Source organism: Heterodontus francisci, chromosome 5 (assembly GCF_036365525.1).
Source record: "Heterodontus francisci isolate sHetFra1 chromosome 5, sHetFra1.hap1, whole genome shotgun sequence".
Lineage (NCBI taxonomy): Eukaryota > Metazoa > Chordata > Chondrichthyes > Heterodontiformes > Heterodontidae > Heterodontus > Heterodontus francisci.
In genome coordinates, this window is record NC_090375.1 from 159,220,364 (window position 1) to 159,508,721 (window position 288,358).

The following is a 288,358-nucleotide window of genomic DNA, read 5'->3' on the forward strand; positions in this document are numbered from 1 at the left end:
AGCTGACCATGGAAGGAAGTGGGCACCAAGGATTTTGAATGCTGTACTGGAGGTAGGTCTTGGTGGAAGAGATGGAATGGAGGAGAGGTGCCCTGTGCCTCAGAGGGATGAGAGGCCCTCCAAGCACATGCTCAAGAGATAGCGGAGGAAGTCAGTGCCAGGTATATTGCACCAAGAACAAGGATGCAATACCGAAAGAAGTTTAATGATCTCACACGAGTTGTCAAAGTTACTGAATGCATCTTCAAATGCCATATCTTATCAACTGCCATAGGCCTTTTCAGACCCCAAGTTCCAGTGATTCAATGTTAACCCATATTGGTGACAGTGATTCAACTTTATTCAGTATGAGTAAGACTTAATGCATTATAGTATTTGAGCAGTAGTTTTCCAGTTACAATTGAATTTTATATTATCCTATTGTGCCTTGTGTAGAAGTTGTGACTGTAAAGTGTTCACACCCTTTGCTTTTTGCTTTCAGCCAGTTTCCCAGTGACTTCTGAATTTCCCTGAAGTTTTCTATCCTGGTTGTCTGTTGAGAACCCTTTCTTGTACCTTTGCTACAGTTCAAAAACAATTGGTTTAACAAGGCCTCAATGACTAGTTTACACCCAAAGTTTCATTATATAATTAGAGAAATGCCATGCCTGCAATGGGTTGAATTTTATGGAGCTGGTGGGAATCCTGACGCTAGGCCTAAAAGAGGAGGGGGACCCTGCCTTGGTCCCTTGGAGACATACCACCACCACCGCACCCCCCACCCCCGCCCGACCCCGGCTCTATTTATCGGCGTTCAGGCAATTAACTGCCCGACGCCGAGGTCCCCACCCTTAAAGGATGGGGATCCCACCCCAAGAGCTGCCGGCTAATCAGAGGGGCTGGCAGCTCAGTAGTATCAGCTGCGCCACCGGGAGCAGTGGCCACTGTCGGTACTACAACAGGCCCGAGACCAGGCCCATTGCTGATGCCCCGGACCCCAGGTAAGTGGGGCTGGGTCGTCAGGGCCAGTCCAGCAGGCCCCAGCAATGGGGGTGAAGGATGGGCATTTTGGGGAGGGCAGGGGTGGTGTTCGCGGAGGGACGGCCTTTACTGCCGGGCTCCTCTGTGGGCCACAGATTGCTCCATGGAGGAGGCCCCACCCTCACCAAGCCTGCCTTATTTCTCTGGGCGACCTTCCCACATGGCGGAGGTCCTCCCGCCGCTGGTAAAATACCAGCAGCAGTGCCGGGAAGAGGCCCTTAAATGGCTATTTAATTAGCACAGACAGTGCCATCCAAACTGTGAAATATGCAGTGAGAGCAGAGGATGAGTCAAGTTTATAGTAATTTGCAAGAAGACACAAGACTAGTGATCCTGTCAGTGGCAAGCTGGTGATGTATATGCAATAGGTCCACAAAATGTATGGTGAGGAGAAACATCAGGGGAGGAAAGAAAAAGAGGAACAGAGGAAAAAGCTAGAAATCAAACACCAGAAACTGGCCACACAACACCCTACCAAAGAAATTATGATGGTTGCTGCTAAGAAAGCTAGGAAGGCCCAAATTAAAGTTCTGCATTTCTTCAGCTGAAGGGAAAACCTAACCTGTCAATTAGCAGTGCCTGTAAACCTTTAGCACAGATTTGTGTACAAAGCAGCGAATACCTCAAATTGTGTGCTGATGTGAAGAAAACGTGTAAAATCCAAAAATAACTGGCTGAGCGAAAGAAGCAGAGGAAGCTTTCAAGAATGGCAACATTAAAAAAAATATATTCACTAGTTAAGGTCATAGCTGGAAGGAAATATGCAAACCCAGGAATAGGTATCAAAGATGAAAATGGAGACTTGTTATATGATCAGACTGAGATGGGAAAATTACTGCAGGAAGCTGTTTGAAGAAGAACCAGAAAAGGCAAACAACAAAGATTGGAAGTTAACAGAAGAACTAGAATCTGAGGAATTGAAAGATGAGATAAGAAAAGCTATAAAGAACATCAAGTAGAAAGGCAGAAGGACAAGATCAGATACCAGCAGAAGCACTAAAAACAGGAGGTGAAATAGTAGTAGATACAATGATAGAAACTATTAATGATATATGGACAGCACAGGTGAATGGGCATGCAAGTGGACTATACCTGAGATGGTCACAATGCCCGAGATAGCAGGCACACAGGACTGTCCAAAATATCATATGCTAAGTCTCATCAGTCATGCATCTAAAGACGTCATCAGGCAGAGTCACCCCACTGTGTGAACAGAGAAATGGCACAGGAGCAGTTTGGCTTCATTCCATGAAAGGGTACAACTGACACTATGCTCAGAAATCTCATGAAGACATGTGAAAACAAGCAGGAAGCCCAGCTTAGGCTCATGTTCAAAGACTATGTCAAAGCTTTCAACACTATGCAGCATAATGCTCTATGGAAGACACGTATAGACTTTGGTTACCCAAACATCTTGTGTCGCTAATACAAGAGCCATACAGAAATGCTTCACAAGCTGTCAGAGTTGGTGATGAGCACACAAACCAATTCCAGTTTGAGAAGGGAGTCAAGCAGGGGTGTCTTCTGTCACCCATGCTGTTTAATGCTGTGGAAGAGAAGATAGTGAGGATGACCAACTCTAAATGGCAGTGGCAAAGTCAAGATTGGAAGCACTGAGATAGAGTGGACAAATTCAAGTACCTTGGCTCAATGATAAACACCAAAGTTACATCCAAAAATACAATCTAGTTTAGATTAGCGATGGCAAGAGGTGTGACTAGTGATTTAAGTAGCATTTGAAAGTCCAAAATGCATCAGCTTGAAGTTGAAAAAACATCTAGTAGTCACTAGTGTGGATTGTTGCACTCCATGGATGTGAGAGTTGAATTCTGAAGGAACAGGATGAGAGGAGGAGGAGAACAGCTTATAAAATGTGGGTATGGCAGTAGATGCTCAGAATCAGCTGGATGGATAGAAAGACAAATGAGTGGGTTAGATCAAGAGTAGAAATTCAGGATTGCAAAAGGATTGCTAAGTACAGTTAGTGAGAGAAAGATAGCCAAGTATGGACATTGGAAATGAAAAACTGATAGCTTTGTCTTGGCAACAATTGAAGGAGAAATTGGAGGAAAAAACAGAAGAGGAAGAGGAAAAACCAAATGGATGGATGGCATTGAGACGTGGACTGAGGAAGCTTTGAAGAAAGGCAGAGAAGAAGCAAGACAATGCCGACTACCCCACGAAGGCTATGGTGACAACGAACGAACGAGCACAGATTTACAAATAAGTTTTCAAGGTTATGTTTTGGTGTTAAAATTTACTTCATCCTTCATAATTACATGATGTACTAACTATTAAATGCTGAAATATTGCAATGCTGAAGTCACATTGGTGATTTTATACAAATGCATTTGGTCAAATCTCTTGACAGTAATCAAAGTTAAACAAAGGGAAAACTAATACTTCTACACATTTGAAGAGGCCTAGAAACATTTGCATTCATTTCAGATCATTAACAGTGCTATAATTACACGATTCCTTGTCCAAAATAAATTCAGATCTTTTTGTCTTTGGCCACTCTCACTTCTGCAAATACAGTTAGAGCAGAGGACTGCTGCAGAATGAAGAAATCAGGATAACGGGTGTTCACCTGCATGGGTGAGGTGCCTGTGATCATTGTACATTGAGGGAGTGAAGTTTCTTTCAGTTCATGAGAATGGCAGCATTCACATGAGGCATATGAAACACAGTCAGTCGTACCCTGCACCATGGGGAAGACTGCAATCCGTGCAAATCCTAATGCTCACTCTGCCTTATTTGGTCTGGCAAGAGGGAATGAGATGAAATTGTTTCTCTGTATAGAGAGCCTCAGTGGTCTCCCTTATGCAGCAGTGCATTGCAACCTAAGAGATGTTGCTTATATAGCTATCAGCAGTCTGGAAGAACTCTTTGCTTCACGAGAGAGGTCATGACACAATGGGCCAAGTGGCCTCTTTCTGTGCCGTAATCTTTCTATGATTCAATTCTGCATGTTTTCTCTTTATTCTTTCCTTGGCGTTCAATGCCCAGAGAAATCCTTACCAGGCCACCCAAGACGGGGAGCAACTTAACTTCGCATAAGGTTATAAATGACCAAAAAAATTTTCTTCAATACCAACCAGACCACTCTTTGTAGAGTGTTCCGATATTGTCAAGTATAGGAAGTTCCAAAAGCATCTATAATTGCACCAATAGTGAGAAGAAATAATTCAGCGACTACCTCATGTTCCCTTTAAATAACATGGTGAGAGGTCCTTTTTTCCACTTAACATTGTGTTCAGCTGTGCGTGGTTAAGACAGGGTATTTGCTGTACTGTGAAGTTCATAAATGGCACCGCTGGTGTCAAATCAGCATTTTACACTGATTCTTGCATTGATCTGCCTGCTCTGTATGTTCGATGCCTGCGCGCAAGCCTCTTTACCAAGATGGCATCCTGTGCACTGCTCGTCGGAAGTGCTTGCACACAACCTGGACCTCATTTTCGAGCACTAGGTGGCCGTGCAGTGCCTAGAAAATGGGCTCTACGGAGCCAAATTTAGCCCCGTCTTCCTCTATTGATAAAGCCAAGGATCCCATATGCGTTTTTTAACTGCCTTCTAACTTTATCATGCCACATTTAAAGATTGTGTACTGTCATGCAGGCCCCCACCTGCCAAGAATGAGGCACACATATTTCGCCAGATGAACATTGATTTTTAAACTGTTACTGGAGTAAAGAAATAACTGTTTAAAAACAAAACACCAGACCCTTGACTGAAAAGATATTTGCATAGTAAAAGACAGTACTTGAAAAGGACAAAGGGGCCACTCCATGCTCCAATTTAATCCACAATGGACTTTTGATTACCAGACATTGAAGGTGGAGAAGCTAGCATTCCAGGTTAACTGCTAAGATGGCCGAATACACAAACCAACGTGGTCAGACTAGTTTAGTCACATGACTGTTGGAATTTTTTTTTGAATTTGAACTTGCCACAGAGTTTTAAAACTCAGAAAGCTGTTTGCTCCTGGACTGGAAAAGACCTCTCGTGACTGGCTTGCTCCTGTTCTGCTCTCATCTCATTCTCACCAGCTTCAGAAACCATTGAAGATACATGAACCCCAAGAGAGAAAAGTGTCCTACGATGAACAAGGTTTAAGAAGAATACTAGGCCCCAACGAAAAGCTAGACCATATCTTCAATCAAGGACTACAGCAAGCTCAAAGTAACAAAAACCCCTCTTCAGAGATTGCCTCAAACCTCCCCACTATTTTTCTTCTGCTGTTTTCTGTCTCTATTTGTATGTGCGTATCGCATATGCATGCAAACGTGGGGCAGAGCGTGTATCCGTAGGCGTTAACTGAATTAGAGTTAAAGTTTTAATAAATTTCACTTTTCTTCTTTAAACCTAAGAAAGTCTGCTTATGCTCATTTCTTTGCCTTATAATTGAAAAGTGGCAAACAAGGAATCACCAAGGGGGAGCTTGAAACACGGTGTGTTTAAAATTAAAACCCTGTTACAATAAGACCAGGTGAAGGCTGAGAAAGACTCCTAGATACCTTTCTCATCTGTTCGTAAAAGTGCATACACTCCCGGATCTCTCTTTAAAACTGTACCATTTAGCTTATATTGCCTCTCATTCTTCCTACCAGAATGAATCATTTCATTCTTCCCTGCTTTAAATTTCATCTTCTATGTTTCTGCCTATTTCTTTGGTAACCACATTTCCAAATATTATGTTGTCTACAAACTTTGAAATTGTACCTTGTATACCCAAGTCCAGGTCATTAATATCAGTGCCATGCAATCTTTTACGTACAAGGGTAGCCAGGACTACAGATTAATGCCTCATCCAGAAGACAGCATCTTCAACAGTGAAGCATTCCATTTGGGCTGCAAGAAAGTAAGGCAGCAGTACCATTTTTCAAATTATGTCATTGGTGAGTTTTGCTCCCTGACCTATAGCTGGTTTAGGCAGCCATAAGTATATCTGGCTGGACCACATCAAATGCTATCTGGTTTCACTCTCCTCTGCCAAAACTGCGCACTTCTCCAGGATCATCTATTCCGTTGCCTCTGCTGCTTCCTCTCATTTCATTTGCCCACCAAATCAAGCCTTTACCAGGTTCCCCCTTGCTGACTACTGAACTTTGATTTCTGGCCCCCATGCTGACTGATTTGGTAAATGATTTTTTCTGCTCAAATACTGTACCCCTCCTTTTCAAAATTAAGGGTCAAAAGCCGACTCTCAACTCCATTGTCCTATACTACAGTCTTCCATAGTACTGAGAAACAGTATCTTGCCAGCTTACAGTGCGATCAGGCAGATGAAGTGGGAAGTGTAATATATTAAATGGGCTACACCACTTCAATGGATTCTAACCCTAACCCTGCCTCCTATTTTGTGCTCTGAGCAGGAATTCAATGTCGCTGATCTTAGGGTTGCAGACCTAGCATTATTAGGACCCCTCCTCAGTTCTTGACTGGTTGTTCCAGTTCCTTTCAGCTTTAGTTGTGCCCTGGGAATCTTCAGTGCCCCTGAGGAAATTTGGGGCTATGGTGAATTTTACATTCCGATGTAACATAGGTTATTCATTCAGAACATAGGAACAGGAGAAGGCTCTTTAGGTCCACATGCCTGGTCCACCATTCAATGAGATCATATACCATTTACCAGCCTTTGCCCCATATCCCTTAATAGATTTGGTTAACAAAACTCTCTCAGATTTTAAATCTAGCAATTGATCTAACATCAATTGCCATTTGCAAAATAGAGTTCCAAACTTCTTACCAGCCTTTAGGTGCAGCAATGTTTCCTAATTTCGTTCCTGAATGTCTGGCTCTAGTTTTTAGACTATGCCCCCAAGTCCTGCTCTCCCAACAAGAGGAATAGTTTTTCTCTATATACCCTATCGGTTCCCCTTAATAGCTTGAAAACATTGATCAAATAAACCCTTAACCTTCTCAATTCCAGGGAATAGAATCCTAGTTTGTGTTATCTCTCCTTGTAATTTAAACCTTGGAGTCCCAGGTATCGTTCTGGTAAATCGATGCTGCACTCCCGGAAATGCCGATATCTCCTTCCTCAGGTGTGGTGCCCAAAACTGCACAAAGTACACCAGGTGTCGCCTAAATACTGATGTATAGCTGAAACATGACTTCTAACCCCTTGTGTTCTAGTCCTCCAGATATAAGGGCCAGTACTCCATTAGCTTTTTTGATTATTTCATTGAATCCTTATGATGGCCGTTTTCATAATTAGAGTGTGACTATCTGAATAAGTTTATCTTTTTACATTGATGACAATGTCATTGTATGAAGTAGTTCACATCAGCCCCAGGATTAATGACTTAGAAAAAACACCAAGACTTTTTTCTCATGCTTCAAGAAGAGTCAGTGCAAGTGGACAGATAGGAAGTGGGGATAGGAGTAGGGAAGTGCAAAATCTCCTAATTGAGGGCTGGAGCAAAGGGGTGGAGTGCAAAGAATTTTTAGCATTCACAAGCAGTAAGCAAAGATACATAATGTTTGCATAGCTCTATTGAGTTCCTGCTATTACCTTAGATGAGTGCATACATTGTTAACTGAATGCACAGCCAATTTATTTTTGAGTATAATGTTCTAATTAATTATTGTAAGTAACAAATTTACTTCGGTAGGCCTCCATTACCCAAACTAAAGCGTTGTTCACAGAGGCAAAGCAAGAAATTCCATTGATTGTCATCCAGTCTGAACGTAAGCCTACATTCACCATTAAGGCATCTCCGCGACCATCTTTGGATTCCACTAAGTCTTTAGAAAGTGCCATATCTGGTAAGACAATTAGGACAATAGTTTTATGTTCTTAAGAAAGAGGATTGTGTATGTATTCTTTTATAGAATTTACTGAATGCCATTTAAAGAGGTGAATAATGTAATTTTCCAGGTAACTTAGTGAAACATGAATTCAATTTTAGCAATGGCATGTTATAATAATACATCTTTAAATTTTTTAAAGTGCCTAAATTTCCATTTAAAAGATGCAACTGCTAAATCACTGCAATCCAGTGATAGAATGCCACACATAAGGCTGAATTTTATCGGGCCCACAGGAATGGGATAGAAGGCAGGGGAGGGGGCTGCAAAATTGGGTGTTGACGTGTTCGCCCAGAACCCCGATGTTGTGACATTGGTTCTGCATTTTGCCAGAGGCGGGAAAGCTCCAAGGCAGCATTGCTACTACAGCATGGCGGGAAGGCAATTTGAGCTCATTGAACAGGTACTTAACAGTGATTTGCATGCAGTTGTCTGCGATTTTTTTTGTGCTAAGTTTAGGTTTTCATGAGCTGCGAAGAAAGATCATGGGACTTCAGATCCCTGACGGGTTAAAGCTGGCAGCACTGAGGTGAGGCCACAGTGTCGCCTATGGAAGGCAACCATATTGAGGTAGTTGCATGATTCCTGTTTAACCCGAGATAGGAGCTTAGTCTGCTGGTGGGCTTACATCAGCAATGGGAGCCTAGTCCGATGGTGAGCTCTCAGCAGGGGATGCAAAGGAACATTAAGAATATAAGAATATAAGAAATAGGTGCAGGAGTAGAACAAATGGCCCCTTGAGCCTGCTGCACATTCAGTACAATTGTGGCTGCTCCTCAACCTCAATTCCACTTTCTCACCTGCTCCCCATAATTCCTTGATTCCCGAGTGACCAAAAATCTGTCTATCTCAGGCTTAATTATATTCAGTGATGGAGCGTCCACAACCATGCGAGGTAGAGGATTCCAAAGATTCACAACCCCTTGAGTGAAGTAATTTCTCTTCATCTCTGTCCTGAATGATCGGCCCCTTATCCTGAGACTGTGCCCCCGCGTTCTAGATTCCCCGACCAGCGGAAATAATCTCACAGCTTCTACCCTATCAAGCCCTTTCAGAATCTTGTATGTCTCAATTAGATGGCCTCTCATTCTTCGACACTCCAGAGAATATAGGCCCAATTTTACTCAGTCTCTCATAGGACTACCCCCTAATCCCAGGGACCAATTTAATTAATCTTTGCTGTACTGCCTCCAGTGCAAATATATCCTTTCTTAAGTGTGGAGACCAAAACTGCTCACAGTATTCCAGGTGTAGTCTCACCAAAGCCTTGTACAATTTTAGTAAGACTTCTTTATTCCTGTACTCCAATCCCCTTGCAATAAAGGCCAACATGCCATTTGCCTTCCTAATAGCCTGCTGCACCTGCATGTTAACTTTCCTTATATGAGTACACCCAAGTGTCTCTGAACATCAACACTTATCAGGTTTCCAAAAAATGCCTGGCATTCCTCGACCACACAACCTTGGTTTTCTTTTTCTCTAGCAAATCTGTTAGTGGAGCAACTACAGGACTGAAATTTGGTACAAACTTTCTGTAGAAACCACACATCCCCAAAAACCTCATGATTTCACACTTAGTTTTAAGGATAGGGAACTACACCAAGGCTTATACTTTTGCAGTTCTTGGCAAAACTTGTCCTTGCCCCACTTTATGTCTGAGGTAGGTCACTCTTGCTTTTGCGAATTCACTTTTTGCCAGATTTACCTCTTAATCAGCTGCTTGTAATTTTTAAACAGAGTTTCTAGCTGTTTCACGTGTTCCTGCCAAGTGTTACTGTATATTAGCACATCATCAAGATACATTATACAATTGGGAACACTGGCTACTACTTGATTCATTAGTCTCTAAAAGATTGCTGGGGCATTTTTTAGCCCGAATGGCATTACCCGGCATTGGTAAAGACCGTCTGGTGTGACAAAACTGATATTTCTTTAGCTTGGGGTGTTAAAGGAACTTGCCAGTATCCCTTTAACAAATCTATCTTTGTAAGAAACATGGCACTGCTCATTCTGTCAATATAGTCTTCCAAGCGAGGAATTGGGTAGGAGTTTGCCTTTGTTACTGCATTGACTTTTCTGTAGTCCATGCAAAGTCGGATTCATCCATCAGGTTTAGGGACCCATACTATTGGTGAACTCCGGCTGCTTTGTCTAGGTTAAATTATGTTGTTTTCCAGCATGTATTGGATTTCTGCTTTTAGTTTAGTTTAGTTTAGTTTAGTTTAGTTTAGTTTAGTTTAGAGATACAGCACTGAAACAGGCCCTTTGGCCCACCTAGTCTGTGCCGACCATCAACCAGCCATTTATACTAATCCTACACTAATCCCATATTCCTACCACATCCCCACCTGTCCCTATATTTCCCTACCACCTACCTATACTAGGGGCAATTTATAATGGCCAATTTACCTATCAACCTGCAAGTCTTTGGCATGTGGGAGGAAACCGGAGCACCCGGAGGAAACCCACGCAGACACAGGGAGAACTTGCAAACTCCACACAGGCAGTGCCCAGAATTGAACCCGGGTCGCTGGAGCTGTGAGGCTGCGGTGCTAACCACTGCGCCTGTTTTACTTGGGCCTGTTTGTCTGGACTTAAGCGGTAAGGATGCTGTTTTATAGAAACTGATTCCCCTACATCCAGATCATGTGTGTCTAAGGTTGTACATCCTGGCTTATCCTTGCAGACTCTTTTAAATGCTGTGAGCAGCCTTGTTAAGTCTTCTCATTGTTCTGCATCTAAGTACAAAAGCATGTTGTCCAATTTTCTTAGCCATTCTGTATTAGCTAACCGGATAGTAGGAGGTTCAATTTGAGCATTGTCCACCCTCCTTCTGCCTCATCTTCACTATCCCTTACATTCTTAACTGTCCCTATTACCTGACATACCTGTACTGGCTTATCCTCCTCCCTGCGATAGTATTGCTTTAACATATTGATATGACACAGCCAATTCTTTTTCTGGCGATCTGGGGTGTCAATCAAATAATTTAACTTACTAACTCTTTTGACCACTTTATATCGACCACGGAACCGTGCTTTTAATGGTTCACCCTGTAAAGGTAATAATACTAATACTTCATCCCCCGGTTGAATAGTTCAGGTTTTTGCTTTTTTAACTGCTCATTGTTTCATAGTGATTTTGGATGTTTTAAGATGTTCCTGAACCACATTGCAAGCTCTCATGAAACTTTCTCGGAACACGGATACATAGTCTAGTACAAAAGATTCATCCCTCTGCTCTAAGAACCTGTATTTGATGAGTTTTAGAGGACCTCTTATCTCATGTCTGTAAACCAATTCGAAAGGACTAAAACCTGTAGACTCATTCGGTGAATCTCCAGTGACAAATAAAAGTCTAGCCCTTTATCCCAATCAAAGTATGCCCTAATCATTGTTTTGAGAGTTTGATGGTAACTTTCGAAAGCTTCCTGTGTCTGTGGGTGATATGCTGAAGATTTTAACTGTTTGATACCCAAATTACCCATGACTTCTTGAAATATCTTAGACATAAAATTGGAACCTTGATCCGATTGAGCGTCAAGTGGTAATCCATATCACGTAAAGAATTGGGTTAACTTTTCTACCACTACTTTAGCGATAATTGTCCTCAAGGGAATGGCCTCTGGAAATCGAGTAGTCAGATCCACGATAGTGAGTATATATTGGTCTACTGCTTTTGTTTTCGGTAAGGGTCCTACACAGTCTACCAATACTCTACTAAATGATTCCTCAATAAGTGGTACGGGAATTAGAAGTGCTGGTGTTATGGCAGGCTGTGGTTTCCCACCATTTGGCACATATGGCATGTCCTACAAAACTGCACCACGTTCTTTGTAAGACCTGGCCAGTAATAATGTTGTCTTATACACGATTTGATCTTCCGGATCCCCACATGTCCTGCTAGAGGAATCACATGTGCTTACCTTAATAATTCCCCGCGATATTTAGATGGTACCACTACCTGTCAAAAAACCGTTCCGTCTTCATCCGCAAGTCTATGAGGTGGTCTCCATTTTCCTCATCAGAACCCCGTCTTCAACATAATAGCCTTCTGGAACTCCTTTTGCCTCAGTTTCTGTCAGAATTGACTGTGCTATTTTATGTAACTCCAGATCATCTTGTTGTGCTATGATTAAAGAAGATTTGTTAAACATCTCATTTGGATTATTTAAATCCCCAAGGAAATGTTCAGGTATTCAGCTATCTGTCTGTGGTGCCAATTTTGCCTCCAACAATGGAACTTGTTTAGCCATTGCTTGGATTACTACACACAAAGGAAATATTCTTGGATCTTTTTCCTGTAAATGTTCTGTTTCTTTAACTTATCTTGGTTTCCCTGTGACTACAGGAGAAACTGATACTTTTGCTCCGGCCAAATCATTCCCTAGGAGTAGGTCAATTCCATCTACCTTCAAACTATGGACAATTCCTACAGTTACTATCCCAGACATTAGGTCACACTCTAGCTGCACTCGATACAGAGATACGGGTATATATTCCCAGCCAATACCATTAACTAAAACTTTGGCATTCAGTGCACTCTCTAGTGGAAATGTTATACCTTTCCCTAGCAAAAGAGTTTGGGTTTCCCCTATATCCCTAAGTATAACGATAGGTTTGCCTGCCTCACCTGAGGGATAGGGAGTTACTTTTCCTTTTGACAAGAATTCCCTATAACTTTTAAGCATCTTATTCTCAACCCCTACATTCACTTTAGTCTTTGTATCTGGTTTTACAGCTGCCGTTAAAGCTACAGCCTGGTCTGCTGTACTCTCAGTCAGAGCTCCTTTCTCTGCATTAGCTTAGTGTACCCCAACAAGTCCCAGGGGTTTACCCCGCAACTTCCAGCATTCTGAACGAAAATTTCCCACCTTGTGACAATGCTAGCACTTTGCCTTGCAGACCTCACTTCTACCCTCAGCAGCTTCCTTTCTGGCCTGAGGAGGGATCCTGGGGCCTTCCCAGCTGTTCCCTTCTTGTCCCCGGCTATTTGCCTTCCTTTCATTCTCCCACCTTCTATCCTTCTAGGGCTTTTGGGGTTCACGGACAAAGGGTTTTGGCTTATTCACAAGCTCAAAATCATCAGTGATTTCCACTCCTTGCCTTGCTTTTGAAACTTCCTGGTTCTCTCCATGAGTTCTCACTACGGGGGAGATTGAATTTTTAAACTCTTCCAAGAGAATCAGTTCTGTAAGGTTCTCATAAGTGGCTTCCATTTTCACTGCCCATATCCAGCGAGCAAAATTAATTTGCTTTACCCTCTCAAATTCTACATACGTCTGCCCAGCCAATCTCTGGAGGTTCCGAACTTCTATCGGTAAGCTTCAAGGACTAATTCATATGCAGCGAGAATAGCCTTCTTTGCCATCTCATAATCTGCAGAAGCCTCTTCAGAAAGTATGGCTCAAACTTCATGAGCTCTGCCCTTCAACCTGCTTTGCATAAGCAGTGTCCAGCTTTCCTTTGGCCATTTCATTTCTTTGGCTATTTTTTCAAAAGAAATGAAAAATGCCTCTACATCCCTTTCCTCAAACTTTGGGAGAGCTTGTATAAATTTAAACAGCTTTTCACTGGGTCCTGAGCTGGATTCAGATTCTTCCTGATTATAATTTTCCCTGAAGTCAAGACCACTCTGTTTTCTTAATTCCATCTCTCTTAATTTGAATTCCTTTCCCTCTCTTTCTCTTGCTCTTTCCTTCTCCTTGTCCTCAAACTCAAATCTTTTTCATTGTCACTTATTTTTCAAAATCAAATTTAAGTTTTTCTATTTCTTTTTCCTGTTCAAGTTTTCTTATTGCTATTTCTTTTTCTGTTTCCTGTTGAAGCCTGCGTTTTTCCATTTCTTGTTCCTGCTCAAGTTTTTTTTCATTTGTAACTGAATTTTAGCCAATTCAACTGCATCACAATCTATCTTACTGTTTTCTTCTTCTTTCAATTTCAAATGTTGGGCTATTACTTCAATTATCTCTGCTTTTTTAGCACCTGATTTCAATTCTAACCCCAATTGTGCTGCCAATTCTTTTAGTTTAATCTTGGTTAAAATTTCCAAGTCACTGAGGGACACATTCTCCTTTCCCAGAAAAGCTGCAGCAACTGCTAATGCCATTCCAATAGTCTAGACTTTACCTTATTACACTAAAAACCTGGTTCTTTTATTTTCCTTTTTCAATTTATTATTATTCCCCTTGCAATTGACATCATCAGCATTGGATATGATCCCGACAAGAGCCCCCAATTAATATGTTATGACCAAGACGGGAGGAGTGCACTGTTAATTCAGTCCCACTTCTCCACAAGTCACAGCATATCAATACATTTTCCCACCTACCAAAAAACAGCCAATTACATACTCTATTTGTCCACCAGAATAAAGCACACTAACCAGGTTTCTTTAATCAACAACAAAATTAACTATTTATAAAAAAAAATTCTTAACCAATAATGTGATAAATCTATATACAAAAAGCTCCTTATTTCCCTAACCCTCATGCACACATGCATACATTAAAAAAAACTAGTTAACCTGGGAAAAAGATTTTGGTTTACAGCTGTTTCATAAGCATAAAAGGAATAATAAAAATAATTCAGTTTATTACATTCTAGTAGGAAGATCTTTGGTTTGGTGAGGTTTCCCAGAGTCAAATAGTCAGATGCCATTCAAAGTGCCTCAAGGTGAGGTAGATGAACAATCTGTGATGGATAGGCATTCAAAGCAATTCAACTGCAGCAGGCATCACAGGTGTGTAGCAACAGGAGGAGAGGTAGCAATATTGATTAAAGGAAACATTACAGGGTTGGAGAGAGAGAAAATGTCATAGAGAGGTCAAGGACTGAATTTGTTTGGCTCGAAGTAAGAAACAATAGAGGTAGCATTACATGTCTGGGTATATTCTATAGGCCACTAACTAGTGGGAAGGATATAGAGGCACACATTTACGAGGAAATTACAGAGAGGTGCAAGAAATATAGAGTAGTTATAAAGGGGGAATTTAATTATCCTAACATAGACTGGGATAGTCATAGTGTAAAGACTAGAGAGGGGCAAGAGTTTTAAAGCATGTTCAGGAAAATTTTCTACATCAGTATGTTTCCAGTCCAATGAGGAAGGAGGCATTGCTGGATCTGATTCTGAGGTGGGTCAAATCAATCAAGTGTCATTAGGGGACACTTCACAGACACACACACCAGTTAACCAAAAAATAAGGAGATTTTCTCTTTAGAGCTTTGTTACAAACAAAAACAAAAAAGAAGAATACTTTAGCAAAATACATGCTAATTCTCGAAGAAAAAGGAGAAGATATGGAAAGATGTCAGTTGTTCCTTTTAGTTTTGGCATCCCAAATGCGCGTAGATGGCTGTCACTGGGATCTTTCTAGAACAATTCTTTTCAGGCGATGTTGAAGATCAGTTTGGCAGGCTTTTCAGGAGAAATGCAACATCAGTTTCTCTTTTTCTTACACTTGATTCTCAGGAGGTTCTCAAAGTGATGGAAGAGGGAGCGGATGGTGACTGTTCTCTTGGCTGGTTTTCTCCAACTGCCTTCAAAACTATTCACACCCAACAAACTGTCCAAAGCAAAACCAATAACAATATCTCGAGTCAAGCCTCCTGACCCCTATAAATCTGGACCTGCCACTTCTCTGTAAACATTTCTCCCAGGTCAAAAAGTATCTGAAGACAGATGACTTCCAGTAAGGGTTGTTTACAACCCAAATCCAAAAGACCTTCCGATGAACTATTTTAAAAAAAAAACAAAGTCCAGCATCTGTGGAATCCCTTTCAGCTTTAAAAACATAAGTCCTCAAAATTTAACAAAGAATGGAAGTACTTTCGTAACACATAGTGTTGTGGGCCATTTTCTCCTACAAGCCAAAAGAGGGATACTGTTAGTCTTCCCACAGACAACAGTAGGACATTCTCAAGGGACATGCAGGGGGCAAGCTAGGACAGAAGGCCGGATGTCATGGAGATATAACTATGCATCTTACATAATCTGTTGTTGTCTCAGCCTCTTGTCACCCCCTTTGCAGCCACTCCCTCCTGAGTGGCCACATGCTACCCCAAAGATGAGATGGGTATGCAGGACTCACCTTGGCGGAGTGAAGAAGGTTTTTGACCCTCTTGCGACCCTGGACCCAGTTTCAGAGGGTGACCCCATGCCTGCTGACCTCCTCCACGATCTCCATCCAGGCTTGCTTAGTCAGGGGGGAGGGCTGCTTCCTGTTGTCCCTTGGGAAGAGGAGCTCCCACCTTTCCCTTACAGCCTGGAGGAGAACCTGCAGGGAGTCATCATTAAATCATGGCGTCACCATAACATGGTTCCTGACATGGTTCCTCGTCTTCTGGTCAGCTTCTGGCCTTATGAGCCCTTGGTCAGCAGCACAGTGACTCCAAGCCAGGGGGTTCAACAGCACAGCAGCACAGGGACTCCAGCTAGGGAGGGTCAGCAGCACAGGGACTCCAGCTAGGGAGGGTCAGCAGCACAGGGTCTCCAGCCAGGGGGTCAGCAGTACAAGGTCTCCAGCCAGGGGGTCAGCAGCACAGGGACTCCAGCCAGGGGGTCAGCAGCACAGGGTCTCCAGCTAGGGAAGGTCAGCAGCACAGGGACTCCAGCCAGAGGGTCAGCAGCACAGGGACTCCAGCTAGGGAGGGTCAGCAGCACAGGGTCTCCAGCTAGGGAGGGTCAGCAGCACAGGGTCTCCAGCCAGGGGGTCAGCAGCACAGGGACTCCAGCCAGGGGGTCAGCAGCACAGGGTCTCCAGCCAGGGGGTCAGCAGCACAGGGTCTCCAGCTAGGGAGGGTCAGCAGCACAGGGTCTCCAGCCAGGGGGTCAGCAGCACAGGGACTCCAGCCAGGGGATCAGCAGCACAGGGTCTCCAGCCAGGGGGTCAGCAGCACAGGGTATCCAGCCAGGGGGCCAGCAGCACAGGGTCTCCAGCCAGGGAGGGTCAGCAGCACAGGGACTCCAGCCAGCAACACAGCAGCACAGGGTCTCCAGCCAGGGGGTCAGCAGCACAGGGTCTCCAGCCAGGGGGCCAGCAGCACAAGGTCTCCAGCCAGGAAGGGTCAGCAGCACAGGGACTCCAGCCAGCAACACAGCAGCACAGGGTCTCCAGCCAGGGGGTCAGCAGCACAGGGTCTCCAGCCAGGGGGTCAGCAGCACAGGGACTCCAGCCAGGGGGTCAACAGCACATGGTCTCCAGCCAGGGGGTCAGCAGCACAGGGACTCCAGCCAGCAACACAGCAGCACAGGGCCTCCAGCCAGGGGGTCAGCAGCACCGGGTCTCCAGCCAGGGGGCCAGCAGCACAGGGACTCCAGCCAGCAACACAGCAGCACAGGGCCTCCAGCCAGGGGGTCAGCAGCACCGGGTCTCCAGCCAGGGGGCCAGCAGCACAGGGACTCCAGCCAGCAACACAGCAGCACAAAGGCAAAGCACCAGAAAACTCACTCATTGAAGCAACAGCTTAACCAGGGCTGGCAGCGCTTCAAATATGGTGCCAGCACCTGCGTTCGTGTCCGTTGACGACGCCTCCAATAGAATGCGCCCTGCGCCTCCTGCATTCAAATGGGTCAGCCGCTGAATGATCGCAGTTGGCCGGTCGCACATGCGACAAGCGGCAATGCCACCGTCATCTGGTCCCGCCGCCGAGATCCATGGTGGGCTGATAAACTTCATCCCCCCTTGTGCAATTAAAAAGCCTCTCTTTTCCTTTTCTGATTACCTCTACATGGTGTTCCCCCTTTGCCTTCAGCAGAGCTAGAGGCAGGCTGCTCATTCCCCTGCTCTGACAGTTTAGATGCCCGACATCAGGGGTTTTGCGACCCCTGAGGACCCTGCTGAAGATTGCCCCATCTGCACCTGTGCAGGGGCAGCCTCGGTCATTGGGGCACGAGGCAGCATGTTGGGCTTCGACTGACGGATGGAGGCAAGCAATGAGAAGTGGTGATACCTTGATCAGAGTCACTGTTTCCATGTGCCCTTTCCCCATCTTCCCTCTCATTGCTCACCTGCAGTTCCCTGTTAGCCAAGAGCTGGAGAGTGCTATGCTGCACTTCAGTGAGGTGCTGAACAGCCAAGACAAAGCTTTCCTCCATCCTATTTAAAGTGGCAGACTGAATATGCAGGCTATTAGTTAGGCCAAGTATGCTTTCACTTGCCTGCAGTGTCTGATGCTCCATGCCGATAGCCATTCTGTCCATGGAGATGGAAATCAGCCCAAATGCCTGAGACATCATGGCACTCATATTTATGATGAACTCCCCCAATCTCTCTCCAAGGGTGCACAGAGCTTCTGGAAATACTGACAGAATCTCAGACATTTTTTTGTTGCTGCTCCAGAATGGCACCCAAGGCTCAGCATCAGCGTCCAGCTGAACCGAGCTTGGAGTATCATGTGCCCTCCAACAGGGACTCTCAACTGCTGTCCCTGTGTCCAACACTGCTGTAACTCATTTGTGTTGTGCACCTTGTTCTATTCCATGGAGCCAGCCACTGAAGGATAGAACTGGAGTTTAATCTTTACACACTTTTATAAGCTTTTATTTACAAAGATGCATATTACAAATGTGCACCTCCAAACGCAACCACCACATTTTAGTCTGGAGCACAAGTTAATGCCCACCAGCTGCATACAATTAAACACACAATTAATATACAATTAATACACCTTACCATGTGACAACCTAGCTCATCTCCCTGGGAATTCCCACTGAGGTGTGTGCATCAGAGCGGGTAGAGGGTGCTCATGAGTTGGGTGACAGTGCTTCCTCAATGTGCAATCTCCTCTGTGGACTCCTTGGCCACCTGCTCTTCCAGCTCCTGTGTCGTGCTTGATGGACCTGTGGGAGATTAAAGACATGAATTAGAACATACATGGGAAAGGGTAAAAAGTCACTATTGCACAGATGATCACATTTCAGTTAGTAGTGGCAATAAATTAACATTAGTGATTATTATGTGCCAAGTGATACTGTGATTTCTGATTCTGTCACCAGGTATCTGGGAGACCCCTATCTCACCATCGCCAAGGGCCATGCAATCTGCCACCATGCCAATTTCGAAGGCTTCCTCCTCTGCAGTGATCAGTGTGGCTCTCACTAGAGGGCCACCCTCCTGATCTCAGTATCTCTCTGGAGTTCTGTGCTCTTTTCTGCTGCAAGGAGAGGAAGCACAGTTATGAGTCTGAGAAATGGATTGTGCGGAGAGGAGGGAATGAAAAAATTTGTGGAGGGTGATGTGAGGCATAGGGGTGAGATGGCACAAAGATGAGGGTGAGTGTCATTTTTGGAAATGAAGAGGTCATAGAGTCAAAGTCATTTACTGCACAGGAGGAGGCCATTCAGCTCATCGAGTCCATGCTAGCTCTCCACAGAGCAATCCAGTCAGTCCCATTGCCCCACAGTTTCTCACTCCACAGATGCTGCCAGACCTGCTGAGTATTTCCAGCACTTTCTGTTCTCATTTCATAGTTCCAGCATCCACAGTATTTTGCTCTCATTTTCGTGTTTAACTCACTGCCACATCTCTTCCAGGAATGCCTACCTTGAGAAAGTTCTGCTCTTCTCTCTGATGGGAATTCCATTTGTCTCTTTTACCTTGTTCACCTTCATTGCTTTCCATTTCCCTCCTGGTGTTCAATAAGGTGTCTACTAAAATTCCTTTTCACAGCCACATCTCCTTCCTCAGCGACTGTCTCCGTTTCTGACTTATTCCGCTTGGATTCCAACTGAAATTCCATCCTTCATGTTTCAAACCCAGAACTACAGATATTTCCAACACATACAACATTCCTCAGACTGCTGTTCTTGCCACATCCTGAGATCCACACTCATTGCAATGCACTGCCACATGTACACACTTGACCTCTCTCACCAGCAGCACTGACTCACCCTATCTCCAAGTTGTCCTGCTCCGCAGTTTCATTTCATCCTTCATCTTATCCAATGCTTTAACAAATACCTTTTTCTCTTCCTTTCAGGTGTTAAAGAACACAAGCTCCAGCAACTCATGGGTACCAACACCCCTCCAGAACTTTCTATCCCTTCCCTTCCCTCTGACTCCATCCCATCTCCTAATCTCACTCCTTGCTGTGTATTTACTATACTCTGACCTTCCCTTCTCTGACACTGAACGATCTGTACTTAGCAAAGAACTCAATTTTATCCCCTTATGCCCCAAACTCAATGAATTTTGCGTTCAGCATGATGTTGAGCACTTCTTCCATTGCCTTCGCCTCCGGGCTCACTTCTTTGGCCAGGAGTCCTCCCCCTGACCAGCGGACCCGTTCACCAGCTTCCAGTATTCTCCCTCCTCCTGAGCACCTCCCTCTGGCCTCTTACCTGTTCTTGATCTTTTCATTGAAAACTGCCAGCGTGACATTGGTCATCTTAATTTCTCTGCTTCCCTCACTCACTCTAACCTGTCTCCCTCTGAACTTGCTGCACTCTATTCTCTCAGGTCTAACCCCGACATTGTGATCAAGCCTGCTGACAAGGATGGTGCTGTTGTTGTTTGGCGCACCAACCTCTACCTTGCAGAGGCTGAGCGCCAACTCTCAGGCACTTCTTCCTACCTTCTCCTAGACCATGACTCCACCACCGAACATCAAGCCACTGTCTCCAAGACTGCCACTGACCTCATCTCCTCTGGAGATCTTCCCTCTACACCTTCCCACCTCATAGTCCCCACAAACCTGAGCAGCCTGCTTCTACCTCCTTCCCAAAATCCACAAACAGGACAGTCCTGGTAGACCATCGTTTCAGCCTGTTTCTGTCCCATTGAACTTATTTCCGCCTATCTTGACTCTATGTTTTCTCCACTTGTTCCCAGTCTCTTCCCATGTATGTCTGTGACTCTTCGGACGCCTTACGTCATTTCGACAGTTTCCAGTTTCCTGGCCCTAACCACCTCCTCTTCACTATGGATGCTCAATTTCTCTACACCTCCATCCCCCACCAGGACAGTTTGAGGGCTCTCAGTTTATTTCTTGAACAGAGGCCCACCCAGTTCCCATCCCCCACCACCCTCCTCCACCTGGCTCAACTTGTTTCCACATTGAAAAACTTCTTCCTCAACTCCACTTACTGCCTCCAAATAAAAGAAGTTGCTATGGATACCCGCAAGGGTCCTAGTTATGCCTGTCATTTTGTGGGGTATGTCGAGCATTCCTTGTTCCAGTCCTACTCAAGCCCCCTTCCCCATCTCTTTTTCCAGTGCATTGATAACTGTATTGGTACAATTTGCTGCTCTCACTCCAAACTGGAAAACTTCATCAACTTTGCTTCCAATTTCCATCCTTCTCTCACCTTTACATGTTCTATCTGACACTTCCCTTTCCTTCCTCGACTTCTCTGTCTCCACCTCCGGGATAGACTGCCTACTAATATTCATGATAAGTTCACCAATTCCCACAGTTACCTTGACTACACTTACTCACACCCTGCCTCCTGTAAGGACTCCATTCCATTGTCCCAGTTTCTCCATCTCCAAAGCATCTATTCTGATGATGTAACTTTCCACAACAGCGCATCTGATATGTCTTCCTTTTTCCTCAACCGAGGATTCCCCTGCATTGTGGTTGACAGGGCCCTGTCCCATTTCCCTGACCCATTTCCTGCACTTCTGCCCTCACCCCTTCCCCTCCCTCCCAGAACCACGACAGGGATCCCCTTGTCCTCACTTTCCACCCCACCAGCCTTCACATCTAAAGGATCATCCTCCACCAATTCCGCCACCTCCAGCGTGATTCTACCACCAAACACATCTTCCCCTCCCCTGTTAGCATTCCGAAGGGACCGTTTCCTATGCGACACCCTGGTTCATTCCTCCATCATCCCTGACACCTTGTCCCCTTCCCACAGTGCCTTCCCATGCTATCGCAGGAGGTGTAATACCTACCCTTTTACCTCCTCTGTTCTCGCCATCCAAGACCCCAAACACTCCTTTCAGGTGAAGCAGCGATTTTTTTGTACTTCCTTCAACTTAGTATACTGTATTAGCTGCTCACAATGCTGTCTCCTCTACATTGGGGAGACCTAAACAGATTGGGTGACCACTTTGCAGAACACCGCCACTCGATCTGCAAGCATGAACCCGAGCTTCTGGTTCCTTGCCATTTTAATTCACCACCCTACTCTCTTGCCCACATTTCTGTCCTCAGCCTGCTGCAGTGTTCCAGTGAACATCAATGCAAGCTTGAGGAACGCTCTCTTGCTCGATCCCCATAGCCCTGCAAGTTTATTTCCTTCAAATGCCCGTCCAATTTCCTTTTGACATCATTAATTGTTTCCACTTCCACCACCCTCATAGGCAGCAAGTTCCAGGTCATTACCACCCACTGTGTAAAAAAGTTCTTCTTCACATTCCCACTGTATCTCTTGCCCAAAAGCTTCAATCAGTTTCCCTAGTCCTTATACCATCAGTTAATGGGAACAGTTTTCCCTTGTCTAGCTTATCTAAGTCTGTCATAATCTTGTACACCTCTACTATATCTCCTTTGCTCCTTGGAGAACAACCCTGGCTTTTCTAACCTAATCTTGCAACATAAATCCCCCATCCCTGGAACCATTCTGGTAAATCTCCTCTGCATCCTCTCAAGGACCCTCACATCCTTCCTAAAGTGTGGTGACTAGAACTGAATGCAATACTCTAGTTGGGGCCGAGCCAGAACTTTATAAAGGTTCAGCATAACTTCCCTGCTTTTGTACTCAACGCCTCTATTTGTGTAGCCCAAGATCCCATATGCTTTACCAACCACTCTCTCAATCTGTCCTGCCAGCTTCAAAGATTGTTGCACATGCATCATCAGGTCCCTCTGTACCTGCACACTCTTTAGAACTGTGCTTAAAATCTATATTGCCTCACCCTATCACTTCTGTCAAAATGCATCACCTCGCACTTACCTGTATTAAATTCCATCTGTAACTTGTCTGCCCATTCTGCTAGCCTATTTACGTCCTGTTGCAGGCGATTCATAGCATCCTCACCATTTGCCACTCCTCCACGTTTGGTATCATCAGCAAATTTTGAAATTCTACTTTGTATTTCAAGATCCAAGTCATTTATATATAGCAAAAAAGCAGTGGTCCGAACACAGACCCTTAGAGAACACCACTGTCAAGCATCCTCCAGTCTGAAAAACAACCATTTACCACGACTCACTGTTTTCTGTCCTATTCCATGAGGTTCAGTTTTGTTACCCAGCCTTTTATGTGAAACTTTGTCAAGTGCTTTCTTAAAATCCATATAGATAACATCCATCACATTCCCTTCATCAACCTTCTGTGTTACTTCATTAAAAAATACAATTAGATTAGTTAAGCATGATCTGCCTTTTACAAACCTATGCTGGCTATCCTTAATTAACTCAAACCTGTCCAAGTGCATGTAGATTTTTTTTTCCTGATTGTTTTTTCAGAAACCTTGTCGCTGATGTCAAACTAACTGGCCTGTCATTGCAAGGACTGTCCTCACACTTTTTCCTGAATAAGGGTATCACATTTGCCACTCTCCAATCCTCTGGCACTTTCCCCATATCTCGGAGAGATTGGAAGATTATGGCAAGCCCTTCACTATCTCCACGCTCCCTCTTCCTTTAGTAGCCTGGGATGCAAACTATCCAGACCAGGTGACTTATCTGACCTAAGCATAGCCAGCCTTTCCAGTACCTCCTCCCTCAATTTTTAACCTATCCAATGCCTCTACTCTCTCCGCTTCAACTGATATTTTGTCGGATTCCTCTGCCTTAGTAAACAGCAGTGCCTCCAGAGAGATGAATGAGTGAAGTTGCAAAGTGTGTTGGTCTGAGGAGTGCTGTGTAGGAGAATGCTGGGGAAGTCGGAGTGTGTGGGTTGGCACATGAAAATGGGATACCACTCACCTGTTTGCACTTGCTGCTGTTTAATATTCAGTCTGTTAGCACCTATTCTGTACTAATGCTTTGTCTTTCAACACACCATTAACATATTGTTTGCCTTTGTTCCATGACCTTTTGGTCAGCTATTCTGTGGCCTTGTCCAATCTGCACCTTCTCCTTTGTTATCTCTTGCCCCACTCCCGCCTCACTTGCTTATAACCTGTGACATTTTTAATATTTGTCAGTTCCGAAGAAGGGTCACTGACCCGAAACATTAACTCTGCTTCTCTTTCCACAGATGCTGCCAGACCTGCTGAGTGGTTCCAGCATTTCTTGTTTTTATTTCAGATTTCCAGCATCCGCAGTATTTTGCTTTTATACCACTCACCTTTCCTGCCCTCATAAGGGCATTGCACCTCTTGTGGCACTGTATCCAAGTTCAATGGACCACAGTCCTGCTGCTCACTTCCCATTTCCATCCATGCCTGTTTGGTTTGACAAGCAGGCCTTTTCTTCCTGTATGTGGGAAACAGCACTTCACTGCAATCCCTCACAGCCTGCTGCAGGAGCTCCAGGGAAGAGTCAGAATATTGGAGGGCAGCCTTCCTACATCTTGCTTCTACTCCTGTGGTTGTTGAAGCTTCAAGAATTCAGTCATTCTATTAAATAGAAATCCTCCTATTGACAGTTACAGGTTGTCATCACACCTGCACTCTGAGATTGGTCAGGAAACCAAGAAGGTGAGTTATACAGTGACGGCAAGACCACTGCAGCAACAGTCGGGTTCCTGACCTGCTGCCAGCCACCAGACCCACCTTCACTGCAAATGGGTTGGTTTCCTTAAAAATCCAGCCAAAGAGGGGATTTACATTTGTGGGAAAGAGCAAAATTAGAAGCCATCAAAATATGATAGTCACCAAGAAATCAAATAGAGAATTCAGAAGAAACTTCTTTACCCAGAGAGTGATGAGAACTTAGCACCACAGCGAGTACTTGCAAATAATATAGATGCGTATAAGGGGAAACTAGACATATGAGGGAGAAGGAATATGCTATTAGAGTTAGATGAGGAAGAATGGGAGGAGGCTCAAGTGCAGCAGAAATGTCTGCGTGGATTGGTTGGGCCAAATGGCATGTTTCTGTGCTGTATATTCTTTGTAAGTCTATGTAATTATATGTAATTTGATCAGGTTGACACTTTAGACAGGTACTGACAAATAGGCTCAGACAGGTCTTTGACATTTGCTGTAAATGGCAAATATACTTGTGCAGACAACTGTCTTATTTATTTGACAACTTGTGAATGACTGGTGACCAGATGTAATTATAGTGCTAATGCTCTTTGCTTCAGTATAGCTTCTGATTGCTGATTGCATGATTTTTATGCCAGTCAGACTGAAGCCAGCAGATATACTGAGCTAAGCAGCATTTAGCAGCATTTTACTGTCTGTGAAATAAGGACCAATTTCAAGTTAAGATTTTGGGCAAGGGAAGCATCTTTGTTGCTTTTGGTATTTTGAGGAAAATCATAAAGCTTGTAATTACTGTAAGTATATTGAAGGAAATTTTTATCCTCAAAATGGATGGGTTTGGATCAAGTGGGATGTAATTTTATTTTAATCTTAAACTCTAATCCAACCCGCCTCAAACTTGTCCATGAGGCATGAGGCAGGTTGCTCACTTAAATATTTTAATGAGGCTGTTTGCCTCAGACTGTATCTCCATTTTAAATTTAAGGCTTTGTTTTCTGACAACACAACCACTAAGTGGTGCAGTACTGGCATTTGCAAAATGCAGCCTCATTGACTGAAATGTCACTGTCTGCAACATCTCAGGCAGCTGCCAGTAATAAAAAGGGCACTGCTCAATTTCTCACAAAAAACAAATTAAACCCAAATCCCCTCAATGGCTGCAATTGCCGCCTCCATCCCGCCCCTCACAGTTCCCCGCTCCTTCCCATCATCGCTGCTTCTCTTTGCCACTCTCTCCCGCACCCGTCTGTTCGTCACTTGCTCCCCGCCTCGCACTTCCCCTGCCCCCACTCTCCCGACCAGTCAGCCGCTTACTCTCCGCACCACCCCGTCAACCCTCGGCCGCTCACTCTCCACCACGCCATCTGGAGAAGTGCTAGAGGTAGGTGGGCGGAAGTGAGCGGTAAGCGAGTGGCCGAGGAGGGGAAGCAGCGAGGTGGGCAGCAAGTGGCTGAGAGGGGAAGCAGCGAGGTGGGGAGCGAGTGGCCGAGGAGGGGAAGCAGCAAGGTGGGGAGCGAGTGGCCGAGGAGGGGAAACAGCGAGGTTAGGAGTGACTGGCCGAGGAGGGGAAGCAGCGAGGTGGGGAGCGAGTGGCCGAGGAGGGGAAGCAGCGAGGTGGGGAGCGAGTGGCCGAGGTGCGGAAATGATGAGGTGGGGAGTGAGTGGCCGATGGGGGAAAGCGAGGAGCAAGTGGCCGAGGAGGGGAAGCAGCAAGGTGGGGAGCGAGTGGCCAAGGAGGGGAAGCAGCAAGGTGGGGATCGAGTGGCCAAGGAGGGGAAGCAGCGAGGTGGGGAGCAAGTGGCCAAGGAGGGGAAGCAGCGAGGTGGGGAGCAAGTGGCCAAGGAGGGGAAGCAGCGAGGTGAGGAGTGACTGGCTGAGGCGGGGAAGCAGCGAGGTGGGGAGCAAGTGGCTGAGAGGGGAAGCAGCAAGGTGGGGAGCGAGTTGCTGGGAGGGGAAGCGGCAAAGTGAGGAGTGAGTGGCCGAGGAGGGGAAGCAGCAAGGTGGGGAGCGAGTGGCTGAGGAGGGGAAGCAGCGAGGTGGGGAGTTAGTGGCCGAGGAGGGGAAGCAGCGAGGTGGGGAGTTAGTGGCCGAGGAGGGGAAGCAGCGAGGTGGGGAGCGAGTTGCTGGGAGGGGAAGCGGCAAAGTGAGAAGTGAGTGGCCGAGGAGGGGAAGCAGTGAGGTGGGGAGCGAGTGGCCGAGGAGGGGAAACGGTGAGGTGGGGAGTTAGTGGCCGCGGAGGGGAAGCGGCAAAGTGAGGAGTGAGTGGCCAAGGAGGGGAAGCAGCAAGGTGGGGAGCGAGTGGCCGAGGAGGGGAAGCAGTGAGGTGGGGAGCGAGTGGCCGAGGAGGGGAAGCAGCAAGGTGGGGAGCGAGTGGTCGAGGAGGGGAAGCAGCGAGGTAGGGAGCGAGTGGCGGAGGAGGGGAAGCAGCGAGGTGGGGAGCGAGTGGTCGAGGAGGGGAAGCAGCGAGGTGGGGAGCGAGTGGTCGAGGAGGGGAAGCAGCGAGGTGGGGAGTTAGTGGCCGAGGAGGGGAAACAGCGAGGTTAGGAGTTACTGGCCGAGGAGGGGAAGCAGCGAGGTGAGGAGCGAGTGGCCGAGGAGGGGAAGCAGCGAGGTGGGGAGCGAGTGGCCGAGGAGGGGAAACGGTGAGGTGGGGAGCGAGTGGCTGAGAGGGGAAGCAGCGAGGTGGGGAGCGAGTGGCGGAGGAGGGGACGCAGCGAGGTGGGGAGCGAGTGGCCGAGGATGGGAAGCAGCGAGGTGGGGAGCGAATAGCCGAGGAGGGGAAACGGTGAGGTGGGGAGCAAGTTGCTGGGAGGGGAAGCAGCGAGGTGGGGAGCGAGTGGCTGAGGAGGGGAAGCACCGAGGTGGGGAGTTAGTGGCCGAGGAGGGGAAGCAGCGTGGTGGGGAGCGAGTGGTCGAGGAGGGGAAGCAGCGAGGTTAGGAGTTACTGGCCGAGGAGGGGAAGCAGCGAGGTGGGGAGCGAGTGGCCGAGGAGGGGAAACGGTGAGGTGGGGAGCGAGTGGCAGAGAGGGGAAGCAGCGAGGTGGGGAGCGAGTGGCGGAGGAGGGGAAGCAGCGAGGTGAGGAGTGACTGGCCGAGGAGGGGAAGCAGCGAGGTGGGGAGTTAGTGGCCGAGGAGGGGAAGCAGCGAAGTGGGGAGCGAGTGGTCGAGGAGGGGAAGCAGCGAGGTGGGGAGTTAGTGGCCGAGGAGGGGAAACAGCGAGGTTAGGAGTTACTGGCCGAGGAGCGGAAGCAGCGAGGTGAGGAGCGAATGGCCGAGGAGGGGAAGCAGCGAGGTGGGGAGCGAGTGGCCGAGGAGGGGAAACGGTGAGGTGGGGAGCGAGTGGCTGAGAGGGGAAGCAGCGAGGTGGGGAGCGAGTGGCGGAGGAGGGGAAGCAGCGAGGTGGGGAGCGAGTGGCCGAGGATGGGAAGCAGCGAGGTGGGGAGCGAGTGGCCGAGGAGGGGAAACGGTGAGGTGGGGTGCGAGTGGCTGAGAGGGGAAGCAGCGAGGAGGGGAGCGAGTGGCGGAGGAGGGGAAGCAGCGAGGTGGGGAGTTAGTGGCCGAGGAGGGGAAGCAGCGAGGTGAGGAGTGACTGGAATAGGGGAAGCAGTGAGGTGGGGAGCAAGTGGCCGAGGAGGGGAAGCAGCGAGGTGGGGAGTTAGTGGCCGAGGAGGGGAAGCAGCGAGGTGGGGAGCGAGTGGTCGAGGAGGGGAAGCAGCGAGGTGGGGAGTTAGTGGCCGAGGACGGGAAACAGCGAGGTTAGGAGTTACTGGCTGAGGAGGGGAAGCAGCGAGGTGGGGAGCGAGTGGCCGAGGAGGGGAAACGGTGAGGTGGGGAGTGAGTGGCAGAGAGGGGAAGCAGCGAGGTGGGGAGCGAGTGGCGGAGGAGGGGAAGCAGCGAGGTGGGGAGCGAGTTGCTGGGAGGGGAAGCAGCGATGTGGGGAGCGAGTTGATGGGAGGGGAAGCGGCAAAGTGAGAAGTGAGTGGCCGAGGAGGGGAAGCAGCGAGGTGGGGAGCGAGTGGCGGAGGAGGGGAAGCAGCAAGGTGGGGAGCGAGTGGCCGAGGAGGGGAAACGGTGAGGTGGGGAGTTAGTGGCCGCGGAGGGGAAGCGGCAAAGTGAGGAGTGAGTGGCCGAGGAGGGGAAGCAGCAAGGTGGGGAGCGAGTGGCCGAGGAGGGGAAGCAGCGAGGTGGGGAGTTAGTGGCCGAGGAGGGGAAGCAGCAAGGTGGGGAGCGAGTGGTCGAGGAGGGGAAGCAGCGAGGTAGGGAGCGAGTGGCGGAGGAGGGGAAGCAGCGAGGTGGGGAGCGAGTGGTCAAGGAGGGGAAGCAGCGAGGTGGGGAGCGAGTGGTCGAGGAGGGGAAGCAGCGAGGTCGGGAGTTAGTGGCCGAGGAGGGGAAACAGCGAGGTTAGGAGTTACTGGCCGAGGAGGGGAAGCAGCGAGGTGGGGAGCGAGTGGCCGAGGAGGGAAAACGGTGAGGTGGGGAGCGAGTGGCTGAGAGGGGAAGCAGCGAGGTGGGGAGCGAGTGGCCGAGGAGGGGAAACAGCGAGGTTAGGAGTTACTGGCCGAGGAGGGGAAGCAGCGAGGTGGGGAGCGAGTGGCCGAGGAGGGGAAACGGTGAGGTGGGGAGCGAGTGGCAGAGAGGGGAAGCAGCGAGGTGGGGAGCGAGTGGCGGAGGAGGGGAAGCAGCGAGGTGAGGAGTGACTGGCCGAGGAGGGGAAGCAGCGAGGTGGGGAGTTAGTGGCCGAGGAGGGGAAGCAGCGAAGTGGGGAGCGAGTGGTCGAGGAGGGGAAGCAGCGAGGTGGGGAGTTAGTGGCCGAGGAGGGGAAACAGCGAGGTTAGGAGTTACTGGCCGAGGAGGGGAAGCAGCGAGGTGAGGAGCGAATGGCCGAGGAGGGGAAGCAGCGAGGTGGGGAGCGAGTGGCCGAGGAGGGGAAACGGTGAGGTGGGGAGCGAGTGGCTGAGAGGGGAAGCAGCGAGGTGGGGAGTGAGTGGCGGAGGAGGGGAAGCAGCGAGGTGGGGAGCGAGTGGCCGAGGATGGGAAGCAGCGAGGTGGTGAGCGAGTGGCCGAGGAGGGGAAACGGTGAGGTGGGGTGCGAGTGGCTGAGAGGGGAAGCAGCGAGGAGGGGAGCGAGTGGCGGAGGAGGGGAAGCAGCGAAGTGAGGAGTGACTGGAATAGGGGAAGCAGTGAGGTGGGGAGCAAGTGGCCGAGGAGGGGAAGCAGCGAGGTGGGGAGTTAGTGGCCGAGGAGGGGAAGCAGCGAGGTGGGGAGCGAGTGGTCGAGGAGGGGAAGCAGCGAGGTGGGGAGTTAGTGGCCGAGGAGGGGAAACAGCGAGGTTAGGAGTTACTGGCCGAGGAAGGGAAGCAGCGAGGTGGGGAGCGAGTGGCTGAGGAGGGGAAGCAGCGAGGTGGGGAGTTAGTGGCCGAGGAGGGGAAGCAGCGAGGTGGGGAGCGAGTGGTCGAGGAGGGGAAGCAGCGAGGTGGGGAGTTAGTGGCCGAGGACGGGAAACAGCGAGGTTAGGAGTTACTGGCTGAGGAGGGGAAGCAGCGAGGTGGGGAGCGAGTGGCCGAGGAGGGGAAACGGTGAGGTGGGGAGTGAGTGGCAGAGAGGGGAAGCAGCGAGGTGGGGAGCGAGTGGCGGAGGGGGGGAAGCAGCGAGGTGAGGAGTGACTGGCCGAGGAGGGGAAGCAGCGAGGTGGGGAGCGAGTTGCTGGGAGGGGAAGCAGCGAGGTGGGGAGCGAGTTGATGGGAGGGGAAGCGGCAAAGTGAGAAGTGAGTGGCCGAGGAGGGGAAGCAGCGAGGTGGGGAGCGAGTGGCCGAGGAGGGGAAACGGTGAGGTGGGGAGTTAGTGGCCGCGGAGGGGAAGCGGCAAAGTGAGGAGTGAGTGGCCGAGGAGGGGAAACGGTGAGGTGGGGAGTTAGTGGCCGCGGAGGGGAAGCGGCAAAGTGAGGAGTGAGTGGCCGAGGAGGGGAAGCAGCAAGGTGGGGAGCGAGTGGCCGAGGAGGGGAAGCAGCGAGGTGGGGAGTTAGTGGCCGAGGAGGGGAAGCAGCAAGGTGGGGAGCGAGTGGCTGAGGAGGGGAAGCAGCGAGGTAGGGAGCGAGTGGCGGAGGAGGGGAAGCAGCGAGGTGGGGAGCGAGTGGTCGAGGAGGGGAAGCAGCGAGGTGGGGAGCGAGTGGTCGAGGAGGGGAAGCAGCGAGGTCGGGAGTTAGTGGCCGAGGAGGGGAAACAGCGAGGTTAGGAGTTACTGGCCGAGGAGGGGAAGCAGCGAGGTGAGGAGCGAGTGGCCGAGGAGGGGAAACGGTGAGGTGGGGAGCGAGTGGCTGAGAGGGGAAGCAGCGAGGTGGGGAGCGAGTGGCGGAGGAGGGGAAGCAGCGAGGTGGGGAGCGAGTGGCCGAGGATGGGAAGCAGCGAGGTGGGGAGCGAATAGCCGAGGAGGGGAAACGGTGAGGTGGGGAGCGAGTGGCTGAGGAGGGGAAGCACCGAGGTGGGGAGTTAGTGGCCGAGGAGGGGAAGCAGCGTGGTGGGGAGCGAGTGGTCGAGGAGGGGAAGCAGCGAGGTGGGGAGTTAGTGGCCGAGGAGGGGAAACAGCGAGGTTAGGAGTTACTGGCCGAGGAGGGGAAGCAGCGAGGTGGGGAGCGAGTGGCCGAGGAGGGGAAACGGTGAGGTGGGGAGCGAGTGGCAGAGAGGGGAAGCAGCGAGGTGGGGAGCGAGTGGCGGAGGAGGGGAAGCAGCGAGGTGAGGAGTGACTGGCCGAGGAGGGGAAGCAGCGAGGTGGGGAGTTAGTGGCCGAGGAGGGGAAGCAGCGAAGTGGGGAGCGAGTGGTCGAGGAGGGGAAGCAGCGAGGTGGGGAGTTAGTGGCCGAGGAGGGGAAGCAGCGAGGTGGGGAGCGAGTGGTCGAGGAGGGGAAGCAGCGAGGTGGGGAGTTAGTGGCCGAGGAGGGGAAACAGCGAGGTTAGGAGTTACTGGCCGAGGAGGGGAAGCAGCGAGGTGGGGAGCGAGTGGCCGAGGAGGGGAAACAGCGAGGTTAGGAGTTACTGGCCGAGGAGGGGAAGCAGCGAGGTGGGGAGCGAGTGGCCGAGGAGGGGAAACGGTGAGGTGGGGAGCGAGTGGCAGAGAGGGGAAGCAGCGAGGTGGGGAGCGAGTGGCGGAGGAGGGGAAGCAGCGAGGTGAGGAGTGACTGGCCGAGGAGGGGAAGCAGCGAGGTGGGGAGTTAGTGGCCGAGGAGGGGAAGCAGCGAAGTGGGGAGCGAGTGGTCGAGGAGGGGAAGCAGCGAGGTGGGGAGTTAGTGGCCGAGGAGGGGAAACAGCGAGGTTAGGAGTTACTGGCCGAGGAGGGGAAGCAGCGAGGTGAGGAGCGAATGGCCGAGGAGGGGAAGCAGCGAGGTGGGGAGCGAGTGGCCGAGGAGGGGAAACGGTGAGGTGGGGAGCGAGTGGCTGAGAGGGGAAGCAGCGAGGTGGGGAGTGAGTGGCGGAGGAGGGGAAGCAGCGAGGTGGGGAGCGAGTGGCCGAGGATGGGAAGCAGCGAGGTGGGGAGCGAGTGGCCGAGGAGGGGAAACGGTGAGGTGGGGTGCGAGTGGCTGAGAGGGGAAGCAGCGAGGAGGGGAGCGAGTGGCGGAGGAGGGGAAGCAGCGAAGTGAGGAGTGACTGGAATAGGGGAAGCAGTGAGGTGGGGAGCAAGTGGCCGAGGAGGGGAAGCAGCGAGGTGGGGAGTTAGTGGCCGAGGAGGGGAAGCAGCGAGGTGGGGAGCGAGTGGTCGAGGAGGGGAAGCAGCGAGGTGGGGAGTTAGTGGCCGAGGAGGGGAAACAGCGAGGTTAGGAGTTACTGGCCGAGGAAGGGAAGCAGCGAGGTGGGGAGCGAGTGGCTGAGGAGGGGAAGCAGCGAGGTGGGGAGTTAGTGGCCGAGGAGGGGAAGCAGCGAGGTGGGGAGCGAGTGGTCGAGGAGGGGAAGCAGCGAGGTGGGGAGTTAGTGGCCGAGGACGGGAAACAGCGAGGTTAGGAGTTACTGGCTGAGGAGGGGAAGCAGCGAGGTGGGGAGCGAGTGGCCGAGGAGGGGAAACGGTGAGGTGGGGAGTGAGTGGCAGAGAGGGGAAGCAGCGAGGTGGGGAGCGAGTGGCGGAGGGGGGGAAGCAGCGAGGTGAGGAGTGACTGGCCGAGGAGGGGAAGCAGCGAGGTGGGGAGCGAGTTGCTGGGAGGGGAAGCAGCGAGGTGGGGAGCGAGTTGATGGGAGGGGAAGCGGCAAAGTGAGAAGTGAGTGGCCGAGGAGGGGAAGCAGCGAGGTGGGGAGCGAGTGGCCGAGGAGGGGAAACGGTGAGGTGGGGAGTTAGTGGCCGCGGAGGGGAAGCGGCAAAGTGAGGAGTGAGTGGCCGAGGAGGGGAAACGGTGAGGTGGGGAGTTAGTGGCCGCGGAGGGGAAGCGGCAAAGTGAGGAGTGAGTGGCCGAGGAGGGGAAGCAGCAAGGTGGGGAGCGAGTGGCCGAGGAGGGGAAGCAGCGAGGTGGGGAGTTAGTGGCCGAGGAGGGGAAGCAGCAAGGTGGGGAGCGAGTGGCTGAGGAGGGGAAGCAGCGAGGTAGGGAGCGAGTGGCGGAGGAGGGGAAGCAGCGAGGTGGGGAGCGAGTGGTCGAGGAGGGGAAGCAGCGAGGTGGGGAGCGAGTGGTCGAGGAGGGGAAGCAGCGAGGTCGGGAGTTAGTGGCCGAGGAGGGGAAACAGCGAGGTTAGGAGTTACTGGCCGAGGAGGGGAAGCAGCGAGGTGAGGAGCGAGTGGCCGAGGAGGGGAAACGGTGAGGTGGGGAGCGAGTGGCTGAGAGGGGAAGCAGCGAGGTGGGGAGCGAGTGGCCGAGGAGGGGAAACAGCGAGGTTAGGAGTTACTGGCCGAGGAGGGGAAGCAGCGAGGTGGGGAGCGAGTGGCCGAGGAGGGGAAACGGTGAGGTGGGGAGCGAGTGGCAGAGAGGGGAAGCAGCGAGGTGGGGAGCGAGTGGCGGAGGAGGGGAAGCAGCGAGGTGAGGAGTGACTGGCCGAGGAGGGGAAGCAGCGAGGTGGGGAGTTAGTGGCCGAGGAGGGGAAGCAGCGAAGTGGGGAGCGAGTGGTCGAGGAGGGGAAGCAGCGAGGTGGGGAGTTAGTGGCCGAGGAGGGGAAACAGCGAGGTTAGGAGTTACTGGCCGAGGAGGGGAAGCAGCGAGGTGAGGAGCGAATGGCCGAGGAGGGGAAGCAGCGAGGTGGGGAGCGAGTGGCCGAGGAGGGGAAACGGTGAGGTGGGGAGCGAGTGGCTGAGAGGGGAAGCAGCGAGGTGGGGAGTGAGTGGCGGAGGAGGGGAAGCAGCGAGGTGGGGAGCGAGTGGCCGAGGATGGGAAGCAGCGAGGTGGGGAGCGAGTGGCCGAGGAGGGGAAACGGTGAGGTGGGGTGCGAGTGGCTGAGAGGGGAAGCAGCGAGGAGGGGAGCGAGTGGCGGAGGAGGGGAAGCAGCGAAGTGAGGAGTGACTGGAATAGGGGAAGCAGTGAGGTGGGGAGCAAGTGGCCGAGGAGGGGAAGCAGCGAGGTGGGGAGTTAGTGGCCGAGGAGGGGAAGCAGCGAGGTGGGGAGCGAGTGGTCGAGGAGGGGAAGCAGCGAGGTGGGGAGTTAGTGGCCGAGGAGGGGAAACAGCGAGGTTAGGAGTTACTGGCCGAGGAAGGGAAGCAGCGAGGTGGGGAGCGAGTGGCCGAGGAGGGGAAACGGTGAGGTGGGGAGTGAGTGGCGGAGGAGGGGAAGCAGCGAGGTGAGGAGTGACTGGCCGAGGAGGGGAAGCAGCGAGGTGGGGAGCGAGTTGCTGGGAGGGGAAGCAGCGAGGTGGGGAGCGAGTGGCGGAGGAGGGGAAGCAGCAAGGTGGGGAGCGAGTGGCCGAGGAGGGGAAGCAGCGAGGTGGGGAGTTAGTGGCCGAGGAGGGGAAGCAGCGAGGTGGGGAGCGAGTGGTCGAGGAGGGGAAGCAGTGAGGTGGGGAGCGAGTGGCTGAGGAGGGGAAGCAGCGAGGTGGGGAGTTAGTGGCTGAGGAGGGGAAGCAGCGAGGTGGGGAGCGAGTGGTCGAGGAGGGGAAGCAGCGAGGTGGGGAGTTAGTGGCCGAGGAGGGGAAACAGCGAGGTTAGGAGTTACTGGCCGAGGAGGGGAAGCAGCGAGGTGAGGAGCGAGTGGCCGAGGAGGGGAAGCAGCGAGGTGGGGAGCGAGTGGCCGAGGAGGGGAAACGGTGAGGTGGGGAGCGAGTGGCTGAGAGGGGAAGCAACGAGGTGGGGAGCGAGTGGCGGAGGAGGGGAAGCAGCGAGGTGGGGAGCGAGTGGCCGAGGATGGGAAGCAGCGAGGTGGGGAGCGAATGGCCGAGGAGGGGAAACGGTGAGGTGGGGAGCGTGGCTGAGGAGGGGAAGCAGCGAGGTGGGGAGCGAGTGGCTGAGGAGGGGAAGCAGCGAGGTGGGGAGTTAGTGGCCGAGGAGGGGAAGCAGCGAGGTGGGGAGCGAGTGGTCGAGGAGGGGAAGCAGCGAGGTGGGGAGTTAGTGGCCGAGGAGGGGAAACAGCGAGATTAGGAGTTACTGGCCGAGGAGGGGAAGCAGCAAGGTGGGGAGCGAGTGGCCGAGGAGGGGAAACGGTGAGGTGGGGAGCGAGTGGCAGAGAGGGGAAGCAGCGAGGTGGGGAGCGAGTGGCGGAGGAGGGGAAGCAGCGAGGTGAGGAGTGACTGGCCGAGGAGGGGAAGCAGCGAGGTGGGGAGCGAGTTGCTGGGAGGGGAAGCAGCGAGGTGGGGAGCGTGTTGCTGATAGAGGAAGCAGCGAGGTGAGGAGTGACTGGCCGAGGAGGGGAAGCAGTGAGGTGGGGAGCGAGTTGCTGGGAGGGGAAGCAGCGAGGTGGGGAGCGAGTTGCTGGGAGAGGAAGCGGCAAAGTGAGAAGTGAGTGGCCGAGGAGGTGAAGCAGCGAGGTGGGGAGTTAGTGGCTGCGGAGGGGAAGCAGCGAGGTGGGGAGCGAGTGGCCGAGGAGGGGAAGCAGCGAGGTGGGGAGCGAGTGGCCGAGGAGGGGAAGCAGTGAGGTGGGGAGAGAGTGGCCGAGGAGGGGAAACGGTGAGGTGGGGAGCGAGTGGCAGAAGGCAAAGCAGCGAGGTGGGGCGCGAATGGCCGACGATGGGAAGCAGCGAGGCGGGGAGCGAGTGGCTGAGAGGGGAAGCAGCGAGGTGGGGAGTTAGTGGCCGAGGAGGGGAAACAGCGAGGTTAGGAGTGACTGGCCGAGGAGGGGAAGCAGCGAGGTGGGGAGCGAGTGGCCGAGGAGGGGAAACGGTGAGGTGGGGAGCGAGTGGCTGAGAGGGGAAGCAGCGAGGTGGGGAACGAGTGGCGGAGGAGGGGAAGCAGCGAGGTGGGGAGCGAGTGGCTGAGAGGGGAAGCAGCGAGGTGGGGAGCGAGTGGCGGAGGAGGGGAAGCAGCGAGGTGGGGAGCGAGTGGCCGAGGAGGGGAAGCAGCAAGGTGGGGAGCGAGTGGCCGAGAGGGGAAGTGGCAAAGTGAGGAGCGAGTGGCTGAGGAGGGAAAACAGCGAGGTTAGGAGTGACTGGCCGAGGAGGGGAAGCAGCGAGGTGGGGAGCGAGTGGCCGAGGTGCGGAAATGATGAGGTGGGGAGTGAGTGGCCGATGGGGGAAAGCGAGGAGCAAGTGGCCGAGGAGCGGAAACGGCGAGGTGGGGAGTGAGTGGCCGATCAGGGAAAGCGGGGAGCAAGTGGCCAAGGAGGGGAAATGGCGAGGCAGGGAGCGAGTGGCTGGGGAGGGGAAGCGGCGAGATGAGGAGTGAGTGGCCAAGCAGGACAACATACGAACATACGAATTAGGAACAGGAGTAGGCCGCTCAACCTCTCGAGCCTGCTTCGTCATTCAATAAGTTCATGGTTGAACTGATTACTGCACATTTCCACCTACCCCCGACAACCTTCCATCCCCTTGCTTATCAAGAATCTATCTACGTCTGCCTTAAAAATATTCAAAGACTCTGCTTCCACTGCCTTTTGAGGAAGAGAATTCCGAAGACTCACGACCCTCAGAGAGAAAAGATTTCTCCTCATCTCTGTCTTAAATGGGCGACCCCTTATTTTTAAACAGTGACCCCTAGTTCTAGATCCTCCCATTAGGGGAAACATCCTTTCCACATCCACCCTGTCAAGACCCCTCAGGATCTTTTATGTTTCAATCAAGTCGCCTCTTACTCTTCTAAACTCCAGCGGATACAAGCCAGCCTGTCCAATCTTTTCTGGTAAGACAGCCTGCCCATTCCAGGTATTAGTCTAGTAAACCTTCTCTGTACTGCATTTAGATCCTTCCTTAAATAAGGAGACCAGTACTGTTTACAGTACTCCAGATGTGGTCTCACCAATGCCCTGTATAGCTGAAGCATAACCTCCCTACTTTTGTAGTCAATTCCTCCTGCAATAAACGATAATATTCTATTTGCTTTCCTAATCACTTGCTGTACCTGCATACTAACCTTTTGTGATTCATGCACTAGGGCACCCAGATCCCTCTGTATCTCAGAGCTCTGCAATCCCTCACCATTTAAATATATGCTTCTTTTTTATTCTTCCTGCCAAAGTGGACAATTTGACGCTTTCCCACATTATACTCCATTTGCCAGGTCTTTTCCCATTCACTTAACCTATCTATATCCATTGTAGCCTCCTTATGTCCTCCACACAAATTACTTTCCTACCTATCTTTGTGTCATCAGCAGATTTAGCAACCATACCTTCGGTCCCTTCATCTAAGTCATTTATATAAATTGTAAAAAGTTGAGGCCCCAGCACAGATCCCTGTGGCACACCACTCGTTACATGTTGCCAACCAGAAAATGACCCATTTATGCCTACTCTCTATTTTCTGTTAGCTAGCTAATCTTCCATCCATGCCAATATGTTACCCCCTACACCATGAGCTTTTATTTTCTGCAATAAACTTTGATGTAGCACCTTATCAAATGTCTTCTGGAAATCTAAGTACAATACATCCCCTTTATCGACAGCACATGTAACTCCCTCAAAGAACGCCAATAAATTGGTTAAACATGATTTCCCTTTCACAAAACCATGCTGACTCTGCCTGATTACCTTGAATTTTTCTAAATGCCTTGCCATAACATCTTTAATAATAGCTTCTTTAACATTTTCCCTAAGATTTATGTTAAGCTAACTGGCCTGTAGTTTCCTGCTTTCTGTCTCCCTCCTTTTTTGAATAAAGCAGTTACATTCCCGATTTTCCAATCTTTTTTTTTCATTTAGAAATACAGCACTGAAACAGGCCCTTTGGCCCACCGAGTCTGTGCCGACCAACAACCACCCATTTATACTAATCCTACATTAATCCCATATTCTCTACCACATCCCCACCATTCTCCTACCACCTACCTACACTAGGGGCAATTTACAATGGCCAATTTACCTATCATCCTGCAAGTCTTTGGCTGTGGGAGGAAACCGGAGCACCTGGCGAAAACCCACACGGTCACAGGGAGAACTTGCAAACTCCGCACAGGCAGTATCCAGAACTGAACCCGGGTCGCTGGAGCTGTGAGGCTGCGGTGCTAACCTCTGCGCCGCCCCAAAACAGGTCCTTCTGCTCATTGATCCTCGTTGGCCATCAGCCACCCATTTATACTAATCCTACATTAATCCCATTTTTCCCTCTCACATCCCCACCTTCCCTCAATTCTCCTACCTACACTAGGTCCAATTCTTTTTACAATGGCCAATTTACCTATCAGCCTGCAAGACTTTGGTATATGGGAGGAATCCCATACAGTCACAGGGAGAGCTTGCAAACTCTGCACAGGCAGTACCTAGAACTAAACCCAGGTTGCTGGAGCTGTAAGGCTGTGGTGCTAACCACTGTGCCACTGTGCTGCTAAAGGAACCTTCCCCAAATCTAGGGAATTTTGGAAAATTAAAACTAACACATCAACTATCTCACTAGCCACTTCTTTTAACTCCCTAGGATGAAGTCCATCAGGACCCAAGGACTTGTCAGCCCGCAGCTCCAACAATTTGTTCAGTACCACTTCCCTGGTAATTGTCATTTTCTTGAGTTCCTCCCTCCCTTCCAATTCCTGACTTACAGCCAATACTGGGATGTTACTTGTGTCCTCAACAGCGAAGAGTGGCCAAGGATGGAAAATATCTGTTCAATTCATCTGCCATCTCCTTATTATCCATTATTAATTCCCCAGACTCATGGTGAGCGAATGGCCAAGGAGGGGAGACAGCGAGGCAGGGAGCGAACAACCAAGGGGCGAAGTGGCGATGCGGGGAGCGAGCAACCAAGGGGGGGAAGTGGCGCGGTGGGGAGCAAGCAACCAAGGGGGGGAAGTGGCGAGGTGGGGAGCGAGCAACCTAGGCGGCGAAGCGGCGTGGCGAGCGAGTGGCCAAGGAGGGGAAATGGCGAGGCAGGGAGTGAGCAACCAAGGGGGGAAGCAGTGAGGCAGGGAGTGAGCAACCAAGGGGGGAAGCGGCAAGGTGGGGAGCGAGCAACCAAAGAGGGGAAACGGTGAGGTGGGGAGCAAATGGCCAAGGGGGGGAGGCGGCGAATCTGGGAGCGAGCAACCAAGTGGGGGGAAGTGGCGAGGCAGGGAGCGAGCAACCAAGGGTGGGGGGGGGGGGAGCGTTGAGGCAGGGTGGAGCGGCCGAGGGGAGGAAGCAGCGAGGTAGGGAGCTAATAGTCAAGGGGGGGAAGCCGCAAGGTGGGATCGTGCGGCCGAGGGGAGGAAGCAGCGAGGTGGGGAAAGCAGCGAGCAGCCAAGGCGGGGAAACTGCAAGGAGGGAGCGAGCGGGTGAGGCGGAGAGCGAGTGTCCAAGGAAGGCAAGCAGCGAGGTGGGGAAAGCATTGAACAGCCAAAGCTGCAAGGCGGGGAGCGAGCAGCTGAGGGGAGGAAGCGATGAGGTGGGATGGAGCAGCAAGAAGTCAGAAGCGGGAATTTGAAAGCGTCGAGTGAGGCGGGGATGGCAGAAGGGATTGTGGTACAGTTAGGGGGATTGGAGGCAGCAATCGTGGTCATTGAGGGGTGAGGCAACACTGGACATCATTACGTCTGAAGTCATTGTACGGGTGACTTTGCGCGCATGCACACATTTGTACTGGCAAGCAGGCAAATGTTCGGATGCACTGATGATGGCAGCGATTGCTCTGTGCAAGCTCTGTGTTCTCAGGATACGCTCTGAAAAATCGATTACATTAGTGAAGCACAATCTGCCTTTGACAAATCTGTGCTGGCTTTCCGAATTAACTCAAACCTTTCCAAGTGCCTGTTGATTTTTTTTCCCCCTGATTATTGTTCCTAAAATCTTTTGCACCACTAATGTTAAACTGACTGATCTGTACTTACTAGGAATGTTCCTACACCATTTCTTGAATAAGGGTGTCAAATTTGCCACTTTCCAATCCTCTGGCACCTCCCTGCCATATCTAGGGAAGGTTGGAAGAAAATGGCAACTTCTTCACTATCTCCATTCCCACTTCCTTGAGCAACCTGGGGTGAAAGCTACCTGGACCAAGCGACTTATCCAATCTGAGCATAGCCAGCCTTTCCAGTACATCCTGCCTGTCAATTTTCACCCCATCTCCACTTTCTATCTATATTTTGTCTGCATCCACATCCTTAGTAAACACTGATATAATGTACTTATTAAGTATTCTAGCCTTGCCCTGCACCTCTAAGCATATATCATCCTCTTTGTTCCAAATGGGACCCACCCCACCTGTTACTACCCACCTACTATTTACATGATGAGAGAAGATTTTTGGGTTCCCTTTTATGTTAACTGCCATTCTATGCTCATATTCTCGTTTTGCAAGTCTTATTTTCCTCTTCACTTCCCCTCTCAACTTAGTGTATTTGACCTGGTTCTTGTTTGAATAATTGGCCTGACATGCATCAACCATCTTTTTTTTTTGTTTCATCATATTCCCTATCTCCCTCATCATGCAAGGAACCATGGGTTTGGTTCCCCTACCTTTCACCCTTGTTGGAATGTAACTAGTGTGTACCTGAAACATCGCCTCCTTTAATAATCATCCATTGTTCTGTTACAGTTTTTCCTGTCAATCTATGGTTGCATTTTACCCTGGCTAGATCCCCTCTCATCCCATTGAAGTCAGCCCTCTTCCAATTTAGAAATTCCTCTTTAGGTTGTTCCTTGCTCTTCTCCATTGGTAATCTAAACCTTTTGATATGATGATCACTCTTACCCAAATGTTCCCCCACAGACACTTGGTCCACTTGGCCCACCTCATTCCCCAGCACAAGATCCACAAAATTCTTCCAATTTCTCAGTTTCTCTGCTGCCCTCACTCACTCTAACCTGTCCCCCTCTGAACTTGCTGCACTCCGTTCTCTCAGGTCTAACCCCGACATTGTGATCAAACCTACAGACAAAGATGTTGCTGTTGTTGTCTGACATATTGACCTCTACCTTGCAGAGGCTGACTGCCAACTCTCAGACACTTCTTCCTACCTCCCTCTGGACCATGACCCCACCACCGAACATCAAGCCACTGTCCACAGGACTGTCACTGACCACATCTCCTCTGGAGATCTTCCCTCTACAGTTTCCAACCTCATAGTTCCGCAACCCCAGACAGCCCGCTTCTACCTCCTTCCCAAAATCCACAAGCAGGACTGTCCTGGCAGACCCATCATTTCAGCCTGTTCCTGCCCCACTGAACTTATCTCTTCCTATCTTGACTCTATTTTTTCTCCCCAGATCCAGTTTCTTCCCAAATACATCCGTGACTCTTTTGATGCCCAATGTCATTTTGACAATTTCCAGGTTCCTGGCCCTAACCACCTCCTCTTCACTATGGACATCTAATCTCTCTGCACCTCCATCCTCCACCAGGATGGTTTGAGGGCTCTCCACTTCTTGCTTGAACAGAGGCCCAACCAGTTCCCATCCACCACCACCCTCCTCCACCTGGCTGAACTTGTTCTCACATTGAACAACTTCCCCTTCAACTCCACTCACTTCCGTCAAGTAAAAAGTGTTGCTATGGATACCCACATGGGATATGTCGAACATTCCTTGCCAGTCCTACTCAGGCCCCCTTCCCCAACTTTTTTTCCGGTACATTAATGACTGTAATGTTGCCTTTTCCTGCTCCTGCCCGGAACTGGAAAACGTTGTCAACTTTGCTTCCAATTTCCACCCTTCTTTCACCTTTGCATGGCCCATCTCCAACACTTAACTTCCCTTCCTCAACTTCTCTGTCTCCATCCCTGGGGATACTCTGTCCATTAATATTCATTATAAGCCCACCAACTCCCACAGCTACTTCGACTACACTTCTTCAAACCCGACCTCCTGTAAGGACTCCATTCCTTCTCCCAGTTTTTCCATCTCCGATGCATCTGCTTTGATGATGCAACCGTCCACCACAACGCTTCTGATATGTCTTCATTTTTCCTCAACCGAGGATTCCCGCCCAAAGTGGTTGACAGGGCCTTCAACCGTGTCCGGCCTATTTCCTGCACTTCTGCCCTCACCCCTTCCGCTCCCTCCCAGAGCCGCGACAGGGTTCCCCTTGTCCTCACTTTCCACCTGCCAACCTCCACATCCAAAGGATCATCCTCCACCATTTCTGCCACCTCCAGCATGATGCCACCACCAAATGCATCTTCTCCTCCCCTCCCCTCTCAGCATTCTGAAGGGATCATTCCCTCTGCGACACTTTAGTCCACTCCTCCATTATCCCCGACACCTCGTCCCCTTCCCATGGCACCTTCCCCTGCAATCGCAGGAGGTATAATACCTGCCCTTTTACCTCCTCTCTCCTCACTATCCAAGGTCCCAAACACTCCTTTCAGGTGAAGCAGCGATTTACTTGTACTTCTTTCAATTTAGTATACTGTATTCACTGCTCACAATGCGGTCTCCTCTACACTGGGGAGACCAAACACAGATTGGGTGATCGCTTTGTGGAACACCTCCGCTCTGTCTGATAGCATGAACCCGAGCTTCCGGTTGCTGGCCATTTCAACACTCCCTCCTGCTCTCACAACAACATTTCTCACTTTGGCGTGTTCCAGTGTTCCAGTGAACATCAACGCAGGCTCCAGGAGCAGCACCTGATCTTTCGATTAGGCACGTTACAGTCTTGCGGACTGAACATTGAGTTCAATAACATGACTGGCCTTTTTTTTATATTTTATTTTTTAACCATGTGCCTGCTTTTCATGCCGTCAGAGCTGCTCATTATTCTGCTATTTACACTCTCTCTGGACTAATGCTTTGTCTTTCACATCAAGCATTAACACACTATTAGCCTTTGTCCCAGGACAGCTTTGTTATTTAATCTCCCTCTGCCCTATCAAATACCTTCCCCATTATTCTCTCCCCCACCCCCTCCCCTTCACTTGCTTAAAACCTAATTCTTTTCTAACCTTTGCCAGTTCTGATGAAAGGACAGACCTGAAACGTTAACTTTGCTTCTCTATCCACAGATGCTGCCAGACCTGCTGAGTATTTCCAGCACTTTTTGTTTTTATTTCAGATTTCCAGCATCTGCAGTATTTTGCTTTTATATTAATGCCTCCTTCCGTGTTGGACTGAGAACATAAAAACATACTGGTCAAGGAAATTCTCCTGAACTCATTTCAGATATTCCACCCCCCTCCTTTCCTTTTAATGTAACTGTATGTCAATCAATATTTGAGTAATTAAAGTCCCCCACTATCAGCACTCTATAGTTCTTGTACATCTCTGTAATTTCCCTGCAGATTTGTTCCTCTCTCTCTCTCTCACTCACTTACTATTTGGAGGCCTATAGAACACCCCTAGTAGGGAAATGCACTTGTGGGCAGCTGATTGTGATATCTTGCAGATGTCACCTGCAGATGCTGAGGAAGGAGCCAGAGGTAAAGAAATTCAGGGCTGTGGTGACGTTGATGGGCAATGGCAATGCATGCCCATCTGCTTCACTGGGAAGGAGGTCTTGTTTCAGGAAGACACAGGTGTCAACTATGACCTGCTGTGAAAGCTCACACCTATGTGTCAGCTATGACTCAGTTGGTAGCATTCTTGCCTCTCAGTCACAAGTTTCTGGGTTCAAGTCCCACTCCAGGACTTGAGCTCAAAAATTAAGGGTGCCACCGCAGTGTTGGAGATGCTTTCTTTTTGATGAGACATTAAACTGAGGCCCTGTCTCCCCTCTCAGGTGAATGTAAAAGATCCTGTGGCACTTTCAAAGAAGAGCAGAGGAGTTATGCCAGGTGTCCTGGCCAATATTTTATCCCTCAATTATCATAAAAACAGATTATCTGGTCATTTTCACATTGCTATGTGTGGGAGCTTGCTGTGTGCAAATTTTCTGCCATGTTTCCCACTGTACAGCAGTGACTACACTTCAAAAAGTACTTAATTGGCTGTAAAGCGCTTTGAGACGTTTGGCGGTTGTGAAAAGTGCAATATAATTGCAAGTCTTTTTTTTCCTGAGGCACTCTCAAAAGCTGTTCCTCTGCTTGTACACCCTGTACAAGGGGAATCACCTCATTCAAGCTGGAGCTCTGTGTTCATCCCTTCTGTCCTATGCAGCAGCATGAGGCTGATGAGAATTGGCAGCTGCTGCTGCTGCTGCGACTGCTGGTGTTACTCTTGCTGCTCCTGGTGTTGCAGGTGTTGTTGTTGTTGTTCCTCTTGTTCCTCATCAGAGGTCCAAGGTAGAGGTGCATAAGCTGCTCCCATATTGCAGTGAAGGCTGATAGCAGGGAAGTACAGATCAAGATGAGCGCAATCAAAGATCGGTGAAATGACCTCCAAAAAGTTGAAATCACCTGTAAAGCAGTGAAAGCATACTCTCAGAAGCTGCGAGTACAAGTCTTTCACTTAGGCAGGGAAGCAGCGATGCAGTTTCACCCTTAAAGACTTTCCAGCCTGTCAGCTTCATCAAGCCAGCACTCCTGCTGTGCTCTCACCTGATTGACCTTAGTGAGTTTCAGGAAACCTGTGTTCTAGCTGTTAAAGCCAGCATACTGAGTTAAAGTCTGCATTAATTGGCTCTTAACATATTTAATTTACAAACCTAACAGCTCTATGGGGGTTTCTGACTAGCTTTCAAAGATCTTAAGAACATAAGAACTAGGAACAGGAGTAGGCAATTCAGCCCTTCGAGCCTGCTCCGCCATTCAATACAATCATGGCTGATCTCATCTCGGCCTCAACTCCACTTTTCTGCCTGTTCTCCATAACCCTTCAACCCTTTACTAAATCTGTCCCCGGCATCCACCACACTCTCGGGTAGTGAATTCCACAGGCTCACGACCCTTTGAGAGAAGTAATTTCTCCTCATCTGTGTTTTAAATCTGCAACCCCTTATCCTAAAACTATGACCTCTTGTTCTAGATTGCTCCACCAGAGGAAACATCCTCTCTACATCTACTTTGTCAATCCCCTTAATCATCTTATATACCTCAATTAGATCTCTCATTGTTCTAAACTCTAGAGGGTAAAGGCTTAAACTGCTCAAACTCTCTTCATAAGACAAACCCCTCATCTCTGGAATCAATCTAGTGAACCTCCTCTGAACTGCCTCCAATGCAACTACATCCCTCCTCAAGTAAGGGGACCGAAACTGTAGCAATACTCCAGGTGCGGTCTCACTAATGCCTTGTACAGTTGCAGCAACACTTCCCTACTTTTATACTCTATTCCTTTAGCAATAAATGCCAAAATTCCATTTGCCTTCCTTATTACCTGCTGCACCTGCAAACTAGTTTTCTGCGATTCATGCACGAGGACACTCAGATTCCTCTGCACCGAAGCACTCTGATGTTTCTCTCCATTTAGATAATAATTTGCCTTTCTATTCTTCCAACTAAAATGGATAACCTCACGCTTATCCACGTTAAACTCCATCTGCCAAATTTTGGCCCATTCGCCTAACCTATCCATATCCATTTGTAAATTTCTTATTTCTTTATTGCAACTTATTGTCCCACCTATTTTAGTGTCATCTGCAAATTTGGCCATAGTACTTTCTACCCCGCATCCAAGTCATTAATATAGATTGTAAATAGTTGGGGCCCAAGGATCGAACCCTGTGGCACCCCATTAGTTACATCTTGCCAACCAGACAAGGACCCATTGATCCCGACTCTCTGTTTTCTGTTGGTTAGCCACTCCTCTATTCAAGCTAATAAATTGCCCCTAATCCCATGTGATCTTACCTTGTGTATTAACCTTTTGTGCAGCACATTATCAAATGCCTTCTGGAAATCCAGATATACTACATCTCCAGGATCCCCATTATCCACTTTGCTTGTTACAGCTTCGAAGAACTCTAGCAAATTAGTCAAACACGATTTACCCTTCATAAAACCATGCTGACTTTGATGGATTGCGTTTTGACTTTCTAAATGTCCTGTTATTACTTCCTTAATAATGGATTCTAACAATTTCCCAATGACAGATGTTAAACTAACTGGTCTATAATTTCCTACTTTCTGCCTCCCTCCTTTTTTGATTTTTCCAATCCACTGGAACCTTACCCACATCCAGGGAATTTTGGAATATTGTAACTATTGGATCCACTATCTCTGCTGCCACTTCCTTTAAGACACTAGGATGTAGGCCATCAGGCCCTGGGGAGTTGTCTGCCTTCAATCCCAATAGTTTGCTCAGTACTTTTTCCCTAGTGATAATGATTGATGATGATAAGTTCCTCCCTTCCTATAACCTCTGCATTACTTGTTACTATTGGGATGGTACTAGTGTCCTCCACCATAAAAACCAAGGCAAAATACTGATCTGGTGGCTCCGCCATTTCTTTGTTCCCCATCATTAACTCACCAGTCTCATCCTCCAAGGGACCAACATTCACTTTAGCTACTCTCTTCCCTATTATATACTTATCGAACCTTTTGCTATCCGTTTCTATATTTTGCGCTAGTTTTCTTCCATAATTTACCTTTGCTCTTTTTATTAATTTTTTAGTTACCCTTTGTTGATCTTTAAAAGTTTCCCAATCTTCCAACCTGCCACTAACCTTTGCAATATGATATGCCTTAATTTTTGTCTTTATGTTACTCATTTAATCACACCCATTTAAAGCCAGAAGTGAGCAGGATCATTGCAAATTTCCGACATGCCAGCATCTTTTGGAGGTTTGACCCTCCATCTGCACCCGAACCTGCCCACCCTTCTTTCCAGTTTGTGTCTACTCTATTAAAACCTTTCATAATTTTAAAGACCTCTATTAGCTCACACCTCAGCCTTCTCTTTTCAAAAGAAGAGTCCCAACCTGCTCATCCTTTCCTGATAGATTGCTTTTCTGGTATCATCCTTGTAAATTTCTTTTGTATCCTGTCCAGGGCCTCTATATCCTTTTTATAACAAGTTGTGCCTGTTATATGTGACTGTAACTAAACTTGTATTAAACCTCAGCCTGTTTGGCAGTACCTGTCAACTTGAAATTACATAGAATTACATAGGTTTATATGGAACATACAGTACAAAAACAGACCATTTGGTCCAATTAGGCCACATTCCACTTGAACGAACCTCCTCCCATCCTTCATCATCTTGTTCTTTGTTGTTTCTGCAAGATACAAAAATATAATCAGTAACACATATTACCAGTATGTGTGCAATGACCACAAAAGAAGGAATCGGAGGAATCTGACAACTAATATAACAGAGACAAATATTCACAGTACGCAGAAAATTATTCTATTCCATGAAAAATATTAAAAGAGTACAATATTGACACTGTATGAAATGTATTATTCATTTTTAGGAAATAGTTGTTTTCAAATGTTTTGAAATGCTTTTATGTTTGGTGTAATGAATATATAATTAAATCACATAATTACATTTTATCATTAGTGTGACATAACATAAATTTGTTTATATATTTCCTTCAAGCAATCTATAATTGAAACCTTACAAAATATTATGCATTCAAACTGCATTATATGCTTAACAAAATATTGCCATTAAATGATTTTGTTTACATAATTTACATTCACTGCAGCAATATCATAGTTTTCTTGACTAGTAAAAGATTTAGCTTATTTTTATGCAGTAATAAGTGCCAGTCATGCTGGCATTTTCAAATTTTGGCCTCCTTTTGTATAAATTGATCTTATTTTGTTGTTTTAATTCATGAGATTATTGTGAAATTCATGGATTCTGTGCTCCAGGCAGGGATCTGTGTTTAGTACCAGTGAAGATTGGAAACATTGCTGCAACATTGCAGTGCTAATTCTCCACGATGTATTCAACCTTGGTTCCCCCGCTGGAAAGTCAGGCTCAGTGCAAAATGTCTGCCCAAGCATCCAATATGGCAGGAGGCATGTTTGCGTATATTCTGCTCTTGAGTTGTGCCACCTGCCATATTGGTCAAGACAGAAAAAGAGATGTCCAGGACTGCTGCCCGTGAGTCTCTGGGCTGCTTCTTTCTCCCCTGCTTTAACTGCTCGGTCGCAGTGCTCAATATCTTCCCAGGTCCGCCGCTGCCAGTTAATTACTTTGTAAAATTACTCTCTGACCCCCTCAGGCGATCAAAACCAGTCCAGGAAAATATCAATGGACCAGTCAGGTGGGCAGAACAGTGGCAAATTCAGATTAATCCAGAGAATTGTGCGGTATAGCATTTGGGGGAGGCTAACAAGGCCAGGGAATACACAATAAATGGTAGAATACTGAGATGTATAGAGGAACAGAGGAACCTTGGAGTGCATGCCCACAGCTCCTTGAAGGTGGCTGGACAGGTAGATAAGGTGGCCCAAAAGGCATATGGCATAAGACATGGAATATAAGAGCTGGGTGGTTATGCATGAACTGTATAAAACACTAAAATAAAAGCAAAATACTGCAGATGCTGGAAATCTGAAATAAAAACAAGAAACACTTGTTCTGAAGAAGGGTCACTGACCTAAAATGTTAACTCTGCTTCTCTCTCCACAGATGCTGCCTGACCTGCTGAGTATTTCCAGCATTTCTTGTTTTATTTGATATTATTATGTATAAAACACTAGTTAGGCCACAGCTGGAGTACTGCGTGCAGTTCTGTTCACTGCTGTATAGGAAATAAGTTATTGCTCTAGAGAGAGTACAGAGGAGATTAATGAGATGTCAGCTGGACTGGAGAATTTTAGTTATTGGATAGGCTATGTAATGAGTTCTTTATGTTGTCTGATGCAACATAAATGAGATATGTGGAGTACAAATATGCTGAAGATGTCAAACAGGTTTATTACAGCTAAACTATTAATTAATGTACAGAGTAAACTATTTACAGAACCTTCCTCTAGGTATTACAGTTGGAGAGTGACTCTGGCTTAGAGTCACATGACTACATCCTGGTACTTTGCTCATTAGCATGGGACGTCACTCTTAAAGGCAATCATACAACAGGCTAGGGTTGTTTTCTTTGGAATGTGGAGGCTGAGGGGAGACCTAATTGAGGAGTATAAAATTATGATGGGTCTAAATAAAGTGGATAGGAAGACCCTGTTCCCCATGGTTGAGTGGTCTATAACCAGGGGATACCGACTTAGGGTTAGAGGTGGGAGGTTTAGAGGGGATTCGAGGGGAAATATTTTTACCCAAAGGGTGGAACTCATTGCCTGAAAGGGTGGTAGAGGGAGAAACCCTCATAATGTTTAAAAAGGACTTGGATATAAACTTGAGGTGCTGTAACTGACAAGGCTACAGACCAAGAGCTAGGTTGGATGACTACTTGTTGGTCGGCGCAGACATGATGGACCAAAAGGCCTTCTTCCATGCTGTAAATTTCTGTGATTGTGATTCATGCTGGAAACAGGTATTCAACCCTTTGCAAAGACAAATGATGGGCCTAATGTCTTGTTGAGACCCCTTTTGCAAAATTGGTGGGTCATAAGTACAGCCAGATGTGTTCAGGAAAATGTGATCTATATGCAGATTTAAATGTACCACTGGAAACCATCAATAAAAAGGTACATTTGTTATAAAATACTTGCCTGACTGTGAAGCTGGAACAAGGGACTGGTTGGAGGGAGGAAGAAAGGTGATTGGGAGGGTGAAAGCGATCGGGAGGGAGACGCTGATTGGGAGGGCTGGTAGCAGTTGGGAAGTGGGGGTTGTCTGGGAGGGGACCGACGGGTGTCAGCAATGATCATTGATACTGTGGTGGATCTGGGAGTGCTCCTTCCTAATCCACATTCAACTAAGTTTTTTTTTAACAAATTTACCTTTTGGCTGGTGGCCTGCAGTGAACCCTTTAGGAACGATGGTTAGATTGCATGAAGATCATGTTTTCTATTAAGTAAATAGCCCTATTTTACATAGAGCCAAAATAGACTTTAGCCTCTTGATTTACATCGTGAAGGGCTAGTGGACTAGTGCAGTCACAGTAAATATTTGTATTTAATGCACCAATCCTTTCACCATCCTTTTACATCACAAATATTGATAGTGATATTCCTTTCTGAAAATATTTCAACATTGATTGGTAAATTATTAACCATTCTTTATAATGATGTCTATGAGTTTGTTTCTCAAAGATAAATTGAAATTCAATTTTTGTTTAAAAAATTAACAAAGCAAATGTTTTGTTATGAGGCTACCCTCTTTTTTTTCTTTTTTGGAACTTTTACATAAATGAATAAATATTGTTATGCAGTTAATGGCTGGAAATGTCTCCAGTAATTTGATGACATATGATTTGATTATTAGACCCATTTACTTATTCCAGGATCTTTGTGCACAGGCTAAAAATTGCCAAATGATTTATTGCTTGAACTAATTACAGGTTATGCATTTTTGAAAACATTTTCTACCCCCACCCTCTTTAAACCAATGCATTGTGTGGCTGGTATGAAAAAAACTTGGAAGAAGTTAGTTCAAATAGTACAGAACCTGTTTCTAAACCAGATGAAATCAGTCTTGAGTTTCAGTGTTGTTTGTTGCCCCAGTCAAACTGCCACTGTTCGTGGAGAAGTCTATGGCTAGCATTTTATCTGGTCAACAGGGCTCTCGACCTCCAGCAAAAGCGCCATTGAGAACCCTGCGTCACCACTTCTTTGGGAGGCCCGCCGAATCAACTGCCAGTCAGGCACTTAATTAGACACCGGCGGAGCTTCCATGGTATCAAGGACACTGGTGATGGAAGTCCCGCCCTCTGTGAACTCCCAGCCAATCAGAGGCTGGCAGCTCTTTAACTGAGCAGCGCCACCGCAGAGACGGTGGATGGTGCCGGTAGAGCTCCCACCTGAGGCTAAGGAATGGCACTGGAACCAAGCCACAGGGGGTCAGGGTGGATGAGCTGTCATAGGGTGGGTGTTGTGGGTGAGGTGGGTAATGGGGGTTGGCAGCAAGGACAGAGGGGTGGATCTCAGTGGGACCTTCCCTTCCTGATGCCGTGTCTCTCGTTCAGGCACTAAGTGCCTTTTAACGAAGGACCTTACCCCCTGCCGGAGCTGGCAAGAAACCCGCACTGTTTTTCTTGCCGTGCTTCCCATGTGGCAACAGGCCTGCAATTTTTTATTTGTTACAGGGATGTGGGCATCGCTGGCTAGGCCAGCATTTATTGCCCATCCCTAATTGCCCTTGAGACTGCCTTCCTGAACCGCTGCAGTCATTGGGGTGTAGATACACCAATAGTGCTGTTAGGGATTTCCACGGTTTTGACCCAGTGACAGTGAAGGAATGGTGATATAGTTCCATGTCAGAATGGTATGTGGTTTAGAGGGGAACCTGCAGTTGGTGGTGTTCCCATGCATCTGCTGCCCTTGTCCTTCTAAGTGGTAGAGGTCACGGGTTTGGAAGGTGTTGTCCAAGGAGCCTTGATGAGTTGCTGCAGGTCATCTAGTGGATGGGACACACTGCTGCCACTGTCAGCTAATTGCAGCAGTAACAGGATGAAGCTCTCAATTGGGTATTAGTTGCCATCTAAGAGCCTCAATTGACAGCGGGATGGGCAAGCCGTTCACATGCCTTCCCCTCCCGGACTTTATTTCGGCAGAGGTGGGAAGGTGGCAAGATTACCCCCCGCTACCATCCCACCTGATTATATGCTTTCCTCACTGCGGGGGAGAGCATAAAATTCCCCTCTATGTCCCATGTTATCCTGACCAGTGGGTGAGAGAAATGGGAATGTGTCACATACCATGACTTTGCCACCAAATCCTTGCCCTTTTCCTATAAAAGAAATTAAATTTCTTAAAATTGAATTGTTCCAGGTACTTCACTCTTGAATGACATTATGAACAGTGTTGAAGCTGGAATGCTGCCACTTAGATCACAAAGTCTAAGAAGGCCCTCAACCAGACTATATTTAGAAAATGAACATGAGATATGCGACACAGGTCATTCCAAACCAAAAGTTGTGGATAACAAATTATTTGAATTCGTCCCTGAGTACCCTTTGCAAACACCGGGAACAATTTTTCTTGAAGTGAAGTCAGAACGTGAAACTGAAGAAGAAAAGGATGAAGATCAAGTCAGCACAGATATAGCAACAGCCCATGAAGAGGAAGTTGGCATAGATAATAAAACAACAACACAAAGCACAGAGACCAATCTCCCTTCTACACCTAATAAAACGAAACCTCATTTGGACAGTAAACCAGAGATGAGCACACACATTGTACCAAATTCAGAAACTGCTCAGTTGAATAGAGAGAGAACATCTGCAGTGAGTGATAATATAAAGATTCAAGGTCTTTCAGATGATATGGTTGAGGAAAGAATGGAATCTGATTCTTCTAACGAGGAAGATGAAATCCGGGAGTTTTGCTACATTACACCACGTCAACATTATAATTTCAAGAACAGTAAGGGCATTGAAAAATTCAAGAAGTTTCTACAGGGAACTGCTGGTGAGAAATATTGGTGGCTGTGGATGGATATTGAAAGATTAAAGATTATCAATGATGACAAAAAAAAGCAAAGGTGAGAGTTTGTTTTACAAACTCAGACATAAGATTTTTAAAAATGCGGACAGACATTGTCATTGTTTTGAGATATGAATACAAGAGCTCTCAACTGAAATACAAACCTAAATACTTTTTATGTAAACTTTACCTGTGATATCAATTATGCAAGACATTCTCGCTGTTCACACGCTCCACCTGTTGCACTGGCATTTCTAGTTTTTATTTATTAGAATTATTTTAGTTCTAGATATAATACAATTATTTGCGATGTAGATTATATTTATATATTTGGATTCAACTTGATTTTAAACCATTTTGTACCTAATTAGCCTTTTTATTTGTTTATTAACTTTATTGTTTCCTGAACACCTTTTAAGTTAATTAAATTCAGAATCTGTTAATGTTAATATTCTCTAATTTAAAATTTATCTCCCTAGTGTAGGTAGATGAAACCACACCTCTCTCTTGTACTCTACTTTCAGAGTCTAGTCTGAACCTGTCCAAATGGGGTAAAATGGTTAAGCTTCACAACGCAGTACAATTTAATATTCTTTTAACTATTTATTGTACCATGGATAACATACCAACATCAGTACACTGTTCCCTTAATTTCAAGCAGTACTCATACACTGTTCTCTAACTCCATTCAATTTCAATCAGTGCCTCATACGATGTTCCCTTTGACTATCCTTACTTTCAAGCACTACTCACCCTGGTGATCACTCAGGGAAGTATGTTCCCATTTGTGCGAATGGTCAAGTCCACCAACGGTTTTCCTTGCAAGTTGTCCAGTCTGCACTTATAGTACAAGATCACATCCGTGACAATGATTGATGTAATCTCCCCTTTTGACTGTAGCATCTTAATCTTGTCTGTTTTTGCAATCTTTAGAGTGCATGACTTGATCGCTTCCACATTCTAAGTCCTTGAATAGCCCATTAACACACAAAGGTGTATTGATGGGGAAAGTTTTGGGCTTATCAGCATCATCAGGTTGCTGAATGAGTTTTACCTTCTGTAACAGGTTTGAGATTAACATTTCCAAGGGATGTGGAGGCCAATTCAGGTGCTTTGGAACCATAGCTGTTATTTTGTAAGTCCTGTTAACAGCTTGGCCATAGGAGTTCAATGGTCAGGACAGCCACTTAAATTTGAAAAAAAAAACAACGTACCATTGCATCGTCTGATTGCTCCAGTTATATCTTGGTTAACATATTCATGAAGTTAATCTATTATCGATATGAATAATTTCAGCTCCCAGTTTGTTTTAAGAGTTCAGTTAAAGGTCCTATTGGTGCCTCAGATACGAAACTTGATCCATTTCTGACGATTGTAAATTTACAAACTGCCTTTGCAGTATAGCCGCTTGATTCCTTTAATGTCCTTTTACTTTAAGTTAAATGCATTCTTGCTGCAGAACTGGCTACACTATATCTGATTCATTAATTAAATATCTGACTTAATCATAGAATAGATTAAGCACTTAACTGTATTTCCTTGGGCTCTATTGCACCTCCGATACCACGTTTTTAGATTCAGAGCTTTTTTCTCGGATTCTTCCTGCACCATTATGGACTGTTCCTCTCAGCCACTCCTCATGATCTTTATGGTCTCTCTGCTCAGTCACGCCTCTTGTACTTTTTGGCCTCTCAGCCACTCCTACCATGCTTCATGGCTAGTCTGACACATCTACAGAAAAGGATTGTGGTTTGAGACACTTTGGCTCAGTCTTTCAGCTGAAGTGCACGTTTGAGACATTCTGACATGTAAGGGAGCAGGAGGAATTTTTGGATAGTTTTCTCCAGCATGCAGTTAAAGAACAGGTGCAGGAAGGGGAGAATGTGATTGTTAATCAGCAGGGTAAGGGGAACCAATGGGAGATAGATAGGGTGCCCTGCAGGCACTGATCCTGTCCAACAAGTGCAATGTACCTGCGACCAGGAAGGTTAAGGATACAGCCAGAATGCTAACCATGGCACTGGAGAGCAGGATAGAAAGGTTGTAGTCATTGGGAATTTGATCATTTGGGGTATAGATAATTTCTCTGCAGTTACAACCAAGCGTCCAGAAGGATCTGTTATCTACCTGGTGCAGAAGTACAGAATATCTGCAGCAACAGAAGAGGATCTTGAAAAGGGAGGGGGAAGACGCAGTTGTCATAGCCCATGTATATTCCCACAAGGAGGAAAGGGAGGATAATCAATCCATAACTCTTTTGCTATCCAGGAAGTTTAAAAGTAAGATGAAGCAGAGACAGGGAGTGTATGTCAGATGTCAGCACTTGCCCCATATCTAGGGAAGATTGGAAAATTTGAAGGGCATTTTAGCATCAAAGTTAGGTTAGAGAAGATGGGATTGTTCTCCTGGGAGAAAAAGAAATTGAGGGAGAGCTGATAGTGGTGTACAAGGTTATGACAGGTTTGGATAGGGGATACAAAGAAATTCAGTTCCCATTAGCTGATGGTATGAGGTCTAGGAGACACACAGGTCTAAGGTTTTGGGCAGGTGATGGGGGAACTGGTGTGTGATGTGAGAAGAACTTTTTTACGCAGCGACTAGTCAGGTGGTGGAAGCAAAGGCAATGAATGATTTCAAAAGGAAATTGGATGGGCACTTGAGGGAAATACACATGCAAGGCTATGGGGATAGTGCAAGGGAATGGTATTGGTTGGGATGGGTGACATGGACTTCATTCTTCTATGCTGGAATGACTCTATGACTATATGACTATGATTCTAATTGTACAGGGCTTTGGTGAGATGACACCTGGAGTACTATACACTGTTTTGGTCTCCATATCTACGGAAAGATATACTTGCCTTGGAGGTGGTACAGCAAAGGTTCACTGGATTGGTTCCGGGAATGAGAGGGTTGTCCTACGATGAGAGGCTGAGTAAATTGGGCCTATAGTTTAGAAGAATGAGAGGTGACCTCATTGAAACATATAAGATTCGGAAGGAGCTTGACAGGGTAGACGCCGAGAGGTTATTTCTTCTGGCTGGGAAATCTAGAACATGGGGGCAGTGCCTCAGGATAAGGGGTTGATCATTTAGGACTGACATGAGAAATTTCTTCACTCAAAGGATTGTGAATCTTTAGAATTCCCTATCCCAGAGGATTGTGGATGATACATCATTAAATACATTTAAGATTCAGAAAGACAGACTTTTGGCCCAAAACGGGCAGGAAAATGGAGTTGAGGCAGAAGATCAGACATGATCCTATTGAGTGATGGTGGAGGCTCGAGGGGCTGTATGGTTTCCTCCTGTTCCTATTTCTTGTGTTCTCATGTTGGAGGAGAGGGGAAGGTGGTGAGATGCCTCTTGGCATAATCGACAGAGACGAGCACATGTGTTGGCACCATATTTAAAGCAGTGCCAGCCTTGTTTGAACTGCTGCTTCACTGAGTGAGTTGTTTCTGCTTTGCCTTTGTGCTGCTGACTGCCCTGGCTGGAGTCCCTGTGCTGCTGACCAACACTACCCCCACCCCCGCACCACCCCCCACCCCTGACCCCGGCTGCAGTCCCTGTGCTGCTGGCTGCTCTGGCTGAAGTCCTGTGCTGCTGACCTCCCCCCCACTAGCTGCAGTTCCTGTGCTGCTGACCCCCCCTCCCAGGCTGGGGTTCCTGTGCTGCTGACCCCCCGGCTGGGGTTTCTGTTCTGCTGACCCCCGCTGGCTGGGGTTCCTGTGCTGCTGACCCCCTGGCTGGGGTTTCTGTTCTGCTGACCCCGCTGGCTGGGGTTCCTGCGCTGCAGACCCCCCTGGCTGGGGTTCCTGTGCTGCTGACCCCCCGGCTGGGGTTTCTGTTCTGCTGACCCCCCCTTGGCTGGGGTTCCTGTGCTGCTGACCCCCCTGGCTGGGGTTCCTGTGCTGCTGACCCCTTGGCTGGGGTTCCTGTACTGCTGACCCCTCCCTTGGCTGGGGTTTCTGTGCTGCTGACCCCCCTGGCTGGGGTTCCTGTGCTGCTGACCCCCCGGCTGGGGTTTCTGTTCTGCTGACCCCCCCCCTGGCTGGGGTTCCTGTGCTGCTGACCCCCCTGGCTGGGGTTTCTATGCTGCTGACCCCCCAGACTGGAGTCCCTGTGCTGCTGTCCCCCCTAGCTGGGGGTCCTATGCTGCTGACTGCCCTGGCTGGAGTCACTGTGCTGCTGACCCCCTTGACTGTGGTTCCTGTGCTGCTGACCCCTCCTGTCTGGAGTCCCTGTGCTGCTGACCGCCCAAACCCCACCCCCCACCCCCCCCCCCCCCCCCCCATTCCTGGCTGGAGTCCCTGTGGTGTTGTGCTGCTGAACAAAGCCTCATAAGGACAGGAGCTGACTTGAAGACAAGAGGGACCATGTCAGGGAGGACACATCAGGGGGCCCCATGGTTCTGCGATGACTCCCTGACAATTCTCCTCCAGGCTGTAAGGGAAAGGTGGGAGCTCCTCATCTCAAGGAATGACAGGAAGAGACCCTCCCATCTGGCCAAGCAAGCCTGGATGGAGATCCCAGAGGAGGTCAACAGCTTTGCGGTCACCCTCCAAAACTAGGTCCAGAGCGGCAAGCAGGCCAGTGACTTCCTTCATTTCAGCAAGGTGGGTCCTCCATACCCATCTCATGTTTGGGGCTTGCATGTGGCCATGCGGGAGGGAGCGTGAGATGGTCAGGGAGTGGCTGTAAAAGGATAAGGCAACAACAGATCATGTCGGATGCATGGCTACATCTCCAGGACAGCCGTCCTTCGGTCCAAGCTTGTCCCCTGTACGTCCCTTGAAAGCAGACATGAGGAGAAGGCATTCGGGGGCACGCATCACGGGCCAAAGGGCTGCTGCCAGAACAAGTGTCCTCCTGGTCTCCATGGGAAGACTGATTGTATTCTGCTAATTCTGCTCACAGCAGAAAATGGCCTACAATACGAGGGAAAGAGCGAAGACTGGAGGTGGGATCCCAGAAATCTGAGAACTGACCCTGCAGAGGAGGAGGCCCTGGAACTAACAGACTCTTGGGGCGGCCATTCTGTAAGAGACAGAGATTGGAGTGTTCACCCAAGAGAGTGAGGAGACATTGTGTTCATCTGCCCACCATTACCCTTCTGGAGAACACATCACGCTTGGTTGGCATGGGCAGAGCCATACAGCAGAACCCTAAATGTTTGTGTTTTCTCATGCGCGTTGTGGCACTTCGGAGGGAAGATCATCTGGCGGTGCCTTTGGAATCCCGTCATCCTCTGAGGATGGGGGGGAAGAATCCTCAGAGGGTACACCAACACATCATCCACTGTACCCTCCACCAACGCAGATACCCTCACATGGGTGGGTCTGTGCTCAGGCTTAGAGGCAGGGTGACAAGCAGGTGACTGCACCACACACACACATCCAAGCAGTTGACAAAGGCCATGACGGGCGAGGCGACCGACAGTCAGAGGTCGGTGGGAGGCCAGGCCCATGCTGAGCCCCCGGCAGATGATGAGCTCTCACATCGGCAGCACAGAACATGATGGAGTCGCAGAGAGAGGTAAGGGAACAAGTAAGCTGGCAGAGCTGCCAGAGGCAATGTGCTGTCATGCACGGATGATGGAGGAGTCCAGCCACTCCGTGAGCACTGCTATATCTCAGGTATGTGAACACATGGCTTCCTCAATCGAGAGGTTGGCAACCCTCCTGGAGAGCCAGATCCCAGAGATGCACGCAGACCTGCATATCCTCGCCTTGGTTCAACATAGCAGTGGCAAGGCGAGAGGGGGACGAGGCGCCTGGTGTCTTCTGTAGGTTCTTATCCTTCTCTGGTCAGTAGGGAAGTTCAAGTGAGTCTTGAAAGGGAGGAAGAGAAGCTGACCTTCACATTTGGGGGCTCCCCTCAGGTCCTCTAAGTGTGAACACCAGCTTCTCAGCTCCTCTGCCCCTGAGCCCAGCTCTAGTAGCCACAATAACTGAGGAGGCTCCTGCAGGTGTGCAGGAACTCGTCAGCCAGCCGGGGCCCTCCAGGCCTCAGACCACCAGAGGACACCTGCCAAAGTCATCCCAGCATGTTCAGAAGCCTGCCTCTACCTCAGCTGCCAGTGCAGGGGAAGCACTTTATAGAAGCTCACAGAAGTGCACGAAGACGAGCACCTTGATGCACTTGGGGATTCATAGGTGTGTGCAACTTAGTCTTGTTATTGGGTATTGTGAACATTTAACCTATTGGAGGTCACTTTCATTGCAGAGAATCTCTCATGACCTTCCCTGCTGCCCTGTCTGATGCCACCTAATGTGTGCTTCCTGAATGGACTGCCAGTGCAGGGCAGACTACGTACGGGCAACTTCTCAGCTTTGTACATGTACCTGGTGAGCCTGGGCGCAAGGTGTGGGAGTGCGATAGGAAAGAGTTGACACAGGGAATACAGTGAGGTGAGTATTTTTTGAATTCACTTGGAACGGGCATCATGGTGGGAGGAGCCGGATATGTATGAGATTGTCCTGAGCCTCCCCTGCCCGTCTCTCAGTGGCCTGAGCTTCCGGTACAAAGGCTTCATCACCCTGTGCTACCTGCTCGGCATCCTCCTCCACACCCGCCTCATCAAATGAGGAGTGGCATTCAATCATGTCCTCTTGATGCAAGGCTCCTGCCCCCACCCCCTATGCTTTGCTAGATTATGCAGAATACAGCAGACCACCACAGTACATGAGACCCTTGCTGGAACATAATGCAGGGCTCCACCGGATTGATCCAGGCATCAGAATCTCAGCTTCAGCAGCCCAATGGTCTACTTGATGGTCAGTCGGGTGGAGCCATGACAGGTGTTGTAGCTATCCTCTGTTACAGTGCGAGGGTTCCTCACAGGCATGAATTGCCCTGTCTTCAATGGGTAGCCCCAAGAGTCCATCCCTGAAGAGCTGTGGCACCTGGGACTGCCTTAGTATGTAGGCATTGTGGCTGCTTCCCGGGAAGTGGGTGCACACCTGCAGGAAATGCTTTCAGTGGTCGCAGACCAGTTGTACCTTGATGGAACGGAAGCCTTTCCTGTTGATGAAGGCTGCTGGCTGCTCCGTGGGAGCCTTGGTGGTCACATGCGTGCAAACAATGACACTTTGCACCTGTGGAAATCCAGAAATGGCTTTGAATCCGATGGCCCTCTCCGCCTGAATGTCAGGGTTGGTCCAGTATTGCACATAGTTGCCGGCCCTCTTGAACAGGGCAATTGTCGCCTCCTTGATCCATGCCTCCCGTGGATCATTGGAAAGAACGGGAGGTGTAAAAGTTATGCGCTATCTTCAGGCCCACACGCATTGGATGTCCATCAAAGCCATGGGTCGCAGGTTGTCTTGCAGCACACACATAAGTCAGCAATGGTCTCCCTGGAGTGCCACAGTCTTCGCTGGCACTGCCGCTTGAATACTTGGAGGTAACTGAGGAGAGTCTGGTACACTGTTTGCCACGGATAGGCCCTTCTTGGTGCAGCCAACTTCTGTGGCTCCCCTAGTTGATCTTCACCAGTTTGCCCAGGTGGCCCTGCCTCCCTCTGAGTCTCTGCTACGCAGCACAGGGATCTACGAAGACTTGGTATGTGAGACCCATTCCAGCTGGTCACTCCCCCTCCTCTGCACTGTCCCTGGAGAGCGGATCTTGCCTTTGGAACCTTCCCCTTGCCACTCTCCTCTGAACCCAGGCTAATGCACCTCAGTACCCACCCTTGCAGAGAGCCCACCACCGAGATGAAGCCCACCCTTGCCTTGAGGGCTGCAACCCCTCTGTGCCTACCCTTGCCTCGAGGGCTGCACCTCAACTGTGCCTCCTCACCCACCCCCCCCCCCACCCCCACCCCTTTTCCTGGATTCATCCAACATTTCGCATGGCTGTCTTCCTGTGGTGGCATTGACACCTCGCCTCGGCACCGCTACCTTTAAACTGCCCGAGATCTGAAGGGACATGATAACCATGCGCCATTCATTAAATTAAGCCACCCATAAAATCTGAGTCAGACTGATGGAAGTACACGGTAAATACCTTTTCAGCAATTGTAATTGCAGTTCAGTTGCGTTGTAGTGCCAACGCCGCCTTGGACCTTTCCCACCATTGACAAAATCTGGAAATGACATCATGACATTAGGTTTCCGGGTGAGCTTGCCCCTCCCAATCTTTTACCCCCACACACCTCCAATCTGCTCCTGCAGGCTGGATAAAATTCAGCCCTATGTGTGTAAATGCACAGAGGGTGTTAAATAAGATTGGTGAACTGCAAGTACAAGTAACCACAAGAAATTATGATATAGTTACAATAATGGAGACCTAGTTCAAACAAGAGGAGGAATGGGCACTTAATATTATTGGTTACAATTCATTCAGAAAAGATAGTGTTACGAACAGGTGAGATAGGAGTCTAGGGGTTCCCTCTCAGCCTTTGCCTGGTCTAACTGTAACAGGGTTTAATTTTTAAAAACACTGGTTTTAGCTTTCCCCCTCAGTGAATCCTGGTTCACTGCTTTCCAATTGTAAGGCAAAGAAATCAGACAGGTTTCCTTAGATTTAAACAAGAAAGGTGGAAATTCGGTTAACAACTATGAATATGCGACATAACCATGCTAGTACGCATACGCGATAAACACACATGCAGGTAGAGGCAAAAAAAGTAGAAGGAATAAAGGGGAACTGTTTGAAGCAATATCTGATTGTTACAGTCCTTTGAGTTTGATGTTGAGTCTTTGATTGCCGGTAAGTCTTGCTGTTCATTGGGGCCCAGTGTGTGCTTTAACTTGTTTCGATGTAGGAGTCTTTTCTCTCTTGAGGTTTACGTGTCTTCAGTGGGTCTGGAGGCTTGTGAGAAAGTGAGAGAGCGCCAGCCAGGAGAGAGGCTGTCTTGTTCCAGGTTCAGTTGCAAACTTCAGTCTGAATTCAAACTGTCCTGTGAGCACAATTCAAACCTGCAAGTTGGCCAGCAGGTTAGTCATGTGATTATGTTTTTTTTGGATTTCAAAGCTCTTGGTCAGGGTGTGGAGGGGAGGGGGTGTAATGCTGTCTCTTACACCGACAAGATGTGGATCACCATTGCCCAGACCAGTCTCTGCTAATTGAATCAGTGAGCAATTCTTTTGTCTCTCCAAGCACTGTCTCTTAGTATGCAAATGTTCTCCAGCCAAGTGAATGGTGATCTCTTGTAAAACAAGTCATTTCTTCACTCCTGCAACAGTTTAAAATTAATGTTCATATGATGAAATTAATATGCCTCATTCTTGGCAGTTGGGGGTCTTCATGACAACAGGGACAGAAATGAAGGAGGGGATGGCTGTATTGATCAAAAATACTGTTACAGCACAAGAAAGGGATAATATTCTTGAGGGTTCAAGGACAGAATCTATTGGGCACAATTAGGGAGCAATAGAGGAGCTATTAAACTACTGGATATATACTATAGACCATCAAATAGTAGGAAGGCAATAGAAGAGCAAATTTACAGGTAAATCGCAGGAAGCTGTAAGAACTTCTGAGTAGTTTTTATGGGGGACTTCAATTGTCCTAATATAGTCTGGGAAAATAACATTGTAAGGGACAAAGAGGAGCAGGAATTCCTGAAATGCGTACAAGCTAATGTTCTTGATCAATAAGTTTCCAACCCAATGAGGGAGGAAGCAGTGCTAGATCTAGTCCTGGAGAATGAAGTGGGAAAAATGGAGTATGTTTCTGTGGAAGAGTATTTGAGAGCTATGATCATTGTGTCATTTGGATTAGAGTCGTCATGAAAAAATAAGAATAAATCAAATAGAAACATTTTGTCAAAACTTTTCGTTTTGCACTCATCAGGACAATTTGCAAGAGTTCACTTGCCAACCAATCAGTACTCTCTTCTCATATAGTATAAATATGTTGTTTCCCTTACATTGGTACTCTTGCGAATTCAGTTGATTGAAGATCTTAAAACAGGTTTATTAAACAGCGAACAACTATAAACAGTACAGAGCTACTATTTACAGCACTTGCCTCTAGGTGTTACAATTACAGAGTGAGACTGGCATATAGTCACATGACTGCATCCTGGTACTCAGCTCATTACCATACTAAGATCTTAAATGTACATTACTCTTAAAGTAATCGCACAACACATCCTAAGTTGCTCAGGGAAGTAAGGGTGGAAATCACAGCAGGTATGGCCACAATCTTCCAAACTTCCAGAGATATAGGATGATGCTAAGAGAACTGGAGAAGTACAAATGCTATACCCCTGTTTTAAAAATGGGGTGAGTGATACTTCTGGCAACCAAGTCAGCCTCACATTGGTGATGGGGAAACTTTTAGAGTTAACAATCTGAGCAAAAAGTAATTTGCATTTGGAAAAAATATGGGTTGATTCAATGCCTGCCAGCAAGGACTTGTTAAGGGCAGATCGTAGTGGCGTGCGGCCCGTGCGTGTGTGCCGCAATTTTTTTGCCCACCACCACTCACGGTGGCAGGATAATGAAATTCAACCCATGGGAGTTAACACAGAACAAGGCCTATGAAGTACCTTTTAGGCTGCTGCATGGCCACACATGCACGCAGTTTCGAAGGAACATTGGTTTACAGCTGTGCCAATCTTTGTAAATCCTGAGAAATGTGTTGATCATTTTTCAAATTGGTCCACCCCAGTCTGTTTCCAATAAAACAAAATTTGCTGAAAGACTCAAATTAGATTTGACTATAAACTGCTGTTAGTGTATCTGGATTTGTGCTGTTGCACAATGCTGTGCTTATTATTCTTATGAATACTATTTGTCAAAATTGATCTCCAAATTTTTTTTAGATGCTTTCTTTTTTTCCTGTACAAAGTATTGATTATATTTTTGTTCTTTGTTTTAAAGCTATCTGAACAAGGTCCGGAATCGGTATTTGTTTAGTAGTGGTGAATACTGCATGAATGCAGAGACACGTGCAAAGCTGGGTCTGTCATTTATCTCTCAGTGGACTGTGGAAAACTTGTGTCAAATTCAGTCAGATATAGTGGCACCACTGCTTTTGTATTGGTGAGTACAGAACATAAGAACATAAAAAATAGTAGTTGGAGTAGACCATTTGGCCTTTCGAGCTTGCTCCACCATTCAGAAAGATCATGGTTGATCTTCAGCTTCAAATCCACCTTCCTGCAATAAGCCTTAATTCCCTCAGTACCCAAAAATCTGTCGACTTCTGTCCTGAATATACTCAATGACTGAGCATCCACGGCTCTCTAGGGCAGAGATTTCCAAAGGTGCACAACCTTTGAGTGAAGAAATTTCTCCTCAACTCAGTCCTGAATGGCTGACCCCTTATTCTGAGACTGCAACCCTATGTTCTAGATTCCCCGTTCTCAGCAGCGAGCTTCAAGAAGTGCACAGCAGACGGATGAGATGTGTGCCACGGAGCCGCCACAATATTGTGCGCGACGGCTCATTAACATGGAGGGAGTGGAAGGCCCCTGCCCCCAATGACGTAGAGGGGGCAGGCTCTCCATCCCCGGCAATGGTGTCTGGCACCACCGTGCAGGTGCCGCCGCCATTTTTAAAGGGCTTAAAGCCCTTCAGTGAAATTTAAATTTTTAAAGGACCCGCTGCTATAAAAATGGCAATTAAATTTTAATTTAACTTTGAATCCCCTCTCCGACACCCCACACTGAGTACTCAATAAATAAATTGACCTATCCCCCCCAAAAAACGCCTTTTGCTATTCCATTCTTCCTGCCCCGAGCTTCAGCACCTTTGGTCCTCAACCCCTTCCCACCATCCCCACCACCAGCTGGAATATTGGCATGGGATGGCGGTCAGGACAAGGTAAGTGCTTTTGCATGTACTTGCCTACCATCAAGCATGCAGCACCCTTCAATGCAAACTGAGGAAGATCCAAAATGACTGGTGGATCGCACTGGCGTAAAATCTCAACTGTATGCTGATACTGGCGACATAAGAAGTTTCAATGAAGCACTAAGATCTGTCTATGGACTAGCACATCAAACCCAAAACCCCTTGAGCAGCGCCGATGGCAAAAGCCTACACACAGACAAGAGTCAGTCCTGGATCACTGGTTGGAGCACTTTGAAACTCTCTTCCGCGCCAAGTGCACAGTGCATGGTATTGCCATCAATCGCATCAAACAACAGCCTGTCAAAGAAGAACTGGATGAGAGCCCAAGTCTGGAGGAAACTGTGACCACCATCAACCAGATGAAAAACAACAAAGCCCCAGAACCAAAGGAATTCTTCCCGAAGCCTTGAAGCATGGTGTTCCTGCCCTATACACCAAGCTCCATGAGTTTTTCATGGCTTGCTGGGAACAGGGCAGGATTCCATGGGATCTTCATGATGCCGTTATCACCACCTTGTACAAAAACAAAGGAGAAATATCAGACTGCTCCAACTACTGTGGGATCAGCCTCCTTTCTATTGCTGGGCAGATCCTGGCTAGAATACTTCTGAACAGGCTTGTGTCTACCATTGCAGAAGAAAACCTCCCAGTGAACCAGTGTGGTTTCAGAACAAACAGAGGCACCACAGACATGTTATTTGCATTCAGCCAATTACAAGTAAAATGTTGTGAGCAAAACAAAGGCCTGTACGTCACTTTCGTAGACCTCACCAAGGCATTCGACACTGTGAGCAAAGATGGACTTTGGAAAATCCTTGAAAAACTTGGATGCCCACCCAGGTTCCTGGCCATGGTAAAGCAGTTTCATGAAAATCAGTACAGACAAGTCAAGCAAAACAGTGACCTCCCAGGTCTCTTCCGTATCTCCAATGGCGTGAAGCAGGGATGTGTGCTGGCCTTGACCCTATTCACCATCTTTTTCAGCATGATGCTGCAGCAGGCAATGGAAGACCTTAAAGAAGGAGTTTACGTTCATTTCCGGACTGATGAAGGCCTTTTCATCCTCAGACGTCTTCAGGCTCACACAAAGACACAAGAAAAACTCATTTGTGAACTTCTTTTTGCCAATGATTGTGCTCTCCTGGCCCACAGTCAGTCAGACGTATAATAACACATTTTTGCGAGGTGGCAGAACTCTTCGGACTAAATATCAGTTGAAAGTAAACTGAAGTCCTGCGTTAGCCTGCACGCCAAGAAGAAGATAGACCACCAAGCATTGTCAACGAGGGAACTGAGCTGAATGCCATCAAGCAATTTACTTATTTGGGGAGCATCATCTCATTTGCTGCCACCATAGACAAGGGAGTGGACAATAGGCTCTCAAAAGCAAACAGAACATTCGATAGACTCTGCAAACGAGTGTGGAGCAACCACAACCTCAGACCACAGACCAAAGTCAAAGTGTACACAGTCCTCACCTTCTGTATGGCGCAGAGTCATGGGTCCTATACTGCCGTCATGTGTGTCTTCTAGAGCACTTCCATCAGCTCTGCCTCTGCAGCATCCTCAAGATCCACTGCCAGGACTGCATCACAAACATTGAAATCCTGGAAACAGCCAACATCACCAGCATCGAGGTCATCCTCCTGCAAAGCCAACTGCATTGGGCAGGTCACATTGCCCGGACGAACGGCAGTTGCCTGCTCAAGATCGTGTTGTATGGAGAGCTGACCGCTAGTAAAAGGAACAGAGGAGCCCCATGCAAATGTTTCAAGGACTCCCTGAAGAAGTCCCTCTCTGTGTGCCACATCGACCATCGCCAGTGGGAAGCGCAGGCCATAGATCGTGATGGCTGGAGATGCTACATCAGGAGGGCTACAGACACCTTTGAGACTGAGTGAAGAACCAGCATGAAAGAGAAAAGGAGGAGAAGGATAGATCCAATTTTCCCCAGCAGCGACTACACCTTCACTTGTACCCGCTGTGGGAGAATCTGCCAGTCACAGATAGGCCTGACTAGTCACCAGCGGACGTGCAACTGATGATTACAACCTTCCCAAAATCTTCATCCACGAAGAAATGCCAAGAAGGAGAAGAAAAATTTATTTTAACATTTAAATGAAGGCTCGTCGCTGAGCGGTGGGGGGTGGGAGGGGGGCCGCACTGAGGCCTCGCGGCCACCGGTGCAATGCGGTGAGGACTTTCCGGCATCTTGGAAGTATTTTCCAGGCAGCCCCACTACGACCCCCAATGTCGGGGTGCTGGTAAAATTCAGCCCATGATGTGCAGTGAATGTCTTAACTCAAAACTGCAATCAAGAAATTTTGAGCTCTGATTATTCAATAGTTTACCCATGATTGTTATAGGCCTAGAATACCTACAATTCTGACAGGTGTATACGTTAAAGCAAACAAAATGCAACATTTAAAATAACTCATGTGACAATTATCATCAATAATGACTGACATCAATCCAAATTTGCTTTTGAAAAATGTCCATTGACTGTTCTATACTATTGAAGTTATTGGAGTATGGATATGATGTTCCAATTCAAACAAAAAACACTCTCACCTTGCAATAGAGATATTTCAAAATGAATTGAGAACTAAATGACTACTAGAATTTTCACAAATATATTCTTAAGTAATTGAACTTTTCATTATTTATTTTGTTTCAAATAATTGCAGGGGTCCAAGGTACTGCATGAACCAAGGATTTCCCATAAGACAAGCTGGGATTGTAATAAAAGATTGGGAAGATCGTCAGCTGAGACCTAAGTCTGATGCAGGCCTATTTGTTAAGACTGCTATCTCACTGCCCTTTCCTGCCAAGATAGGTTGCACTCCAGAAGAGGTTGGTATCATATTAGACAAGCAGCATTCAGCAATTTCTAAAAGTTTTTTTTAAACATTATCAAAAATTATTTTTTCTACTTTACTATTACCAATGCACATCTGCTTATCCTCGCAGTTTGACACTACTCCTCGGTCAAGTTTGGATGGTGGTACAAACATTACAAATATTTTTATTCCCACTGCCAAAGAAGGCTGGATGCAGTCAGTAATCAAGAAAAAACAATGTGGATGCAAACTTTCTTCTTTATTATTCCCCTCCAATTTTCCCCACCAAAATTGTCCTCTATTCTAATTTCCTTCAGGCATTGAGCCTGAAATTTTGAGTTTTGTTTGGTGTAATAATAGTTGAATTCTGACATAGGGGGCCAGAATTAGAGCTTAAGTCAGATATGCTGAACTGCATTAGTTCGAAAATACATTCTAAATTCGAGTAGAAATCGCTGCTGGCAGAAGATGTGCATCTCCAAAGTGTACAAATAACAGTATAATGAGGACAAATGCTGCTGTTCTGGAATCCCACCATTTAGGTCATAATTACATCTGACGCAAGTTGAACTCATAGAAAAGAGGGTAAATTGCATGCATGACTTGTCAAGTCAGGAAATGCTTGAGTTCACAGGCTTTTGAACATATATAAACTTTGTCTAAAATGTTAGCTTTAATTGAAGTGACTAGAAAATTTATTTTTCAACTGTACAACTAAGAAAGAATTCTGCAAGCTGCCTTTCCAACATTGCAACAGTGGCTGCTCTTCAAAAGTACTTCCTTGTAAAGCACTTTGGAAATCCTGAGGTCATGACAATGAAAGCCTTTCTTTTTTTTTCCCTTTCACTAATTTCAGGCAGAGAAGTCTTTTACTTCTCACCCTCTGTCATGTTATAGGATTCTCTTTGGATATTCATAGTGTCACACCTGTTCCGGGTAATGCTGTATTGAGTTCTGGCCATCTTGGATATTGGCACTAAGGATGGCATTGTAGCTTGCCATCCATTTCAGGGCCTCTGAGATGGTCATCAGAGTTTAATAATCATCCAACATCCATCCTTTTAGATCTGGGTCCCTAGAAACCTGATTCCGCAGGCTCAGGAGCCGGGCGTTGACTTCTACAGAACCTCTGCTCCCCACTATTAAATCCTGCTTTTACCTCTGACTCCTTTGGCACTGTGAGGGTAATGAATGAAGAAGTGTCATACATGCAAAGCCACTGCAAGAAAGAGTCAGGGAGCATGTAACTTACCTTGGCTGCTCTGGTGTAGTTGCTAAACTTCTTTTGTACTTCAAAGAAGTCCCAGGTACAAGAAGTAGGTACTCAGTTCTGAAGTCACCTTGCTTTGCAAAATGTGTACCACATGCTAGGTGGGCCTCTGCACCTGCTGCCTACCCCCCCCCCCACCCCACCCCCACCCCAGTCTCAAACAGATTGTGCCACTTGCTCTATATCTCTGTTATGAGTACATTCAAGTCCACCTCCTTGAGGTTTGCCACTTGATTCTTCAATCTGGCTACCATCCTTCACACGCTGCCATTACTGTTTTATTCAGCAACAGTTTTATATCCCGCTGATGCACCAGGTTTCTGCCTCTCATCTAGGTATTTTCCAGCCCTCCCTCTTCACTGCCTGCACCAAATAGAAAAATAAAATGATTTTCTAGTTGACTGTTGTTTTTACTATTTTCTTGTTTTTTTATACAATTCTTGATGTACTTCTGTGCTATATTGCTATTTGTCCTTGTTACTGATTGACAACTGAAGGGAAGGAAAGAGAAGTATTGAGCTGGATTTCAATTTGCGGACACATAGGGAGCACGGGAACCCAATAGCACATGGGAAACCTGGAAGTAAGTGCAGCATGTATTTTGAACACAGTGGCTTTTGAACACAGCCACCTCATTACTATTTTCCTTCCAATTTTCCTTCCTTTTCTGGTCCAATTAGTGTCAGCATGATGTAATCTGAGCCACAGTATTTAAAGGGACACTTCAAACATGCAAGTTGAAGCAGTTGGAGTTGCAAGGGGGAGACAAAGCACTACTGCAGTGGTATCAAGACTGGCAAAGGCTACACTCCACTTCAGGGACGCCTCCCTGGAATTGTAGCTGGGGGCTGTCAGGACCTGGACGGAGATACTGTTCCCTAGTGATGGGAAGAAGAAGCTTGCTGCTAACCCAAAGAAGATGTGGTTGCGGTTGCTCAGGAGGTCAGCAGGTGTCTTTCTCCTGTATCCAATGCAGGAAACCCTTCAATGACCTAAGCAGAGCAGGAGCATTGAGAGCAATGGCACATTACCCTATGCATATACTCATATTCCGATCTATTCATCCACCACTGACACTCACCCTCATCCTCATGTAATGCCATGCCTATCCCTCATAGTTACCCTCAACAAAAGCTCACAATCCCTTGAGTGAATACATGCCATTACTGTCACTAATCGGTGTCTTCTTTCCCTCCTTGCAGGAGAAGAGACCCACAACAAGGTGGTTGACTCTTAATGTCCCTCTGAAGTGGGCTAGTTAGTCACTCAGTTGCATCAAACTGCTACTGAAAAGTCAAATAAGAATAAAATATTCAAAAGGGGAGTGAGACAGAAATCAGGAAACTACAGGCCAGTATACTTAACATCTGTCTTAGGGAAAATGTTAGAAGCTATTATTAAAGATGCTATAGCAGGGCATTTAGAAAAATTCAAGGTAATCAGGCAGAGTCAACATGGTTTTGTGAAAGGGAAATCATGTTTAACCAATTTAATGGAGTTCTTTGAGGGAGTTACATGTGCTGTGGATAAAGGGGAACCGGTGGATGTATTGTACTTAGATTTCCGGAAGGCATTTGATAAGGTGCCACATTAAAGGTTATTGCAGAAAATAAAAGCTCATGGTGTAGAGGGTAACATATTGGCATGGATAGAAGATTGGCTAGCTAACAGGAAACAGAGAGTAGGAATAAATTGATCATTTTCTGGTTGGCAAGATCTAACGAGTAGTGTCCCACAGGGATCAGTGCTGGGGCCTCAACCTTTTACAAATTATGAAGGCACCGAAGGTATGGTTGCTAAATTTACTGATGACACAAAGATAGGTAGGAAAATAACTTGTGAAGAGGACATAAGGGGGCTACAAAGGGATATAGATAGGTTAAGTGACTGGGAAAAGACCTGGCAAATGGAATGTCATGTAGGAAAGTGTGAAATTGTCCACTTTGGCAGGAAGAATAAAAAAGAAGCATATATTTAAATGGTGAGAGATTGCAGAGCTCTGAGATGCAGAGGGATTCGGGTGTCCTAGTGCATGAATCGCAAAAGGTTAGTATGCAGGTACAGCACATAATTAGGAAAGCTAATAGAATGTTATCATTTATCGCAAGGGGAATTGAATACAAAAGTAGGGAAGTTATGCTTCAGCTATACAGGGCATTGGTGAGACCACATCCAGAGTACTGTGTATAATATTGGTCTCCTTATTTAAGGAAGGATGTAAATGCGTTGGAGGAAGTACAGAGTAGGTTTACTAGACTAATACCTGGAATGGACAGGCTGTCTTATGAAGAAAGATTGGACAGGCTAGGCTTATATCTGCTGGAATTTGGAAGAATAAGAGGCAACTTGATTGAAACAAATAAGATCCTAAGGGGCTTGATAGGATGGATGTGGAAAGGATGTTTCCCATTGTGGGAGAATCTAGAACTAGGGGTCACTGTTTAAAAATAAAGGGTCGCCCATTTAAGACAGAGATGAGGAGAATTTTTTTCTCTCAGAGGGTCGTGAGTCTTTGGAATTCTCCTCAAAAGGCAGTGGAAGCAGAGTCTTTGAATATTTTTAAGGCAGAGGTAGATAGATTCTTGATAAACAAGGAGATGGAAGGTTATCAGGGGTAGGTGGAAATGTGCAGTAATCAGTTCAGCCATGAATTTATTGAATGGCGGAGCAGGCTCAAAGGGCCAAGTGGCCTACTCCTGCTCCTAATTCCTATGTTCGTACGTTCGTAAAACTGGACAGGCTGCCTGACATTGACCTAGGCACTGGACACGATAAAGGCACAGCCTGAAAAGTCCACCTCACTAACACCTGGGGACTTGTACCAAAATTGGGAGTCCCCAGACAAGTCAACAAACAGCCTGACATAATCATATTCATCGAATCATATCTTACAGCCAATGTACCAGACTCCAGCATTACCATCCCTTGGGTATGTCCTGCCCCACTGGCAGGACAGACCCACCAAAGGTGGCAGCACAGTGCTATACAATGAAGAGGGAGTGGCATGGAAGTCCTCAACGTTGACTCTGGACCCCATGAAGTCTCATGTCATCAGGTCGAACATGGACAAGGAAACCTCCTGCTGATTATCACCTACCGTCATCCCTCAGATGATGAACCAGTGCTCATCCATGTTGAACACCACTTGGAAGAAGCATTGAGGGTCGCAAAGGTAGAGAATATACTCTTGGTGGGGGATTTCAATGTCCACTACTGACCAAGCTGGCTAAGTCTTGAAGGACATATCTAGAAGTCTGGGCCTGCGGCAGGTGGTGAGAGAACCAACAAGAGGGAACAATCTACTTAATTATGTCCACACCAATCTACCTGTCGTGTATGAATCTGTCCATGACTGTATCGGTAGGAGTGACCATTGCATAGTTCATGTCCAGACAAGATCCCTTCTTCACACTAAGGGCACCTTCCATTATGTTTTATGGCATCACCACCATGCTAAATGGAATAGATTTAGAACATCTCTAGTAGCTTAAACTGGGTATCCATGAGGCACTGTGGGTCATCAGCAGCAACAGAATTGTATTCATTTACAATCTGTAACCTCATGCCCCGGTATATCCCTCACTCTTTCATTAACATCAAGCTAGGAGCACAATCTGGGTTCAATAAGGAGTCTAGGAGAGCATGCTTGGAGCAGCAACAGGCATACCTAAAAATGAGGTGGCAACCTGGTGAAGCTACAACACAAGACTACGTGCATGTTAAACAATGGAAGCAGCATGCGATAGACAGAGCTAAGTGATCCCACAACCAACAGATCAGATCAAAGCTCAGGAACCCTGCCACACACAAAGGTGAATGGTGGTGGGCAATTAAACAACTCACCAGAGGGAAAGGATCCACAAATATTCCCATCCTCAATGATGGGGGAGCCTAGCACATCAGTGCAAAAGACAAGGCTGAAGCTTTTGCAACCATCTTCAGCCTGAAGTGGCGAGTGTATGATCCATCTCAGCCTGCTCCTGAGGTTCCCAGCATCATAGATGCCAACCTTCAGCAGGTTTAATTCACTCCACTCAAGAAACGGCTGAAGGCACTGGATCCAGCAAAGGTTATGAGCACTGACAACATTCCGGCTGCAGTGCTGAAGACTTGTGCTCCAGAACTAGCTGTGCCCCTAGCCAATCAGTTCCAATACAGCTACAACATCTATCTGACTCTGTGGAAAATTCCCCAGGTGTGTCCTGTCCACAAAAAGCAAGACAAATCAATCCAGCCAATTAATGCTCCATCAGTCTACTTTCAATCACCAGCAAAGTGTTAGAAGTTGTCATCAACAGTACCATCAAGTGACACTTACTGAGCAATAAGGTTCTAAGCAATAAACCTGAGCATCCGCTCATTCTGATTAGTGTCATTGCAAGTAAAGTTGACATAATTAGTGGCCCTGGCAAAAAAGCCATCAGACACCTGTCTTATGCATCTGTGTACCGCAGACAGCGAGGTCCTGAAAATGTCTCCGGCAGAGTCCTGGAAGGTTCAAAATTAACGGATCTCATCCATATGTAGGTTGTTTATCTTGGGCATATTTTTTGGTACAGCATTAAATAGAGAATATGCCCTAAATCTAAGCTCCATCCACATTACTTCATACCTCCTTGAACTAGTGCAATATTGACACAGTCTACATGGGTGAGCTGAATCTTAGAGAAATCCTTGTCAAAATATAACAGAAAAATTTGAAGGAAAATAACATGTTTTTAATAAAAGCAAAATACTGCGGATGCTGGAAATCTGAAACAAAAACAAGAAATGCTGGAATCACTCAGCAGGTCTGGCAGCATCTGTGGAAAGAGAAGCAGAGTTAACGTTTCGGGTCAGCGACACTTCTTCGGAACATGTTTTTAATGTTCATTCTCAGGATGTGGGCATAGCTCGCAAGGCCTGCATTTATTCTCCATGCCTAGTTGCTCTACAGAAAGTGGTGATGAACCTTGTTCTTGAACCGCTGCAGTCCATGTTGTGGTATTCTCACAGTGCTTTTAGGTAGTGCAGCCAGAATGCTGATTGAGGCATTGTGTAGCAGGGTGGCTGTCCAAAAGGAGAGGTGCAGAATAGAAAAGTGTGATGCCTACGCAGTGCCAGGGTAAGAGACATCTGGAAATGGCTGCAAAAGAATCTGGAAAGGGAGGGGGAGGATCCAGTAGATGTACCCCATGTCTGACTCAACGAGCTAAGCAAATATCAGGAATTAGCAGCTAAGTTGAAAAAAAAGAACCTCATGGGAAATAATTACCCAAGCCATATACAAATTAAAATAGGGAGAAGCAGATTATTGATATAAATCATCATTTCGAGAGGCCTGGATTAATCAACGGCAGTTGGCATAATTTTTTTTATTTTATTCGTTTATGGTATGTGGGCATCACTGGCTCGGCAAGCATTTGTTGCCCATCCCTAATTGCTCTTGAGAAGGTGGTGGTGAGCTGCCTTCTTGAACTGCTGCAGTCCATCTAGTGAGGGTACACCCATAGTGCTGGTAGGGAGGGAGTTCCAGGATTTTGATCCAGTGACACTGAAGGAACGGTGATATAGTTCCAAGTCAGGATGGTGTGTGGCTTGGAGGGGAACTTGTAGGTGGTGGTGTTTCCATGCGTCTGCTGCCCTTGTCCTTCTAGGTGAAGAGTTGGCGAGTTTGGAAGGTGCTGTCGAAGGCGGTGTGGTGAGTTGCTGCAGTGCATCTTGTATATGGTACGCACTGCTGCCACTGTGCAACAGTGGTAGAGGGAATGAATGTTGAAGGTGGTGGATGGGTGCCAATCAAATTGGCTGCTTTATCCTGGATGGTGTCGAGCTTCTTGAGTGTTGTTGGAGCCACACTCATGCAGGCAAGTGGAAAGTATTCCATCACACTCCTGACTTGTGCCTTGTAGATGGTGTTCAGGCTTTGGGGAGTCAGGAGGTGGGTTACTCACTGTGGAATTCACAGCCTCTGACCTGCTCTTATTAAGGGAATGCCACACACAATAGTGAATGGTGGTAGACAATTAAACAACTAACCAGAGGGAAAGGATCCACAAACATTCCCATCCTCAATGATGGGGCAGCTTAGCACATCAGTGCAAAAGACAAGGCTAAAGCTTTTGCAACCATCTTCAGCTTGAAGTGCCGAGTGGATGATCCATCTCAATCTCCTCCTGAGGTCCCCAGATTCACAGATGCCAATCTTCAGCTGATTTAATTCTCTCCATGTATATCAAGAAACGGCTGAAGGCACTGGATGCAGCAAGGGTTATGAGCACTGACAACATTCCGGCTGCAGTACTGAAGACTTGTGCCCCCTAGCCAATCAGTTCCAATACAGCTACAACATCTACCTGACACTGTGGAAAATTCCCCAGGTGTGTCCTATCCGCAAAAAGCAAGACAAATCAATCCAGCCAGTTAATGCTCCATCAGTCTACTTTCAATCGCCAGCAAAGTTTTGGAAGTTGGCATCAACAGTACCATCAAGCGACAATTACTCAGCAATAAGGTTCTCAGCAATAAACCTGAGCGTCCGCTCATTCTGATTGGCGCCATTGCAAGTAAAGTTGGCATAATTAGCAGCCCTGACACGTGGAATCTCACTTACAACAGCCTTCCAGTCACAAAAACATGCGTCAACCATAACGCTTTGCTTCCCGCCATTGACCTAATTTTGGATCCAACTTGCCACTTTCCCTTGAAAGAAGAAGCCATCAAACATCTGTCTTATGCATCTGTGTGCCGCAAACTGCGAGGTCCTGAAAATGTCTCCGGCAGAGCCCTGGAAGATTCAAAACTAACAGATCTCATCCATATGTAAGTTGTTTATCTTGGGCATATTTCTTAGTACAGCACTAAGTAGAGAAGATGCTCTAAATCTAAGCTCCATCCACATTACTTCAGTACCTCCTTGAACTAGTGCAATATTGACACTTAGAGAAATCCTTGTCAAAATATAAGAGAAAAACTTGTGTCTAATTAACTTAATTAAATTTTTTGAGGAAATAACAAGGAGGGTCAATGAGGGTAGTGCATTTGGTGTAGTCAACATGGATTTTAACAAGGCTTTTGACAAGGTCCCACATGGCAAACTGATCAGTAAATTAAAAGCTCATGGGATTCAAGGGAAAGTGGCAAGTTGGATCCAAAATTGGGTCAGTGGCGGGAAGTAAAGCGTTATGGTTGATGAGTGTTTTTGTGACTGGAAGGCTGTTGTCCATGAGATTCCTCATGGCTCAGTACTGGCTCCCTTATTATTCATGACAAATATCAAAGGTTTAGACTTAAATGTAGGGGGCATGTTTAAGAAGTTTGCAGATGATATGAAAATTGGTCATGTGGTTCACAGTGAGGAAGAACGTTGGACACTGCAAGAAGATGTCAATAGACTGATCAGGTGGGATGAAAAATGACAAGTGGAATTCAGTCCGGGGAAGTGTGAGGTAATGCATTTGGAGCGGACAAAAGAACAAAGAACAGTCCAGCACAGGAACAGGCCATTCGGTCCTCCAAGCCTGCGCCGATCTTGATGCCTGCCTAAACCAAAACCTTCTGCACTTCCGGGGACTGTATCCCTCTATTCCCATCCTATTCATGTATTTGTCAAGATGCCTCTTAAATGTCGCTATCGTACCTGCTTCCACCACCTCCCCCGGCAGCAAGTTCCAGGCACTCACCACCCTCTGTGTAAAGAACTTGCCTCGCACATCACCTCTAAACTTTGCCCCTCTCACCTTAAACCTATGTCCCCTAGTAACTGACTCTTCCACCTTGGGAAAAAGCTTCTGACTATCCACTCTGTCCATGCTGCTCATAACTTTGTAAACCTCTATCATGTCGCCCCTCCACCTCCGTCGTTCCAGTGAAAACAATCCGAGTTTATCCAACCTCTCCTCACAGCTAATGCCCTCCAGACCAGGCAACATCCTGGTAAACCTCTTCTGTACCCTCTCCAAAGCCTCCATGTCCTTCTGGTAGTGTGGTGACCAGAATTGCATGCAATATTCTAAGTGTGGCCTAACTAAAGTTCTGTACAGCTGCAGAATGACTTGCCAATTTTTATACTCTATGCCCCGACCCATGAAGGCAAGCATGCCGTATGCCTTCTTGACTACCTTATCCACCTGCGTTGCCACTTTTAGTGACCTGTGGACCTGTCTGCCCAGATCTCTCTGCCTATCAATACTCCTAAGGGTTCTGCCATTTACTGTATACTTCCCACCTGCATTAGACCTTCCAAAATGCATTACCTCACATTTGTCTAGATTAAACGCCATCTGCCATTTCTCCGCCCAAGTCTCCAACCGATCTATATCCTGCTGTATCCTCTGACAATCCTCATCACTGTCCGCAACTCCACCAACCTTTGTGTCGTCCGCAAACTTACTAATCAGACCAGCTACATTTTCCTACAAATCATGTATTATATAATACAAACAGCAAAGGTCCCAGCACCGATCCCTGCGGAACACCACCCGTCACATGCCTCCATTCAGAAAAGCACCCTTCCACTGCTACCCTCTGTCTTCTATGACCGAGCCAGTTCTGTATCCATCTTGCCAGCTCACCTCTGATCCCATGTGACTTCACCTTTTGTACCAGTCTGCCATGAGGGACCTTGTCAAAGGCTTTACTGAAGTCCATATAGATAACATCCACTGCCCTTACTTCATCAATCGTCTTCGTCACTTCCTCAAAAAACTCAATCAAATTAGTGAGACACGACCTCCCCTTCACAAAACCATGCTGCCTCTCGCTAATAAGTTTGTTTGTTTCCAAATGGGAGTAAATCCTGTCCCGAAGAATCCTCTCTAATAATTTCCCTACCACTGATGTAAGGCTCACCGGCCTATAATTTCCTGGATTATCCTTGCTACCCTTCTTAAACAAAGGAACAACATTGGCTATTCTCCAGTCCTCTGGGACCTCACCTGTAGCCAATGAGGATGCAAAGATTTCTGTCAAGGCCCCAGCAATTTCTTCCCTTGCCTCCCTCAGTATTCTGAGGCAAGAGAATGCACAATAAATGGTGAGATTCTGAAAAGTGTAGAGAAACAGAGGGACCTTGGAGTGTATGACTGCAGGTCCCTAAAGGTAGGAGGACAGATGGATAAGGTGGTCAAGAAAGCATTTGGGATACTTTCCTTCATTGGCTAAGGCAGCGAGTATAAAACACTGGTTAGACCGCTACTTGAGTATTGCATATTGTTCTGATTATGCATTACAGGGAGGATGTGATCACACTAGAGAGGGTACAGAAGAGATTTATGCCAATGTTGGCAGGAATTGAGAATTTTAACAATGAGGAAAGATTGAATAGGCTGTGGTTGTTTTCTTTGATACAGAAGAGGCTGGAGGAAGATTTAGTTGAGGTGTATAAAATTATGAGGGCCTTGGATAGAATGGTTAGAAAAGACCAATTTCCATTAGCTGGGGCATAGATATAAAGTAATTGGTAGAAGGATTAGAAGGGAGTTGAAGAGTAATTTTTCCACTAAGTGGGCGGTGGAGTCTGGAACTCACTGCCTGAAAGGATGGTAGAGGCAGAAACCCTCATCACATTTAAAAAACACTTGAGTATGCACTTGAAGTGACTTAACCTCCAGGGTTATGGACAAAGAGCTGGAAGATGGGATTAGAATGGAAAGCTCTTTCTCAGCCAGAACAGACAGGGCCAAATGTCCTCCTTCCATGCTGTAAATCTTTCGATGAAAGTCAACATGTGGCTAAAGGAGAAAGGGGTTCTATTTCATGGGACACGGCCACCAGTATTGGGACAGTACCTTGGTGGAGGGCTGCACCTGAACTGAGATGGAACCAAGATCCTAGCAGAAAGGATAATTAGGGCTGTAAATAAACTTTAAACTAATAACAAAGGGGGAGGAAGCTGCTAGAAATTACAGAAAGCTAGCATTAAAAGAATCAAAAAAGAGAATAAAGGACAAACTAAAAGAAGGAATAAGGATAACACGAATGACCAGAAATTTGATGACGTCAGAAAGCATAAAGATGAAATAACTACTCAATACAAAAAGAGTGGAATAATAAATAAAACAATTTTAACTGTTGGTATAGCACTGTACATTGTATTCAAAACAAAATGGGTGAACTGGAGGCAATCATTTGTGGAAATAATCCGGATACAGCAGGGATGACTGTAACATGGCTATATAGATAACAATATTGGCATCAACATATTGCCAGAAATAATGCATTTAGGAAGGAAAGGGAAGAAAGGAGGGAGGTGGAGTAACTGTACTTGTTAAATATAACATAATAGTGGCAGAATAAAAAGATGTAACCAGTTGTAAGATAGATACAGAATTCATATGAATTGAGTTAAAAGGCAAGAAGGGATCATATCCTGAAAAGGGTAGACTATAGACCACCAAATAGTGAAACGGATTTGGAGGAAAAAATATGTAGACAAATCTAGAAGATAGGTAGCAAGCATAGAATAATGACCATGCAAGATTTCAGCTTCCTCTGTTATGTGATTCGCATGGACACAATCATTGAATTTATAAGGTAGGCTCTTTTATTGAAGATACAAACATACGCAGCAATATTGGGGAGGTCCTGTACATTGGTTATTACTGCTTTACCTGTTTGCAATGAATGCTCAGAAGTCACAAGGGTCTGTGCATCATATCCTGTCTAGGTAATGGACAGTCGTTTAAGGTACGCCCCTGAAAGCATCACCAGCATTTCAAGCAATACCACTACACCTCCCACACAAACTGGCAGAAAAAGTAGTGAAAGGAGAAAAGGGAATCAAGGTTTTGCAGTGCATACAGGACTCTTTTCTCATTCAGTGTGTTAAAAAGTCCAACAAGAAAAGAGTCATTGCTGTATCTTGTAATGGGTAATGAATGAGAACAGACAGAAGAAGTTAGAATAGGACAGCATCTTAGTAGTAGTGATCAGAACATAATAAGGTTCAAGGTTAGGATCAAAAGTGACCTAAGTAGACAAAGACTAAGGTGATAGATTGGAAAAGAGAAAAGTATGAAGAAATGATGATGATATTGAAGAAAATAAACTGGGAGAAGATATTTGAAAACAAAGAACATAGGAACAGGAGTAGACCATTTAGTCCCTCAAGCCTGTTCCGCCATTCAATGAGATAGTGGCTGATCTGTGACCTAACACCATCTTTGTCCCATATCCCTTAATACCTTTGTATAACAAAAATCTATCAACCTCAGAATTAAAATTTACAACTAATCAAACATCAGTTGCCATTTGCAGAAGAGAATTCTAAGCTTCTCCCAACCTTTGTGCCTGGACACGTTTCCTAATTTCACTCCTGAAAGATCTGGCTCTAATTTTTAGATTATACTCCCTCGTTCTGACTCGCTAACCGGTAGAAACCATTTCTCCCTATCTATGCTACTTGTTCCCCTTAACACATTGAAAACACTGATCAAATCACTCCTTAACCTTCTAAATTCTAATGAATGCAATCCGAATTTGTGTGTTCTCTCCTTGTAATTTAACCCTTTGGAGTCCATGTATCATCCTTAAAATTTCAATATTTTCCAATTTTACATTTAGGGGTTCAATTTGAGAATTTTCTGAGTTCCATTTCTCTCCTAGTTCATCTTCACTGGTGTTGTTCTCCACTGTTCTCACTGCCTGATTATACAATCACTGGTCTATCTGATTCCCAACTGTGTTTTTTTTAGCATATTTATGTGGCACACTTTGCTTTTTCCTCCGGTCTGGTGTGTTAGTTCAACAGTTCACTGACTTTTTTCCCTACACTGTATGGTCCATTGAATCTGGCTTTTAGGGGTTCATTCTGTAATAGTAGCAGCACGAAAACCTGGTCCCCTGGTTTAAATTCTCGAGCTGCAGCCTTTTTGTCTGCCTGCTTTTTCATGTTTTGCTGAGATGTTTTCAGGTGTTCTTTTGCTACAGCACAGGCTTAAAAAAGTCTCTCATGGAAACTGGATACGTAATTTAACAATGAGGTTTCCTCCCTTTGATCTCGGAATTTTTCCTTGATCAATTTCAGGGGCCGCTGATCTCATGTCCAAAAAACAATTAAAATGGGCTGAAGCCTGTGGATTCATTCCGTGAATCTCTGGTAGCGAACAGCAAAAGAGCTACTCCATTATCCTGATCATAATCACAGCAATATGCCCTGATCATGGTTTTTAGGGTTTGAGGGTGTCGGTTCAGAGCCTCTTGGGACTATGGGTGATATGCTGAAGCTTTCAGCTGGTCAATACCAAGAGTGTGTATGACTTCTTGGAACACTCAGGACATGAAATTAGTTCCTTAATTGGACTGAATTTCTTTGGGCAGTCCGTATCGGGTGAAAAACTGGGTCAGCACCTTAACTACGGCTTTAGCTGTAATTTTCCTTTTTCTTTGATTTTTGCTTGAAAGCAATCCCCACCTGGTAGCTACTGCTTTTAAATCTTCAATACTTAATTGATTTAATGTATTGTAGGGTACTTCTCCCTGCTCTACAAACACTTTAGCAATGAATGGGGCCATGTCTTTTGTTTTTAGCACCGCAGAGGGAAAAAAATAGGATGCAAGAAAACCACCTTGTTTAATTTTTAGAATTTTAGGAATCAATTTTCCTCTCATTTCCAAATCTCTTGAATAATCTGATGTTTCAGACATGGATAATGGGTTTCATCTTCAGCAGACAAACATGTTTATTGACAGTATAGGAGGGGTCACCTGATCTCTATTCCACTTTGCCTGCAGCATAAATGTGTCCTTTTTTTGTAGTTCAGTTCAACAATTTACTTTTATTTCATAATTCCTCCGGTGCATTTCATATTTCATCACTGTTCCCTCCATGAGTGTGACACATCACAGTTTCCTCGGGTCCACAATCCTGAAATAAAGGACACCACAAAACAGCATTTCATATCAACTTTTTCCCTCAATAGATCCTATACTCCATACAACACCCAATTAATTGTCCTTCTGAATTTCAGAAGTGCCTGTGTTGCAGGTGCCTTTGCCTAGTGTTCTTACATAGTTCTGCTCCAGTGGCTGCAGCACTTGCAGGGCACCCTTGAGCAGCTCTAGCCTAGATGGTCTGGCTTCAAACTGCACCACCTCATCATGGGCGTCAGCAGTCTAGGCTGCCTAGCTGATAGGCACTGCCACTCTCCTGGGGCATGCCACAGCTATCTGAGTAATCTTTTGGAGGACAGATTGCTGGGTGGCTGTGAGACCATGCAAGCCCTTTGAACAGTGGTATCCACAGCCATAATGTCAGCAGTCTGACCCTGCATGTCACTAAGCTGAGCTTGCATGGTGTTACAACCCTTCATCTGGTCTTACAATAACAGGGTTTAATTTAAACACACTGTTTTTAGCTCCCCTTGGTGAATCCTTGTTCACCACTTTCCAATTATAAGGCAAATAAACCAGCACAAACAGGTTTTCTTAGGTTTAAAGAAAGCATAAAAGCAGTGTTGGGGTGAATCTTGGAAAATGACCACCAATGCATCCCCTATTTCTAGGGCCACTTCCTTAAGTGGCCTTAAGTACTCTGGGATGCATACCATCAGGCCCTGGGGATTTATTGGCCTTCAATCCCATCAATTTCCCCAGCACCATTTCTCTACTAATACTGATTTCCTTCAGATCTTCTCTCTCACTAAGCCCTGTGTTCCCCAACATTTCTGGTATGATATTTGTATCCTCCTTTGTGAAGACAGAACCAAAGTATGCATTTAGTTGGTCAGCCATTTCTTTGTTCCCCATAATAAATCCCCCTGTTTCTGACTGTAAGGACCTACATTTGTCTTCACTAATCTTTTTCTCTTCACATACCTATAGAAACTTTTACAGTCAGTTTTTATGTTCACCGCAAGCTTGCTCTCATACTCTATTTTCACCTTCTTAATCAATCCATTGGTCCTCCTTTGCTGAATTCTAAACTGCTCCCAATCCTCAGGTCTGTTGTTTCTTCTGATGAATTTATATGCCTCATCCTTGGATCTAATGCTATCTCTAATTTCCCTTGTAAGCCATGGTTTGGCTACCTTTCCCGTTTTACTTTTGCGCCAGACAGGAATAAACAATTGTTGCAGTTCATCCATGTGCACTTTGAATGTTTGCCATTTCCTTTTCACCATAGTCCCTTTAAGTAACGTTTCCCAATTCATCATAGCCAACTCACGCCTCACACCTTCATAGTTTCCTTTACTAAGATTCAGGATCCTAGCCTCAGAATCAACTATGCCATTCTCCATCTTGATGAAGAATTCTATCATAATATGGTCGCTCATCCCCAAAGGGTCTCCCATAACTAGATTGTCAATTATTCCTCTCTCATTACACAATACCCAGTCTAGGATGGCCTGTTCTTTAGTTGATTCCTCGATGTATTGGTCCAGAAAACCATCCAGTATACAATCCAAGAATTCCTCCTCTACGGTATTGTGACTAATTTGATTTGCCTAATCTATATGCAGATAAATGTCACCCATAATTACAGATGTTCCTTTATCGCACGCATCTCTAATTTCCTGTTTAATGCCATTCCCAACATCACCACTACAGTTTGGGAGTCTATATACAATCCCCACGAATGTTTTTTGCCCCTTCGTGTTTCTCAGCTCTACCCATACAGATTCCACATCATCAGAGCGAATATCTTTCCTCACTATTGCGTTAATTTCCTCTTTGACCAGTAATGCAACTCCACCACCTTTTGCTTTTTGTCTGTCCTTCCTAAATACTGAATACCCCTGAATGTTCATTTCCCATCCCTGGTCACCTTGCAGCCATGTCTCCGTAATCCCGACTATATCATACCCGTTTACATCTATTTGCGCGATTAATTCATCCACTTTATTGCGAATGCTCCACGCCTTAAGGCACAAAGCCTTAAGGCTTGTCTTTTTAACATTACTTGGCCTCTTCCCTCTATTTTTCACTGTGTCCCTGTTTGATTCTGGCCCTTGATTTCTCTGCCTATCACTTTTCTTATTCCCCTTACTGTCTTTTGTTCTTGTCTTTGATCTTCCGTCCTCTGACTCCTTGCAAAGGTTCCCATCCCCCTGGCTTCATATGTGTTTTTTTTTTCATCTCGGTTGTTCCACACTTTTGCTCATTGAAAGTAACATTTGTGCCACACAATGACTATCAACAATAAGAGACCCTAATCACATTCGACGGTATTACATTACCAAGTGACCCACCACCAACATTTAGGGGCTCGCATTGACCAGAAATTCAACTGGATCATCCACATAAATGCAGTGGCTGTACCAGCAGGACACTGGTTATGTATTTTATTGAGAGTTGCTCACCTCCTGACTGGCCAAAGCATTTCCAAGTATGAGGCACAAGTCAGGTGTGAAATGAAATACTTTCCATTTGCCCTGAATGGGTGCAGCTGCAACACCACTTTGCAACAAAGCTTGATACCATCCAGGACAAAGCAATCTGCTTAATTGGTGCCCCATCGCTAGCCTAAATATCCACTCCCTCCATCACCAGCCTACCATGGCTGCAGTGTATACTTTCTTCAGGATGCACTGCATCAACTCACCAAACTTCCAAACCTGTGATCTCCACCAACGAGAAGGACTAGGGCAACCGGTGCATGGGAATGCCATCATTTCAAGATCCCCTCCAAGTCACAAATCATCAACATTTTCATTGTTCCCTCATCATTTCTGTGTCAATATCTTGGAACACTATACCTAATAGCATTGTGGGAAAACCATCAGCACATATATTTCAGTGGTTCACGAAGAAGGCTCACCACCATCATAACCATTTAAGGTTAACTAGAGGTCAGCAATAACTGCTGCTTTTGTCACCAAAAATGAATACAAAAGAAACTGAGACTTGTACTTGACTCTCCCGCAATCTCACCCTATTTTGCATTTATTGATCTACTAGCACGCACATGCTTGGAACATCTTTGAACAAGGCTCCTTCGACAACACCTTCCAAAGCTGTGACCTCTACCACCAAGAAGAACAATGGGAGCAGGCACTGGGAACACCACCACCTGCAAGTTCCCCTCCAAGCCACACCAACCTGACTTGGAAATATGTTGCTATTCCTTCACTGTCGCTGGGTCAAAATCCTGGAACTCCCTCCCCAACAGCACTGTGGATATACCTACACCAAAAGGACTGCAGGTCACCACCTTCTCAATGGCGATTAGGGACAGGCAATAAATGCTGATCTTGCCATGAATAAATAAAAAAAGGTATTCCCCTTGGACATAGCACACTATGTCAATATTATGGAGGAGGAGCAACAGCAGCATGTGGCACCGATGCGAATCAGGCAACATAGCATAAGACAACAGCCAACCAGGAGCTACCCTCGACTGCATGTCTATAGGCAGAATAGGTCCTTCAAGGACCTCTCAGAGGAGCTTTGTGTTTCAAAATTGTGCTTGTCCAAGGCTGCTGTTGCGCATTTCTGTACAATCTTTTTTGCTAAGATCTGCCACTATGTATTTGTTCTGAACTGTTTTATGTTCCCTGATCTCTTACATCAGGACAACTATGCCCAAGAATGTCACTAAGGAGACAGGGCATTCCCTGCCACAACCATGACTCATAACTGCACTGAGGCAACTGAGAAAGCAGACAGAGGATGCATACAGTCTGACCCATGCAGCAACAAGGCTTGTGGTGGAGAAGAATAAAGGACTGTGAAGAGCAGATTTCAGTACTGGACAAATCCAGTTGAAAACTCCAGTACATGGCCCAAAGTGTTGCTGGGATCGTTATAGCATACTGTGATCTGGGCAACTTTTCACTGAAGGGAGTCCATAAATTCAGCCAGTGCTGCCTGAGAAAAGGCCTCAAGAATTAGAAAGGCTGAACATATGGATGGGGTCACTTGCTTCAAGGGCCATCCAAAGTCATTGTACATGAGGTTTTCAGCCACTGGTCAGCTACTGCGGCACAGTGTCCCATCGCCTCCTTTTGTGTCAGTTGGCAAGAAAAAGATTTGTCTTGAAACCACTACCAACCTCAGCAAATGACCTCTGTGCAGCCCTCAATACCCCATTGAGACTGTGCCAAAGTTCTTCACCCGAGAATCAATATCCACACCAATGAAAAAGCTCCCCTTTAAAAACTACTCTAATGACCATAAACAAAAAAGTACAAGATCAGTGAAAAAAATGTACACTAATCAAAAAACTTGTTTTCCACTTGAAACCAACAAATATAGTGTTTTCCATTTATACCCTGATTTCCCTTGCTAGCTAAATGTCACTTCCTACTCCCTCATGTGTTGCTTCTTTTCAATAGCCACCTCCGGACCAGGCTGGCATGTGAAAGGTGGCTACACATGCTGTACAGAGGTATCATGGCACTGAGGTGGTTCTCAGTTCATGCAGGTGGCTTGCGATAGTGAACTGATGATGGCTGCATCTCAGGATGAAGCTCCTGGGCAACATGCTTGCCTGCCATCTTCTACAGGCGTTGTGCTCTGAGGTGTTCTGCCAGAGTCCTGGCATGGGCTGCATTTGTCAGAGGCTGCAGTATTAGATACAAGGATTTCTCTGGATCAGTAGCCCCACTGATCAGTGGATTGTCTGGTCTCATGACAGCTTTCAGATCTGTCCAGCCCTGAAACACAACACTCACCATGATCTGGAAGATGCAATCAATGCAGTTCCCACAATTTTCCCCCAATTACCTCCAGAACTGCAATCTGCTTCCGTGGAGCTGGAAACCTCAACTGGTTACAGCTGTGGCTCAGGTCAATGCAGATGCCACTTACTGGATATTGCTTGGCAAATCTTCCAAGATATTGTGGCAAATGAGAGATGTGAACTCAACAGTCACACCTGCTAATTGCTGCATGTCCTGTAACATTGTCTTCAGAGCTTGCAGATGCAAACAATGTTCCTGAAACATCCTTCTTTTCAGGTGCAAGCCACTGAGCTTTAAACCCCCTGGGGGCTAAATTGGACTGCCCCCAAAAACAGACGTTGGGCTTGTGATGGGCAATTACCCCATGCCCATTCAATGCGATGCAGATAGCATACCAACTTTGTGCTGCCTGCTTATTACCATGATTTCAGTATGCAGCCAGCATTAACCGTGCTGTAGTGTGGCTGCATGCCTCAGCAGGGGGCCTAAAATCACGAGAGGCAAGCACAAGTTAAAGCTGGCCTGCGCTACTTAAAGCCAGCCTGCATTTCTTAAAGGGGAGGTGCATTGTGGCTGCAGCAGGTGGTGACTGACCTTGTACAAGTCACTTTCACGTGGATACATATTGAATAATGGCACTGCATAAGGGCCAATATTATAGTAATTGCAGGAATAAAAAAGTGTACCAAACAGTGAAGAAAGAGCGAGAAAGAAAATAAAAAGCAGAATTGACTGATGGTGAGAGCTGAAGAAGCCTATTTGGGAGAGCCTATGTTGTGTATAATATTGTCACATTTCTTTCAGATACATAAATTAGATTGCATTACAAGAAAGAAAATGTCATTGAATTTACTTTCATTTAATTATGTTCCTGCAATGTTTCCAACAGCTTGATAATGTTCAACAGAAATTCCCAGCAAAGAAACACGAACCATTTACTGCACTTTATGCAGCTGTTACACCAAGCATACAGTCGCTAAAGAAGGATTACACTGAGAACATGCTGAATATCCCTATCAGCTATGAGCAGAATAAGGAGTGAGTTCATTTGCCATGCCGTAGTGGGAAATGTCTTATCAATATGTTAATCAAGTGAGATGATAAAAAGTAATTTTTTGTCTGTGTTAGATTTTTAACTTGTATTTTTTATTGCTGGAAATAGAGTTTAAGAGTTAAACCTTAAGGTCACACCAAGTACTCTCCAACAGAAAGGCCATAACTTGGACGAAACTGGGCTCCAGAAGGTGTGAGTTTCTGGGGCAAGCATAGTGCGTTATCTAAAGTGTTAATTGACCAGAATATCACGTTCAATCACAAACATCCTGGCCATTGCCAAATATTGCTGTCCATTCAGTAGTGATGTTGTTGTAATTAGAAATACAGTCAAGAACAAAAACTTGCTCCTTTCAGGTAGTAAAATGTCCCAAGGAATTTAACACCAAGCCACATAAGCATATGTTAGGACAAATTGCCAGAAGCTTAGTCAAAGAGGCAGGTTTTAAGGACCATCTTAAAGGAGTAAGCTGAAGTAGAGAGGCAAAGAGGTTTCGGGAGGGAATTCTAGCAGTTAGATCCTTGGCTGCTGAAGGTACGGCTGTCATGGTGGAGCGATTAAAATCAGGGTTGTGCAAGAGACCAGAATTGGAGGAGCGCAAATATTTCAGAGCATATAAGTTTGGAAGGTCAAGGCCAAGGATGGATTTGAAAACAAGGATGGGAATTCTAAAATCGAAATGTTGCTCAACCAGTAGTCAATGTAGGTCAGCGAGCACAGGGGTGACGAGTGAGCAGGATTTGGTGCGAGTTACAATACAGTTAGAAGAGTTTTGGTTGAGCTTAGGGTTATGGAGGGTGGAAGATGGGTAACGACTGCCTTTTGTTTCCCTGCAACTTGGATCATGTTTCTGTGGGTAAGCAGGGATGGTCCCATAACCATCTTAGAAACTGCTGAAGAATTGAGAGGCTCCAATTTGGGATTGCTTGGGATAATGGGTTTGATTGGCAGTTGTGTATGAGCCTTTTGGAAGAGAATAGATTTATTGATTGGCTATAGTCCTCTTTGACGTAATAGCCAGGGGTGTCCAATAACAGCATTATATTGGACTGTGTGTAAATAGTCTGCAATCAGAGTGTCAGTGTTGCAGTCTGGCTGCTTTGGGGAAGAATATCTGTAGGAGTTTCCTGACCTCCCATCATAATGCCAACAGGATATCAGCATACAGCTAGTTGCATCATTTTTCCAGTGTTTCTGCCTATCTTCCACCAAGGTTACAGTGAGAGATCTGATGAACCTACATAGAAATTCCAGATGTCTAATATTTGTGGCATTCCAGTGGTGGCATTAGGCCAGATTAAAGCCACGGTAAGTAAACTTATGCTTAAAGTTTATGGCCTGGAAATAGATGCGTTCCAGATACAGTAGTGTATGTCGTGTGGGTCATGTGCTGAAATCAGAGGAGGTTGGTCCACTCAGAAATCCTGAGGCCAGCTAAGTTAACATGCTGGTGAGAGAAGGGCAAGAGTCTCACCAGCAGGAGGCCAGATACACAGGGAGAGTTGAAGGGAGTGATGACAAATCTGTAAAGGGATGGAACGAGGTTCCAACTTCAGCATTTAAAGGGTGCATGTAGTGTAAGGGCTGAGTAACCTCTTCAAAAAGAGAGAAATGGCTGAAGGAACAAAATGAGCATGTTACTTCTTTGCGGCCATCACATAAGCAGTACAGGTTAAATGGAAGGAGGTAGCTGTGCCTGTGAGTAGAACCTTCATAAAATCATACATTTTCAGAGGAATTGTAATGACCTTGGGTATTGGAATATAGAATAAAATTTTAAAATTTGCCAATGATACCAAACTTGGAGGTGTGGCAGACAGTAAAAATGATACCAATTGACTGCAACAGGACATAGATAGGCTAGCAGAATGGGCATACTAGTGGCTGATGTCATCTGCTGCAACCTGGAAGAACCCTGTGTTGTAAAAGTTATGGGCCACAATGACCTTAATAGCCACAGGTGGTGCTGCCCTAACCTGATTGAAGCCTCAAGATGGGGCTGATGCAGTTGATATAGCTTGGTTACAGCCTCCTTGATGAAGTGAAGGTGCCTCATACATTGCTCTTTGGTGAAGATGTAGGAGAAATGCTCCCTGAAGACCTGCAGTTGGTATGGTGTCCCGCAGTGCCCTCCCCACCCCCAAACCCTTCTCCCAGCTGCTCCTGCTCTGTCCTGTCTTCTTCACTACTCTATCTCCTCTTCCAGCCCCAAAGATACAAGATAAACCTATGAGAAGAATACATTATTTCTAAAACAGACAAAAGCAGTCCAGAACCAGCAAAAAATTGTTCTCAGAAATTAGAATTCACTTGTGGTATGGAAAAAATAGGCCAGAAAAGACCCAAAAGTTAACTAACAGGCGAAGATAATAAATCAAGAACTAATCTGTATGGAATGGATGAGTCCTTTTAAATAGCACTTCTGCAGGGCCTTGCTGATTGTTAGTACTATGACTTGTTTGGTCTGCCCTCTCTCACGCTCCATTTGATAAACTCAATTTCCCGAAAGGGATCCTACAACAGACCTGTTAAATAGGAATAGTGTGATACAATTTCTAGGCTGTTCAATCTGCAGGATTGTTTTGATAAAGATAATGCCCCTCACAATTGTGTATACCTCAATCATGTTCCCCATCAGCCTTCTCTGTTCTAAGGCATAGGAAAGCTTCATGATCATCAGGTAAAGCTGACCATTGATGACATCAAGCCAGTAGCTCAGCCTGTACATAGAACACCTTTTGGATTGAGGAACAAGGTTAAAGCCAAGATCCAAGAGCTCATTGATCAATATATTGTTGAACCAGTAGAAGGGCCAACACCTTTGATAAGTCCGTTAGTGGTAGTGCCCAAGCCAAATGGAGATATAAGACTGTGCACCGACATGAGACAGGTGAATAAGGCAGTGGTTAGAGAACGGCATCCTATACCAACAGTAGATGGGATAATCCAGGAGATGTCGACAAGTAAGGTGTTTTCCAAGTTGGACTTAAAGTGGGGTACCACCAGCTACAGTTGCACTCAGATTCTCGGAAAGTTTTAGTTTTAGTGATACAGCACTGAAACAGGCCCTTCGGCCCACCGAGTCTGTGCCGACCATCAACCACCCATTTATACTAATCCTACACTAATTCCATATTCCTAACACATCCCCACCTTCTCTATATTTCCCTACCACCTACCTATACTAGGGGCAATTTTAAAATGGTCAATTAACCTATCAACCAGCAAGTCTTTGGCATGTGGGAGGAAACCGGAGCACCCGGAGGAAACCCACACAGACACAGGGAGAAAGTGACAATGTTTGTCATACACTGTGAACTTCTTCTTCTTTGGCCTCCTTATCTCGAGAGACAATGGATAAGCGCCTGGAGGTGGTCAGTGGTTTGTGAAGCAGCGCCTGGAGTGGCTATAAAGGCCAATTCTAGAGTGACAGGCTCTTCCACAGGTGCTGCAGAAAAATTTGTTTGTCGGGGCTGTTACACAGTTGGCTCTCCCATTGCGCCTCTGTCTTTTTTCCTGCCAACTACTAAGTCTCTTCGACTCGCTACACTTTAGCCCCGCCTTTATGGCTGCCCGCCAGCTCTGGCGGACACTGGCAACTGACTCCCACGACTTGTGATCAATGTCACAGGATTTCATGTCGCGTTTGCAGACATCTTTAAAGCAGAGACATGGACGGCCGGTGGGTCTGATACCAGTGGCGAGCTCGCTGTATAATGTGTCTTTGGGGATCCTGCCATCTTCCATGCGGCTCACATGGCCAAGCCATCTCAAGCGCCGCTGACTCAGTAGTGTGTATAAGCTGGGGATGTTGGCCGCCTCGAGGACTTCTGTGTTGGAGATACGGTCCTGCCACCTGATGCCAAGTATTCTCCGGAGGCAGCAAAGATGGAATGAATTGAGACGTCGCTCTTGGCTGACATACGTTGTCCAGGCCTCGCTGCCATAGAGCAAGGTACTGAGGACACAGGCCTGATACACTCGGACTTTTATGTTCCGTGTCAGTGCGCCATTTTCCCACACTCTCTTGGCCAGTCTGGACATAGCAGTGGAAACCTTTCCCATGCGCTTGTTGATTTCTGCATCTAGAGACAGGTTACTGGTGATAGCTGAGCCTAGGTAGGTGAACTCTTGAACCACTTCCAGAGCGTGGTCGCCAATATTGATGGATGGAGCATTTCTGATGTCCTGCCCCATGATGTTCGTTTTCTTGAGGCTGATGGTTGGGCCAAATTCATTGCAGGCAGCCGCAAACCTGTCGATGAGACTCTGCAGGCACTCTTCAGTGTGAGATGTTAAAGCAGCATCGTCAGCAAAGAGGAGTTCCCTGATGAGGACTTTCCGTACTTTGGACTTCGCTCTGAGACGGGCAAGGTTGAACAACCTGCCCCCTGATCTTGTGTGGAGGAAAATTCCTTCTTCAGAGGACTTGAACGCATGTGAAAGCAGCAGGGAGGAGAAAATCCCAAAAAGTGTGGGTGCGAGAACACAGCCCTGTTTCACGCCACTCAGGATAGGAAAGGACTCTGATGAGGAAGCCACCATGTTGAATTGTGCCTTTCATATTGTCATGGAATGAGGTGATGATATTTAGTAGCTTTGGTGGGCATCCAATCTTTTCTAGTAGTCTGAAGAGACCACGTCTGCTGACGAGGTCAAAGGCTTTGGTGAGATCCCAAAAAGCTGTTATTTGGCATGAACGCAGCACCTGAGATTTACCAGCACGCGTTCCATAAAGTAAGGCAGTGGCAGAGGCAAGAGAACTACAAAATGCTAGTGAGCTGAGAAGTTTTCTTGTCTAGTAAACTACTGTGCAAAATTCACACCAAGCTTTGCTACAATGGCTGATCCATTGAGGAAGTTATGAGGAAGAATGAATGATTTGTCTTTGACCAAGAGCAGAAGGATGTATTCAGAGCACTGAAGGAAAGTTTGATGAGTGTCCACACTCTTGGATATTATGATCCCCTAGCACCAACGGAGGTCATTGCGGATGCCAGCCCAGTAGGATTAGGAGCAGTGCTAGTACAGACACAGGCTAGAGAACCAAGAATCATCACTTACACAAGCCAGTCTTTGATGGATGTGGAGAAGCAATATTCTCATACAGAGAAAGAGGCCTTGGGACTGGTCTGGGCGTGTGAAAGATTTCATACATACATGTTTGGCATCAAATTTGAGTTGTTGACAGACCATAAACCACTGAAGGCGATATTCTCTCCGAGGTCAAAACCATGTGCTTGGATTGAGAGATGGGTACTTAGACTTCAGCAATACACAACAAGTGCACGGTTAGTCACATTGCTGGGAAGATGAACATTGCTGAGTCATTATAAAGACCACTGAAGGTAGACAAGATGGAAGGGTCTACACTAAAGAATGAAGTGGAATTGTTTGTGCAGTTTGTAGCAGTACACTCGACACTCAGAACAATGACAACTAGGGAGATACAGAAAGAGTCAGACAGAGATTCAGAACTAGATGACATCAGACAGAGGATCCAGGCAGGAGAGTGGGAGATGTGTAAACACAATTCCTATGATGCTGTGAAAGATGAAATGTACACAATAGGGAAACGTGTGCTCAGAGGCAAGAGACTTGTAGTGTCAAGGCAGCTTAGGAACAGAATGGTGGCATTGGCTCATGAAGGTCATTTAGGAGTGGTCAGTTCAAAGCAGAACCTCAGAACCTAGGTTTGGTGGCCTGGAATGGAGAAGGATGCAGAAAGATTTGTCAAATCCTGTCATGGATATCAAGTTGGTTGCTGCCCAACTGTCCTGAACCAATTCGCAGCACATAGCTACCAGCCGGACCATGGGAAGATGCAGCCATAGGGTTTTTAGATCTGTTTCCATTAGGAGAATAAATTCTGGTTGTGATTGATTATTACAGTCAGGCCTATGAGTATGTTGTGATGAAGTCCACAATAGTAGAGAAAACAGTGACAGCACTGACTGCGATATTTGTGAGGCATTGTTTACCAGTTACGTTGTACTCAAACAATGGGCTGCAATTTATCTCACAGATGTTTGCTGACCACATGCAGGTTACAGGCATTCATCACCACATAGTGATGCCAAAATGGCCACAAGCTAATGGAGAGTTGGAGCATCAGAACCAATCTCTAGTGAAGCTGATGAGAATTGCCCAAGCTGAAGGCAAAGACTGGAAGGAGGCACTTCTGTTGTAAGGGTGAGGGCTTCCCCGGTACCCAAAAACACCTCAAGAGTTGGATGTCTTGTATCAAAGAGCAATCTTTATTTACGAGCATGCAAGGCGAAGTCCCACTCTCGCAAATGATTGTAGGGGTTCAGCTAGTACATTCTTCCAGTAGTCATTTTATACAGTTTTACAGGAGGTTTACTTGATAAACTTTTTCTTAGTTACGTCATATCCCATCTATTGCCTTCCCTGATCTCATTCTGCCTTGGTTATATTATTCAGCTCGTCAACCTCTTGATTACCCTATTCTTACGATTCTTAGGCTATTCATAGGATACGGGTGTCTCCTTCCTGAGCTCATTTCCTTCTGATTAGGCTATTCATAGGATTCGGGTGTCTCCCTCCTGAGCTTGTTACCTTCTGATTAGGTATTCATATTCATGTGTCTAGCAGGCAAGCTTTCTCAAGTTACAGGGACATAAGTTACACCAAGTATCCCATGGTCCCCTATGCCAGTCTCCCCTACATCGTCATTTGTGGCTGTGTACAGAGCAATTCTACATCCTACGATAGGGAAGAGCCCAGCAGAGTTGCTGTTTGGATGCAAAATCTGCACCAAGATGCTGGAAATCAGAGACATCACTGATGATCAAGACATTCGAGACCATGATGCTGAGAAGAAGGTTGGGTCGAAATTATATGCAGATCATAGAAGGGGTGTCAGAGAGTCTGATGTGATTCCAGGTGATGAGGCGTTGGTTAGACAAGAGAGTCTGAGCAAGATGAACACAACATTCTTTCCAGAACTATATCATGTTATTTCCAAGACTGGAAATAGGGTGACTGTGAGATCACCAGAAGGAGTAGAATATGACAGAAGTACATCATGTGCCAAGAAATATCAGCATTGCAGTAGTTTTATGATGCAGAACTCAGATTCTGAGCTAAATCTGGTTCCAGATCAAGATGTACAGATGGCGGAACAGCAACTAGCTGTTCGATGTCGAGATGAGGTCCAGATGTTGGCAGGGACCTGGACCAGGGACCAGAGACTCCAGAGTTTCTGACAACAGGCTGACAACTTGCAGTCCAGAGGCACAGATGAGGGCTCCTGAAAGGAAGCTGATTCCATCAAGTCCCAGGATGATAACCAGAGTTCCTGAGATGGCAGGCAGAGCCAAGCGGCAGAGAAGACCACCCAAGAGATATCAGGATATTTTCTAATGTGCATGTATTCATTTGCGTAATGCCAGAAAATCATGGACATGTTTTCAGTCTGATTAGGGAGGGATGTCATGATGATAACTAAGTATTAGGTGGACTTGCATATTAAATACAATATGGTATTCATATTAGCTACAATATGGTACTCAAATATTAGATACAATACTGTACATGCTGTACGAGTGAAAAGATCATCTGACCTGGGGGTTCAAAGGTCAAATAGCACGTGTTCAAGAACTGTATCTGAGATTTAAGATGGCTGAATAAAGTCTGTGAAGTAAGTTCAATCTCAGGCTTGCAAAATGTCACTAATGGAGGACCCAACAGTGAGCTGAATGCTACTCAGCGATACACACTGTACCAGGTCTTCCAGCGACATCCAGCTTTTTTTTTTCATGGGATGTGGGTGTTGCTAGCTAGACCAGCATTTATTGCCCATCCCTAATTACCCTTGAGAAGGTGTTGGTGAGCCACCTTCTTGAACCGCTGCCGTCCTTGGGCCGTAGGTGCACCAATAGTGCTGTTAGGAAGGGAGTTCCAGGATTTTGACCTCCACCATCCCTGACTCTGATCATCTTGACAGCCAGAGCCCTCTCCTCCGCCAACCACTTAAACCTATACTGATGGAGGTGCGAATTTCTGCTCAAGCAGTGGCTCCCAGAGGATAGCCGTGACACTAGAGAGAGCTCTGGCTGGAAGTGTCCATGTTCCAGACCATGATCAGTTCCTGGATGCCTCTATTTATAAAGTCCAGGATTAACCCCTGTCCTGCCACCTTCAATGATTTGTGTACATATACCCCCAGGTCTCTCTGCTCCTGCTCCTCCACCTCCATCTTTAGAATTGTATCCTATTTTTTATATTGTCTCTTCTCATTCTTCCTATCAAAATGTATCACTTCACACTTCTCTGCATTAAATTTCATTTGCCACCCATTCCACCAGCCTGTCTATGTTTTCTTGAAGTCTATCACTGCCCTCCTCGCAGTTCACAATAGTTCCAAGTTTTGCATCATCTACAAATTTTGAAATTGTGCCCTGCACACCCAAGTCTAGGTCATTAATATAGATCAAGAAAAACAATGGTCCCAAAACCAACACAAACCTACTGTACACCTTTCTGCAGTCCGAAAAACAACCGTTCACCACTACTCTCTATTTCCTGTCACTCAGCCAACTTCGTAGCCACACTGCCACTATCCCTTTTATTCCATGTACTTTAATTTTTCTGCTAAGCCTGTTACGTGGCACTTTATCAAACGCCTTTTGGAAGTACATGAACACCAAATCAACCACAGTACCCTCATGAACTCCCTCTGTTACTTCATCAAAAAACTCAATCATATTAAACATGATTTACCCTTAACATATCTGATCGGGCTTTCCTGACTGTTAATTTATTCCCGGATTATCATTTCTGAAAGCTTCCCACCACCGAGGTTTGACTGACTGGCCTGTAGTTGCTGGGCTTGTCCTTAATCCTTTTTTGAACAAGGGTGTAACATTTGCAATTCTCCTGTCCTCTGGAGCCCCCCTGTATCTAAGGGGAATTGGAAGATAATGATTTATGTCTCCACAATTTCCACGCTTACTTCCTTCAATGTCATTGAATGCATCTCATTTGGTCCTGGTGACTTATTCGTTTTTAAATACAACCAGGCTTTCTACTACCTTCCCTTTATCAATTTTTAGCACATCCAGTGTCTCAACAACTTCCTCTTTCACAAAGACTTTTGCAGAATCTTCTTCCGTTAATAAAGACAGGTGTAAAGTAGTCATTACCTCAGACATGCCTCTGTTTCCATGCGTAAATCCCCTTTTTGGTCTCTAATCAGCCTTATTCCTTCTTTTACTATTTGGATGCCTATAGAAGACTTTTTGATTGCCTTTTATGTTGGTTGTCAGTCTCTTTTCATACTCTTTCTTTGCTTCTCTAATTTATTTTTTCACTTTCTTTCTGAACTTTCTATGTTCAGCCTGGTTCTCACTTTTATTATCAACCTGACATCTGTCATATGCTCTTTTTTCTGCTTCATCTTATTCGGTATTGCTTTCTTCATCCAGGAAGCTCTGGCTTTGTTTATCCTACCTTTCCCCCTTGTGGGAGTGTACCTCAACTGCACCCAAACTATCTCCTCTTTGAAGACAGCCTATTGTTCAATTACAGTTTTGCCTGTAATTTGATTCCAATTTATTTGGGCCAGATCCATTCTCACCGCATTCAGTTGGCCCTCCCCCAATTAATTATTTTTTAAGTCTGTTGCAATGTGTTTGGGTGATGTGCGTATTATAGCTGAACAGCTGGCAGTTCGTGGAAGCTGTGAGATGTCAGTGTGTGATTTGCAGCTCTGGTAAGTGTATGAGGGTGAGGTGGACCATGCGAATGTTAGGCATGAGTTCTATTTGCTGGAGATTGCTGTTGGGAGAATGGCTGTGGTGCATTGAGCAGCATGTGATGTTGGCATGAGAGTTGGTAAGAGATGGCATTAAGATGCATTCACTGACCTTGACCACTTGTGTGAGATCATTGAATATTTTGCAGCACTGCAACCAGGTCCTTGGGCCACACTCCTTAAATTGACTTCCATGGCTACTTGCTCCCATTCCCTTCGCAGTGCATGCCTTAAGGGCCTCCTGTAGAAACATGATCTCTCTCCTTCTTTCCATCTCCTGGTGACTTCCATGGCTACTTGCTCCCATTCCCTTCGCAGTGCATGCCTTAAGGGCCTCCTGTAGAAACATGATCTCTCTCCTTCTTTCCATCTCCTGGTTTAAGGCCTCCAGTGTTGCATCAGAGAACCTGAGAGCCCTCTCTCTGGCCTGCTACTCCATTAGTATTCTTATTCCTTCTGAGAAATACTTGATTGGCAGCCCATCCAAAACCTTCAACATTCACTCCTTTCACCACTGACACACAGTGGCAGCAGTGTGTACCATCTACAAGATGCACTGCAGCAACTCACCAAGGTTCCTTCGACAGCATCTTCCAAATCCGTGACCTCTACCAACTAGAAGGACAAGGGCAGTAGATGTATGGGAACACCACCACCTGCAAGTTCCCCTCCAAGCCACAAACCATCTTGACTTGAAACTGTGTCACCTTTCCTTCACTGTCGCGGGATCAAAATCATGGAACTCCCTTTCTTACAGCATTGTGAGTATGCCAATACCCTAAGGACTGCAGCAGTTCAAGAAGGCAGCCCACCACCACCTTCTCAAGGGCAATTAGGGTTGGGCACTAAATGCTGGCCTTGCCAGCGATACCATCATGCCACGAACAAATAAAAAAAGTAAATTCACAGATCTTTATAGTACACTGCTCCTTCTTAATAAAACATTAAAACTGATATGCAAATAACTCCTGACATAGCATCTACTGGTTATGTGTTCCACCCATGTTAAAGGTACCTTGATAGATATCCTTTTTATAGCATACTTATTTTACGTCTTGCTATTATTTCTACTAATTTGACATTAATTTATTTCCCACAGCCATCTTCTCGCTTCAGTTGGCAGTATTTGGTCTCAAGACTCAAGATCTGTGCATGCTTTTGAAGAGCTAGAATTACGTGGAGCGAAGGAAGTTCTCAATTTAGAGAAGTTGGTAAGTACTCAGCTGAAAACTTAAGCCATTAGAAAAATATTGAGAAAAAACCTTACAAGACATTTGTTACAATTAACTGCTCTATTCTGAGCAAAATATAGTGAAGCTGTCTTATTATTAAATTATGATTCAGTTAGTTTCCTGGTTTTGATCTTTTGCTAGTAGCAGCTGTCATGCAAAATCAGTTATTGTGATTGAACATTTGTGACTTGGATGAAGTTTTGCTGCACATGTGATATGTACTGCAGAGATAATGGGGTTCCTGCTATGCTATTTGTCGGTTTTTGTCTCACTATCTTTAAAATTTAAATTTTAAATAATCTCCTACTGAAATCATGCTCAAGGTTAACCTGATTTGATTTTAGAGCTGACCTCCAAATGGGTGGCCAACATTCTGTTCCATGGAGATGGGAGCGTTCTTAAAATTTAAATAGGCTCCTATGCCAGTTGTAGGACCAGAACATAGATACTCCACCTAGTGTTACTGGATGAAAGTCATCGACCTGAAACGTTAATGCTGTTTCTCTCTCCACAGACACTGCCAGGTCTGCTGAGTATTTCTAGCATTTCCTGTTTTTATTTTAGATTCCCAGCATCCACAGTATTTTGCTCCTGTCCACACAAAACTGGGCAAATCTGTGTTGGGTAAAATGGCAGAATATCAATGGGAGATGTTCAAAAAAGAATTTAATGTGACACAGAACCAGTTTACATCTCGACGGGGGAATAGCTCTACTTTCCAAAAAGAATGACTGAAGATAACATAAAACTGAAAGAGAAAGCATACAAAAATGCAAAAAATAGCACAGATCCTGGCAAACATGAACAATACAAAGAACAGCAAAGGGTGACAAAACAAATAGTAAAAGCTACAAAAAAGAATTCTGAAAAGAAACTTGCAAGAAATATCACAATCAACAGAATTTTTTTTTACAATAATATTAGGAAAAGGAGGGTGGTAAGGAGGAATGAAGGCCCCTTGACAACTAATAATGGTAATATTGTCAATAAAAATAAGAAAATGGCAGATATGTTGAAGAATTTCTTTGCATCAGTATTTACAATAGAGGAAGAGGTCAGCATGCCAGAAATCCCAAGGAAACTCATAATGAATCAGGAACAGGGACACACCAAAATTAACATAAGCAAAATAACAGTAATGAAGAAAATAATGGCACCAAAAAGTGACAATTCCCCAGGACCAAATGGTTTTCAACCCAGAATTTTAAGTAAAGTAGGTGAACACACTGCAGGTGCCCTAACTACAATCTTCCAGAGTTCTCTTGATTTGAGAACTGTTAATTTAGATTGGAAAGTTACACCAGTTACTGTGCTATTCAGGAAAGATGAGAGAGAAAAAAACAGGGAATTAATTAAGGATAGGCTAACTGAACAACTTGAACATTTGCACCTGATCAGAGAGAACTGGTATGTCTTTGAAAAGGACAGGTAATGCCTGACAGGCCTGCTTGAATTTTTTTTGAAGAGGTGATTAAAGTAGTGAAAGTGTCAATGGATGTCATTTATATAGACTTCCAGAAGACATTTGATAAAGCCCGTCAGAACAGACTTAGCTAAAGTTGAAGCACATGGAATTGAAGGCAAATTATTCACCTGATTAGGAAATTGTCTGTGCAGCAGGAAACGAAGAGTAGGGATAATCGGCATATACTCAATTGGCAGGATGTAATTAGAGATATCCCGCAAAGATCTGTGTTGAAGCCTCAGCTATTCACTGCATTTATTAATTAATTAGATGAGGGGATAGAAAGTTTGCTGATGACACAAAGATAGGTGGCATTGTAAGCAATGTAAATGGAGGCATAAAATTACAAAGAGATATTGATAGATTAAGTGAATGGAATTCAATGTCGACAAATATGAACCTATCCACTTTTGACCAAAAAAGGATAGAATAGGGTAGTTTCTAAATGGAGAAAGGCTTGAAACTGTGGAGGTCCCAAAGGACTTGGGGGTCCAGGTACATTGATCCTTAAAATATCACAAACAGATAAAGAAATAATCAAGAAGGTTAATAGAATGCCGGCCTTTATATCCACAAGACTAAGTACCAGGGGATTGAAGCGATGCTACATTGTACTAAACCCTGGTTAGAACATACCTGGAGTATTGTGAGCACTTCTGGGCACCAGACCTTAGGAAGGATATATTAACCTGGGAGGGAGTGCAACAGAGGCTTACCAGAATGATACCTGGACTCCCAAGTCTTTTTCTATCAACGAGCAAATTGTTGAAGGTTAAATTGCTAGGAGAGATTACACAAACTAGGGTTGTATGCCCTGGAATTTAGAAGGTTAAGGAGTGATTTGATCAAAGTTTTCAAGATGGACAGGTAGGGTAGATTGAAAGAAACTATTTCTGCCAGTCGGGGTGTCTAGAACTCGGGGCGCGGAGCATAGTCTAAAAGTTAGAGCCACGCCTTTCAGGAGTGAAATTCGGGAATACTTCTACACACCAAGGGTGGGAGAAGTTTGGAACTCTCTTCTACAAATGGAAATGGATGAATAAATTGTTAACTTTAAATCTGAGATTGATAGACTTTCATATTCCAAAGGAATAAAGGAATATGGGACAAAGGTAGGTATATGGAATTAGGTCACAGATCAGCTATGACCTCTTTGAATGGTGGAACAGGTTCAAGGAGCTAAAAGGCCTACTCCTATTCTGATGTTTCTATTTTCACTTGTGCTCAGTATTTATTAGCTATCTAAGGGAAATACAGCTTTAAAACAGACGATGAGCTCAGGAAATACCAGGGTCCTGGGGACTAGTTGTTTTTAAAGTTTTCAGACACTTACAGCAGAAATTTATCTGGGCCTACAATCGGCACACCGCGGACAGTACATGCTTAATCTCATAGGAGGTGAAATTGGTCGAGGGGCCTCATTATGATGGAAGATGGTTGTGGTTGTTGGAGGCCAATCATCTCAGCCCCAGGACATTACCACAGGAGTTCCTCAGAGTAATCTACTAGGTCCAACCATCTTCAGCTGTTTCATCATTGACCTTCCCTCCAACATAAGGTCAGAGGTGGGGATGTTCGCTAATGATTATACAATGTTCAGTACCATTCGCAACGCCTCAGATAATGAAGCAATCTGTGTCCCTATGCAGCAAAACCTGGTCAACATTTAGGCATGGGCTGATAAGTGGTAAATAACATTAACACCACACAAGTGCCGGGCAATGACAATCTCCAATAAGAGAGAATCTAACCATCACCCCTTGACATTTAATGACATTACCATCACTGATTCGCACTCCATGGAGCCACTTCCCTTCAGCAATCCTAGTGATCTGTTGGAGCACAGATTGCTGGGATTACTATGAAGCTGTCAGTTTTAAGCTAAACATGGGGCATGGTCAGCTTCAGGGAAGGTAGCAGTTTAGTGCTGGACAAACTCCCTCAAAGCCCCTGCATCTTCTAACTTCTCATTTAGTCTGGTGTTTTCAGTCTGCAACTCAATATTAAGTTCCTGTATTCTAGTTTTCTTCGTGTATAACTCACCCTGTCATTCGCTTCTTGTCCCCAGCATATCTAATTATGCAGGATGGAAATGCTCTCCTGCCAACATTTGCTTTCCTTTGTAACTTATCTACTTGCTCTTTTAATTCTTTCCTTTTCTTGTTTAACTGTGAGGCACACATGTGTGCTCCATAGACCAACTTATTCAAGCCCTTTTTTAGCTCAAGCTTGAGTTACTGGACATCGTCAGAAAGCCTACTGAGAGTGCAATTGTAATCCCCATTGCACTCCTCTAAAATTCTCAGGATGTCTTTTGCCCCAGGTGTGCCTGTTTGCTCTGCCAGGCAGTCTGTCAACTGTTCCTGTGAAATGCCAATGCCATGGTACTTCTGGCTTTGCTGACCAAAACCTCTTGCTCCTTCGTAAACTGCTTTAAATCACTTGTGATCTTGACCCCCCCCCCCCCATTTTTTTAGGGAAAACTATAACTTCTGGACCAAATCTTACAGTGTTTCTATCAGTCTTCCAATGCTCACACATGTTTAGCTAAGACTGTTGCTACTCACAACACAAGCCTATGATCTCTTTGACCTCTAACACCACTGTAAGGAACATCACAGAAAGGATGCACAATATTCTAGAGCTGGAAGGGAGTAAGCCAGAAGTTGTGGTACACATCAGTACCATCAACACAAAGAGGACAGGATTTGAGGCCCTACAGTCAGATTTTCAGGAGCTAAAGAGGAAGTTAAAAGTAGCACCTTGAAGGTAGTAATCTCTAGATTACTTGCAGTGCCGTGTGGTAATGAGAGTAGAAATAAGAAGATAGGGAGGATCAATGTGTGCTTGAGGCATGTTGCAGGAGGGAGGGCATCAGGTTCCGGGCATTGGGGCCAGTTCTGGGGCAGGAGGCACCGATTCAAAAGGGTTGGGTTGCACCTCAACAGGACTGGGACAAATATCCTAAGGAAGTTTGCTAGTGTAGTTGGGGAGGGTTTAAACTAAATTGGCAGGGGGATGGGCACCAGTAGAAAGTAGATGTAGAAAAAAGGAATAAAGTGCATAAAGGAGTGAGAGTGTTGGATAGTACTAGAGAAGGAAATGGTACCATATTAGGTAGTAGCAGACTAAGGAGTATGAGGAATACCAAGACAGCTGAGGTCTGGGTACTTAATATTCAGAAGGATAAAAGGAAGGTGGTGGCAGTACTAGTTAGGGAAGACATTGTTATGTTGGAAGAAGCGGATATCCTTGAGGGGGCAATTGACAGAATCTATTTGGTCAGAATTGAGAAGCAAGAAAGGTATGATCACGCTACTGAGAGTACACTATAGGCCTCCAAATAGTGAGAGAGATAGAGGAGCATATCTGCAGGGAAATCACAGAGATGTGCAAGAATTACAGAGTGGTGATACAGAGGGACTTTAATTACCCAAATGTCAATTAGGATAATATTAGCGTAAAGGAAGGGGTAGAATTTCTGAAATGTGTTCAGGAAAACTTGTCTTACCAGTATATTTTCGGTCCAACTGGGAAGGAAGCATTGCTGGATCTGGTGCTGGAGAATGAGGTGGGCCAAGTGGACAAGTGACTGTGGGCGTACACTTGAGAAAGAGTCATCATCATATCATAAGATTTAGATTAGTAATCGAGAAGAGTAAGGAACAATCTAAAGTAGAAATTCTAAATTGGAAGAGGGCTAACTTCAATGGGATGAGGGGGGATCTAGCAAGGGTAAAATGGAGCCAAAGACTGACAGGAACTGCTGTAACGGGGTGATCTTTAAGTAGGCTAGATATATTCTAACAAGCGCAAAAGGTAAGGGAACCAAAGACAGGGATCCTTGGATCACCGGGAAGATAGAGAATATAGTAAAACAAAAAGTTAGAATGTATGATGCATGTCAGGTGAATTCTTCAAGCGAGAACCAGGCCAAATACAATAAGTTGTGAGGGGAAGTGAAGAGGAAAATACTACAAGCAAAGAAAATATGAGAAACGAATGACAGTTAATATAAAAGGGAACCCAAAATTCTTCTACTGGCATGTAAATAGTAAGCACATAGTAAGAGGCAAGTGGGTCCTATTAGGGACAAATTGAATAGGTGCTTCCTGTCAAAGGCAGTCATCACTATACTGATAAAACTACCTCTGAAGGGACTTAGGAGAATGTCTGTACAAATCATGGATATATCCAGCCTACTTTAAGAAAAAATAAATATTACAAATAAAATGGTCCGTAAAAGATCTGAGGTTGGTAGTGCATGGCTTGGTTTCAGTAGTCATGATATATGCTTAGAGGTGCAGGGCAAGACTAGAATACTTAAAGAGTACTTTGTATCAGTGTTTACTAATGAAGAGGATGTGAACAAAATCCCAGTAGAAGCTGAGCTGGTAGATGGATGGATAGATGTAATGTAAGGTAATGTAATGGATGGAGTGAAAATTGAGAGGCAGGAGGTGCTGGAAAGGCTGGCTATGCTTAGAGTGGATAAGTCACCTGGTCCAGATGGCTTACATCACAGGTTGCGAAAGGAAGTGCAAGTGGAGACACCGGAAAGGCTTGCTTTAACCTTCCAACCTTCCCTAGATAGGATGGGATAGTAGGTGCTAGAGGATTACAGAGTGGCAAATGTGGCATCCTTATTCAAGAAAGGGTATAAGGAGATTTCTAGTAGAATCCTGCCGATTATGCCAAAAACGTAAATGCAGGAAAAAGCACACTGAATACGTGAAGGTTCCAGCTCAGTGTCTCTTCATTCCACTGGCACCAAACATGAAAGTACACTTGTGAAGACTAAAATAACTTATCTTAAAGAAACAAACTCATTACAGTGGACGACCATTGCTCACCACCCCAAAGCAGGAGAACCATTGAGAGCTTAACTCCTTGTTTTGAATTAGCAGTGATGCAGACTTGTTTGTTAAACAATGGGACACAGGAGTGCCTCGCTTCAGCAGGAGTGCAGGTTTGTGATTCTGAACCTTTCTCTCACAGCCTCGTATCCCCACTCATCGCAAGGGGGTTTTAGACTTAAATATTGCACTTGAAGCACCACAAGAACAAAATTGAGAGCAGGCATGCTCATGGGCCTTCTATTGCCAGTTCTACTTGAACCCGTGAGGCACCAATGAAGCTATGCCTTTAAGCAGCCCTGTCATTGCCTCCTTCCTTTTGCACTCCAGCACCCAGCGGATGAGGGGCACAGCACACAGTGGCAAGGTCAAAGCATTGAGTACTCGCAGCTTACTTCCTCATTTCACTCCTTGAAAGATGCAGGGTTTAAATGAAGTCATAGAGTCACAGAAGGAGCCCATTGAGTCCATGCTGGCTCTCTGCAGAACAATCCAATCAGTCCCATTCCCCAGCTCTATCCCCGTAGCCCAGTAAGTTTATTTCCCTCAGTGCCAATCCAGTTTTCTTTTGAAATCTCCGCTTCCACTACCCTCATAAACAGCAAGTTCCAGGTCGTTACCACTCGCTGCATCAAAAAGTTCTTCCTCATATTCCTCCTGTATCTTTTGCCAAAACCCCAAGTCCTTGTACCATCAGCTAATGGGAATAGATTTCCTTTGTCTAAACCTGTCATAACCTTTTACACCTCTATCAAATTTCCCCTTTGCTCCAAAGAGAACAACTACAGTTTCTCCAACCTAACCTTGTAGCCAAAATTCTTCATCCCTGGTAAATCTCCTCTGCACCCTCTCAAGGACCCTCATATCATTCTTAAAGTGTAGTGTCCAGAACTGGACACAACAATCTCGTTGTGGGATAACCAGAACATTATAAAGATTCAGCATAATCTCCCTGCTTTTGTACTCTATGCCTCTATTTTTGAAGCCCAAATCCCATATGCTTTGCTAACTACTCTCTCAATATTTGCTGCCACTTTTAACGATCTATGCACATGAACCCCTACAAACAGTGATGTGATAATGACCAGATAATCTTTTTCTGTGATGTTAATTGAGGAATAAATATTGGCCAGGACACCGGGGATAACTCCCCTGCTCTTCTTTGAAATAGTGCCATGACATCTTTTACATCCACCAGAACAGGCAAACAGGGCCTCAGTTTAACATCTCATCCAATAGACAGCACCTCTGAGAATGCAGCACTCCCTCAGTATTGTACTGGTGTGTCAGCCTTGAACCTTTGTGCCCAAAAGGTGAGGACAAAGGCTCTGGGCACATCTGAGCATCCCTCATTGGCGGTAAGAGTTTAGATATTTCTGCCTTCACTTTCAATGGATGTGTCAAAACAGGTACCTCAGACTGACTTCCACGCATGCCCTTCATCAACTGAGGGACTCAGTTGAAACATTCCTGAATCAAAAGATCCCTGTCATTCATGCCATCCTGATGAGACCTTCCTGCCCCATGCTGTGCCCAGCCACCTCCTTGTGCAACCATGACACCTCAGTGTTCTGCATCCTCCCCCTTCACCTCTACTTCCTCCTCCTCTCTTCCTCTTCCTCCAGTGAGCTATCTCCTTCCAAGGCCTCACTATCCACACCTCACTGAAGGGCCATGTTATGGAGAGCGCAGCAGACCACCACAATGAGCAAGGCCCTTGCAGGAGTATGTTGGAGGGCACCACCCAACCTGTCCAGGCAACAGAATTGTATCTTGAGAAGCCTGATGGCCTGCTCAATGGTTCTCCTAGTGAGCAGTTGGCTTTGGTGCCTCTGTACCTCTGTCTTGGGCTCTTGAAAAGAGGTGAGTAGCCATCACTTCAAGAGATATCCTGTGTACCTTAGAATCCATACATACTGGGGGGTGGAGGGAAGATCTACGGCAGCATGGACTGCCTAAGGGTGAAGGAGTCATGGCAGCTGCCAGGAAAGCAGGCGCATACATGAAGGAAGCTCTTGTGGTTACAGACCAGCTGCATGTTCAGGGAGCAGAAGCCCTTCCTGGTTATGAGTCTCACTGGTCTGTCACAGAGTACCTTGATGACCACATGTGTGCAGTCGATGATATCCTGCATCTTGGGACATGCAGCGATGGCTGCAAAACCCATTACTCTCTGTCCCTGCAAGGCCTTGTATGTTGCGAACTGAATATATTGTCCAGCTCTTGCAAAAGGGCATCAGTGACCTGTGAGATGCAGTGGTTTGCTGCCATTCGAGAGATGCCACGAAGGTCGCAGCTCATCCTTGGAAGAAGCCAGAGCAAAGAAGTTCAAGACCACAGTAACTTTGACTGCTATTGGCAGGACATGGGGACCAGTGCTTTGAAGTGTGAGGTCTTTAGCGTCAAGGGCGCAGATGTCTGTGACCCTCTACCTGAGCACCTGCCTGGAAAGTAACAGTCTCCTGTGGCACTGGATCTCAGTCATCTCCAGGTAGAGTCATCGAGTCGTACAGCATAGAAACAGGTCCTTCGGCCCACCGCGTCCATGCCAACCATAATGCCTATCTATAATAATCCCACCTGCCTGCATTAATTCCATATCCCTCTATGCCTTGCTCATTCAAGTACCTGTCCAGATGCCTCTTAAATGTCGCTACTGTTCCTGCCTCCACCACCTCCTCAGGCAGCTCATTCCAGATACCCACTATTCTTTGTGTGAGAAATTTACCCCTTTGATCCCCTTTAAACCTCCTCCCTCTCACCTTAAATCTATGCCCTCTAGTTTTAGTCACCCCTACCATGGGAAACAGACTCTGGCTACCTACCCTATCTATGCCTCTCATGATTTTATATACCTCTATCATGTCCCCTCACAGCCTCCTTCGCTCCAGGGAAAACAGACCCAGCCTATCCAATCTCTCTTTATAACTCAAGCCCTCCAAACCAGGCAACATCCTTGTGAGTCTTTTCTGCACCCTCTCTCGCTTAGTCACATCTTTTCTGTTGTGCGGCGACCAGAACTGCACATGGTACTTCAAATGCGGCCTAACCAATGTTATGTACAACTGTAACATGACGTCCCAACTCTTGTACTCAGTGCCTCGGCCAATGAAGGCAAGCATGCCATACACCTTCTTCACCACCCTGTCTACATGTGTTGCCACTTTCAGGGAACTATGTACTTGCACCCTAAGGTCTCTCTGCTCAAGAACACTCCCCAGGGCCCTGCCATTCACTGTATATGTCCTGCCCTGGTTTAACTTCCCAGAATGCATCACTTCACACTTGTCTGCGTTTAATTCCATTTGCCACTCCCTTGCCCATTTTCATACTTAGGTAGCTCCTTCTTCAGTGGTAGATCCTATGCAGAAAGTATGGCCTCTGTCTCCTTCCTGCCCCTTGTTCCTCTCCCCTGCCCTCCTGGTGCCCAGGGCTCTGTCCTTCCTATGGAGGGTGTTGCTCCTCATCACCACTGGGACGAAAATATGAGAGTCTCTCCCCCATTGCTGCCTATCTTGTGCTCAGCTGGTTGCCTAGTAGTCCTTTGCAGTCTTGCCCCTGCTGTTCTGCCCTCTGGTGATACCAAGAGGACGATGATGCCTGAACTGTCTGAGTGCTGACTGCCCACTTTCCCCGCCACCTGTTTGTCAATGGCCAAGTTCCCCTCTATGCTGTGTAAACTTTTATGGCTCTGGGATAATTCCCTGGGGCAGCCATGACTGGCTGCACACTCTGTACCTGCCTCCCTTCAACAGGTCTGCTGCCCCAGACAACATGTGTTGCCCATGTGCTCGCATGAAAATCGCAAGTCCCCGCATGAACGAGCTCTTAATGAGCTCTTCAAGCACCTTAACTGGCCTTAATCGGGGATTGCGTTCCCGCTCTCCCCCTCCCTGGTGAACTTGGCCTGCGCTGAAAACAGCATCAGGAAACCAGCACAGCAGCCGACAGGTATTTTTGGGCCCCATCTGCCTCTGTTCCTGCCTGGCAGGACCTGAAAATTCAGCCCCTGGAGTCACTCAGAATTGTATTGGATTAGTCAAGTCTGAAGATGACAAAGACTAGCAGGTTGATAGGTTAATTGGCCATTATAAATTGCCCCTAGTATAGGTAGGTGGTAGGGAAATATATAGGGACAGGTGGGGATGTGGCAGGAATATGGGATTAGTGTAGGATATATGGGATTAGTGTAGGATTAGTATAAGTGGGTGGTTGATGGTCGGCACAGACTCGGTGGGCCGAAGGGCCTGTTTCAGTGCTGTATCTCTAAACTAAACTAAACTAAACATGACAAAGGTGTGGATGAGTATTTCAGAAGCAAAGAGGAGGTGCAATACAGTCAGTGGTGGATAATGATGTGACAATGAAAATGGGTGATCTCAGAGATAAGATGTGGAGTTTGAAGTTCAGCTTCAGGCAAGACACTTGCTGCACTCCATTGGGTTTAATATGAGGGAGTTGCAAGAGATAGGGAGGAAGTTGGGTGCAAAGATATAGAGTTTAGGGCTTTTAGTGGGTTTCAGAGATTTTGGAAATTCATGCTGAACCAACATTTCATATCAGCTGAGCAGTTGAGCAGCACAATGGAGGCCAAGGAATTAAGAATGGTGGCAGAGAAATAAAGCTGGGTGTCATCAATATACTTTGAAAACAGGCCTGTTTTTACACTTCCTGATAATGAATTAAAGTGTCCTGTTTGTGTATGTTTCTATAGATGCGGATCACAAAATACCAAGATGCTTTATGTGATTATAAAATGGACAACTTACTGCAGGCCCTGCAATATGAAAGCAGAACTGGATACATCTTCAAACATTTTTGCGAAGACACAGGAAATCTGGTAAGGGAAAGATATCTTGGATTAGTGGACTTATTTTTTAATCAGTTTGAGAACAGAATTGAAATCTGATTTCCATTTAAGAATTAAAATGACCACCACTTCCAAGCTAGTAGGTTGCAGTACTTAATGCTGGCATGACTGTTCTGTGTAAATCGTGGGCATTTCGGTGCTCTTCATCATCTGCTCCTAATTTTCCATATTACTTTATTGAGCAACATTAGCCACAGCTTGATTTAGATTCCAATAGCACTACAAAGTGGAGATAAATATATCTAAAAAATATCATTGTCTCTTCTGAGCTTGGGGTAATGCTTTCACTGTCATTTGTTGAATAAGTGTTCTGGATCAAGTGTTAGCTATAGTACTTTTATGATCACATTTAGAGAGCTATGTACAATTCTGTTCACCATACTTTCAGAATATTCAGGCATTGGAGGTTGTACATAAAAGGAAAACCAAGTTGATACTTAGTATAATATTAAGCTAAGGAAAAGTTGAAGAGACAAGAATTAGTTACTCTGGAACGTAAGAACAGTGGTAGAACATTCAACTTCTCAGCCTGACTTAACATTCAATTTGATCATGGGTAACCTGTACCTCAATTCCACCTTTGCCTCATACCCCTTGACACCCTTACCACACAAAAATCTATTGATCTCAATTTTGAAAATCCACAGTGAAATGGGAGAGGTGCAATGCTTGTCCCTTGTTCATGTACTGAATATTTCACTGGCATTGGGGACTGTTCCCTCAGACTGGAAAGATGTTAACATAGTTCCAATTTTTAAACAGGTGATAAGGCAGAAAAGGATAGCTCTGGATCATTCATTCGGTAAAGTGCAAATGTTGTTATTGTGGGTTTTGTTATATGTTTGGGGGATAGGGATGTCATTGGCTATGCCAGCATTTATACCCCATCCCTAATTGCCCTTGAGAAGGTTATGGTCAGCTGCCTTCTTGAACCACTGCTGTTCTTGGGGTGTAGGTGCACCCACAGTGCTGTTAGGAAAGGAGTTCCAGGAGTTTGATCCGGCAACAGTGAAAGAACGGTGATATAGTTCCAAGTCAGGATGCTTGTTGGGGAACTTGCACATGGTGTTCCCATGCATCTGCTGCCCTTGTCTTTCTGGGTGGTGGAGGTCGCGGGTTTGGAACTGCTGTTGAAGGAGCCTTGGTGAGATGCTGCAGTGCATATTGTATATGGTACACACTGCTGCCATTATGCGTCGGTGGTGGAGGGAGTGAATGTTGAAGGTGGTGGAGGGGTGCCAATCAAGCAGGCTGCTTTGTCCTGGATGGTGTCGAGCTTCTTGAGTGTTGTTGGAGCTGCACTCATCCAGGCAAGTGGAGAATATTCCATTTTTAGGTTAAGGAGAGGCATTCGAGAGTCAGGAGGTGAGTTACTCACTGCAGAATTCCCAGCATCTGACCTGCTCTTGTAACCACAGCATTTATGTAGCTGGTCCAGTTCAGTTTCTGGTCAATGGTGGCCCCCCCAGGATTTTGATAGTGGGGAATTCAGCGATGGTAATGCCATTGAATGTCATGGGGAAATGGTTAGATTCTCTCTTCATGGAGATGGTCATTGCCTGGCACTTGTGTGGCGTGAATGTTACTTGCCACTTATCAGTCCAAGCCTGGATGTTGCCCAGGTCTTGCTGCATATGGACATGAGCTGCTTCAGCATCTGAGGAGTCACGAATGGTGCTGAACATTGTGCAATCATCAGCGAACATCTCCACTTCTGACCTTATGATGGAGGGAAGGTCATTAATGAAGCAGCTGAAGATGGTTGGGCCTAGAATACTACCCTGAGGAACTCCTGCAGTAATGTCTTGGGACTGAGATGATTGACCTCCAACAACCACAACCATCTTCCTTCGTGCTAGGCTTGACTCCATCCAGTGGAGAGTTTTCCCCCAATTCCCATTGACTCCAATTTTGCTAGGGCTCCTTGATGCCATACTCGGTCAAATGCTGCCTTGATGTCAAGGGCAGTCACTTTCATCTCACCTCTAGAATTCAGCTCTTTTGTCCATGTTTGGACCAAGGCTGTATTGAGGTCAGGAGCTGAGTGGCCCTGGTGGAGCCCAAACTGAGCATCAGTGATCTGGTTATTGCTGAGCAAGTGCCACTTGATAGAACTGTCGACGACCCCTTCCATCACTTTGCTGATGATCGGGAGTCGGCTGATAGGGCGGTAATTGGCTGGGTCAGATTTTTCCTGCTTTTTGTCTGCAGGACATTTCTGAGCAATTTTCCACATTGCAGGATTGATGCCAGTGTTGTAGCTATACTGGAACAGCTTGGCTAGGGGCACGGCTAGTTCTGGAGCACAGGTCTTCAGCACTATTGCCGGAATGTTGTCAGGGCAATACTGCAACTATTGCTCATTTCTCAATTGCTCCTCCTTTATATAGCCTTATATATCCTATAGCGTGAAATATTTAGCTCCCAATAATATCCAGCCTTTAACCAGGTCTCTAATGGTTGTACTACATCATACCCTTTAAGCTAAATTTGTGCTTCTAACTTGCTTGTTTTATTTCTTATGTACCTTTGTGTGTGGAACTCCTATTTGTATTCCTGTCTCCACCCTGACAATATGTCCTGATTTTTAATCATACTATTTGACTAACATTTGCAATCTTGGGCAAGAGAAATTACCCAGGGAATGTTTGCCCACAGCATGGAGCTCATAGAATTATAGAATGGCTACAGCACAGAAGGAGGCCTGTCGAGTCTGTGCCAGCTCTCTGCAAGTGCAATTTAGTTAGTTCCACTCCCCTGCTCTTTCCCCGAAACCTTGCAATTTTTCTCTCTCCAGGTGCTTATCCAATTCTTTTTTGAAAACCACGAATGCATCTGCCTCCACAAGACTGTCAAGCAGTGCATTCTTGATCCTAACCACTCGCTATGTGAAATATTTTTCTTCATGTCACCTTAGGTTGTTTTGCCAATCACCTTAAATCTGTATCCTCTGGTTCTCGACCCTGCCACCAATGGGACCAATTACTCTCGATCCACTCTGTTTAGAATCTTCATGATTTTGAACACTTCTATCAAATCTCCTTTCAACCATTTCAAAGTCATAGAAAGTCATACAGTCATTACAGCACAGTAGGAGGCCATTCAGCCCATCAAGTTCATGCAGGCTGTCTGTAGAGTAATCCAAACAATCCCATTCCCCTGCTTTATCTCTGTAGCCCTGTAAGTTTATTTTTCCTTAAGTAAGCATCCAATTTCCTTTTGAAATCATTCATTGTTTCCACTTCCACCATTCTTGTAGGCAGCGACTTCCAGGTCATTACCACTCACTGCATAAAAAAATTCTTCCTCACATCGCCCTTTTATCTCTGCACAACACCTTAAATCTGTGTCCCCTAGTCCTTACACCATCAGCCAATGGGAACAGCCTTTTTTTTGCCTCCTTCATATAAACCTGTCATAATCTAATATACCTCTATTAAATCTCTCCTCAATCTCCTTTGCTCTTCTTTTTCTTCAGTTTCTCCACGTAAGTGAGTTCTTTCATCCCTGGAAGCAGTCCATAAATTTTTTCTGCAACCTCTCTGAAGTCTTCATATCCTTCATAAAGTGTGGTGCCCAGAATTGGACACAATACTCCAGTTGAGGCCAAACCAGTGTTTTATGAAGGTCCATCATAGCTTCCTTGCTTTGTACGCTATTGCCTCCATATAAAGCCTGGCTCCCTTTTTATGCCTTTTTAACTGCTTTTTCAACCTTTTCTGTGACTTTCAATGATTTGTGCACATATACCCCAAGATCTCTGTTCCTGCACCCCTTTAGAATTGTACTGTTAATTTATATTGCCTCTCCTCATTCTTCCTACCAAAATGTATCACTTCACACTTCTCTGAATTAAATTTCATCTACCATGTTTCCGCCCATTCTACCAGCCTGTCCCTGTCCTCTTGAAGTCTATCACTACCCTCCTCACAGCTCACAATACTTCCAGGCTTTGTGTCATTTACAAATTCTGAAACTGTGCCCTGTATGCCCAAGTCTAGGTCATTAATATATATCAAGAAAAGCAGGGGTTACAATGCCAACCCCTGGGGAACTCCACTGTATACCTTCCTCCAGTCCAAAAAACAACCGTTCACCACTTCTCTCTGTTTTCTGTAACTTAGCCAACTTCATACCGATGCTGCCGCTGTCCATTTTATTCCATGGGCTTAAATTTTGCTGACATGCCTATTATGTGGCACTTTATCAAACACCTTTTGGAAGTCCATGTACGCCACATCAAATGCATTACCCTCATCAACCCTCTCTGTTACCTTATCAAAAAACTTAATCAAGTTAGTTAAACATGATTTGCCTTCAACAAATCCATGCTGACTTTCCTTAATTAATCTACACTTGTCAAAGTGATTATTAATTTTCCAGATTATCATTTCTAAAAGCTTTCTCACCTTCAAGGTTAAACAAACTTGCCTGTAGTTTCTGGGTTTATTCTTGCACCCTTTTTTGAACAAGGGTGTAACATTTGCAATTCTCCAGTCCTCTGGCACCACCCCCATATCTAAGGAGGATTGGAACATTTTGGCCAGTTCCTCCACAATTTCAACCCTTATGTCCTTCAGCATCTTAAATGCGTTTCATCCAGTCCTGGTGATGTATCAACTTTAAATACAGCCAGTCTTTCTAATACCTCCTTTTATCAATAGTTAGTCAACTACCTCCTCATTTACTATGACTCCAGCAGCATCTCTTCCTTGGTAAGGGCAGATGCAAGGGAGTCATTTAGTACTTCACCAATGCCCAGCCTCCATGAATAAATCCCTTTTGGTCCCTAATCCACCCCACCTCTCCTTTCTCTACCCTTTCACTATTTATATGCCGATATCAGACCTTTGGATTCCATTTTCTGTTAGCTGCCAGTCTCTTTTCGTACTTTCTCTTTGCTTTTCTTATTTCTTTTCTCACTTCCCCGCTGAAATTTCTGTATTCAGCCTGGTTCTTATTTGTATTATCAACCTGACATCTGTCATACGCACCCTTTCTCTGCTTCATCTTACTCTGTATCTCTTTTGTCATCCAGGGAGCTTTGGCTTTGTATGCCCTACCTTGCCTCTTCATAGGAATGTACCTGAACCATTTCCTTTTTAAAAGCAATCCATTTTTCTGTTACTATTTTGCCTGCCAATCTTTCATTCCAGTTTGCCCAGGTCATGGCTGTTTTCAACACACTTAAAATGGCCATCCGCCATCCTCCAGTTAAGTATTTTTACTCTGGATTGCTCCTGTTCCTTTTCCATGCTAATCTAAACCTTATGATACTATGGCCACTGTTCCTAAATGTTCCCCTACTGTCATTTGATCCACTTGACTAACCTCATTTCCCAGAACCAGTTCTTGAAATGGTTCCTTCCTCATTGGTCTGGAAGTGTACTGGTAAGAAAATTCTCCTGAACACATTTCAGAAACTCTTCTCCCTCTATGTCCTTTTCACTATTATTACCCAGAGTATATTAGGATAATTAATGTCCCCAATCATCACTAATCTATAGTTCTTGCACTTCTCTGCAAATTTCCTGCAAATCTGTCAAAGTTGTCAAATCTTTCCCACTAGTTGGTGGCCTATAGAATACAGCCTGTAGTTGAATGGCATTTCCATTGTTTCTGAACTCTAACCAAATAAAATCTGTCGATGACTTCTCCAGAACATCCTCTCTCTCCAGCATTGTAATATTATCTTTAATCTGTACTGCCACCCCTCCTCCTGTCTTTCCTTCCCTATATTTCCTGAATATCTTGTATCCTGGAATATTTAGTGCCCAGCAATTTTCCCTGTAATTTTTGCGCAGAGTTTGAGGGCGATTTGTTTAAAGGCGAGGCCCCCCTAAATTTTGTTGCATGACCCTGCATGGATAGTAATTTAAAGGGGATGACTTGTGCAAAGCCTATGTGGGGACTTTCAGGCTGCATGTGGCCACACAGCTTAGAGGAAACATTGATACCCTGTCCTACCTTTTTTTGAGCCAGGTCTTTGTTATCGTCACAATATCATATTCCTGTATGCCTATTTGTGCCTGCAGCTCACTAACGTTCTTTCCCATATTCCGTGTGTTTACATGCATGCACTGTAAACCAGAATTAGATTATCTTATTCTGATCCCACATGATACATTAATATTTCTTACTCCAGTGCTATTGGTCTCCCAATCCTTTGTTCACCTTCTTTCTCCTTTCTAATGCTACATCTTGGTTCCCATCCCCCTGCCAAATTAGTTTAAACCCTCCCCACAGCAGTAGTGCACAGAGGACATTGGTCCCAGTCAAGTTGAGGTACCACCTGTCCGGTCTGTACAGGTCACACCTCCCCCTGTACTGGTTCCATTGTACAGGAATTTAAAGCCCTCCCTTTTGCACCATCTCTCCAGTCATGCATTCATCTGCACTATCCTCCTATTTCTATAGAGTTATTTATTTAGACTCATTTACAGCATAGAAGGAGAACATTTGGCCCATCGAGTTCGTGCTGGCTCTCCAATGAGCTATCCAGTCAGCCCTATTTCCCCACTCATTCCCCATAGTTCTGCAAGTTTATTTCCTTCAAGTGGCCGTCCAATTTCCTTTTGAAATCATTGCTTGTCTCCACTTCCACCACCTTTGTTGGCAGAGAGTTACAGGCCATTACCACCCACTTTGTAAAAAAAGTTCTTCCTCAAATTCTCCCTGCATCTCTTGCCCAAAACCTTCAATCTCTGTCCCTTAGTCCTTGTAACATTAGGTAATGAGAACAGTTTTCCTTGTCTAACTTATCTAAGCCTGTTATAATATTGTACATTTCTATTAAATCTCCCCTTAATCTCCTTTGCTGTAACAAACCCAGCTTTTCCAACATAAGCCTTGTAACTAAAATCTCTTATCCCTGGAACCATTCTGGTAAATCTCCTGTGCACCCTCTCAAGGACTCTTGCATCCTTCACAGCCTTAAGCTGCAGGGTGAGCACCTCCAGAAACTTGCTTCATGTAACTCTCATCCTCGTGGAAGCCCCACAGAGACTCCATCTGCTGATAACACTCTGAATCCTGGAGCTCGAGCTCCTCTAGCTGATGACACTTCCTACACATGTGGTTGTCCAGGGCACGAGAAGTATTCCGCAGCTTCTATTTGTTAGATTATTTACTAAATTAAGAGAAATAAACTTAAAACTTACCAATCAGCTCCTTCCCTTGTGCTGACATCCTGTTTTAATTTTTTTATTCATTTGTGGGATGTGGGTGTCACTGGCAAAGCCAGCATTTATTGCCCATCCCTAATTGCCCTTGAATTGAGTAGCTTGCTATGCCATTTCAGAAGTAACTACATTGCTGTGGACCCTGGAGTCACATGTAGACCAGACAAGGACAGCAGATTTCCTCCCCCAAAATGACATTAGTGAACCAGATGGGTTTTGAACAACAATCAACAATGGTTTCATGGTCATCATTAAACTAGATTTTACTTCTATACTTATTAATTGAATTCAAATTACACCATTTTGCTGGGATCTGAGCTTTTCCCCCCAGAGTATTAGCCTGGTTCTGGATTACTAGTCCAGTGGCATTACCACTATGCCACCACCTCCCCTATATCGGTTAACTTAAATGTTTTTACTTAAATCTTAGCTATATAGCTCAGATTTTAATATATTGAAAAATTAGGAACTCTTTAGTTTTACTGTCCTTCTTTATTTAATTTTAACTTTATACCCCAGATCAGATTACTTAATAAAAGACTGATCATAATTATATGATAAATAATCCAACACACAATGTATAAAATATAAGTTAAACTTTATTTATTTTATCAAATTGGCTTTCTTTTAATTTTTATACTAATTAATTCATTTAGCTTACTTTATAGGTTGACTAAGTTAAATTACATACGAACATACATATAAATTAGGAGCAGGAGTAGGCCACTCGACACTTGGAGCCTGCTCCACCATTCAATAAGTTCATGGCTGAACTGATAACTCAACATTTCCACTTAACCCCGCTAACCTTCCACCCCCTTGCCTTAAAAATATTCAAAGACTCTGATTCCACCGCCTTTTGTGGAAGAGAATTCCAAAGAATCACGATCCTTTGAGAGAAGGAATTTCTCCTCATCTCTGTCTTAAATGGGTCACCCCTTACTTTTAAACAGCAACCCATTGTTCTAGATTCTCCCACAAGGGAAAACCTCCTTTCCACATCCACTCTGTCAAGACCCCTCAGGATCTTATATGTTTCAATCAAGTCGCCTCTTACTCTTCTATATTCCAGTGGATACAAGCCTAGCCTGTCCAATCTTTCCTCATAAGACAGCCTGCCCATTCCAGGTATCAGTCTAGTAAACCTTCTCTGTACTGCCTCCAAGGCATTTACATCCTTCCTTAAATAAGGAGACCAGTACTGTATACAGTACTCCAGATGTGGTCTCACCAATGCCCTGTATAGCTGAAGCATAACCTCCCTACTTCTGTATTCAATTCCCCTCGGGATAAATGATAACATTCTATTAGCTTTCTTAATTATGTGCTGTACCTACATATTAACATCTTGCGATTCATGCACTAAGACACCCAGATCCCTCTGCATCTCAGAGCTCTGCAATTTCTCACCATTTAGATAATATGCTTCTTTTTAATTTTTCCTGCCAAAGTGGACAATTTCACACTTTCCCACATTATACTCCATTTGCCAGGTCTTTGCCCATTCACTTAACCTATCTATTTCTCTTTGTAGTCTCCTTATGTCCTCTTCACAAGTTACTTTCCTACCTATCTTTGTGTCATCAGAAAATCTAGCAACCATACCTTCGGTCCCTTCATCTAAGTCATTTCCATAAATTGTAAAAAGTTGAGGCCCCAGCACAGATCCCTGTGGCACACCACTCATTACGTCTTGCCAACCAGAAAATGACCCATTTATTCCTACTCTCTGTTTCCTGTTAGCTAGCCAATCTTCTATCCATGCCAATATGTTACCCCTACACCATGAGCTTTTATTTTCTGCAATAGCCTTTGATGTGGCACCTTATCAAATGCCTTCTAGAAATCTAAGTACAATACATCCACCAGTTCCCCTTTATCCACAGCACATGTAACTCCCTCAAAGAATTCCAATAAATTGGTTGAACATGATTTCTCTTTCACAAAACCATGTTGACTCTGCCTGATTAAATTAAATGTTTACCTGTAGATTTACCACCAAGTGCCTCCTAGTGCTGTGATGTCACTGTGCAATTATTTTTTTCCTCCTGTTCGGTTCACTGACTTAAAGGCAGACCGCCGCTCTACTCCTGGCCTTGCCCTGTCTGATTGTTCCACTCCTACACTCACTGTTTATACTATTCCATTTCCAACCGCGCTCTTTATCTAGGTTAAGGCAAGAATCTTTCAATGCAAAATTTGCTGTTTGATTGATGGCACATTCCAGCCATTCTACCGAATCAGTGTGCTCTATGAGGTTGGAACCATCATAATAATTTACATGAATGCAATAACATTAATTTCAGTCTCATTCATCCCACCATTTCTATTATGTTAGATAACACCTAATTACACAGGACTAGCTAACAAGTAGGAGGAAATATAATAAATAAATATTAAATTAAGTAATGCTATTGAAACCCAGCAGAATGTTGACCGAGGCTTCAAGTACAGAGTAAAGAACATTTCTCAGGAATTTCCACTGAGATTGAAGAAAGAAATATGTTGGAAACTTGCTAAGCACTTATCTATGCATTACTGTATTTAATGGTGGTAGTCGTACCTAGCACAAAGGAAGATGGTTGTGGTTGTTAGAGGCCAATCATCTCAGCCCCAACCATCTTCAGCTGTTTCATCAATGACCTTCCCTCCATCCTAAGTGGGGGTGTTCGCTGATGATTGCACAGTGTTCAGTACCATTTGCAACTCCTCAGATACTGAAGTAGTCCATGCCCACATGCAGCAAGACCTGGACAACATTCAGGATTGGGCTGATAAGTGGCAAGTAACATTCATGCCACACAAGTGTCAGGCAATGACCATCTCTAACAAGAGAGAAACTGGTCATCTCCCCTTGACATTGAATTCCCATGCTATCAACATCCTGTGGGTTACCATTGGCCAGAAACTTAACTGGACCAGCCATATAAAAACTGTGGTTACAAGAGCAGGTGGGGAAATTCTGTGGCAAGTAACTCACCTCCCAACTACCCAAAGCCTGTCCACCATCAACAAGGCACAAGTCAGGTATGTGATGGAATACACTCCACTTGCCTGGATGAGTGCAGTTCCAGCAACATTCAAGAAGCTCAACACCATCCAGGACAAAGCAGCCCTCTTAAACATTTACTCCCTCCACCACTGGTGCACAGTGGCAGTAGTGTGTACCAGCTACAAGATGCTCTGCAGCAACTCGCTGGGGCTCCTTTGACAGCATCTCCCAAACCCACGACCTCTATCACCTAGAAGGACAAGGGCAGCATGGGAACACCACCACCTGTACATTCCCCTCCTAGCCGCACACATCCTGACTTGGAACTATATCGCCATCGCTGGGTCAAAAACCTGGAACTCCTCTCCTAACAGCACTGTGGATGTACCTGCACCACATGGAATGCAGTAGTTCAAGACTGTACCTTCTCAAAGGCAATTATGGGTCAGCAATAAATATTAGCCATGCCAGCAACACTCACATCACAGGAACGAATTGAGAAAAATCTTTAAAAAATTAATCTGTCAACAATCTGATTGTTGTTAACAGAAGCGTCATTATCAACAAACTGTTTGATCTGTTAGATGAAAGCTATGTCAAAGCCCCCAAAACAGCGAACAAACTCAATATGTGTTTTTTCAAATAGTTGTGCCGAAGAGTCTCCATTTACTGTTAAGGCTAAAAACAACTAGCAATTATAAGGTCAGACTGTTGCTGTATTTTTTAAACCAGAGTGTGGCTCTGCCCCAACCCTTGCCTTTGTGCCAGCATTGATTTTTTGGCTAAACTGTGCATGGTGTAAATTATCTCAGAGACTCTCTGGCACAACACTGTTTTACACAAAACTATCTGAACTGCATCCAAACCAACCACAATAATGGACACTAAACAGTAATTCAGTGAGCTGCTCCCTAATGTTGGGTTGTTCCAGGCTCTATTTCCCAGCTTCAGTTGGTCCTGACCCTGTTCCCTGGACTTGGTTCACTCTGTAACAATGCACTTAATTGCCCTCCAAATGCTGAACATTATTTCTGTAGATTCCTCTCTTTCTCGGTCATGATGAATCTTTTTCCTACATGATAATCAGTGAGTAGCTAACCTTTATACAACTCATCAGTTACATGGTACCATTGTGTTCTTATTTCTTCAGCAGCTATGCAGAATGGCTACACTAGATAGAAATAAGCTATCGCTGTGTAGAATATGAAGTCATTTTCCTCATTGTCTTGCAGTTGTGGAGCAATGGCGTGAACATGTGGTTTGAACTGAAAGAGTATCAGCGGCTTTTTTATGCAGAAGTCTTTCAGCCTTTTAAACTCAGGAGACATGCTCAGGCAAGCTATGAAATAAATATTGTTTCAATAGTTATTAATATGTAGTGACCCAGATCTGGATGGAATGCTGAGGGTGGGGTAGGAGAAGGGTGGGGGGCTGTGTTAAAGATTGCGCTGGGATTTTAAATGAGAAAGTAAGGAGACCAGCAGAGAATGTTACAAAATTGAGATATTTTTGCTTTCTTATATATAGTAACTGCTCCTTTAAAATGGGTCACATGCGAAAGCAATTTTTAAAAAGCAACTGCAGTTCAGATGCTTGTAAAAGGCTTAATTTCAATATAATGTTTCAGTTTCATCAGTTACAGGCTGGAGATAGGAATAATTCAAATTTTAGCAATTCTGTAAGTATATAACATTGAAGTCAACGGAAAATAGAACGATGCAGTTTGTAAAACAGGTAACCAATCTGATTCTGTTTGTCCCTTGTTTGGCAAGTTAGGTTAGAATTGCCCCAAGTAACAGTTACAACAAATACTTCAAATGTTATACCAGCTAACAAGTAGTTAGAAAGGAAGCTAAAACCCTAAGGACTCATATCAAGTGCGAAGTACTGCACAGTTTCAGTTACCGAAACATATGGAGGTCATTCAGGCAGAGTAAAGCATCAGGCTGGATTAGCTAGATGAGCGAGAAGCAGCTATTAGATAGGTTAGTGCTCTTCTGTCTCAAAAGAGATGCTTTAAACAGAATTTTATAAAAATATTAGCAAATCACCTGTAGTGTTGCTCAATTAGTCCAAAGTTTTGTAAGAGCAGACCAAGTAGGGTTGTTGACATCAATTTTCTGGTGGCTCTGGGATCTGGCTGCATTTACATGGGATTTCAGTTTCTACCACTATTTTGAGGTGTGCCCACAAGGAGTGGGAGTATGGGGAAGGGCAGTCCCAGCATTCTGGGAATACTAGAGAAGAAGGTCCTAGGAATGAAATGAGAAGCTTCTTTCTGTTTTCTGATGTAACATAAATGAGATGCGTGGAGTTCAGGTAGTTGATGATCTCAAAACAGGTTTATTAAACAGCTAACTAATATATACAGTACAGAGCAATCTATTTGCAGGTCTTGCCTCTTGGTATCATAGTACAGAGGGAGACCGGCATGTAGTTACTTGACTGCATCCTGGTGTTCAGTTCATTAGCATCTTCTTCTTCTTCTTCTTCTTTGGCCTCCTTGTCTCACGAGACAATGGGTATACGAAGATCTTAAAGTGACATTAATCTTAAAGGCAATCACACAACATCCCCCTTCTTTCCAAAGATAAGCCTTGCATGCTAAAAGTAAACTACACAAAATTAGATAGCGTCAACATTATTTACACCGGTATAGAGACTGTGAAATTTACAAATGTAGAGGCTTAGGAGTCCATATATTGTTTCAGTGGTTTGGCAACTCTTCTAGATCTGGTTATGGTATAACTTTCAGGGGATATGGATTTCACCCTTGGATGTCCTGGGTTTGCAGACATGTTCTCAATGCGTTGGCTGCAGTCCTGTTGATCTGTCACACCCCTACTGTCGGACCGTGCTCCCTCGAGTCCATCGTGCGCAATTGGAGTACTGCACACCTATCTCAGTTGGCTTCATTTCCTTCACAACATTGCTTCGCTAGATGTTGTAATCTCGTATGACCAAGGCTCACCGCACACTCCGGACGCTGTAGGCAACCATGTTTCCATTGTGGGGGGTATAACCCTGACCTTTTGTCCTACATGTAGCTGAGATAGTTCCACCCCTGCGTGTCAGTCATGCACCATCTTCATTGTCCCCTGTTTCACGAGCAATGTTTCCTGCACCTCAGAGAATTTGGAGAGATGATGGCTTGGCAGAGTCATCCGCACTTACCTGCCAAACGTGATCTCTGCTGGTGACGGTAAGCCCATATCCATAGGTATAGCTCTGAGGTGGAGCATGGCAACACGAAAATCTTGTTTCGTTGTCCTACACTTTGGGATAAGTGCTTTGACTTTGCGAACCATCCGCTCAGTGAGACCAGTAGACCTAGGGTAATGTGATGAGGATATCACATGGTTTATGCCCCATTTGGCACACATATCCCTGAAAGGTTTGCCCATATATTGCGGTGCATTATCAGAAATGATTTCTTCAGGTGCACCGAATAGACTGAATGGGCTGTATTTTAATAGTTTGCCGTTGTTCACAGGCACAAGCGCCAGCACCATTTTTAAAGGGCTTCAAGCCCTTCAGTGCCATTTAAATGCTTAAAGAGACAGGGTTGTTACAAAATTGAAATAAAATTTAATTAATGCTTCCAATCCCCTCTCCCACTACCGCCACCCTCCCACCACCCCCCCCCCCCCCCCCCCCGCTGCCCCCCACCAACTTAATGAATAATCTGTTGATTTTTTGTCCTATCACCCCCAAAAAAGTGAGTTTTCACTCACAACCTTTCCCCTGAGCTTTATTCCGTTCGGCCCTAAACCCCTTCCCAGCAACCCTGCAACCAATCGTGTTGCTTTTTGCAACTCTTTCCCCCACCGCCCCCCGCATGCCACCATAAAAAATTCACTCCTCCCCCCTCCCCACAAGTGTCATGCCTCGGATCTCCAAATGGAGATCCAAAGACGCGGGACTTCCGGCAACTGGCCGGAATATCGGCGCGGGACGGCCGTCGCTACCAGGTGAGTGTTTATTCATTAATTGTAATGTCATTAGCATATTTAGATTAAGGTTCTGCCACCGAGTGGCAAGGGGCTGCCCTGAGGCCTCGCCACCGCCTGTAAAATGCAGCGGAGCCTTCCCAGCGTCAAGGCCCATGACAAGCCTCTCCCGGAAGGATTTTCCGGGCAACCCTCCCACGACCCCCGACGTCAGAGGGCTCATAAAATTCATCCCAATATGGCAGTCAATGTGTCTCTGATGACTGCACTTGAAGTGACTTTCACCTGTCTGACAATTGGAAATTTGGAGAAATAGTCAGTGACTAATATAAAGTTGTCTCCATGAACGGAAAATAGATCAATGACAATTTTGGACCAATGGACTGACGGAATCTCGTGAGGGTGTAGTGGTTCTTTATATTGTTGTGGCTGATGGCTCTGGCATGTCTCACACATCCTCACTAACCTTTCGATGTCACCATTGATTCCTGTGCAATAAACAGTGTCTCGTGCCAGTCCTCTATGTCCATATGGCCTTGGTGAAATTGTGACAAGATGTCCTGTCAGAGAGCTTTGGGCACAATCACTCGTTTTCCCTTGAAGCTGACATCTCTCGAGATACCGAATTCATCTCTATAAAGCCAGAAGCATCTGAGGGTTTCTGGCACCTCTTTTACTGGATCAGGCCAGCCGTCCATGATTACTGTCCACAGGGCCTTCAGTTGTGGGTCATTTGCTATTTCTGATTGTAGTTGGTCACATTTGTGCTGAACAAAATGCAATAAATTGATTTTGAGCACATCTGCCACCTCGATGTCCATGCTGTCCACTTGTAGATCCAATAGAACTTCTTCATTCTTGCTTGGGTTTGGCAATCTGCTCAGCGTATTCAGCGTAAAGGAAGCATACATAAGGTCTAGGAGGCTGAAGAAAGACGAAGCTTTGAAAGAATATCGGGAATGTAGGACCAATCTAAAACAAGGAATCAAGAGGGCTAAAAGGGGTCATGAAATATCTTTAGCAAACAGGGTTAAGGAAAATCCCAAAGCCTTTTATTCATATATAAGGAGCAAGAGGGTAACTAGAGAAAGGATTGGCCCACTCAAGGACAAAGGAGGAAAGTTATGCGTGGAGTCAGAGAAAATGGGTGAGATTCTAAACGAGTACTTTGCATCGGTATTCACCGAGGAGAGGGACATGACGGATGTTGAGGTTAGGGACAGATGTTTGATTACTCTAGGTCAAGTCGGCATAAGGAAGGAGGAAGTGTTGGGTATTCGAAAAGGCATTAAGGTGGACAAGTCCCCAGGTCCGGATGGGATCTATCCCAGGTTACTGAGGGAAGCGAGAGAGGAAATAGCTGGGGCCTTAACAGATATCTTTGCAGCATCCTTAAACACGGGTGAGGTCCCGGAGGACTGGATAATTGCTAATGTTGTCCCCTTGTTTAAGAAGCGTAGCAGGGAAAATCCAGGTAATTATAGACCGGTGAGCCTGACGTCAGTGGTAGGGAAGCTGCTGGAGAAGATACTGAGGGATAGGATCTATTCCCATTTGGAAGAAAATGGGCTTATCAGTGATAGGCAACATGGTTTTGTGCAAGGAAGGTCATGTCTTACCAACTTAATAGAATTCTTTGAGGAAGTGACAAAGTTGATTGATGAGGGAAGGGCTGTAGATGTCATATACATGGACTTCAGTAAGGCATTTGATAAGGTTCCCCATGGTAGGCTGGTGGAGAAAGTGAAGTCACATGGGGTCCAGGGTGTACTAGCTAGATGGATAAAGAACTGGCTGGGCAACAGGAGACAGAGAGTAGTAGTGGAAGGGAGTTTCTCAAAATGGAGACGTGTGACCAGTGGTGTTCCACAGGGATCCGTGCTGGGACCACTGTTGTTTGTGATATACATAAATGATTTGGAGGAAAATATAGGTGGTCTGATCAGCAAGTTTGCAGACGACACTAAGATTGGTGGAGTAGCAGATAGTGAAGGGGACTGTCAGAGAATACAGCAGAATATAGATAGACTGGAGAGTTGGGCAGAGAAATGGCAGATGGAGTTCAATCAGGGCAAATGCGAGGTGATGCATTTTGGAAGATCCAATTCAAGAGTGAACTATACAGTAAATGGAAAAGTCCTGGGGAAAATTGATGTACAGAGAGATTTGGGTGCTCAGGTCCATTGTTCCCTGAAGGTGGCAACGCAGGTCAATAGAGTGGTCAAGAAGGCATACGGCATGCTTTCCTTCATCGGACGGGGTATTGAGTACAAGAGTTGGCAGGTCATGTAACAGTTGTATAAGACTTTGGTTCGGCCACATTTGGAATACTGTGTGCAGTTCTGGTCGCCACATTACCAAAAGGATGTGGATGATTTGGAGAGGGTGCAGAGGAGGTTCACAAGGATGTTGCCTGGTATGGAGGGCGCTAGCTATGAAGAGAGGTTGAGTAGATTAGGATTATTTTCATTAGAAAGATGGAGGTTGAGGGGGGACCTGATTGAGGTGTACAAAATCATGAGAGGTATAGACAGGGTGGATAGCAAGAAGCTTTTTCCCAGAGTGGGGGATTCAATTACTAGGGGTCACGAGTTCAAAGTGAGAGGGGAAAAGTTTAGGGGGATATGCGTGGAAAGTTCTTTACGCAGAGGGTGGTGGGTGCCTGGAACGCGTTGCCAGCGGAGGTGGTAGACGCGGGCACGATAGCGTCTTTTAAGATGTATCTAGACAGATACATGAATGGGCAGGAAGCAAAGAGATACAGACCCTCAGAAAATAGGCGACAGGTTTAGATAGAGGATCTGGATTGGCGCAGGCTTGGAGGGCCGAAGGGCCTGTTCCTGTGCTGTAATTTTCTTTGTATTCGAAGTGACCATTTTAGTACCCAGTTTGTAGCAGACGTCGCAGTCATACCCCTGTACCTTCACTAAGAGCCGCTGTAGAGATGGTTCTGGGATCAGGAAGCAATGGGAATGTAGTGCATGGGGTTGTGAATCTTTGGACCTTAGAGTCAGAGGTGAGGGGTTCAGCAGGTCTGTGAGGAGAATTAGCATATTGGGAGTTGCTGGGATCTGACAGTATTGGAAGAAACAGGGTTAACAGTCTATTGGTACAGCACGTTATAATCCAAAAAGCCAGTCAGTGAAGGATATAACTGGAGCCAACCTTTACATAATTTTATTAGTTTTTATTTACAGATTAGAAGAAGCATTTCTTAACCCCAACAACCACAGATGCTGCCTGTGACTATTTACAGGGATACAAGTGAATCCCCAGTTAATGCCAACCACCTGCCTGAAATTGAACGCAATTAATATACAATTAACAGATTCCCTCCTCTCTCTTTAAATAAAAAAAATTAGAGTTTATATGAGCAATCAAAATTTCAAAACAAATTAAATCAAAAACATCAATTTCTGTACAAAGCATTACATTGCAAGACACTTCTCCAGGAATGCTAACAATTTCTATGTTGTACAAAAAGAAATGCCTATACAATCAGACAGTTGCTGACTTGCAACCACCCATTTAACTTTCGATGTTTCCTTTCTCTCCAGTATTTGTTAAGTCAGCAAGGTCAATCTGTAACCTTTTCTCACTCACTTTTCGTGGAGTGTACATTATTCAACGATGAATGATTATCTAGCTGACATTCGATGGGCATACTATCTTTAGTGCACTCATTGTACAGAATCTCACTTAAAATATTTGACAAATAGAATCCCATATCCATTGTCTCTACAAGAGCCAGTATTTCAGCAGCCAAAGTACTTTTAACAACCCTTTTTATTTCCTTAGTTTCCCAAGCTAAGGGACAATATTTCCCATTTTCACCCATACGAAATATAATGAAACCAGCAGTGCTAGAATACTGATCAGGAAGATTAGCATGTGAAGCATTGCTAAAAATAATTAAATTCATGTTCTTTGCCTTACCTAAGTATGGGAAGTTAAGTGCACATTTCTTCAGATTTAACTTTTTAAATGTTTTATTTGCCCTTAAACCATTCTCGACGTTAGGGTGTTTTTTCATAGTATTGAATTCCAAAACATCAAAACTAGCATCTGGTCTAGTCTGACCAATCAAGCTTGGCAATTGCTGTTCTTTAAATATAACATCATCTGTCTGTAAGGACCTGATACGATTAATGGGGATGGGATAAACACTCTCCAAATAAGATAGTTGATTTGAAGTTATTCCAGACCTACTCTGCTTAATATCTAAACCAATTTAAAAGCCCCACAAGCCTGACTCCCAATTTTAAATTCGACTCTAATCATATTAATAACGCATTTCTCAAATTCCACAGTACAACCCTATTAGAAATCATCAACATTATTCAGATGCCTGAAAGTTTTCTTTTATGATACCAATAAAACATTGCAGGATCTGCTTTTAGTTGAACACAATCGACTTTCAGCAACAGAGATCTCACTGAAAAATATAACACTCTGGGAGCATCATTCAGGCCATAGACACATCTGCTGCATCTTTGGCTATTTTCAGAAGCACTGATCTCAAAAATATCGCCCTGCAGAAAGATGGCTTTTATGTCACTTGATCTGCACTCCCATAAATATGTGGCCAAAAGGGCTACAACAATTGTCAAGATTACTTTTCCAGCTGAGAGAGAGTCCACTCTAACATCTGTATTACCCAGTTGCTGCTCAAAACCCCAAGCAATGAGCCTTGCTTCAGCCGTATAAGTCCCATCTGCAAGGACTTTTCCTACAAATCCACATATGTGACAAAGCAGGTTGCCCCTTATCTGATACCTCAGAATAAACTCCAAACTCCCTCTGACTATCTAATTCCCTTTGTTTTGCCTCTCGTATTAGCTTATTCTCATGTTTATTGGCAGCTATAGAGTCATAATGTCATTAAGTCATCACGGCATAGAGGCAGTCATTCGGTCCATCGAGTCCATGCCAGCAATCCAGTCAGTCCTATTTCCCAGCTCTATTCCTGTAACTCTCCAAGGTTATCCAATTTTCTTTTGAAATCATTGATCATTTCTGCTTCTACCACCTTCATAGGCAGTGAGTTCCAGGTCATTACCACTCAGTGCATAAAAAAGTTCTTCCTCACATCCGCCTGCATCCCTTGCCCAAAACCTTTAATCTATGTCCCTAGTCCTTATACTATTAGTCAAAAGGAACAGATTTTCTTTGTTTAACTTTTTTTTTTATTAATTCATGGGATGTGGGCATCACTGGTCTAGGCCAGCATTTATTGCCCATCCTTAATTGCCCTTGAGAAGGTGGTGGTGAGCTGCCCTTTTGAACCGCTGCAGTCCATGTGGGGTAGGTACACTCAAAGTGCTATTAGGAAGGGAGTTCCAGGTTTTGACCCAGCGACAGTGAATTGAAGAATTCGTTCTCCCTTCCCCGCGGTAATCAGACGAGACAGAAGTTTCTTCCTTGACCGGTTTATTTAAGCATGTGCAGGGGAACAGTAGCTCAGTCAGAGATCTCACCAACTGTTCCCCAATCATTTACAGACATGGGTTTAAGTATACATTGAAATAAATTGCTAAAACTCTATTCACCAAGCCAGTAAAAACATCGTCTTATCAATATCCAATCATGGTGATCGGTTTACATCAATCCTTGCAAAAATTATAATCCTTCAATCACTGATTGTGCACACATATTGTGGTGATACAATTCTGAAAATAGACAAGACTTATCCTGTCAGGAGTTGACATTTAGTACAGGGTTTCCTGTAACGATGGTTAGTTCTTCGTTAATACTTATCAGATGTCTCCTGTTTCCTGTATATGACAATGTCTCATTGTCCTGTTTCTGCTGAATGAGCATTCTATAGCATCTCCTGTCTACAGCCCTTTGCCTTTCCATTGTATGTTTTTACTGTTAAGGACATCTGCTAATCTCAGTTCTGCATTCTTGTTTTTGTAGAAGTTAATTCATACGACCCTTATGTTTTCTGCTGACTTCCCATGTTTCTTCTATAGACGAGACCCTTGCGTGTTTTTGCCTAAGTCTCTCATTCAACCTATACTAAACTTTTCAGTCCTGGCTCCCTTTCAGACAGTGAAGGAATGGTGATATAGTTCCAAGTCAGGATGGTTTATGGCTTGGAAGGGAACTTGCAGGTGGTGGTGTTCCCATGCATCTGCTGCCCTTGTTCTTTTAGGTGGTAGAGGTTGCAGGTTTGGAAGGTGCTGTTGAAGGAGCCTTGGTGAGTTGCTGCAGTGCTTCTTGTAGATCATACACACTGCTGCCATTGTGCGTAAGTGGTGGAGAGAGTGAATGTTGAAGGTGGTGAATGGGGTGCCAATCAAGCGGGCTGCTTTGTCCTGGAAGGTGTCAAGCTTCTTGACTGTTGTTGGAGCTGCACCCATCCAGGCAAGTGGAGAATATTCCATCACACTCCTGACTTATGCCTTGTTGGTTATGGATAGGCATTGGAGAGTCAGGAGGTGAATTACTTGCCCAGCCTCTGACCTGCTCCTGTAACCACAGCATTTATGTGGCTGGTCCAGTTCAGTTTCTGGTCAATACTAACCACCAGGATGTTGATAGTGGGGGATTCAGCGATGGTACTGCCATGAATGTCAAAGGGAGATGGTTAGATTCTCTCTTGTTGGAGATTGTCATCACGTGGCACTTGTGTAGCACGAATGTTACTTGCCACTTATCAGCCCAAGCCTGGATGTTGTCCAGGTCTTGCTGCAAAGGGACACGGGCTACTTCAGCATCTGAGGAGTTGCGAATGGTGCTGAACATTGTGTAATCATCAGCGAACATCCCCACTTCTGACATTATGATAGCGGGAAGGTCAGTAATGAAGCAGCTGAAGGTGGTTGTGCCTAGGACACTGCCCTGAGGAACTCCTGTAGTGATGGCCTGGGACTGAAATGATTCACCTCCAACAACCACAACCATCTTCCATTGTGCTAGATATGAGTCCAACCAGCGGAGAGTTTTCCCCCTGATTCCCATTGACTCCAGTTTTGCTCGGGCTCCTTGATGCCATGCTCGGTCAAATACTGCCTTGAAGTCAAAGGCAGTCACTCTCACCTCACCTCTAGAGTTCAGCTCTTTTGACCATGTTTGGACCAAGGCTGTAATGAGGTCAGGAGCTGAGTGGTCCTGGCGGAACCCAAACTGAACGTCAGTGATCTGGTTATTGCTGAGCAAGTGCTGCTTGATAGCACTGTCGACAACCCCTTTCATCACTTTGCTGATGATCAGGAGTAGACTGATAGAGCGGTAATTGACTGGGTTGGATTTGTCCTGCTTTTTGTGCACAGGACGTACCTGGGCAATTTTCCACATTGCCGGGTAGGTACCAGTGTTGTAGCTGTACTGGAACAGCTTGGCTAGGGGCGCAGCAAGTTCTGGAGCACAAGTCTTCAGTACTATTGCCAGAATGTTGTCAGGGCCCATAGCCTTTGCAGTATCCAGTGCCTTCAGTCATTTCTTGATATCACGTGGAGTGAATCAGATTGGCTGAAGACTGGCATCTATGATGCTGGGGACCTCAGCAGGAGGCCAAGATGGATCATCCACTCGGCACTTCTGGCTGAAGTTGGATGCAAATGCTTCAGCCTTATCTTTTGTACTGATGTGCTGGGCTCCTCCATTGTTGAGGATGGGGATATTTGTGAAGCCTCCTCCTCCTGTCTAATTATCTAAACCTGTCATAATCTTGCACACTTCTGTTAAATCTCCCCTCAACCTCCTTTGCTTTAACAAGAATAACCCCAGCTTTTCCAACCTAACCTTGTAACTAAAATCCTCCATCCCTGGAACCATTCTGATAAATCTCCTCTGCACCTCTGCACCCTCTCAAGGACTGCACATCCTACCTAAAGTGTGGGGACCAGAACCAGATGCAATACTCTAGTTGGGGCCTAAGCAGAGCTTTGTAGAGGCTCAGCATAACTTCCCTACTTTTGTACTCAATGTCTCTATTTCTGAAGCCCAAGATGCCATATGCTTTTCTAACCACTCTCTCAGTATTCCTGCCACCTTCAAAGATCGATGCACATGCAGCCCCAGGTCCCTCTGCTCCTGCACATTCTTTAGAATTGTGCCATTAAGTATATATTACCTCTCTCTACTTCTGCCAAAATTCATCGCCTCACACTTGTCTGTATTCAATTCCATCTGTCACATGTCTGCCCATTCTACATGCCAACTATGTCCTGTTGCAAGTGATTCATAGTCTCGGCTCTCAGCCTATTGAAGTCGAAAAGCTTCCCATCAAGTCGAAACTCAATCATGACCCCTTGCGAAAGTTGGTCATGATGAATTCCATGACCAGGTTAAGTTAGACATTGAAGAGAGTAGGCACAATCACACAGCCTTGCTTGACGCCTGTCCGGGTAGAAAGGGCTTGATCCCCAATCCATTGCAAAGGATGGTTGCTGTCATACCGTCATGCAGAAGTCACAGAATAGTAACAAACTTTGCTGGACATCCAAGTCTCTGGAGAACTTTCCAAAGGGTATCACGATTGATGGAGTTAAATGCCTTTGACAGATCAATAAAGCCCATGTCGAACTTTGTTGCAGACATTTTTCTTGAATTTGTCGAAAGACAAAGATCATGGTCAGGGTTTTGCTGAGCTCCTCATGTCTTTTATTTATCTTTCTGACAAAAGATGTGTTTGTGATGGCGAGCCCGTGTTCAGTGCACTTGGTGAGGAGGCGGAGACCATTGGCATTTGATTTCCCACTCCTTCTTTCCTGATGGTGCCCTTTCAGATGGTGTAGTTGAATCCAACTGTGGCATTAAAATATCCCAGTAGAATCAATTTGTCTTGTTTTGGGATGGTTGCCAGTACAGAATCCAGATCTGCACAAAGAGCTCCGGTTTCGTCGGTAGAATTGAGTGTGGGAGCATAAGCACTGATGATTGTGACCCATTGATTGCTACTAGCTGAAGGCATATGGTCATGAGCCGTTAGTTAATGCCATTTGGAAGTTTCGTAAGTATACTTGCAATTCTATATTTGATGGCAAACCCAACTCCGTGGATACACCAATCCTTCTCTGGTTTCCCCTTCCAGAAGAAAGTGTATCTTCCTCTTTCCTCTCTCAGCTGGCCTTCTGCAGAGAGTCAGGTTTCACTGACAGCAGCAACATCGATGTTATATCTCGCAAGTTCCTGAGAAACTATGGCGGTTCTCCTTTCAGGGCAATTCCAGGTACAGAAATTCATGTTTTTTTGCTTATGTTTTCAACTGCAAAGATGGTGGTCCCACTGGGTCTGGTTCCCCGTTAGGACAGTTTGGGACAGCCTATGTTTGAGGCATCTTTCCTAGACCCTTCCTCAAGTCAGGTGAGCAGAGGGGTCTCTAAGAACTGCTCAGTCGTGGATGCTGCTACCGGGCAGCTAATTCTGTCCCAAATCCAAGACCTCAGCAACTATCAGGCATCCACCGCCAAAATGAGGATGTGTGACTAAAGACCACCAGGTTCACAGCCCAGTCTCCAAAGCCATAGAGCTGTTCAGTGTCTCTGACAGAGGACTGTGCGTATCATTTTTTAACGTGAAGAAGTCGGTAAGCTGTCCACAACCGTACATTCTTGATGAGTTGGCAATCTTTACCCAATGACACGGCAAGCCGTGACAACTGGAGAGTGTCAATCCCACTGCAGCCTCCATCCACCTGTTGCGCCGTTGAGGACTTGAAACAGATGTTTTTATTGGTTCACTCCTCTGGATCAGCCTAGATCAGTGTAGCAGGCTCACCTCGTGTAGGTTTTAGCTGGGACGGTCTCGGTGGAAAGACAAGCTGTGAGCAGAGTCACAACCAGTCCACTTGCAAGCTCCTTCTCTCCAGGCTCCTTCACTCATTCTTTCCTTGAGGCCTCAGGTTCCAGGAAACAGAATCAGCTTCAGTATCTGTCCTCACCATCCAGCAATGGCTGTTCTACTCCAGAAAGATAGATGGTGAATATGTAACTTGAGCCTAAACTTTACATACTTGTTATAAGCTTTAATCTACACAGGTACATTGTTGCAAGCATGCAGCTCCTAACCCAAATACCCCCAGTTACAGTATGTGTCTCTTCCTTTTGTATTTTAAATTTTTATGGAAATATTTATACAGTTCTTCTAGAAACCAGTTGAGATGATGCTGATCGTATTAGCAACATCCAATGCATCATAATCTAGGGCTAGATGGACATAGGCTTTCTTCTCACCTTTGGACCTAATACGTGTGTTGACTTTAGCTAGTTTAGTTTAGTTTAGTTTAGAGATACAGCACTGAAACAGGCCCTTCAGCCCATCGAGTCTGTGCCGACCATCAACCACCCATTTATACTCATCCTGCACTAATTCCATATTCCTACCACATCCCCGCCTGTCCCTATAGTTAGTTCCCTCCCACCTATACTAGGGGCAATTTATAATGGCCAATTTACCTATCAACCTGCAAGTCTTTGGCAAGTGGGAGGAAACCGGAGCACCCGGAGGAAACCCACGCAGACACAGGGAGAACTTGCAAACTCCACACAGGCAGTACCCAGAATTGAACCCGGGTCGCTGAAGCTGTGAGGCTGCGGTGCTAACCACTGCGCCACTGTGCCGCCCATCAATATCATATAGTTTCTTGACAATCTGGTTGACCTGGTGTTTATTGGCCTTGATATCAGCAATGAAAACCAAAGTAATGTCCTCAATTTTCTTCATAGCAGACTCAGTGGTCAGAGGGAATTTAATGATAGCCATAGTGGTTCAATTTGTTCCACCTGGGAACACTTGGGTTGCTTTCTCAGTTTGAGTGTCTTTGGTCTCCTGAAGGTAGGCATCATCCTAATTTTCTCCTGCCTGAAACTATGACCACCCTTCAAAACAGCCATCTTTGCTTTCAAGGCCTTGGATTTATCCTCAGTCTTGGCAGGAACAGCTTCCTTCTTCGCCTTCGGAGCCTTTTTTTTTACACATTTTTATATTTATTTACAGAGTTACACATTAAAAGCATACACCTCCTAAACCGGCTACCACAGTTTCAATCTGTGTCTATTTATACTTCCTTAGGACCAACTGGGAGGATGTTAATAAAGAGGGACCAAGTGCCACTTCTGAAAGGGGCAACAATAATATACTGTAACAAAAAAACCTAAAAACTTTAAAGGAAACTTAGCGAATCAAACTAAAGTGATATTCTCAGGGGTGAATATGCATTCCAGTTTCCCTGCTGCCACTAGTCACTGAAGGCCTCACGCATACCGGCGGACACTGGGTTCTCCCTCTCCAGGTACACCTGGGCACGGACGTAGCTGCAGAAGAGAGGCAGACAGTCTGGCTGAATGACTCCCTCGGCCACCCACTCCCTGGATCTATTGATGGCTATCTTGGTCAGACCCAAGAGCAGTCCCATGAGGAGGTCCTCCGATCTGCCCACTCTCCTCTGCACCAGGTGGCCATAGATCAGGAGCGTGGCACAGAAGTGCAGCCAGAGCTTGAGGAGCAGCCCCCTCAGATAGTCAAACAGGGGCTGATACCTCACGCATTCTACATAAATGTGAAACACAGGCTCCTCCAGGTCACAAAAATTGCAGGCAGCCCAAGAGTCCATGACCTTCCTTCAATCATAAGGCCAGAAGTGGGGATGTTCGCTGATGATTGCACAATGTTCAGCACCATTCGTGACTCCTCAGATACTGAAGCAGTCCGTGTAGAAATGCAGCAAGACCTGGACACTGATAAGTGGCAAGTAACATTCGCGCCACACAAGTGCCAAGCAATGACCATCTCCAACAAGAGAGAATCTAAGCATCTCCCCTTGACATTCAATGGCATTACCATCACTGAATCCCCCACTATCAACATCCTAGGGGCTACCATTGACCAGAAACTGAACTGGAGTAGCCATATAAATACCGTGGCTACGAGCAGGTCAGAGGCTAGGAATCCTGCAGTGAGTAACTCACCTCCTGACTCCCCAAAGCCTGTCCACAAGGCACAAGTCAGGAGTGTGATGGAATACTCTCCACTTGCCTGGATGGGTGCAGCTCCAACAACACCCAAGAAGCTCGACACCATCCAGGACAAAGCAGCCCGCTTGATTGGCACCCCATCCACTAACATTCAATCCCTCCACCACCGACGCACAGTGGCAGCAGTGTGTACCATCTACAAGATACACTGCAGCAACGCACCAAAACTCCTTAGACAGCACCTTCCAAACCCACGACCTCTACCAACTAGAAGGACAAGGGCAGTAAATGCATGGGAACACCACCACCTGAAAGTTCCCCTCCAAGTCACACACCATCCTGACTTGGAACAATATCGACGTTCCTTCACTGTCGCTGGGTCAAAATCCTGGAACTCGCTTCCTAACAGCATTTTGGGTGTACCTACCCCACATGGACTGCAGCGGTTCAAGAAGGCAGCTCACCACCACCTTCTCAAGGGCAATTAGGGATGGGCAATAAATGCTGGCCTGGCCAGTAACACCCACATCCCATGAATGAATTTTTAAAAAATCGACAACACCTTATCGAACTGGACTGCTGCATACAACACCCTTCATGGCAGATCCCTGATAGACAAAGGGAGGACTCCTGCTTAGAGAATCTCCCATCAGAGGCCCCCACCTCTTTCAGACAGCAGGACAGAGCACCACTGTGTGTCCAGGTGGCCAGCGAGGGCAAGGAAGTGGAAAGTGTTCAAGAGCAGTCCATACAGGAAACCCCTCCACCCAGAGTGGAATAGCACAGTGGGAATTTCCAAGAGAAGGCTCATGTTGTGGAACCAAGGCTCCCGAGGGAGGTTTCGGGGCCTGGCACCGATGTGAAATCCCAGCCGAACGGGGGTCAGTTCAGATGGGAGTGCTCCACACGCCTGAGCTACCTCAACACCATGAGTACCATCAGTGCCAAGCACCACATTTTTAAGATTCTCAGTAGTGTTACAGACAGGTGGTAAGGGCTGTGGGTGGTTCCCACTGTTCACCTCTCAATTGACTGCAATCATGTTTTGTTAAAAACGATGCGTTAGCCCTTGAGTGTGTTTTAGGATCAAATAAGTAGACAAATGACAGGTTTTCTCATAGGTTAAAAATAAGATCACTACTTATTTTTACACAATTCCCAAAATGGTCACAACCTCACCCACACACACATTCACTCACACACACATGCACAAGAATAGATGGAGAGAAAAAAGGTAAGTGGTTTAAAGTTCAAAGTGAGGACAGTGCTTGTAGTTTATGGTAAACCTGTTGAATTTTCTCAGGAGGACAGTCCCTTTTAAAGGTGCAGGCCTGGATGTTTGTAGTATTGAAATTGATGAGGTGTTTTAGGTTTTCTGGTATTTAAAACTTCAGGCTAGAGGTGTTGGGCACTTTAAGTTCTCTGCTGCAGCAAGTTGAAGTATAGTATTAGCAGCAAGGCTTCTTCCTTGGCTGGATCTCTTTCACAGTCCCTGGCTGGACTGCTTTCTGAAGGTAAATAAAAGCAAAATTCTGTGGAAGCTCGAAATCTAAAATAAAAACAGCAAGTGTTTTGGCAGCATCTGTGGAGAGAGAAACATAGTTAACATTTCAGGTCTGTGACCTTGCATTGGAACTATTCTGATGATATTTTTCTTTCTGAAGGTGTTGGCTTGACCTCTCTCTCTCCAGAGGGCCACCTTTTAAGGTCAAAATTCATCACATTAGAGTTTGTGTTATTTGATACATAACCTTCTCCCCTGGTGTGACTATACAATGGACCAGGATGTGGAATCCAGGGCTATCTATTGATGTCTGAATAGGTACCATTCTGTTATGATGTGGCTACTTCGTAGCTGTTCATTTTTGGTTTGCGCTGTGAGTCCATCTCTCTCCATAGCCTTTTGTTAGTTAATTCATGCAGAAGTCATCAATATGCTCCTTTCAATTTCAAAAAGGTTCTCCCAGGAACTACTTCAGACAAGGTTAATGAGTTTATTGTCACAGACAAGATTGTGGATTCTCAGTACAGCATGGATCACTACTTCATTTTCACTGTGGTATTAGTGTCCATGTCGTTGTGCTTTTGTTTAACAGTTGACTTTTTCAATTCATAATTCTTCCATTTCATTGTTGATTTCATCACAGCTCCTTCTATGCATGACAATAGCTTTGGCTACAAGCTGGATGCTACACAAGGGCACACATCATGCCATTTCTTCCAGCAATATCCAGCCGACTCCTCCACCATCCAGAATGTCCCTGACTTTGGTCACCTTGGCAGTCAGCACCCTCTTCAGCCATGTGAACCCATACTGCTGGAGATGCAGATTCCTGAGCTGTAGCTCCTGGAGCATTGCTGCCAATCCTGACGGGGAGGACTGCATCTGGATGCAACCGTGTTCCAGACTCTGATCAGTACCTGGTAAAAGACCGGCAGCTCCTGCAAGGAGGCTTGGAGGTTTCCCCAGGTTTCTAAACAGGACCTGCTTTTGTAGTTGAGGCCTTGCAGCTGGCAAAAGACATACATTGCCAGCACACATCATCTGGGAGGAGGCTTGATGTACAGGTATTTCTGCAGGGTCCAAAAGTGGAAAATCGCCACTTGGGTGTGAAGGCACATCAGCATCTGACCGCCCTCTGTAAGGGGGAGACTCAGGACCATGGCAGAGACCCAGTGCCGTCTTTTGTCCCAGAAGAAATTGACTATTTTCTTCTGTATCTTGATGATAAACTCAGTAGGGAGGGATCAAATTGACCAACCGGTGCCACAGCATTGCAGCCACCAGTTGGTTTGTGATTAGCACTCGACTCCTGTGGGATAGCACTCGGAGCAGTCCTGTCCAGCACCCTAAACATCTGGAGACTTTGGCTTCTAGCTCTTGCCAGTTTGCTGGCTAGGCATCCTCGGCAGGGCTAAAGTAGACTCCTGGGTAGAGGAGGTGGGTAGTGCTCCAGGCAAAATACTTGAGCTTCTCTGGCAGGGAGTCCAGCTGCCAATGACCCACAAGGAGTCCAGAACATTTCTTCAAGTTGATCCTGACGGAAGATACCACAGAGTAGACTTTCTGGCACTCGCGCATCCTCTGCAGGTCACCAGGATCGGTGACCATGAGAAGCACATCATTGGCCTAAGCCAAGAAGATGACCTGTACACTTGGCCCATGCAGAGCCAGCCCTATCAGCCTCCTCTGGAAGTGGCACAGGAAAGGCTCTACACAGATGGCATATAACTGGCAGGACATGGGGCACCCCTGACGCACACCTCTCCCGAAGTAAAGGGGAGCTCTCAAAGACCCATTAACCTTAATTAGACACTCTGTGGGAACATACAGAAGTTGAATCCAGGCAGTGAAATGTGTCTTGAACCCAAATGCACAAGTGAATCCTCAGTTAAGGCCTACCACCCGCCTCCAATTAACACCTTTGATATACAATTAACACAGATTGCCTTCCACTGTGGCATAGGGAGGTTACTTAGGCTCCGTATTCAAAGAGAGCTAACTACATTTCATTCTCTCTTGCCAGAAAGTAGCAGGCTTCCCCATGGTGCAGGTTGCCATTGACTGAACACACATTGGCCGGAATTTACAGAGCTCCCAACATCGGACTCCGTGGCGGTGATGGCTGAAGATCGTTCTGGCAGAGACCCGCCATGGAGCTTGATGCTGGGAGGACCGGGCATGATCCTCCCGGTGGCGGTGAGGCTCAGTGGTGGCCCCCCACACCACCCCACCCCCCGCCGCTGGCTGATGGGACCCAGATTAAAATATTCAAATGAACAGAATGCCTACATTTAAATAAAATTAACATCTATCTTACCGTCAGGCCATGATCTTCTGAGCAGCAGCCAGCAAACACTCGCCTTCATTTGCCTGTCTGGGGAAAGCAGGCGCCGCAGTGGTGGGGAAGGGGGGATCTTAAGATTTTTCGTGCGGGTTGGGGGAATGGGGTCAAATTTTCATCACTAGTGTAGGGGGTGGTGGGAAGAGGTGACCTGTGCACTTTGTTCTGTTTGGGGGAAAAGGTCATGTTTGAAAGGTATGTGTTCTGAGGGGGTGGGGAAGGAGAGGGAAAATACTTAATTTTTATTGTTATTGGGGGGTGGGAAAGGGGCAGCAGATTTCTGATCAGAACAGTGTGGATGAGGCTATAACTTTAAAAATTTAAATTAGCCGACTGCCCTTTAAACATCGCACCAGTTGCCTGCGCACAAGCAGCTGATGCCATTGCGGTGGGGGACAGGTCCACTGGGTCATTAACATGGGCTGCCACGAGGAAGAACACAAGGGCCTGGCAGCATGTGGCCCACACATGCAGGCCATCATTTTTTTCGCCCGCTGACACTCACAGCAGCGGGTGAATAAAATCCAGCCCATTGTTTTGTGTGCGTCGCATGACAACTGTGAGATATGCTGCAACCAAAAGGAATTTCACTCACTCAGCAACCAACTGGTGTGTGACAGTATGCAGATAATCATGCAGGCCAGTGCCCAGTCTCTTGCCATCAGTCATGATGCCGTCATTCTGTGCCATCTGCAGTCGAGTCTCTATGGCAAAATAAAGGGTGACTACTGGGTAAAAAGGGCTATCTGCTGACAATATGGATCATGCCTCCAGTGAAGAAGTCATACACACATTGTGCATACAATGAAAGCTATGCTGTGATAGAGCAGACCATTGACATGCAGAAACAAAACTTCCACTGCTTGGACCACTCTGGAGGAGCCCTGAAGTACTCGGCAGAATGAGTGTCAAGATTTGTAACAGCCTGCTGCATGCTGTAGAACCTCGCCAACATGAGGACACAGCCCTTGCCACTAGCTCCACAGTGAGCAACTGAGAAGCAAGAGGAGGAGAAGATGGAAGAGGTAACCTGGACAGCCCCTTTCTGGCAGCACTGTCTGTGAACAAATGATCCAGCTGCAATACCAGTAAATGCAACCCCAATTCCTCAACGGTTCACCATCTTACCATCTTTCTGTCACTGACCATTACAGCTTCAACTTGGTCATTTATTTTATTTTTATTTAGAGATACAGCACTGAAACAGACCCTTCGGCCCACCGAGTCTGTGCCAACCATCAGCCACCCATTTATACTAATCCCATATTCCTACCACATCCCCTATATTCCCCTACCACCTACCTATACTTGGGGCAAATTATAATGGCCAATTTACCTATCAACCCACAAGTCTTTGGCTGTGGGAGGAAACCAGAGCACCCAACGAAAACCCACGCGGTCCCAGGGAGAACTTGCAAACTCCACACAGGCAGTACCCAGAATTGAACCCAGGTCGCTGGAGCTGTGAGGCTGCAGTGCTAACCACTGCGCCACTGTGCCACTCTGTGTCATAATGCAAAACGAAAAGCCAACACAAAATAAAAATTCCAAACCAAACTTATAAATCGAAGCATGTCATATTGCATACTAATGTAAACTAATCACCCTTTGTGCATTCCCATTGTGCCTATCTTCTGTGTGCCTTTGCCTGTCCTAGTGCTCCTATGCAGTTCTACGCCAGTGGCTGCAGCTTGTCTGGTGAAAGCTGTTGACTTTCAGTGGGGGAGACTACAGATTACCTTTGAAGATGATCTCGAGCAACTCTGGCCCTAGACGAATGCACCATCTCAGCATGGGCAGTGACAGTCTGGATTGGCTGCCTAACTGGCAACAGCAAGGGCATTCACCAGTAGTCAGAAGATGAATGCTTTGATCCTGAGAGAGGACAGCAGGTTCATGCCCCACTCCCCCAGGACAGCGCCTCGGCAATCCTGAGATTCTGTTGGAGGGCATATTACTGTGAGAGCCTGCAAATCCCTTTGAACACTGATATCAGCAGGTTTGCACAGCAGCAAGGTGAGCTTGCATGGAAGCAGTCTGAGCCTGCATAGCAGCAACTTGACCTTGTAAGACAGAAGTATGGGTTTCCACTGCAGCAATGAAGTTGGCCACCATTTGCATGCTGGAAAGAATGGGTTCCCCAAGCTCTACTCTTCTCTATGCTCCTTGACATTGCATGCAAGATTTCTGGCAGGCATGCCAATGCACCAAACATTTAATTGTGCATAACCATCAGCCTTCTACAGTGGCCCGTACCATCAAAGTGCTCATCTGAGTGTTCTGCAGCTGAACGTGTGTGCGATCTCGCTCTCTGGCGATCTGGCACCTGCGCAACCCTTGCCCCCTTCTCTGGTTGCAAGCCACTTGCCTCCCCTCTTAAAGGGGTGGTGAATTGTGGCTGCAACAAATGGTTGGAGTTTTCTTTTCAAAACTGAGTCAATGCTGTAACATTTTGAGCAATGGCTGAGCATACAAATAGCATGCACCAAGGTTTTCAGAAGATGCACTGGGGGCCTTGCTGGAAGAGGTGGAAAGGAGAAAACTTGTCCTGTATCCACAGTGGGGCAGGATACCCTCGAGACATTTGCTCAGGAAGCAGTGGGAAGAATTCCAGCAGTGCTGCTCATGGATGCAGTGCAAGAAGAAGTTAAATGATCTCGCATGAGTTGTCACGTGTGTGATTTGATCTTCAAATTTCATATCCTGTGAACTGCACCAATATACTCACCACCAGAGAGGTCTAGGTCATTAATATGTATATCAGGAAGAGCAGAGGTCTTAACACTGACCCCTGGGGAACTCCATTACAAACCTTCCTCTAGTTCAAAAAATATCCGATAACCACTAATCTGTTTCCTGTCACTCAGCAAATTTTGTATCCATGTTGCTACGGTCCCTTTTATTCCAAGAGCTATAACTTTGCTCACAAGTCTCTTATCAAATGCCTTTTGGAAGTCCATGTGCACCACATCAACAGCAATATCCTCATCAACCCTTTCTGTTACCTCATCAAAAAACTCTAGCAAGTTAAACATGATTTAACAAATCCGTACTAGATTTCCTTAATTAACCCGCAAATGCTCAAGTGACTATTAATTTTATCCCGAATTATCATTTCTATCAGCTTTCCCATCACCAAGGTTAAACTTACTGGCCTGTAGTTGCAGGGCTTATCTTTACACCCTTTTTTGAACAAGTGTGTAACATTGCAATTCTCCAGTCCCCTGGCACCACCCCTGAGTCCATGGTAAAGACAGATACAAAGTATTCATTTAACACCTCAGCCACACCCCTGCCTCCATGCATAAATCCTCTTTTTGGTCCCGAATGTGCCCCATTCCTCTTTTTACCACCATTTTACTATTTATATGCCTCTCAAAGACTTTTGGATTCCCTTTTTATGTTAGATGCTAGTCTCTTCTTATACTCTCTCTTTGCTTCTCTTATTTGCTTTTTCACTTCCCCTCTGAACCTTCTATATTCAGCCTGGTTCTCAGTTGTCTATCCACCTGGCATCCGTCATAAGCACAGTTTTTCTTCTTCATCTTAATCTCTCTTTTGTCATCCAGGGTGCTCTAGATTTCTTTGCCCTACTTTTCCCCTTCATAGGAATATACCTTGCCTGTGCCTGAACTATCTCTTCTTTAGAGGTAGCCCATTGTTCAGTTACTGTTTATCTTGCCAACCTTTGATTCCAATTTATCTGGGTCAGATCCATTCTTAGCCCATTGAAGTTGGCTTTCGCCCAGTTAATTATTCTTACTCTGGATTGTTCCTTGTCCCTTTCCATAGCCAACCTAAACCTTATGATACAATGATCACTGTCCCCTAAATGTTCTCCTACGGACACTTGATCCACTTGGCCCACCTCATTCCCAAGAATCATGTCTAGTAGTGAATCTAGTGAACCTTTGCTGTACGGCCTCCAATGCAAGTATATCCTTCCTTAAATATGGAGACCAAAATTGCACATGGTGGGCTGGATTTTGTGTGGCCATCAAGGGTGGTAATGGTGGCAGGGGGAGCTAGAGAATTGCAATGCAGCCGTCTGCCCGGAAATCCGGCGTCGTGATGTCAGTTTTGTCAGTGTCGGGAAAGCACAATGGTGGCACTCTCACCACAACGCGACGGGAACCCATTTTAAATTGCTGAGATGCTGATTTAAATGTATTTAATTATCATTAAAAGCAATATTATATCTGATGGCCGATTCTGTGAATGGCAGGTGACACTGACATGCCTCCAGTTTAATGACCAGTGAAACCAGGCACCACAAAGGCGAGAGGACACATTCACGCAATGGGTAGACAGCCTTGAACACCAGAGCCTAGAGGAAGAGGGGAGTCTGAGGCCATTGTGGGAGCGCATTGCTACAGGCTTTGCAAAGGGGTCAGGGGTAGTGAGGGCTCTGCAAAGGGGTCTGGGGTAGCAGGGGCTCTGCAAAGGGATCTGGGGTAACGTTGATCTGTGGGATATGGCTCTCCATGAGACATGGTAGCTGTCATGGCATAGATACACTCCTCTTCCATTGTCTCCAGCTTCTCCACCAGATTTTGCCCTATGCTTCTTTGCAGCACAAGAGGGTCCATAATAGGAAGGAGATGGTCCAGACAGGCAGAGCCAGTGGATGTACATCTGGGATTCCTCTGCCTCTCCGGGCCATCTCCCTCCTATTATTGGCCCTCTTGTCCTGCAAGAGAAAGGATGGAGACAGTTGAGAATAGCACACAGATCAACATGACGGTTAAGTGCTTTTCAGCCCCTCAACCCCTAGTTGGAAATCTGATGTCTCTCATGCCGACACTCACTGTCATGGGAGTTAAGGTGGCTGTGGCTGAAAGATATCCATGCATCTGCCAGGAAGAGACAGAACCCTAGGCACTCAGGCAATGCTGCATCACTGCAACCCTCCCCATGTCGCACAACCTCCTGCATACTCACATGCAATCCTCAAGAAGGCGACTTATATGGAGCACTCACCTTGGCTGAACGCAGTAGGTCATTGACCCTCTTCCTGCACTGGGTGATCCCATGGCTGTTAACCTCCTCTGTGATCTCCATGCAGGCTTGCTGGTCAGGCGGGAAGACCTCTTGCCATTGCGTGGGAAAGAGAACCTCACGCCTTTCCCTTGCAGCCTGGAGGAGAATCTGCAGGTAGGCATCACTGAACCATGGATCCACTCTGTGACTTTGTTCTGACATCGTCTTCCGCCTTCCACATGGGATGGGGGGGAATACAGAACCCAGTAGGACAGAGTTGTAGGCTGCACCACATCCAGGACATGAGTGAATGCAGGGCTGGCAAGCCTTTAAATATGGTGCCAGCACCTGCTCCAAAGTCTTCTGAGGCTGTAATCAACAAATCGCCTCCAACCCTGCTACGTGATTGGGGGGGGGGAACCCCGCCTCCAACATACAAAATGGGTGACTGCTGCATAATTGCGGTGGGGTGGGCACCCATGTGACGAATGGGACGGCCCCATTTATCTCATTAAATTCAGCCCAGTATTCCAGGTGTGATCTCATCAAAGCTCCATACAATTGTAGCAAGACTTCTTTGTTCTTGCACTCCAATCTCCTTGTAATAAAAGCGAACATGCCATTTGCTTTCCTAATTGCTTGCTGTACCTGCATGCTAACTTGTAGTGTTCCTTGAACGAGTACACCCAAGTCTCTCTGAACATCAACATTTATAAGTTTAACGCATTTAGAAATATTCTACTTTTCTATTCTTATGACCAAAGTGACAACCTCACACTTCTCCACATCTTACTCCATCTGCCACCTTGTTGCTTACTCACTTAACCATCTATATCTCTTTGCAGCCTCTTTATTTCCTCCTCACAGCTTGCATCCCTACCTAGCTTTGTATCGTCAGCATTGCAAACTTAGATACATTACTCTCAGTCTCTTCATCTAATCCATTAATATAGATTGTAAATAGCTGAGGCCCCAGCACTGATCCTTGTGGCACTCCACTAGTCACAGCCTGCCAACTTGAAAATGCCCCGTTAATCTCTACTCTCTGCTTCTTGTCCATTAACCAATACTCGATCCATGCTGCTATATCACCCCAAATCCATGAGTCCTTACCTTGTGCATTAACATTTTGTGTGGCACGTTATTGAATATCTTTTGGAAATCCAAGTATACTACATCTACTGGTTCCCCTTTATCTACCCTACTAGTTACATCCTCAAAAAACTCTAATAAATTTGTCAAACAGGATTTCCCTTTCGTAAAACCATTTTGACTTGTTCTCAACATACTATGCTTTTCTAAGTGCATAGGAACATAGGAAATAGGAGCAGGAGTAAGCCATTCTGCTTCTCGAGCCTGCTCCGCCATTCAACCAGATCATGGCTGATCTTCGACCTCACTGCCATTTTCCTGCACTATCCCCATATCCCTTGATACCTTCAATATCTAGAAATCCATGGATCTCTGCCTTGAATATACTCAATGACTGAATCTTCATAACCCTCTGGGGTAGAGAATTCCAAAGATTCACCACCTTCTAAGTGAAGAAATTCCTCCTCATCTTAATCCTAAATGACCTACCTCTTATTCTGAGACTGTGTCCCCTGGCTCTAGATGCCCCAGCCAGGAGAAACATATTTTTTGCATCTATCCTGTCGATTCCTGTAATAATGCCCCAAATGGTGCACCGTCATCTGCCTCTTCTTCCACCTCCACCAGCGCAGATACATCTGCATGGTCCGCAGGGGAGTTTAAGATTAGAATCTGGGTCACAAACAGGTGTGCATGACACGGACCTTTCCCAGCAGCAGAGAGAGCATGTGCCAGCTGGGTCCCTGACAATCGGAGGACTGCTGAGGACCAGGCCCCTACTCAGTCCTACGCTCATGATGATCCTCTGTTTGTTGCTACAAGAAGTCTACTGGATGTACACAAAACATTGTGGAAAATATGCCGGAGATGCCTGAGGTTGTGCGTGGCTTTGCATGTACCATGGAGGAGTCCATGCAAGCCATGACATCTGCCATGTCCCAGGCATATGAGCATATGGCTTCCTCAGTTGAGAGTCTGGCAAGCTCCATGGCGAGTTGATTGAGCACTTGAGCCATATGTGATCTGACCTGCACTCTGTGGACTCCATGCAGCAGAGTCTAAGTGAGAAAGGGACAAGGAACCTGGACCTCCCTCCTTAGGGAGACAGGCAGGTGCCATCGTGCACACAGATGAAAAAGGAGTGCATGCCAGCTGCCCCAGGGTAAGTGGCAACTCGTTCTCGCCCCCTGACATTGATCCCCTTATCTCCAGCAGGGAGCATACGGGGGATACACAAGCACCATTGCTGCAGACCCCCAGTAGGATGAAGCCATCCAGAGGATGCCCGCCATGGTCATCCACAACAATGGGACCCCACACTGAGCAGACTGCTCCACCTCATCTGTTAATATTGGGGTAGCACCTAGACGTAATGGGAGAAAAAGGAAATTGAAACAGTTTTGAGCACAAAGGTGGCACAGTTGATGGACAAATTATGACAAATCAAAAGATTTGTTAATACATTTTTATTTCATGCAAAATTTACTATACTCTCTGTAATGTTTTGCTTGGTTACAGATGGATACAAAGATGTTTCTTTGAGGCCTATGGCAGGAATGCAATGATGTTTGCAAAGGATCTCAGGAAATGTCCAGTGCCCATATTTCATTATTATTAATTCTTTCTAATACCATCATGCCTTACTTTTGTTTTCTATGGTCATAACTTAATGCTGCTTCAATGGTGTGTAGTCACATTCATCGTAACCCATAGATGATTTCCAATGCCAATCACATGAAAGTGCAGCAACGCTTCGTTAAGATTGCTGCGATGAATAAGACCTCATGCAAAAGGGAATTTCTGTGGGGAATTGTTATGTTTCTCCTCCCAATGTTCCTTGATGATGTGGCTTATTGTTGGCTGAAACATGCATAAATTAGATCCTCTCTGATGTCCTTTGCATGTCTCTCCATGGCCCTCATATCGATAACAACATCGTTCTCATTGTTGTCCTTCCTTCACCCTCTTCATAGTTATCCTCATCCGAGGAGGACTGGTCCTCATCCGAGGGGGACTGGCGTTCCTCCTGTTCCTCCACCTGCAGAATGTTGCCGCGTCTAATTGCGAGGTTGTACAAGGTACTGCAGACAATGATTATTCATGACACCCTCTGTGGCGAGAACTGAAAAGCTCCTCCAGACCAGTCAAGGCAGCGGAATCACATTTTCAGCATGCCAGTGGTGTGTTCAATGATGGCTCTGGTGGATGCCAGAGGTAACCGTTGTTACCCAGGATCCAGCCATGTACTTCGGCTGGTTCCTTGAAAACTGCTGGCAGCTGGGAGTTTCTCAAAATGGAGGAGTCAAGACAGCTCCCTGGGAAATGTACGCAAATGTAGGATTCTTCTCCTGTTGTCACAAACAAGTTGCACATTTAAAGAGTGGAAGCCTTTGCAATTCACAAAGACAGCAGGCTGGTCCCAGGGAGCTCTAATGGCCACATGAGTACAGTCGATCACCTCCATAACACTGGACTCTATGCTATTTACTCCGTTCGTTAGCAAAACCTCCTGTATTATGCTAGCAAAAATTCCAAAGACCTGAGTCAGCCCCTGCTGACAGTAATTACCAGTTCCAACCAGCCACTTAATTAACTAACTGTGCAACTGCCACTAGCAGGCAGCTTGTTTACCATTAACACTCTGAAAGAAATTACAATTTTAGGTTAAAGTGAGTTAAATGCTAATTACAAAATTTAACTAAATTTTACAAAAACATCAAGCCTTTAAATTCCCTGACTCACCAAATTCCCAGAATTTAGTACTCTGCAGAATTGGTACTCCATAAACTGGACTCCGTGCTACTTAGAACAGAGTAATTTAATTTTCAATTTTTCTTTGTAGATACTGCTCAAATACTATGTCTTGTATTAAGTCTTACTTATGCTTAAATAAAAATCATAACTGTTTCCAATATGGAGTCAGCTTCGCGCTATTGGACAGACAATCCGAAGCAACTATAAAATCTATTACACAGTCAATCAACAGCGCAGGTATCACTATCTGCACGCAGAAATTATTTAAAAGATCAGGCAGCACTAATTTAGTTTGTTAGTTTACTTAAAAATTAGTTTGAATGAGCTATCTTTCCCTGAAGTTTTAGGGGTGTCCTTCCTGTGGGATAGCCATCTGCTGAATTTCAAAATAACGTCTGTCCATTGTTAATCTGTGATTCATTTTTGTTTGTACTAATGCACATCACATAACATTATGGCCTAGAAATTGGTTTATGCCAACCTGAACCCAGGGAACAATCCTTTCCCAGAATGGGTAGGCCCTTGGTGCACTCAATATTGGCAATATTATATGAGGCTGGCAAGCTGAAAATGCTCACTGGGAATATTTTTGAGCAAGGTGTCACTGAATTGTGGTCTGGAACAGGCACCTTGCCTGACTTTTTTCCTCTCTTGAGCCCAGAAATGATCAGGTCAACTGCAGTACCCCAATTCCTATCTTTGGTAAGATAAGCTAACTCGGTACAAGCCAGGAATCAAACTTTAGGTCTTCTCATTTATGTGGCTCAGTACCACAACAGGTGGTACATTACCCACTAAGCCAACGGAGAAGATCCATTCAGAAAATGTTACATAGAAACAAAGAAAGATTTATGACACAGAAGGAGGCCATTCAGAGCACTGTGTCCATGCCAGTCAAGAAAGGGCAATCCAACCTAATTCCACCTTCCAGCCCTTGGTCATGAGGGTTACAGCACCTCAAGTGCATATTCAAGTGTTTTTTAAATGCGATGAAGGTTTCTGCCTCTACCACCTTTCAGGCATTATATATTATCAGAATAATTGTCTTCTGAGTTGTTTAAGAATAGTGTCGTAGACACAGAATAGACCCCAGTGGAATTTCTTTGGTCACTGCCCTGCCTGTGTATGACCGACTCTGCAATCGAGGAGTTACCAATATATTTTATAAAGAAAAATCAGTTTTTTAATGGTTTTAAGGAACCACTGAAACCTAACTGTCTGTTTGGACATTTCTATATATAAACTGATCTTTTCACAATTTGTCCACTTGCTTCAGTTCATTTTTGCTACATACATTGTTGAAGGAGCTCCAGCAGATGTTGAGGTAGATACAGAGAGTATGAAAAGCATCTATAGAAAACTGGAGCCACCTTTTGAAGAGCTGTTTGATCAGGTAGAGGAATACGTTCTCATCTTACTACTGGTACCTTGGATGCACATGACTGAAATGGACATGTCACGATTCAGAAAGGTACAGTATATGCATCCAACTACCTTTTGAAATGAGTCTAGAAAATGATCCATTTGATATTTTGTGCAGTCTTTATTTATATTTTTCCTACTTCCTTTTCTTTTTTCTCTCTGTATCCTGAACAACATTCCTGAATGACAGAATTGACAGGCAGTCTGCTCTGTAACCAGTTAGTAGGGGCAGTGTGTGAATGCAAATACTCACAACCCTTCTTGTGAGAAAGCAGCTAATAATCTCCAACTGCCAGATCTCCTTGACACCATGACTGAGATTAGCAGCTGACTATGTGAAGTTCAGTGACTTGTTAGCAGGTGACTGGGTCACAATGTATGTTCTACGGAGTCCTAAATAGAGGAAGGGCAAGAAAAGACGCCTGACCGCAACACCCCACCCCCTCAAAAAAACTTCTAAATCCAAATATTTTGAAAAATGCTTCATTTTGTGTTATGTTTTTCAATCAAAGGAGTGCAGAGTATGAGGTCTTATTGTGCTTGTAGTACATTTCTCTATGAACTATTTTTACTCAGCTGTTAAATCAATTTATCCTTAATTTTAATTTCAAATGGTTAACAACTACCCAAAAATAGTGCACAGAAGAATGTAAGTCATGCACATTGAGCATTTGTGCCTGAATGTTGCTGATCAAAAAGATATACAAATTCTCATGTGATCCTGATGCACACTTTCTCTCCTTTCTCCCTCTGTGGCATTATCTCTTTGCTATAAATGGAAAACATACTGTGAAGTTTACAGAAATTTTCCACGCTCATCCTGCAATACTGCTATCATTGTTTTAGTGTTGTTCACTGATACTTAGTGGCGATCTTTTATTTCTAGGTGGAACTGATAAGCGAGACTCGATATTTGGATTCAATATACTACAAGAAAATTCAGGAGCTACAGAAAAAGATTTTACCCAATGAAGTAATTAACTCTTTGGCTCTAAAAATGAAAAATAGGTCTATCTATTGATACACAAAACAAAAGAAGTAATCATTCTCTAGTCTCATTTGCCTAATCCAGGGTGACACATGGAGTTTATTTTTAATATAATGCTGGGCCATCCTTGGTACTGACCCCATTGAATTTGAATGCAACTCTAACCAGCGTTTCAAATATTTGCATTGAGTTTTCTATCCTATCCAAAGCCAAAAGCTACCGTTCTGTTGTATCATCTGGCAAAGAATGGCTGCTCATAATCAGTTGCGTATGATTAAGAGTCATAGAGTCATTTGCAGCATAGAAGGAAGCCATTCGGCCCATCGAGTCTATGCCAGCTCGTGACAGAGCAATCCAGTCAGTCCCACATATAATTGTATTTTTTTTAATTCATTCATGGTATGTGAGCATTGCTGGTAAGGCCAGCATTTATTGCCCTTCTTTAATTGCCCAAGAAAAGGTTGTGGTGAACTACCTTCTTGAATACAACTGAATGGCTTGCTATACCATTTCAGAGGGCATTGCTGTGGGTCTGGAGTCACATCAGGCAAGGATCAGATAAGGACAATGGATTTTTCTTCCCTATAGGGCATTTGTAAACCAGATAGGTTTTTTTATGGCAATTCAGTAGTTTCATGGTCACTATTACTGATATTTGCTTTTTTATTCGAGACTTCCAGCACAGCCCATGCAGCACACTATCTTGAGATAGGGACTCACATGGGTGTCCCCTGCATGCACCAGAAGCAACTGCTTTGATGCTATTCTGATGTCACACAGCCCTATCGACTGATGTGAGGTCCATCTAGGTCTATCTCCCAAATTTGGACTACATAGGTCCATTGGACAGATTCACGCGTCACTCCACAAAGATCGTGTTCAACTGCAAGATGGGCCCTGCACCAACTCTGTTTCAAAGGCTGCTCAACAAGTTGCAGATGAGGTGCTTTTGATTTGCTTCTGCTTAGGCTGAGTTTGTGGAAATACTGGGCTGTACTTCTGGAGTTGATTTTTGGCAGTTGGTGCTTGTAATGAGGGAGGACGTACCTGACCCGGGAATGGGGGCTGTGGTTCAAGTGCCTGTTTGTCTGCAACATGATCAAGACATGGAGCAGAGGATGCAGAGAAAGGAAGGTCTGCAAAGAGGGAGAGGTGGGTTCTCCACAAAAGGCCTTATCCACCAAGGGTTTTCGGAGAGAGCAGTTCCCCTACCTTCAACTGACCCAGGAGCAATGACTGAAGCAACTCAGGTTCAGCAAGGAGGTGGTAACTGAGGTGCGCCATGTCCTACAACCCGACCTGGAGCTTCACACCAGGGCCGTGATCATCCCCATTGTCCTCAATGTTTACACCTCTAGGTCCTTCCAGCTGGGACTTGGACATTGCCAATAATTCTCAGGATGGCATCCATCCCAGCATCCAAGAGGTAATGGAAGCCATATATGCCAGACGAGAAGAGTTCATCATCTTCTCGTTCAGCACAAACAGGCTGAGAGGCCACGTGGCTTCACCAGGATATCAGGATTCTGCATGGTGCAGAGCGCCATCGACTGCAGGTATGTGTCTTTGCGGCTCCCTCCTTGTCAATGGGGAGAGTTACAGGAACCGCAAGGGCTTCCAATGCAAAAATTGCAGTTAATGTACAACCATGCCAAGACCTGCACTTAGGTGAAAGCCCACTAGCCTTGCAGCAGCCACAATACATTTATTCAGTGCCAGTCGACCCTACCCACCGTGTACAGGCCTCCTAGTGGAACTAGAGGCTGGCTGATGGAGGACAGGAATATACTCTCTACACATGGCTGATGACCCCTTTCCACCATTCCACCACAGAAGCACAGCAGGCCTTCAACGAGAGCCATGGACCCTCTCAGAACTTTGTCAAACAACCAATCAGCCACCACAAACAACGGTTCTGCTGCCTTGACCGCCAGGAGGGTGTCTCAATGTTTATGGTCACCTGCTGTGTCCTCCATTGGGAGGCTGCACCATTATTTCTAGAGATGTGAAGGCCACCTCAAGAAGAGGAGGAGGAGGCAGGGAAGAGGCACCCTGGACACCTTCTAAACCAATGGGCTCGAATAAAGTGGGTTATTAGGCTCTGCTTCCACTGAGACAACCTCCCAGACCAACATGGACCCACCATCCACACCATCACAGCCATTTGAGACATGCCATCACAGTGTGCCCTTGGCCACCATTCAACAATAAAAGTCACTTACAAAAACCTTTGCATCACAAAGACTGACTCCATAGCTCCATGGAGAGCCAACATGGACTTGATGGGCCGAATGGCCTCATTCAGTGCTGTAAATTACTCTATGTCTCTACTCAATGACTCTCTGATATCTTCATCCAACGACACATTCAATTATATAACCGAAAATGAACTATTCACTCTTGGTCATTCACTTCCTGCCTGTCTTGCAAGTGCCTTTGCCTGACCTAGTGATCTGATGCATGCTTCCTCAGTGGCTGCTGGAAGGCCGCTGACTTTCAGTGGGGCAGAGTGCAGATAGCTATGCAACACACACTTGAGCAGCAATAGGCCTTGAGGGATCGTCTTCGAACTGCACCACCTCAGCATAGACGGCAGCAGTCTGAGCCTGCATGGCAGCAAGCTGGGTTTGTATGGCACCAAGTATGAGCCTCATTACCATGGTCTGAGCTTCCACTGCAGCACTGAGTTCTTAGGTGTCTTCCATCTGTGCTGCAGTGGAAGCTGAGACAGCAACCGCCAGATGCTCCTTTGTGGTTGGGCCTGCTAGTGAAGTCATGGGTGGCCACCACTTCCACGGTGGAAAAGATACACTCCAAGTTATGCACAGTGTCCCCTACCATGTTGGAGCTGGACTCCTCCATGCTCCTTGATAGTGACTGGAAGCTGTCTTGCAGGCCTGCTAATGCAACCAACATCTTATTGTGCACTGTCATCAAATTCAGCCATCCCATCAACGTTCTCATCTGGGTACCCAGCAGCAGAACTCACATTGCCCTCTGGTGAGTTGGCACACCAGCCATCCTTAACCCAATGGCCAGGCTGCAGCCCACTTGTGCCAGGTGACTCACAACATGCTGAACCCGGTTCGATACTGACCTCTAAACTATGCACAGTGCCAGGTGGAATACTGGTGGCAGTGATCAAGTGATGGTGCTTCCTCATCACAGTGTGTGCTTGGTCTCTCTCTCTCTTCTTCCTGGCTGTATTGAGGCTGGCCAGCTGGCAGATCTTTGGTATCTGAAAGCATAAAAGCAGAAGGGGAGAGTTGAGATAAGGGAGGAGTATAGGGAGGAAAGCAGAGGTTGATGATCACACCATTTGTAATTTTCAATTTACAGCAGATCTCAGGATGAGGGTGAATAGGAAGTTGAGAAGGGACATAAAGCTGTAACACACTGTTATCCTTGATGTTCTTGACAGCGTTGATGCCACAATGTCTGTTGCTGATTTTAAGCACCATTTCCTCTAGGGGAGAGGATAGAATTGTGGTGGCCTCTCACCAGTCCTCTGTTGCTCCCTCCTGTTATGGATGCCCTTCTCTTGCAATAGAGAGGGCAGAATGTCAGTGATTTTGTGGCACTGTGTCTGGGTGGTGTGATGTGCTTGGCATAGCTAAATTAGCTGGAGGTCTATGGAGACAAGGAGAGTTGGGTGTGAGGCCAACAGCATTGGAACGTGTGTGCAGGTGAGGTGGAGTATCAGAATGTTAGGCATGAGTCCGGAGTGCTATTGAGTGCTGGTGGGTGAGTAATGGGGATGGGGGGGGGGGGGTGGGGGGGGTGGTACATTGGGCGGCAAGAAAGGCTGGTGATTTGGTGGATGAGATTCAATATGAAAAAGCATTCACTGACCTTGACCATACATGTGAGGTCATTAAACTTCTTTCTGCAGTGTTGCTGGGTCCTCGGGGCAGGCTCCAGACATTGAACTCTGTGGCCACCTGCTTCCACTCCCCTCTGAGGACTTGTCTTGACAGCCTCCTAGCCCCTGAGGAAACATGGCCTCTCTTCTCCTATTCATCTCCATCACGAGTGCCTCCAAAGCAGTATTGATGAATCTTGCAGCCCTCTCCCAAGGCTGCTATTCCATTTTCCTTCACCATGAATGTTTCAGTGTCAGTTGTTTTCAGACTTGAATGTCCCAGTGCAACTTCCCTCATGAGAGACACACTGCCTTTAAGAGCTGGAGACTAGCTAGAGCACATGCTAACCTTACATGCTCTTCAGCTCCCTATTGTGCATGCAGCCAGGCAGAAGCTTATGTTGTGCTGGGCTGCACGCCACAATCATGGCAATGAGAAGGAAGCGTGCAGTTTGTGTGTTGCTCCAATGGAACTGGCGGGGGCAGGTCATGAATCATGATCCCGACCCCAATTAATAGCGCAGACGAATTTTTAGCACCAAGACTCTAAATGGGGAAGAGGATCTGGGAGTACAAGGGCTGAATTTTATGGGGACAAAGTGGGCGGGTATGGAGGCGTAGCAGGGCATAAAATCGGGACATGACGGACAGAATGTTCGACGTTGTGACGTCCATCCCAATTTTGTGCATAGTGGCAATCAAGGCGGGCGGAGGTCCAATATCGATGTGGCGGGCAGGTCATTAAGATACTTTGCAGGCCAATTGAAAGTGATTTTATTCTGCAGATGCAATTTTAATAACAGTGCATGAGTCTCCTGGGACTTCAGGATCTCGCATTCTTGAAGGAGGCGGCATTGAGGCAGCAGAGTATGGCTGGCTGGAAGGAGAAGCTATCTGGAGGGCAACCATCGAGGACCTGGAAGGGCCCCGAAGGGAGAGCTGACTTCAGGGTGTCAAACGTGAAGGGAAGATGTGCTGCTCAGCCGGGGGGCCAATACAAGGATGGCAACAGGCAAGCGACACTTGATCAAAGATCACAAGTGGAGGCATCAAGCAGGGGACACTGGCAGGGAAGGACTGCCTTTCAGGGAGAGGCCACATCATGGGCCTCATCCACCCAGGCTTCAAGGACACCATTGAAGAGGTGGTGCTCCTGAGTGGGAGGGAGGGCCAGGCACCTCAGCTGCACCACAATGGCCTATGAGCCCACAGGAGGTTCCTCAGCTGCCTCCAGATGCGGAAGAAGGGCAAAGAGGAGAGGTGCCCCAATCAGAAGGACGTACCCTCCACAGAGAATGTACAAGTCGAGGCTCAACTACCTGCAGATGTCTGAGAGACAGTGCCAACAAAGGCTCCGCCTCTCCAGGGAGGCCGTGATAGAACTATGTGCCATGAGCTGTGACAAAGGCGACTTCGTGGGAATGTAATGCTAGTGGCCCTGATGGTCACCTTGGTGCTGAACTACGCCAATGAATCATTCCAAGAATCCGTAGGGGACATATGTGGAATTTCACAATGTGTGGCACATCGGTGCATCAAGGAGGTCACCAATGCCCTTTTCAGGAGGGCCGGAGATTTATGTGTGCTTCAGAACAGATCCCAACTCACAAGCGGAGAGGGTCATTGGTTTTGGGGCCATTGCAGGATTTCCCCAGCTACAGGGTGTCAGTGATTGCATACATGTGGCCATCAAGGCTCCGGAACACCAGCCAGTGACCTTCATCAACAGGAAGGGCTTCCACTTACTCAATGTACAACTGATCTGTGACTACCATAAACAGATCCTGTAGGTCTCTGCACATTTCCTGGGAAGTTGCCATGTTGTCAGCTTTCGGGGATGGATTCTTGGAGACAAGGGCTACCCACTGAGGAGAGGGTTTCTGACTCCTGTGAGGAACCCACGCACAGATGCAGGGGACAGGTACAATGCCTGCCACAGGACAATGCGAGTTACCATTGAGCAGGCCATTGGTCTGCTGAAGATGAGATTCAGGTGCCTAAATCAATCCAGTGGAGCCCTCCAATATGTACCAATGAGGCTCTCACGTATTGTCATGGTTTGCTGTTCACTACGCAACCTTGCTCTGGAAGGTGGGTAGCCAATGAGCAACAAGGAAAGTGACGAGCGGGATGCCTCCTCAGATGACCATGATGTTGAGTGGGAAGATGGGCAAGCTAGGCCAGATGAAGGGCCCCAGGGGCAATAGGAGATTGGATGTGAGGGGCACGCAAGGGAGGCTCATGATGCCCTTATACATTCGTGTTCCGTTTGCTCCCTTATGACCCTTGTACCTTTCCTTGATGAAGCCATCTTTCAGCCTTCCTTCTTTAATGATGCAATACCTTATTGAACATTCATGCAGAGCAGATCTGGTGAGGTTCCAGAGTTGACCCCTCGCAGCATATTTGATTGAATCCAGTCTCTTCACAGAGTCTGGGATGCAGCAAAGGTCCAAGCCTTTGAGTCAGGACAAAGGGAGGGAGTCCATGTCTGGCAGCAAACATTTATTTACATGTGTTAGATAGTTTGACAATGTGATCAAAATCAAGCAAACACCCATGAAGACTCAGTGATTCTATGTGCACTTCTTTATTTTCTTAGGTGTCCACTTACACAGTGCTGCCCTGCACTGTCGGCTGAGGCAGAGGCTGCCTGCTAACCTTGTTGCCCGTGGCTAGGGATGACCTTGGCAGTCGTCCTCAGGATGCCTTGGGCCTGGAGAGCCTCGACATGCTGCGTTCCCCTTGCACAGAAGCAGTATTGCCTTCTTTCGTTAGGGATGTTGGAGGAGCTAACGACACTGGCAGAGGGGCCGAGGAGCTGGTGCCTGCATCAAGAGCACCCTGAGAGGAGCCCCCAGCTGTGGGAGGTACACACTCCTCCTCCCTATCAAAGCAGACCTCTGCCTCCCTGCTGATCTGAGAGACCAGAGGATCACATCGTGACTGGAGGTCCCTTGTCAGCCAATTATTGAGAATTGCTGCTACCTCTTCCTCTTCCAGGCCTTGCAAATGCAAGAGTGCATTGCAGGCCTGGCAAATTTTTAACAATGGCCACTTTAACTATCGAGGCATCAGATGACACCTTACTCCCCACCTCCAGGCCCAGCCCCAACAATGTGATTGCACGCAAGGCCTGACTCATTTGGGTTAATTGGTCAACCGCTGCTGAATCGTGTGCGGCCGTCCAAGACTGCCCCTACGTGCACTCTGGCCCCAATGGCGGAACCGACATCTCAAATATAAAATCCAGCCCCAAATGTACAAATCATTAATAGTTGGAACGTAGGTTAGTAACGCCATCGAGAATGTAAATCAAACACGAGGATTTATTTCTGAAGGGATAGTGTTGAAAAGTAGAGAAATTCTGCTAAACTCGTTTCAAACCTTGATTAGACCACAGTTGGAGTACTGTGTATAGTTCTGATCGCCACATCATATAAAGAATATAAGGGCACTGAAGAGGATACAAAATAGATTTACCAGGATGAACATACATATGAACATATGAATAAGGAGCAGGATTAGGCCACTCAGCCCCTCGAGCCTGCTCCGCCATTCAATACGATCATGGCTGATCTGATTGTAATCTTGACTCCACATTCCCGCCTACCCCTGATAACCTTTCACCCCCTTGCTTATCAAGAAACTATCTACCTCTGCCCTAACAATATTCAAATACTCTACTTCCACTGCCTTTTGAGGAAGAGAGTTCCAAAGACTCACGTCCCTCTGAAAAAAAAAATTCTCCTCATCTCTGTCTTAAATGGGTGACCCCTTATTTTTAAACAGTGACCCCTAGTTCTAGATTCTCCCACAAGAGGAAACATCCTTTCTACAACCAACATGTCAAGATCCCTCAGGATCTTATAGATTTCAATCAAGTCACCTCTTACTCTTCTAAACTCCAGCAAACACAAGCCTATGTATTAGTAGGTATTAGTCTAGTAAACCTTCTCTGAATTGCTTCCAACACTGTTACATCCTTAAGTAAGAAGACCAATACTGTGCACAGTACTCCTGATGTGGTCTCACTAATGCCCTGTATAACTGATATAACCTCCCTGCTTTTGTATTCAATTCCCCTCGCAATAAACAATAACATTCTATTAGCTTTCCTAATTACTTGCTGTACCTACATACTAACCTTTTGCAATTCATGCACTTGGACACCCAGATCCCTCTGCATCTCAGAGCTCTTCAACCTTCCACCATTTAGATAATATGCTTCTTTTTTTATTCTTCCTGCCAAAATGGACAATTTCAGGTGATACCAGAAATGCTAAGTTATACTTATCAGGACAGAATTAATAGGCTAGGTCTCTTTCTCTTGAAAAGAGAGGCTGAGAGGTGACCCAATAGAGGTTTTTAAAATCGGAAAGGTTTTCAGGAGTAGACAGAGAATGTTTCTCCCAGAAAGTAAGGAGGCATGGGATACAGGGAAAGTTGGCTGTCTGGATACAGAATTGGCTGGCCCATAGAAGACAGAGGGTGGTAGTAGATGGAAAGTATTCAGCCTGGAGCTCGGTGACCAGTGGTGTTCCGCAGGGATCTGTTCTGGGACCTCTGCTCTTTGTGATTTTTATAAATGACTTGGATGAGGAAGTGGAAGGCTGGGTTAGCAAGTTTGCCGATGACACGAAGGTTGCTGGAGTTGTGGATAGTGTGGAAGGCTGTTGTAGGTTGCAACGGGACATTGACAGGATGCAGAGCTGGGCTGAGAAGTGGCAGATGGAGTTCAACCTGGAAAAGTGTGAAGTGATTCATTTTGGAAGGTCGAATTTGAATGCAGAATACAGGCTTAAAGACAGGATTCTTGGTAGTGTGGAGGAACAGAGGGATCTTGGGGTCCATGTCCATAGATCGCTCAAGGTTGCCACCCAAGTTGATAGGGTTGTTAAGAAAGCGTATGGTGTGTTGGCTTTCATTAACAGGGGGATTGAGTTTAAGAGCCGCGAGGTTATGCTGCAGCTCTATAAGGCCCTGGTTAGACCACACTTGGAATATTGTGTTCAGTTCTGGTCGCCTCATTATAGGAAGGATGTGGAAGCTTTAGAGAGGGTGCAGAGGAGATTTACCAGGATGCTGCCTGGACTGGAGGGCATGTCTTATGAAGAAAGGTTGAGGGAGCTAGGGCTTTTCTCATTGGAGCGAAGAAGGATGAGAGGTGACTTGATAGAGGGGTACAAGATGATGAGAGGCATAGATAGAGTGGATAGCCAGAGACTTTTTCCCAGGGCGGAAAGGGCTATCACCAGGAGGCATAATTTTAAGGTGATTGGAGGAAGGTTTTGGGGAGATGTCAGAGGTAGGTTCTTTACACAGAGAGTGGTGGGTGCGTGGAATGCACTGCCAGTGGTGGTAGTAGAAGCAGATACATTAGGGACATTTAAGCGACTCTTGGATAGGTACATGGATGATAGTAGTATGAAGGGTATGTAGGTAGTTTGTTCCTCGAGTAGGTTAAAGGTTCGGCACAACATCGTGGGCCGAAGGGCCTGTACTGTGCTGTACTGTTCTATGTTCTATGTTCTATGTTGTGGGGAAGATAGTCACCAAGAAATCAAATAGGGAATGCAAAACAAACTACTTTACCAAGAGTGGAGATAATGTGAAACATGCTACCACAGGGAATGGTTGAGGCAAATAACATAGATACATTCAAACAGAAGCTTGTAAAGCATAAGAGGGAGAAGGGAATAGAGGAATATACTGATAGAGTTAGGAAGCATGGGAGGAGGCTCAAGTAGAGGATGAACACTAGCATTGACTGGTTGGGCCAAATGGCCTGTTTGTGTGTGGTATATTCTATGTAATTCTATGTAATGGACTTAATGTCAAGCATGCTTAAAGAAACGTTCAGTGAGATTTGCCTTCTAGTGCAGAGTATAGATCACAGAGAAAAAAAGAAAGACTTGCGTTTATATAGTGCCTTTCATGACCACTTGATGTCTCAAAGCGCTTTACAGTCAATGAAGTACTTTTGAAGGGTAGTCACTGTTGTACTGTGCGAAATGTGGCAGCCAGTATGTGCACAGCAAACTCCCACAAACAGCAATGTGATAATCACCAGATAATCTGTTTTTGTGATATTGATTGAGGGATAAATATTGGCCAGGACAACAGGGATAACTCCCCTGCTCTTCTTCAAAGTAGTGCCATGGGATCTTTTACATTCACCTGAGCAAGCAGATGAGGTCTTGGTTTAACGTCTCATCCAAAAGACAGCACCTCCGCCAGTGCAACACTCCCTTAGTGCTGCACTGGAGTGTCAGCTTTGATTTATTTTGTGCTCAAGCGCTAGAATGGGACTTAAACCCAAAACTTTGTAAACCCCAAACAAGAGTGCGATCAACTGAGCCACAGCTACCAATGGTCAGAGAGACAGGTTTTATTTAAATATTCAATACATATTTGAAACAGGGATACAAAAATGAAGAAAAATCAGATTGATAGTGGCAAGTTGTTAATTATGTTGTTGGCATTCAGGGAAAATTGCAATGCTATTACTACCTGTAATTATTGACGCTGTACCTGACTTTAATTGTGATATCACTTTTCTTTTTTCCTTTTCTCTCTTTTTTTTTAGATAATTCCTCTTCATGTCCATTCAGCCAGCCTAGTACAAATTCCAGAGGATGCCAAAGGCTCAAATTACTGGCAGAATGTTCCTGTAGAATTCTGTAATTACACATTGAAAGCACTTACGCGCAATCGCTTCGAACTTGAGAATTTCCAGATATTCCTTCAAGAAAATTTTGCAGGGTAAATGCCTATGAATCATTCTTTAATAAAGTACAGTGAAATTCACTGCAAGAGTCATTGCAGACGATCATGTTTTCCATGCAGACTTTGCAAATGTATAACTGGAAATAGAGCCAGCATTTGCATATAGAGTCATTGGGTTGAATTTCATGGGCCAGCTAGAGACAGGAACAGAGGAGTGAAGTGCCTTTGAATTTAGTCTAAAGTGGGAAAAGCCATTGATGGCCTTCCAATCAAGAGGTCAATTCAGGCCCTTAAGTGACCAATTAATGGCCACTTAAGGGCCTCTTCTCACTCTGGCTGTATTTTACCAGCAGCGGACAGGAGAGGGGGGTGCCTCCGCCACGTGGGGAGGTTGCCTAGTAAAACAAGACGGTGTCCCGGTGGGTTGGGGGAGCACTCCTCCATGGTAATCTGTGGTCCATGGAAAGCCCTTGGCAGCAAAGGACGCCCCTCTGAAAACAAACCCCTGTCCTCAACGACCACCATCCAACCCCCTTTGCCAAAGCCTGCCAGACTGGCCCTGACAAGCCCGCCCCACTTACCTGAGTCCAAGGCTCCAGCGTTATTCCTGATCCCGGGGCACTTGTACTACTGGCAATGGCCACCACTCCCAGTGGTGCTGCTGGTACTACTGAGCTGCCGACCCTCGGCTGACAGCTCTTGGGGGCTTAAAGGGATGGGGACCCCAACAGAAGGCAGTCAATTGGCTGCCCCCCATGGAATTCAGCTGGGGATCCAAAACAGGGCCTGGTGGGGTTGTTCCCTGCCTTTCAGCCTATCGTGGGAACCCCTGCTGTCAAGGTAAATTTATTTGATCTATTATGTTTATTATGTGTCACGTTGGTGCATCAGACCATCCCCCACACTGCCCCTTTGGCTCATCCTGATGCATATTATCATTAATGCACATCCTAGAGTCACTGAGAGGGACTCCAACACACACCACTTTGAAAACACATTTCTCTTTTTTAAAGGAGATATAGTTTGATAAAGGAGGAAGAGCTGGTTGTCATCTTCTTCACATTGATGTTACAGAAAAGCACGCATAGCTGTTTTCAGATGCAGTGGTGAATTTTAATTTGAAGAGCCTGATGGCTCAGTTGGTTCGGGCATGGGGCTAATAATGGGTTTGATCACCAGCAGGGTCATTTATTTCTGTGCTGTGGATTCATTGTAACTCAATCTAGATAAGCATGAGTGAGAATGGAATAGAAGGATCTACTGATAGTGTTAAATAAAGAGGGGTGAGAGAAGGCTCATGTGGAGCATAAATGTTGGCATAGACCAGTTGTGCTGAATGGCCTGTTTCTGTCCTGTAGGCTCAATGTAACATGGTTTTTCATATTACATTGTTTTGCAAACCTATTTTTCTTCTGTTTGTAAAGGACTTTTCTGTAATAATGTTATCAGTCGACAAAAGGAATTTACAAAATGCTCCTGTTTTAATATGATTAAAAGACTGCAAGGCACCTGGTTTAATTTAGTTTAACTGGCTGCAGTAATAACACTTCTGTTTTAAAATAGTTTGTAATAATACAGTATTGCTGATACATGGACATTTGTTTCTTTTTCTTGTAGCATGGATCTCAAGTGCTGGTTGGACATTGAACACTTTAGAAAAATACCTCACCATGAAAAGGATAATAGAGATTTGAAGTCCAAAGAGATCAAGAACAAATATCTGAATCAAAAGTATTTCTTTGGACTTAGCAGCCCTGCTACAAAAGCACAACAGCATGAGGTAATTGTCAGAAAGTTTTAATGCTCAATTAGTGCTTCACACTGTGATTCAAGGTGGTTGAACTATATCAGAAAGCGAAGTGATTTGGGGATGACTATTGAGCCTGCCTGTTTAGTTTACTGGCAGATACAGGTAAGTTATAGGTCTGCACCATGTAGATAATAGCCAAAGTATTTTTATAACTCTCCTAACATGCTATTATAGCCCCTCTACTCTTTACAGGAGTAGGAGTTAGCACTTTTCTAACTGTTGAATGCTTCAACCATCAATGCTTCAACTTACTATAAATGTCAAACGGAGGCGAAGCACATTCTGAGAGGGAGGACGGGGGAAATGAGAGCACAAATCAATTCATGCTACTGTGGAACACCCCTTGAATGAAAGAATAGAAAGTTGGAAATCTATATTTGCAGATGACACTAAATTAGGAAGCACAGTCAGTTGTGTAAATGGAACACAAGACTACAAAGGTACATTGATAGATTGAGTGGACAAAACTCTGATAGATGGTGTTCAATGTAAGGAAGTGTGAGATCATCCATTTTGGATCCAAGAAAGACAAAGCGGAATATTTCATTGGCAGCTAGAGATTGGGAACTGTGAATGAGCAAAGGGATTTGGGTGTCTGGATACAAAAATCATTAAAGGTTAGTGCACAGGTCAAAAACGAATCAAAAAGCTAATGGAATGTTGGCCTTTATCTCAAGGATCCTGGAATACAAAGAGAGGAAGTTATACTTCAATTGTACAGAGCCTTGGTTGAACCTGATCTGGAGTATACCAGAATTGGAGGAGGGCTTAAACAGTTGACTTAGAAGGATGGGTTGCTTAAACCTGGCTTATATTTCCTTGAGTTCAGAAGGTTGAGGAGTTATCTAAATTATGAAAGGATTTGAAAAGGTGGATAGAGAGAAACCATTTCCTCTGGTGAAGAAATCCAGAAAAAGGGACATATTTTCAAAACTAGAGCTTAGCCATTAGGTAAGGGTATCAAAAAATAGAATCATAGAATAAGATAGCACAGAAGATGACCTTTCAGCCCATTGTGACTGTGTCAGATCTTTGAAAAAGCTGTCAATTTAGTCTTACACCCCACCCTGCAACTTAGATCTCTTCTAGTAGATGTTCAATTGCCTTTTTAAAGTTCCTATGGAATCTGATTCCACCAATGTTTTACATACTGTGTTCTAGATCTTAACAACCCTCTGTGTGAAAAACATTCATATTTCCTCTCTGGAATTAAACTGGATAGCTCTTTCTCGGCTGGCACGGGCACAAGGGAGAAATGGCGTTGTTCTGTGCAGTAAATCTTCTAGTTTCTAGTTCTTTTGCCAATTATTTTAAATCCATGACCTCTGGTTACTGACCCACTTGCCACGAGAAACAGTTTCTCTCAACGTCCTCTATCAAAACCCCTCATTATTTGAATACATCTATTAGGTTTCCCTTTAACGTTCTCTGGTTTAAAGAGAACAATCCCACCTTCTCAAATCTCTCCACATAATTGAAGACCTTCATCCCTGCTATCATCCTTGCAAATCTCCTCTGTGGCCTCTGCAAGACCTTGACATCTTCCCTAAAATGTTGTGCTCAGAATTGTACACAATACATGGATATGGATCAAAGGCAGAAAATGGAATTGAGATACAGATCAACCATGCTCCAACTGAATAGTGGATTAGACTCAAGGGGTTAAATGACCCCTTGCTGTTCTTATGTTCCCTTAGAAACAGCTTGGAAAACAGAATAGGTATAAATCAGGGAATAGGTCACCTGTCCATCTTCCTAGTTCCAAGTATCTTACAAAATGCAGAGAGCATTACAAAATGGAAGATGCATTCAAATTAATTGTGACGTGCAAAATGGCAGTATTAAAAGAAAACCTAAAGCTTTAATTTATTAAATAGTTTTGAAGCACCTTTGTCTGCTAATGAAGGCTGTGTGGTGTATTTGCAGGAAAAAATAAAAGCTTCTGATACTTTATTATGCCTAATCTAATTTAAAATTGTGAAGAGAATCCATTTAAGTATAACGCATGGAAAATCATGAGGTAATGTTCACTGGAAGTAAAGGCCTGCTCGGGTCTGCAATTGAAACCTGACCCGAACCCAACAGAACCACATCCAACCCGAGCCCAACCCGGCCCAAGTCCTTTGATTTTTTCCTGCGCCCAACCCAACCTGACCACCAGAATGAAGTTGATTATATTAAAGAGGTTGTGCTCTACCTTGGAATGGAATCACTCACTGCAGACTATTGAAGAGTCCGGATGCACGCTTCTCACCTTGACGTCCTGGCTGTTCAAATCTGGAAGCTTTTCCCTCCCTGACCAAAAGGCAGCACTGTGTCTGACCCGACCTGACCCGACCTGAGCCCGAATGCCGGACCCGGAAGAAAGACCTTACCCGACCCGACCCGACCCCAACACGTCGCCGGGTCTGGTCGGGTTCGGGTCGGGTAGCCATGCTCTAACTGTAAGATTATTAAGACAGGTAAAAATGCTTTTATTCTTACCTGAAAATATCTGAGGGTATGGTTCTTCCAATAAGAGATAATTGACTTCCTTCGGACGTAATGTATGATCTACAACATTTCACTTTCTTGAACCTAATTTTTCTGATTTTTGTTACTTTAATGGATTACACCTACTAGAAAATTTTGGCTTTGTTGCCCCTGATGTTCCTCAAACTTCTCACAAGGTATATCGCCAACTAGTGAGAGTATGGGCTGTGCAGATAATAAGATTACAGAACTCACATGCAGTAAAACAATGAACTGAGTTCGTGGCATATCTAAAAAAAATCAACCTTAGGTGTCTAGGAGAAAGTAGGTTGTTTACGACTGTTATGGAAAATATTTTCCCTCAACACACGGGAGACAAAATTTTAACTACCTTTAATCTCAATTTTGATTGCTGTGGTCCTATTTCTGATTGTTGGAATGATTACGTGCATCTCCCTTGATCATTTCATGTCTCCTCTGCACACCAGTTCTTCGTGGAATTGATGACACTAACGCCACTTCCCAAAAAAATAGATATCCATTGGGATAGATTGGGATGTAAGCAAGTATATAAGAATAAATGAGAGGAATAATTGTACAAATTTACCATCCTGCCATGAAGCTTCACCGACTGACAACACATATTAAGAATTCAGGAACATGGGCCCTATCATTTTACACCATTAAAATCATGGGGAAGGGGTTGGGGAGCATGCTCAGATTCCTGTATATGCTCCCTGAAGGCCAAGATCCTTATCAAGAGCAGGAATTCGTACAATTGCCCTTAGACGTAAATTTCATGTTTCTTGGAAGCTGGTCATATATAAGTTTATAGGACTGGTTTTAGGTCTCAACAGTGGCAGTAAATGGACAGTAGCAAACCAGATGACGTTATGCACCTGAGCCAATTTTGTTTTTCATTGCTTTCTGTGGAAGTGAAAATTGGGTGGGCTGTACAATAGGCAGCCAACACTTTACCACCAGATTTCCACCATGGTCAACAGTTAAAAACAATCTTTAAATATTTTGATTTCTCTCTTTATAAGTATTCTCAGTGCTCGATTGTGGTGAGACATGAAAGTGTATGCATTTAATAAGAAAATTGAAACATTAGATAATTCAATATAAGGGATAATTCTATGAAACCATGCTTCTGGCAGAAAACATTATGCATTGCAAGCACATTTTGGGAATTTGGACCCATTCAATTTATTTTAATATATGGAAAGTTATGGGGAGCATATGCAAGAATTTCCAATATACATTCTCGGTTAGGAAAGCTTTGCACTGGAAGTGAACATTCATAAAATTACCCCTATTGTTGTGGAAAAACAATAATGTATTATAGTATTTATTTTGGAAAACAAACCATAAATGTCATTCTTCTTTCTATCTAGGTGATGATGTTGGCTGGGGGATGGGGCAAATTACTCCATGATCAGTTGTCTTCAGATGTTCTAATTGAGGTTCAAAAATATGTAAAAGCACGCATGGAAAAAAAATGGCTGCCAATGTTCCTGACCTCACCTGAGTTTGCTGAAAGGCACCATGTACGGGTACGGCAATCCTGAGGTTGACTAACCTATTATAGCAGGCACTGAATGTAAAACAGCATTATCTAAGTGCCTTATATTGAAAATATAAACTAGACATTTACTGCTTTACATTCATCACATATGTCAGAAAAGCTGTGTTGGAATAACTGAGATAAAAGCTAAAATGCCAGAAATAGTCAGTAGGTCAGGCAACATTTGAGGAAGAGGGAAATAAAGGAAATGTTTCAAATCATTGGCTTTTCATCAGAACTGTGAAAAGTTAGAAATGAAATAGGTTTTAAGCAAGTGAAACGGGGAAGGGTGGGAAAAAGAACAAAAGGGAAAGTCTGTGATAGGGTGGAAGGCAGGAGAGATTAAAAAGCAAATGCGTTGGTGGTGCAAGGCCAAAGGGTGTGGTAATGGGATAAGTAAAGCACAAAAGATGCGTCTAGAGGAGGTGTGAATGGTGGAATGATGAGCAGCTGCTGTCCAAAAGCAAAAACAAGAGAAAAACTAGTTAAAACCAAGATCTGCAAAGAAAAAGGAAACAAAATGGGGGGCAGAACTTATGTGGAGAGAGAAACAGAGTTAACAGGCTTAAATTTATACTCCCACCACCAAAGTTGGCAGCAGGTGAAAACAATAGGTGGGCCGCACATCGCGGAGCCAGCGCGATATTTAGCGTGGCAGTTCATTTAAATAGCCGGGACAGGCCACCATCCACAGTGACGTGGAAAGGGCAGGCTGTCCATCCCTGGAAATAGCATCAGCTGCCCGTGCGCAGGCGCTGACGCCATTTTTAAAGGGTTTCGAGCCCTACCATTCAATTTACATTTTTAAAGAGACATTGAATGAAAAAAACTAAAAACATTTATTTTGCCCCTCTCCCACCCCCCCAACAACTATAGAATTAATTACTTGCCCTCTCCCCCCAAAACACTTAGCTTGACCACCTGATCTCCCCCCCGCAAAGTGCATAAACTTTAAACTATAACCCTTTCCACCATCCCATACACCAATGGTATTACTTTGACTCTGCTCCCATCATCATCCACCCCCTCCCCCGCCCACCGCACTGAGAAACGTACCTCGTCCCCTCTCTCCATCAGTGTGCCACCTTGGTTCCCTGGATGGGGCTCCGAAGGCGTGGGAATGCCAGCCAGTGGCATGAAGATCGCACCAGGACAGACAGTGGGAACATGAATATAATTAATTCAGTGATTTTAATTTATTTAAATATTTAAATGGCGGCCCCATCACCAAGCAGCGGGGGATGCCGCCACGAGGCCTCATCACGACCCGTAATTTCAGGCTAGGCCCTCCCGACATTGGGATGAGCTGTGGCCCTCTCCGCGAGTTATTTTCCGCCCCCCACCCTCCACCTCCGCCACGTCCCCCAATGTCGGGGAATCTGTAAAGTTCAGCCCAACATTTCAGAATGATGACCTTTCAGCAGAATATGGAAAAGTTATAAATGTAATGCTACTATTAAATTTTTAACTCTTTTCACAGTTCTGTTGAAATGCAAAAGAAAGGAAGTAATGGCGAAGTGGTCTATTGGGTTAGACTACAATCGGGGCACAGTGTACATTATAAAAAGAGCTATGGAGCCATGGAAAAGATGCAGTGCAAAATTCCTAGTATGATGCCAGGGTAAAGAGAATATAGTTATGATAGTTGATTTAGGAAACTACCTTGTATGAACTGGAAGAGAAAGTTAAGGGCATTGTTCAAACTTGTGAAAGGTTTTGGGAGAGTGAATAGTGAATGGTTGATGAATTGGTAACAAAGGAGGGTTAGAGCTAGAAGCATAAAGAGGGAGTTTGCAATAATTTTTTTGTGCAAGATCATCGGAATAAGGAATGGTCCAAAATCGTGGACTACTGAAGCTGAGTCAATCACAGCATTCAAAAATGTATTAGATAAAAAGGCAAAATATTAATGTGGGATAATTGTCAATGGGGTAGATCTTGACTCTGTGCTAGAGTGTAAAATGGGTGACAGCAAATCATAAGTCCATTTGACATCTCTCCCAATTTTTATTTCCATAAATCAGCTTGCCAATTCGTTCTCAATGGGGGGATTTTTAACCTGACAAGATGGGTGGATTTGTGAGTGAGCAACAAGTTAAAACAGCTGAGACTGCAGGCATTTCGGGAAACAGGCAGGAAACTGCTGACTTCAGCCTTTAACCTGAGCGAGATCTGTAGCATTTGGGAAACCTTTGTGGACAAGCAGGTCTACTATTTAAATATGTAAAGTGCTCATTACCTGCTTCTTTATCCCTGAGTCCTGAATTTAACTGTGAACTCCCAGGAACTTGCCAGGGAAATCAAGGCACGAAGACAGCGGGATTTGATGGGGCTGAGCAGGAAATAGGCAAGAAATGCTTTAAATACTGTGATCTGACACCTGTTTCCATATCTAAGTGAGTTTTTGTTCACAGGACATGTCCTGAGAGTGTGCTTTCACTGCTTTAGAGATAATTTCCACTAAGTTGGAGGTCATTTCTGCTATCTTGGAGTTTTTTGCCTTTGATCTGCACTTCCCAGCTATCAACCTTCAGTCCAGCATGGGAGCCATTTATGCAACTCTATTTAGGACCACAGATGAGGAACAAGGTGACCAATAACAGCAAAACCAACAGCAGCAAGAGCAATATCTGCAGCAGCAGCCTTATCCTCAAACACCTGTCACTGCACCGGTCAGAGGGAATGAGCACAGAGCTCCACCTTGCATGAGGTGATTACCACCCACCCACCCCCCACCCCCTCAGGAAGCTCTGAGCTTTCTGTCAGGTGGTTGCTTACACTTGTAGCCTGTCAGGCAAGCCCCCCACCCACCACCTGCTAAGAATGAGGAAAATTAATTTCGCCACATGAACATTGATTTTAAACTGTTGATGGTGAAGAAAGAACTTGATTTAAAAAACAATTGGAGACTTTGGCTTCAGAGAGATGTTAGCATATCAAAAGACAGTACTTCAAAGGACAAAGGGGCTATTTCCTACTCCAATTTAATCCGCAATGGTCTTTTGATTACCAGACGTTGAAGGTGGAAAGGCTAGCATTCTAGGTTAACTGCTACAATGGCCAAATAGACAAACAGATATAGTCAGACCAGTTTGGGTCACATGATGAACTGACTGTTGGAGTTTTTTGAATTTGAACTTCCAACAAGGAATTTGAAATCAGAAAGCTGTTTTCTCTTGGACTGAGAACACCTCTCTCCTGTCTGCTCTCATCTCACTCTCATCAGTTTTAGAAACCATTGAAGACACATGAACCTCAAGAGAGAAAAGTCTCCTACAGTGAAAAAGGTTTAAGAAGAATACTGGGCCCCAACGAAAAGCAAGACTACTTACAAAGGACTGCAGTGAGCTCAAAGCACAGTAAACAAGAAACTCTTCGATATTGCCTCAAACCTCTCAATTTTATTTTCCTTTTGCTCTTTTCTGTCCCTATTTGCATGTGTGTATTGCGTGTGCATGCTAGCGTGGGCATGTCATATATCCGTAGGCATTAGCTGTATTACAGTTTAAGTTTAAGGTTCAATAAATTTCACTTTTCTTCTTTAACTCCAAGAAAGCCTGTTTATGCTCATTTATTTGCCTTATATAGATGGAAAGTGGTGAACAAGGATTCACCAAAGTGGGAGCTCAAAACACAATATGTTTAAAATCAAACCCTGTTACAATAAGACAAGATGAAGACAGTAAAAGACTGCTAGACACCTTTCTCACCTGGTCGTAACAGAAATTTGGATGCTAGCATCCGGAATTGACCCACAGACAAATGAGAGAAATTGGAAGTGGGAAGCCAAATTGTTCCCAATCAAAAAAAGAGCAAGATTAATACAGGTTTTCTTGTAGTTGTGTGTGATTGAAAACTAACATGTTTGCTACTGAAACTAGTAGCTCTCCAAGCCAGGGTGAAGTAACTTGGGATAAGTCAAAAGCACTGTTTATGGAAGAGTTGAGAAAAATGGCGGAGCAGTGTGGGATCACTGCACGTGGCAAGGCTGGGAAGTCAGAACTCCTAAGACTAGTGGTCAACCATTTTTCCCTTGAATCTGAAGAGGCAGAAGCAGTGTTAGAAGTAGACCAAGAGAGGGTACTGATAGCAAAGATACAATTGGAACAAAGGAAACTTGAATTAGAAGACAGGGAAAGAGACAGACAGGAGAGGGAGAAAGGGAGACCCTTCCAAAAGGAACATGAAGAAAATGAAAGACAGGAGAAGGAACAAGAGAGAGAGGAGAGAGAGAGAGAGACAAAGAATATTCCATAAAGAATCCAAAAAGAGAGAACTGAAGTGGCTTGAGTTAATGAGGGGGGCGACAGAGTAACCGTAGTGAAAGCATGGCCAATATGGAGGAGCAAAATTCAGGGTTGGGTACAAGATTGCTAAAACTCGCTCAATTAATTCCAAAATTCAATGAAGAAGATGTGGAAGCATTTATCGTGTCTTTTGAGAAGCCAGCAAGGCAGCTAAAATGGCCAGCTGAGACCTGGTCTCTTTTAATGCAAAGCAAATTAACCGGAAAAGCCCATGAGGTTTATTCCTTGGTGCCAAATGAGAGTTCATCAAATTATGAACTGACCAAAAATGCTATCATCGGGGCATATGAATGAGTACCCAAAGCCTATCACCAAAAGTTTACAACCCTCAAACAGCAAACCAATCAAACTTATCTGGAGTTTGAAAGATGTAAGCAGCTGGCTTTTGACCAGTGGCTGAGGGCTTTACAAATACAGCTCAGCTATGAGACTCTCAGAGAAGTAATTCTGTTAGAAGAATTTAAAAACTCTCTCCCACTTTCAATAAAGACCCATGTAGAGGAGCAGCAGGTTCAGGGAGCCCAGAAAGCAGCTGTTCTGGCCGATGAGTTTGCTTTAATTTAGAAGTCAGTTTTCCAGGGGAGAACCTTTCCTAAAAACCCCCATAAATCCAAAAAAGACAAAGTTTGGGAAGGTGATATCTGCCCAGGCAATCCTGGAAGAGAAAGGAAAGTAGGAGACACAGAAGTCTTCCTCCAGCGAAAAAGTAAGGTGCTGTGAGCAAGAATGGGACCAAGAGACCTGTGTGCTTCCATTGTAATAAGGCAGGGCATTTAAAAGCTGACTGCTGAAAACTAAAGGGAAAACCGGTAGGATTAATCATGGCACATGCACTCAGTGAAGATGGGACCCTGATGGAAAACACAGAGCAAGGTGTGTGTGTGTGTGTGTGTGTGTGTGTGTGTGTGTGTGTGTGTGTGTGTGTGTGTGTGTGTGTGTGTGTGTGTGTACTATGGTAGAAGGAAACTTTCACATTTCAATCTGTGTGTTAATGCTTTGCATCTTTACTGAATACATCTTGTTTTATAATAAATTGATAATTTGGTTATTTGTTAAAGAAACCTGGTTGGTGTATTTTATTCTGAAATAAAAATAGAGTATATATTATTGTCCATATCAGTAACTGGGTGAACATTTAAAAATATATTGTGACCTGTGGAGCTAGAGAAAGCCGGTGCACTCCTCCCACCTTGGTCGTAACTGTGGTACTTTGTCAAATGTTTCTTAAAATCTATACAGACAACATCCATTGCATTCCCTTCATCAACCTTCTCTGTTACTTCATCAAAAAATTCAATTAGATTAGTCAAGCAAGATCTGCCTTTTACAGATCCTTGCTGGCACTCCTTTAGAATTGTACCCTTTATTTTATATTGACTCTACTCATTATTTCTACAAAATGAATCACTGCACACTTCTCTGAACTAAATTTCATCTTCTACTTGTTTGCCCATTCCACGAGTCTGTCTATGTCCTCTTGAAGTTTATCACTAGCCTCCTCACAGTTTAGAGTAGTTCCAAGTTTTGTGTCATCTGAAAATTTTTTTAATGTACCTTGTACACCCATGGTCATTAGTATAAATCAAGAAAAGCAGTGGTCCTAACACTGATCTTTTCCTCCAGTCCGAAAAACAACCATTCACCACTACTCTCTGTTTCTTGTCACTCAGCCAACTTTGTATCCCTGCTGCTACTGTCCCTTCTATTCCATGAGCTTCAACTTTGCTGACAAGCCTCTTATGTGACACTTTATCAAATGCCTTTTGGAAGTCCATGTACACTACGTCAACTGCATTACCTTAATTAACCCTCTCTTTGTTACCTCATCAAAAAACTAAATCAGTTTAGTTAAACATGATTTGCCATTAAAAAATCCATGCTGGCTTTCCTTAATTAATCCACACTTGTCCAAGTGCTGTTAATTTTGTCCCGAATTATCATTTCTAAAAGCTTTCCCACCACTGAGGTTAAATTGACTGGCCTGTAGTTGCTGGGCTTATCCTTACACCGTTTTTAAACAAAGGTGTAATTCTCCAATTCTCTGGCACCACCCCTGTATCTAAGGACTAGTGGAAGATGATGGCAAGTGCCTCAACAATTTCCACCCTTCTCTCCCTTAGTATTCTCAGATGTATATCATCCAGTCCTTTACACACAACCTTATGTAAGCCGGCCTATCTAATACCTCCTCTTTATCAATTTTTAGCCCATCTAGTGTCTCAACTAACTCCTCTTTCACTATGACCTGCACAACATCTTCTTCCTTGGTAAAGACAGATGCAAAGTACTCATTTACTACCTCAGCCATGCCCCCTGCCTCCATGCATGAATCCCCTTTTTGGGGCCTAATTGGCCTCACCCCTCCTTTTACCAGCCTTTTATGATTTATGCACCTACAGAAGACTTTTAGTTGCCTTTTATGTTAGCTGCTTGTCTCTTCTTATACTATTTGCTTCTCATTTCTTTTTTCACTTCCCCTCTGAACTTTCTATGTTCAGCCTTGTTCTCAAATGTATTATCCACTTGACGGGCTAGATTTTGTGTGGCCCCGAGGCGGGAGGCTACGGAGTATCGTGACAGGTGATGGGAGAGCGGCAGGGTGGAGGGCCCATGCCTGCCCGTCGCCCAGCGATCTTCCCAGGGGCAGGATAGGCCGACAATGACCTTCTGCCCTGAGGCCAATTGAGGCCGTTGGAAGTGGCCTATTAATGTCCAATTAGGGGCCTCTTCTCGCCACCACTGGGATCTTACCAGTGGCGGGGAGTGCTTCCACTGCACGGGGAGAATGCCTTGCAACATGAGGTGCCCTCTCTGTGGACCTGTGGGTTGTTCCTCCTTTGTGGCCCACAGAGGATCCCAACCAGGAACAACTTTACCTCCCAGGACCCCCCTCTGCCTGAACTGCACAACCACACCACCAGCACCCACCACACCCCCTGCCGCCCCCAACCTCACCAGGGCCTTCCGGACTGGCCCCGGCGACCCCCACCTTATCGACCTCTTGTCCACCTGCGTCCAAGACCTTTGCAGTACTGGCAATGGCCACCGCTCCTGGTGGCGTTACTGATACTGCTGAGCTGCTGGCCTTCTGATTGACTGGCAACTCATGGAGGCGGGATCCCTGTCTTTAAAGGGACAGGGATCCTGGTTCATGATTCTTTGATTTAAAAAGACTGGAGCATCGCTCCGGGTGGGGCGTGAAAAGCAGAGGCAGGGCTCCCCCTTGACTTTTTGGCCCAGCGCCAGGAGCCCCGCCTCCTACACAAAATCCAGCCCAACATCTGCCATATGCACCCTTTTTGTACTTCATCCTACTCTCTATCTCTTTCATCAGCTCTGGATTTGTTTGTCCTAGCTTTGCCCCTCGTAGGAATGTACCTTGACTGTACCCAAACTATCTCCTTGTGAAAAGCAGTCCATTGTTCCATTACTGTTTTGCCTGACAATTTCTGTTTCCAATTTATGTGGGCCAGATCCGTTCTCACCACATTGAAGGTGGCCTTCCCCCAGTTAATTATTTTTACCCTGCATTGCACCTTGTCCTTTTCCATAACCAACTTAAACCTTTTGATGCTATAATCACTGTCCCCTAAATGTTCCCTACTGACATTTGATCCACTTGACCCACCTCATTCCCCAGAACCAGATCTAAAAGTGCCTCCTTCTTCACAGGGCCAGAACCATACTGATCTACAAAATTTTCCTGAACACATTTCATAAACCTTTCCCCCTCTCTGCCCTTTACGCTATTACTATCCCAGTCACTATTAGGATAATTAAAGTCCCCCATTATAACAATTCTTGCATTTCTTTGTAATTTCCTTGCAAATTTGTTCCTCTATACATTTCCACGAGTTGCTGGCCTATAGAATAAACCCAGTAGTGTAATGGTACCTCTATGGTTTCTTAGCTCTAACCAAAGTGATATACACCTCAAAAAGCAAGGGACCTATTACTGAGCCCTCTGGAACCCCACTGGAAGCAGTCTTCCAGTCACAAAAACACCCATCGACCATTATCTTTAGCTTCCTGCCTTTGAGCCAATTTGTCACTATGCATTGCATCTCATGGGCTTTTACTATCGTGACCAGTCTGCCATGTGGGGCCTTACCAAAAGCCTTGCTAAAAAGTATATAGACTACATCAATGCACTATTCTTATCAACCCTCCTTGTTACCTCCTCAAAAAATTCAGTCATGTTAGATTTGACCTTCCCTTAACAAGTCCATGCTGTCTTTGATTAGTCCATGTCTTTCTAATTGAAGATGTATCCAGTCCCTCAGAATTAAAAAAAAATTTCCACCACCGAAGTTAGTTTAACTGGCCTGTAGTTACTTGGTCTATCCCTTTCTCCCTTTTAAACAATGGTACAACATTTGCTGTCCTCCAGTCCTTCAGTGCCACGACTATAGCCAGAGAGGATTGGTCCTTGATCCTCTTGCTCCCATTAACAGCCTAGGATACACTTCATACAGGCTTGGGGATTTATTCACTTTCAAATATGTTGAACCCCTTAATACTACCTCTCTCACTGTTAATTTCATCCAATATTTCGCACACCTCCTCCCTGATTGCAATGTCTGTATTGTCTCTTTCATTTGCAAAAATAGACATAAGTATTCATCCTCCATCTCCACACACTAGTTGCCCTTATGGTGATGAAAAACATTCAGGCTTGGGCTTGTAAGTGACATATAACATTCATGCCATACAAGTGCAGGCAATGACCACTCCAAAAAGAGAAAATCTAGCCTTCTCCCCTTGATATTTAACGGCACTACCATTGCTGAATCACCCACCATCAATGTCCTTGGGGTTACTATTGGCCAGAAAGTTAAATGAACCAGCAACATAAATATTGTGGCTACAACAGCAGGTCAGGGACTGGGAATTTTACAGTGAGTAACTCACTTTCTGACTCCCCAAAACATGTCCACTATCCACAAAGCACAAGTTAGGAGTGTGATGAAATATTCCCCACTTGCCTGGATGGGTGCAGTTCCAACAACACTGAAGAAGCTCGACACCATCCAGGACAAAGCAACTCGCTTCATTGGCACCCCATCAACCACCTGCAGCATTCAGTCCCTCCAATACTGACCCAGTGTGTAGCATCTAGAAGATGCACTGCAGCAACTCAACAAGGCTCCTTCGACAGCAGCTTCCAAACCCACGATCTCTACCACCGAGAAGGACAAGGAAAACAGATGTATGGGAAAACCACGACCTGCAAGTTCCCAAGTCACACATCATCCTGACTTGGAACTATATCGCCGTTCCTTCATTGTCGCTGGGTCAAAATCCTGGAACGCCCTCCCTAACAGCTCTGTGGATGTACTTACACCATAATGACTGCAGTAGTTCAAGAAGGCAACTCACCACCACCTTCTCAAGGGCAATTGGGGATGGGCAATAAATGCTAGTCTTCCCAGTGATACTGACATCCCATGAAAGAATAAAAAAAATTGTGCCTGTGAAAAAGGTTTCCAATTAGCCCCACTCACCTGTTCTTTCCCCAAAACAATGCAGTTCTTCCATTTTCAAGTAAATATCCCATTCCCTTTTGTACAAATAAAATTTGTGGAAACAGTATTAAGGAAAATATAATGAAAGGGCTGTGAAGAATATAACTGACCACTCTAGGTTATCTATTTATAATTTGATCTTTAAGTTTTATTTCTTCGTGTCTGTTCTCCAGGTGCAAATGCAAGATGTGGTAGAGGACCAGATGTTACAAAAGATTAAGAAGAAACTAAAAATCTTGAAGGTGAGGATCTGTGGCTGAAAAGTATGATATCTGTATTGTTGAAGTCAGCTATTTAGAAATGGTGAGAATTTGGGACGTAGATTTCAAGTTTTGGGCAAAAGATGCAGCAGGAATGTGAAGAAGAACTTTTTTTGTGCAGCAAGTGGCAATGACCTGGAACTCGCAGCCTCTGGGGGTGGTTGAAGTGGAGATTATTAATAATTTCAAAAGGAAATTTGGATGGGTGCTTGAGGGAACTAAACTTTCAGGGCTATGGGGAAAGAGCAGGGGAATGCGACTGACTGGATTGCTCTGCAGCGAACTGGCATAGGCTCGATGGGCCGAATGGCCTCCTTCTGTGCCATATTGACTAGCACCCTATCAATAGAGCTTTGATTTGGCAAAATGATCTGGAATGATGAATTGAAAACTCCTAGTTGGCCTTCAGTTGCATATGGTTGTGTCAGAAGCAGAGCCACAGGGAACATTTTTGTGTTTATCATATAACTTTACATTAGCCAAGTAATATAAATTAACAAATGGGCTTGATGTATCTTTAATGCAGCTTAATTATCTTTGGATTTTGCAGGTTTAGCACTCAAGTGCTGATTAGACATAATTTTTGCGGCGCAATATATGTGGGCTTATCACACCCACTTCCATTGAAGGTGTGTCATGTATTAGCTGGCTCGCAGTGGCATGTTGTAGGATGGCTCAGGGACGAAGGGAATGGATGCAATACTGGCATTGCTGGTGGAGGATGTCCAGAGGAGGAGTGATATCCTGTATTCATAGTGGGTAAGGATGGCACCTCGCCCTCCTGTCCCTCACTGCTTCGTCAGCTGGTTCTTCACTGCCTAACCTCATGTCCTCTTTCCATTCCTTGTCCCGATCAGAGGGGACCCCTTGCAAGATCCACATGACCAAGTACTCCCTTTTTTCTGTGACTCCTATGAGGTGTCCAAAAGGTGGAGTAGCACAGCAATTATTCTTTTCAGGTAAAGTCTTCAGGGAATTTGCAGAATAAATTTTTGTAAGAATGCTGGTGAAGACTTGCACCAGAAATTCGCCCAATATGTTTCAGAGGTGCCTTTCATAGCTCCAACAGCAAGTGCACATGAAATGGTGAGTATCCTGCGAATAGTGTTAGAAATTCTCAGCAATGACCTGTTTACTCGCAAACAGCTTATCACTTTTAGGGGAGAGGGCAGCCTCCTTAATGAGCACTAGAAGGCCTTTTAAGTGGCAATCAGTCCTGTAATGAGCTTCTAGGCGGCCATTGCCAGCTCGGCTTCAACTCCTTTACCAAGATGGCATCCTGCGCTAAACACAAGTTAAACTAGCCTTTCAGCTCAAGACTCCATTTGGCCACCTTGGGAGGCTCTTTAGTGCCCTAATCACCCCCACTGTGTTAATGTTTGTGACTGAACTGGTTCTTAATCATTTCTCCCCACCCACCTCAGCTCCAGCTTCTACTTCATAATTAAATGATATATTTGATGAATGTCAGAAGCACTTACTTTAATGTCTTATTCGAAAGAATGCCAATATTTTACCCAAAAATAATTTAAAGCAATGCCATTTCTGGCATTGCCTGCATGCCGTTCCAACCTGTGAAGGACACTAACGCAGGTATGTGTGTGCTGGAAGCTTTCGGAGTGGGACGATTGTAACATCAATAGCTTCTCAGGCTGACTTAACGCATGTTCTGCAAACTTAGACCATGTAGGTTCATTGATCACCCTCTCCTCATCAATCACAGCTGATCATGCATTCAACTGCAAAAGGAACCCCCCTCCCCACCCACACCCACCCCCCCCAAACTAATGCTGTTTACAGGGTCAGCCATCCATGCAGGTGAAATGCTTTTGACTTACTGTTGGTCAGGCAAAGTTTGTGGCAGTACTGTGGTGTGTTTTTGGAGGAATTCTAGTGGTTTGCTGGATTTGGAAGTGAGTGTTGCTGCATCCTGACAGAGGTGTTTTATGACCTGTCCACACAAAGGCTGATATAGTTATGGAGGCCATAGTTGCAGTCCCTCTGGGGTCTGCAACACAATAGGGAAATGGAGCTGAGGCTGCAGAAAATGGAAGCTCTGTGCAGAGCAGATAGAAGGACTCTCCAAAGAAGGCCCTACCCACCAAGGGTCTTCAGGGAGCACTTCTCCTACCACCACCTCAGTCAGGAGCAATGCCTGAGGTACCTGCGATTCACCAAGGATATGATCACAGAACTGTGCCATCTCCTTTAACAGAGCCTGCAGCCACACAGCTAGGTGAGGACAGTGCTGCCAATGGCCATCAAAGTCACCGTCGCTCTTAACTTCTGTGCCGCTGGATTCTTCCAGATGGGAACAGGGGACCTCACCAGCATTTCTCAGCTCACCGTCCATTGCTGAAGCCAAGATATATTTCCAGTGGGGTTCCGCAAGGCTCAGTACTAGGAACCTTGCTTCTAGTAGTATATATGTATGATTTGGGCTTGAATATAGGGGGTATTATTAAGAAGTTTCGAGATGATAGCAAAATTGCTGTGTAGTTGTTATGGAAGTGATTTTTTTTGTTAAAATATTTTTTGAGGAATTCATAGTCAAACTGAATAAATGTTGGGCCAGTTTTTTTTTTCACAAGGGTAATCAAGAGAGCACTGAAAGAACTAGTTTGGCAACAATGTTTACTGGTTGTCACATGACTTAAGTTAAAAATAGAAGAGAAACCTGAGTAACAGGGGAAGATGTGGGCAGAGAAGAGTCACGCCCCTTGATAGGACAAGCCAGGGAGCAGCAGCGCACATCTGAGAGGAGAGAAAACTCGCAAGCTTTTGGTTGTAGTGTCAGTGTATTTTACCTTCTGGAATGAGCTGCTGATAAAGTAGCCTGCTGCTGAAGAAGTGAAGGAAGGAAAGAAGACCACAACCCAGCTCGCTTTCCAGCACCTCTGAAAAAAACCCTGAGAAGTCCACTGTGTCAATTCATCTTGTCACCTGTCTTTGAGGAAAACCTTGCTCGATTGGTTCTCGACACTGCCTGAAAAGAGCTGTCTAAAAGATCTCAGTGACTCATCTATGTGTACTCGGAAGTTAGACTGTATGCCCATTTTGGAACACAACATATCTCATCTTCTGTTTTCTTCAGGAATGAGCAGGTATTCAGCAGCCCAAGTGTATTTTTGTCTGTAACAGACGTTGAACAAAACTCCCCTTTTTTCAGTTAACCAATGTGTGTGTGAGTGTGAGAGAGGGAGAGTGTGAGAGGCTAAGGTAAAAACAGGACTTTAAAATTTCAATCTATGTGTTTATGCTTTTCTTCATTACTAGTTAAGACTTGTTTTATAATAAAATAATAATTTTGTTGCTCAGTAAAGAAACCAGGTTAGTGTGTTTTATTCTGGGAAAAATAGAATATATGATTGACCGTATCGGTCAGTGGGAAAATTTAAATATATATTGTGACCAGTGGAAAAGTGGGACTAGAATAAACAGTGCACTGCTCCCACCTCAGTCATAACATAGTTGATGAGGAAGAAAACTGTCAACTGCAGGAAGATATCAATGGACTAGTCAGGTAGGCAGAAGAGTGGCAAATGGAGTTCAATCCAAAGAAGTGTGAGGTAATGCATTTGGGGAAGGCTAACAAGCCAAGGAAATACACAATAAATGGTAGGATGCTGAGAGGTGTAGAGGAACAGAGGAAACTTGGAATACACATCCACGGACCCTGAAGATGGCTGGACAGGTAGATAAGGTGGTCAAGAAGGCATAAGGGATACTTGTCTTTATTTGCTGAGGCATAGAATATAGAAGCAGAGAGGTTATGCTGGAACTGTATAAAACATGAATTAGGCCACAGCTGGAGCACTGTATGCAGTTCTGGTCAGCGCACTATAGGAAAGATGTGATTGCACTAGAAAGGGTACAGAGGAGATTTACGAGGATGTTGCCTGGACTGGAGAATTTTAGTTATGAGGAAAGATTGGATAGGCTAGGGTTGTTTCATTTAGAACAGAAGAGGCTGAAGGGTGACCTAATTAAAGTGTATAAAATTATGAGGGGTCTAACTAAAGTGGATAAGTAGGGCTGTGGTTGAGGGTCCATATGCAGGGAACATAGATTTAGGATAAGGTGTAGAAAGTTTAGAGGGGATTTGAGGGGAATCTTTTCACCCAGAGGGTGGTGAGGATCTGGAACTCATTTCCTGAAAGGCTGGTAGAGACAGAAACCCTCATAACATTTAAAAACTACCTGGATATGCACTTGAAATATTGCCACCTACAAAGCTACGGACCAAGAACTGGAAAGTGGGATTAGGCCAGACGGCCACTCAACAGCTGATGGACACGATGGGCAAAATGGACTCCTCTGTGCTGTAAATTTCGAAGAAAAATTAAGGGATCTAGGACTGAGTCCTGGGGAACCCTACTGGAAACAGCCTGCCAGTCACAAAAACACCCATCGATAATTACCCTTTGCTTCCTGCCTCTGAACCAATTTTGAATCCAACTTGCCACTTTACCTTGGATCCCATAAGCTTTTACTTTTGTGACCAGTCTGCCATGTGGCTCCTTATCAAAAGCCTTGCTAAAATCCATGTAGACTACATCAAATGCACTGCCCTCATCAACCCTCCTTGTTACCTCCTCAAAAAATTCAATCATGTTAGTCAGAATGACGTTCCCTTGACAAATCTGTGCTGACTGTCTTTAATTAATCCATGTCTTTCTAAATTAAGATTTATCCTGTCCTTCGGTATTTTTTCCAATAATTTTTCAACAACTGGGTTAGGCGGACTAGCCTGTAATTTCTTCGTCTATCGCTTTCTCCCTTTTTAAACAATGGTATAACATTAGCTGTCCTCCAGTCCTCTGGCACCACACCTGTAGCCAGAGAGGATTGGAAAATAATGGTCAGAGCCTCCGCTATTTCCTCTCTTGCTTCCTTTAATAGCCTAGGATACATTTCATCCGCACCTGGGGATTTATCCAATTTCAAAGATGTTAAACACTCTCACTATGTTAATTTCATCTAATATTTCACCCTCCTCCTCCCTGATTGCAATGTCTGTATCATCCCTCTCTTTTGTGGAAACAGATCCGAAATATTCATTAACAACCATACCAAAATCTTTCACCTCCACACACAGATTACCTTTATGGTCCCTAATGTGCCCTGCTCTTTCTTTAGTTATCCTCTTGCTCTTTATGCATTTGTTACAGACAAGTGGGAAATGGGGTCGGTGGCTTTCACTTTTCACCTTGCAACTGACCGCAGCTAGTGCTTGAAGAATAGTCCCTGAGTGTTTAAGGGTCAAATAAACAGACAAACAACAGGTTTTCACATAAGTTTAAAAAGAAAGATAACATTTATTAAAGCAATACAAGAATATATTCACAATCTCACCCACTCACACATTCACACACACAAGAAAAGATAGAGAGTAGAGGGTAGCATGCAATTTGAGTTCAATTGTTATAAAGAGAATTCAGTTTGAAACCTTCTGGGTTTTCCAGCAGGAATTTTTGACAGCACTATAGGCCTGAATGTTCCTTGTCTTGAAATTGATGAAGTGTCACAGACCCTTTTGGTTAAAACTCAATGCGAAGTTAGTGGTGGAAGTCCTGGTTCAATTTCTCAGATGGAGAGTTTTCAAGGTCACCTTGCAATCTAACAGTCTCAATTGTTTAACGACAGTAGGGCCTATTGTTTAGCCAGATCAATCTCAGAGCTTCTCTGGCTGGAAATGTCTTTCGTGTCCCTCTCAGCGAAGTTACTTCTTTTTAGGTAAAAACTTATCAGGTGTTCAGTTTCAGTCAGGTGACAAAGAGGCTGTCCCCTGGGGTGGTCATACAATGTTTCAGGATGTGGGGACCATTGTTATATAATGGTATCTGAATGTGGTCCATTGTGATAAATAGGTATTATTTCACATCTATTATTTTGGCCTTGGCTTCAGAGTCAGTCTGTCTGCAAAAGCCTTTGATAACTCAATTTTTGATGATAGGAGTCATGTGCATGGAATGGGTGGTTTTACATCTCAATGTGCCCCCTCAAGGCAATTCCAAATGTTAATAATGGTCCCGTCTTCAACAGACAAACATGTTGATAGGCAGTAGAGGAGGGGATCACCTGACCTCTCCACCCATGTTACCGGATAGCAAAGTGTCCATTTTCTTGTAGCTTAGTTCAACAGTTTACTTTTATTTCTTAATTCCTCCTGTTCATTTCATATTTCATCACTGTTTCCTCTGTGAGTATGACATATTTATAAAAAAAGACTTGGTGTTTTCCTTAATTTTATTGCCAATATTTTTTCATGTCCTTTCTTTGGTTTCCTAATTTCCTTTTTAATTTCACCCCTAGACTTTTTATACTCCTCTCGGTTTTTCTGCAGTATTGAGCCCTTCGTATCTGCTTTAAGCTTCTCTTTTTCTCTTTATCCTCTCCTTTAAGTCCCTTGACATCCAGGGGGCTCTGGATTTGTTAGTCCCACCCTTTTGTTTGAAGGGAACATACTTTCTCTGAACTCTCGCTATCTCTTCCTTGAATACCTTCTACTGATCTGACACTAATTCATCTTCAAGTAGCTGTTTCTTGTCTACTTTAGCTGAATCGCATGTCAGCCTGGTAAATTAGCCATTCCCTGAATGAGAACTTTTATGCCGGTCTACTTATCTCCTTTTCCATAATTACCCTAAATTTAACTGAATTATGATCACTGCTACCGAAGTGCTTCCCAACTGATACCACTTCACCTGCCCAGCTTCATTTCCTTAAACTCAGTCCAGAACTGCCTCTTGTTGGACTTGCTACGTACTGGCTAAAAAAAGTTCCGTGAATGCATTTTAAGAATTCTGCTCCTTCTGTGCCTTTCACCCTAATTCTATCTCAGTTAATATTAGAGTAGTTGAAATCCCCTCACTATTACTTCTCAGAGATTTGCCTACATATATTTGTTCTTCTATCTCACTCTGTTTGTTTGGGGGTTTATAGTATACTCCCAGTAGTGTGATTGCCCCGTTTTGTTCTTCAGTTCAACCCATATGGCCTTATTTGATGATCATATGACCATATCATCCCTCCTTACAGCTATAATTGTTTCTTTCATCAATATTTTGACCCCCCCCCCCCTTTTTATCCCCCTCTCTATCTCATCTGAAAACCCTGTAAATTGAAATGTTGAGCTACTATTCCTGTCCATCTTTCAGCCATGTCTCAGTAATAGCGATAATATCATAATTCCACATGTCAATCTTTGCTCTTGGCTCATTTGCCGTATTCCCTAGTCATCTTGCATTGAACTAGCACTGCCAAACTTCCTTGTTGTCTATTTTCTAGCCTTTGTTTCCTCAGTCTTCCAAACACACTTACTAATTTTCTGCCTTCCATTTCCAACTTCTCTTCTCTCTCTTCTCTCTCTTTTCAATCTATTTTCAGGTTCCCATCCCCCTGCCAAACTTGTTTAAACCCTCCCCAACAGTGCTAGCAAAACCCCCTTCACGAATATTGGTCCTGGCCCTGTTGATGTGCAACCGGTCTGGCTTGTACAGGTCCCACCTCCCCCTAAAGCAATCCTAGTGCTTCTGGAATCTAAAGCACTCCCTTCTGCACCATCTCTTCAGCCACGTATTCATCAGCTCTATCTTCTATTTCTGTATTAACTAGCATGTGGCACAGAGAGTAATCTGGAGATTACTGCCTTTAAAATCCTCCTTTTCAAATTCTCTCCGAGCTCCCTAAACTCTGCCTTCAGGACCTCATCCCCCTTTCTCCCTATGTCATTGGTGCCAATAAGGACCTCGACCTCTGACTGTTCACCCGCCCAACTGAGATAGTTCTGTAGCCGTTTCAGTGACATCCTTGACTCTGGCACCAGGAAGGCAACATATCATCCTGGAGTCACATTTGCGGCCTCAGAAGTGCCTGTCTGTTCCCATCACTATTGAATCCCCTACCACTATTGCTGTTCTACTTTTCTTCCTCCCAGTCCCCCACCTCCGTGCAGCTTAGCCGCCTATGGTGCCATGGACTTGGTTCTGGCTGCACTCCCCAGAGGAACCATTACTCTCACCAGTATTCAGAACTAAATAACATTTGGAGAGCAATATACACTTATGGGATCCCTGTCCTGCCTGCCTGGTCCTCCTTGTTCTTCTGGCAGTCACCCATTCTCCGTCTGCTTGCATATTTTTATACTGCAGGATGACCACCTCCAAAAATGTGCTATCCATGAAGCTCTCAGCCTCACGGATACACCAGAGTGACTCCAGCTGCTGTTCAAGCTCCAAAACCCAGAGTTCAAGCTGCTGTCGCTGACGAAGCATCCTGCACATGTGGTTGTCCAGGATTTCCCACATGGTAAAGGATGTGCATTCCATGGAGCTGAGGTTCCCTGTAATGCCTTTACTTTCTAGACTATTAACTATAAACACTTAGCAGCAACTCACCAATCAACCCCTTCCCTGGTTTGGACATCACTATACCTGTTTTGCAGATGCTGCTTTTGTTGTTGGAGATTTCACTCGAAGCTCTCTCCCCTGCTTTAACTCCTTGGTCACTGCACTCAGTCTCCACCCAGGCCCTCGCCGGAGAGCCTCTCTGTAATATAAAGAAACGCCCCCATGCTCACCTAATTAATGCCTCTGGACTTCAGCTCTCAGATCTCACTGTCTCCCACTCCCTCACTCAGACCACTCTTTGTTTTTTAAAAGAGTGTGATCAGCACCTCTTCCCTCACTGTGCCGAATTTCCTCACTCACCAAATTCCCCCAGTTAAGTAGCCTGTCGAAGCAGTACTCCTCGAGCTGGACTTTGTGCTACTTACTTCTTGAATCCTGACTGTAAGAGACTGATGATGGATGTATGGTGCATTTAGCAGCATAGATTTGGGGTGTTGTAGGTCAGAGATGTCATGTGTAGATTAATCAACCTCAGGGCAAGCATCTGGGAATTTACCTCCCTGATCACCTGCTCCCATTTCCTTATGAGGATATTTGTTGAGGACCTTCTGGCACCTCCGTAGAAACATGACCTCTCTCTTCCTGTCAACCTCCTGGACTAAGGCCTCCAGTGCCACATCCAAGAACCTGTTGCTCCATTTGGTGTTCTTCACCTTACAACCACTTGTACTACGGGCAGTCTACAGCAACTTCCTTATAATGAATGCAACACCTTTAAGAGGGGGAGGCTGACCTTAAGAGGTGCAGGCTAGCTGGAACACATGCTCGCCACACATGCTGCTTGGGCTACCTGTTGTGCGTTCAGTCAGCCAGCAGCGAGAGTCATGCTTGGCTGAATGCTGCAGACATTTAAATGAGGAGGCAGCATGGAAGTTTGCACGCTTCCTGCCTCAGTGGGATCAGGCATGGGCTGATCATGAATCGCAACTTCCATGCTTGGAAATGGGAGCAAACCAATTTTTAGCCCTTTATTTCTTTACAGCGAAGCAACCAAAAAGTGTTTAAATGCAAAATTCAGCTCCGTAGTGCCAGTAGTTCATATGGGCACCAGAGGTATGCAGAGTGGGCAGATCATGACATTAATCAATGTGCAATGCTGATTTGGCACATGACCTGCCATTTTGGACCACACCGCTCCTGTTACTGCCCTGTCTTAAACACACATGTTGAACAAGTATTCAGCTACACAAGAGACCGGTCCACCAGCGCTATTTAAAGGCATCACCAATTTGCAGATGAGGTGCTTTTAGCTATCTGCTTGCTGCTGCAGAGTGGTGGAAATTTTGTTTTGTTGGCAGAGTTGACAGAAATTGTTCAAGTCAGAAGGGAGTGTTGCTGGACATCTGGAAAGAGCCTTTTGAAAGTCCTCTGAGTACAGTTATGTGGGATACAGTTGCAATTTCCCTTGGGCTGCAGCATCAGAGGGACATGGAGCAGAGGCAGCAGAAAAGCCAAGCTGCTCACAAAGGGATGAGGAGAGGAGGAGGACACACCTACTAAAGGTCATCAGAGAGCCTTTCTCTTATCTGTACCTCAGTCAGGAGTAATGTCTTCAGTGCCTACGTTTCACCAAGGAAGTGGTCACAGATATATGCCATATCCTAGAACCAGACCTACAGTCTCACAGCAGGGCAGAGATGGTGCTGCCAATGGCCATTAAGGTGATTGTGGCCCACAATTCTTATGCATGTGACTCCTTCAGTTCTGGAGCAGGTGGCATCAGCAACATATCACAGTTTGCTGCCCATCGCTGCAACCAAGAGGCCATGTATGTCAGAAAAGGGGGCTTCATTGTCTTTTCTCTAAGCAGAAGGAGTGGACACATGGCTTTGCCAGGTTAACAGGCTTCCCATGGCGTACAGAGCCATTGACAACAAGCATGTGGCTTTGCAGGCATCACATCTCAATGGGGATATGTACTGAAACTGCAAGGGATACCATTCACTCAATGTGGGGTTGGTGTGTGACTAAACCTGGAGCATCATGTTGGTGAATACCCACTATCCTAGCAGCAGTCACGGTGCTTTCATGCTGCACCAGTCTGCAGTTTCAGCCATCTTCAAAACACCACATCAAACCAGAGGGTGGCTGTTCAGTAACAGGGGCTATCTGCTGTACACGTGGACAATGATCCCCCTCTACAACCTGGCCACACATGGCCAGTGCTTATACAATGAGAGCCATGCTGTAATGAGGAACATCCTGGAGCAGACCATCAGCATTCTGAAGCAACGGTTCTGCTGCCTGGATTGCTTGGGGGAGCCCAACGGTACTTGTAAAAGCATGTCTCCTGATTCATAGTGGTCTGCTGTGTCCTTCACAACCTGGCAATCATGAGTACACACCCCTTGCCGCCAGGGCTTCAGTGACCATCTCAGGAGGAGGAGGAAGAGGAGGCAGAAAAGACAAGGAAAGGAAGGAGGCAGCCAGCACAATCACAGTCTAGCTGGACTGTCCGTGAGCATACCATGAGACACCGGTATCCCTCAATGAATCCCCAGAACCCCATTACACAACACTTCCCCATCTTACCAAACCTTTGTTACAGGCGATCACAGTGTCCTCTTGGCTGCAATCCTGAAATAAAAACCACCACAAAACAACCATTCCATACCAACAACACATCCAATATTCCATACAATACTCAACTATTCACCCTTAATTCCTGTCTTGCGGATGCCTTTGCCTGGTCTACTGCTCCCATGCAGCGCTATGTCTGTGGCTGCAATAGAGCTGGTGGAGGCTGCTGACTTTCGGTGGGGGAGACTGCAGACAGCCTCGCAGGATACCCTCAAGAAGCTCTGGGCCTTGAGGACCCGGCTTCAGATTGCATGGGCAGCATGTAAGTTTACAGGCAACAGCTGGGGTACTGGTGGCAGTGGTTGGAGCATGAGGGAGGACATCATGTTCGTGCACTATGGAGCCACTGTCACTCCTCTGAGGTGGCATCTCAGCAATCCTAGTCATTTTCTGGAGCACAGATTGCTGCTACTTTGAGACCCTGCAAGCCCCTTTCAGCACTAGTGGCCTGCATGGAAACAAGCTGAACTTGAACAGCAACAAGCAAAGATCTCCTGACCTCAGTCTAAACTCCCACTGCAGCACTCCAATGTTGCATGGCTTCTGCCTGTTAATTTTTTATCAATTATGTTTAATTATATGCAGGTCGGGGTGTTAACTAGGGTCTTACTCGAGCACGTATAAGTGGAGACTTACTGAAACTGAGGGAAGTTTTGAGAAAGGAGCTAAGTGTTTGTAATCTTTTTATTCTAAAATAAATGTAAGAGTAGATTGGCTCCAGCATAATGCTTCAACGACATGCTTTCTGGAGTAAACATGGTAGCAGAGGATGGTTTCCTAAAGGTGAAGATTGAAAACTAAGAAAACAAAACACATAGAAAACTAAAATGCCACTGGCTATTTTGGAAAATGGCAGAAAGCAATTGTAAATTGTCAAGGTATGATTACCCTCTGAAGTTCTCTGAGTCTGAACCATGTGGAAGAATGAAATGGATATATGAACACGGGTAACGTCCCTACCAAAGAGGAAACAAGATATGGCCTTAGCATTATTACTTCCTGCCAAAAGTAAAATCAGAAGTAAAGTATTTTGTGAGATGGATGCTTGTCAATTGGATTCTGATGAAGGTTTGGATTTTCTGTTAGAATTCTTGGCTGCAATTGACAAGAAAGATGATCTATTGAATGGCTGTGAGGCATGGTCAGTCTTTGATAGATCGTTATCCAATATAGGAATATATCATGGACTTTTACAGACTGTATAGAAAATTGAGGAAACTATTAGAGTCCATTATTAAGGAAGTAATAACAGGACATTTGGCGGCACAGTGGCGTAGTGGTTAGCACTGCAGCCTCACAGCTCCAGCGACCTGGGTTCAGTTCTGGGCGCTGCCTGTGTGGATTTTGCAAGTTCTCCCTATGACCGTGTGGGTTTTCATCAGATGCTCCGGTTTCCTCCCACAGCCAAAGACTTGCAGGTTGATAGGTAAATTGGCCATTGTAAATTGCCCTAGTGTAGGTAGGTGGTAGGAGAATTGAAGGAAGGTGGGGATGTGGTAGGGAATATGGGATTAATGTAGGGTTAGTATAAATGGGTGGTTGATGGTTGGCACAGACTTGGTGGGCCGAAGGGCCTGTTTCATTGCTGTATCTCTCTATGACATAGCAAGGACAAAAGGATGATTATAGATAAAATCAAGGGGAAATAGATAAGGACCAGACTTGGGGCACAGCTAGGTTTCTGACTGATAATGGAAGGGAATTTGCCAATGACAAGTTCAGAGACATGTGTGAAAACGTGAACATTATGGTCATGAATACTGCAGCTGAAAGTCCTTTAAGAAATGGGCCCTCTGAAAGGAATCATGTGATAATTGATGAAATGCTGCATAAATCTTAGCTGATCAACCAAACTGTAAGCTGATGACTGCCCTGGCATGGGCGGTTCATGCACAGAATTCCCTTCGGATGATTGGAGGGTATAGTCCCTGTCAATTGATCTATGGGCAAAATCCCAAATTGCCTTTTGTGCTGTGCGACAGTCCTCCTGCTCTAGAAGATACTACAATTAGTTCAATTTTTTTCTGCACATTTGAATGTTTGACATGCAGGGCAACAGTCTGAGGTCTCGGAGAAATTTGGAGAGCTCTGAGGCATCATATAAGGCCATCTGAGACAGAATTTAATTCGGGAGATTTAGTGTATTACACAAGAGGGTCATAGGGAATGGAAAGGCCTTGGTAGGGTAATAGGTCATGATGGTAAGACAGTAGTTATCAAACATGAAAATCAAACTGTTATGGTTCTTTCCTCATGATTAATTGGGATTGATTACAAAATCTCAGAATCTGAGCAGCTGATAGAAGGAAACAAGGCACCTTGTACCTCAAATCTCATAGGTTTGTGATGAAGGTCCTGAGGAACAGAATATGGTATATCAAGGGTTGGATACTGGTTATTTGAGCAATCATGATGCATAGGACAGAGCTATCACATCCAAAGGCCAATTGCCCAGAGTGAGCCCTCAGGTGACATGTATTACAAAGGGGTCTAGTGAGTGGAAGGATGTGACAATTGTGGGACATGTAGGAAAATCTACTGGCAAGTTTAAATATTGGATGAATGTTCAGGATGATGGCCAAGAATTGAGGTCCATGGGTGAAAGAGTGGAGAGTAAGAAAGCACAGTACAAGTTCTAATAGTGGATCTGGAATTGACTCTTGCATCAGGAAAGGATCATGTATCGGAGAAAGAGCAAGTGCAAAAGGGAGATCTTAGTAGTCCCGAAAGACATCAAAGTGCAAGTAGAGGTCATAGAGTGAACAGGTTACACAATGAATTGAAGGCTGAAGAACAGTGTCAATAGAACTAGAAGCAGAAATCCTCAGGACTGCGACATTTTGGTGACTGCCAATAAACTTGCGGATAAACTAATTGAAACTAATTGGTATCTTAAAGGGAAACTTTCAGGCATCTTCATGATGCATGTTGATGATTTCTTGTGGGGTGGTACTGCAGAATTTGAGAAATTTGTTGTTAAGATTAGAATAGAATGTAATATTTGGAGTCAGGCTTGTGGGGCTTTCAAATATACTGGTTTAGATATCAGGCAGAATAGGTTTGGAATAGCTTTAATTCAACAATCCTATTTGTAGAGTGTTACTCACGTCCCAGTTAATCGTGGTAGGTTATCACAAAGATGATATATCTAAAGAAGAGACAGAGCAATTGTGAATAAAAACAAATACTGCAGATGCTGGAAATCTGAAATAAAACCAAGAAATGCTGGAAATACTCAGCAGGTCTGGCAGCATCTGTGGAGAGAGAAGCAGTGACCTGAAACATTAACTCTGCGTCTCTCTCTACAGATGCTGCTAGACCTGCTGAGTATTTCCAGCAGTTCTTGTTTTTATATTAGAGCAATTGTGAAGCTTGATTAGTCAATTAAACTGTGCAATCAGACTAAAGCTGATGCTAGTTTTGATGTGTTGGAGTTAAGCACTACGATAAAACACCCAAACGTTGAGAATGTTTTAAGGGCAAAATAAAAACATTTTTTTTTTAATTTGGAGAAATGCATACTTAAGTTCCCATCCTTTGGTGATGCAATATTAAATAGTCATTTTTAGTGATTTTTCACATGCTAATCTGGCTGATGGGCATTCAAGTGCAGCTGGTCTCTCTATTTCTGAAGGGTGAAAATGAGAAATGTTGTCGTTTAGCTTGGAAAGCTAAGTAAATAAACAGTATTTTAGCTGCGGAAACACTGCCTCTTTTGGCGACAGTGGATATGGGGGTTCTATTTGTCAAATATTTTAGCTGAGATTCCGTAGAAGGGATGTACTGAATATAGGATATCCATTGAATGTTATGTAGATAATCGTTCCTTGTAGGATAATGTATACGGTACAAAACGTGAGTGAGAAAAGATTAAGGATTGGCCTGGCTGGATTGAAACAAATACTGGAGAGAAAGGAAATCTCCAAAATTAAAGTCATCAACTTTCCGTTTTTCAAAAAGAAATGCTGTACAAAGAAATTGTTAGGGGTCCTAGAGGAGGGGTGTTTTACAATGTAATGCTTTGTACAGAATATGGAATTTATTTGGATTTTGTTTTGAAATGTTAGTTGTAATATGCACTAAGTTTTATTTTGAGAGAATGAAGGGAATCTGTTAATTATATATCAATTGTGTTTAATTATATGCAGGTGGAGGGTGTTAATTAGGGTCTCACTTGAGCATATATAAGAAGACACTTACTGAAACTGAGGGAAGGTTTGAGTAAGGAGCTACATATTTGTATTCTTTTTAATCTGTAAAATAAATGTAAGACTGAGTAAAGATTGGCTCCACCATCATCCCTCAATAATGAGCTCTCAGGAATAGAACACTGCCTGTGCTGCAATGGAAGCTGAGACATTGGCCATCAGATGCTGCATCACAGTTGTGTAAGATTTGGGTCAGGAGACACAGATTATCCAAATAGCGGGTCAAAGTTATAGGTGGTTTTAAAGTAGCTTATTAAGAAGCAGCAGTTTAAATATGATGCATATGCTAAAGAGACAGAAAAGACATACAACCGTAACAGGTTGAATGCTTTACTGATCCAAGATCATATTGTTGTTTCAATCTCACTGGATGATTCAGGCAAGGTGTTGGTGGTCTCTAGTCCTCCAGGATCCTCAGCTACCTTGAGCTAACCAAAGTGTTAGACAGAAGCCAGCATGGACACCACTTGGGAAAGCTCTCCTTCTGTCAGAAGACTGACAATTTCCCCCCCAAGCACCTGTTTATGCACTTTATTTCTTGGGGCTGTTGGGTGGTGCATGCCAATCACTAGCTCAATTCAAACTGCCCAATCACCAAGGGACAGGTACTAAAAGTAAGCCCCTCCCATGCCCAGCACTCTGTCCCTGACGTCATCTTGTGCTTTATCATTTGCTAGGTACCATTTGTAAACTTCTACCAGACAATTGTCTAGAGACGGTACAAGGCTCCATCTTATCAGATTTAGGAATGTTTTGTTTCCGAGCCTGTGCTAGAGTCATGTCCTTGGCAGAGATAACAAGTCTAAACTGTGCTGTGTCTGCAAGCCCAGCAGACTGCTACAGAATCTTTCTAAAGAGAGAGAGCTATTTCTATAATCAATTAATTTTCTTAACGTCTTATAAGCTTAGACAGCCAATTCTTACAGTTGGGTCTACAAATGATCTCATTGGCCACCACTTCCACACCTGTGCCGAGTGGCAGCTGGACTCCTCCATGCTCCTTGACAGCAACAACAGGCTCACTGACAGGTCTGCCAATGTACCAAGCATTTCTGTGTGCATGCCCATCAGCCTTTTCCTGTACACTGCCCCATCAAAGTCCTCATCTAAGTCCTCTACACAGAACTACCTGTGACCTCACCTTCCAGTGAGCTGACATACACACTATCCTTTCCCCTTTGCCTGTTTGAAGCCACTTTGCACCCAGTGACTCAATGGGCTGAATTTTATACAGAGGTTGCAGATCCCAGCGGTAGCACCAGAAGCAAGTGACCCTTCCCCTCGAGCATCAAGCGGCCGGCCGAAAGCAATCATTTGGTGACCGGCCAAGTAAGTCAAGGGAGGCATGGAGCCCATCTAATTAACAATCAGAGGCGTGAAACGAGGCACCGATGGCAGCATCAGCTGACTCAATGGCAGTTGCTGCCTCCGTATTCAAAGGGCTGCCAGCCCTGCATTCACACTGCCTTGTTTTAAAGGATTGCCTGCAGTACTGACTGGAAGACCCCTCCATCTGCCTCATGGCCAGAAGACACCTCCTACTGTCTGACTAACCTCAAGACCTTGAAGGAGCTGAATGGGAGCCTGCTGCAACCATGGCAGAAGGAAGACACCGGGTGGCTCCACAATTTAACAATGCTTCCCTTCAGGTGCTCCTCCAGGCTGAAAGGGCAAGTCTGGAGGTCCTCTACCCAAGGGATGGGCAGAAGAGACCGGCCTGCCTGACCAAGCAAGCCTAGACAGAGATTGCAGATGAGGTGAGCAGCTGTGGGGTCTCCTCTCCCACCCCGAATGTGGGAGCTGTGCCACAAATACATCAATCAACTCCTTTGCTCCACCAAGGTGAGTCCTCCATACTGCTTTCCTCTTTGGGGCTTACACGTGGCAATGTGAGAGGGTGCTTTTGGTGGGGAGGGAGTGACCACCTAGTCAATGGCAAAGGAATCAGGCATCAGCATTTCCTGCCAGGGGCATGGATGCAGCTCGGCAACAGATGCCAGTCTGTCATTGTTGGCCCCGACAAGATGCTCATCCTTCTTAGATCAGCAGGGAGGTACAAGTGTATATTGCAAGGAAGGAGGAGGCTGCCTTCTGTATCTGGGGGCTCCTCTTGGGGCACTCCTGGTTTGGACAGTAGCTCCTCAGCCCCTCTGCCAGTGACCTCAGCACCTTCAGTAGCTGCAGCAACATAGGAGGATCCTGCACCTTTGCAGGATGCCCTTAGCATTCTGGGGACCCCCTGGCCTCAGGCAGCCAGAGGATGGCCGCCAAGGTCATCCAAAGCCACAGGGCAAGCCAATTAGCCTGCCTCCACCACAGCTGCCAGCACAGCAGTGACACCTTGTGGGAGCATACATAAGCGAATTAAGAAGAGCACTTAGGTGCACTTGAAGTTCAAGGGTGTTTAGATTTTGTACATATGAAGGCTTGATTATATTGCTGCCCAATAAATATTTGATTCACTGCTGTTGGTCATCCTTTCAAATTCCTGCTGCCTTGTTAAGTCTTATCTACAGCCTTGTGCTATCAATAGGCTGCTAATGTTGGATTAGGCAATGTCTGGTCATCTCCTAAGCTTTGCTAGTGTTTGCTGTGAACTTGGGTGATGGAGTGTGAGATGAAGGAGGCAACTGCAGAACTGCAAAATGGTGAGGCTTTATTGCACTGATTGTGAAAGTGTATCAGGGTCACAAGAAATGGGTACGTATGAGATCATCCCAAACCTACCTTGTGTGTCTCTCATTTTCCCTTGTCTCTGGTCTAAGGGGTTCCTCATCTTGTGCCGCCTGCTCATCAACCTGCTCCACGTTCTCATGGCAGGTATTGGTACCTCTCTTCTGCTGCAGTGCATGGGTTCCTCACAGGCCTTGGTAGCCCTTGTCCCTGAGAATCCATCCCTGTAGGCCCACAGAGGGGCAGAACAGCTATGGAACCTGAGACTACCTGAGTATGGAGGCGTCGTGGCTGCTTCCCAGGAACCATGCACACACCTGAAGGATCCCTTTCGATGGTTGCAGACTCTTTGCACATTGATGAAATGGAAGCCCTTTCTGTTGATGAAGGCTGGTTCATGGGAGCCTTGAGCGCCACATGTGTGCAATGAAACCTTGCACCTGGGGAAGTTCGGTGATGGCCCTGAAGCCAACAGCCCTCTCTGTCTAATTGCCCAGATCGGTTCGATAGCGCACGTAGTTGCAAGCCCTCTTGAACAAGGCATTGATCACCTCCTTGATGTACTGATGGGACACAGCCTGTGAGATCCTATACTTTTCCCCGGTGGATTCCTGGAAAGAGCCAGAGGTGTAGAAGCTGCGATCCATGGTGATCATCACAGCCACTGGAATTGGGTGTCCTCCAACCCCCATGGGTCTCAGCTCATCCTGAAGCATTAAATTGGTGACCGCCTCCCCGGAGAGCCATGCAGTAGACTCTCTCTCTCCTGGGGACAGGTCTTTCTTGGTGCAGGAGGATGTTGGCAGCCGTTTGGCACCCTTCTCCGCTGTGCTCACTGGCAGGCTGACCCTCTTGCTGCTCCTGAGGTTCCTGCTGTGTCCCTGCTGGTCCCTGGAATTCCCTCCCTCTGTGCTGCTCTGCCTCGTCAGGAGGGGCCACAAGCACTGGCTAGATTAGGACTATGGTAGGTGGACTCTCTCCTATAGGCCTGCACATTCTTTCCAGCCCATCTCTCCTCACACCTTTCCCTGGCTAGTCCCCTGGGAGCAACTGCCACTGCTCCTCTGTGCCTCTGCTACACACCCCCTCCATCAGTGCTGGCACCTTTTACATGCCCCCTCAGTTAGTGCTGGCACTATTACCCCACTTCTGCCATTGTCTGACAATACCCTCCATTCACCACCCTCTCTTCCACTGTACGTTGGCTCTCTGGATGACTGGCTGGCAGAGGCAGCACTGAAATCTCGCCATCTTTTAACCAGAGCGGGCTCTGAAGCTCCGTGGTTCCTGTGCGTCATTCATAAAGTTATAAAAGCACTGTAAAATTCAGATTACTTGCCACCTTAACTACCTTAATTGAGGTCCCACCACCTCATTGTGAGACGTCTGCTCTTCAAGATTCCCACCGCTTGCAAAATTCAGAGCCAATGTCATAGAAACATAGAAACATAGAAAATAGGAACAGGAGTAGGCCATTTGGCCTTCGAGCCTGCTACGCCATTCATAATAATCATGGCCGATCATCCAACTCAGTGGCCTGTTCCCACTTTCTCCCCATACCCTTTTATCCCGTTAGACCCAAGAGCTATATCTAACTCCTTCTTGAAAACATACAATGTTTTGGCCTCAACTGCTTTCTGTGGTGGCGAATTCCACAGGCTCACCACTCTCTGGGTGAAGACATTTTTCCTCATCTCAGTCCTGAAAGATTTACCCCGTATCCTTAGACTATGACCCCTGGTTCTGGACTCCCCCACCATCGGGAACATCCTTCCTGCATCTACCCTGTCAAGTCCTGTTAGTATTTTATAGGTTTCTATGAGATCCCCCCTCACTCTTCTGAACTCCAGCGAACATAATCCTAACTAACTCAATCTCTCCTCATACGTCAGTCCCGTCATCCCAGGAATCAGTCTGGTAAACCTTCGTTGCTCTCTCTCTATAGTAAGAACATCCTTCCTCAGATAAGGAGACCAAAACTGCACACAATATTCCAGGTGTGGCCTCACCAAGGCATCCCTGCTCCTGTACTCGAATCCTCTCGCTATGAAGGCCAACACACCATTTGCCATTTTTACCGCCTGTTGCACCTGCATGCTTACCTTCAGCGACTGGTGTATGAGAACACCCAGGTCTCACTGCATAGTCCCCTCTCTCAGTTTATAGCAGTTCAGATAATAATCTGCCTTCCTGTTTTTGCTCACAAAGTGGATAACCTCACATTTATCCACATTATACTACATCTGCCATGCATTAGCCCACTCACTCAACTTGTCCAAATCACCCTGAAGCCTCTCTGCATCCTCCTCACAACTCACCCTCCCGCCCAGTTGTGTGTCATCTGCAAATTTGGAGATATTACATTTAGTTCCCTCATCTAAATCATTAATATATATTGTGAATAGCTGGGGTCCTAGCACCGATCCGTACAGTACCCCACTAGTCACTGCCTGCCGTTCGGAAAAAGACCCATTTATCCCTACTTTTTGTTTCCTGTCCGCCAACCAACTTTCTATCCATCACAATACATTACCCCCAATCCCATGCGCTTTAATTTTACACGCTATTCTCTTATGTGGGACTTTGTCGAAAGCCTTCTGAAAGTCCAAATAAACCACATCCATTGGCACCCCCTCATCAACTCTACTAGTTACATCCTCGAAGAATTCTAGTAGATTTGTCAAGCAAGATTTGCCTTTTGTAAATCTATGCTGACTCTGCCCAATTCTACCACTGGTCTCACTGATGTCATGACATCAGATTTCCAGCCGAACATGTCCCGACTGCATTTTATGGACCCCCCCCCCCCCCACCCCAGCTCCATCCCCACTCTCAGTGGCCCTGTAAAAATCAAGCCACCATGTGCAGATCCCACCTCTATATTACTGTCTATGGTACGCACAGTGGCAGTATCTGAGCTGGTGGCTGTGAGCATCAGATGATAGTATTTCTTCCTCTGAGGTGTATTCTTTAACTGGGCCTTCACCCTCAGGCACACTAGCTGGCCAGCTGGAAGTTCCTGGGTATCTGAAAGCATAAATTTGATTCTCTTGCCTGCAATCTCAGCTTTTATAAAGCCACCATTCCGTTTCCCTCACCAAAGACTGTTGGGTCAATGTTTCCAAGGGTTTATTTTGCCTTGGCAAGGAAGCTACAGAAGCTTGAAAACATCATCAGCCCAAAGTTTTCAATACATCAATTGCTTCTAATGATTTGTGAAAATGGAGATGACATAAATGATTCTAAACATTTATGTTTCCAACAGTTCCTGGATAACAAATGGGTTTCCTCATCAAAAGAAATCATTGCATTCCGTAAAGCTTTGCTAAATCCAGTCACAGCTCTCCAATTTCAGCAGTATGTGTCACTGAAGGGAGAATTGATGGAGAATAATGTGATCTTCTGGTTTGAGGTTCAAAAGTACAAGGTAAGTAAAATCCAGGATTTTTTTAAGCAATTGATAATTCAAAGCCACTTTAAAATGAGTCAGATGCTTAACTTACATAAAATAACTAAGAATGCCGTTGGACAAATTGTGCATGTGTCTCTGAGTAAGTGTATGTGCACGTTTGTGTATGCATGTTTTCTTTTTTATCTGTGACTGCCTGACTGAATACTAATTTCTGTCGCCCAAATGGCACAGAAAAGAATACAGACCCTTTTTCTATGCTTTTTCCTTCAGGACATGTGCCATTCTCATGCTAGCAAGAAAAGCATTCAGAAAAAGATCACTGCCATCATTAATTGTTTCATCAATTCCAGCATCCTACCATCTGTGCAGATTGATATTCCATCAGAAATTGCAAATGATATTATTAATTACGGGCAAGAGCCGGGACCATATGTCTTCAGAGAAGCACAGGTGTGTGAAGAAAAGAACACTGATGGAGCTCAATAAAACAGCTTAGTCGCAATGTGAATTTTGCCAGTGGAAAAGCATGATAGGTAGTACTTCCAGTCATTAAATTGGTTTCATAAGGTCTGTTCAAACCTCTAGCTCACTGAGGACAGAACTCCATGAGGCCCAGTGGACACAATTTTAAAACAAACTTGGAAGGGAGTGTTTGGGTATTGATGCTAATCAGTTCCCAATGGGAAATTACTTCACCTACTCAATGTAGGACATAGGAAAATAACTAGAAAAGTTAAAGTAGTATTAGATTAAAAGAAGAGGCTTATAATGTTGCCAAAAGCCAGGGGATTTTAAAAATCAGCAAAGGGTCATAGAGGCATTTATAGTGTAGAAGGAGGCCATTTGGCCAATCGAGTCTATACCAGCTCTCCACAGAGCATCCCTGTAGCCCTGCAAGTTTATTTCCGTCAAGTGCCCATGCACTTATCGATTGTGTCCACTTCCATCACCCTTATGGGCAGCAATTCCAGGTCATTATCACTCACTGTGTAAAAAAAAAGTTCTTTCTCACATTCCCTCTGCATCTCTTGCCCAAAAGCTTCAATCTATGCCCCCTAGTCCTTGTACCATCAGTTAATGGGAGCAGCTTTTCCTTGTCTAACTTATCTAAGCCTGTCAGAATCTATCAAATATCCCCTCAATCTCCTTTGCTCCTGGGAGAACAACCACAACTTTTCCAACCCAACTTGGTAACTAAAATCCCCCATCCCTGTAACCATTCTGGTAAATCTCCTCTGCACCATCTTAAGGACATTCTTATCCTTCCTAAAGTGTGGTAACCAGAACAGGATGCAATGGCATGGGCTCGATGGGCCGAATGGCCTCGTTCTGACTCTATAACTCCAATACTCCCGCTGGCGCCTAACCAGAGCATTATAAAGACTCAGCATAACTTCCCTGCTTTTGTACCTTATGCTTCAATTTTGAAGCCCGAGATCCCATATGCTTTGCTAACTACTCTTTCACTATGTCCTGCCACTTCCAAAGATCGATGCACATGTACCCCTGGTCCCTCTGTTCCTGCACACTCTTTAGAACTGCAACATTAAGTCTCTATTGCCTCACCCTATCCCTTCTACCAAAATGCATCACCTCACACTTGTCCGTGTAAAAATTCCAACTGTCACCTGTCTGCCCACTCTGCTAGTCCTGTTGCAGGTGGCTTGTATGATCCTCACTATGAACCTCCAAGTTTGGTATCATCGGCAAATTTTGAAATTCCACTCTGCATTCCAATATCCAAGTAATTTATATATAGCAAAAAAAAAAACGGTCCTAGCACTGACCCTTGGGGAACACCACTGTCTACCATCCTCTTGTCTGAAAAACAAACATTTACCCCAACTCGCTGTTTTGTGTCCATAAGCCAATTTTTTTTATCCAATTGGACACTGACTGTCTGATTCCACGAGCCTCAATATTGTTAACCAGCCTTTTATGTGATACTTTATCAAATGCTTTCTTAAAATCCATATAGACAACATCCACTGCATTCCCTTCATCAACCTTCTCTATTACTTCATCAAAACATTCAATTAGATTAGTTAAGCATGATCTGCCTTTTACAAATCCATGCTGGCTATTCTTAATTAACTCAAACCTCTCAAAAGTGCCTGTTGATTTTTTTTTCCCCTTGATTATCGTTTCTAAAACCTTACCCACCACTGCTGTTAGACTAACTGGTCTGTAGTTGTTTAGACTGTCCTTACACCCTTTCTTGAATAAGGGTGTCACATTTGCCACTCTCCAAACCTCTGATACCTCCCCCATATTGCAAGAGTATGGCAAGCCTTTCTGCTCTATCTGCCCCCAATTCCTTTAACAACCTGGGATGCAAGGATTCTGGACCAGGTGACCTAAGCATAGCCAGCCTTTCCAGTACCTCCTCACTCTCAATTTTTACCCTATCCATTGCCTCCACTCTCTCTGCTTCTACTGATACTTTTTCAGATTCCTCTTCCTTAGTAAACACCAATACAACGTACTCGTTGAGTATTCTAGCCTTGCCCTGTACCTCTAAGCATATATTACCCTCTTTGTCCCCATTAGGTCCCACTCCATGGCCGGAATTTCACACCTCCCCACCCACCGGAGTGGGCTGCAGACAAGGGGGTTGCAAAATTGAGTCAGAGATGCGGTGTGCTGTTCCCATCACCTTTCTGCAGTGGTGGTGGCAAGAAACAGTCTGCCCACCCCAGCCATTTAACTGCCACCCCCCCAACAACACTACTGCTGGGGCAGGCAACTCAGGCACCACCACCCACCAACCCCTCTCCAGGAGGCCACTCAGTAAAACCAGGTGATCACCTTGTGGGATGGGGGGTCCACTCCTGATTGGGCAGCCTGTGCCTCACAGAGAGCCCCCCCCCCCATGGCCCAACCACCCCCACTGAACTACATTCTGCCCCACCTACCCCCCTTTCCCAGGGCCCAGTTGATTTGCCCCTTCAATTCTGTCAGTCTTTGCTTCCATTTTAGCCTGGCTAAGATTCCTATCTTGTCATTGCAGTGGTTAGCCCTCCTCCAAACTAACCATTCTTCTTTTGTTTAAATGGGATGTGTTGCCCATCCCTATTGCTAGGCTATTTCAGAGGGCAGTTAAGAGTCAACCACATTACTGTGGGTCTGGAGTCACATGTAGGTCAGTCCAAGTAAGGATGACAGATTGTCTTCTCTAAAGGGCAGTAGTGAACCAGTTGAGTTTTTATTGACAATCGATGATAGTTTCATGATACTATTACAGAGACTAGCTTTCAATTCTAGATTTTTATCAATTGATGGGATTTAAATTCCATTAGCTGCCATGGTGGTATTTGAATTTATGTCCCCAGAGCCTTAGCTGGGGTTAGTTGTATTACTTGTTCAGTGACATTACCACTACACCACTGTCTCCCCTCACTATTGTTCCTTGCTTTTCTGCATTACAAGTCTAAACCTTATGATGTGATGATCACTCTTACTGAAGTGCTCCCTGACAGACACTCGGCCCACCTCATTTCCTAGTACCAGATCCAGCAATGCCTCCATTCAAGTTGGGCCAAGAACATACTGATCAAGGAGGTTCTCCTGAACATATTTCAGAAATTCCTTTCCCTTTACTTTAAAATTATCCCAATCGATTATTTAAGCAAGAAATTAATATAAAGAGGGCGAAAATAGAATGAGAATAAATTAGCAAGAAATAATAAAACAGATGGTAAAAGCTTTTACAAGTATATAAAATTGGAAGAGATGAGTGAAAGTAAACATGGGTCTCTTAGAGGCAGTGACGATAAATTAGAATAGAAAATAAGGAAATGGCAGGGATGTGAAACAAATATTTTGTTTTATCTTCACAGTAGAAAAAAACAATAAACATATCAGAAAGTGTAGGGAACCAAGGTCTAATGAGAGTGAGGAACTTCAAGTAATTAATATTAGTTAAAAAAAACTGGAGAAATTAATGGAACTGAAAGCTAATAAATCCTTTGGATCTGATGGCTTACATCCTAGGGTTTTAAAAGAGGTGGCTACAGAGATAGTGCATGCATTGGTTTTTGATCTTCCAGAATTCCTTAGATTTTAGAACACTCCTCTTCAATTGGAAGGTAGCCCAACTGTTCAAATAAGGAGGGAGAGAAAATATGGAACAAGAGGCCAGTTAGTAGTAAGGAAAATGCTGGAATCTATTGAGAACGTCATAGCAGGGCACATGGAAATATCACATTATGCTTAGGCAGAGTCAATAAAGTTTTATGAAAGGGGAATTGTGTTTGACAAATCTATTAGTTATTTGAGGGTGTAACTTGCAGGGTAAGTAAGGGGTTACCATTGTCTAGGATATATTTTGATTTTCAGAAGGCATTCCATCAGGTGCCTCACGGTAGGTTGTTAAACAAGATTAGGGCTTATGGGATTGAGGATAATATGTTAGATTGAGGATTGGGTAACAGACAGAAAACAAAGAGTAGTAATGAATGGGCGATTTTTCATTTGGATTTGACTAGCGGGGTGCCGCAAGGATCAGTGCTTGGGCATTAGGTATTTGCAATCTATGTCAATGACTTAGATGAAGATACTGATTGTAATATATCCAAATTTGCTGATGATACAAAGCTAGGTGGGAAGGTAAGCTCTGAGCAGGCCATAAAGAGGCTGCAAAGGGATACAGACTTGGTTAAGCGATTGGACAAAAGAAGGTGGCAGGCGAGGTAAAGTGTGAAATTATCCACTTTGGTAGGAAGAATGGAAGAGAATATTATTTTTAAAAGGTGAGTATAGTAAATGATGGGATTCAAAGGATTTGATTGTCCTTGTACACAAATCACAAAGTTAATATGCAGGTAAATGGTATGTTATCCTTTATAGCAAGAGTGTTGGAGTATAAGAGTAAGGAAGTCTTGCTGCAATTATATAGGGCTATAGTGAGACCACATCTGGAGTATTGTGTTTTTGTCTGCTTAACTAAGGAAGGATATACTTGCCTTAGAAGGGGTGCAACAAATGTTCACAAAATTGATTCCAGAGATGGAAAGGCTGTCCTATGAGATGAAATTTCTTTATTCAGATAGTTATGGATCTTCGAAAATCTCTATACCAGAGGACTCTGGATGCTTAGTTATTGAGCATATTCAAGACTGAGATAGAGTTTTGGACACTAAGGGAAGCCACATTCATGGGAACAGGACGTGAAACTGGAGTTGATGTAAAAGTTCAGCCATGATCTTACTGAACAGTGGAGGCTCAGGGGGCTGTAAGGCCTACTGCTCTTATTTCTTATGTTCTTATTATCATATGACAATTTAATATTCATTGGAAAGTTTGGGCATATATATTTTCAAAGAGTTCATTTTATAGCCTAGCATTTAGAAATTATTATATCTATTATATTTATATATGTATGTATATGAGTCAGTAACCTGGAACTATCTAGTTTACAAAAGTAATGAGGTTTCACTCCACAGATGGCAGTTTTTGATGTTCTGTTCAAACTATGGCCGGACTTTTCTAACTTCCGACATGGTGTTGCCGATGAAAGCATCCTGCCAAGCTTAGAAAGAAAAATAATGAAGAGAGAAGAAAAAATTGAAAGAAATGGAATAGGAGGGAGTGCAATTCAGGTAATATTTCAGAATTATGTAAGTTAGAATCATGAAACAATAAAGCACAGAAGGCAGTTATTCAGCCCATCAATTCCAAAACCTTTCAAAGAACAATCAGTTAGTCGCACTCCCTGGTTATTTTTTAATTCTCCAAGTATTTACCCAATTCCCTTTTGAAAACTACCAATGAATCTGTTTCCATCACCCTAACAGCAGTGCATTCTAAATCCTGGACACTCATTCCGTAAAAAAGTTTCAACTCATTGCCATCTCTGGTTCTTTCGCCAATCACTTAAATCACTCCACGTGATATCAAGAAATGGCTGAAGGCACTGGATACTGCAAAGGCTATGTGCCCTGACAACATTCCGGCAATAGTACTGAAGATTTGTGCTCCAGAACTAGCTGCACCCCTAGCCAAGCTGTTCCAATACAGCAACAACACTGGCATCTACCCGACAATGTGGAAAATTACTCAAGTATGTCCTGTACACAAAAAGCAGGACAAAGCGGGGCACAGTATAAACCAGGAAATACTGGGGGCTTGTAAGAAAGTAGGGCAATAATCATGGGTGATTTTAATATGCATACAGACTGGATTAGTCAAATTGGCAAGGGTAGCCTCAAGGGAGAATTCATTGAATGTATTAGAGATTGTTTTTTGGAGCAATATGTTGTGGAACCAAAAAGGGAGCAGGCTATTCTAGATTTGGTGTGGTGTAATGAGGTGGGATTAAGAAATGATCTAATTGTTAAGGATCCTCCAGGGAAAAGTGATCATAGCATGCTAGAATTTCAAATTCAGTTTGAGGGCGAGAAGCTGTTTTGGAGTTAAACATAGGCATGAAGACAGATTTGGCACTAGTGGACTGGGCAGGAAGACTACAAGGTAGGACAGTTGACGAGCAGTGGCAGATGTTTAAGCAGATATTCAGTTTATCCCAACTAAAATATATCCCAGAGAGGAAGAAAGATTCTAGGAGGGGGAAAAAATATCCATGGCTAAGCAAGGAAGTTAAGGAGAACATAAAGACAAAAACTAAGGCATACCATATTGCAAAAGCCAGTGGCAGGCTGGAAGATTGGGAAACTTTTAAAGATCAACAAAGGGTTACTAAAAAAGTAATAAAAAGAACAAAGGTAAATTATGAAAGAAAACTAGTTCATAATGTAAAAGCGGAAAGCAAAAGCTTCTATAAGTATATAAAACAGAAGAGAGTAGCTAAAGTGAATGTTGGTCCTTTGGAGGATGAGACTGGGGAGTTAATAGAGGAGAACACAGAAATGGCAGAGACACTAAATCAGTATTTTGCTTCAGTTTTCACGGTGGAGGACACTCGTACCATCCCAATCTTCTTCTTCTTCTTCTTCTTTGGCCTCCTTGTCTCGAGAGACAATGGGTAAGCGCCTGTAGGTGGTCAGTGGTTTGTGAAGCAGCGCCTGGAGTGGCTATAAAGTCTCCTTCTAGAGTGACAGACTCTTCCAAAGGCGCTGCAGATAAAATTGATTGCCGGGGCTGTTACACAGTTGGCTCTCACCTTGCGCTTCTGTCTTTTTACCTGCCAACTGCGAAGTCTCTTCGACTCGCCACGCTTTAGCCCCGCCTTTATGGCTGTCCGCCAGCTCTGGCGATCACTGGCAACTGACTCCCACGACTTGTGATCAATGTCACAGGACTTCATGTCGCGTTTGCAGACATCTTTAATGCGGAAACATGGACGGCTAGTAGGTCTGAGACCAGTGACGAGCTCGCTGTACAATGTGTCCTTGGGGATCCTGCCATCTTCCATGCAGCTCACATGGACAAGCCATCTCAAGCGCCGCTGGCTCAGTAAGGTGTATATGCTGGGGATGTTGGCCGCCTCGAGGACTTCTGTGTTGGAGATACGGTCCTGCCACCTGATTCCAAGGATTCTTAGGAGGCAGCGAAGATGGAATGAATTGAGTCGTCGCTCTTGGCTGACATACGTTGTCCAGGCCTCGCTGCCATAGAGCAAGGTACTGAGGACACAGTCTTGATACACTTGGACTTTTGTGTTCCATCTCAGTGCGCCATTTTCCCACACTCTCTTGGCCAGTCTGGACATAGCAGTGGGAGCCTTTCCCATGCGCTTGTTGATTTCTGCATTAAGAGACAGGTTACTGGTGATAGTTGAGACTAGGTAGGTGAACTCTTGAACCACTTCCAGAGCGTGGTCGCCAATATTGATGGATGGAGCATTTCTGACGTCCTGTCCCATGATGTTTGTTTTCTTGAGGCTGATGGTTGGGCCAAATTCATTGCAGGCAGCCGCAATCCTGTCGATGAGTCTCTGCAGACACTCTTCAGTGTGAGATGTTAAAGTAGCATCGTCAGCAAAGAGGAGTTCCCTGATGAGGACTTTCCGTACTTTGGTCTTTGCTCTTAGACGGGCAAGGTTGAACAAACTGCCACCTGATCTTGTGTGGAGTGAAATTCCTTCTTCTGAAGACGTGAACGCATGTGAGAGCAGCAGGGAGAAGTAGATCCCAAACAGTGTGAAACGCAGCCCAGTTTCACGCCACTCAGGATAGGAAAAGGGTCTGATGAGGTGCCGCTGTGTTGAATTGGGCCCACTTGGTCTCTGCATCCCCTGTAGAAGTGTTTTGAAGGGCTTTTTCAAGTGAATTTAGAAATTTATGTAACAGCTGTGGATGAGAAATTCTGCTAGTGTTGATGCGCGGGCAGCCCTTCTGCTTGGAGTGATGTAGCTTCTTTGGTCTGAGTCTAACCTTGCTACACATCAGGGAGTGGTCAGTGTCACAGTCCGCACTGTGGAAGCGGCGTGTGATTTGAACGCTGTTTAAAGAGGCTCGTCTTGTGACGATGAGCTCCAACTGGTGCCAATGACGTGATCTTGGGTGCCTCCAAGAAACCTGGTGACAGGGTTTAGTATCAAAGAACGTGTTGGTGATGCAGAGGTTGTGATAGGTACACAACTCAAGCAGTCTTTGTCCATTCTCATTCATCCTTCCAATGCCACAGCGCCCAAGGCAGGAGGGCCATGAGTCATGGTCGGCCCCAACCCTGGCATTAAAGTCCCCCAGCAGGAACAGATGTTCGGTATTGGGGATGCTAGTAATGATATTATGGAGTTCCTCGTAGAACTGGTCTTTAACTTCAGGTGGGGAGCAGAGTGTTGAAGCATAGATGCTGAGTAGGTGTACTGGACCAGAGGTGGTGAGCAGTCGGATGGACAGTATGCGTTCCGAGCCATTTGAAGGTGGCTCTATCATACTGAGCAAGGAGTTTCTGATGGCGAAGCCCACCCCATGCTGTCTTGGTTCTTCAGGATCCCTACCCTGCCAGAAGAAGGTGTAGTCTTGCTCTCTTAGAGATCCGCTCGCAGGGAGGCGTGTCTCCTGAAGTGCTGCAATGTTCACATTGAGTCTACTAAACTCGTTATTAATGATGGCGGTCTTCCGAGAATCGTTGATTTGTGTAGGGTCTTCCGACAGGCTAGGACACATAGTTCTGACATTCCAGCTTGCAAAACAAAGGGCTGGTACCTTCTTTCCTTTTTTTGTCGTGCTGTTTGGTGCGGTGTTACAGTCCACGTGTCGGGCAGTGACCCTGTGCTCCAAGCACCCATTGAAGCAGGTGGACTGTGGCGGGTCAGAACCTTACTGACCAGGGGCTGCCCAGTTTGAGGCGGGCAGTAGCTGTCCAATGAGATGCGATGACCTCTCCCACCAGCAAAGGCAACCCGTGGCGCCCAATCTCTACGCCAATTGAGCTGGACTTATAACCCGTATCTGCTGCCTTCCATGTTGTTTTGGTCGCTGTGAGGCGACTATGGAGCGACCTCTCCATGGCGCATGCCTAGGTGGATGTATGGAGGCTGTGAGTTGCCCAAGTGTCAAAACCCCCCTCTCAGCCTTCCTGGTGGGGTCCAAAGGAGTGCAGAGCACGACATTTGGCACCGGTATGGCTGCAGGAACTGCCGGAAACATGCCAAAGGTGACACATGACCGGGGTTCCGCTCGGGATTTTCTGCTAGGGTTTACTCCCTTAGCCTTGGTCTCTCCCAAGACGCCCACAAGGCAGTGGGGTTGTTAGTTGTGGATTCCCGCCTCTGAATTACAAGACTCGGGAGCCGAGGAGGTCGCAGGATGGAAGGGGAAGTCAGTTTAGATTCGGTTTATCAAGCTGTTCAAGCTTTGTACCATCATCCAGAACCACACGGTAAAGAGCAGGCCTCAGCCTGGCTGCGTGAATTCCAGAAATCGGGTATCTGGCTGAAAAACCTGAGCGTAGTCACTCAAGCCGTTGATCATGGGTGCGCTGTTGGGTCTCCGCAGGCCGCCGCCACCATCACTCGGAGCCAGCGGCACCGGGAGCTCCAGCTCCATCTTCTCCTGAGCCATCGGACAGAGGCTCAGCTGCTCATACCAAGGCCGGAGCTCCCGAGATCCTAGATACCCCTTCCCAGCTCCCCCCTTGCAACCCCCCTCCCCTGCACCCCTTCCCCCTCGCACCCCCTTCCACTGCACCCCCTCCGCTACCCCCCTGCAGCCCCCCTCACACCCCCTTCCGTAAACCCCCTCCCCCGACACCTCTCCCCCTCGCACCCCCTCCCCCCCACACCCCCTTCCCTCCACCTCCTCCCACCGGCATACACCTATCCCTGAGCAGGGACCCTAACCATCCCAATAGTATCAGGTAATGCACAGGTTATAGAACCTTAGAACAATCATCATCACTAGGGAAAAAGTACTGAGCAAACTACTAGGGTTGAAGGCAGACAAATCCCCAGGGCCTGATGGCCTACATCCTAGGGTCTTAAAGGAAGTGGCAGCTGAGATAGTGGATCCATTGCTTATAATATTCCAAAATTCTCTGGATATGGGAAAGGTTCCAGTGGATTGGAAAAAAGCTAATGTAAAGCCATTATTCAAAAAGGGAGGAAGGCAGAAAGTAGGAAACTATTGACCAGTTAGTTTAACATCTGTTGTTGGGAAATTATTATAATCTATTATTGAGGAAGTAATAACAGGACATTTAGAAAGTCAAAACGCAATCCTTAAGAGTCAGCATGGTTTTATGAAGGGTAAATCGTGTTTGACTAATTTGCTAGAGTTCTTCGAAGCTGTAACAAGCAAAGTGGATAATGGGGATCCTGTAGAGGTAGTTTATCTGGACTTCCAGAAGGCATCTGATGAGGTGCCGCACAAAAGGTTAATACACAAGGTAAGTTCACATGGGGTTAGGGGCAATTTATTCGCTTGGATAGAGGATTGGCTAACCAACAGAAAACAGAGAGTCGGAATAAATGGGTCTTTTTCTGGTTGGCAAGATGTAACTAGTGGGGTGCCACAGGGTTCGGTCCTTGGACCCCAACTATTTACAATCTATATAAATGACTTGGATGCAGGGATAGAAGGTACTATATCCAAATTTGCAGATGACACTAAAATAGGTGGGACAGTAAGTTGCAATAAAGAAATAAGAAATCTACAAATGGATATGGATAGATTAGATAAATGGGCCAAAATTTGGCAGATGGATTTTAATGTGGATAAGTGTGAGGTTATTCATTTTAGTCAGAAGAATAGAAAGGCAAATTATTATCTAAATTTTTTTGTATTCATTCATGGAATGTGGGCATTGCTGGCCATGCCAGCATTTATTGCTCATCCCTAATTGCCCTTGAGAAGGTGGTGGTGAACTGCCTTCTTGAACCGCTGCAGTCCATTTGGGGTAGGTACACCCACAGTGCTGTTAGGAAGGGAGTTCCAGGATTTTGACCCAGTGACAGTGAAGGAACGGCAATATAGTTCCAAGTCAGGATGGTGTGTGACTTGGAGGGGAACTTGCAGGTGGTGGTGTTCCCATACATTTGCTGCCCTTGTCCTTCTAGATGGTAGAGGTCGTGGGTTTGGAAGGTGCTGTCTAAGGAGCCTTGATGCATTGCTGCAGTGCATCTTGTAGATGGTATACACTGCTGCCACTGTGCGTCGGTGGTGGAGGGAGTGAATGTTTGTAGATGGGGTGCCAATCAAGTGGGCTGCTTTGTCCTGGATGGTGTCAGGTTTCTTGAGTGTTGTTGGAGCTGCACCCATCCAGGCAAGTGGAGAGTATTCCATCACACTCCTAACTTGTGCCTTGTAGATGGTGGACAGGCTTTGGGGAGTCAGGAGGTGAGTTACTCACCTCAGGATTCCTAGCCTCTGACCTGCTCTTGTAGCCGCGGTATTTATATGGCTACTCCAGTTCAGTTTCTGGTCAATGGTAGCCCCTAGGATGTTGATAGTGGGGGATTCAGCGATGGTAATGCCATTGAATGTCAAGGGGAGATGGTTAGATTCTTTCTTGTTGGAGATGGTCATTGCCTGGCACTTGTGTGGCGCAAATGTTACTTGCCACTTATCAGCCCAAGCCTGGATATTGTCCAGGTCTTGCTGCATTTCTACACGGACTGCTTCAGTATCTGAGGAGTCACGAATGGTGCTGAACATTGTACAATCATCAGCGAACATCCCCACTTCTGACCTTATGATTGAAGGAAGGTCATTGATGAAGCAGCTGAAGATGGTTGGGCCAAGGACACTACCCTGAGGAATTCCTGCAGTGATGTCCTGGAGCTCAGATGATTGACCTCCAACAACCACAACCGTCTTCCGTTGCGCTAGGTATGACTCCAGCCAGCGGAGGGTTTTCCCCCTAATTCCCATTGACCTCAGTTTTGCTGGGGCTCCTTGATGCCATACTCAGTCAAATGCTGCCTTGATGTCAAGGGCTGTCACTCTCACCTCACCTCTTGACTTCTCTTGAATGGAGAGAAACTTCAGAGTGCTTTGGTGCAGAGGGATCTGGGTGTCCTCGTGCATGAATCGCAGAAAACTAGTTTGCAGGTACAGCAGGTGATAAGGAAGGGAAATGGAATTTTGGCATTTATTGCTAAAGGAATAGTGTATAAAAGTAGGGAAGTGTTGCTGCAACTGTATAAGGCATTAGTGAGACCGCTCCTGGAGTATTGTGTACAGTTGTGGTCCCCTTACTTGAGAAAGGATGTAGTTGCATTGGAGGCAGTTCAGAGGAGGTTCACTCGATTGATTCCAGAGATGGGGGGCTTGTCTTATGAAGAGAGATTGAGCAGTTTAGGTCTTTACTCTCTGGAGTTTAAAAGAATGAGAGGAGATATAATTGAGGTATATAAGATGATTAAGGGGATTGACAAGGTAGACATAGAGAGGATGTTTCCTCTTCTGGGGCAATCTAGAATGAGAGGTCATAGTTTTAGGATAAGGGGTAGCAGATTTAAAACAGAGATGAGGAGAAATTACTTCTCTCAAATGGTCATGAATCTGTGGAATTCACTACCCCAGAGTGCGGTGGATGCCGGGACATTGAGTAAATTTAAAGTGGAGATCGACAGATTTTTAATTAGAAATGGGTTGAAGGGTTATGGAGAATGGGCAGGAAAGTGGAGTTGAGGTCGAGATGAGATCAGCCATGATCGTATGGAATGGCGGAGCAGGCTCGAGGGGCTGATTGCCTACTCCTGCTCCTAGTTCTTATGTTATGTTCTTATGTTAAATCCAACCTGGCCAGTTACCGTCTTATCAGTCTACTCTCGATCATCAGGTTGTCGAAAGTGCTATCAAGCGGCACTTGCTCAGCAATAACCTGCTCACTGACACTCAGTTTAGGTTCCGCCAGGGCAACTCAGCTCCTGACCTCGTTACAGGGGGAGGCAGCGGCATAGTGGTAATGTCACTAGCCCAGTAACCCAGAGCTCCAGGCTTATTCTCTGGGAGCATGGGTTCAATTCCCACCACAACAGATGGTGGAATTTTGAATTCAATTGATAAATCTGGCATTAAAAGCTAGTCTCGTGGTGACTATGAAACCAGTGTCGATTGTTGTAAAAACCCTTGGGCTTCATCAATAGAGGCATAGAGTACGAAAGCAGCAATGTTATGCTGAACCTTTATAAAACTCTGGTTAGGCCCAATGGAAGTATTTCATCCAGTTCATGTCACAACACTTTAAGAAGGATGTGAGGGTCCTTGAGAAGGTACAGAAGAAATTTACCAGAATGGTTCCAGGGATGGGTGATTTTAGTTACTAGGTTAGGTTGGAAAAGCTGGAGTTGTTCTCCTCAGAGCAAAGGAGATTGAGGGGAGATTTAATAGAGGGGTACATGATTATGAGAAGCTTAGATAAGTTAGGCAATCAAAAACTGTTCCCATTAAATAATAGTACAAGGACCAGGGGACACAGATTGAAGGTTTTGGGCAAGAGATGCAGGGGGAATTTGAGGAGGAACTTTTTTTTTTACACAGTGGGTGGTAATGATTTATTTACCCTAAGCATAGCCAGACTTTTTCGTATCGACCCCTCTCTCAATTTTTACCCTCTCCATTGCCTCTGCTCTCTCTACTGCTACCTATATTTTCAGATTCCTCTTCCTTAGTGAACATTGCTATGAGGTATTCATTGTATATTAGCCTTGCCCTGCGCCTCTATGCATATATTACCCTCTTTGTCCCGAATAGGCCCAACTCAACCTCTTATTACCTGCTTACTATTTACATGTCAGTCGAAGATTTTTGCATTCTCTTTTATGTTGACTGCCACCCCACCTCCCTTTTCTCTATCTTTTCTGAACGCTTTATATCCTTCTCGCCATTTTTAGCTACGTTTCCGTTATTGCAACTACATTATATTCCCATAATGCTATTTGTGCTTGTAGCTCACTAACCTTAATCACCACACTTTGTGCATTTACACACATGCATTGTAATCCTGTCTTTGCATTCCTCGTAGTCCTCAATCCGCTCCCATCTAATGCAGAACTATTCCCTTCTCTAGCACTGTCTAACACTCCCACATTATACACCTTATTCCACTTTTCTACTTCTATATGTTGGTGCCCATCCCCCTGCCAATTTAGTTTAAACCCTCTCCAACCACACTCATGAATCTCACCACAAGGACATTGGTCCCAGTCCTGTTGAGGTGCAACCTGTCTCTTTTGCCCCAAGAATCTGAAGCCCTCCCTCCTGCACCGTGCTTCAACCCATGCATTGATCCTCCCTATCTTCCAGTTTCTACTCTCACTAGCATGTATCTTTGTGCTTATCCCTTTGCTAAATTAGTTTAAGCCCTACCCCCACAGCGCTAGTTAACCTTCCTGGGAACATAATGATCCCTGCTCTTTTCAGGTCCAACTGGCCACCATGTTCTGCCACCGAACAGATCCCAATGTCCCAAGAATCTGAAGCCCTCCCTCCTGCGCCATGTTTCTAGCCATGCATTAACCTGCCACATCTTCCTATTGTATTCTCACTAGCGCATAGCACTGTATGTAATCCAGCAATTACTACCCTTGAGGTCTTGCTTTTTAACTTCATCTCTTAATCTCTGACTGCAGGACCTCAACCTTGGCTTTGATATGGACCTTGACTTCTGTCTCATCCCCTCCCCCCACAGAATGTTTTCTCAGTGATGCCCTTATCCCAGTACCAGAGAGGCAACATATCATACAAGTTTCCCCATTTTTTGAATTGTTTTTTATCTATTTTAATTAGACATGTGAGTATTGAAAGTAGATGTTTTAATGGGAAAGAAATAACAATATCAGTATCTCTATCTTCAAAAGCTGTTCAAAAGGACGGCACATCGTGATGGAACACAACAGGTTTAAGCACCCATTCTAATATGTCCTGCTCTAAGCCACATTGTGCGGTAAGGTACTGGGGCAACGCTAGGCATCTTCACATGGGGTGAGGTAAAACTTAAATAGTTTTCTTCACCAGCTCTTCATATGCCAAATGCCTAACAACAGCTTTAGTGGTGACCTGGGACATAGGTTTCCATCTAGTCCTTTGAACTGGGGAATTTGAAGGGAGAAAAAATGGAAAACAGAACTTGTGTGTTCTTACTGAAGGATAACATGCTCCCTCCAAAATATTAATTGTTTATTTTAATATTGTCCAGTTAATTAAATCTCAGTGTAAATACATGCCTTTATCTGAAGGTTGTTGTGTGTACCCCATTGATACTGTAACATGAGGCAATATTTGGATGTTGGGATTTAATTGACAATTGTATTTCTTATTTTTCTTTTGGTACAGGAGACAGAGGCACCCATCATGGGTCAGAGGAAATAAATCCAGAGTAACACTTTCAGATATGCCAGGGCAACAGGACAGATAGGCACTAGTTCAGGGTTGTAAAACATTTCTTTACATGGAGAATGATTAACAGCTGGAATGGTTTGCCAAGGAAGGGTGATGGAAACCAGCAAGATGGCCTCATTTAAGCAAGAGGTAGATGGGGAAAAAGTAGGTTTGGTATTCGAAAAGGCTTTGATCTAACTGGCCGAAGAACCTTCTTTATACAAACCTATTTTATCACCCGTGCAACCATAATGCAATACCACAGAGGAATGAGCCCATATCTGACACACCACTAAATTGCTGATGTTCTTTATGATTCTGTGAAGAATTGCTGAGTTTGAAGGATGAGAGCTTTATCACAGACAAGTTTTTTTTTCAAGGGCAACTATGGATGGCTAATTTGTGCAGTCTTGAGTGACAACATCCTGAGAATTAATATGAAAAAAAACGAAGTAAAATTATCAGGATCAAGAACTCATTGGGTTTGATTTTCAATCGCCCATGGGAGCGATTGTATGTGCGGGTACGTATTGAAGATTGCATTCCTGGAAGGTGTCATTGGAGCCCGATGCCTCCGGAACACGTTTCAAAGGAAGGGCAAGGGATGGGGGGAGCCGGAAACCCGCATACCTCTAATTAAGTGGTTGTTGAGCTCATTGTTGAACTCATTAAAAGGCTTCAGAGCAGAAGTTTGAAATTTTCAATCGAGAGGCATGGGGAAAACAGTGTCTGGGACATGTCAGAGTGCAACTGTTGTAAACACAACGGGGAGCCACAAGGGCTAATAGATGCACTGGTCAACAAACTTAGGAAGTGGAGAATAATACTCAGCTTCTCAACTAGTGATACAGAATTGGCATCGCTGGAGCTGACCAGCTTGCATTTGTGAGCAGTGAGTGGTAGGACTCTTTAGAGGGATGTGAGGCTGCTGGTATCGCTTGCACAGCAGAGGTTGGCAGAAAAAGCCCTGGTGAACATAGAGCATCAGCTGAGGGAGTTGACATGGGAGCAGACTGCTTTGATATCGGATAGAGTAACAGATCAGGAGTTGGCCAGAGGAGCACAGCAAGGGGCTGCAAGGGGAAGAAGGCACAACCCAAGACATCGGCTGTACCACCCAAGAGTCAGCTACCTGCAAATATCAGTGATAGTGCCGAATGAGACTGTGCCTATCCAGGCCAATGGTCTTGGACATCTGCCCACTGATCCACAATGATTTGATGCTTTGTGGCCCCCATGGCTGTCCCCTACCTGCACCCATCAAGGTCACCGTCCTGACTTTTTTATGCCACTGGTTTGTTACAGGGATAAACTGGAGACCTGGGTGGCATCTCGCAGTCGGCAGCTCATCATGCCATTAGGCAGGTTATGGATGCCATATTCCGGAGGACGGGGGATTACACCCATTTTGAGGCAAATGGACCAGCGCAGGCACAGAGGTTATTGGTCTTTGTCTCCTTTGATAGATTCCCTCAGGTCCAGGGGGTCATCAATTGCCCCCACATTGCCATCAAGGCACCAAAAGACCAGTCAGTCAGATTCCTGAACAGAAAAGTCTTTCGTACATTGAATGTCCAGCTGGTCTCTGACCACAGGAACTGTCATGATTCCTTTATCCTTCGAGAGTCCCAGATGTCGCTCCTCTTCAGACCAACATTCCAACTCCGTGGGTGGATGCTCAGGTATAAGGGTTATCCCCAGAGAAGGTGATTCCTGACGCTCATCTGACACCAAGAAATGGATGCAGAGAGGTGCTACAACCAGAGCCAACTCCTAACGCAAAGCTGCATTGAACAGACTATTGGCATCTTGAAGATGTGCTTCCGTTGCCTTAACCGTTCGAGTGGTGCCCTCCAGGATGAGCCAGTCAGAGTGTCTTGTATTGTGGTCATCTGCTGCATGCTGCACAACATGACTATACAAAGAAGCCTGGTGCTGGATGACGAGGAGGACCTGGCACACCACTTCCTCAGACGAGGAAGAGGACGACTTCTGAGGTGTCCGGCATACAGGCATTGGAGGATGGCATTGAGGGTGATAGACGTAGAGATGATCAATGATTTCAAGAGGAAGTTAGATAGCCACCTGAGAGAAATAGACTTGCAGGGCTACGGGGATTGAGCCGGGCAGTGGGACTGATTGCATAGCTCGTGGAGAGCCAGCATGGACTCGATGAGCGGAATGGCCTTCTGTGCTGTAAATAACCCTGACTCTATTACTCTGACTCTATGAGTCCGTCCCAGGCCTCACAGTAATCAGCAAGCTAGCATGGCAGATTCAGCAACATTTCACTTGAGGACCTTTCATCCCTTATGACAGATGACTCTGTAACTCACCTTCCATCAGAGAGAAAAATCATTCAGCAAGAGCACATATCTGAAGAGTCCATTGTCACCCAAAACCATCGAGAACTGGGTCTAAACACCAACGTTACCCCACATCACAAACCAGGGCACCACAGCAAACCCAGCCCCCCCACCCCCACTAAACTCCAGTTCCCTTTTGACATCAAGCAAGAGTAACATACAAGTCTGATTGAAAGTGTAAACGATTATTATAGGAAAAGTCAATGAAAACACAAATTGAGAAAACATCACCTAGGTGACCCATAAAGTGCAACTAGGTATGATGCCTTGCATTCCTGTCCACTTCTACGGGATACTCCCCCTTTGGGGAAGAAGTGGAGGCAGTCTGCTCCCTTGTCTCTGCATCCAGCTGATGTGCCCATGGGGGCTCCTCCTCAGGCTGCTGCGCATGCTTCATTGCAGGGGTAGCCTCTGTCACAGGGCCTTGCGGCATGGATGGTTCTTGAGTTGTGTCGTATCCTGGCCAAGGAGTCGAGGAATGATGCCAGTGTCCCCTCATCAGCCTCTTCGACTTCCTCAGCCCTATTAATGTGCCCATGCATGGTGGATGAGGCCACTGGTTGGGATGCAGTTAGCTTTGACTCCAAGCAATTAGCGACACTTAGTGTTCCATGCTACAGAGAGTGTCACTCTTTCTGTGCATGACAGCATGCTGCTCCTGCATCCACTCAAGTGGTGCTGCATATGGCTCTCCAAGAGGTCTGCCACTCTCAATGGAGGAGCTCATGTGCTCAAAACCTTGGGTCATAACGGTGCATAGACTCCTTCGCTGTTCTCCATGGCTCCACAATACCTCAGGGATCTCTGACATTCAGATGCTCATCTGCTTCCAATGCTCCAGAAAAATCCTCCTTGTTTATGACACCCAAGTCCCAGCATCTTTGCCCAGCGGAACATGGCTATGTCTGTCTTCCATCCTCTGGAGAGATTCCCACAGCTGACTCTGCCTCATTCTCCTCCTCCCGCTTATGTGTGATGTGCTGCTCACCCAGTGCACCCCATTCTAATCTTGATTGAGAGTGTGTTTGTTCTGGTGGATGGTGCAGAGAAATGATGTGATGGTGCAGGCTGCGGAAACATCTGCCCCACCGAGGAGGCCAGCAATGATTGGGCTGGACAGCTTCCTGTCTCGCCATCCCCTGCGGCCTGACTCAATGGCACCCTCATGATTTCCAGCACCGTTGCCTCCATCGAGGTCAGAGTGTAGAGGTCCTGGGAGTTGTGTGCTCACTTATCCTGCCTGATGAGAAGAAAATGATTTATGTGTAGGCTCCTCTCCCTCATCTATTCCAGCATGACATTCGCATGAGCTGTTGCACTTCTCAGTGATGCCCCTTCTCAATTGCGTCCCAGATATGATGGTTGCTCACGTCTCAATGATGTAATGTTAGGAAAACCTATGGCACTCAGTCTGTCCAGCTTTGTCTGCATGCTAGTGTATAGTTGGTGACCTGTCACCTGGGCGTCGCTTGCCATTCACTTTTCCAGGCCTTTTCAGGCCATTGAATCTTTTCCTACACCGGACCCATATCCTTCTGGTCACTCCTTGCCTGCTGACCTGTTGCCACCTCTATCCAGACCCAATTTGTGTTTCTAGGTGCACATCTTCCAGACGCTGGGGACAAGATCTCTCTTCTGTTTGCCACTGAATTGGTTAAAGTCTGAAGGGAGGTATCAGAGAACCTTTGTGCCGTCCGTGGATGTCTGTCCATGCCAGCGCTGGCCCTCTGAGCATCCTGCTGCTTGATCTGAGAGTGAACTGCAAGTCCAGTCATGGCTGCTGTTAACCTTTTCAAAGGGCCCTCGGTTACTGTGTCCAGCATCCAGGTCACTCCCGATGCCTTTAATTGGGCACTGAACTCACCCCCAGGCCAATTAGGCCCTTTGCATTTGAAAATGCCATCACATCACTGACACTGACGCTGACATGATGCGGAGTCAGGACCCGGAAGTGATCTGGGCGTCCGGTTCTTGGCTCCAGATTAAAAGTCCAGGCCATTGTTATTCAGTATTTTCTTGTACCTTCTAGCAGTTAGTATAAATATGGCAGTAGTGAAAGTCTAGGAATAAACTGCAAACCCATTTCCAACTGGTGTATGGGCAGAGGAGATCGAAGTAATGAAAAAATAAAATGTTTCCCATCTCTACCCAAAAGAAATCAAAGTTAAGAGGCACAATTGGAGTTTACATACGAACAAAAGAACATACGAACTAGGAGCAGGAGTATGCTATTCAGCCCCTCGAGCCTGGAAGATCAGGGCTGATCTGTTTGTGGACTCAGCTCCATTTTCCTGCCTACCCCCGATCCCCTTCAACTCCCTTGTCAAGAATCTGTCTACCTCTGCCTTAAAAACATTCCAGGACCCTGCCTCCACCACTCTCGGGGAAGCGAGTTCCATAGACTCGCTACCCTCCGAGAGAAAAAAAAATTCTCCTCATCTCAGTCTTAAATGGGAGACCCCTTATTTTTAAACTGTGTCCCATAGTTTTAGCCTCTCCCACAAGGGGAAACAGCCTTTCAACATCCACCCTGTCAAGTTCCCTCAGGATCTTATATGTTTCAATATGATCACCTCTTATTCTTCTAAACTCCAATGAATACAGACCCAATCTGTTCACCTTTCCTCATAAGATAACCCTCTCATCACAGGAATTGGTCGAGTGAACCTTCTCTGAACTGCTTCCAATGCAATTATATCCTTTCTTAAGTAAGGAGACCACAACCGTACACAATGCTCAAGATGTGGTCTCACCAATGCCCTGTACAACTGTAGCAAAACATCTCTACTTTTATATTACATTCCCTTTGCAATAAACGACAACATTGCATTTGCCTTCTTAATCACTTGCTGTACCTGCACACTAACTTTTTGCGTTTCATGTCCGAGCGCACCCAGATCCCTCTGCATCTCAGAGTTCTGCAATCTCGCTCCAGTTAAATAATACGTTGCTTTTCTAATTTTCCTGCCACAGTGGACAATTTTGCACGTTCCCACATTATACTCCACCTGCCAAATCTTTGCCCACTCACAACCTATCTATATCCCTTTGCAGACTCCTTATGCCTTCTTGACAACTTACTCTCCTGCCTATCTTTGTGTCATCAGCAAATTTAGCAACCATAAATTATGTCCCTTCATCCAAGTCATTGATATAGATTGTAAATAGTTGAGGGCCCAGCACTGATCCCTGTGGCACTCCACTAGTTACAACTCGCCAACCTGAAAATGACCCATTTATGCCTACTCTCTGTTTCCTGTTACAGTCCAGACTTTCATTTTTTTCATATATTTTATTGCAGTGTGTTACTATACCAACTTACCTTCATGTATTTAAAATAAAAACAAGAATTGCTGGAAATACTCAGCAGGTCTGGCAGCATCTGTGGAGAGAGAAACAGAGTTAACGTTTCAGGTGAGTGACCCTTCATCAGAACTGCCCAGTTCTGATGAAAGGTCACTGACCTGAAACGCTAACTCTGCTTCTCTCTCCACAGATGCTGCCAGACCTGCTGAGTATTTCCAGCAATTCTTGTTTTTATTTCAGATTTCTAGCATCTGCAGTATTTTGCTTTTATTTACCTTCATGTATTTATCTTTTTGTTCCTGTGAGTCACTGAAGATGGCTGTATTTGGTTTTATTTTATAGGATGCTCAAGATGTGAAAAATAATACCAAACAACGACATTATACTGGTCAGAAGTCCGGTGGAAGCCAACTGTCTTTAAAGGGTGGAAGTGATCAACCAGCGGATCAGTATAAAATAAAAACAAAAATGGCTGGAAGCACTCAAAAGGTCAGGCAGCATGTGTAGAGACAAAAACAGAGTTAACTTTTCGGGTTGATGTTCTTTTATTGGAGTGACAAGATGTTACAGATTTAAGGTTAGAGTTTTTTTAAGGAAGCGCAGAGCCAGGCAAAAAGGGCAATAGTGGGAGAAGTAATTAAATGATAAAAGGGGTGATGGTACAAGGCAAAGAGTGTGGTACTAGGACAAGTAAAGAAACAAAAGATGGACCCAGAGAAGGTGTAAATGATTCCAGCAGAATCATTACCAGCCACCTGTTATCCATGGAAATAGGAATGGTAATTATGATCTCAAGCTGTAGAACACAATGGGCTAAATTTTGTCAACCTGGCCTGGGTCCTGCGTCATCACTGGAAGCAGGTGCCATCGCTGCATGTCCCATGCAGCTGGCCAACCAGGATCACGTTGTGGCCAACCAGTTACCATAACTGAGCTGAGGGGCCTGTCCTATGACAGGACAGCAGAGGGGTGGTGGGGAGGGGATGCAGTCTACAAGGTGATGATGGCAGCATCAGCTTATGAAAATACAGGTACTGGCACCATCTTTGAAGTGCTAACAGACCTGCTTATACTGTTACCTTTCACTGATGCAGTGACTCTGAAGTGTTGTTGGACTCTCAATTAGAATTAGAACATTACAGCGCAGTACAGGCCCTTCGGCCCTCGATGTTGCGCCGACCTGTGAAACCATCTGACCTACACTATTCCATTTTCATCCATATGTCTATCCAATGACCACTTAAATGCCCTTAAAGTTGGCGAGTCTACTACTGTTGCAGGCAGGGCGTTCCACGCCCTTACTACTCTCTGAGTAAAGAAACTACCTCTAACATCTGTCCTATATCTATCACCCCTCAACTTAAAGCTATGTCCCCTCGTGTTTGCCATCACCATCCGAGGAAAAAGACTCTCACTATCCACCCTATCGAACCCTTGATTATCTTATATGTCTCTATTAAGTCACCTCTCCTCCTCCTTCTCTCCAACAAAAACAACCTCAAGTCCCTCAGCCTTTACTCGTAAGACCTTCCCTCCATACCAGGCAACATCCTAGTAAATCTCCTCTGCACCCTTTCCATAGCTTCCACATCCTTCCTATAATGCGGTGACCAGAACTGCACGCAATACTCCAGGTGCGGCCTCACCAGAGTTTTGTACAGCTGCAGCATGACCTCGTGGCTCCGAAACTCGATCCCCCTACTAATAAAAGCTAACACACCATATGCCTTCTTAACAGCCCTATTAACCTGGGTCGCAACCTTCAGGGATTTATGTACCTGGACACCAAGATCTCTCTGTTCATCTACACTACCAAGAATCTTCCCATTAGCCCAGTACTCTGCATTCCTGTTACTCCTTCCAAAGTGAATCACCTCACACTTTTCCGCATTAAACTCCATTTGCCATCTCTCAGCCCAGCTCTGCAGCCTATCTATGTCCCTCTGTACCCTACAACATCCTTCGGCACTATCCACAACTCCACCGACCTTCGTGTCATCCGCAAATTTACTAACCAACCCTTCTACACCCTCTTCCAGGTCATTTATAAAAATGACAAACAGCAGTGGCCCCAAAACAGATCCTTGCGGTACACCACTAGTAACTAAACTCCAGGATGAACATTTGCCATCAACCACCACCCTCTGTCTTCTTTCAGCTAGCCAATTTCTGATCCAAAGCTCTAAATCACCTTCAACCCCATACTTCCGTATTTTCTGCAATAGCCTACCGTGGGGAACCTTATCAAACGCCTTACTGAAATCCATATACACCACATCCACTGCTTTACCCTCATCCACCTGTTTGGTCACCTTCTCGAAAAACTCAATAAGGTTTGTGAGGCACGACCTACCCTTCACAAAACCGTGCTGACTATCGCTAATGAACTTATTCTTTTCAAGATGATTATAAATCCTATCTCTTATAACCTTTTCCAACATTTTACCCACAACTGAAGTAAAGCTCACAGGTCTATAATTACCAGGGCTGTCTCTACTCCCCTTCTTGAACAAGGGGACAACATTTGCTATCCTCCAGTCTTCCGGCACTATTCCTGTCGACAATGACAACATAAAGATCAAGGACAAAGGCTCTGCAATCTCCTCCCTGGCTTCCCAGAGAATCCTAGGATAAATCCCATCTGGCCCAGGGGACTTATCTATTTTCACACTTTCCAAAATTGCTAACACCTCCTCCTTGTGAACCTCAATCCCATCTAGCCTAGTAGTCTGAATCTCAGTATTCTCCTCGACAACATTTTCTTTCTCTACTGTAAATACTGATGAAAAATATTCATTTAACGCTTCCCCTATCTCCTCTGATTCCACACACAACTTCCCACTACTATCCTTGATTGGCTCTAATCTAACTCTAGTCATTCTTTTATTCCTGATATACCTATAGAAAGCCTTAGGGTTTTCCTTGATCCTATCCGCCAATGACTTCTCGTGTCCTCTCCTTGCTCTTCTTAGCTCTCCCTTTAGATCCTTCCTGGCTAGCTTGTACCTCTCAAGCGCCCTAACTGAGCCTTCACGTCTCATCCTAACATAAGCCTTCTTCTTCCTCTTGACAAGTGCTTCAACTTCTTTAGTAAACCATGGCTCCCTCGCTCGACAACTTCCTCCCTGCCTGACAGGTACATACTTATCAAGGACACGCAGTAGCTGCTTCTTGAATAAGCTCCACATTTCGATTGTGCCCATCCCCTGCAGTTTCCTTCCCCATCCTACGCATCCTAAATCTTGCCTAATCGCATCATAATTTCCTTTCCCCCAGCTATAATTCTTGCCCTGCGGTATATACCTGTCCCTGCCCATCGCTAAGGTAAACCTAACCGAATTGTGATCACTATCACCAAAGTGCTCACCTACATCTAAGTCTAACACCTGGCCGGGTTCATTACCCAGTACCAAATCCAATGTGGCAACGCCCCTGGTTCGCCTGTCTACATACTGTGTCAGAAAACCCTCCTGCACACACTGGACAAAAACTGACCCATCTAAAGTACTCGAACTATAGTATTTCCAGTCGATATTTGGAAAGTTAAAGTCCCCCATAACAACTACCCTGTTACTCTCGCTCCTGTTGAGAATCATCTTCGCTATCCTTTCCTCTACATCTCTGGAACTATTCGGAGGTCTATAGAAATCTCCCAACAGGGTGACCTCTCCTCTCCTGTTTCTAACCTCGGCCCATACTACCTCAGTAGACGAGTCCTTAAACGTCCTTTCTGCCGCTGTAATACTCTCCTTGATTAACAATGCCACACCCCCCCCTCTTTTACCATCTTCTCTGTTTTTACTCAAACATCTAAATCCTGGAACCTGCAACATCCATTCCTGCCCCTGCTCTACCCATGTCTCTGAAATGGCCACTACATCGAGATCCCAGGTACCAACCCATGCTGCAAGCTCACCCACCTTATTCCGGATGCTCCTGGCGTTGAAGTAGACACACTTTAAACCAAGTTCTTGCTTGCCAGTGCCTTCTTGCGTCCTTGTAACCTTATCCCTGACCTCACTACTCTCAACATCCTGCACACTGGAACTACAATTTAGGTTCCCATTCCCCTGCTGAATTAGTTTAAACCCCCCCGAAGAGCATTAGCAAATCTCCCCCCCAGGATATTGGTACCCCTCTGGTTCAGGTGAAGACCATCCTGTTTATAGAGGTCCCACCTACCCCAGAAAGAGCCCCAATTATCCAGGAAACCAAAACCCTCCCTCCTACACCATCCCTGCAGCCACGTGTTCAACTCCTCTCTCTCCCTATTCCTCGCTTTGCTATCACGTGGCACGGGCAACAACCCAGAGATAACAACTCTGTTTGTTCTCACTCTAAGCTTCCACCCTAGCTCCCTGAATTTCTGCCTTAAATCCCCATCTCTCTTCTGCTGTTGCTGCTGATACCCACCCCCCATCCCCTCCCCCCTCCCCAGCCCTACTACTGCTGTTGTTACTGGACCCCCCCCCCCCCCTCCACTACTGCGGCTGTTGCTGGATCCCCCTCTACTACTGCTGTTGTTGCTGGACCCCCCCCCCCATTCTATTGCTGTTGTTGTTGCTAGACCCACCCCCCCCCCCACCCCCACTACTGCTGTTGTTGCTGGACCTCCCCTTCTACTACTGATGTTGCTGCTGGACCCCCCTACTGCCCTGCACCAGGACTGAGAACCCAACAAACAAACCAGGAGCCAACTGGATGGCCTCACAGTTTAGCAATGCCTCTCTGACTTACCTCCAGGCTACAAGGGAAAGATGGGAGGGTCCTCTTCCCAAGGAATGACAAGAAGACACTCTCCTGCCTGACCAAGCAAGCCTGGATGGAGATAGCAGAGGATAGCAGAGAAGGTCGGTCGCCATGGGGTCACCCCCCAGCCCCCCCGCGGAGCTGGGTCCAATGCCACAAGAGGGTCAATGACCTCCTCCACTCTGCCAAGTTGAGTCATCCATAGCAATAATCTCTTTGGGGCTTGATTGTCGCTATGTTGGAGGGAGCACCATATAGGGAAAGAGTGACCATGAAGGTGATGGCAAGAGGATGAGGCATCCTGTCAGATACATGGCTGCAACTTGGCAACAGACCACCGCCTTGCAGATTTCACTCCCACTACATCCCCTGAAAGCGGACGTGAGGAGGAGCCATTTGGGAGATTCCTCAGGGGACAGGGGTGCTGCCACTAGCATAAGTGTCCTCTTGTTCTTCGTGTGAGGTCTAACTGTGCCCCTCTTTCTGCATACAGGAGAAACAGGCCCATAAAACCAGGGAGAATGTGAGGACTGATGGTGGGATCCCTGATGTGCATGCTGTGACAACACCAGAAGAGGAGGATCTGGAGCTACCAGATGGTCCAGCGTAGCTGAGCAATCACAGAATTGAAGTATCCACACAAGAGAGTGAGGAGTCATTGTGTTCAAATGCCCTCCACCGCACTTCTGCAGATCCACATCACACATGGTTGGCATGAGGAGAGCTGAACAATCTAACCCACAAATGTTTGTGTTCTCTCATGCAGGTCATGGTACATCAGAGTCAAGCACAGCCACTGTGACAGGGGACTGCTGTTGACCTCTGAAGAGCAGGAGGAACAGTCAGAGGATGCACCATCATACCATTCTCCTGTATCCCCCACCAGCACAGAAACTCCCACATAGGTGGGTATGTGCTCAGGCAGCATACAAGCGCCGAGCAATTGACGGAGGCTGTGACGGGCAAGGCCACTGACATTCGAAGGACTGCGGGTGGCCAGGCCCATGCTGAGCCCTCGGCTGATAATGAGCCTCTGGTGTCAGCAGTACAGACAATGCTGGAGTTGCAGAGAGAGGTAAGGAAACATCTGGCAAAGATGCCAGAGGCAATGCACGGCCGTAAGCAGACAATGGAGTCAAGCCATGCCATCAGTGCTGTCGTGCCTCAGGCATGTGAGCGCATGGCTTCCTCCATCGATAAGTTGGCAAACCTCCTGAAGAGCCAAATCCCACAGATACGCTCAGACCTACACACCATCAACTTTTCCATGAGCTCAAAGCAGCAGTGGCAAGGGGGACAAGACACCTTGAGTCTTCACTTGGTTCTCATCCTTCTCTGATTAGCAGGGAGGTTCAAGTGAGCCTTGACAGGGAGAAGCAGAGGCTGCCTGCCATATCTCTGAGCTCCCCTCAGGGAACTCTGAGTGTGGACAGCGGCTCCTCTGCCCCTCTGCCAGTGGCCCCAGCTCCAGCAATTGCGACAACTGAGGAGGATCCGTTACCTTCAGGCCTCAGGCAGCCAAAGGTTGCCCACCAACGTACTCACAGGCCAAGGAACAACATGTTCAGCAGCTTTCACCACCTCAGCAGCCAGCATAGAGGGTTACACCACATAGGAGCACATGAATGCTCGTAAAGAAGAGCAGCTAGTCGCACTTCGAGTTTCACGGGTGTGACAAATTTGGCCTTGGTATTGGTTGTTTAAATAGTGAATCTTAATCTATGTCAAAGTCATTATTGTCAATCGCTCATGCTTTGACTGTTGCCTTTTCTGATGTCACCTTCACCTTTACTCAAAAAATGGGTTACCAGTGTAGGGGCGGACTGTTTGGTCAGCATCTCAGCTGTGTGAGTACGCATGGTGAACCTGGGCTGCAGTGTGATAGAAAGGAGGCGATAGGCAGACTACATTAAGTTGTGTCTTTGTTGCATTGACTTTGAGGTTCCATCCTGGTGATAGAAACTGGGTATGTATGGGATTAATCTGAGCTTCCCTTGCTTGTCTCTCAATACCCCTGCCTCCGGTGCAAGAGGTTCATCATCCAGTGCTGCCTGCTCAGCAGCCTCCTCCACATTCTCCTTGTCACAGTCCACCATGATATGTGAGACCCTCTCTGGGGCATACTGCAGATCTCCACTGGATTGACCGAGGGAACGGAATCTCATCTTCAGCAGTCCAATGGCCTGCTCGAGTCACTTGAATGGAATGGTGGCATGTGTACGTTTCCTCTGCAGTTCAAGGGTTCCTTGCAAGTGTGAGCAGCCATGTCTTCAACGGGTAGTCCTTGTCCCTGAGAATCCATTCCTGAAGGTGAGCGAGTGGCCAAAGAAGCTGTGGCACCTGGGACTGTTGAAGTACGTAGGTATCGTGGCTGCTTCCCAGGAAGTGGGCACACACCTGCAGGATGTGCTTTCAGTGGTCGTAGACCAGTTGAACGTTGATGGAATGGAAGCCCTTCCTGTTGATGAAGGCCACTGGATGGTCCATGGGAGCCTTGATGGCCACATGCATGCAGTCGATGACACCTTGCACCTGGGGGAATCCAGTGATGAACCCGAATCTGATGGCCCTTTCAGCCTGACTGTCCGGGTTGGTCCGGCAGTGAACATAGTCACCGGCCCTCTTGAACAAGGCATCGGTCGCCTCCTTGGTTCAGTGGTGAGCATGGGTCCATGGGTCGCAGTTCATCCTGCAGCATGGCACATGAGTCTGTGACAGCCTCCCAGGAGAGCCATAATTTTTGCTGACCCTGCCGCTCGTACGTTTTCAGGTAATTGAGGTGAGTCCAGTACCTTCTCTGCCATAGATAGACCCTTTTTGCCACAGCCGGCTGAAGTCATTCCCTTATTCATGTTTCATTGGTGTGTCCAGCTGGGTCCTGGTCCTCCCACCCTCTGAGCCGCTGGTGTACAGCACAGAGGTCCCCAAAGACTGGGTCTATGAGACCCATACCAGTTGGTCTCTTTCTTCCTCCCATGCACTGTCCTTGGAGAGATGAGCTTGCCTTGGGACCTTCCCTTTGCTGCTCTCCTCTGAACATGTGATAATGCCCTTCAGTGCCCACCCCCTGGCAGACAGCCCACCACAAGGGACAGCCCACTTTTACAGCAAACCCACCGGCCAATTAACTACCACTTAAGGCCCTCGGCCCACCGCCACAGGGATATTATGTTTGGCTGGTGGGCGGCAGAGGCCTCAGAAAATCCACCTGATAAAACTAGGTGGACTTCTGGCAGATTGGGTGGGGGGCGCCCCTCCTGATCAGGCACCCTGTGACCCACAGAGGGTCACCTGCAAAGCCCGACTGCCCCCAATGCACAACACGCCCCCGGCCCCCTAACCAACTCCCCTTGCCACACTGGGGCCCGACCGATTGCACGGCACCAAAAACGTACCTCTCTTCTGGGGCCGTCCAACATCTTCCTCCTGCAGCTGGGTGTAATCCCAGCAGTGGCCACTGCTCTCGGTAGCGCTGCTGGAACTAAAAGCTGCCGGCTTGCTGATTGGTCGGCAGCTCTGTTAGGCAGGACCTCCTGTCTCAATGAGGTGTAAGTCCCACCCAAGACCAATTAAGATCCTGGGGAGTGAAAAATCCCGGTCTCGATCCCCAGGCGCAACGGAGGTGGGATCGCCATCGACTTTTCGGCCAGTGGATGGGTCCCCGCCCACTGTAAAATTCAGCCCATAGATTCATTACAGCACAGAAGGAGGCCCATTTGGCCCATCAAATCCATACTGGCTTTCTGTAGAGCACAGGTCAGTCCCAGTGCCCAACTCTATCCCCGTAGCCCTGCCAGTTTATTTTCCTCAAGTACATATCCAATTTCCTTTTGAAATCATTGATCTTCTCTTGTAGACAGCAAGTTCCAGGTCATTACCACTCGCTGTGTAAAAAAAAGTTCTTCCTTACATGCCTCTACATCTCTTCCCAGAACCTTAAATCTGTGTTCCATTGTCCTTGTACCATCAGCTAATAGGAACAGTTTTTCCTTGTCTAACTTATCTAAACCTGTCATAATCTTGTACACCTATATCAAATCTCCCCTCAATCCCCTTTGCTCCAAGAAGAACAACTTTCTCCAACTTAATCTTGTAGCTAAAATCCCCCATCCCTGGAACCATTCTGGTAAATCTCCTCTGGACCCTCTCAAGGACCCTCACATCCTTCCTAAAGTGTGGAACCAGAACTAAGTGGTAACTAACTCTATTTGGGGCCTAACCGGAGCTTTATAAAGGTTCAGTATTACATTCCTGCTTTTATACTCAATAACTATTTATGAAGCCCAGGATCCCATATGCTTTGCTAACTACTCTGTCAATATGTCCTGACATCGTCAAAGATCTATGCACATGAACCCCTGGGTCCCACTGTCCCTTCACACTCTTTAGAACTGTGCCATTAAGTCTATATTGCTTCTCCTTATCATTTCTGCCAAAATGCATCACCTCACACTTCACTTGGTCCTAGCACATTTCCTTGGAACACCACTACCATCCTCCAGTCTGAAAAACAACCATTTACCACAACTCACAGTTTTCTGTCCTTAAGCCAATTTTTTTATCCAAGCTGGCACTGTCCATGAGCCTCTTTCAGAGTGTTTGGTTACTAAGTTTTATAACTTCAATTTTTTCTTTAAATTAGGTTGCATGTTTGAATCAAAAGGTAAGAAACAATGAATTTATCTCTTTATTTCTCTGCATTTTTTTTTCTAACCATCTGCTCTATGGTTTTCTCCACCCCGCATAGTAGCCTCACCTTTTCACTCTCTGGCTTTCTCCTCCAGTTCACATAAAACGATATTGTACTTGCCATCTCCTGCTAGTCTATCCAGTTTTCTTGCCACACTCTCTTTCCCACCAGTGAATCTTGATGTGGACTTCCATCCAGAAAGTGTTTTCTTTAATTTAATGTATGTGAAGTAATTGGGCAACAACGAATCATAATTTAGTGCAGAATGAGAAAAAAGATATTCAGCCCCTTTGTTCCACAGTGTATAACTTACTTTATTGTAGACTCACCCTAAACTATTTAATATCCTGAGGGAAAGTTTTATAAGGTTTCTACCTCGATCTTCAAAAGATAAATCAAATTAAATCCTAGCCTGTACATTTTGGTGTGATATTTCCAGGGGTTCAGCAGCTCATCATCCATCACTTGCATGTTTCTATCTGTTAGATATCATTTTAATATATCCATCATGGATTATCCATCATATTTTGAGGGGCAGTTTATTCAGTGGTGCAGTGGTTAGTACTGCAGCCTCACAACTCCAGCAACCCGGGTTCAGTTCTGGGTACTGCCTGTGCAGAGTTTGCAAGTTCTCCCTGTGACCGTGTAGGTTTCAACCAGGTGCTCCGGTTTCCTCCCACAGCCAAAGACTTACAGGTTGATAGGTAAATTGGCCATTGTAAATTTCCCCGAGTATAGGTAGATGGTAGGAGAATGGTGGGGATGTGATAGGGAATATGGGATTAGTATAAATGGGTAGTTGTTGGTTGGCATAGACTCAGTGGGCCGAAGGGCCTGTTTCAGTGCTGTATCTCTCTATGACGCTATTCAATAATAATAGACCTTATACCACAGAAAATGAAAATGCTGCTCTTTTACTTTTAACAGCAAGTCAATCAGAAACCTAATTTTATGACTTTCCATTGCAGCTTTCCTGGTCTTTTTCCAAATACATTGACTCACTGATTTGGGAGAAGGAACTGGTTCAAAGAGAGCTTAAGACTGGCAGAATGGTGTCTGCATCAGTACAGATCACATCTTCAGGTAATCTGCAGTGCAGACTTAAACTGAAGTCCTAATGGCGACACCAGGCAGATTTAAGCTTGTCTGTCCGCCATATCAAATCCTATATAACACTATCTCTCTAAAATAGTATAGCACTGTGTTGTACTTAACTGGTACACACAGCTTAGAAACTGCATCTAGAAATGCAAAGAGTGCTGATAATCCTCTTGAATGGAGATCATTACTGACTGAGCCCAGACCTGATGTCAGGTAAGCACATCAGAGTCCTGACATGACCTGTACTATTGGATCCTCTTAAGAATTTGTCCTGGTAGTAATTAATTCTAACATGAATTCTGCAGCTGAAAATCACAGAGAAAGAACTTCATACTGAAAGTATTTTCCAAAGGTATCTTTGTCTTTAAGGCAGTTTTGCTCATGAAATATCTAACAGCAATATCTGGCTCCTTAGTACCAGCATCAGTGGCATGATTGAAGCCCAAAACTTTAGCAATGTCAGCTGGACACATAAGGCATGGCCCACATGGCATGCCATGATTGCAAGGGAGGGGGCATGGGCATGTCATGTGTGTGCTGTAAGCATACAGAGTGGGCATACTGTGATGTCAAACAACATCTAGTGCAAATTTGGTGCACAAGCTGTCATTTTGGACCTCGTAGGTCCTGTTAATGCCCTCTCTTAATCACTCCCAGCTGAACATGCATTCAACTGCATGAGGGCCCCCCATTAGCCCTATTTAAAGGGATCACCATGGATCTTCCAGGTGAGGTGCTTTTGACTTTTTTTGCTGATGCAGAATGAGTGGAAGTACTATATTGAGTGTTACTGGAGGAGTTTGGAAACATTTTTAGATTCACAAGATGTGGTGCTGGACTTTCCCAGGGAGGTCAAAGGAGTTGAAAGGCTTGTCAGGAGAAAGCCTGCTTCAGAAATGGGGGCTATAGTTGCAGTCCCTCTTGGCCTGCAACATGACAGGGACATGGAGCGCAGGCAGCAGAGAGGAGAAGCTGCACGCAGTGGAAAGTTGGAGGAGGACTCTCAATAGACAGCTTGACCCACCAAGGGTCTTCAGAGAGCACTTCTCCTACCTCCACCTCAGCCAGGAGCAATGTCTGAGGTGGCTATGTTTCACCAAGGAGATAATCACTGAACTGTGCCATCACCTGCAACATAACCTACAGCCACACAACAGGTCAAGAACAGTAATGCCAGTGATCGTAAAGATCACCGTCACCCTCAGCAGATCTTTCCAGGCGTGAGCAGGCGACATTGTCAATATCTCAGTTTACCATGCATTCCTGCATCAGGGAGGTGATGGAGGCCCTGTGTATCAGGAGAAGGGACTTCATTGGCTGCAGAGAGAAGCACAAGGAGTGAATAAGTGGCTTTGCCAGGCTCGTGGGATACCCATTGCTGCAATGTGCCATCGACTGCATGCACGCAGTTCTGCAGGTCCCACATACAAACAGGGAGCTGTACCACAACCACGTTATTACCACTCCATGATATTAGTTGGTGTGCAACCATGCACAGAACATCCTGTTAGTGAACGCCCAATATTCTGCAGCAGCCACGATGCATTAAACCTGCGCTAGTCAGCCATACCTGCCAACTTTGTGCTACCAGGAAAAACCAGAAGCTGGCTGCTTGGTGACAAGGGTTACCCATTCTACATGTGGCTCATGACTCCCCTCCTCCACCCAACCACTTATGGGCAGCATGCCTATAATGAGAGCCATGCTGCCACCAGGAATATTGTGGACCATTTAGGAGGGAGCCCGCCAATACTTGCCAGACCGTGTCTCCAAGTCGGTTATGGTTTGCTGTGTCCTCCACAACCTCGCTCTCATGACGGCGCAGTTCGTGCCACCAAGCATTCAGAGGGCACTTCTGGATGAGGAGACAGGAATAAAGAAGGAGACCTGCTGGACATTTTGCACTGGATGTGCTGTCTCAGGCTCCAGTTCCCCTGAAATCTCATTCCCATAGCATTGTTGCTCCACATTACCTTTCCATCCCTCTGCTACATACCATCACAGCATCCTCTTAGTCAAAATCCTGAAATAAAAGTCACCACCAAAAAACACCATTCCATAACAAGTTTATCCAACAAATACTTTCAATAATACATGCAAAATGGAACTATTTACCCGTGTGCATCTTCTTAGTGCCTTTCTTCAAGGTGCCTTTGCTTGACTTGATCCTCCTACACAGTACTACCCCAGTGGCTACAACATGGCTGCTGGAAAACTTTCTGAGAGCAGTGTCAGAAAGGCTTTGAGCAGTCATGTATTCTGGTTCTTGCTGAGGCATCTCTTTGCTGCTAATTCATGCTACCTGTCTTTTCCAGCCTGTCCATACCAAGACCCATTTGAAGGGCAAAATTAAACAAGGCACAAAAAACAATAATTTTAGACACATTTGCAAGCCTGTACTGTAATATATCCCCTGATCAGACCAGGCATCGGAAACTTTTAAGAATGTCGATGCTCTGCTTCACTAGGGCACCGGTAGTTGCATGCACTTGATTGTAGCACTCTTCAGGTCTTGTCGTTGAGTTACTTCATAGTGTAAGTTTGGTCTCTCAGCAGGAATGCACCATCCCGCCTTCATGCCCCTTCAAATAAGCAGGATCAAATTCCTGCAACTCCCTACTAAACAGCACTATGGGAGTGCTTTCACTACATAGACTGCAACGGTTCATGATGAAGACTCACCAGCATCTTACTTAGAAACAGAAAAATTTACAGCACAGAAGGAGGCCATTCAGCCTATCGTGTCTGTGCTGGTTGTAAAACAGCTAGTCAGTCTATTCCCATCTTCCAGCTCTTGGTCCATAGCCCTTTAGGCTATGACACTTCAGGCTGAATTTAGTGAGGCCGTTTGGAATGGGAATGGAGATATGGGGGGCTGGAGAATAATGTTGGAAGCATCTGCACGGAAATCTGACGTGGTGATGTCGGTTCCACCTTTAATCAGAAGCAGGAAAACACCAAGGCAGCGTTGACGATGTGACATGAATGCAATTTAAATTGTAGAACAGAGAGTTATAATAAATTTGCATGCAATTGATAGTGATTCATTGGGAGGCTTGGAATTAAATGGATGATGGTCAGCCCTCACATGTCTTCAGATCCCTGGCCGTTGAAAGGTGGCAGCACCAAGGCGAAGCCTCTGCGCCGCAAAGGGAAGGCAGCCATGGGGAACAGTGGATAGGGGAAGATGGGGGAGCAGAGGCCATTGTCGACATGTAGTGCTGCGCACTCTGCACGGTTGGGCTTGGTCTCTTGTGAGATGGTCCAGTGGGTAGTGGGCATGGTAAAAGGTGCAAGTGTCCAGTGGGCCTAGTATTGGTTCACTTCGCACAGGTGGCCATTGTATTGGATGCAAGAGTTTGGTGGGCTATATCTCAGATGCACTGCAATCAGCGTCTCGGAGGTTGCACCCATTCTGCAATATGATGGGCCCTGTGCCTTCATTATATAAAGTTGCCACCCACCGTGTATTCGCGGTCAGCCAGCCGCACGCATCCCATGCAGCAAGGGCACCCACTTCGGGGTGTCCCACCGGGACCCATGACAGGAACACTAAATTCAACCCAATACGTCTTTTTATGAAACCCAAGATCCCATATGCTTTTCTAACTACTCTCTCTATAAGTCCTGCCATGTTCAAAGATCTATTCACATGAACACCCAGGTCTCACTATACCTGCACACTCTTTAGAACTGTGCCATTTCGTCTATATTGCCTCTCTCTATCCCTTCTATCAAAATTCATCACCTCACACTTCTCTGTATCAAATTCCATCTGCCACTTGTCTACCCATTCTGCTAGCCTATCTATGTCCTTGGCATCTTCCTCACTGTTTGCCAGTTTGCAAGTTTGGTATCATTAGCAAATTTTGATATTTTACTCTGTATTCCAATATCCAATTAATTTATATATATCAAAAAAAGTGGTCCTTGCACTGATCCTTGGGGAACCCCACGGTGTTCATCCTCCATTCTGAAAAACACCAATTTACCATGATTCGCAGTTTCTGTCCTTAAGCCAATTTTTTATCCAAGCTAACACTGGCCCTCCTATTCCATGAGCCTCAATTTTGGTAACCAGTCTTTTATGTGGTACGTGACCAAGTCTTTCTTAAAATCTAAATAGGCAACATCCATGGCGTTCCCCTCATCAACCTTCTGTTACTTCATCAAAAAAATCAATTAGATTAGTCAAGCATGATCTGCCCTTTACAAATGTGTTCTGGCTCTCCTTAACTAACTCAAACCACTCCATGTGCCTGTTGATTTTTTTTCCCCTGATTTATTGTTAAACTGACCAGCCTGTAGTTATTAGGAATGTCCTTGCAACCTTTCTTGAGTAAGGATGTCATATTTGCCACTCTCCAATCCTCTAGCACCTCCCCCATATCTAGGGAAGATTCGTTATCTCCACTCCCAGTTCCTATAGCAACTTTGGATGTAAGCCGTTCGGACCAGGCGATCTATGCACTCTAAGCATAACCAGCCATTCCAGTGGATCCTGCCTATCAGTTTTCACCCTTCCCATTATCTCTATCATTTCTGCTTCTACTGATTATTGTGTCAGCATCCTCTTCCTTGGTAAACACCAATTCATTAAGTATACTAGCCTTGCCCTGCACCTCTAAGCATATATCAATCTCTTTGTTCCTAATCGGCCTCACCCTTTACTATCTGCTTGCTATTGACATGCCGGTAGAAGATTTTTGGGTTCCCTTTAATATTAATTGCTATTTCAGTATCATATTCTCTCTTTGCTGGTCACATTTTCCTCTTCACTTCCCCTCTCAACTTATTGTATTTGGCCTAGTTCTAGCTTGAAGAATTCACCTAACATGCATTATACACACTTTCTTTTTGTTCTGTCATATTCGCTATCCCCTTTGTCAACCGAGGAGCCCTGCCTTTGGTTGCACTACCTTTTTCCCTGTGGGCATGTATCTAGCCTGTACCTGAAACATAGAAACATAGAAAATAGCAGCAGGTGTAGGCCATTCGGCCCTTCGAGCCTGCTCCGCCTTTCATTATGATCATGGCTGATCATCCAACTCAGTAGCCCGTTCCTGCTTTCGCCCCATACCCTTTGATCCCTTTAGACCCAAGAGCTATATCTAACTCCTTCTTGAAAACATACAATGTTTTGGCCTCAACTGATTTCTGTGGTAGCGAATTCCACAGGCTCACCACTCTCTGGGTGAAGAAATTTCTCCTCATCTCAGTGCTGAAAGGTTTACCCCGTATCCTTAGACTATGAACCCTGGTTCTAGACTCCCCCACCATCGGGAACATCCTTCCTGCATCTACCCTATCAAGTCCTGTTAGAATTTTATAGGTTTCTATGAGATTCCCCCCTCAGTCTTCTGAACTCCAGTGAATATAATCCTAACTGACTCAATCTCTCCTCATATGTCAGTCCCGCCATCCCAGGAATCAGTCTGGTAAACCTTCACTGCACTCCCTCTATAGCAAGAACATCCTTCCTCAGATAAGACCAAAACTGCACAGAATATTCCAGGTGTGGCCTCACCAAGGCCCTGTATAATTGCAGCAAGACATCCCTGCTCCTGTACTCGAATCCTCTCGCTATGAAAGCCAACATACCATTTGCCTTTTTTACCGCCTTTATCTCATCCTTGTTCCATTGTTCCATTACAGTTTTTTCCTTTGCTTCCATTTTACCCTGGCTAGATCCCTTCTCATTCCATTAAATTTAGCCCTCTTCCAATTTAGAAGTTCTACTTTTGATTGTTCCTTGCTCTTCTCCATTACTAATCTAAACCTTATGATACTCTTACTCAAGTGCTCCCTCGCAGTCTATTGGCCCACTTGACCCACCTCATCCCACAGCACCAGATCAGGCAATGCCTCTTTCTTAATTGGACTGAGAATATACTGGTCAAGGAGGTTCTCCTAAACACATTTCAGAAATTCCTCACCCTCCTTTCTCTTTACTCTAACATTATCCCAATCAATATTTGGGTAATTAAAGTCCCCCAATATCACCAGTTTATAGTTCTTGCACATCTTTGTGATCTTCCTGCAGATTTACTCCTCTACCTCTCTCTAATTGGAGCCTATAGAATACCCCCAGTAGCATGATCATACCTTTGTTGCTTCTCAATTCTAACCAAGTGGATTCTATCCTTGCCCCCGCACCCCCCTGCCTCACCAACAACATCTCTTTCCAACACTACAATGTCTTCCCTGATCAGCACTGCCATCCTATATCCCTTTTTTCCTTCCCTATCCTTTCTGAACACTTCGTATCCTTGAATATTTAGCACCCAGTCCTCACAATTTTTAAGCCACATTTCTATTATTGCTGCTACATCATATTCCAAAATGACTATTTGTGATTGTAGCTCAGCAACCTTATTCACTGTACTTTGTGCGTTTACATACATGCATTCTAAACCTGTCTTCATATTCCACGTATGCCTTCTTAATCTGCTCCTATCAACTATGGTACAACTTCCTTCTCTAGTACTATCCAACACTCTCATGCATTTCTGCACCTTATTCCTCTCTTCTACTTCCACAAACCACCGCACCCCCCCGCCAATTTAGTTTAAACCTTCCCCAACCACACCAGTCAATTTGTCGTGAGGACATTTGTCTCAGTCCTGCTAAGCTGCAACCCATCTCTTTTGAATAGGTGCCTCCTGCCCCAGAACTGGTCCCAACACCCCAAGAATCTGAAGCCCTCCCTCCTGCACCATGCCTCAAGCCATGCATTGATCCTCCCTATCTTACTATTTCTAAATGCTAGTGTGCAGCACTAGGAGTAATCTGGAGATTGCTACCTTCGAGGTCCTACTTTTTAAATTCCTCCTTAGCTCTTGAAAATCTGACTGTAAGATCTTAATACCTGCCCTCTCTGTCGTTGGTACTAACGTGTATCACATCTTCTGGCTCACTCCCTTCCCATTGCAGAATATTCTTCATCCTCTCCTTGATGCCCTTTACCCTGGCACCAGGGAGGCAACACACCATGCAGGACTCATGATGACAGTTACAGAAATGTGGAATCTACTATAATACCTGCATTTCTATTGTTTGCTATTCCCTCCTGCGCAGTCTCCCATGCCTATTGGTAATCTCACTCCCAGCCGTCTCCAATGCTGAGTACCATTCTGAGAGTGGCCCACACTCCAAAGAATCCTGCACTTCCTACCTCATCCTCCTCTTCCGGATGACCACTGGCCACTCATCTACTGTCCTGAACTCTTACTGCCCATGGGGTGACCACCCCCTGGAATAAACAATCTAGGAAATTCTCCTGCTCCCTGATGCTCTGCAGTGACTCCAACTGCCCCTCAAGCTCAGAAATCCTGAGCTCGAGCTCTAGTAGCTGGAGACACTTCTTACACATGTGGCCCTCCAAGACACATGAAGTGTCCTGAAGTTCCAAGATGGCAAAGGAATTGCAAGCAACAGATCTCAGTTGCCCATCCATGATCTAAAAACATCTCTAGTCCCTCTTTTAGAATTTAGTTAGTACCTTGTTCAAACTATTAATTTTAATTAATGATTCCAGACCTGCTCTGTGCTCATACCCTTATTATTTAATTTACTTATAATTATCTGGCTCGTGCTGCCGATACTTTTAGTTTTTTTTTAACCTTGCTCCCTGACACTCATGCTCACTCCACTCTGCTGCTCTGTCCCCCAGCTGCTTCAGTCACCCGCTCCTCACCTTTGGGCTGTCCGAACAACCAATCATCTACCTACTGTCCTGTCAGTAACTCCTTGATGTTTTTGTTCATTTGTACTCCCTCGGACTCCTGCTGACTCTCACAGACTCGCTCTGTCTCTCTCCTCTCTCTTTCCTCCCTTCTTCGTGCTCCAGATCCCAGAAGGTAGTGGCTGGGACCTCATAATTGCAAGGTTGTGGAGAATGGAGCTCACCACCACAAACATGGACATCCCCTCAGGTGTGTACTGCACAGTTCGCTTCTTTGCTTTAGGGAACAATGGTTTGCTCCAGTGTTGTGGCTGGCTCCATGGTTTTCATTCAAGGCCCTTGAACCTCGCGTGGTGGGAAGGTGGATGGGGATCATGAGCCATGTGTGGAAGGTGTTGCCCTTGTCACCGAACAGCCATCCTGTGCTGTGTCTTGGATGGCTAAAGATGGACAGTTGGGGACTGTAACAGGATAAAAGTAGTGAATGCTGACAGGATCGTGGACATTCACTCAGATGAACGTTTTGTTGTGGAGGCACATTGAGAGAGTCGTGGCCCTTGCAGTTGCAGTATTTCTCCCTGTTGATGTGGGCGGCCCGTAGAGCCACGTGGGTGCTCTCGATGGCACCCTGCGCTATTGGGAAGCTTGCTATTCCACGTGCCCTTTCATTCTGTTTGTCCCTCCTCAAGAAGAGAATGAAGTTCCCTCTCCTTCTGTACAATGCCTCTGGTCTCCCTGAAGCATCAATGCATGATGAACATGTTGCTGATGTCACCTGCTCCCACCTGGAAGAATCTTGCAGCATAGAATGTAAGGGTGACAGTGATCTTCAGAGCCATTGGAAGGGCCGTCCTTGCCCTGGTTTGAGGTTCCAGGCCATTGTGAGGTAGATGGCACAGCTCTGTAACGATCTCCTTTGTGAATTGTAGCCTTCTCAAGCACTGCTCCTGGCTCATTGCTAAGTAGAAGTGGTGCTGCTGGGAGACCCATTGTGGGTAAGGCCTTTTATGGAGAGCCCTTCTTTTCCTTCCTCCTTGCACAGCTTCCCCTCTCTGCCTCCTGCTCTGCAAGTCCTGCTCATGTTGCAGAGCAAAAGGCACTGAAACTACTGGCCCCATACCTAAGCAAGGCACTGGCCCGAATTTTGCAGTCAACGGCGCAGTGGTAGCGCTCACTGCTGACAACAAATAAATCTCCGCATGAACCGACCGCCATCCAGCTGGCAAGAATTTTGGTTACCTTGAGGGAGGATTCCTTCCTGATGTGGGTTGCAGTGAAGACAAGCAGCACAGGCTAGTTTGGGCAAAAAAGGCAGGCCGTTGTGGTCATGGCTGTCAGTCACTGCACCACAAAAACTGAAAAACGTTGCTGCAGTTTAAAAAAAAGCATTGGAAAGTATTCGTAGACATAACTAATTTTACAAATTTAAGAATGTAAACATATCTTTAAAAGAACAGTAATTTTGATCAGATAAATCAATTTAAAGTGATATTTAAAAAGTTTGATAAATCATGCTAAAAAGCTATAGATTTACATTTTTGAAAAGAATTATAAGACTTTTAAAAGGATTGATGTTAAGCAATGTTAAGAAAATTCAATCCATTTTAACTTTTAAAATGGTGTGGGCCTCTTCATTATTCGCAATTGGAGCGGAGGCCCCTTACGCCTGAAAATACTGCTGTAAGATTTAAAAGTATAATTAATTTGGAATTCTTCTTCTTTGGCCTCCTTGTCTCGAGAGACAATGGGTAAGCGCCTGGAAGTGGTCAGTGGTTTGTGGAGCAGCGCCTGGAATGGCTATAAAGGCCAATTCTAGAGTGACAGACTCTTCCACAGGTGCTGCAGAAAAATTTGTTTGTCGGGGCTGTTACACAGTTGGCTCTCCCCTTGCGCCTCTGTCTTTTTTCCTGCCAACTGCTAAGTCTCTTCGACTCGCCACACTTTAGCTCCGCCTTTATGGCTGCCCGCCAGCTCTGGCGAACGCTGGCAACTGACTCCCACGACTTGTGATCAATGTCACAGGACTTCATGTCGCGTTTGCAGACGTCTTTAAAGCGGAGACATGGACGGCCGGTGGGTCTGATACCAGTGGTGAGCTCGCTGTACAATGTGTCCTTGGGGATCCTGCCATCTTCCATGCGGCTCACATGGCCAAGCCATCTCAAGCGCCACTGACTCAGTAGGGTGTATAAGCTGGGGATGCTGGCCGCCTCGAGGACTTCTGTGTTGGAGATACGGTCCTGCCACCTGATGCCAAGTATTCTCCGGAGGCAGCGAAGATGGAATGAATTGAGACGTCGCTCTTGGCTGACATAGGTTGTCCAGGCCTCGCTGCCATAGAGCAAGGTACTGAGGTCACAGGCTTGATACACTCGGACTTTTGTGTTCCGTGTCAGTGCGCCATTTTCCCACACTCTCTTGGCCAGTCTGGACATAGCAGTAGAAGCCTTTCCCATGCGCTTGTTGATTTCTGCATCTAGAGACAGGTTACAGTGTGGCTTTTGTGCAGAGAGATCGACCGTCGACATGCTGTTCTCCCTTCGTCAGATACAGGAGAAATGCCGCGAACAACAGATGCCCCTCTACATTGCTTTCATTGATCTCACCAAAGCCTTTGACCTCGTCAGCAGACGTGGTCTCTTCAGACTACTAGAAAAGATTGGATGTCCACCGAAGCTACTAAGTATCATCACCTCATTCCATGAAAATATGAAAGGCACAATTTAATTTGGAATGAGTGGGCAATTAACCCAAATTCATGTTTGTTCCTTACTTGGCATTTAAAGTAGCAAACCATCAGGAGTGACTAAACATGTTGCCACTACTGGCACAGCAAAATCCAGCCCATTGTTATTTTCTGCCTTCCTGTGGTCAGCAAAAACCTCCAAGTTGCTCCAGCAGCTCACCACAGTGCTTCCACAAACTTTGTCCCAGCACAAGCAAGTCAAATGCACCTCAGCTGCAATTTTTTGAGCGGCCCTTTTAATAGCCCCAGAATAGAGCCCATTTTGTTTCATAACGCTTACTATTTCAGGAGTGAATAAGGAAGACTTTGTGCATTCGTTGACCAATTTTTGTATCTAGCATGAACCCTTCACAATTATGTCATGATCTTGCTCTTCCAATGTATTTGGGTGTTCGCTTGGGATACAGCTGCATGCACCACTCAGTTCACTAACTCCATGCGGGAAACAAGCAGCAGCACTTCGCACACAAGTAAACACCAGGTAGACTTTCAGAACAGCACTTGAATGGCGCTACACAATTGAATTTCATGGCCACTGCCTCTAAAAATTCCATTTCACATGGGCTTCCCTTAGGCCTAGTCCAAATAGGAACTCACTGGAAGCAGTATAAGTACTGCCGATTAGGCTGGGAAATCACACTTTCAACCAGGGTTTTGGACAACCTCTTGGTTGTCTCTCACACATTCTTTGGAAAGGAAATTTTACTACCTGGAAAACAGAATTGGGCAAAGCACAAACCAGATACCTGCTCACCTGATTTCCAAAGCCCCATTCGCCCGATCTACACTGGCACAACTGGTGAAGTTGACCAGTAAACGTACCCTATAGTTTCTGCTGGTTATTTTGTAAACACAGCTTACAGCTTTTTATCGATTTCCATCTAAAATGAAATGTTGAACATGTTGGTACCTTGGCATTTCATGGAAAACTGATAAGTACTGGAATGTTCCTGTCTTACTTGTTTGATACTGATACTGGAGCAGGACAGTGGGGGGTGGGGGTGGGGGTGGGGGTGGGGGTGGGGGGAGGCATAAAATGGAGCAGGAGGCTCCAGGAGGCCTTCCTCACTCGCTCCCGCCTCCGCCGCCACTTTATGTAGGGCGGCGGTGGTGGAAAATGGCCTGGCCACTTAACGGCCACTTAAGGGCCTTCGCCCACCTCCATGCAGATTTTGTGCATGGCTGGTTGGGCTGCCGAAGACAGAAGAAGCTGCCTGACAAAACCAGGCGGCTTCCGAGCATCCTGGGGTGGCCCTCATGATCGAGCACCCTGTGACCGATGGAGGGCTACTTCCGCTATCCCAACCATCTCCAAGAGCCAACACACCCCCTTCTCCCCAGTCGACCGCCCTTGCCTCTCCAGGGCCCAACCAATTACCCACGTCAAGGCAACCACAACTTACCTGCCCTCCTGGCTCCCAGGCATCGTCTCTTCATGCTGGGCTGCAGTCCCAGCAGTGGCCACAGCTCCCGGTGGCACTGCTGGGACTATGAGCTGCCGGCCCGCTGATTGGCCGGCAGCTCTATTTGGCGGGACTTCCTACCTCAAGCGGGTGGAAGTCAAGCCTCACACCAGTTGAGGCCCGGGGACCTGCAAAATACGGGTCAGATCCCCAGGCGAGACGGAAGCGGGTTCGCCACCAACTTTTTAGTCGGTGACCAGCTCCTGTCCGCCTACCATAAAATCCCAGCCTGGAGATAAAAATTGTAAATGGTTTCCATTCCCGTACACTGACAGCTGCCACCTTGATGAACATAAAATTACTTCTCTTCCCAAAGTAAGTAACTTTAAAAATGTAGTATGTTGCATCCTGTACTGAGAGCAAAAATCAAAAAATGTAAGTGGTGCACTTTTGAGTTTTGAGTCTTCAAAACATGCAAAAAAGCCTTCTGAAAGTATTGATTTTTTTTGTGACAGTCTATTTTCTATCCCTGGGAATTAACATTAACGATAACTTTTTTTTCACAGAACAGCCAATTGATGACTTCACCACATCAGGCAGCTTGAATCAGTCATCTATTGATTCATCTGAATTAATGGAATCAGTTTTGTCACAAGTTACTGAAACCCAAAGAGAGCTCATCCCATTGTGAAATTCACAAACCAAATTAAAAAGTAAAACAACTTGCTGAAATGGAACAAAAGCTTTGGCTATTCTCTTCACGTTTAGTAAGAAGAATAGTCATCTTTGAGGTTAAAGTAAATATTGAATATCAAAGTCAAGACTTTGAAGAAAACTGTTTATAACCATCGCTTGGTAGTACAGTAGGAGTGTGTGTTACATACCATTTCAGGTATGCATTGAACTGCAATTGAACTGGTTACATTTTCCAGTAGTTAATTGACAAACACTGGAATAGTTTCCCTACCAATATTATGTGCTTGTTTGACAGTCTTAAGGCACATAGCTTAGCAGCAGAATAATGCATTTTGTGTTTCTTGATGTAATACTCTTTTCTTTATCAAACAATGGGAATCATTTTCAAATTTGTCGACTGGGAATGAAATCAGGTGAGCACTATAATGATCAGGCGATTTATTCTGTATATTACCATCCAGGTGATGAAATGAAACATTACCCCCAGTGCATCCTCAAACTCATTGGGCAGAATTTTCCCACAGAATCACAGAATTGTTACAGCATAGAAGGAGGCCATTCAGCCCATCGTGTCTGCACCGGCTCTCCGAATGAGCAATTCACCGAGTTCCATTCCCCCGCCTTCTCCCCGTAACCCCACACATTCTTCCTTTTCATATAACAGTCTAATTCCCTTTTGAATGCCTCAGTTGAACCTGCCTGCACCACACTCTCAGGCAGAACATTGCTGATCTTAACCACTCACTGCTTTAAAAAAGTTTTTCCTCATGTTGTATTTGCTTCTTTTGTCAATTACTTTAAATCTGTGCTCTCTCGTTCTCGATCCTTTCACAAGTGGGAACACTTTCTCCTTATCTATTCTGTCAAGACCCCTCATGATACCCGAATCAGATCACCTCTCAGCCTTCACTTCTCTAAGGAAAACAGTCCTAACTTCTCCAATCTATCTTCATAACTGAAGTTCCTCATCCCAGGAACCATTCTCACAAATTATTTCTGTACTCTCTTCATTTCCCAGCCCAATGGAGATGGTTTGAGGGAGTGAGAAGATTGTGAAAATTGTACAAAGGCTGCCGGGTCAAGATCCTAATGTGATCCCGTCCTCTTGTGGCTTTGTTGGGGCAGGTTGTCAGTGCAGTGGGGAACTAAGGTAGTTTAAAAGGCAATTAAGAGCCTTTTTAAGCATGGATTCCCACTTTCCAAACAGAGTACAAGTTGTACCCTGGATATGCAAGTCGGCAGGTAGGAGAAAGCGAGTGCACAGTGGGAAGTCATTGAAGATAGAAACTGACACAACATGAGAAGTATAAAAAGTGAAACCAGCAAGCCTGTGGTCAGTCACAATGAAAGGCTTCTGCTGACAGGAGCAGTTCTTTCAGCCGAAACTCACTGATTTTGTTGGGGATAGCAAATCTGTGCAATTTATTTCAAGTGCCTTGGCTACCTTTGAGAGTGATCTCACCCTCATTTCCTGTGAGATTTCCCTCTGAAATAGGGTCCGTATATGTGGAAGTTTCTTGGACCTCTAAGGAAGGGGTGCAGCATCCTGTGATTCATCAGCCACAGCAGTAGAGGCAGCAACTCCAACAGCAGGAGCAGCAGCTCCTTACTTCTCCACAGCCACATGCAGCTGGACAGAACAGAGGGCTGTACTGCGAAGGTGGCAATATCCTCAGCACAGGGGTTTATCAGCCAATGATAGAATCATAGAATTGTAGAAATTTACAGCGCTAAAGCAAGCCAATTGGTTCATCATGTCCACGTGGCTGACGAAGCCATCCAGCCTAATCCCACTTTCCAGCTCTTGATCCATATCCTTGTAGGTTACCACACCTCCAGTGCATATCCAAGTACTTTTTAAATGTTATGAGGGTCTCTGCCTCTACAACCCTTTCAGGCAGTTTGTTCCAGATCCCCACCACCCTCTGCATCATGGGATGTTGGCATCACTGACAGGCTAGCATTTGTTGCCCATCCTAATTGCCCTTGAACTGAGTGGCTTGCTCGGCCATTTCAGAGGGCAGTTAAGAGTCAACCACATTGCTGTGGGTCTGGAGTCACATGTAGGCCAGACCAGGTAAGGACAGCAGATTTCCTTCCCTAAAGGACATTAGTGAACCAGATGGGTTTTTACGACAATCAATGATAGTTTCATGACACTATTACTGAGTAATATTACTATATGTACTCAGTAATATGACTATTACTGAGACTAACTTTCAATTCCAGATTTTTAATTAATTGAATTTAAGTTCCTCCAGCTGCCATGGTGAGATTTGAACCCATGTCCCTAGGGCATTAGCCTGGGCTTCTGGATTATTAGCTCAGTTACACTACCACTACATCACCGTCTCGCCAAATAGCAGTATTCTACTATTTATTGTGTATTCTCTTGCCTTGTTAGCCTTCTCAAATGCATTACCAAGCACTTCTCTGGATTGATCTCCATTCGCCACGGTTCCACCCACCTGACTAATCCATTGATGTCTTCCTGCAGTCTACAGCATTCTTCTTCATTATCCATCACACAACTAATTTTTGTATTGTCTGCAAACTTCTTAATCATACCCGTACATTCAAGTCCAAATCATTGATATATACCACAAAAAGCAACAGAACTAGTATTGAACCCTGCAGAACCCCACTCACAAAACATCCATTGACCAATACCCTTTGTTTCCTGCCTTTGAGCCAATTTTGGATCCAAATTGCCACTTTTGCCTAGGATCTCACGGGCTTTTACATTTAGTGATCAGTCTGCCATGTGGAAATATAATAAGCTTTGAGCTTATCAGTGAAAAGTGGGAGGGGGAAGAAAATCAAAAGCGAAGGTGTATGATAGGGCAGAGAGCAGGAGAGATTAAATGGCAAAGATGTCACAGAACAGAGGCAAAGGGAGTGCTAATAGTAGTGTTAAAAGACAAAGCATTAGCCTAGAGAGGGTGTTAATGGCAGAATAATGAGCAGCTCTGTCCAAAAGCAAAAACCTGAGAAACATGTTAAAAACAGGCCCATGGTTAAAAACTAAAATAAAATAAAATAAAATAAAGGCAGTCATGCTCTGAATTTGTTCAACTCAATGTTCAGTCCAGAAGGCTATAGAGTGCCTATTCGGAAGTATTTCCGTAAAGTATTCCCTTAACAAATCCATGCTGACTGTCTTTGATTAATCCGTGTCTTTCTAAATGAAGTTTTAACCTATCGTTCAGAATTTTTTCCGATAATTTTCCCACCACAGGCTGACTGACCTGTAATTATTCAGTCTCTCCCTTTTTAAACAATGGTACAATGTTAGTTGTCCTCCAGTCCTCTGGCATTGCACCTGCAACCGGAGAGGTTTGGAAAACGATGGTCAGCACTTCCGCTATTTCTTCTCTTGCTTCCCTTAACAGCCTAGGATACATATTGTCCAGGCCTGGGGATTTATTCACTTTCAGAGATGACAAACCCCCTAATACTTTCTCTCTCACTTTATTAATTTAATCTAAGATTTTACAAACTTCCTCCCGAATGCAATGTCTGTATCATCTCTCTCATTTGTGAAAACAAATGCAAAGTATTTTTGTATTTTTGTCGGCACAGACTCGGTGGGCCAAAGGGCCTGTTTCAGTGCTGTATCTCTAAACCTAAAACTAAAAACCTCTGCACACATATTACCTTTTGGATCCCGAATAGGCCCCACACTTTCTTTAGTTATCCTCTTGCTCTTTATGTATTTATAAAAAACAATTTGGGTTTTCCTTGATTTTACTTGCCAATATTTTTTCATGCCCTCTCTTTGTTTTGCTAATTTACTTTTTAGTTTCACCTTTTCACCTTTTATACTCTGCTAGGTTTTCTGTGGTAGTGAGTCCTTTATATCTATCATAAGCTTCCCTTTTTTCCTTTATCCTCTCCTTTAAGCCCTTGGCATCCAGGGGTCTCTGGATCTGTTAATTCCACCCTTTTTCTTGAAGGGAACATACTTGCTCTGAACCTTAACTATCTCTGCCTCCCACTGATTTACCTTCAAGTAGTTGTTTCCAGTCCACCTTAGCTAAATCATATCTCAGCTTAGTAAAATTAGCTTTTCCCCACGTGAAAACTTTTATTTCTGGTCTATCTTTGTCCTTTTCCATAACTGTCCTAAATCTAACTGAATTATGATTGCTTCCACCAAAGTGCTCCCCAACTGATACCCCTTTTACCTGCTCAGCTTCATTCACTAAAACCAAGTCTAGAACCGCTCCGTCTCTTTTTGATCTCACTACATACTGACTAAAAAGGTTCTCCTGAATGCAATTTAATAATTCTTCTCTCTCTGTGCCTTTCGCTCTAATTCTATTCCAGTTAATATTAGAGTAGTTGAAATCCCCCATTATTACTGCCCTATTGTTTTTGCACTTCTCAGAGATTTACCCACATATTTTTTCTTCTAACTCACTCTGACTGTTTGGGAGTCTATAGGACACTCCCAGTAGTGTGATTGTCCCTTTTTTGTTCTTCAGTTCAACCCATATGGCCTCATTGGACGATCCTTCTACCATATCATCACTCCTCACAGCTGTAATTGTTTCTTTAATCAATATTGCGACCCAGCCCATCACCGCACCCACCCCCCCCCCCCCCCGCTTTTTTAGCCCCCCTCATCTGAAAATCCCATAACTAAGAATATTGAACTGCCCGTCTTTCAGCCATCTCTTAGTAATAGCTATAATATAAGAGATATAATATCATGTCAATCTGTGCTCTCAGCCTTATTCCCTAGACTTCTTGCATTGAAGTATATACCATTAGCACTGCCAAACTCCCTTCTTGTCAATTTTCTAGCCTTTGTTTCCTTGTCCTTACAAGAATGCTTACTAAACTTTGGCTTTCCATTTCTAACTTCTCTTCTCTCCCTTCTGAGTCTATTGTCAAGCTCCCATTTCCTTACCAAGTTAGTTTAAACCCTCCCCAAAAGCATTAACAAAACCCCCTTTGAGGATATGGTCCCAGCCCTGTTGAGGAACAATCTATCTGGCTTGCACAGACTCCATCTCCCCTAGAAGTGGTCACAATGCCTCAGGAATCTAAAGTCCTCACTCCTGCACCATCTCTCCAGCTACATATTCATCAGTTCTAACTTCCATTTTTGTATTCACTGGCACATGGCATGGCACCCGGTGTATTCCAGATATTACTACCTTTTGAGGTCTTGCTTTTAAACCTCTCTCCTAGCTCCCTAAACTCTGCCTTCAAGACCTCATTCCTCTTTCTGCCTATGTCATTGGTGCCAATATGGAACACGACCTCTGGCTGTTCAACCTCCCCTCCTCAGATTGACCTGCAGCCGCTCAGTGACTTCTTTGACCCTGACACCAGGGAGGCAACATACAATCCTGGAGTCACGTCTGCAGCCACAGAAGCGCCTGTTTGTTTCCCTCGCTGTCAAATCCCCTACCCCTATTACTCTCTGCCAAGAGTCATTTTCCTCGATCTTCTCTGAACAGCAGTGCCTCTGAAGGCTCAGGCTCTCATGGTAGGTGGTTGCAGACCTCTGCAGCATCTTACAGGAAGACCCTTACCCAAGAGGAGTACGTGGCCACCAATTGCCCATGGCTGTCAAAGTAACCACAGCCCTCAATTTCTTTATGTCCGGGTCCAGGGCTCAGCTGCTGACATATGTAGGATCTTGCAATCTGCAGCCTGCAACTATATCAGCCAGATCACTGATGCCATGTTGGTGAAGGCTTCCATAAACATTAAATTTGACACTGTTACAGCCAGGCAAACCCAGAGGGCTGTTGGTTTTGCTTCCCTCATAACATTTCCACAGCTCCAGAGTGTAGTACAGTGCACCCATGTGGCAATCAAGCTGCCATCAGAACAGCCAGGCATTTTTGTCAACTTGCAGGAATTCCACTCCTTCAATGTGCAGCTGGTATGTGACCACCACAAGAAGATAAGTATCCAGGGAGCTGCCATGATACTTTCATCATTCAGCAATCTCAAGTTCCACAGCTCTTCTCTCCACCAGACAGCCTCAGTGGTTGGCTCCTGAGGGACAAGGGATACCCAGTCAAGATCTGGATAATGACCCCAGGGAGGAACCCCATCACTGAGGCACAGGAAAGGTACAACCGGAGCCATATTACCTCCAGGGCCACAATTAGAGCAAGACAGCAAGGGTCTCCCAGCTAATAGTGGTGTGCTGTGCCCTGCACAACATGGCTGCAGAGAGGACTGGAGCTGGAGCCAGTGGAAGTTGGAGAGGGCCCAGCATTCTTGGAGGAGGAGGGGAAAGAGCAGCTGTACCTTTGGTGCCTCCAGCCACAGACCTGCATGCCTGAGAAGCCTTCATGGAGGTATGCTTCACTTGAGAATTGTTTGCTGCATTGAAATCGTTTTATCATGACCCCTGTGCAAACTCCCCCCCTCACCCACCCTTGCTGGACATCTCCATTTTCTGTGTAAGGGTGCATGTGCCTCAAGAAATTCTGACAGATGTGCACACATTTCCCTTTGCTTCTCCACAAGTACCTCTTTAGTGCATGACTCCTGAGGCTCAGCATCTGTGTCCAGCTAAGCAGAGTTAGAGTGTCCTGTGGCCTCCGACACAGACTCTCCTGTCTCCAGCACCTGCTCCTGCTCACATGGGATGTGCTCCTCATCCTGTGCCATACTATCTAACTGAGAATCTGAACTCACCGAGGTGTGTATCTGCACTGGTGATGATGCGCAGGAGTCATGAGACCATGCATCCTCAGAGTGCTGATCCTCCTCTGAGGATTCCACAGCCTCCTCCCTCATCTCCTGCGTCAGCTCTGGCAATGCACCTGTGGGAGATTAAAAGCAGGTGTTAGTGTTGAACATAGATGAAACAGGGTTCCAAGTTTGAGTTCACATCATGATATTTGATGTATTGGTGACATCGATTCAACATGAGTAACAGTAACAGTTAAGTGCCAAGTGACAATGTGACATCTAATGCTGCCACCAGTTCTTGGGCCACCCACTTCTCTCCATCACCAATGGCCTGTCCTCCTGCTACCCTGCTGATCTCCAGGGCTTCCACCTTCATAAATGTCAGGACGGCCAGGGCTACAGCTCCACCCCTGGTTCAGCGCCTCTCCCTGAAGTTGTGAGCTGTCTTCTCCTACCATGCGAAAAGGCAAAGACTTAGGAACGTGAGAGGATGGAGAGGATTGAAACTGCAGAGGATGGAGGATGGAGAGGATTGAAACTGCAGAGGATGGAGGATGGAGAGGATTCAAACTGCAGAGGATGGAAGATGAGCATTTGAGATGGGTGACTGGGAAGAATGGTAGTGAGAGGTCAATAGGTTGCGAATGAATGTGAGTACTGTCATTGAGATGGAGATTTAAGGAGGAGGCTGGAAAGAAAGGAAGGTGTGTTTGACAGCAAGGTGTGTTAGTCAAAGGAGTGCTGAGCAGACAACTGCTAGGGAGGTGAGAGAATGATGGCTGCCAGCTGAGAGTTGCAGGACACTCACCTTGCTGGACATCATGAGGTCATTGAACCTTTTACAGCACTAGACCCACTGCTCACTACCTCAGCAACTTCATGTTTGGTGAATCTGGCTGATCTCCTCCTGCTGTACTCCTGGAAAGGGAACTTCTCTCCATGCCCTCTCTGCTTGACCTCCAGGACCGAGTCTGTAAACTGGGGGTGATAGGGTGTGCACAGCCTTGCCATGTCTTGCATCCATGTTCCTGCTCTTTCCTCCTTCAAACTGCCTGTTTTCCTCCAAACAGTGCTACCATTGTGAGACCTACAGGGGTCCATTTAAATAGAGATCCTTCATTGCTGCATTAGGCGTGTCATTCTGCCTGTCCTGATTGGGCAGGGAACCTAGAGGTGGGCTGTTAATTGGTTTGCTTTGGGAGCCAGAACTGGTCCCGAGTTGATATCGCCAATCGTGAGCAATCGTGGGAGATCAGCTGGTAAATTATGTACAGTTTTGGTCTCCTTACTTACGAAAGAATATAATTGCATTGGAAGCAGTTCAGAGAAGGTTCATTGGGATGAAGGGGTTGTCTTATGAGGAAAGGTTGAGCAGGTTGGTCCTATATCCATTAAAGTTTAGAAGAATGAGAAATGGTGCTGAATTTTATTAGCGCGCCGCTACGAGAAGGGGCGGCCACTGCGTCCCCGACAACGGCATCCAGTGCCACCGTGCAGGTGCCGGCGCCATTTTTAAAGGGCTTCAAGCCCTTCAGGTTTATTAAAATTCTTAAAGGTGCAGCACCCAGATGTAAAAGAAAATGCTAGCAACACTTCCAATCACCTTTCCAACCCACCGCCCCCCTACACCCCACTGAGTTATCAATTAATAAAATAGCCAATTCCCACCGAAAAAGCAATTTGTAAAATAATGAACTTTAACCCCCCCACCTTCAGAAAATTTGATCCTCAACCCCTTCCCAACATCCCCACAACCAATAGAAAAGGTTTGCCCTGCTCCCCCCACGCTGATAATTTCACTCCTCCCACCTCCCCACAAGTGCCTCACCTCCGTATGGAGTTCCGAAGGCGTGCATTGTGGCTGGCAGCTGTAAAATCAGCGAGGGACAGTCATCGGGACCAGGTCAGTTAATTAGCATTTGATTTTAATTAATTTTAATATTTAAATGCAGGCCCCGGTGCTTGGTGGCGGGGGGCCACACCGAGGTCTCGCCGCTGCTGGTAAAATACGGCGAGGCCTTCATGGCATCAGGAGTTGTGGTGGGCCGCTCCCGCAAGTATTTATGGGCCCCCCCCTCCCCCGCCACGACCCCCAACGTCGAGTAAAATTCAGCCCATGATCTTATTGAAACATATAAGATCCTGAGGGAACTTGACAGTAAAGCCTGGCTACCCGACCCGAACCCAACCAACCCCGACTACATGTGACGGGTACGGGTCGGGTCGGGTCGAGTCGGGTCGGGCCTATATTCTTTGTTTAGCAGGGTCAGGTCAGGTCGGGTTCGGGTTGGCTGTGATCGGGTTTTGTTTTGTATTGTTTTCTTTTTAATCTACATTTTGACGCAATTTTGTTCTGTACTAATAACATGTTTGATATTTTCTGGTCAGGTTGGGCATGAAAATAAATTGAAGGACTCGGGCCCGGGTCAGGTTCAGGTTGGCTGTGGTCAAGTCGGGCACGGGTCGGGCTTTAATTTTATACCCAGGCCAGGCTTTATTTGACAGGTTGGATGCTGAGAGGATGGTTTCTCTTATGGGGGAGTCTAGAACTAGGGGACACCATTTAAAAATAAGGGGTCGCCCATTTAAGACTGAGATGAGAATTTTTTTCTCTCAGAGCGTCATTAGACTGTGGAATTCTCTTCCCTAGAAAGCAAGGGAGGCTGGATCATTGAATATAATCAAGGCTGAGTTATATTTTTGATCGACAAGGAAGTCGAGGGTTATGGGGGGAAAACAGTAAAGTGAAGTTGAGGCCACAATCAAATCAGCTGTGATCTTATCGAATGGCAGAGCAGGCTCGAGGGGCCAAATAGCCTACACCTGCTCCTAATTCTTGTGTTTTTGTGTGATGCTTGAAGGGTCAGGTAGATGAGTAGTTTGGAGGTTTGTGCACTCCCTCTGAAGACTCAACGCTGCCTCCACATATTCTCAATGAAATTCTTTGAGGTGTACTATGCCTTCCCGAATGGGCTTTCTCAACTACGATGGTCATGAGCCAGGGACTTCCACAAGTCTACGGGGATGGTGGTCTCTTCAGGGATGCTTTGAGGACCTTTCTAAATTGTTTCTGCTGTCCTCCTGGGAGTCTCCTTCTGTGACCAAGTTCTGAGCAGAACATCTGCTTCAGGATCAGTGACTACAGCACCAGTGTAAATGACCCAACACCATTTTCAGGCCAAGTCACCCTATTTATGCCATTTAATTACAACAAAGGAAATTATTGTCTGTTACCAGACTGGTAGTACAGATTAGAGGAAGTAACCATAACTTTCCAAAATTGTTCAGAGGAGTTGATCTTGACTGCCATTGGCATGTTGGCTTTAGATATCATTTCAGCAGTTGCCTGCAGATCTGCAATTGGCTCTGGGCTGACCAATAGCATGAGGTATCAGTTCTCTACGGTCATTGCCAATACCTGTTTCAGGCCCTGCAGATATAGTTGTTGAACCAATCAATGGTTGGTATGGGCAGTTTAGCTCTGCTGCACCTTGAGGCCATAAATGCAAAGTTAATTGAGGGGCATAAAAAGATAGGTGCTTACTTTGGAAGTACTCCTGATTTGTGCCTTGTAGATGGTGGACAGACTTTGCGGAGCCAGGAGGTAAGTTACTCGCCACAGAATTCCCAGCCTCTGACCTGCTCTTGCAGCCACAGTATTTATATGGCTGGTCCAGTTCAGTTTCTGGTCACTGGTTACCCCCAGGATGTTGATTGTCGGGGATTCAGCAGTGGTAATACTGTTGAATGTCAAGAGGAGGTGGTTAGATTATCTCTTGTTGTAGATGGTCATTGCCTGGCACTTGTGTGGCGTGAATATTACTTGCCACTTGCCCAAGCCTGAATGTTGTCCAGATCTTGATGTCTGTGGGCACAGACTGCTTCACTGTCTGAGGAGTTGTGAATGGTACTGAACAGTGTGCAATCATCAGCAAACATCCCCACTTCTGACTTTATGTGAGAGGGAAGGTCATTGATGAAGCAGCTGAAAATGGTTGGATCAAGGACACTACCCTGAGGAACTCCTGCAGCGATGTCCTGGAGCTGAGATGATTGGCCTCCAACAACAACAGCCATCTTCCTTTGTGCTCGGTATGACTCCAATCGGTGGAGAGTTTTCCCCCGATTCCCATTGACTTCAATTTTGCAAAGGCTCCTTCATTCCACACTCAGCTGCCTTGATGTCAAGGGAAGACCCTCTCACCTGATTCTGAAATTCCATTCTTTTTGTGCATGTTTGGACTAAGGCTGCAATGAGATCAGGAGCTGAGGGGCCCTGGCGGAACCCAAACTGGGCATCAGTGAGCAGGTTATTGCTGAGAAACTGCCGCTTGACAGCACTATCAAGGACCCCTTCTATCACTTTGCTGATGATTGAGAGTAAATTGATGGGGCAGTAATTGGCTGGATTGGATTTGTTCTGCTTTTAGTCAAAAAGAAAAAGGAAGCATTTGTAAGGGCTGGAAGGCTAGGAACAGATGAAGCACTTGAATATAAAGACAGGAGGAAGGAACTTAAGCAAGGAGTTAGGAGGGCTAAAAGGGGTCATGAAATATCATTGGCAAACAGGATTAAGGAAAATCCCAAGGCTTTTTATACATATATAAAGAGCAAGAGGGTAACCAGGGAAAGGGTTGGCCCACTCAAGGACAGAGATGGGAATCTATGTGTGGAGCCAGAGGAAATGGGCAAGGTGCTAAATGAGTACTTTGCATCAGTATTCACCAAGGAGAAGGACTTGGTGGATGATGAGCCTCGGGAAGGGAGTGCAGATAGTCCCAGTCATCTCATTATCAAAAGGGAGGTGGTGTTGGGTGTCTTGCAAAGCATTAAGGTAGATAAGTCCCCAGGGCCTGATGGGATCTACCCTAGAATACTGAGGGAGGCAAGGGAAGAAATTGCTGGGGCCTTGACAGAAATCTTTGCATCCTCATTGGCTACAGGTGAGGTCCCAGAGGACTGGAGAATAGCCAATGTTGTTCCTTTGTTTAAGAAGGGTGGTGAGGATAATCCAGGAAATTATAGGCCGGTGAGCCTTACGTCAGTGGTAGGGATACTATTAGAGAGGTTTCTTCGGGACAGGATTTACTCCCATTTGGAAACAAACAAACCTATTAGTGAGAGACAGCATGGTTTTGTGAAGGGGAGGTCGTGTCATACTAATTTGATTGAGTTTTTTGAGGAAGTGACGAAGATGATAGATGAGGGCAGGGCGGTGGATGTTGTCTATATGGACTTCAGTAAAGCCTTTGACCAGGTCCCGCATGGCAGACTGGTGCAAAAGGTGAAGTCGCACGGGATCAGAGGTGAGCTGGCAAGATGGATACAGAACTGGCTCGGTCACAGAAGACAGAGGGTAACAGTAGATGGGTGCTTTTCTGAATGGAGGGATGTGACTAGTGGTGTTCCGCAGGGATCAGTGCTGGGACCTTTGCTGTTTGTAGTATATATAAATGATTTGGAGGAAAATGTAGCTGGTCTGATTAGTAAGTTTGCGGACGACACAAAGGTTGTTGGAGTTGCGGATAATGATGAGGATTGTCAGAGGACACATCAGGATAGAGATCGGTTGGAGACCTGGGCGGAGAAATGGCAGATGGAGTTTAATCCGGACAAATGTGAGGTAATGCATTTTGGAAGGTCTAATGCAGGTGGGAGGTATACAGTAAATGGCAGAACCCTTAGGAGTATTGACAGGCAGAGAGATCTGGGCGTACAGGTCCACAGGTCACTGAAAGTGGCAACGCAGGTGGATAAGGTAGTCAAGAAGGCATACGGCATGCTTGCCTTCATCGGTCGGGGCATCGAGTATAAAAATTGGCAAGTCATGTTGCAGCTGTACAGAACCTTAGTTAGGCCACACTTAGAATATTGCATGCAATTCTGGTCGCTACACTACCAGAAGGACGTGGAGGCTTTGGAGAGGGTACAGAGGAGGTTTACCAGGATGTTGCCTGGTCTGGAGGGCATTAGCTATGAGGAGAGGTTGGAAAAACTCGGATTGTTTTCACTGGAACGACGGAGGTGGAGGGGCAACATGATAGAGGTTTACAAAGTTATGAGCGGCATGGACAGAGTGGATAGTCAGAAGCTTTTTCCCAGTGTGGAAGAGTCAGTTACTAGGGGACATAGGTTTAAGGTGCGAGGGGCAAAGTTTAGAGAGGATATGCGAGGCAAGTTTTTTACACAGAGGGTGGTGAGTGCCTGGAACTTGCTGCCAGGGGAGATGGTGAAAGCAGATACGATAGCGACGTTTAAGATACGTCTTGACAAATATATGAATAGGATGGGAATAGAGGGATATAGGCCCCGGAAGTGCAGAAGGTGTTAGTTTAGGCAGGCATCAAGATCGGTGCAGGCTTGGAGGGCCGAATGGCCTGTTCCTGTGCTGTACTGTTCTTTGTTCTTTGGATGGATATTCTCTATATGAATTTTTAAAAAGCGTTTGGCAATGTACCACATAAAAAGCTGGTTAACAAAATTGAGGCTCATGGAATAGGAGGGTCAGTGTCAGCTTAAATAAAAAATTGGCTTCAGGACAGAAACCAACAAGTCATGGTAAATGGTTGTTTTTCAGACTAGAGGATGGTAGATACTGGTATCACCAAAGTTCAGTGCTAGGACCACTACCTTTTTGATATATTTAAATGACATGGATATTCAAATTTTCAGTAAATTTTCAAAATTTGCTGACGAAACCAAACTTGGAGGTGTGGCAAACAGCAAGGACAAAATTAATCAACTGCAACAGGACATAGGTAGGCTAGCAGAAGTGGCAAATGAATTTAATACAGAGAGGTGTGAGTGATGCATTTTGGCAGAAGGGACAGGGAGAAGCAATATAGACTAATTGGCACAGTTCTAATGTGTGTACAGGGTCAAAGGGATCTGGGGATTCATGTGCATAGATCTTTGAAGGTGGCAGGACATATTGAGTGAGTAGTTGGCAAAGCATATGGGATCTTGGGCTTCATAAAAAGAAGCATTGAGTACAAAGCAGGGAAGCTCTGCTGAACCTTATAAAGCTCTGGTTAGGCCACAACTAGGGCTGGACGGCGACAAACTCAAAAAAGAGCCACTGCAATCTCAAGCGTGGCAGCTCATTTAAATAGCCGGGGCACCACATTTCTGTCGGTGCGGGAGTGCTGAAGATCGCCCTGCCAAAGATCGCGGTGGATCCTCAAGATTGGAGGTAAGTGTATGTAAATTCATTAATTTTATTCATTTGTATATTTAAATTGTGGTCCCGTCACCCAGCAATAGGGGGGCTGCCACAGAGCCTCACTGCTGCCGGGAGGATCAGGCTGGACCCTCCTGGCATTGAAATCCATGGCAGGCCTCATCCAGAGCCACCTTCAGGGACCCCCACCCCCCATGGAGCACGATGTCGAAGGCTTGGTAAAATCCAGCCCCTAGTGTATTGTATCCAGTTCTGGTTACCACACTTTAGGAAGATGTGACTCCTTGAGAGGGTGCAGAGGAGATTTACCAGAATGGTTCCAAGGATGAGGGATTTTAGCTATAAAATTAGGTTGCAGAAACTGGAATTGTTCTCCTTATAGCAAAAGAGATTAAACTGAGATTTTATAAAGATGTACAAGATTATGACAGATTTAGATAAGGTAGACAAAGAAAAGCTGTTCCCATTCACAAGGGCTAGGGGACATAGGTTTTGGGCAAGAGATGCAGCAGGGGATGTGAGGAAGAACTTTTTTACCCAGCAAGTGATAATGACCTGGAACTTGCCATCTACAAGGGTGGTGGAAGCGGAGACAATGAATGATTTCAAAAGGAAATTGGATGGACACTCAAGAGAAATAAACTTGTAGGGCTATGGGGATACAGCGGGGTAATGGGACTGACTGGATTGCTCTACAGAGAGCCAGCACAGACTCCATGGGTCAAATGGCTCCTTCTGTGCCGTAATGTCTCTGACTCTGAATCTATATGAAATAAAGACCTGAAAAGCATTGGACCGTCCTTCTTCTCCAATGAAAATATTTTCTGTCCCCTCCCTCTCCTCTCAACTTACATCCTGTCCGTTTCCCCTCTCCCTCTACTGGTAACGGAGATATTGTCTATGTTTCTATGTCTATGTTTCTATGTTCCTATAACGTATTCCCCACACCTCTCCTCTCCACTTACATCGAGTTCTCCTCCCCTCCCACTCTGCTGACACCATGTTCTCCTCTCCTCCTTCTCCTCTCCGCTGCCACTGTGTTCTTCTTCCTCTCCACTCCATTGACACTGTTCTTTCCTCCCTCTCCTCTCGACTGACACTGTGTTCTCATCCCTTCCAATTGTGGTTTCTCCCCTCTGTCTTCTGCTGATATAGTGTTCTCCTCCCCTCCCTTCCCTTTACTCTGACATTGTGTTCTCTGTCTCATTCTTCCCTCCACTGACATTGTGTTCTCCTCCCTCCTTCTCTACCCCAAGGAGACTGAGTTCCCCTCCCCTCCCTCCCACTGGCACTGTTGTTATGTGGGTTTCCATTTTTTGTTAAAACTTGAGAATCTATATTTTTAAAAACTAAAAAGGATTTCATGGATGCTGGAATCTTGAAGAAGCTAAACTTTGGGTGTTTTTCTTAAAAGGGAGGTGAGCAGAAGGTTAACCAGTAAACAAATCTTACTGGAAAGCATCTGATTTCAAGTAAACACAGTAGGGGGTTGTGTTATGACCTGAAGAGGCAGATGTTTACAAGGAAACGACAGACCACGATTTATAGCTAGCACAGAATTGCTGCTGAACAGTTAGTTTCATTTTGAACAGTCAAAAATAGCCAGCTTGGCTAAAAGCAAACAGAAGTATGCTTCCTGACTAGCCAGGAGAACAGAAGAAGACTCTGCTTATCTTTCTCTTAAAAAGCAAAATCCTGTATCAAGTTGTACTGTTATCACTCTCTTTGAAGACATTCTGCATCTTTAAAGGAACTTTGCATCGAATGTGTGAGAATTGAAACCTTTGTTGCTGCACACCCGATGTACGACCTATGTGAAGCCTTCTGTAGCTGCATCTCTTGAAAGCCTAACCAGACATCAACATCGCCTGGAAAGAACTGTTCCAGTAAGATTTCTATTGGCATACTTTTGGGGCACCTCGCCAAAACAAAGTACTTCCATACCTTCTCTTCGGTCTAAGTTTTCTTTTTATTCTATCTTTTTCTTTGTGATAGCTGTAAACAACAAAATCACTTTTTTTCCCTGGTTAACCGGTTATGTATGTGAGTGTGTGTGAGGGCTAGGATAAAATAAAGGGCTTTAATATTTCAATTCACGTGTATGTGTACTTTATTATTGGTTAAGACTTGGGATATAATAAATGGATAATTTTGTTGTTTATTAAAGAAACCTGGTTCGTGTGCTTTATTCTGGGGTAAGAATAGAGTATCTGATTAATGGTTTCGGTAAGTGGTGAAATTTAGATATATGTTGTGACCTGTGGAGAAGTGGGACTGAATTAGCAGTGCACTCCTCCCGCCTCGGGCATAACATATTAAATGGTGGCTCTAATCAGGATTTAACCCAACACCAACAACATTCAATTGTAAGTGTGGTAATAATAACTGGCCAAGAGAGTGTGGGAAAATGGCGCACTGACACGGAACACAAAAGTCCGAGTGTATCAAGCCCGTGTACTCAGTACCTTGCTCTACGGCAGCGAGGCCTGGACAACGTATGTCAGCCAAGAGCAACATCTCAATTCATTCCACCTTCGCTAGCTCCGGGGAATCCTTGGCATCAGGTGGCAGGACCGTATCTCCAACACAGAAGTCCTCGAGGCGGCCAACATCCCCAGCTTATACACCCTACTGAGTCAGTGGCGCTTGAGATGGCTTGGCCATGTGAGCCGCATGGAAGATGGCAGGATCCCCAAGGACACATTGTACAGCGAGCTCGCCACTGGTATCAGACCCACCAGCTGTCCATGTCTCCGCTTTAAAGACGTCTGCAAACGCGACATGAAGTCCTGTGACATTGATCACAAGTCGTGGGAGTCAGTTGCCAGCAATCGCCAGAGCTGGCGGGCAGCCATAAAGGCGGGGCTAAAGTGTGGCGAGTCGAAGAGACTTAGCAGTTGGCAGGAAAAAAGACAGAAGCACAAGGGGATAGCCAACTGCGAAACAGCCCTGACAACCAATTTTATCTGCAGCACCTGTGGAAGAGTCTGTCACTCTAGTATTGGCCTTTATAGCCACTCCAGGCGCTGCTCCACCACTGACCACCTCCAGGTGCTTACCCATTGTCTCCCGAGACAAGGAGGCCAAAGAAGAATAATTGAAAATGGAAAATAAAAGAACCAGGTTTCTTGTGTAATAGAGTAAAGCCTACACCACCGGAATGTCTTTAGCAGTTGCTGAAAACTTTCTGGGGAAGGAGGACGTATCTCTCAGTGACTTGAAAAACTTAACCACGGTTAAACTAAAGGATTTGGCAGCACAATTGGGGATAGACTTGAAATCAGGAGCTAAAAAAGCAGAGATGATTGAAGTAATAGCCCAACATTTGAAATTGGAAGAACATGACTGTAAATCAGAGGGCAGTGCAGTTGAATTAGCTAAAATTCAGTTACAAATGAAACAACTTGAACAGGAACAAGAAATGGAAAAACTTAAGCTTCAACAGGAAACAGAAAAAGAACTAAGAAAACTTGACAAGGACAAAGAAAGAAACAGAATCGGAAAGTTTTAAGCTTGAATTTCAAAGAGAAAGGGAAAAAGATGGCAGGAAATTTGAATTTAAAAAGATGGAACTAAGACAAAGGGGTGGTCTTGACTCCAGTGAAAGTTCTGGTAGGGAAAGATCCGTCTCCAGTCCAGGATCCAGTGGAGTGCTGTTTAAATTTGTGCAAGCCATCTCTAAGTTTGAGGAAAGGGACGCAGAGAAAAGATAGTCAAACAAATGAAATGGCCAAAGAAAAGTTGGACACTTCTTATGCAAAGCAGGTTGACGGGCAGAGCTCATAAAGTTTATGCCATGCTTTCTGAGGAGGCTTCTGTGGATTATGAGATGGAAAAAAAGGCTATTCTCACTGTGTATGAGTTAGTCCCTGAAGCTTACCGACAGAAGTTTCAGAACCTCCAGAGATGAGCAGGGCAGACTTATATAGAATATGAGAGGGTAAAGCAAATTCATTTTGATCGTTGGATATGGGCAGTAAAGATGGAAGCCATGTATGAGAACCTTAGAGAACTAATTCTCCTGGAAGAATTTAAAATGCACTCCCTCCATTAGTACAAACTCATGTAGAAAACCAGAAGGTTTCAAGGGCCAGACAGGCAGCGGAAATCGCTGATGATTTTGAGCTTGTGTATAAGCCCAAACACTTTGTCCGTCACCCCCCACAAACCCGAGAAGGATAGAAGGTGGGAGGGTGAAAGGAAGGCAAGTAGCCGGGGACAAGAAGGGACAGCTGGGAACGCCCCAGGATCTCCTCCTCAGGCCAGAAAGGAAGGTGCTGAGGGTGGAAGTGAGATCCGCAAGCCTACGGGTCATTTGTGTGATTTGGCCAGAGCAAAAGTAGTAGCTTCTCCCACAGTCACCGAAAACCGTGAAGTTTAAGAGACAGAACAGTTACAGGAAAAGGTTCCAGGAATTTTTCCTTCGTGTGTAGTAACACGAGAAATGGCTAAACAAGTTCCATTGTTGGAAGTAAAATTGGCACCACAGACAGATAGCCAAATATCTGCAAATTTCTTAGGGGATTTAGATAATCCAAATGAAATGTTTAATAAATCTTCTCTGATCACAACTCAGCAAGCTGATCCAGAGTTCAATAAAGTGGCACAATCAGCTCTAACAGAAGCTGAGGCAAAAGCAGTTCCAGAAGGCTATTATATTAAAGATGGGGTTCTGATGAGGAAGTGGAGACTGCCTTACAGACCTGTGGATGAAGAGTGGACAGTTGTTCGACAGATAGTGGTACCGCCTAAGTATCACCAGGAATTATTAAGGTTAGCACATGGAATTCCTAGAGCAGGACATATGGGGATCTGGAAGACCAAATCATGTATAAGTCAACATTTGAAGGAACTTTGCATTGAATGTGTTGTTATGAGGCGAGAGGAGTGCATTGTTAATTCAGTCCCACTTCTCCACAGGTCACAACATATATTTACATTTTTCCACTTACCGAAACAGCCAATCAAATACTCTAATTTTACCCCAGAATAAAGCACATCAACCAGGTTTCTTTAATAAACAATAAAATTATTCATTTATTTTAACCACGTCTTAACCAATAATGAAGTAAACATATATGTGAATTGAAATATTAAAGCCCTTTATTTCTTATCCTAGCCCTCAGACACACACTCGCATATACAACCAGTTAACTGTGAAATAAGGGATCTTTGTTTACAGATCTTATAAAGAAATAGAAGAAATAAAAAAAAAATTAGACTGAATAAAAGATATGGAAGTCCTTTATTTTGGTGAGGTGTCCCAAAGGCGAATAGGTGGCTGCCACTAGGAGGCTTCCTAGAATAGTTCTTTCCAGGCAATGTTGATGAACAGTCCGGGTAGGCATACAAGAAATGCAGCTACAGAAGGCTTCACATAGGTCTTACATCGGGTGTGCAGCAACAAAGGTTTCAATTCTCACACATTTGATGCAAAGATTTTTTACGGACAAAGTTTCTGCAAACATTCAGGATTTCTTCAAATATAGGAGGCAATAGTACAACTTGATACAGGATTTTCTTTTCAACAGCAAGATAAGCAGGGTCTTCTTCTCCTGGCTGGTCAATAAGGAAACTCCAACTGCAAGCTTTTAGCAAAACCAACAGGACTTTTTAACAGTTCAAAATGAAACCAACTTTTTCCAGAGGCAAGTTCTATGACAATCATAAATCTTGACTTGTCAGTAAGCAAATAGCTCTTCAGGTCATAACACAACCCCCTGCTGTGTTTACTTGAAATCATGTGCCTGCCAAAAAAAAAACTTGTTTTCTGATCAACCTTCTGTTAACTTACCTTTTAAAAAAACACCCAAAGTTTAGCTTCTTCAAGATTCTAGCATCCATGAAATCCTTTTCCATTTTATTAAAATATAGCTTCTCAAGTTTTAACAAAAAATGGAAATCTTCGTAACTGTGTGAGAATTGAAACCTTTGTTGCTGCACACCTGATATAAGACCTATGTTAAGCCTTCCGCAGCTGCATCTCTTGAAAGCCAACCCAAACTGTTCATCAACATTGCCTGGAAAGAACTGTTCTAGGAAGATTCCTAGTGGCAGCCACCTATTTACCTTTGGGACACCTCGCCAAAACAAAGGACTTCCATACTTTCCGAATGCCATCAAAACACAGTCTGATTTAAAACACATTTCTCGCTATAAATAAAGTAGCTATGCATACAAACATCAACAGAGAGCAGCACAACTGTATTAGCTAGTAAGCAAAATAGTATGCAATGCCAACGCCAATTACTTTTGTTGACATAATAGAGCTAGCTACACGATGTCACGGGGTAGTAGATGGACCTTATCGGATAACCTCTGTGGATTCACACTGTCAGGAGTGCAAATTCATCCAATAAACCATGAAACTCAAGGAGAGGATTGTTATTGTGGTTATTGAGGTGAGGCAGTAGAAAAATCATCAATAGGAAGACAGACCATTTCTCACACTGATATTGTCACAAGGCAATTTAACCCATGATGGTCAATGTTTGTGCAACTTCTCCACCCGCTTGTAATATGTGTCTGAAGACAGGGAAGCCATAAAAAAGGCAGTGATCTCCAAATCAGGAGAATTTTATAGGTTGGAGCAGACAGTACTTTGGAAGAGTGCATATGAAACAAAAGAGCAGAGTGCAACAGGAAGGGACAGAGAGATTAATGGTAAGTAGCCAAGACTTGCTTATTCATCTTGACAGTCTGTTAAACTGGGTCCTGGATACTAAAATACAGAGACAACAGCATCTCTCATGGACAAAATGTCATCTAGTCACCAAAGCTTGTGACAAAATTAGATAAACACAATTACAAATAAAGAGCACCTTCAGTTCCTCCAATAAAGTGACTCTCTTCAATTCACTTATGTCTATATCTCAGTCCATCACTATCGATTCCAATTCAGCTCTGATAAGATAAGTATTCACAAAAAGCTTTTCTGCAAAAGGTTGAGAGGTTGTTACTGCATGTATTATTCAATTACAAAATGTTGAGTCACTATCTGTAAGATTGTACTGCGGACTAACTAAGTTATGTCCAAGTCAAATCTCTTACCTGTTAACAAAGGTGCACTTTTAATGTAATGTAATTAGATGATACTGTCATGGAAGTGTAGTTTATTTTTCTCCTCTTTAAAAACTAAGGGGGCTGTGTATCTTTAAGGCAAAGAGAAGCTTTTAGATTCTCTGGGCACAGTGTGCCAGCAGAAAGCATGTTTCCTAGGCAACAGCAGGAGAGAGGGGGCCACCTGCTGTATTATATCAGTTAACTGTGGGTAAAGACTGGCTAGAACCAGTTTGATCTGGAGACCAGTGAAGCATGCTCACTGAAGGAAGGATCTCTCTCTCTCTCGGCAGAAAAATCGACATTGATCTACAGGCTGCGTATTGCCTAAGGAGGGGAAAAAACCCAGAAAGGACATCTTTGTATTGTTGGAGGTAGAAAATTCCTTTTTACTTACTATCTCTAAGAAGTCTTTGCATCAGGACTGACTTTCTGTTGCCTTTTTGTGTTTTAGGGAGTTCTGGAATTCTCAGTAAAGTTTCTACTGAAAGACTACCAATTTAAAAACCCAAATAGACCTGTTGCTCTACTCCTTGTTGAAAGAACCATGTGATATCTACTGCAACCGAAGCGCTTTGCACACCTATCCATTATAAACTGTTTGTCGAATTCACCTGAAAACTTTGAGTGGCATCTGACTATTTGACTCTGGTACACCTCACTGAACTGGGAACGTAACCCACAAGGACTTACAACACAGTTATTTATTCCTAAGAAACAGCTCTAATTTAAACATATTTTAAAACTGGTTAACTGTTGGTTTTTGTACGTGTGTGTGTGTGCATGAAAGTTAGGAGGAATAAGAAGTTATAAGGTCTTTAGACATAGATTTATCTCAGTATTGATTAAGATTTAGTTTATTAATAAATAGATAATTTGTTGTTGTTTAAAGATAGCTGGTTTGGTCTGTTTTATTCTAGGGGGTTAATAAAGTGTTTAATTTGGCTAATTTCCAGTAGGTGGAAAACTTTAATAATATGCTATGGCCTGTGGAGTAATGGGACTGAATTGACAGTGCATTACTCCTGCCTCGGTCGTAACAATACAGACAACTTTCAAATGACATTGGCCAGTTGGGTTACCTGCCCTCAAACTGGATGGTGAATGATGCACATTGCAGCTACTGATCATTGACATACTTGTAAAACTTATCCTTTAATTCAATTCACAGCAAAAACAAATCAGTTAATGACTGTTTATAGCATGGTCTTGCAAACATAATAAATTTTTAGCTGATAGATTATTTTAAAACACAAGGTATAAAGGCTTGGAGCAGGAATGTCCAACTTTTTTGTGTGGGGGACCACATTATAATTTTAAGCTTACACAGCAAGCCAGTGAGACAATTTCAGAAAGATAAAGCCATTGAACATTTATCATACTATTAATCAAAACAAAAACAAATGTGCATTTTTGTGAAGAACCTTTAAATGAGAAGGCTATTTTATTGACTTACTTTCTCATCACCATGTTGGACATTGATTTTGTGAAATACCTGGCATGTCTTTTGCTTGCATAAGTAGTCAATGTCTGCCCGCACACTTGTTGAAGTAATGCAGAGTTTTCAGGATAGATGTCCATCTGTCAGGAGTGATCTTGATCGCTCTCTCTCCCCTCCCTCTCTGTGTCGACACCCCTTCTTTGTGTTGTCCCCCCACCGTGTTGTTCCCCCATGTCAATCCCCCCATCTCTATCATTCCCCCCATGTCGTCCTCCCCTCTCTGTGTCATCCCCTCTTTCTGTGTCATCCCTCATGTCCCTCTCTCTCTCTCTGCCCCCCACATTCTCTCGCTCTTCCCCTTCTCTGTTCCCCTGCTTTCTCTCTCTGTTCCCTCTCTCTCTGTCCTATCTCTTTGCCCCCTGTTCCCTCCGCCCCACTTGCACTCTGCCCCCTTTCTTTCCTTCTCTCTCTGTCTTTCTGACCCTCTCTCTCTTCTGCCCCTCTCTCTGACACCAACCCCCCCCCCCCCCCCCCCGCCCCCTCTCTCTCTCCTCTGCCCCCATCCCATAACCATTGCTCAGAGCAGGAACAGGGGTTTCCAAACTTCAGACAGATTTGTGGTTTTCCAGCAGGCTGTTATAAAGCATTGGAACCCACTGAAAACTCCAAATCTGTTCCAAGTTCAGAAACTGCTGTTCCCACTCTCAGCACCTGTCAGTTGTGAATATGGAAAGGAGTGTTAATGAGCATTAGCTAAAGATCTGAGCTTAGAAATTTCAATTCAGCTGTGAAACTGACATGTGATTATTTTTTTTAAAGCCTGTCTGGTTGGAAAGAAGAATGGGAAATTTCTCATCCCTGAATTTACCAGTCACACACCTCAACAATTTTTACTATGGACACGTTGCCTGCTAGAAAATGTTTTAACCATTTGAGGCAAGTACTTTATGCACAAAAATCAAAATATCTCCAGAACTAGAAATTTTTTTGGTAATCATAGAAATAGTTGTACATAACAGAGAACATTTTAACTCAGTGAGATTAGCCTCTTATGCTAGAAAATCGCAACTTCTCAAAAATTTTTGGACATTTGTAAGAAAATTAGCAGATACCAGAAAAAGTTTTAACCATTCAAGATAAGCACTTTCTGCAAGAAAGTCAAAACTTCTCAAGAAGGACTAGAAACTTATTAGGCATTCATAGCAATGGTTGTACATAACAGAAAAAGGTTTAACTCTCTGAGATAAGCATTTCATGCAAGAAAATCGAAACTTCTCATGAACGAGATGAAGCATTTTGGGTATACATAAAAATAGTTGTACATAACAGAAAGGTCTTAACTCACTAAGATCAGTAGATTATACGAAAAAACCAAAACTTCTCAAGAAGAACTGAGTTTTTTGGACTACCTTAAAAGTAGTAGGAGATCCCAGATAATGCTTTAACCATTTGAGATAAGCACTTTAGGCATGAAAATCAAAACATCCCAAGAGCGACTAGAAATTTTTTTGGCAATCATAGAAATAGTTGTACATAACAGAGAAGGTTTTAACTCAGTGAGATAAGCATCTTATGCAAGAAAGTTACAACTGTGAAGTACTCTACATTTTTTGGACGTTGGTAAGAATAGTAGTAAATAGGAACATAGGAACTCAAGAGCAGGAGTAGGCCATTCAGCCCATCGAGCCTGCCCTGCCATTGAGTATGATCATGACTGATCATCCACTTCAATGTTTTTTCCCCACACTATCCTTAGATCCCCTTATGTCATTTGTATTTAGAAATCTGTCAATCTCTGCTTTAAACATACTCAATGACTGAGCTTCCAGAGCCCTCTGGGGTAGAGAATTCCAAAGATTCACAACCCTCTTGAGTAAAGAAATTTCTCCTCATCTCTGTCTTAAGTGGCTTCCCCCTTATTTTGAAATTGTGTCCCTTGCTTCTCGATTCCCCAACTAGGGGAAACACCTTAGCTGCATCTACCCTGTCTATCCCTTTATGTATTTTGTAGCTTTCAATGAGATCACCTCTCATTCTTCGAAACTCTAGAGAATACATACCCAGTTTCCCCAATCTCTCTTCATATCCCAGGAACTAGTCTGGTAAACCTTCGTTGCACTCCCTCTATGGCAATAATATCCTTCCTAAAGTAAGGGAACCAAAACTGCACACAGTACTCCAAGTGCAGTCCAACCAAGGTTCTATACAACTGAAGCAAGACTTCACTAATCCTGTACTCAAATCCTCTTGTGATAAAAGCTAATATACCATTAGCCTTCCTAAATGCTTGCTGCACCTTTTTTTTTAGAATTAGTACAGGCCCTTCGGCCCTCGATGTTGCGCCGATCTGTGAAACCATCTGACCTACACTATTCCATTTTCATCCATATGTCTATCCAATGACCACTTAAATGCCCTTAAAGTTGGCGAATCTACTACTGTTGCAGGCAGGGCGTTCCACGCCCCTACTACTCTCTGAGTAAAGAAACTACCTCTCACATCTGTCCTCTATCTATCACCCCTCAACTTGAAGCTATGTCCCCTTGTGTTTGCCATCACCATCCGAGGAAAAAGACGCTCACTATCCACCCTATCTAACCCTCTGATTATCTTATATGTCTCTATTAAGTCACCTCTCCTCCTCCTTCTCTCTAACGAAAACAACCTCAAGTCCCTCAACCTTTCCTCGTAAGACCTTCCCTCCATACCAGGCATCATCCTAGTAAATCTCCTCTGCACCCTTTCCATAGCTTCCACATCCTTCCTATAATGCGGTGAACAGAACTGCACGCAATACTCCAGGTGCGGTCTCACCAGAGCTTTGTACAGCTGCAGCATGACCTCGTGGCTCCGAAACTCGATCCCCCTACTAATAAAAGCTAACACACCATATGCCTTCTTAACAGCCCTATTAACCTGGGTAGCAACCTTCAGGGATTTATGCACCTGGACACCAAGATCTCTCTGTTCATCTACACTACCAAGAATCTTCCCATTAGCCCAGTACTCTGCATTCCTGTTACTCCTTCCAAAGTGAATCACCTCGCACTTTTCCGCATTAAACTCCATTTGCCATCTCTTAGCCCAGCTCTGCAGCCTATCTATGTCCCTCTGTACCCTACAACATCCTTCGGCACTATCCACAACTCCACCGACCTTAGTGTCATCTGCAAATTTACTAACCCACCCTTCTACACCCTCTTCCAGGTCATTTATAAAAATGACAAACAGCAGTGGCCCCAAAACAGATCCTTGCAGTACACCACTAGTAACTAAACTCCAGGATGAACATTTGCCATCAACCACCACCCTCTGTCTTCTTTCAGCTAGCCAATTTCTGATCCAAAGCTCTAAATCACCTTCAACCCCATACTTCCGTATTTTCTGCAATAGCCTACCGTGGGGAACCTTATCAAACGCCTTACTGAAATCCATATACACCACATCCACTGCTTTACCCTCATCCACCTGTTTGGTCACCTTCTCGAAAAACTCAATAAGGTTTGTGAAGCACGACCTACCCGTCACAAAACCGTGCTGACTATCTCTAATGAACTTATTCTTTTCAAGATGATTATAAATCCTGTCTCTTATAACCTTTTCCAACATTTTACCCACAACCGAAGGACAAAGGCTCTGCAATCTCCTCCCTTGCTTCCCAAAGAATCCCAGGGTAAATCCCATCTGGCCCAGGGGACTTATCTATTTTCACACTTTCCAAAATTGATAGCACCTCCTCCTTGTGAACCTCAATCCCATCTAGCCTAGTAGCCTGAATCTCAGTATTCTCCTCAACAACATTTTCTTTCTCTACTGTAAATACTGACGCAAAATATTCATTTAACACTTCCCCTATCTCCTCTGATTCCACACACAACTTCCACCTACTATCCTTAATTGGCCCTAATCTAACTCTAGTCATTCTTTTATTCCTGATATACCTATAGAAAGCCTTAGGGTTTTCCCTGATCCTATCCGCCAATGACTTCTCGTGTCCTCTCCTTGCTCTTCTTAGCTCTCCCTTTAGATCCTTCCTGGCTAGCTTGTACCTCTCAAGCGCCCTAACTGAGCCTTCACGTCTCATCCTAACATAAGCCTTCTTCTTCCTCTTGACAAGCGCTTCAACTTCTTTAGTAAACCACGGCTCCCTCGCTCGACAACTTCCTCCCTGCCTGACAGGTACATACTTATCAAGGACACGCAGTAGCTGCTCCTTGAATAAGCTCCACATTTCAATTGTGCCCGTCCCCTGCAGTTTCCTTCCCCATCCCACGCATCCTAAATCTTGCCTAATCGCATCATAATTTCCTTTCCCCCAGCTATAATTTTTGCCCTGCGGTATATACCTGTCCCTGCCCATCGCTAAGGTAAACCTAACCGAATTGTGATCACTATCACCAAAGTGCTCACCTACATCTAAATCTAACACCTGGCCGGGTTCATTTCCCAGTACCAAATCCAATGTGGCATCGCCCCTGGTTGGCCAGTCTACATACTGTGTCAGAAAACCCTCCTGCACACACTGGACAAAAACTGACCCATCTAAAGTACTCGAACTATAGTATTTCCAGTCGATATTTGGAAAGTTAAAGTCCCCCATAACAACTACCCTGTTACTCTCGCCCCTGTCGAGAATCATCTTCGCTATCCTTTCCTCTACATCTCTGGAACTATTTGGAGGTCTATAAAAGACTCCCAACAGGGTAATCTCACTCTCCTGTTTCTAACCTCGGCCCATACTACCTCAGTAGACGAGTCCTCAAACGTCCTTTCTGTCGCTGTAATACTCTCCTTGATTAACAATGCCACACCCCCCCCCTTTTACCATCTTCTCTGTTCTTACTGAAACATCTAAATCCCGGAACCTGCAACATCCATTCCTGCCCCTGCTCTACCCATGTCTCCGAAATGGCCACTACATCGAGATCCCAGGTACCAACCCATGCTGCAAGCTCACCCACCTTATTCCGGATGCTCGTGGCGTTGAAGTAGACACACTTTAAACCAGGTTCTTGCTTGCCAGTGCCCACTTGCGTCCTTGTAACCATATCCCTGACCTCACTGCTCTCAACATCCTGTACACTGGCACTACAATTAAGGTTCCCATTCCCCTGCTGAATTAGTTTAAACCCCCCCGAAGAGCACTAGCAAATCTCCCCCCCAGGATATTGGTACCCCTCCGGTTCAGGTGAAGACCATCCTGTTTGTAGAGGTCCCACCTACCCCACCTAACCTGAATGTTAGCTTTCAGTGATAATTGACGACGACACCCGGGTCCCTTTGTACATCTACAGTTTCTAATCTCTTACCATTTAAGAAATATTCTGCACATCTATTCCTCCAACCAAAGTGGATAACCTCACATTTTCCACATTATATTCCATCTGCTACATTCTTGCCCACTCACTAAGTCTGTCCAAATCCCCTTGAAGTCGCTTTGCATCTTCCTCACAACACACGTTCCCACCTAGTTTTGTATCATCCGCAAACTTGGAAATACTATATTTGGTCCCCACATCCAAATCATTGATATATATTGTGAACAGCTAGGGCCCAAGCACCGATCCCTGCGGTACCCCACTAGTCACAGCCTGCCAATGCGAAAATGACTCATTTATTCCGACTCTCTGCTTTGTCATGCAGGCCCCAAGCTGCCAAGAATGAGGCATATTAATTTCACCACATGGATATTAAATTTCAAGTTGTTGCTGGGAAGAAGAGAAGGCCTGTTACAAGGACTGTCAGACCTTGACTGGAAAAAAAAATTTGAATATTAACAAACAGTGTTTGGAAGGACAAAGCAGCCATTCCCTGACATTCAACCCACAATGGACTTTTGATCACCAGACATTGAAGCTGGGGGAGCTCACATTCCAGGTTGACTGCTAAGATGGCTGAATACACAAACAGACATGTACAAACCAGCTAGTCACATGAATTTATACAAACAGTTTGGGCAGAAAGTTGTTTGCTCCTGGACTGAGAAAATCTCTCTCCTGTCTGCTCCCATCTCTTTCTCACAAGCCTCTGAATCCACTGAAGACACATGAACCCCAAGAGAGAAAAGTCTCCTACAGAGAACAAGGTTTAAGAAGAATACTGGGCCCCAACAGAAAGGAAGATCTACCTACAATCAAGGACTCTACAGTGAGCTCAAAGAACCTAACAACAACTTTTCAGATATTGCCTCAAATGTTTCCACTTCATTTCTTCTGCTCTGTTCTGGCTCTATCTGCATGTGTGTATCGTGTATGTATGCTAGTGTGGGCACGTCGTGTATCTGTAGGTGTCATCCAAATAAGAGTTTAAGTTTAAGTTTAATAAATTTCAACTTTTCTTCTTTAAACCTAAGAAAGCCTGTTTGTGCTGGTTTCTTTGCCTTATAATTGGAAGGTGGTGAACAAGGATTCACCAAAGAGGAGCTGAAAACACGGGGTGTTTAAAAATTAAACCCCATTACAGTAAGACCAGGTGAAGGCTGAAAGGGAACCCTAGACCTCTTTCCCACCTGGTCATAACAGCTTTCTGCCTGTTAACCAATCCTTAATCCATGCCAGTATATTACCTCCTATCCCATGTGCTTTAATTTTGCTAACCAACCTCCTGTGTGGGACTCTATCAAAAGCCTTCTGAAAATTCAAATATACCACGTCCACCGACTCCCCTTTATCAATTCTGTTAGTGACATCATCCAGAAGCTCCAACAGGTTCATCAAATATGATTTCCCATTCATAAATCCATGTTGACTATGCCCAATCAAATCATTATTATTCAAACATCCTTGAGAATAGATTCTCGTATTTTCCCTGTTTTCTCTCTCCCTCCCTTCTGAAATAGTGGAGTGACATTTGCGACTTCCAAAGTGCAGGAACCGCTCGAGAATCTGTAAAATTTTGGAAGATGATCACCAAAGCATCCATTATCTCCATAGCTACCTCTTTCAACACTCTGGGATGTAGAATATCAGGTCCTGGGGATTTATCAACCTTCTGCCCCATTAATTTCTCCAATACAGCCTTCTTACTAATACTAATTTCCTTCAATTTTCATTTTCCCTAATCCCTTGGATCTCTATTTCTGGGAGATTTCTTGTATCTTCCTCAGTGAAGACAGACACAAAGTAATCATTTAGCTTCTTTGCCATTTCTCTATTCCCCATTATAAATTCTCCTGACTCTACCTGTAATGGACCCACATTTGTCTTAGCCAAACGTTTCCTTTTCACGTACCTGTAGAAGCTTTTACAGTACATTTTTAAATTTCTTGCTAGCTTACATTCATATTCTATTCTCCTTTTCTTTATTAGTTTTCTCGTCCTCCTTTGCTGTATTCTAAAATTCTCTCAATACTCAGCTTTACTTCTATTTCTGACAACTTTATAGGCCTTTTCTTTTAATTTTATACATCCTTGAACTTCTTTTGTTATCCATGATTGACTGCCTTTACTTTTGGGGGTTTTGTGCCTTGAAAGAATGTATAGTTGCTGTAAACTATGTAATATTTCTTTAAAAACTATCCATTGCCTATGTACTGTCATACCTTTTAATGCATTTTCCCAAGCAGCCAATTTGCCCCTCATACCTTCATAGTTTCCTTTGTTCAAATTCAACATCCTGGCTTCAGATTGAACTACCTCACTTTCAAACATAATGTGAAATTCTATCATATTATGGTCACTCGTCTCTAAAGGTTCTTTTAGAACAAGATTATTAATTAGCCCTTTCTCATTACATAAAACTAGATGTAAAGTAGCCTGTTCTGTAGTCGGTTCCTCAACATACTGCTCTAGAAAACCATCCTTAACACGCTCCAGAAACTCATCCTCCACAGCATTAGTGCTAATTAGGTTTACCCAGTCTATATGCAGATTTAAGTCACCCGTGATTACTGTATTACCCATGCCACATGCTTCTCTAATCTCCTAAATGATTACTTTGTGTCTGTCTTCACTGAGGACAGACACAGATGGTCCCAATGCCCCATGCTTCCACTAATGTTTGGTGACCTAAAACAACTCCTACCAATGTTTGCTTCCCTTGCTGTTTCTTAGTTCCACCCAAACAGTTTCCCCATTTTGTTCTTCCGATCTGAGATCCTCCCTTACTAATGTACTGATCCCATCCCTTATTATCAGCACAACGCCACCTCCTTTTCCTTTTTGCCTGTCCTTCCTAAATGTGGAATATCCTTGAATAGTCAATTCCCAGTCTTGGTCACCCTGTAGCCACGTTTCCGTTATGGCAGTTAGATCATACCCGTTTACCTCTATTTGGGCCTTTAAATCATTTACCTTGTTGCAAATGCTATGTGCATTCAGGTAGAGTGCCCTTAATCTTGTCTTTCTGACATTCTTCATTCTAAGCCTAGTTGATGATGGCCTTTGTTTTGTCTCCCTTCTAATGTCACTTGATACTTTTCTACCTCCTGTTACCAGCTTTACTTTCTTCCAATTTGAGCTACGCCTCAGGTTCCCATCCCCCTGACACGCTAGTTTAAACCCCCCAACAGGACTAGCAAATCCCCCTGCAAGGATATTAGTTCCAGTCCTGTTAAGGTGTAGCCTGTTCATCTTGTACAGGTCCCAATGCCTCAGAAATCTTATGCCCTCCCTCCTACACCAATTTTCTAGCCATGTGTTCAATCAATCAATCCTCCTATTCCTTTGCTCACTAGCATATGGCACTCAGAGCAATCCTGAAATTACTGCTTTGGAGGTCCTGCTTTTTAATTTCCATCCTACCTCCCTAAAATCTGCTTTCACAACCTCATCCCTCTTCCTACCTATGTCATTGGTACCAATGTGGACCACGACCTCTGGTTGTTCACTCTCCCCCCCCCCCCCCCCCCCACCCCCCCAAAGGATGTCCTGCAGCCGCTCTGTGACATCCTTGACCCTAGCACCAGGGAGGCAACACACCATCCTGGAGTCATGCTTACTGCCACAGAAAAGCCTGTCTCATCCCCTGACTATCGAATCCCCTATCACTATTGCTCTTCCGCTCTTCTTCTTCCCTTCCTGTGCAGCTGAGCCATTTGTGGTGCCACAGACTTTGCTCTGGCTGCACTCCCCTGAGGAATCATCGCTCTCACCAGTATCCAAAATGGAAAACCGATTAGCAAGCAAGATAGGCTTAGGGGACTCCTGCACTGCCTGCTTGGTTCTCAGAGACTGCCTGGCGGTCACCCATTCTCTCTCTGCCTGCATGCTCCTAATCTGCAGTGTGACCACCTCCCTAAATGTGCTATCTATGTAGTCCTCTGCCTCACATATGTTCTGAAACCTGGAGCTCAAGCTTCTGCAGCCGGCGAAACTTCATAGAGATGTGTTCGTCTAGAACATGTGGCGCGTCCACGACTTCACACATACTGCAGGACGTATATTCCACTTGTCCAAGCTGATCTGCCATAACATAACTTTTAAAACTTTTTTTTACAATGAGAAGTAAAATAACTTACCAGTTACTCACCAATCAACTTCTTTCCCTGTACGGAAGACAGAGGCAGCTACTGGAGGCTGAAAAAAGGTAGAAGAAAGAAAAAAGAAAGGAGCCCCTCCCTCACACACCAAACTCCCACTTTACACTCTGCACTCAAATTTATTTTCTCCTTAATTTATGTTCCCCTCCTTACTGAACTCCCTCAAGTACCAAACTCCCTTCTTCACACTCTGTGCCCTCCAGCAGCACTCAATGCAGACAAGCAGCACTGGGGGACCCCTGAATATCTACTCTGAAAACAATGCTGTGTCCACTCTGTTAGAATGCTGTTGCAGCTCAGAAACCAGTTTAAGCTAGCTACCTAATTAACTAGCTGCAGCTACTCTCAGAGTATTAGTATACCCCTGTTTAAAACTGCAAGAAACGTAACTTACCTCGTAACTGAAACAGGAATTTCAATTAATTGCTAAATACTAAAAAAGTTTTAATCATTCGAGTTTAAGCACTTTCTGCCAGAAAGTCAAAACATCTCAAGAGCAACAAGAAGCTTTTTGGGTATTTATAGCAATAGTTGTACATAACAGGAAAAGGTTTAACTTAGTGAGGGAAGCATTTCATGCAAGAAAATCAAAACTTTTCAAGAACAACTCAACATTTTTTGGACAATCATAAAAATAATAGGAGATACCTATTATAGGGGCGGCACAGTGGCGCAGTGGTTAGCACCGCAGCCTCACAGCTCCAGCGACCCGGGTTCAATTCTGGGTACTGCCTGTGTGGAGTTTGCAAGTTCTCCCTGTGTTTGCGTGGGTTTCCTCCAGGTGCTCCGGTTTCCTCCCACATGCCAAAGACTTGCAGGTTGATAGGTAAATTGGCCATTATAAATTGCCCCTAGTATAGGTAGGTGGTAGGGAAATATAGGGACAGGTGGGGATGTGGTAGGAATATGGAATTAGTGTAGGATTAGTATAAATGGATGGTTGATGGTCGGCACAGACTCGGTGGGCCGAAGGGCCTGTTTCAGTGCTGTATCTCTAAATAAATAAATAAATAAATAAAATGTTCTAACCATTTGAGAAGTACTTTATGCATGAAAACTGAAACATATCAAGAACTACTAAATATTTTTTGGCTGTCATAGAAATTGTTGTACATAACAGAGACAGTTTTAACACAGTGAGATAAACATTTTATTATAGAAAATCACAATTTCTCAAGAAGGCTCAAAATATTTTGGACGTTTGTAAGAATGGTAGTAGATCCCAGAAAACATTTTAACCATTCGAGATAAGCACTTTATGCAATAAAGTCAAAACTTCTCAAGAATGACTAGAAACCTTTTGGCCATCATAGCAATAGTTGTACATAACAGAAAATGGTTTGACTCACTGAGATAAGCATTGTATGCAAGAAAATCAATTCAAACAAAATGAAAGAAAAATTTTAACTCAGTGAGATAAGAACTTTATGCAAAAAAATCCAAACACTTCAAAAATCACTCAAACATTTTCGGACTTTCATAAAATGGTAGTGCATAATATAGAATGTTTCAACTCAGTTTGATCAGCACTTGATGCAGGAAAATCAAAACTTCTCAGGAAAGACTTAGGGCTAAATCTTATAAGCCCGAAAAACAATGGTGGGCGGCCCGCGCAGGGCACATGCCAAAGAACTACCGCGATTCCAAGTGTGGCGGCTCATTTAATTAGCCGGGGTGGGCCACCCCTCCCCCCAATCTCGTGGAGAGGACGGGCTGTCCGTCCCCAGCAATAGCGCAGTTGCTTATGCACAGGCACTGACGCCATTTCTAAAAGGCTGTTAGCCCTACCGGTAAATTTAAATATTTAAAGAAACATTAAACTAATGAAAATAAATACATTTCTTTTGCCCCTCTCCCACCCCCCCCCCCCCCCCATATCAATTAAAGTAATTATTTGCCCTTTCCCCCCAAAAAAAACTTACCTTTACAATCTGACCTTCCCCTGCCCCCCAAACTGCACAAACTTGCAACTATAACCCTTCCCACCATCCCCTACACCCGTGACGTTCATTTGACATTGTTTCCCCTCCCCCACACTAATAAGGTTACCTCCTCCACCCTCCCCACCAGTGTTGCGCTTCGTTTCCCCGGACAGGGATCCGATGGCGCGGCAGTGCCAGTCGCCAGGAGGAAGATCGCACTGGCACTTTAGGAGGTGACGGGAAAGTCATTAATGCACATAAGCAAATTTATTTGAATATTTAAATTATGGTCCAAGCAGCCGGGGTGGGGGTTAGGGGGAGGGGGAGTGGGCTGCATCGAAGCCTCGCTGCCCCTGGCAATATCAGGACATCAAGGTCTGTGGCAGGCCTCATCCAGGGCAATCTTCATGCCCCCTCCCCCGCCACAGATCCCGACATTGAGACCTGTATAAAATCCAGTCCTCAATCTTTGGATCTTCATACATACATTCTGCACGAGAGCAATATTCACATCTTAATGAGCTTGGCACTTTCTCCGGAATGAAGCAAAAACTTTTTGGACCTTCGTAAAATTCATATTACCAGATGGCAGAAGTTATAACTCAAGGCGATAAGCACGTCATCCAAGAAAATCAAAACTTCTCATGAACGACGGATAATTTTTTGGACGTTCAACAAATTAGAAGTACGTGAAATAAATTTTTTTAACAGAGTACGATAAGCACTTTATGCAAATAAGTCAAAACCCTTGTAACAATAGCCACATGTTTTGTAGTTTCATTAAATTTGTAGTACATGACAAACTGTTTTAACTCAGTGAGCACTTTTAAGGAAAGAGAATCAATACTTCCGAGGGAACAAATCAAAATTTTTGAACATTCATAAGATTTAACTCAGTAAGGTAAGCACTTCATGCAAGAAAATGAAAACTTATCAGCAACAGTCAAAACGTTTGGATAATCATCAGTAGTAGTGCATAGAAGGAAATATTTTAACTTAGTGAGATAAATACTTTATGCAAGCAAATCAAAACATTTCAAAACAGACTCAAATATGTTTGGAGTTTCATAAAATGGTAATGCAAAACAGAAAAGGTTTTAACTCAGTGAGACTTGATGCAAGAAAATCAAAACATCTCCAGAATGAAGAAACATTTTTTGGACCTTCGTAAAATACCTGATAACAGAAGTTATAACTCAAGGAAATAAGCACCTCATCGAAGAAAATCAAAACTTCCCATGAATGATTGAAAATTATTTTTTCAACATTTAAGAAGTGAATCAAAACTTTTTTAACTCAGTAAGATCAGTACTTTTAAGGCAAGAGAATCAAAGCATCTTAGGGAACCACTCGAATTGTTTGGACATTCATAAGATTAGTAATACATGCAAGAAAAAGTTTGAACTCAGTGAGATAAACACTTTATTCCAAAAAATCAAAACTTCTCCAGAATTAAGCAAAATGTTTTGGACGTTCATCAAATTAGTCGTAACTGATAGCAAATGCTATAAGCCAAGAAGACCAGTACTTCAGCCAAGAAAATCAAAACTGCTCAGGAACGACTCAAAAAATTTTGCACAGTCAGAAGGAAGTAGTCTTTGAACCAAAAAGTTTTAATTCAGTGAGATAAGCACATTATGCATGAAAATCGAAACTTTTCAATCATGGCTCAAATTCGGTTGGATTTTTATAAAATGGTAACGCTTAACAGAAAAAGTTTTAACTCGGTGGGATAAGCAATTTATGCAAGAAAATCAAAACTTCCCAAGAACGACTGAAAATCTTTAGGACATTCATAAAATTTATAGTACATGAAATAAAATGGTTGAACTCAGTGAGAGAAGCACTGAATGCAGGCAAATCCAAAACATCTCAGGAATGAATCAAAATGTTTTGGCCGTTCATAAAATTAGTAGTACCTGATAGCAAAAGGGATAACTCAAGGAGATAAGCACATCATCCAAGAAAATCAACAAATCAAAATGCTTTCAACATTCATAAAATTAGTAGTACATGGAAGAAAATGTTTTAACTCAGTATGATAAACACTTTCTGCAAGAAAGTCAAGATGTTTCTAAAACAAGCCAAATTTTTTTTGTAGATTCATTAAATTAGTAGTACATGAAATAAATGGTTTTAACTCAATGACGGAGTGATTCAAACATTTTTGGTCGTATTCAGAAGTCTGCTCAATAGTTGCTCAAGTTGTCCCGTGGCAGGTGTTGTACCTCTCCTCTGCATTAGTGATTGGCTTCCACACAGGTATCAGTAGACACTTCTTCAGTGGGTAATGCTTAGAGTGTCCACTCTTGAAGGCACGTGGTGGGGAAGCGGAGGGTGGGCGGGGATGGGGGGTGGATGCGGTTGGGTGGTGGGGGGAACTGAAAAGCTCTGGCACCTGGGACTGCCTCATTATGTAGACGTTGTTAGGTGTTGTGGCTTATTCCCAGGAACCGTGCACAGGAACTGCTTGCAGTGGTCGCAGACCAGTTGTACATTGAGCGAGTGGAAACTTTTCCTGTTGATGATGGCTGCAGCCTAGTTAGTGTGAGCCTTGATGACCACATGAGTGCAATCGGTGATACCCTGCACCAGGGAGAATCCAGCGATGGCCCCGAATGCTATGGTACTCTCAGCCTGACTGTCTAGATTGATACAAAAGCGCACATCATTGCTGGCTCTCCTCAAGATGAGCCAGAGACTGGGAGATCCCACACATATCTCCAGTGCATTCCTGGAATGATCCTGAAGCATAGAAATTCAACACCACTTTGACCTTCAGTGGCACCACTTCCCCTTGGGTTCAGCTTGTGCTCCATCATAACAGCCTCCCAGGAGAGGCACAGTCTTTGGTGACACTGCTGCTCTGACATGTGGAGGTAGCTGAGCCTCGGATGGTAGACCCTCTCTTCTGTGCACCGAAGGCTGGTTGCTTGTCCCTCCTCCTGTGTCACCCCCAAAACATGCGCACCTGTTGGCCCTCAGGTTGCTGCTGTCCAGCTGCCTGTGGCTGCAGCTCTCTCCCTCACTGATGCTCCTCCTCACTTGAGGACCTGAAACCTGAGTGAATGAGACCCATGGCAGGTAGAAACACTCAGCTTCCAGGGTGTCCTCCCTACATTCCCCCAACCATGTTTTACCCACACGAATGCCAGTTCTGAGATGGAACTCTAACAGTATGACCCCGTAATGCTGGCAACTTGTCCCCTTGAACCTGGCACCAGGGAAGCAACATATCCTGGCTGCAGAAATACCTGTCTGTTCCCCTACCGAATCCCCTATCACTATTCCTTTTCCAATCTTCCTTCTTGCCCTCTGTACAGCTGAGCCAGCCATGGTGCCATGGACTAGGCTCAGGCTGCACACCCAGAACGGAATACTGGTTGGAGAGTGAGATGCACTCCTGCACTACCTGCCTGGATGCCTGCATTAGAGGTACCCTGGCGTTGATGCCACCCTTGATGAGACCTTTGATTCCTGAGCCAGCCCTAGCCAGATCCCTGCACAGCATTGGCACCATTCTGTTCTGTACATCCTCCTCTTCTGATGAACTGTTTGATTTAATGCTTCACCCTCTTCACTGAGTTAAAACATTTTCTGACCAATACTTTCATTTTAGGAAAGTGCATAAAGTATTGAGTCAAATTTGTAAAGTTTTCATTTTCTTGTATGATGTGCTTATCTCACTGAGTTAAAACTTTTTCTTTCATGTACTACTAATCTTATGAACATCTAAAACATTTTGATTAGTTCCTGACAAGTTTTGATTCCCTTGCATTAAAAAGTACTTTTTTTATTTGTTCGTGTGATGTGGGTGTTACTGGCCAGGCCAGCATTTATTGCCCATCCCTAATTGCCCTTGAGAAGGTGGTGGTGAGCTGCCTTCTTGAACAGCTGCAGTCCATGTGGGGTAGGTATACCCACAGTGCTATTAGGGAGTTCCAGGATTTTGACCCAGCGACAGTGAAGGAATGGCGATATAGTTCCAAGTCAGGATGGTGTGTGGCTTGGAGGGGAACATGCAGCGGGTGGTGTTCCCATGCACCTGCTGCTATTGTCCTTCTAGGTGGTAGAGGTCATAGGTTTGAAATGTGCTGTCCAAGGAGCCTTGGTGCATTGCTGCAGTGCATCTTGTAGATGGTACACACTGCTGCCACCGTATATCGGTGGTGGAGGGAGTGAATGTTTGTGGATGGGGTGCCCATCAAGCGGGTTGCTTTGTCCTGGATGGTGTTGAGCTTCTTGAGTGTTGTTGGAGCTGCACCCATCCAAGCAAGTGGAGCGTATTCCATCACACTCCTGACTTGTGCCTTGTAGATGGTGGACAGGCTTGGGGGAGTCAGGAGGTGAGTTACTAGGATTCCTAGCCTCTGACCTGCTCTTGTAGCCATGGTATTTATATGGTTATTCCAGTTCAGTTTCTGATCAATCCCCCAGGATATTGATAGTGGGGGATTCAGTGATCATAATGCCATTGAATGTCAAGGGGAGATGGTTAGATTCTCTCTTGTTGGAAATGGTCATTGCCTGGCACCTGTGTGGTACAAATGTTACTTGCCACTTATCAGCCCAAGCCTGGATATTGTCCAGGTCTTGCTGCATTTCTACACAGACTGCTTCAGTATCTGCAGAGTTGCGAATGTTGCTGAACATTGTGCAATCATCAGCAAACATCCCCACTTCTGACCTTATGATTGAATTAAAACATTTTGTTTTATGTACTATTAATTTTATGAATGTCCAAAATATTTTCAATTGTTCTTGGGAAGTTTTGTTTTTCTTGAAAAAAATAGCTTATTTCACTGAGTTAAAACTTTTTCTTTCATGTAAGACTAATTCAATGAATCTACAAAAAAAAAATTGGCTTGTTTCAGAAAAAGTTGACTTTCTTCCATAAAGTACATATACCACTTAGAAGTGGTAAAACTTCTTTCATGTACTACTAAAATGTTATGAATGCCCAGGAATGTGATTCATTTTTGAAGATTTTGGTTTTTTTTTTGCACAAAGTGCTTTTTTCAATGAATTAGAACATTTTCTTTCATGTGCTACTTCTTCAAGTCTGAAAATTTTGAGTCATTTCAGAAAAGTTTTGATTTTTTTACCCAAATTGCCTATCGCACTGAGTTAAAACCTTTTTTTCTGTTAGGTGCTACGATTTTTATTAAAATGCACGATGAAACAAAAAAAGAGCATGTATGATGCATGATAGCTTAATTTTTTTAAACGAGAACCAGGCCAAATACAATAAGCTGGGAGGGGAAGTGAAGAGGAAATTATGACTGAGAATATAATGGCAGTTAATGTAAAGGAGAACCCATATTGGCATGTAAGTAGTAAGCGGGTACTAAGAGGTGGGGTAGGACCCATCAGAGACAAAGAAAGTGATATATGCTTAGAGGTGAAGGGCAAGGCTAGAATACTTACTGAGTACTTTGAGGAAGAGGATGCTGACAAAATATCATGTTATGACTGAGGTGGGAGGAGTGCACTGTCTTTTTTAGTTCCACTTCTCCACAGGTCACAACATATATTTAAATGTTTACCCGGTTACCGATACAGACTCTATTTTTATCCCAGAATAAAATACACCAACCAAGGTTTCTTTAATAAACAAAATTATCAGTTTATTATGAAACAAAACTTAACCAGCAACAGAGCAAAGCATTAACACACAGATTGAAATATGAAAGTCCCCTTTTTAAATTCCCCAATTACACTCATACACACACTAGAAGAAATACAGAAATTCTCTCTGCTGAGGTCTGTTACAAAAAAAAACAAAAAAAGAGACTTGTTTGGCCAAATACTCGCTAATTCTTGAAGAAAAAAAAATGGAAGGATGTCAGTTGTCCCTTATGTGGTCTGACGTCCAGGTATAAGAAGACGGGACACTGAGATCGTTTCAGAAGCAGTCCATTCTGGACATAGAGAATTATTCTAGTAGGCTTTCTAGGAGAAATGTGGCATTCGGGTTTTCCGCCAATACACCCTTGAATCGCCGGTTTTAGCTTCTCAGGAGCTATGCAGCACCAGGGATTTTAGCTCTCCTACACTGGATCTTTGCAGGATTTCTTCAAAGAGGGAAAGAAGGAGGTGAACTGGGTGATTCTTTTATCCTTGGCAGGAAAATGCCAATTGTCTTCAAGCAGTTCACATGCCAACTCAAGTGAAAACAATGCCCAAACCCCAAACAGAGTCGACCTCCTGACCTCCATAAGCCTTGACATGTGGCTTCTCTGTTAGCATTTTGCCCAGGTCATCAAGGGTTCTGTTGTTTACTGAGCCTAAAGCACATGACTTCCAGCACAGGTGGCTTTCAAACAACATCGCAAGTGTCCCTTTGGTGAACTTGGTAAAAAACACATCCATGGAATCTTTTCAGTTTTAACACAAGTCCTCAAAAAAAAGGAAGCACTTATGTAACTATCATTAGTAGAGATAGTAAAGGTAATGGATGAGCTGAAAACTAATAGGCAGAATGTACTGGAGGATGATACCAATCGATTGCAACAAGACATAGATAGGCTAGCAGAATGGTCAGACAAGTGGCAAATGGAATTTAATACAGAGAAGTGTGAGGTGATGCATTTTGGCAGAAGGGACACGGAGAGGCAATACAAACTAAATGGCACAGTTGTAAAGAGTGTGCAGGGACAGAAGGACCTGGGATTCATGTGCATAGATCTTTGAAGGTAGGAGGACATATTGAGAGAGTGATTAACAAAACACATGGTATCTTGAGTTTCATAAATAGAGGTATTGAGTACAAAAGCAGGAAGATTATGTTGAACCTTTTAAAGCTCTGGTTAGGCCACAACTGGAGTATTGCGTCCAGTTCTGGTCACCTAACTTTAGGGAGAATGTGAGGGTCCTTGAGAGGATGCAGAGATTTACCAGAATGGCTCCAGGGAAGGATTTTAACTGTGAGGATAGGTTGGAGAAACTGGGGTTCTCCTTAGAGCAAAGGAGATTGAGGGGAGATTTGACAGAGGTGTACAAGTTATGACGGTTTAGATGGGGTAGACAAAGAAAAGCGGTTTCCATTAGTTGATTTTACAAGGTCTAGGGGACATAGATTTAAGGTTTCAAGCAAGAGATGCAAGGGGGGATGTGAGAAAGAACTTATTTACACAGTGAGTGGTAATGACCTAGAACGGGCTGCCCATGATGGTGGTGGAAGTGGCGACAATGAATGATTTCAAAAGGAAATTGGATGGGCACTTCGGGGAAATAACGTTGCATGACTACTGATATAGAGAGGGGGAAAGGGACTGATTGGACCTCTCTACAGAGAGCTCACATAGACTTGATGGGCCGAATGGCTTCCTTCTGTGGCATTAGGACTCCACTATTTTTGTGAACGTGCAAGACTTCTTGGGTCGTTCTTGAGAGGTTTTTACTTTCTTGCATGCAAGTACTTGTCACTGATGTAAAACTTCTTGTCATGTACTACCATGTTTCTGAATGTTCAATAATCATTCCTGAAAAGTTTTGATTTTGGTGCATGTAAGTGCTCTTACTGAGTTAAATTTTTTTCTGTCATGTACTCTCATTTTTATGAACGTCCATATATATCTTTAAATTGTTTTTTGAGATGTTTTGATTTCGTTGTGTTACAAGGTTTATGTTTTGGTATTAAAATCTTAGAATTCTGTATGTTTTAAAAAACTGAAAAAGGATTTTTCAGTGGACGTTGCAAATGTCTGCAAATAGCTGAACTTTTTGGATGTTTTGAAAGGAAGGTGAACTTGTATATAAGGACAGGAAAGCAGGCAATTTCAAGGAAACCAGCAAGGGGTTTGACCTCCTCAGAGCAACTCCTTGAATAACAAGGGAGACTCTGGGCTAGATTTTATGCAGGGCGGACAGGAGCTGGCCACCGAAGTCAAAGTCGATGGCTAACCCGCTTCCGCCAAGCCCGAGAATCCGACCTGCATTTTACGGGTCCCCGGGCTTTAATTGTTCCAAAGCAGGACTTCCACCTGCTCCTGCCTCATCGGTCCAGCGTCTCTTAGTCCAAGCAGTGCAACCGGGAGCAGTGGCCACTGCTGGGACTGCAGACCAGCTGAGGAAATGGAGCTGGGACTGGAGGTAAGTTTGGTTTGCCTCGCTGGGCAAATTGGTCATGGCCTGGCAAGGCAAGGGTGGTTGTTTGGAGGGAAGGGTGGGCATCTTGGGTCCTGGGGATGGCTGGGGAAGCAGGGGCGACCCTCAATCGGGCACCTTGTGCCTGATTGTCAGGTCCCCCCCTTGGTGCGCTGAGAGGCTGCCAGGTATCACTGGATGGCCTTTCACGTCTACCGGACGCCCGCTGCCAAGGGTAATACCCGTGGAGGTTGGCGAAGGCCCTTAAGTGGTCGTTAAATGGCCACTTAAGGGCGTTGATTGGCCTGGGGAAGGCAGCTCATTTCTAACCGCAGCCCATGCAAAGTGGGGCAGAGGCAGGAGTGGGCCGGGAAGGCCTCCCGCTCAATTCTATGTCACCCACCCCTCCCCCCCGCCACCATCTGTCTCACTGGGGTGGCGTAAAATTCCGGTCTCGATATCTGGGCATGTGACCTGTTTAGGAAGGGTTTGCTTTCACTTTGGACCCTTTAAAAAATCCAGTGAGTTGGACAAAGAGCAGGCATTTGAAATTTGGTTTTTGACCTGCCTGGAAATCAGAGAGGAAGACCCTGTTGTGCCTAACCTGCACTTACTCTTAAAGAATTCACAACAGCATACTGGTGAAAGGTATATCAATGTCTTATTCACACATTAAATCATCAAGTACAATCACTCACTGCTTGCACAGTATACTACCCGTCAAGGTGCGAGGTGATCAGTCTTGGACTTGTGGCTGCCCTTCTGTTCTCTGAGTTCTTGACTTAGGGTACCTTCTCGAGTGTTCTTCCTGGGGTTCTCACGTCGTGCCCAGTTTGTCAGGGGTTAAATCTTGTTTCCAAGACCCTCCCCTCTTACTCATAGTTGTCTGGTATAATGACAATGATAATTCCTTATTTGGTTCAGTGACAGCCTGATCAGCACTTTAATTTCTCACACTCTCCCATTGTCTACTGTGGGTCTAATCATATCTCGTGTCCATAGCAACTCCTTTATCTGGCATATGCAAGGACACTGTCTGGTAGCATCTCTCTTGTTTCAGCCTGTTTTTTTAGGCTGTCTACAATTCCTTGGCCATCTGTGTGCTGTTGCCCCCCTTTCTACCCAGCCCCCTTATGTTTCCACACACTGTGTATTGTTGTGCCTGTGTCTCAACTAAATTCTTATGTATTTTTATTGGGTCGACAACCCAGAGAAAGTGTTACCTCTCTCTGTAAAGGAATCCTGCATTTCTTAAGGTACCCTGTATTTCAAAGGTGGCAGATTCCTATTGCCTCCTGTCTCTGAAGAATCCTTGCATCAAGTATGGTTCCTGTTGCCTCCTGTGTTTTAAGAAATCCTGAAATCTGAAGAAATCTTTCACTGCTAGACTGCTGCTGTAAAATCTAAGACTACCTATTACTACATCCCAACGAAAGACCTATGTGAAGCCTGCTGTTGAATTGCCTTGACCACCTACCCATCACACTGTTCATCAACCTTACCTGGAGAAACTTCGAGTGGCATACAACTATTCAACTCTGATCACCAAACCAAAAACTTCCTACCAGAACATGACAACCTAAGTTATTTCATGATTCCTTTCATTCCTATAAAACAGCTGTAAACCAAAAATCCTTTTCCCCTGGTTAACTTTTTTTTAAAATCTATGTGTGCGCAGTTAAGGGCTAGGGAAATAAGGATCTTTTTGTATAGAGTTATATTATTGGTTAAAACTTATTATAAATAATGTTGTCGATTAAAGAAACCTGGCTGGCATGCTTTATTCTGGGGGATAAATAGAGTATGTAATTGGCTGTTTTTCAGTAGGTGGGAAAATTTGTTGTTATGCTGTGACCCGTGGAGAAGTGGGATTGAAGTAACACTGCACTCCTCCTGCTTCGGTCGTAACAGTTGCATGCAAATCCTACTTTTATGAAAATCCAAAAGATTGAGATTCCTGAGAAGTTTTGGTTTTGTTACAAGTGCTTATCTCACGGAGTTAAAACCTTTTTTGTCATGTATTACTATTTTTGTAACTGTGCAAACAATTTTGCGTCACGAGAAATTTTCATTTTCTTGCATGCATGTACTGAGAATTAAAACTTTTTGGCATGTACTACATTTTCAAGTAAACCACAAAAATTGGGTTGCTGTTGAGAATTATTGATTTGGTTGCACACAAGTGCTTAACTGAGTTAAATGATTTTCTGTTATGTACTACTAATTTTTATGAAACAAAGTTGCAGTTCTTCATTAGTTTGGACTTTATTGCTTCAAATTGTTCATTTCACTGAATGAAAGCTATTTTTGTCTTGTACTATTTTTACAAATGTTCAAAAATGTTGGAGTTCTGCATGGAAAGTTTGAATTTGTTGCATTCAAAGTTATCTCACCAAGTCAAAGTTCTTTATCATGTACTTTTCCTTTTAGGTTGCCCCAAAGTGTTGCACTCCTTTTTGAGAAACTTGGATCTTACCAGATCAAAATGTTTAGATTATTTTCTGACATGCACTAATATTTTTATGAAGGTCCAAAAAGTTGTAGTCTTCCTTCAGAAGTATGGACTTAATTGCATCAATTTGTTTATCTCACCAAGTTAAAGCTGTTGCTAACATATGTGACTACTTCATTGTAAGTCCAAAAACATTGTTGTCCTTGTTGAGAAATTTAGATCTTTTGCATCGAGGTACTTTTCTCACACAGTTAAAGCTTTTTCTGTCAAGCACTAATGTTTTCATGAAAGCCCAAAAAATCAGTTGTCCTTTTTCAGAAGTTTGGACTTTGGTGTCAAAGTACTTACCTCACTGAGTTCAAGCTATTTCTGTTATGCATTACTATTTTTATGAATGCCCAAATGTGCTATAAAGTCCAATCTTTCCATAAGGACTATATCAGCTTATCTCAGTGGAGTTAAAGCTGATGGTCCAAAATAATTATAGGCCTTCTTGACAAATTTAATTATTTTGCATCCAAGTTCATACCTCAACGAGGTAAACCTTTTCCTGTCATGCATTGTCAATTTATATGAAAGTCTAAAAATGTTACAGTCCTTAGAGAAGTTTGGATTTTATTGTAGCAAAATATTAATGAGTTAAAGCTCCTTTTCTCATGTACTACTGTTTTATGAAAGCTGAAATGAAAGTCATGAAGAAATTCAAAGGCATGCGATTGGCGATCTCTTGCAGGTGGTTTATGCACACTGCTGTGTGTTTGATCTAGGTGCAGTACGACTAGAGATGACTGTTTCCCTAGACTGTTCCAGCAGTACTCAGATACAGAAAACCCTTGAGAGGCAAAGTTAGCAGGCCTCCAAATTTTCTGCGCAACCACTGCTGAGATACATTTCCCTTCAACTTTTAACTACAGGTTACTGGAGACAGACAGGGCTTATATACAAAATGATGAGACCAACTGTCCCTTTGGAAATTTTAGAATTATAAGCTTTGGAATGCAGTGACGGATATGGACATTTAAATATCCTCAAAAAAGGCAATAGCACCCATAGTTTTACAGGTACGATCCACAGTATAATTGAGTTACTGTTATGTGGAGAGACTAGAAAAGCAAGGATTTGTTCTCCTTACAGTAGAGGGGTTAAGGGGAGATTTAATGGAGGTGTTCAAGATATGAGATAGTTTTGATAAATAGGGAGAAAGAGTTTCCACTGGCAGGAGAGTCAATAAACCAGAAGAGCCAGATTAGATGACAAAAGAACAGATAAAATATCAGAATTCTCTTTACACAGTGATTTAGGACCTGGATTGCATTGCCTGAAAGGATAATAGAAGCAATTTAATAACTTTCAAAAAAATTTATTAAATACTTAAAGGGGAAAATATTGCAGGGCTATGGGGTAAGTGTAGTGGGTGAGACTAATTGGATAACTCTTTTAAAGAGCTGTCACAGACATGATGGGCCAACTGGCATCCTTCTGTGCTGTATGATTCTATTAAACTAAATGAATTCAGACCAGGGCATATGGTTCCAATAATTTATTCTACTATTTGTCACCATTACATTGCAGTATTGTGATAATTCTAGGATTATTTTAAATATTTTGTATAGGTAACT

The 288,358-nt window shown here is 45.1% G+C and overlaps 1 protein-coding gene across 3 annotated transcripts in view; it reads right to left on the reverse strand.

Annotated features, from left to right (window-relative positions):
- Nucleotides 1-288,272: 288,272 nt before the first annotated feature.
- Nucleotides 288,273-288,358, reverse strand: part of oxr1a (oxidation resistance 1a) — a 761,132-nt gene continuing 761,046 nt past the window's right edge. For all 3 annotated transcript variants that reach the window (XM_068032290.1, XM_068032288.1, XM_068032289.1), the window contains one exon: nucleotides 288,273-288,358. This exon is cut by the window's right edge and continues 1,635 nt beyond it. The gene's annotated coding sequence lies outside the window, so the exon portion shown is untranslated.